The sequence below is a fragment of the Tachyglossus aculeatus genome, chromosome 9 (genome assembly GCF_015852505.1).
Source record: "Tachyglossus aculeatus isolate mTacAcu1 chromosome 9, mTacAcu1.pri, whole genome shotgun sequence".
Lineage (NCBI taxonomy): Eukaryota > Metazoa > Chordata > Mammalia > Monotremata > Tachyglossidae > Tachyglossus > Tachyglossus aculeatus.
In genome coordinates, this window is record NC_052074.1 from 6,797,397 (window position 1) to 7,085,754 (window position 288,358).

Below are 288,358 nucleotides of genomic sequence, written 5' to 3' on the forward strand. Positions count from 1 at the left end.
TGCACAAAGTAAGCACTTAATAAATGCCATCATTATTATTATTACAGATAGATATGTACACAGGTGCAGTCGGATCATGCCTCAGTTACCTCATCCGTAAAATGGGGGATAAAGACGGCTAGCCCTATGTGGGACAGGGACTGAGTCCAACTTGATTGGCTAGTATCCGCCCCAGCACTTACTGCAGTGCCTGGCACATAGTAAGGGATTAACAAATAACATAAAAAAGGAACAGACCCCAAAATCAATAGGTGACACAGAAGGGAGAGCTTTGACAGGGAAGTGAGGGATGAGCTGGGGAAGTGGTCTGTTAGATTGGGAGGAGGAGGAAGTTCCAAGCCACAGGTACGACATGGGCAAGGACCAACCTAAGAATGAGGCTCATGTTGGGGGGGGGGGGGGGTGTAACCAATTAGAAACAATGTCTTACAACCTGGCCATAAATGAATCCCTTCAACTGGGTGAAGGAAGATCGGCTAGAGACTGCAGTGATGAGTGTAACCCAGTCTTAGTTTAGAGAATACCCACTCCTGTCATGTACCCTTCTAAGAGATGTTGGAAAGCAACATTGCCAAGATCCGCCCTTTCCTCTCCATCCATACCGCTACCCTGCTCATTCAAGCTCTCATCCTATCCCGTCTGGACTACTGCATCAGCCTTCTCTCTGATCTCCCAAACTCGTGTCTCTCTCCACTTCAATCCATACTTCATGCTGCTGCCCAGATTATCTTTGTCCAGAAACGCTCTGGGCATATTACTCCCCTCCTCAAAAATCTCCAGTGGCTACCAATCAATCTGCGCATCAGGCAGAAACTCCTCCCCCTGGGCTTCAAGGCTGTCCATCACCTCGCCCCCTACCTCACCTCCCTTCTCTCCTTCTACAGCCCAGCCCGCACCCTCCGCTCCTCCGCCGCTAATCTCCTCACCGTACCTCGTTCTCGCCTGTCCCGCCATCAACCCCCGCCCCACATCATCCCCCGGGCCTGGAATGCCCTCCCTCTGCCCATCTGCCAAGCTAGCTCTCTTCCTCCCTTCAAGGCCCTACTGAGAGCTCACCTCCTCCAGGAGGCCTTCCCACACTGAGCCCCTTCCTTCCTCTCCCCCTCGTCCCCCTCTCCATTCCCATCTTACCTCCTTCCCTTCCCCACAGCACCTGTATATATGTATATGTTTGTACATATTTATTACTCTATTTATTTATTTTACTTGTACATATCTATTCTATTTTGTTAGTATGTTTGGTTTTGTTCTCTGTCTCCCTCTTTTAGACTGTGAGCCCACTGTTGGGTAGGGACTGTCTCTATATGTTGCCAATTTGTACTTCCCAAGCGCTTAGTACAGTGCTCTGCACACAGTAAGCACTCAAATACAATTGATGATGATGAAAGCAGAATTGACAGGATTTGGTGACAGATGAGAGAGACAGAGAGAAGTCAAGGAGAATGTCAATAGCCTTCTCACTTACTCTGTTAGTGTTGGTTTGGAACAAGAAAGCACCAATTTCCCCATTAGCCAAATCAATGATCATATCTGCTTCAAACGCTCTTTTCCTATTTGCCAAGTGCCAGAGTGGGGTTGTTTGAGTAAAAGACAAATCAACACCAATAACGGTATTTATTTCATCTATACGGAATGCAATACACTTTACTACATGTTTGGTACAACTTATGTTCCAAGCCTACAAGGAGCTTATAATCCAATGGAACCCCATTACATGCTGAAGCAGCCCAACAGGTGTAACGTTTGTTCAGTAATTTCTAAAGAGAATTACTCAGAAACTAAAACTATTACCTCTGAGCTTCCCGTGCCTCTCCCACCCTTGCTGTGACTCATGAAAGAGTAGAAAAAGTCGCTTTCTTTTAGAAATTATCGGGTTAAAATTGATGCAATTTACTTCACTAGTGGCAATCAACATCACTTCTCTATTTAGGCTCATTTTGAGAGTTGCCACAACATCTCTTTATGATAGATTGCCTTCCCCTCTGCTCAAGTGTCCCACATCCATTTATGGATTCTAAGTATTGATATGGTATTTTCCCTTCGATTAATTGGTCAAGGCAGGAACTGGATAGTTGGGTCACTGAGAAGAGGAATCCTCTGGTCACAAAGGGAATCTGTTTCAAGGGAGATGGGAATTATTATAGAGTTGGAAATATGACTGCTATAATTGTGTCATGGAAAATTAAGTTATCTGAGGAGAAGGAGGTATGGGAGGAAGCGGAGAGGGAGAAAGGGAAAAAAGGGGGAAGCGAGAGGGGAAACTGCCCCAGTCTTTAGCACTATAAGTCAGTTCTTCAGGAGGATTCTGGGCCTCAAAGTGTCTGTCACTCATTCCTGACAAATCCATCAACATCCACCTGTCTACATGTTTTGTTGTCTGTCTTCCCCTTCTAGACTGTGAGCCCGTTTCTGGGTAGGGACCGTCTCTATATGTTGCCGACTTGCACTTCCCAAGTGCTTAATACAGTGCTCTGCACACAGCAAGGCTCAATAAATACGATTGAATGAGTCAATGCCATTACAGATAGTTTTGCAAGGAGGCACGTGACAAAGTAAATGAGATTTGGAGTTCTGTATGGATGAGACCGGAAGGCAAGACTTCCAGGAAGGTAAGTCTCGGTAAACAAAGAAGTAAACTTAAGTCCGGGTCTCGCTGTTTCTCTGACCTCATTTTTCACTCAGGAACAGACCAATAGTGGAAATAAAGATCCTTGAAGCTTTGATGAGACCATTTGTAGTGAAGAGGCTCCATTTATTTGGCTCTGTTCCTTCCTCCACGAGTGCCTTAATGGATGATGAAGCAATGAGCATTTAGACTCACACAAGTTCTTCATCTCTTTTATCCAATTCTTCTGCCCATCTCCATGTTTGAGTCAGAGATGGCTTATCCTCTTTCCCATCTGGGCAGCTGCACCATCGAGTCTTTGGGCCCTACTTCTTTCTTTTCTCCGAGCTCTTGATCTGAAGAACTCACTTAATCATCATTTCAGGGGTGTCTCAGAACTCTCCTGCACTGAACCTTTTCTGCTCTGATTGGAGACACAAGTAGGTCCTTTACTGGTCCGGCAACAATTTCCAATGAGAAAATTATTGCTGGTACTTCAGAGAAGGCAAGTTTTCAAAATGCACCCCTGACTCTCATCAACTTGTTAGTCTTCACTAAAAAAGCTTCAGCAAAAAAAAAAAAATTACGAATGATTGTTCATGTGCTATACATTAAAAGATTCTTTTTTTCACCCCATTAAAAACTTATCTAGTTCCTCACTTCTCTATACTACTTTGATTCTTGGAGATTTCTGCCCCAGATTCCAGGAGAAGCATGGCCTGTAGAACCCCCATCCATATAAATCCCCCTTTTAAAGTTTAAAAGTTTCAAGATGAGTTACTGAGAAAGAACCTTCCCTCCCTGGCAAAACCTGAGGGGAAAAAAGCAAGCAAGAACTTTGTATTTCCCATCCAGATTCTTCTGATGGTCTAGTGTAAACGTATAGCTTTTATTGTTTTCTATGGTACTTGTTAAGCGCTTATTATGTGCCAGGCACTAGAGTAAATCAGTCAGTGGGATTGACTGAAAACTTACTGTGTGCAGAGCACTGATACAAGAATCAGGTTGGACACATGGAGCACTGTCAAAGTTCATGGGAAGAGGATTTAATCCCCATTTTCCAGTTGAGGGAATTGAGCTGCAGGAAAGTTAAGTGACTTGCCTAAGGTCACGCAACAGACAAGGGACTGAACCAGGGTTAGAATCCAGGTGCTCTCACTAGGCCACACTGCTTCTTGGTCTACAGTGTCTCATTTGGATGGCTGTTGCTCCTTTGGTGGTTGCTTTGAGTAGATAGTAATAAAAATCCGAACCACAATAATATTTTTAAGCTCTTAATATGTGCCAAGCTCTGTGCTAGACTGTACCCAGACTGAGCCCTTTTTCCTCTCCTCCTCATTGCCCCCACCTCTGCCCTACCTCCTCCCCCTCCCCACAGCACTTGTATATTTTTGTATATATTTATTACTCTATTTTACTTGTACATATTTACTACTCTATTAATGATGTGCATATAACTATAATTCTATTTATTCTGATGGGTTTGACACCTGTCTACATGTTTTGTTTTGTTGTCGGTCTCCCCCTTCTAGACTGTGAGCCCGTTATTGGGTAGGAACCATCTCTGTATGGTTGCTGACTTTACTTCCCAAGCTCTTAGTACAGTGTTCTGCACACAGTACGCGCTCAAATACGATTGAATGCTAGGCATTTCATTCATTCGTATTTATTGAGCACGTACTGTGTGTAAAGTTCTGTATTAAGGACTTGGGGGAGTACAGTGTAACAACAGACACATTCCTTGCCAACAAGCTCACAGTCTAGAGCGAGAAACAGACATTAATATAAATTACAAATATGGACATAAGTGCTATGGGGCCGGGACTGGGGGATGAATAAAGGGAGCAAGTCAGAGTGTCGCAGGAGGAAATGGGAGAAGAGAAGAGAAAAGGCGGCTTAGTCAGAGAAGGCCTTTTGGAGCAGTGCGCTACATTCAAGATCAATTTTGACCTTCAATTTTTTCCCCCACTTCCTTTAAATGGTGATAGACACACATTATTGGAAATTTTACTGCTGATAATTTTGAAATGCATTCTTTTCTTTTAAAAATGCAGTCCAGAAAGAGTCTCCTATATGTTCAGAGTTCTTCAGGAATATACAGAGTTCACCTATAGTGCCATAAAACTAATCATATTTATTGAGCACTTAGTGTGTGCAGAGCACTGTACTAAGGGCTAAGGGGTGACAATATAACAGTTGATAGACACATTCCCTGCCCACAGCAAACTTTTAGCCTAGAGGGGGAGAACAATCTAGAAGGAGAGAACTCAGTGCAACATACGTTTACTTATTTCTGGAGGGATATGAACAAAGAGCATCATGGCCTAATGGATAGAGTGTTGGCTTGGGAGTCAGAAGGACCTGGGTTCTAATCCAAATCCACCACACACTTGCTGTGTGACCTTGGGAAAGCACTTCACCTCTCTGTGCCTCAGTTACCTCATTTGTAAGATAAGCAGCGTGGCTCAATGGAAATAGCATGGGCTTGGGAGTCAGAGGTCATGAGTTCAAATCCCAGCTCCGCCAGTTGTCAGCTGTGTGACTTTGGGCAAGTCACTTCACTTCTCTGGGCCTCAGTTACCTCATTGTACAATGGGGATTATGACTGTAAGCCCGCCATGGGACAACCTGATCACTTTGTATCCTAAGAGCTTAGAACAGTGCTTTGCACATAGTAAGCACATAATAGTAATAATGACATTTATTAAGCACTTACTATGTGCAAAGCACTGTTCTAAGTTCTGGGGAGGTTACAAGGTGATCAGGTTGTCCCACGGGGGGCTCACAGTCTTCATCCCCGTTTTACAGATGAGGTAACAGGCACAGAGAAGTTAAGTGACTTGCCCAAAGTCACACAGCTGGGGATTTGAACCCATGACCTCCAACTCCCAAGCCCGTGCTCTTTCCACTGACCCAAGATGCTTCTCTTAAATGCCATCATTATTATTATTATTATTTGTAAAATGAGGATTGAGACTGAGCCCCATGTGGGACAGGAGCTATAGCCAACCTGATTAGCTTGTATCTACTGCAGAGCTCAGTACAGTGCCTGGCACATAGTAAGTGCTTAACAAATATCATTAAAAAAAAACCCCAGAGCCCTGTGGTGAAATTGACAAGTCAAGCCTTCCATTACCAATTCTGTTGGCCAAAGTCTCAAATTGGAAGCGATATAAACTTAAGGGTTGCCAGGACTGAAAGAAAGAAAAATCGAAGGCATGAAAGTTCTGACCTAAGAGCTATTTGAGACAATGCCAGAAAACATTAGGACACAGTAATTAATTTGGCATTCCTTAAACACTTATTGGGTGCAAAACACTACACTAAATCCTCATCATTAGATTAGACATAGATTCTGCAACACAGGCAGGTGACAATCTAGGAGGTAGAGAGAATGGGTACCTTATCCCTATTTCAAAGTTGAAGAAATCGAGGCACAAAAAGTTAAGTGAATTGTCCAAGACCATACTCTAGGCTGGTGACAGAGATGGGATTAGAACCTCCATCTAACTCCCAGTTCCACGCTCTTTCCACTATGCCATTCTTCCTCCCTGAGAACTCTTCTTTAGTTAATAATAATAATAATGATAATAATAATAATAATAATGACATTTATTAAGCACTTACTATGTGCAAGGCACTGTTCTAAGCGCTGAGGAGGTTACAAGGTTGGTCAGGTTGTCCCACATGGGGCTCACAGTCTTAATCCCCATTTTACAGATGAGGTAACAGGCACAGAGGAGTTAAGTGACTGGCCCAAAGTCACACAGCTGACAAGTGTTGGAGCCTGGATTTGAACCCATGACCTCTGACTCCAAAGCCCAGGCTCTTTCCACTGAGCCACGCTGTTTCTCAACAGTTCAGCACCTGTGTAAAGAGCACTATACTAAATGCTTGGGAGACTACAATATAACAGTCTCTGCCCTCAAGGATTTGTTGTGGGCAGGGGATGGGTCAGTTTATTGTTGTAGTGTACTCTCCCAAGCACTTAGCACAGTGCTCTGTACACAATAAGCACTCAATAAATATGATTAAATAAATGAGTTTACAATACAGCTTGCAGTTTACTGGTTGCCAGTTTCTAGCCACAGGTTCTCACATTCATTCACTCGTATTTATTGAGCACTTATTGTGGGCAGAGCACTGTACTAAATGCTTGGGAAGTACAAGTGGGCGACATATAGAGATGGTCCCTACCCAACAACGGGCTCACAGTCTAGAAGGGAGAGACAGACAACAAACATGCCTCTGGTCTTTGAAATATCACCACCTCCATCCAGCTCACACCAACACAACATTCCCTGATCTCTACACAAACACACACAAAACTATCGCTATAACAATATTCATCGTTGTAAGATTTATGACCCGAGAAAGACACCAGATGCCAACCCATGGTGGAAAGGAAACCCTGATGCTTACATTTATATTCCTTTATTTTGATTTTCACTTGTATTTGCCTTTAAACTGACTCCTGCAGCATTTTATCATCATTAGAGGACTGAGAATTCTAGAGTTGCTAGAAGTCAGAGTTTGGTGTGGTGTGTAGTAAGGATATCAGTGACTCACATCCTTTGCTGATGCGTTTATAGGAACGATGGAAACTGTCAGTTTAAAAAACACAAAACTTTATTTTACTACGAATACCCTGTGCTGCAATGGAAAAGTTTTCAGGACCGCAAACAAACTCCAGACTTAGCTAGCCTGAATTTAGGGCCATGCAATTAGTTGTAAAAATCAGATCTTGAATGGCACATGGCAGATTCACTATTAAATAGGAAAAGAAATGGCAAATCTGGTTTATCATCTTCTCATAAATCACTGAGTCGTTTGAGAAAATAGAGGACCGCTGTGTTTCGAACAATAATCATAAAATTAGGAACAAAAGAATCAGAGGGAACAAAGCTTCCCCCCCCCCCCCCCAACACACACTTTTCTCTCTCTTTTTTTAGGATTCTAAATCACACACAAAACATTTGTTCTGCTCCAGCTCTTTGTGAACTAATTGGCTCTCCTGGAGGGACAGGTAATTGTACTTGACTACACAAGCTGTCCCGAAGCTCCCTGGGAAAGCTCCAGTAAGCTTCCAGCGTTAGCAGCCATCAAGGATTTCACAGGTCAGGCATTGGATCGATACAGCTAAAAGCAGCGGGGACTGTAATGTCGACAGCAGGTTTCAGAAACCGCTGCAAGTGACTGTTTGCTCCCCTTCATGCAGAAGCTCAAGACAGCTTAATTAACCCTTGGAAAATACAATTTATCCAGAGGCTCTGAGGGTCCCTACCAGGGCCTTCTTGGTGAACTGATAGCGGAGATACTGGAGCTGGCAGCTCTGAATTCCCCTTTCCCCGTTCGAGGCCCGCTTCGGTTCAGAGGCGAAGAAGACATGACTGCGGGTGGATGGTGGCCTCATCTTGTCCTGAAGAACCCTGCCAAGGGAGGCCAGGGAGGAGGGATTTCGTTAGGAAACATGTGAAATTTCAGTAGGAGCCGGACTCAGTGGGGGCATTGATCACTCACAACCAGGTGAGAGTGTGTGTTAGCGTGTGCGCACTCAGTCAGGTGTATGTGTTAGCGAACGATATCTCCCACTGGCATAATACTTCTTTGCCCTCTTGTAAAGCTGTTCCCTTGTTAATTCTCAATTGCTACGGTCTTTTAATACCGCGCAGCCACGAAAAGCGCAAAGTAGTTTTCTACATTCCCTCAAGCCCCTCCATTTTAGAAGACAAAGGGCTTGCCAGGCATGTCAGGCCAAGGGAAGTTAGCCTGTTCATTGGGAAATGAAGATCCAGCGGTTAGAACAGTGCTTCGCACATAGTAAGCGCTTAACAAATACTATCATTATTATTATTATTATCTGGAACTCCAGGAACAGTCACCAGTGGCATTGAGGGCCCTTTCTGGTGACCTCCGCCTCTGTTTGACAAAATAATAATAATAATGATGGCATTTGTTAAGCGCTTACTATGTGCAGAGCACTGTTCTAAGCACTGTGGGGGATACAAGGTGATCAAGTTGTCCCACGTGGGGCTCACAGTCTTAATTCCCATTTTACAGATGAGGGAAGTGAGGCTCAGAAAAGTTAAGTGACTTGCCCAAGGTCACACAGCAGACATGTGGCGGAGCCGGGATTCGAACCCATGACCTCTGACTTTAAAGCCCGGGCTCTTTCCAATGAGCCACGAAAGCGGAGAAGGAGTATTGGCACCAAGCTAGCCCAATTCAAAAATACAACCCGAGAGCTAGGGGCTTCAGGGCTTGTTTCTTAAATATATCATAATGGCATTGGTTAAGCGGTTACTATGTGCAAAACACTGTTCTAAGTGCTGGGGGGATCCAAGGTGATCAGGCTGTCCCACGTGGGGCTCACACAGTCTTAATGAGAAGCAGTGTGGCTCAGTGGAAAAAGCACGGGCTTTGGAGTCAGAGGTCATGGGTTCAAATCCCAGCTCTGCCAATTGTCAGCTGTGTGACTTTGGGCAAGTCACTTCACTTCTCTGTGCCTCAGTTACCTCATCTGTAAAATGGGGATGAAGACTGAGCCCCCCGTGGGACAACCTGATCACCTTGTAACCTCCCCAGTGCTTAGAACAGTGTTTTGCACATAGTAAGCACTTAATAAATGCCATCATCATCTTAATCCCCATTTTACAGATTAGGTACCTGAGGCCCAGAGAAATTAAGTGACTTGTCCAAGGTCACAGCAGACACGTGGCGGAGCCGGGATTGGAACCCATGACCTCTGACTCCCGAGTCCGTGCTCTTTCCACTGAGCCATGCTGCTTCTCTTACTGATAGGCAGGTGGGTTGCCTTAAAGACTTCTTTTAAAACATTTCCTCATCTACTTTGTATTTACCTATATAGTTATCAGGTCTTTATGTGAGTTTGTCGGAGTCATACCAAAGAAATTGTCTTCTCCAGGTTTAGAACTTCTGTTAGGGAGGGATTCTGTGACATTTCCATTCCAGAAAAGTGAATCTGTGCAAACACAGAGAGCCTTAGAGTGGAAGCTCCTTGACATCAGGGAACGCTGTTTTGCTCTTCTCAATTGCTTAATATACTGAAAGGCAAGGAGCACTATCTATTTTAACTGATATTATTTTCCTTCTGTGGAATTATCATCTCTGATTAGCCAACTCATAGTAGTAGTAGTAGTAGTAATAATAATAATAATACTAGCAGCATTTACTGAACACCTTCTTGGTGCCCTGCACTGTACTAGATGGTGGGAAGTACAGAATTAAAAAAAAAATACACTAACGGTGGGGAAAAACCTTAATTGCTTTATGGCATTTATTAAGCACTTACTATATGCAAAGCAGTGTTCTAAGCACTGGGGAGGTTACAAGGTGATCAGGTTGTCGCACTGGGGGCTCACAGTCTTAATCCCCATTTTACAGATGAGGTCACTGAGGCAGAGAGAAGTGAAGCGACTTGCCCACACAGCTGACAATTGGCGGAGCCGGGATTTGGACCCCTGACCTCTGATTCCAAAACCAGGGCTCTTTCCACTGAGCCACGCCGCTTCTCTAAGTTTTCAACTCAATTTTCAACTCAAGTGCTCAAAATAATCAATCAATTGCATATAATAACAATAATAATGGTGTTTGTTAAGCGCTTAAAATGCGCAAGGCACTGTTCTAAGTGCCGGGGTAGGTTCAATATAATCGGGTTCGACCGTCCCTGTCCCTCAAAGAGCTCACATTCTTAATCCCCATTTTACAGATGAGGGAACTGAGGCACAGAGAAGTGAAGCAACTTGCTCAAAGTCACACAGCAGAAGGGTGGGAGCCAGAATTAGAACCCATGACCCTCCAACTCCCAGGGCCATGCTCCAGCCACTAGACGACGCTGCTTCTGCCACACTGGGCCTAAGGCCAGTTGCCATAAAGGCAGGGGTGGGCAGGTGGCTGGTGGCCCCCAATTTTATGCTTCCTTGGGCCAGACTGTGATGTCAACCTGGATTTGAGCATGCGCAACGCATGCCACCTGCACAAAACCCTCAGCCGCTCTCAGGGATGGCCATGCAAACACAAACGCAGAAGCAGCATGGTGGAATGGATAGAGCACGGGCCTGGGATTCTAATCCCTGCTATGCCACATAATAATAATAATAATAATAGTTATAATTTATCAATTATAATATAATAATTATTATAATACTATTATTAATAATAATAATAGTTAATAATTATCAAGCACTTACAATGTGCAAAGCACTGTTCTAAGCACTGGGGAGGTTACAAGGTGATCAGGTTGTCCCACGGGCTGCTCACAGTCTTAATCCCCATTCTAAAGATGAGGTAACTGAGGCTCAGAGAAGTGAAGTGACTTGCCCAAAGTCACACAGCTGACAATTGGCGGAGCTGGGATTTGAACCCATGACCTCTGATTCCAAAGCCCGGGCTCTCGCCACTGAGCCACGCTGCTTCTCTAAGATCATACATGTCTGTTGTGTAATCTTGGGCTGGTCACTTCGCTTCTCTGGGCCTCAGTTCCCTCATCTTTAAAATAGGGATTTAGCGTGAAAGCCCCATGTGGGACAGGGACTGTGTACAATCTGATTAACTTGCATGTACCCCAGCACTTAGAACAATGCTTGGCACATAGTAAACACTTAGGTACCATAATCATTATCATTATTAGAAATGCAGCTTCAAAACCCATCTAAAATCTCTCCTCCTCCAAGATGTTTTCTAACTCATTCCCAACATCCCAAGCTGTATTAATAATAATAATGATGGCATTTATTAAGCGCTTACTATGTGCAAAGCACTGTTCTAAGCACTGGGGAGGTTACAAGGTGATCAGGTTGTCCCTCGTGGGGTTCACAGATTTAATCCCCATTTTACAGATGAGGGAACTGAGGCCCAGAGAAGTTAAGTGACTTGCCCAAAGTCACACAGCTGACAATTGGTGGAGCTGGGATTTGAACCCATGACCTCTGACTCCAAAGCCCGTGCTCTTTCCTACTGAGCCACGCTGCTTCTCAACCCAACAGCTACTCTCAACACATTTATTTACACTCCTTCAAAGCACTTAGGTATTACTCATTTGTGCATTCAAATATTCACCCTGCTGGATTAATTAGCTCTTCTACCTACTGAGCCTTGTTCTTCCTGCTCGTATTATTTATAAAATACTTTTTCTGTATCTCTCAGATTTTAAACTCCTTGCAGACAAGAAACATGTGTTTTACTTCTATTCTACTTTCCCAAGGGTTTGATTGAGTGCTCTGCACCCAATAAATATTTAAGAACTGTCACCGATTGATAGGTATTGATCCTTAGAGGAGCAGTTGGCCTAGTGGAAAGATCATGGGCCTGGGAATCAGAGGACCTGGGTTTTAATCCCAGCACTGCCACAATCTCGTTGTGTGACTTCGGGCAAGTCATTAACTTCCCTGTGCCTTGGTTACTTAATCTATAAAATGGGGAGTCAATCCCCCTTCTCCCTCATATTTACTCTGTGAGTTCTGTGTGACAGGGATCTGATTATCTTGTATCTTTCCCAGAGCTAAGAACAGTGCTTGACACATAGTATGTGGTTAAATACCACAATCATTACTACTATCCTAAGGTCCTCCATCAGATTGTAAGCTCGTTGAAGTCTGAAACCATGTTTGTTACTCTTAATGCATGCTCCGAAATGCCCCGTATAGTGCTCTGAAGACACTAAATGCTCTGTTAACGCTAATAAAGCTTCAGAAACCTGGAAAAAAGGAAGATTTTCCCCCCAACCCATCCAAGTGCTACAGGTTTATGCTTCAGCAATACCGAAATACACACGGCCTCATAGTTTTCAACTTTAGTCTGCATTTCTACCTCATCAGCTCTCTGTTTAAAGTCCTGTTCAAATGTCAGCCTGAAAATCACTCTTGTAAACAATGCCTTCTAAGCATTTATATTTTATTATGCATTTTGAACAAGGTTTTTGATATTTTCTTTTTACAGCCAATTAATGAAAATTACTTGGGGCCATAAAGATGAGATAATGTCAGGTTTTGACAGATGTTTCCTGCGCACACTGCGTTTACTGCAATGCTTTCATTCTCGAGCTCGTAGCAACAGCTCAAGGAAATCACTCTGATTTTCGCTGCACTTTCAGAACAGTCTCTGACACCTCTAGGGACCATCCAATGCTCATCCTTCACAATCTCTGCCACCTTAATTATGGTACTTGTTAAGCTCTTACTGGGCACCAAGCACTGAACTAACCACTGGGGTAGAGAAAAGGGAATCAGGATGAACACAGACCCTGTCCCACATGGGGCTCAGTCTAAGTAGGACGATGTAGCATTCCCATTTTGCTGATGAGGAAACTGAGGCATAGAGAAGTTAACTGACTTGCCCAAGGTCACGTGGCAGAGCCAGGATTCAAACCCAGCTCCTCTGACTCCTGTGATCTTCTTCATTTTGTCCACCAACCACTCCATATCTGTGGTGGGGTTTTTTTGGATGCCAGGGTGCACAGCACTGGACTAGCCAGCGAAAGATACGATCCATCTCCTCAAGAAACTTTCAAACTAATGGATAGGGCAAGCAGCCATAAACTGATGAATGTAAAATCATTAAAAACTGTGATGAGAGATAGGAATAACGAAAAGAGTGGTTAACTCATCCATTTCAGAAGAGGATCTTCAGAGCCTTTCCCAAACCACATTTCCTCTAGGCGACCTTCACCCCATCACCAACCTAATTCCCAGCATCCTGAACCATAATGAATGCATCCTCCATCTCTAATACTTACACACCTATTGTTAAACCTCAACAACACTTACACACACACAAACCTCTTATAATACTTACACACTAACACTTAGGCCTCAAAATGCCTATTCGACAATTTTGATTACTCTGGAAATCCTTTTTTATGTCTATTACCTCCATTAGCGTATCAGCGCCTTGTGGGCAAGGAATGCCACTTGATTATAATCTCATCAGTGTTGGCTCCAAGTAATTTTCATCACTCTCCCTGGTTTCCAAGCAATCAGTACAATATATTGAGTATCATCTCCTTGCAGAGTACTCTACCAAGTACTTGGAAAAGCACAATAGATGGAGCAGATACGATTGCAAACATCAAGGAGGCTAGCATCCAGTGGTGGAGACTATAATGAAAATAAGTTACAAGGGGATGCAAACAAGTATAAAAGATATGTACCTCAGTATTTAGGGGGTGAAGTCTCGAGTGCATAGATGTGATGTAGGGGTGTGAGTTATGTTACGGAAGTGAGGTTAGTGAGGGAAGGCTTCCTGGAGGAGATATGATTTTCAGAAGGCTTTGAAGACGAGAGTTGTGGTTCATCAGAAATGAAGGAGAATCAGCACGGCCAAGTGGATAGGGAATGGCCTGGGAATCAAAGGACCTGGGTTCTAATCCAGGCTCTGCCACTTGTCTGCTTGGGCAAGTCGCTTACCTTCTCTGGGCCTCAGTTACCTCAAGTGTAAAATGGGGATTAAGAGTGTGAGCTCCATGTGGGACAGGGACTGTGTCCAACCAGCTTCACTTCTAACTGCCTCAGTGCATAGAGCAGTGCTTGGCACATAGTAGGCACGTAAATACCATAATCATTATTATTATTACATGGACTTGTGTCCAACCTGATTAGCTTGCATCTACTCCAGTGCTTACTATAATGCTTGGCACATAAGCGCTTAATACCATAATAATGACAATAATGAAGGGGGAATGTGACCAAAAGTGACAGCTAGAGAGACATATTTCCTCCCCTTCCCTCGCCATTCACTATGCACTTGGCTCCATACCCCTTAAATGCTCTGTTACTCCCTCCTTCCCCTCAGCACACATCTTTATACTCTAAAATACTTAACAGTTGAGGAAGATACTAGAGTATGTCTCCTCTGGTAGACCATATGGACCTTGGGAACAGGCATTCGTGTCTACCAACTCTTATATTTTACTCTTTCACGAGCTTTGTACAGTGCTCTGCACACAACAGTACTCAATACCACTGATTGATCGACTGATAGAGGAACGAAGTGTACATTTTAGATTGTAGGGGGAGAAGAGCCAAGATGATTAATCAGTGATATTTGTAGAGAACTTAACTGTGCAGAGCACTGTACTAAGCTCTTAGAGTACAATAGAACAGAGTTGGTAGACATGTTCCCTGACAACAAGGAGCTTACAGCCTAGAGGGGGAGACAAGGTTAACCTAAATAAAATATGGATATGTACATAAGTGGTGGGAAGCTGAGGATGAGGTTAATAAAGGGTCTAAATCCAAGTGCAAGAGCAATGCAGAAGTGAGCGGGAGAAGAGGGAATGAGGATTTAGTTCCCCTCTAGACTGTAAGAAGCTCATTATGGGGAGGGAACGTGTCTGCTAATTCTGCTCTATTGTACTCTCCCAAGTGCTTAATACAGTGCTCTGCAGATAGTAACTGCTCAATACCATTGATTGACTGAAAGGCCTCTTGGAGGAGATATACTTTTAATAAGGCTTTGAAGTTGGGAGAGTGATTGCCTGTCAAATATGCGGATTAAGACTGTGAGCCCCATGTGCGACAAACTGATTACCTTGTATGTACCCCAGCATTTAGATCAGTGCTTGGCACATAGTAAGTGCTTAACAGATACCATCATCATCATTATTATTATTATTATTATTATATGAAGGGGAAGAGAGTTTCAGGGCAGAGGCAGGATGTGGGCAAAGTAAGCCCACTGAGACTTTAAAGACAACGGTTACTTTAAATGCTTGATTCAGGGAGAGATGGGCTCATGTCTATTAATTCTCTTGTGCTCTCCCAAGCACTTAGTACAGAGAATTACACCCAGTGGGTCCTTAATAGACTCTATTGATTGACAGAGCATACATTGTCTGTATTCTCCGAGAGCTTTAACAATCAAGGACACTCAAGAATGGAAATGGCTCAGGGTTTTTCTAGGTTCTCATTTTGGAAATGGGTGGCAATGTCTGTGCTCTGAAATTCTTGGAAGAAAGGAGTCATTGAAAAACAAGACTCGAAAATCCTGTGTGGGGTGAGCTCAGATAAAGCTATTAGTAAATTACATCTTCCGCTACACTAAATCAAATGCTTGTGCCCTGAGAGGCAATTTATCTCCCTTGGGGGTACAGTTTACTCCCAGAGTGTACTTCACTTATCTGGACAAGTGCATTTTCTACCCCCAAAAAATTACCAGAATTGAAGTCGTCCACATCTGAGCCTGGCTGAGAGAATGTGGATGGGTGGCAGTGGGATTCTTTGATAATGTGCCGAAGGAGGCCACCCGCTAAACAGTTTCAGAAAAGCCAAGACTTCAGACTGTTTTTGTTGAGCCCATCATCAAACAACTACACCTACGCAAACTTGCCCATAGCCTATAGAGACAGCCCAGTGGCAAGCAATGACCCAAACACTGCCAGTTTAGTCAAACCAGCCCCACTGGAGAAGCCACTGGCTAACTAGCACAGAGTAAAATAATAATAATTGTCTTCTGTGTGACCTTGGGCAAGTCACTTTACATTTTACAGATAACAGGCAAAGAAAAGTACTCTTCCAAGAGCTTAGTACAGTGCTCTGCACACAGTAAGCACTCAATATATGATTGAATAAATGAATGACTGTGAGCCCTGCACGGGATAGGGACTGTGTCCAACTTGATTTGCTTGTATCAATTCCAGCACTTAGTACAGTGTCTGGCACATAGTAAGCACTTAAATGCCATCATTATTATTAGTAGTGGTATTAAAAGCGTGATGGCCCTGGTCCTTTTGTCCCAGTAGTGGGTTTAGCTCCCCTCACAACAGGAGCCAAAAATAGGCAGAAGCTATGCTTATTCCTTATGACTAAAACAGCCCCAGAGCTGTTAACTTCTAATTTTTCCTAAATAGAGGAGCAGCACTGTCTGATGGTTAGAACCCGGGACTGGGAGTAAGAAGGACATGGGTTCTAGTCCTAGCTTTCCCACTTTGCTGTGTGATCTTGGGAAAGCCATTTCACTTCTCTGTGCCTCAGTTACCTCACCTGTAAAACAGGGATGAAGACTATGAGCCCTATGTGGGACAACCTGATTACCTTGTATCTACCCCAGTGCTTAGAACAGTGCTTGGCACTTAGTAAAGCCCTTAAATAGCATCATCATTATTATTATTATTATTATAGCAGGGAAAAAGGGAACCCCAATTCCATTGGATTAGCAGCTTGGAGAGGGCAGGGATCATATCTGATTTCTAATCTATCTCTGCAAGGCCTCTTTCAGATTCTGCACCCAGGGGAAGTTCAGGAAATACTGCGATCAATAAAGTGGAGGAAAGGGAGATGAGTTCAAGAAGCCTGAAATCTAAGAAGTCTCATCGTAGGAAAAGACATGAAATTGTTTGCCAAGAGCCCTCTGCACCACGCCTTGCAAACCTACGCCTTCCTTGCTTCTGTGATACTTTCCCCAAACACTCAGTACAGTGTTTTGTATGCAAAAGGCACTCAACAAATGCCACTGTTGCTACTCTCCCCCAGGGAGAATCTGCAAGAGTTGCAGAAGGCTGACGACATTTCTCCCTTTTCAAAATTCAAAACCAATTGCGTCTGCGATTTTGATGCTCTTCGCCTTCGAGGAGTCCCACTGCATGCCGCTAAACGCAGAGAACAAATACAAATAACCTTGGGGCTGTCTCTACCCGAGATCATTTAGCAAGAGGAGAAACAGTCTCCGCCTGACTCTCCTCCTTCCTCGTGGCCAGCCCAGTTCAGTTGGGGATCTTTAAAACAACCGCAGGTCTTCTAGTCGCGGTTTAGTTTTCCAAAGGGGCCCCTTAGACTGAGGAGAGTTCAGTGAACCAGACAAGGGGTAACAGAGAAGCGTGACCTCTGTATTGTAAGAGCCAGCATGTCGCACTGAGCAGAGAGAAAAGAATCATAAGGAATAAACACACTCTGTATGGAAGGGCCTTCTCCGAGTGCTAGGCCATTGCCTGAAACCGATTAAGGTATACCATTCAGAACAGTAGAGGTTTGGAGTTTGGACCCATCTCAAGAACCAGAATTTAAAGAAACAAAAACATTTTCAGTGATAGCCTTATAGGGGGAATCTGTTCAACAGGAAGAAGTTATCATGAGACAGAGAGAGACAGAAAACGGCAGAGGCAGAGAGAACTGAGAGAGACAGAGAGAGAGCTAGACAGACAGAGAGACGAGATCTAGCCTGCCACTTACACATCAAATCCACTACTCTGGGAATCGGGAGGCTTGGGAGCAAATTTCAAATGCACTTGTAGCTGGCTAATGTGCATAATGGGCTCCATCCCTGCTCACTTACTTGCACTTCATGCCCCACCTGAAACATAACTGGCAGGGATTTGAGAATGCAAATGATTTAGAGCTAGACACGAGCACTACAAACCCCTTCCTCAGTGCACAGCCTTGGGGAGTCCTGACACTTCAGATCCGAGGCTCATCATCCCAGTGATCCCAGGCTCCCTGGGGGTCAGAATTGCGTCCATCTCCATTGAGGCCAGTTTGGCCTGAGAGCACACCTCTGGTCTCCTGGAGACGAGACAGGGAGGCCATGGTCTGGTTTTCTGGTTGGCCTGCGGTACACACGATTGACAGCTGACATCCAGGCTGCCCTGGGGTCTTCCCTGAAGCCACCCAAACCAACATTTGGACACGTGTTGAGGTCAGGGCAGAGAGAAATGAGGAGCTTCAAAGTCGGAGAGAAATGAGGAGCTTCAAAGTCAGACACACCTTTGGTCTCCTGAAGACGAGACAGGGAGGCCATGGTCTGGTTTTCTGGTTGGCCTCTGGTACACACGATTGACAGCCGACATCCAGGCTGCCTTGGGGTCTTCCCTGAAGCCACCCAAACCAACATTTGGACACATTTTGAGGTCAGGTCGGAGAGAAATGAGGAGCTTCAAAGTCAGAGACAAATCAATGGCATTTATTACAGAGCACGGTCCTAACCGCTTGGGAGAGTACAGTATGATAGAGTTGGTAGGCATGTTCCCTCCCCTCAGTGATCTTACCATCCTTCAGATGGGCTGATGCCAAGGTTGCGCCTTGAGCAAGTCATAACCTTTCTCAGCCTCAATCTCCTCCTCTGTAAATTGGGGATAAAAACCCTGGTCTCTCTTCCAATTAGACTGTGAGCACTAAAATGGACAAGGACTATATTTTCTTTCATTCATTCAATCGTATTTATTAAGCATTTACTGTGTGATCTGATTAACTATCAGCTTCATGCTTCACACAGGGCTTGTGGGGGGGGACAAAGTGAGCACTTAATAAATGCCAGCAATATTACGACGGTGACGGGGATCTGCTCTCGCCAAGTATGTCCTGAGGATAACAACAACAACAACAACAGCAATAGTAATATTTGTTAAGTGCTTACTATGTGCCAAGCACTTCTCTAATCACTGGGAAAGATACAGGATAATTAGGTCAGATGCAGTCCCTGTCTCACATGGGCCTCAACGTAAATAGGAGGAAAAACTGATAATGAATCCCATTTTACGGATGAGGGAATTGAGAACCGGAGCAGTGACTTGCCCAAGGTCATCCAACAGGCAAGTGGGTGTTTGGAGTCAGAGTCGAGCTGGGTCTTGGAATCAGAGGACCAGATTTCTAAGGCCAATGACCTGGATGATATCGCCTAAACCTACCCAGCAAAGGCAGTTGTGTGACACTACGTTATTGTAAGGGTAAGTTCAAGGCTCTTCATGCTTGCAAATTCTCCAACATCCCATTCTTCAGCCTACTGCATCAGTAAAATCTCTCTCCCTCCCTTGGTATTGCACCAGTTCTGAAGGCAAAGGGGAAGAAAATCTGCAAAAGCAGAATATTCTGCTGCTCCCTTTCAAATGCTTCTATCTCCCCAGCGGTAGATGCAAAGCATATATATCTTCGAACACACGAGCACTTGGCTAAATTCTGCCTTTTCTGACTGAGTGTAATGATGACTTTTTGGGTCAATCTGCTTCTCACTGCTACGTTATAACAACTTTCCGCACCGACAACACAAAGTCATTTAGGGCAGCGCGCTGCTCCCCGTGGCCGAGTTCGAATGAAGAATCTAATTCCTTTGGGGACAGCTCTTTGGCCCCTGGTGAGGTTGCTCAGATATCCCAAGAACAGTTGCATTAAGATGAGACGCGCTAAGCAATCCCCTGCTCCGGAAAGCAATTGCTCTCCGGAGGAGGCGAGAAAACCAGGGAGAAAGAATTTTAGGTCCTGCCCCACGCAGCCTGAAAGTACATTAGCAAAAACTGGGTTTAACATTTGTTTCCTTCTGGTTTATTTCCCCTGCACGATCCTACAGGGAGGTGGATAGCCTTGCTCAGAATCAGAGCTCGATTCACTCACAGAATGATTTGGGAGTTGTGTGTCTGAGCGGGGGTTTACTAAATGGTTCCTGATAAATAGGGAATTGGTCTAGCTGGCTGGACATGAGACTTTTTGGTAACAAGAAAGGCCCTGGAGACCACCTTGACCTCACCCAGCCCTCGATTTTCCTCTCAGCGATCCAATACCACGGTCTTGTCGGTTCCCCTGTTGAGAGGGAGGGGGTGAAGAGGGCTTGGTGAATCCATTTCAAAGAGCTGAAGCTCCACTCTGAAAACAGCCTGACCATTGGAAGGAAGAAAGGAAACCTTGAAAACGAACAAGTAGCGGCAGTTGGTGGTGGGAAGACACCAGGAGCTACTGGGAAAAGGATCACTCAGCCCGTCGAGTGTCAGTGGAGCAGCTGTATTTATTGGGCGCTTATGGGGCACAGAGCACAGTGAGGAAGAGTTAAACGACAGGCTCATTCTAGGAGTTTGCAATCTCCACAGACACCAAGGTACTGAACAAGGAGTCTGGGATGAGTCACAAAAGGAAGAAGCCACCCTTGAAGAATTCATAATCAAATAGGCAAAACCACAAACATAGAAACATAATAAGTGACCTGAGCATACAGATGTCAGAATAGAGATATAGGTAAGGAGGAGACATGATTCTAACAATAAGAGACCTTGGAACATCCCAAACTTCAAAAGGAGAAAACTTTCTGGCTATCCTTAATAAAGGGTCAGCTGAGAGTCATTTGAGTCTTCCATAGATTATTCTCAGAGACCATTCAGGGACAGCAAACCTTAATTGAGAGTCCTACTTCACTATCACAAGACGTATTGTACCCAACCAGGACAGGAATAAACTCACGGACGAGCTCTCGGAGAAAGAAAAAAAATCAAAAAAGTTACAACTTCCCCAGGCCTTCGGGCTGACTCCACAGAGATTCAGTTGACATCAGTGTGGTTCAGTGGAAAGAGCTTAGGAGTCAAAGGTCAAATCCCAGATCCATCACTTGTCTGCTGTGGGACCTTGGGCAAGCCACTTAAGTTCTCTGTGCCTCAGTTACCTCATCCATAAAATGGGGATGAAGACTGAGCCCCACCTGGGACAACCTGATCACCTTGTATCCCCCCAGTGCTTAGAACAGTGCTTTGCACATAGTAAGCGCTTAAATATCTAAATGCCATCATTATTATCATCATCATCCACTTGGCAGTATAACAAATCAGTTAAAATGGGTCACGTGGCGGTCAAGAATCCAAGACCAAAGTTAGGTGCTCTGTCCAACCTGATTAAATTTATCTACCCCGGTGCCTAGGACAGTGTTTAACATAATAAGCACTTAAATACCACAATAAAAAGACTTTGGCAGAGAAACCTATCAGACAGGAGAAGATAGACTGGCCTTCCACTTTGCTACTTACCTGGGACCAGGGGTTATATTGTAGAACTAGGAAGGAAAGAGAACAGCGCTTTGCAAACAGTAAGCACTTAATAAATGCCATTATAAAAAAAAGAGAGAGAGGAAAAAAAGCACCAGGCATTTCCAAAACCAAGTAAAACACCCCAAGGAACAACACTTTTGTGGACACAATTTGTCCAGGATTGTGGATCTGGGAAGGCTTCCTGGAGGAGGTGAGCTGTCAGTAGGGCTTTGAAGGGAGGAAGAGAGCTAGTTTGGCAGATGTGTGGAGGGAGAGCATTCCAGGCCAGAGCTAGGACAAAGGCCAGGGGTCGACGGCGGGACAGGCAAGAATGAGACACAGTGAGGAGGTTAGCGGCAGAGGAGCGGAGTGTGCGGGCTGGGCTGAAGAAGGAGAGAAGAGAGGTGAGGTAGGAGGGGGAGAGGGGATATAGAGCTTTGAAGCCGAGAGTGATGAGTTTCTGCTTGATTAGAAGGTTGACAAGCAACCACTGGAGATTTGAGGAGGGGAGTGACATGCCCAGAGTGTTTCTGTACAAAGATAATCCGGGCGGCAGAGTGAAGTACAGACTGAAGCGGGGAGAGACAGGAGGATGGGAGATCATAAAGGAGGCCGATACAGTAATCCAGTCGGGATAGGATGAGAGATTGAACCAGCAAGACAGAGGTTTGGATGGAGAGGAAAGGGCGAGTCTTGGCGATGTTGTGGAGATGAGGCCGGCAGGTTTTGGTGAAGGATTGGAAGAATACAAGAGACTTAGTTGACATGATCTCCACCTACAAGACAGTTTCAACTTTTCAAGGGAGAGAGGGTAAAGTGCAGAGCATTCAGAAAATTCCAATTGATCTTGCATTCCACCCAGAAAATATCAAACCGGACCCTCTAATGACCTTTTAACAAAATGTGATCGATAATATCTCCTCTACCTCAGAGAGAGAAAACCATACAGTTTCCAAGTCTCTGGCTCCATGTGCATGATTTCTGAAGTGAGGATGGTCATTTGGAAATTTCTGGCTCTTCCAATACTTCCCCTCGACAGCATTACTTCTAAAATGACTGGGTTAAAAGAGTTGCCGAGATTCGGCTTTGCCTCCCGTACAATGTGAAAAGAAATGTCAAATGGAAAACTCTGGAATTATTGTACTTACATTAAAGAAAATGAAACAGCATTGCCCATCGTCTTAACTTTAATAGGCACTCATTCCTCATCTTTTCTCTGCAGAAGCAAGAACGCTTGAAAGGCCTGAAACAGGTTCATTTTAATAAGCAGAAATAAGAGGACCTTCATATAGAAAATGACTAAATTATGCTCAGTTTAGGGGTTGCTCTGCTCTCTTTTGCCTCAGGCTTTGGGGACATTAAGGGCCATGTTATAAATCCTGGTCACTGCTTTTTTCTAAAGAGCAGAAATGAGAGTTTATTAGCATCTCAGTGGTTGCCTCAATAATGACAAAACAGTTGCTCATTACTGCTCATTAGATTCATATTAGATTCATTTGCAATAGCAATACATCTTCTATTCAGACCCGATTGCAGAACAACAGATATGATTTGACACCTGCTGTACTACAGAATTCATTAGACAGTAATAATACAAATAGAAATTCAGATGATGGACTTAAACTTGCCTCTGTGATGACTCTGAAAAGAGGCTTGTGAAATCATTTGTAGAAATATAAATATGCACAGCAGCAGACCAAATTTTTCAAACGCTCACGCTCGATTTTCTGTCTATCTACAGCTACACCATATATCCACATTGTAACGCTAATGAGTGGCACAATTTCAAAACAATGGGGCGCTTTCTACTACCCGGTTGAAATGAACTCTTAATTTACAGAGCTGTACTGAAACCTGAAGTGGAAAGAGGTATTCTTCAGACGCGCAACTCAAATTCTACCCTCGTCTCTAGATGCCCTGCTTTCGCAGGAATGGTCAGTCTCAAAATGCACTCCAACCTTTCCTCTCATTCTTGGTTATGTTTGGTCGTTTGAACTTTATGCCAATACTGTGGAGGGCTCATCCTTTCCGTAAAACACGAGGCTTTCAAATTCTAATATTTAGATTTTATTCATTTCAATCATCTGCTGCCCCTTCCAAGAACACCACCATTCCTATCAAAAGGAACTTACAATCTAGAAGACTGTAAGCTCCTTGTGGGCAAGGACGTGCCTACCAACTCATATTGTATTCTCTCAAGTATTTAGTATGGTGCTCTGCATAGCATAAGCACTGAATACTATTAAGAAGATGACAATGCTATCCGCAAAGTCCTTGCACACACACACGTTTAGATGTGAATGAAAAGATCGTGAGCTCAGACTCACCCTCATTGATACAAGTAAGAAACGATCCTTGTTACACCAGTGGGTTTGTACCACTTGGGATCCGATTCTGCTTTGGACTCCGCCTCCTCGTATCCCAATCTTCACAAATCCTTCACTCTAGACAAACCACCCCAATCCGATGTTGCCCTTCCGTAATTCTAGCACTGGATAAAATTACTGTTTCTTGTTTGCCTGGCTTATTGCTGGTGGAAAACCAACCCAGAGCAGGAATTCAGAGACACTGACCCTGAATTTCCACTTGAAAAATTCTAGTGCAAATAGGGAAGTGAACAGTAGGCTGGTTATGAGCTGGAAACGTGTCTACCTTCTCTGTTGTACTGCCCTCTCCCCAGCGCTCAATATAACGTCTGCACCCAGTAAGCTCTCGATAAATACCACTGATTGGGACCAGTCCCTGAGCTTAGAGATTAAAATGAGTGATAACCACCCCAAGCTTTCCCTCTAAGATAATAGTCAAAATCTTCTACTCAAAATGGCACAAGAAATTACATTATTGTTTAGAGTTTTGAGATTAAATTTCTGTTTCATTTCTATAGTGGATGTTTGGAGGAAAAGGAGAGCAAGTTTCCCCTCCCCACCCCCCACATTTGGGTTGACCCATTCCTGGCAAAAAGGTTCTTCATGGTTCCTGAAGAATTTTTTGTTACGATTGGCAACAGGAAGTTTCCCCTCCTGATCCATTACCTCCAGAATGGAGACAAGAGGAGTAGTTATCAAATTGACCCATGGTCATGACTAGGTCATGCTAGCTACATAAGACTTTGCCTTAGAAAAATGACAATAGTGGATTTCAACCATTTTAAGGCAAAATCCAATCCAGTATCTTTCGAGGAATCAATCCATGGTGTTTGTTGAGTGCTTACCGGTGCAAAGCACTGTGCTAAGCCCTTTGGAGAGTATAATACAACAGAGCAGATCCTGTCCCTGACCATAATCGGATTACAGTCCAGAGGAATCACTCTTTAGTGTTTATTGAGAGCTTGCTGGGTGCCGAGCATTGTGTCAAAATACTTTAGGAAAAGACAGTAGGTTTTACAACACATAATCACTGTCCACAAGGTAGTTATAGCCCAGGAGGGAAAACTGACTAAAAATCCCTTGCAGAGAGAAGAGAAATGGATCTGTGCTTAAAATGGCTGGGCATGTCAGTCTTTTGTAAGGAAACGCTATGAGCGCAGAAGGGTGTAACCAGAACGTGAGACACGAGACGGTAAAGAGGGAATGTGCCCTGAGGTGACATGTGGTTCTTGATAATTGGGCATGATTCACCTTGACAAACCCAGTAAGTTTATAGCATTTATAAAAACAGTTATAGTTCGAGGTTGCACACTGCTCCAATACAATGTTTGTTTTAAAAAAAAAAAAAACCAAGTACAAGAAGCTTGCAATCTAACCAAAGAGTCATAAGGATACAAATTACTTTGTGGGAGGAAGAAGATCAAAAGGGAAATAGCAAGACTAGGTGAATAAATGTCACGTGGGACAGGGATTGGGGCTGATACGATTGTATAGAACTAACCACAGTGTTTGGCATATGGTAAGCACAGAAAGGTGGAATAGGGAAGCATTACTTCTTCTCTCAGTGTGCTGCCTATAAACTTGGATCTATACCCTTTAAGCACTTGATATGCACCCTCTCAGCCCCACAGCACTTATGGACATGTCCATAATTGATTATCATGTCTATCTTCCCCTCTAGCTTGGTGAGCTGGGAACATGTTTACCCACTCTGTTGTACTGTTACTCCCCCCAAGTGCTTAGTACAGTGCTGTGCACAGAGTAAGTGCTCAATAAATACCATAACTACAACAAATGTTATTAATAAGGAGAGTACTTAAGACCAATCCATACATAAATGCTAATGGACAGAGATGCTAGGAGCTGCTGGCATTGTGGAGAAAAGGCAACTAGAAGTTTGGAAGAAGGTTCCTGGTATAAACTTCCTAATTGGGCTCAGTCTACATGAGGGACAGCTGATGCTGATGGAATTCTGGTGATGCATAGTCTCTGTTTCCAAATAGAGATCACGGTCAAAGAGGGAGGGAAAATAAGTATTTAATCCCCATTTCACAAATGACGAAATGAGGCACAAAGAAGTTAAGTGATTTGTCCAAGGTCACACAGCAAGCAAATGACAGAGCTGGGATTAGAACCCAGGCCTCCTGGCTCCAAAGCCCATTCTCTTTCTACCAGGCCACACTGCTTCCCGACAGTCCTAGGGATCACAAATGATAAATTTGTCATCACAAGAGGTAACTTTTGTGGCTGCAAATTGCAATTATGATTGTGGGTTCCAGAAAGCCCTTTTCAATCACAATGCATAGCCATTCATGAACTTTACAACTAAAAGTATTTTCACTGAGGACAAAAAGACATCTGTCTATAGAGAGATTTAGAAGACTGCTTCCTTCAGGCAAACTAAATCATTACCTGTAAGATTAGGAGGAATCCTAGATTAGAAGGGATCATGAGAGAAGCAGGCAGTTATTATTCATTCATTTATTCAATTGTATTTATTGAGTGCTTACTGTGTGCAGAGCACTGTACTAAGCACTTGAGAAGTATGTCGGCAACATATAGAGATGGTCCCTACCCAACTGCATTAACAACTATTATTGCTACCATTTTACAAGCATAGAGGACTATTTGCTCCTGGCACATTTGAATGCACATTTAATTCAGGGGATCACTGTGTTCACCATTCATCTCCTGGGAGAAGAAATAATCGGCTTCGTGGCTGAACTGGGACTTTGCAAACTTCAGATCACGATGGACCATATTTGTAGACTGAATTTGTTTCATGTGACTAGAGTACACTGCTTTAAAAAAGTCAAGGAAGACTGACTGCCTTGCTCCAACATATGCCACCTTTCAAAAATATATAATCAGCCCAGAACACCTGTTTGGTAGGACAGAAGAAACCCTGGAGTCACTAAGTAGTTCATTCAATCTTATTTATTGAGTGCTTACTGTGTGCAGAGCACTGTACTAAGTGCTTAGGAGAGTATACTATAACACACATTCCTACCCACAAGTACCACTTCCTGCAGCCATAATAATGGCATGTATTGAACCTACACTGGGGTCAATGCAATTGACTCTACACCAACGCAGTACAGAACAGAGAAGAAACATACTCCTTGTCCACAGTGGAGTTTTTACTCAAACAGGGGAAAGAGACCTAAAAACATTTACAAACAGATTAATCAAAATGAACCACAATGTTCAATATACACACACACACACACACACACACACAAATACTGAGAATAGTTATAAGGACATAAGTGTTGAAGATGGGCTTATGTTACAAGGGACACTCTCCCCTCTTCTAGACCGTAAGCCCGGTGTGGGCAGGGATTGTCTCCCGAATGCTGAAATGTACTTTCCAAGTGCTTAGTACAGTGCTCTGCACACAATAAGCACTCAATAAATGATTGATTGAATGAATACTGGAAATTGGTTGGGGAAGGCACAATTTCTTCCTCCTGCTCCTTTCATTGGTAAATATTTTTTTTGCTGCCTGCTTCTTGGTGTTGTAAGCTTCTTGAAGGCAAGAAATGTTTGCCTTGCTTCTCTACTACTTCATACTCAGTAGGAGTTCAGTAAATACTATGGATTGATGGACTGAATAAGCATTAGGAACCGGCACCTCTCTTACTGAAGAAGTCCTCTCTCAACTTAACACTGCTAAAGATTTTTTTTTTAAGTTGGGAAAGGAATCTTACTTGCTGCCGACTCTTCCTTTGCAGACAGAATCTGATATTAGACCAAGTTAAAAAAGAAGGCTTTTATAATAATAATAATAATAATGGCATTAAGTGCTTATTATGTGCCAAATACTGTTCTAAGCACTGGGGGAAATACAAGGTAAGCATTTGTCCCACGTGGTCTCACAGTCTTAATCCCCACTCTCCAGATGAAGTAACTGAGGCACAGAGAAGTGAAATGGCTTGCCCAAGGCCACACAGCCGACAAGTGACAGAGCTGGAATTAGAACCCACATCCACTGACTCCCAAGCCCCTGTTCTTTCCACTAAGCCACGCTGTTTCTCTATCTTTCGATCTTTTCAATTTCCCCAGCCTACTTTCAATTCGAAGGTTCCAATTCCATTTTTACCCAGCCCTTTCTGTGATGTTTCCATCTGTCAGTCAAAGAGCTTCTTGGATCCAAAGCTGCAGTCTGAGAGAACAGTGAAATTGAGCCTTCTATTAATAAATGTTGTAAACAATGATTCAGTGTCATCCCTCTAATATATCATATTTATTCAAAGGAACAAATACACAAGTTGTGTCTGGACTGCTTTTCCTCGCATTGTGAGTCTCCCCCCCGGCCCCACTTAATAATAGCGTTTATATTGCTAAGAAGGCAACAGATGTGTTCATGGTATTTACCCCTCCCATTATGATGCTGTTGTCTCTTGTTAATATGCAGGGCAGACACAGCAGCTCAATAAAACTACATTATAATGAGCAAAATCTTTGTCATATTGTTGCTGTGCCACAGATTTGAAACATCATTTTCCTTCCTGTATGGGTTGTTCTCATCTCCTGTCCAGACACTGTATGCGAATATGACACCTTTGAGTCTTAGTTGACTTTTACTATTACGAAGCAAGATGTTTCCTGGAAATCACACAAACTAAATAAGCATAAATATCTCAATACTCCATCAAGATCAACTAATCATTGGCATTTATCGAGCTCTCACTGTGTGCTAAGCCTGTATTAGGCATCTCAGTGAGAACAATACAGTAGAGTTGACAAACACATTATCTGTTCACAAGGAGCTTACAGTCTCCAGGGGGAAGACAGACATTACAATAGATTATTAGTAAGGGAAATGGACAAGAACAGGGTTGTATACATTAGTCTTGGGGGCTGGGACCAAGTGCTAAAGGAATACAGATCCCAATGCATAAAGAAGCAGAGGGGAGAATGGAAGACAACTGCATCTCCAATCTATCACTTATTGGAGTCTTCCAGAATGTAGGACACTGTATTAAGCACTTGGTAGAGTACAATATGATAGAGTTGGTGCACACATTCCCTGCTCATAAAAAGCTTACAGTCTAGAGACAGACATTAATATATATATATATATATATATACACACACACATAATGTATATCTTCATAAGTGCTGCGAGGTTGAGGATAGGGTAAACAAAGGGTGTGAATCCAAATGCAAGGGCGATGCCAAAGGGAGTGGGAAAAGAAGAAATGAGGGCTTAGAGAAGGCTTCACGGAGGAGATGAGATTTTTACTAAGGCTTTGAAGGTGGGGAAGAGTGAGGGTCTGTCAGATATGAAGTGGGAGGGAATGCCAGGCCAGAGGCAGGGCATGGGCGAGGGCTGTAGAAGAAGGCAAAGGCACAATAAGTAGGTTAGTACTAGAGGAGCGAAGTTCCCATTGGTTGTAATAGGTAATCTAGTTGATTCAGTGCCTTATAGCACTGGTAAGGTGTTTCTGCTTGATGCAGAAGTGCTTCAACCAACCAGTGGTATTTACTGAGTGCTATCTGTGTGCAAAGCACCACACTAAGTTCTTGGGAAAGTACAATAAAACAGGGAATAAAGAACTCAGTCTAGAGGTTGAGACAGGAAATTAAAATAAATTATGGTTATGACCACAGAGCTGTGGGAAGACTATCAAGTGCTTAAAGGGCACAGATCCAAATGCACAGGTGATGTAGAAGGGGGAGAGAGAGGGAGTCAAGCAGAAATGTTATTGTACACAGCTTGGTGGAGGGAGACCTTCTTTCAAGCAGGTTGGCAGAATGGATTGCTTTTTTGTCTGTCATTATACCTGTGCCATTTTGAATACTAAAGCAGGCAAAGAAAATGGGCTTTGGCAGATCTGTGGACAAAAGAAACCTAAAAAGTAGAAAAAACTTTTGCCTTATAACCTCTAGTGGTTTTTGTTTTAACGTGTTCCAGCAGTTCAATGCCAAAATATAAGGAGTGTCCTTTTTCCACTGTATCCTAAAGGTTTCTCTCCATCAGTAGTTTTAGAGTAAAGCTATATCTTCAGATGGTACTTTTTAGCCTAAATGTACTTTTGATGGAATAACTTGCACGATATTCATAAAAAGGAAGTCAAAAAACAATCACACAACAGTGGTGATGTACTCAGCTGCAGGTAAAGTTTTTGTCACCTTCATACATGATTGTGCTGTATTGGAGGAGTACCTCAGGGTTGAAAGTGTCGGTGGTGACCCTGAAAAGAATTCTTAAGAACAAAAATAAATGTTTTTCTACCTGGAAAATTTCAGATGCATAATTTTGCTTATGCTTTTTTCTTCTACATTAACCGGTGGCTGAGAAATCGCTTGAAATATACTTATAGAATGGAATGCTGAGTAAATACTAAAGGACAATTGATAATGTAAACCAAATTACTTAAATATTTTCCTCAGTTAACCTCAGGTTTGTAAATTTTCAAAGGGCAATCCATCTCAACCTCCTTGGGGGGCCAAAAGGAAAGACTCCCAGGATAGCTGAATAATAATTTCATCTTGTCTGTACTAACAAAAATCCTCTTCCCCTTCTTATCACGTGGCTCATGGTTGATTCACATGCAGAGAGTTAATGTAACAGTTTATTAAACATACACCACATTACCACTTATTTACTCTACACTTATCAAAAAATAAGTTTCCAGTCATTATTAGAGTGACAGAAACTCAACTTTTCCAGAAAGAAAGGCAAAATCATTCCTTTTTAACAGATTCTGGAAAATAGTCATGCGAATGTATCAATATTGCATGGTCAGGGCTGTTTCTTATTAATATGATGACCCTTGCACTTGATTTAAATATCATCAAGAGCAACATTTATCTGTCAGACAAATTGATCTTGTAGTATAAGTCATTTATTACAGTAACTCTGATTACAAGAACCAAGCTGCTATATATATATATATACACACGCACACACACACACATATATATATATATATAGATATATAGATATACACACACACATCAGGAAAAACAGAAGACACCTAAAGAATCAAAATCAGAGGCATTCCAAAGAGTATACCGACTTTTTGCTTAGTACTAGGAAACCATGCTAAAGGGACGGTCCCGACCTGAGCTATTGAACCCTTTGTTCAAAAGCAGGACATTTCATTCAGTCAACTGATTAATGGTACTTATTTTGTGCATAATACTATACTTGGGAGTGTAGACACAACCCTCTGATCACAAGGAGCTTAAAATCTAGATGGGAAAACAGACAAGTTACAGAGAGTGTAGAAATGACTAAATGTAAGAATATATAAATAAGTGCTGTGGATCTGAGGACCAAGTGAATATCAGCTGGTTAGAAGGTACAGATTCAAGTGCACAGGTGACACAGAAGGCAGAATGAGTAGGGAAAGTGAGGGCTTACTTTGCACCTACAGTTTGAAAATTATTCAAACAAGAACTGCTAATATCCCAGTTTTAGAAATAACAAATTTTTATTCCCGATGACAGTTAACAGGGCCAACTATGTGTGTCTCAAAATACTTGCATTATCCCTGCCTTCACAGACACAGATTCCTTTCTTGCATTTTTGGTTATTCATTTTACAGAATCATTTTGTATAGTTCCCCCCGCCGCGCCCCCCCCCCCCCAACATAGGAAATCATAAGAATGAGTTTCCATTAATGTGAAAGATTGGAAAACCCATTAAAGGGGCTCATGAAAAGGCAACAGACAACAGAGGAAAGAGATTGAGACTGCAGAAGGAGGAGGATTGTAAAGATCACCTCCTGCTCTGGGGAGCATCACTACCAAAATTCCCATTTCTAGAACCACTATAATTGAGAAATTCCTCTCAACCACCCCACCACCCCAAAAATCATACCTTGGTCAACTGCAAAATACAATAGTTCGGTACCCTTTTAGGATCAATAAACTACTCCAATGAACCACCTATTTTTAAATCTACAAAACATTACCCAGAAAGTCAAAAGGGGCCCACCCTTACATTAATCATCCATCACCACTTTTCATCTAGAGTGAAGTCAGATTGCCAGTGAAACGATAAGCATTCACCCTGATGGATTTTTAGTGTCCACTAAAGCCAATAGATAACGTTAAATCAGAGAGCATGCTATCATACATCTCTTCAACGACTACACAAACACACACAATGAATAGGTGCTTACAATGCAGCAAAAACTGACATGAAAGGCAGGTGAGGAAAGGCAGAACTCCTTATGTACTTCAGAGTGTTTTGTTCTCAGAAAGTGTGAATGCCTACTGTTTCCACTTGTCAAGAACAAGAAAGCTGGACCTTAAGAGACTTCGGTCTCCCATTTATTTGCGTTTGACCACACCACTGTGAAGTGGAACACTGAAAATACAAGCAGGAAATACCTTTTTCCTTCATTCATTGGTTCAGTTGTATTTATTGAGCATTTACTGTGCGTAGAGCACACTGAGCCCATGGGAGAGTACAAAATTATTATGAGCAGACACACTCCCTGTCCACAATGAGCTTTTCACTTTTACCTAGTTAATTTCCACATCACTCCCGAACTCTTAATGAAGAGCTGGTCTCAAAATAACGAATACACAGTATCAGGACACAAAGCAACACTCTAATCACAGCAAGAGTTCAAACACAACATATCTCACCTCATCTTGTCTCTGCTGGCAACCCCTCCTCTAAGCCTAGACCACGGTCTAAATGGACACTATTTAAAAATTCTAAATGGACACTATGATCATACTACCAGTTGAATCTCGTTCTTGACTTTACAACAACGGATAATCAGAAAGAGTCCTATTTTATGTCGACTAAAAAGGACACTCAAAAGTTTTATTTTCTAATTACCCTACTAACTTTCAGGACCAAGTCAAACTCTAGAGATTCAACACTGACCATCTTCAAAGCGGGTACTGAACAAAGAACTTTTTTTCCACTTACCAAGCCACAACTCACTCCCCAGACCGTGTTTTAAATCTTCACTCCAAAGCAAGCCAACCTTGAGAGAAGAACTCATTTTTCATAGAGCTCCATAATTTCCACGTGAAACCTTGCCAAGCTGCTATGCTGCTTTTACTCTGAGCACTGAACCCTCTCTTACAGCACTTCCTGAAGTTTTAAAATAATCTTCTCCGAAAGGTGTGCGATCCCAACAACAGCTGCTCCCTAGCAGCTCCTTCTTCCCAGCTGGAGGCTATCAGGAGTAACGAAGCACCTGAATCCCATTTCTAACCCTGAGTTAGTATCTGCAGTAAGAAAATGGAGGCCTAACCCTCATAGTGGTAATCAATCAGTGGTATTTATTGAGCGCTTACTCTGTGCAGTGCACTGTTTTAAGTGCTTGGGAGAGTACAATGCAACAGAAGTAGTAGGCCCATTCCCTGCCCACAACGAGATGAGAAGCAGCGTGGCTCAATGGAAAGAGCACGGGCTTCAGAGTCAGGGGTCGTGGGTTCAAATTCTGCCTCTGCCAACTGTCAGCTGTGTGACTTTGGGCAAGTCACTTAACTTCTCCGTGCCTCAGTTTCCTCATCTGTAAAATGAGGGTGAAGCCTGTGAGCCCCACGTGCGACAACCTGATTACCTTGTATTTATCCCAGTGCTTAGAACAGTGCTTTGCACATAGGAAGCACTTAACAAATGCCATCATCATTATTATTATTATTGACAAGCTTACAGTCTGGAGGAATGTTATAGCGGACACAGTAACCGCACTTCCTTATATTTCAGATCTGTTCAGTTATTCTGTACTTTGTGGCTTTAATGACAACTTGTAAAGACAACCAACCAGTCAACTACCAGAGCCTTTAGTGCCCTCCCTTGGAACGGGTTAATAAGCACAATAATAGAGAATCAGCATGGCTCTGTGGGAAGAGCCCAGGCTTGGGAGTCGGAGGTTGTGGGTTCTAATCCCGCTCTGCCACTTGTCAATTGTGTGACTTTAGGCAAGTCACTTAACTTCTCTGTGCCTCAGTTACCTCATCTGTAAAATGGGAATTAAGACTGCGGGCGCCACGTGGGACAACCTGATTACCTCGCATCTCCCCCTCCCCCCAGAGCATAGAGTAGTGCTTGGCACATAGTAAGCGCTTAACAAATACTATGATTATTATTATTATTATTATTATTATTATTATTATTATTATTGGCAGAGCATGACCTAATGAAAGAACACGGGCCTGGGAGTCAGGAGACCTGCCACTTAACGTCTCTGTGCCTCAGTTCCCTCATCTGTAAAATGGGGATTAAGACTGTGAGCCCCACGTGGGTCAACCTGATCACCTTGTATCTACCCCAGCGCTTCGAACAGTGTTTGGCACATAGTAAAGCATTTAACAAGTACCACCATTATTATTATTATTCTAATCCCCATTCTGCTTTTTGTGTGCTGTGTGTCCCTGGGTAAGTTACTTAACCTCTCTGTGCCTCAATTCCCTCATCTATAAATGTGACCTTGGGCAAGTCAGGTTCTCTGTGCCTCAGTTCCCTCATCTGTAAAATGGGGATTAAGACTGTGAACCCCACGTGGGACAATCTGATTACCTTGTATCTACCCTAGCACTTAGAACAGTGTTTAACAAATACCATAATAATAATTGTTATTTATAATAATAATAGTATAATAATAATAATTACTATTATTATTATAAATGAGAAATAAATACCAGCCCTCTTGCCCTCTTAGTCTGTGAGCCACTATGGGACAGAGACTGTGTCCGAACTGATTATATTGTATTTCCCCTACCTTGTAGTACATGGTGATCTCTTAACTCGGTCCATTTTTATTATCATGTCTACCCAACCTGCACACTGTGAGCATTTGGGGGACGTTAATCCTCCTGGTTTCCCCGAAGTTTTGTTCATGGCCAAAGAGAATTTTCTCCTGAACAGCTCCATTAGGACAACATTAGTGAACGTGATAATAATAATAATAATAATAATAATAATAATGGCATTTGTTAAGTGCTTACTATGTGCAAAGCACTGTTCTAAGCGCTGGGGAGGGGAAACAAGGTAACGAGGTTGTCCCATGTGGGGCTCACAGTCTTAATCCCCATTTTACAGATGAGGTAACTGAGGCTCAGAGAAGTTAAGTGACTCACCCAAGGTCACACAGCAGACATGTGGCAGAGCTGGGATTCGAACCTATGATCACGTGATACTTTGGGTCTAAATCAATATCAATCAGTGGTATTTATTGTTTGCGGACCACTGTGCTAAGCACTTAGAGGAGTACAAAAGACTTGATAGACACGATCCTACCTTCAGCGACTTGATAGTCTAGAGCAGAATCAGCATGGATTAGTGGAAAGAGCCTGGGTTTAGGAGTCAGAGGATGTGGGTTCTAATCCCTGCACTGCCACTTGTCTGCTGTGTGACCTTGGGCAAGCCACTTCACTTCTCTGTACCTCAGTTACCTCATCTGTAAAATGGGGATTAAGATTGCGAGCCCCACGTGGGACAACCTGATTACCTTGCATCTACCCCAGTGCTTGGCACATAGTAAGCACTTAACAGATACCACTATTATCTTCTAAACTGTAAACCCAGTGTAGGCAGGGATTGTCTCTCTTTATTGCTGGATCATACTTTCCAAGTGCTTAGTAAGTGCTCAATAAATACAACTGAATGATTTCACAATCTAAATAATCTGGATAAATTCCTTGGCTCGCCTCTTTGCTTCTCTTGTGTCGAATTCGACAATGCAGTGTCTCACTGTTAATCGATGATGTTGCTATTTCATACAGTAGATTGTCCCTTTTTCAATCAATCACGTTTACGGAGAGCTTACTTGGGGCAGAGCGGTGTACTAAATGTTTAGTGGGAGCATAGTATAATAGAGTTGGTAGGTGGGTTTCCTACCCACAAGGAGCTCACAGTTTAGAGGCAATTTCTCCATCAGGGCCTTAGAGATGCCGGCTTTGTTTATTATTATTATTAATATAATATATTATATATAATATAATTAATAATATAATAATAATGGCATTTATTAAGTGCTTACTCTGTGCAAAGCCCTGTTCTAAGCGCTGGGGAGTTTACAGAGTGATCAGGTTGACCCACGGGGGACTCAGAGTCTTCATCCCCATCTTACAGATGAGGTAACAGGCACAGAAAAGTTAAGTGACTTGCCCAAAGTTACACAGCTGACAATTGGCAGAGCTGGGATTTGAACCCGTGACCTCTGACTCCCAAGCCCGGGCTCTTTCCACTGAGCCACGCTGTTTCTGCCATCTAATGTTGTGTCAGCTGCCTTTTCTCTTTACCTAAGCCCTGAAAGTCGTTAATACTTTGACCTCTCTCCCTGAGTTGCAAAATGCTATAAATGTCCACTTAAACACCTCCATCCGTCAGAAAGTTGGTAAATTATCCCTTCATGCTAACCATATTGAGTCCCCATTACTCCCGGACATAGCACATTAACTGACTCATTAGCTATTTCAAACCATATGGACTTAGGTTTGGGTGGGTCACTTCAATAATACACTGAGGTGAGCTTCCTAATTATTGCAATGATGTGATCTCAGTCACGGGGCCATTCACACAAAATAGTGTCGGGGCCTGTAAAATGGGTGTCAGTGCACCCAATGACTGATATGAGCAACATGCCCTTTTGGTTGTTATAAGTCCCTCCTTACCCAAAAAGTAATTACTTGAAAAGTTCCCGAGAACCTGGCAGACAGAACTGGAGAACAGAGAGGAGTTCCTGGAATGCTGTGGTGCTTGGCAAATGTGAATACATTTCTCAGAATGGAAAGTGGGAAACGTAACGCGTTGATGTTGATGTTGTTTAGACAGAGACATTATGTCTCTCGTGTAAATTTTGCAATGGTATTTTAGGCAACAAGGCAGACCGGAAAAAAAAAAAAGGGAAAAGAGCAAGTGCTAAAAGCAAATTGTCAGTGTGAAATACTGTGCTGTGCCACAATGCAACAGTGTGAGAGGTTACAAGTTGTTCACATCTTGCCAGAAACGGAAGGGTCTTTTTTGTGGAACCCAGCAAATCTGCATTTGCAATTCTTACCCTCGGCTTAGGTTTCTGTAGCCTGCTAGGCCCATTAAGTTACCAAAGAAAAGAACATGCCCCCAAGGAGCAAAGATGTCTCACCGTTTGGACCAAAAATGGGATAAATACATCAATTGTACTTATTGGGCATTTCCTGTGCACAGTGCACTTTGCCAAACACTTGGGAGGGTACAATACAACTGAGTTGGTAGACACTTTCCCTGCTCACAAGGACCTTACAGTCTAAAAGGCAGAAAGTCATTCCCAAAGTCAATGAAGTCCTTTCATTATTTCTTGGATTTTTCTTCTAGTACTTTGTCAAGGAAAACCATTAAATGCGTAGCTTTCTTATGCTATAATTTCATTGTCATATTTATTGAGCACCTACTGTGTGCAGAGCATAATCCTCTCTCCTGAGGGTTGTTAGCAGAGTTAATCAGAGTAGTTATCAACTAGAACAAAGGAGGGAAGCTAGAAGGTGACAACACCTGAAGCCTGTCAGCTGAACTACTGAGCTTGCCCCAGAAGAAGTGCATTGGTTGTGGGTTGTGGGTCACTAAGTTCTAGAAGTTTATAAAATGGTGATCAAGGCTTGGAGGCCTAACATAAAAGAGCCATGTTGGGCTGAAGAGAAGCTAGTGAGGAGAGGTAGTTCCTGTGTATTTTCTGCAAAGGCAACGCTTGGGCTGAAAGTATGAGGAAATCTTTCTGATCCTTTGTTTTTTATGGTATTGGTTAAGTAATAATAATAATAATGGTGGCATTTATTAAGCGCTTACTATGTGGCAAATGCTATTCTAAGGGGTGGGGTAGGTATAAGTTCATCAGGTCTGACACAGTCCCCATCCCATATGGGATTCGCTGCCTAAGGGAAAGTAGGTACTGAATCCCCCCCTTGGAACTGAACTAACTGAGGCACAGGGAAGTTAAATTCATTCAGTTGTATTGAGTACTTACTGTGTGCAGAACACTGTACGAAGTGTGTGAATGAATGGCTATGGTCACACAGGAGGGAAGTGGCAGAGCTGGAATTAGAACCCAGGTCCTGTGACTTCCCCAGGTCTGCGTTCTTTCCACTAGGCCACACTGCTTCCCTATTAATGCTTGAGAATCACAGATGTGGTCCAATTTTACAAATGTCACTTTTCAGCTGTTGGAGGGTAGCACTTCAGTTTTTTTTCTGAGCCTGTTTCTATGAAACACTTGAATCTGAAAGTGGAGAACAACTCTGTTCATACTTTAAATATGGCCCAACAAAGACAGTTGGGCCTGCAACTTAAACTTTGCTTGATATGGCTGGGCTTTTCCTGTCAGTCCCATATTTGGAAGCCAAAATGATATATTAGGGGTCCTAATCCTGGTTCTGCCACCTGGCTGTTGTATGACCCTAGGCAAGTCACTTCACTTCAATGTGCCTCAGTTATATCATCTGTAAAGAGTGGATTAAGGCTGTGAGCCCCATGTGGGACAGGGACTGCATCCAACCCAATTTGCTGGTATCCACCCCAGTGCTTAGTACAGTGCACATGGTAAGAGTTCAACAAATACCACAATTATTGTTATTATCATTATGCTGTCCATGGAAATTGTGTAAAAATGGGCCAGCTTGAATCTGAAAGGTAGAAAGACTGTACAGCGGGCTTGGAAACAACTGCAGCTGTGTTGTTTCAGGGTCCTGATGGATGCAGATATTACCTCCTGGCTGCCTCATCTCCTGACTATGGTATGTCCTGGACTTTACAAAGATGAAACGGAACTCCAGTGGGTAGCTTTCTTAAATTACGTAAGTCACTTTCTGACAGGAATGACCCACTTTCTTCCGTCCTGACCACTCCGGGGCACGACCATTGTAAGCTCCCTTATTCCTCCCCATTTTCCTTAGACTAGTCCAATCACATGGAGAGACGAATGGGTGGCATGGCTCTGTCTAAACTTTTCTTCTCACTGCCTTTGAAATAATCTTCTTCAGTTGAGGCAGTTGTCCCTCCGGATGTAAAAAAAAAAAAAAATAGAAGAGGGAGTAACTCAGTGTGGGCAAGGAATGTGACTACCAACTCTGTTGCATTTTATTCTAGGGTTTCACAAAATAAGCGCTCAATAAATACCACTGATTGATTCCTATTTTCCCTCTCCCTTCCTTGAGACTTTCAAGGGCAGTTTCCTCTAGTGCTCTCCGCTCCTTTCTCTCTCCCTGTCTAGAACTTCCAAGCAGTTTCCCCTAGATGATAATAATAATAATAATGGCATTTATTAAGCGCTTACTATGTGCAAAGCACTGTTCTAAGCACTGGGGAGGTTACAAGGTGATCGGGTTGTCCCGCGGGGGGCTCACAGTCTTCATCCCCATTTTACAGATGAGGTAACTGAGACCCAGAGAAGTTAAGTGACCTGCCCAAAGTCACACAGCTGACAAGTGGCGGAGCCGGGATTTGAACCCATTTCCTCTGACTCCAAAGCCCAGGCTCTTTCCACTGAGCCACGCTGTTTCTCTATCTCTCCCCTCCCTATTTTTCCACCTCCAGAAGAGAAGTCCTGTGTCCCCAAACTGCCTAGTTCTATGCTGCTTTCATTCTAGGTGGAGAATGTCTGCTAAAGACATCCAATAATAATGACTATTATTAGTACAGTGGTCTGCACACAGTAAATGCTCAATAAATATGATTGAATGAATTGACATTTATTAAGCCCTTACTATTGTAAAACATGGGGGCTGGTATGAAATCATCAAATCAAACACAATCCCTGTTCCACGCAGGTTCATAATCTCTGGTCCTCCTCCCATTTTTAAGAGGAAGAAACTGAGGCCCAGAGAGGTTAATGAGTTGCCCACGGACACGGAGCAGGCCAGTGGCAGAGTTGAGAAAAGAAATGGGATCTGCTCAGGGTTCTGCTCTTGTCCCCTTGGTTATGTTGGTTTGGGGCAGGTGGGGGAGACGGCTAATCACTTATCTGCTCCATTTTTATAGAGAGGACCTTTCCTAGAGGTTCTTTTCTGGCAGATGGAAGTTATCCCTGATGACTATTCCGGTCCAGGAGTTCTTCCCCTGGATGAGATGCCCAAATCACTGCAACTTCACCTGGAGCAAAGAAAGTACACGGATGACCAGGATCGTGACTGGGAGATTCTTTACGTGTCAGATGCAAGTATCGCTCCCCTTTTGGTAAGACTATTTTTCCCCCAAGACGGAGGGAAAGATCACGTAACTCCCATCTTTCTCTCTGTTGCAGGATTCTGGCTTTACAGAACTCTTTATGCATACAGTGCTGAAAGAAGAATGATCCTACAAATATTGCTTGCTCTTATGTTTTTAACCTCTTTGGTCCTCTAATGATTTTCTAATAAATATTTTCTTTAAATAAAGCATACATTCAATAGAATACTTAATCTATTAACTCTTTGAGCTTGTCCTCCTTTTTCTTTTTTAATGGAATTTGTTAATAATAATTATGGGATTTGTTAAGCACTTACTACGTGCCAAGCACTGAGGTAGATACAAGTTAAGTTGGACGTTGTCCATGTCCCACGTGAGGTTGGTGGCATTAATCCCCTTTCTACAGATGAAGTTACTGAGGCACAGAGAAGTTGAGTGACGTGCCCAAGAAGTGTGTGACGTCACACAGCAGACAAATGACGGACTCGGGATTAGAACCCAGGTCCTCTGACTGCCAAGCCCGAGCTCTTTCCACTAGGCCATGCTGTTCCGCAGGTTTATTGATTTGTACTCACCCCATCTATAATACATCAGTTGCAGCGTGGCTCAGTGGAAAGAGCACGGGCTTGGGAGTCAGAGGTCATGGGTTCAAATTCCGGCTCCGCCACTTATCAGCTGTGTGACTTGGGGCAAGTCACTTCACTTCTCTGTGCCTCAGTTACCTCATCTGTAAAATGGGGGTGAAGACTGTGAGCCCCCCATGGGACGACCTGATCACCTGGTAACCTCCCCAGTGCTTAGAACAGTGCTTTGCACATAGTAAATGCTTAATAAATGCCATTATTATTATTGTATGATACTAAGCGCTTGGGAGAGTATAACAGAGTCAATAGACAGGGGCAGGCAGCTTACAGTCTAGAGTGGGAGAACAGGAGTTTAATCCCTATATTACAGTTGATGAAACTGAGGCCCAGAGAAGTTAAGTGACTTTCCCAAGGCCACACAGCAGGTAAGTTGGTGGATCTGGGATCAGAACCCAGGTCATCTGACTTCCAAGCCCATGGTCTTTCCACTGGATCATGTTACTTCCCTGTTTCTGAAAGATATAAATCCTAAATCACTTCCAGAACTGTAGCACCACTGGGGTAAATCGAGTGCCTATTACTCTAGAATTGGGTCATCTTTGAGTCAGTAGTTTCTGTTCTTCAACCTCCCAGTCTGTTTAATGAGAACGACACCAATATTCTCCCTGGTTCATTGGCATATTGAGGGGATTGATTATTTTAAAATGTCATGGGGGCGAGAGGTATGGAGTCTTTATTCTTGGTAACTATCCTGCAAGCCCAATTCTCTGCTAAGTGGTGCTAGAAGCCATTTTTCAGATGAAGTAATAAGTTGGAGAAATAAGAAATGATGATGTGGATGGTCTTCTCAAAAAAAAGTATACAAGTCTGTAGTCCAGTGAAAGTCCCCTAAAGTGAGGTGTGACTTGAGGGAGTGGGGGAGAGACTGATCTCCTGGAAGAGAAAAAATGGGAGGTAAAAGGAAGGGGGTGAAAGCCCCTGGGGAAAGAGGAAATTTAGGTGCTCCTGGTAAGTTGGAGAATAGGATGTGAAGATAAGAGGCTCTGAGAAACCCCAGGGAAGAGAAGGAGAGGGAGAGAAAGAGAATGGAAAATGCAACATTCAGGAAAAGGGAAGAGGAAAATGAAAAACAAGGAATCATCAATCGTATTTATTGAGCGCTTACTATGTGCAGAGCACTGTACTAAGCGTTGTAGACTAAGGTCAATTTTTTCTTTTTTAAAAAAGAGGGAAGCAGTTCAGAGCAACAAAGAACTATTGGAAAACCTTGGAGAGAAACATGTTGCTCATGGGAAGATGAGGTATGTAATCGGCAGGGGGGGGGTGGGGGGGGTGGGGTGTGTGTGTGTGTGTGTGTGTGAGAGAGAGAGAGAGAGAGTAGAGTAATAAAAGCAACATTCAGGAAAAGGGAAGAGGAAAATGAAAATCAAGGAATGTAGACTAAGGTCAATTTTTTCTTTTTTAAAAAAGAGGGAAGCAGTTCAGAGCAACAAAGAACCATTGGAAAACCTTGGAGAGAAACATGTTGCTCATGGGAAGATGAGGTATGTAATTAAAGGTGTGAGAGAGAGAGAGTAGAATAATAATGATGGTATTTGTTAATCGCTTACTATGTGCAAAGCACTGTTCTAAGCACTGGGGAGGTTACAAGGTGATCAGGTTGTCCCATGGAGGGCTAACAGTTTTAATCCCCATTTTACAGATGAGGTAACTGAGGCACAGAGAAGTGAAGTGACTTGCCCCAAGTCACACAGCTGACAGTTGGCAGAGCTGGGATTTGAACCCATGACCTCTGACTCAAAAGCCCGGGCTCTTTCCACTGAGCCACGCTGCTTCCAAGCTGGATGTCTAGGGTAGAAAGGCACAACTGAGCCCCTTCCTTCCTCTCCCCCTCGTCCCCCTCTCCATCCCCCCCATCTTACCTCCTTCCCTTCCCCACAGCACCTGTATATATGTATATATGTTTGTACAAATTTTTTTTTACTCTATTTATTTATTTATTTTATTTGTACGTATCTATTCTATTTATTTTATTTTGTTAGTATGTTTGGTTTTGTTCTCTTTCTCCCCCTTTTAGACTGTGAGCCCACTGTTGGGTAGGGACTGTCTCTATATGTTGCCAATTTGTACTTCCCAAGCGCTTAGTACAGTGCTCTGCACATAGTAAGCGCTCAATAAATACGATTGATGATGATGATGAAGTAGTCACACAGATAAATCAGAGAGGAACAAAGACAGAGAAACTTAAGAAAAGAATGGCATGGGATGGGGGCAACAGCAAATATTATTTTATTTTGTTAGTATGTTTGGTTTTGTTCTCTGTCTCCCCCTTCTAGACTGTGAGCCCGCTGTTGGGTAGGGACTGTCTCTATGTGTTGCCGACTTGTACTTCCCAAGCGCTTAGTATAGTGCTCTGCACACAGTAAGCGCTCAATAAATATGATTGATTATGGGGAGATTTTCAAAGAGAGGATAGTTGGGAGGAGGAGGAACATCACTACCTCTTTAACAGGTGAGAACCAGGTATGTATCTAGTTTTCCTGTGAGACTTTCTGCTTATCCTAGTACTTGTGAGTAAAGGAAGTGGCTGAGCTAGGAACAGAGTCCCCATAGGGCAAAAATAGGCAAGGAAAATAGAGTAAACTTCTCCTGAAAAGAAGGATCATAAGACAGGAAAACTGTCTACTTAATTCCATCAGGTGGATTGCACACACTCAAGCTCTTCTCCGTTGTATGATTACATTATACGTTTTTCAGTGCAACCTAGACCTCTTAGGAAAAGCGCAGGGTCAGACCTGCCAATGCTGATTCCTGCTCATTTAACTAGCAATGCTATAACATTGAAACGTGCATTTTAATATACTCAATGATTAATCTTCTCAACCCCGGAGCATTATAATACAACTTCATAGCCAACGGGGGAAAAAACTCAGACAGAAGCTGCTCCCCCGGAGAACGGATAGACCGAGTGGAGTTGTCACGAAGAATGAAATCGTTAAACCTTACAACGTGACACATCTCCGCCACCCAATTCATTTCACTGGCTGAATACACAAGTCCCGGACCACTCCAACCAGAAGAAGGTGGTGGTTTTCCCACCTCCTAAAGGAACAGAATTATGTATAAATCACTAGCATAAATCCCTTCTAGATTATAAACCCGCTGTTGGGTAGGGACCGTCTCTATATGTTGCCAACTTGTACTTCCCAAGCGCTTAGTACAGTGCTCTGCACTCAGTAAGCGCTCAATAAATACGATTGAATGAATAGCACCTGTCCATTCTACTTGGCATCTGACATAATGGCGAGAAATTAGAGAAGCGGCGTCTCTCAGTGGAAAGAGCACAGGCTTTGGAGTCAGAGGTCATGGGTTTGAATCCCTGCTCCGCCATGTCTGCTGTGTGACCTTGGGCAAGCCACTTAACTTCTCTGAGCCTCAGTTACGTCATCTGTAAAATGGGGATTAAGACTGTGTGTGAGCCCCACGTAGGACAACCTGATCACTTTGTACCCCCCCAGCGCTTAGAGCTGTGCTTTGCACATAGTAAGCGCTTAACAAATGCCAACATTATTATTATTATTAAATTAGAAACATGGACTTTTTCTGCATTCTTCCTAGAAAGTTGCTTGAACTCTTAACTCTTGCTTTAGGCTCTTCCCCCCCATTGGTTAGCTATTATTAATAATGATGGTGTTTGTTAAGCGCTTACTATGTGAGAAGCACTGTTCTAAGTGCTAGGGGGGATACAAGGTGATCAGGTTGTCCCACGTGGGGCTCACGGTCTTAATCCCCATTTTACAGATTCATTGATTCATTCAATTGTATTTATTGAGTGCTTACTGTGTGCACAGCACAGATTATAATAATAATAATGGCATTTATTAAGCGCTTACTATATGCAAAGCACTGTTCTAAGCGCTGGGGAGGTCACAAGGTGATCAGGTTGTCCCACGGGGGGCTCACAGTCTTCATCCCCATTTTACAGATGAGGGAACTGAGGTAACCAAACCACTGTTCTAAGCGCTGGGGAGGTCACGAGGTGATCAGGTTGTCTCACGGGGGGCTCACAGTCTTCATCCCCATTTTACAGATGAGGGAACTGAGGTAACCAAACCACTGTTCTAAGCGCTGGGGAGGTCACAAGGTGATCAGGTTGTCCCACAGGGGGCTCACAGTCTTCATCCCCATTTTACAGATGAGGGAACTGAGGCACAGAGAAGTTAAGTGAGTTGAGGTAACCAAACCACTGTTCTAAGCGCTGGGGAGGTCACAAGGTGATCAGGTTGTCTCACGGGGGGCTCACAGTCTTCATCCCCATTTTACAGATGAGGGAACTGAGGTAACCAAACCACTGTTCTAAGCGCTGGGGAGGTCACAAGGTGATCAGGTTGTCCCACGGGGGGCTCACAGTCTTCATCCCCATTTTACAGATGAGGGAACTGAGGCACAGAGAATTTAAGTGACTTGAGGTAACCAAACCACTGTTCTAAGCACTGGGGAGGTCACAAGGTGATCAGGTTGTCCCACGAGGGGCTCACAGTCTTCATCCCCATTTTACAGATGAGGGAACTGAGGCCCAGAGAAGTTAAGTGACTTGAGGTAACCAAACCACTGTTCTAAGCGCTGGGGAGGTCACAAGGTGATCAGGTTGTCCCACGGGGTTATCACAGTCTTCATCCCCATTTTACAGATGAGGGAACTGAGGCACAGAGAAGTTAAGTGACTTGAGGTAACGGGCCCAGAGGAGACAAGTGACTGGCCCAAAGTCACCCAGCTGACAAGTGGCGGAGCCGGGATTAGAACCCACGACATCTGAATCCCAAGCCCGGGCTCTTTCCACTGAGCCACGCTGCTTTTCTGCTTCTCTATTGCTCTAAGGGATGAACTGGGGCAGAGAGTGAAGACGACACGCCATTAGCCATCTGTCTTTGCAGAGAACTGGTGATGAGGCTTGATTGAAGGAGGAGAATAAATATCAATCAATGAACTGCATTTATTGAGCGCTTACTGTGTGCAGTGCACTGTACTAAGCGCTTGGGAGAGTACGAAACAGTTGACACATTCCCTTCCCACAACGAGCTTACAGTTTTTGTAGTCAGTCAGTCACATATATAGAGCCCTTACTGTGTGCAGAGCACTGTGCTGAATGCTTGGGGGAATACGATTAACAAACACATTCCCTGCCCACAACGAGCTTACAGTCTTTGTAGTCAGTCGGTCCCATATATGGAGCCCTTACTGTGTGCAGAGCACTGTGCTGAATGCTTGGGGGAATACGATAAACAAACACATTCCCTGCCCACAACGAGTTTACAGTCTTTGTAGTCAGTCGGTCCCGTATATGGAGCCCTTACTGTGTGCAGAGCACTGTGCTGAATGCTTGGGGGAATACGATAAACAAACACATTCCCTGCCCACAACGAGTTTACAGTCTTTGTAGTCAGTCGGTCCCGTATATGGAGCCCTTACTGTGTGCAGAGCACTGTGCTGAATGCTTGGGGGAATACGATAAACAAACACATTCCCTGCCCACAACGAGTTTACAGTCTTTGTAGTCAGTCGGTCCCGTATATGGAGCCCTTACTGTGTGCAGAGCACTGTGCTGAATGCTTGGGGGAATACAATAAACAAACACATTCCCTGCCCACAACAAGCCTGCAGTCTAGAGTGGCTAAAATGAGTTTTGGGGGCAATTCTTTGGGTATGTTTTCGATAATCAATCAATCAATTGTATTTATTGAGCGCTTACTGTGTGCAGAGCACTGTACTAAGCGCATGGGAAGTACAAGTTGGCAACCTATAGAGACAGTCCCTATCCAACAGTGGGCTCACAGTCTAAAAGATTAATGATTTACGATAGTTTTGCCCTTCGCATAAGTGAACCCTTTTTCATAGACTGGCTCTTCACAGAATTTAAGGGCTCAGTAAGATTGAAACAAACATTTCCAGAACAATCAATGGTATTTATTGATCACTTGGAGTGTGCAGAGCACTGAAAGAAGCGTTTGGGAGAGTACAGGGCAGTATGTAGACCTGATTCCTGCCCTCATGGAGCTTACTATGTAGTGGGAGAAACACACAGTGACAACCTGATTACTCTATATTTTATTTGTACGTATTTATTCTATTTATTTTATTTTGTTAATATGTTTTGTTTTGTTCTCTGTCTCCCCCTTCTAGACTGTGAGCCCGCTGTTGGGTAGGGACCGTCTCTATGTGTTGCCAACTTGGACTTCCCAAGCGCTTAGTACAGTGCTCTGCACACAGTAAGCGCTCAAAAAATACGATTGAATGAATGAATGAATCCATTAAATGGGGATTGAGACTGAGCCCCACGTGGGACAGCGACTGTGTCCAACCTGACTTGCTTCTATCCACCCTGGTGTTTAGTACGGTGCCTGGCACATCACATGCGCTTAAAAATACCGCAATTATTATTATTATTATATTGTCCACTCCCCAGCACTTAATAAAATGCTTTGCACCAGTTAAGCGTTCAGTAAATCCGATTAATATTAATAATATCAACCGCCTAGTACAGTCCTCTGCGCACAGTAAGCGCTCCATACATACGATTGAATGAATGAAATCATCTAAAGTTTACGTGGGCTGATTTAATAATAATATAATAATAATAATGATGGTATTTGTTAAGCGCTTACTATGCGCAAAGCACTGTTCTAAGCGCTGGGGGGGATACAGGGTGATCGGGTTGTCCCACGGGGGGTTCACAGTCTTAATCCCCATTTTACAGATGAGGGAACTGAGGCTCAGTAGGGACTGTCTCTATATGCTGCCAACTTGTACTTACCAAGCGCTTAGTACAGTGTTCTGCATACAGTAAGCGCTCCATAAATACGATTGATGATGATGATGAAGTGACTTACCCAAGGTCACACAGCAGACATGTGATGGATGGGATTCGAACCCATGACCTCTGACTCCAAAGCCCGGGCTCTTTCCACTGAGCCACGCTGATTTCCATCCGCTGGAAGAGGTTGGATGGATGCCACATCTCTCGCCCCCTCTTAAAATTGCATTTTTTAATAATCATAATAATCATAACGATGGTATTTGTTAAGCACTTACTATGTGCCGAGTACTGTTCGAAGCGCTGGGGAAGATACAGGGTCATCAGGGTGTCCCTCGTGGGGCTCAAAATCTTCATATGTATATATCAATCAATCAATCGTATTTATTGAGCGCTTACTATGTGCAGAGCACTGTACTAAGCGCTTGGGAAGTACAAATTGGCATCACATAGAGACAGTCCCTACCCAACAGTGGGCTCACAGTCTAAAAGGGGGAGACAGAGAACAGAACCAAACATACCAACAAAATAAAATAAGTAGGATAGAAATGTACAAGTAAAATAAATAAATGAATAAATAAATAGAGTAATAAATATGTACAACCATAGATACATATATACAGGTGCTGTGGGGAAGGGAAGGAGGTAAGGCGGGGGGATGGAGAGGGGGACGAGGGGGAGAGGAGGGAAGGGGCTCAGTCTGGGAAGGAATATGTTTGTACATATTTATTACTCTATTCATTTATTTATTTTACTTGTACCTATCTATTCTATTTATTTTATTTTGTTAATATGTTTTGTTTTGTTGTCTGTCTCCCCCTTTTAGACTGTGAGCCCACTGTTGGGTCGGGACCGTCTCTAGATGTTGCCAACTTGTGCTTCCCAAGCGCTTAGTCCAGTGCTCTGCACACAGTAAGCGCTCAATCAATACGACTGATTGATTATTTGATTGAATGAATGAATGAATGAGGTAAGGCGGGGGGATGGGGAGGGGGAGCCTTCCGCTTGGCCCCGCCCCTCCCCTGACCACGCCCCTCCACGGGCCCCGCCCCTTCACTGGCCCCGCCCCACCTTCTGGTCACGCCCCCTATCCTTGCCCTCCCCGTCCCGGCGCGCCATTGGTCCCCTCCCCTTCGCCCCGCCCCATCCCGCTCCGTCATTGGCTCCGGGCCTCCGGACAGGCCCCGCCCCCTTCCCTGGCCACGCCCCCTATGGTCCCTCCCCTCCGCCCGGCCCCGTCCTGCCCCGCCATTGGCCCCCTCCCCTCCGCCCCGCCCCTTCCCGCTCCGTCATTGGCTCCCGGCCTTCCGACAGGCCCCGCCCCGTTCCCTGGCCACGCCCCCTCATGGTCCCTCCCCTCCGCCCGGCCCCGTCCTGCCCCGCCATTGGTCCCCTCCCTTCCGCCCGGCCCCGTCCCGGCCCGCCATTGGCCGCCTCTCCTCGTCCCGGCCCGCCATTGGTCCTCTCCCTTCCGCCCGGCCCCGTCCCGGCTCGCCATTGGCCGCCTCTCCTCGTCCCGGTCCGCCATTGGCCGCCTCTCCTTGTCCCGGCCCGCCATTGGCTCCCGCCCCTCCGCCCGACCACGCCCCCTGCCGTCCTCGCCCTCGTGTCCGGACCCGGGCCCTGCTGGTGGCGGAGCCTGTCTGTGTCCCGGAGCGGGGGAGACGCCTCCGCAGCCACCGGTCAGTCTCCCGTCCGGGTCCCGGGGTGGCGCCCATCACAGGGCCTCAGGCCCTTCCGTCCCTTTGCAAAGTTTGCTCCAAGTTTTCCTCTGTCTGATGTTTGGTTTTGTTGTCTGGCCCCCCCTTTCATTCATTCAACCGTATTTATTGAGCGCTTACTATAATAATAGTAGTAATAATAATAATAATAATGGCATTTATTCAGCGCTTACTATGTGCTTTTAGACTGTGAGTCCCCTGCTGGGTAGGGACTGTCTCTATATGTTGCCAACTTGTGGCTCAGTGGATAGAGCCCGGGCTTTGGAGTCAGAGGTCATGAGTTCAAACCCCGGCTCCGCCAATTGTCAGCTGTGTGACTTTGGGCAAGTCACTTCACTTCTCTGTGCCTCAGTTCCCTCATCTGTAAAATGGGGATGAAGACTGTGAGCCTCCCATGGGACAACCTGATCACCTTGTAAACTTCCCGGCGCTTAGAACAGTGCTTTGCACATAGTAAGTGCTTCATATATGCCATCATTGTTATTATTATTGTACTTCCCAAGCACGTAGTACAGTGCTCTGCACACAGCACTCAATAAATACGATTGATTGATTGATTGCAAAGCACTGTTCTAAACGCTGGGGCGGTTACAAGGCAATCCGGTTGTCCCACGGGGGGCTCACAGTCTTCATCCCCATTTTACAGATGAGGGAACTGAGGCTCAGAGAAGTGAAGTGACTTGCCCAAAGTCACACAGCTAACAATTGGCAGAGCCGGGATTTGAACCCGTGACCTCTGACTCCAAAGCCCGGGCTCTTTCGACTGAGGCACGCTGCTGTCTGTAGGGCTCTGTACTCTTCATTTATTCATTCAATCGTATTTATTGAGCGCTTACTGTGTGCAGGGCACTGTACTGTTACTAATAATGATGGCATTTATTAAGCGCTTACTATGTGCAAAGCACTGTTCTAAGCGCTGGGGGGGTTACAAGGTGATCAGGTTGTCCCACGGGGGGCTCACACAATTTTAATCCTCGTTTTACAGATGAGGTAACTGAGGCCCAGAGAAGTGAAGTGACTCGCCCAAAGTCACGCAGCTGACAATTGGCGGAGCTGGGATTTGAACCCATGACCTCTGACTCCAAAGCCCAGGCTCTTTCCACTGGGCCACGCTGCTTCTCCCCATTTCATTCATTTCATTTCCACTTCATTTCATTCATTCATTCATTCAGTTGTATTTATTGAGCGCTTACTGTGTGCAGAGCACTGTACTAAGCGCTTGGGAAGTCCAAGTTGGCAACATCTAGAGACGGTCCCTACCCACCAGCGGGCTCACAGTCTAGAAGGGGGAGACAGGCAACAAAACAAAACATATTAACAAAATAAAATAAATAGAATAAATATGTAAAAAATAAATAAATAAATAGATTAATAAATACGTACAAAAATATATACAAATATACAGGTGCTGTGGGGAGGGGAAGGAGATAAGGTGGGGGATGGGAGGGAGGAGGGGGAGAGGAAGGAATTCCCCTGTTCCTCGGATTCTTCAACCGTAAAATGAGAATTCAGGGCCCGTTCTCTCTCGTACTTAGATTCTCAGATTTATGTGGGATAGGCACAGCGTCTGACCTGATTAACTTGTATCTACCCCAGCACTTAGATCAGTGCTTGACACATAGTAAGCACTTAAAAAATACTATAATAAATGATAAATAAATAAAATAAGTCTTGTTGGGGAAATGGTGTAATAACAAGGGCTTTGGGAATGGCTAAAGGGAAGGATCTGACTGAGAGAAGAGGAGAGAGGGTTCCAGGCGAAGTTGTCATCAATCATTGTATTTATTAAGCACTTACTGTGTGCAGAGCACTGTACTAAACACCTGGAACAGTGCATTATGCAGTGTCCCGGGAAGCTACATATATATATATATATATATATATATATATCCTGCTTTATAGTGAAGTATCGGGACCCCCCCCCCCCCCCGCCCCCCCGACAACCCAGGGCCTCTAAGAGAATGGGCTAAGAAGCTTTACCTGAAGCAAATCATCATCATCAATCATATTTATTGAGCGCTTACTATGTGCAGAGCACTGTACTAAGCGCTTGGGAAGTGCAAATTGGCAACATATAGAGACAGTCCCTACCCAACAGTGGGCTCACAGTCTAAAAGGGGGAGACAGAGAACAAAACCAAACGTACTAGCAAAATAAAATAAATAGAATAGATATGTACAAGTAAAATAAATAAATAAATAGAGTAATAAATATGTACAAACATATATACAGGCACAAAATAGTTTGTGCTTCGCGATCGGAGACTTGAAAGAAACTTTTTCCCTTCTTTCCTCCCGTTTCCAGGAGCGATGGCACCCAAAAGTCAGGTGAAATGCAAGCTTCCCATCCCTCTCCCGGAAGCCCTGATTCTCAAGGATACGGAAGGAAAGAGCTGGAGGCTCGGCAGGATGATCGGTTCTGGAGGATTCGGGCTGATCTATTTAGGTAATAATCTGAAGAGTCATTCCCCAGGTATTCTAGGAAGTGACCACTGTTTATGAAGTGACTGGACTACTGCATCAGCCTTCTCTCTGATCTCCCATCCTCGTGTCTCTCCCCACTTCGATCCATACTTCATGCCGCTGCCCGATTTATCTTTGTCCAGAAACGCTCTGGGCATATCACTCCCCTCCTCAATAATCTCCAGTGGCTCCCAATCAATCTGCGCATCAGGCAGAAACTCCTCACCCTGGGCTTCCAGGCTGTCCATCCCCTGGCCCCCTCCTACCTCACCTCCCTTCTGTCCTTCTCCAGCCCAGCCCGCACCCTCCGCTCCTCCGCCGCTGATCTCCTCACCGTACCTCTTTCTCGCCTGTCCCACCATCGACCCCCGGCCCACGTCCTCCCCCGGGCCTGGAATGCCCCCAATCCCTCTGCCCCTCCGCCAAGCTAGCTCTCTTCCTCCCTTCAAGACCCTGCTGAGAGCTCACCTCCTCCAGGAGGCCTTCCCACACTGAGCCCCTTCCTTCCTCTCCCCCTCGTCCCCCTCTCCATCCCCCCCATCTTACCGCCTTCCCTTCCCCGCAGCACCTGTATATATGTTTGTACATATTTCTCTATTTATTTATTTATTTATTTTACTTGTACATATTTATTTTATTTTGTTAGTATGTCTGGTTTTGTTCTCTGTGTCCCCCTTTTAGACTGCGAGCCCACTGTTGGGTAGGGACTGTCTCTATATGTTGCCAATTTGTACTTCCCAAGCGCTTAGTACAGTGCTCTGCACATAGTAAGCGCTCAATAAATATGATTGATGATGATGACTGGCTTTCTGGGGGAGAAGATTTTGAAATCAGAGCTGTACTTCGAGCAGCAATAAAATGCCAGTAAATGTTTAGTGAAATAAGCGCTTAAGTTCAAGAGAAGTGTGGCATCTTGTGACCACACCCCTTGTTGAATGGGTCCTTTGAAGGCTCCGTCTTAGCTGTGCAGACTTCGATACGTTGCTACATTGTAACGCTTCCAAGCACTTAATCCAGTGCTTTGCATACGGTAAGCGCTCAATAAACAAAACTGATTGATTGTTTTTATTTTATATACTGTATATTTGTCCTTGTCCCATAAGCTGTTTTGATGTCTGTCTCCTGATGCGTCTGACTCCAGTCCCTCTCCCAACTACATTCATAGCGCTTAGTCCAGTGCTCTGCACACAGTAAAAGCTCAATAAATACGATTGATTGATTCGGTCTGCTTGACAAGGCGTTTCCTACTCTCTATCAAAAGATCTGGTTAAAAGGGAGCCTATTTTATTGGTCAGTTGTTTTTTTGCAACCAGGAGCCTCGAAGACTTGTTCTGTTTCTTCTCTCTATAAAATTGCACCTGGCTTTTCATCTATTTCTAAAACAGTGTTAAGAAACAACAGGAAAACCTCCAGGCAATCACTCTGGCTTTGCAGGTGGTTTACTCCCGCGCTTAGAACAGTGCTTTGCACATAGTAAGTGCTTAATAAATGCCATCATTATGATTATTACACCCTCTTGCCAATTTCGACAACAGACCGGAGAGTACTGAGATGTGACTACTACCTAGTAATAGGGGTGGTATTTATTAAGCACTTACTGTGTGCTGAGCATTGGAGTAAGTGCTGGGAAGGATAGATAGGGGAATTAGACACACCTCGTCTCTCAGGGCTCACAATCTATGAATTCATTCATTCATTCAATCGTATTTATTGAGCGCTTACTGTGTGCAGAGCACTGTACTAAGCGCTATGAATGTAGGTGGGAGTGGGACTGGAGCCAGATGCATCAGGAGACAGACATCAGAACAGCTTACGGGACAAGGACAAATATGCAATGTACAAAATAAAAACAGTCAGTCAATCAGTTTTGTTTATTGAGCGCTTACGGTGTGCAGAGCACAGCTGTGTGACTTTGGGCAAGTCACTTCACTTCTCTGGGCCTCGGTTACCTCATCTGTAAAATGGGGATGAAGACTGTGAGCCCCCCGTGGGGCCACCTGATCACCTTGTAACCTCCCTAGCGCTTAGGACAGTGCTTTGCACATAGTAAGCGCTTAATAAATGCTATCATTATTATTATTATTATTGGAAAAGTTACAATATAGCAACATAACAGAGTTGGTAGACTCGTTCCCTGCTCATAATGACCTTACACTCTAGAAGGGAAGACAGACATTAATATAAATAAATTTATGGCGAGGTACATAAGTGCCGTGGGGCTGAGGGAGGGTTGAGTAAAGGGAGCAAATCCGAGTGCGAGGGTGACACAGAGGAGAGTGGGAGAAGAGGAAAGGAGGGCTTAGGGAAGGCTTTTTAGAGGAGATGTGCCTTCAGTAAGGCTTTGCAGGTGGGAGAGTCATTGTCGGATATGAAAAGGGAGGGAATTACAGGCCAGAGGCAGCATGTGAGCGAGAGAAGGAGGTACAGCGAGGAGGTTGGCGTTAGGGGAATGCAGTGTGCGGGCTGGGTTGTAGGAGAGCAGTGGGAGCTGTGACTGGAGGAGCAGAATTTCTTCTCATTAATTCATTAATTCATTCAGTCGTATTTATTGAGCGCTTACTGTGTGCAGAACACCGTACTAAGCGCTTGGGAAGTACAAGTCGGCAACATATAGAGACGGTCCCTACCCGACAACGGGCTCACAGTCTAGAAGGGGGAGACAGACAACAAAACAAAACATGTGGACAGGTGTCACATTGCTAACAATTATGGTTTTTGTTAAGCACTTACTATGTGCCCGGCACTGTAGTACCCACTGAGGTGGATACAAGCAAATCGGCTTGGACCCAGTCCCTGTCCTATTTGGGTTCACAGTCTCAATCCCCATTTTACAGGTGAGGTAACTGAGGCCCAGAGAAGTCAAGTGACTTGCCCCAGGTCACACAGCAGACCTTCAGGCCCCTGCTCTATCCACTATACCATGCTGTTTCTTGACAACCATACACAATAATGGGGGGATACGGACAAAAATGATTTTCCAATAGTGAAAGCAGGAGAAAGATTGGGAGTACAGTAGGAAGCAGGTCAGATGTGTGCAGGTGAAATAACTGAATAATGAATAATAATAAATTTGGATCTTAAGTTTCCTAGTGTTTTATTCTGATCAGGGTCCGGCATCTAAGCAAGATGTAGTTTATTCTGTCACTGCAGATGTATCACTGTGAATGACATGTGACATATTCCATTCATTTTGTGCTCTTGGGCTTCACTCATTTGGTTCATCTCTGACAGGAAACATAAAAGACCCGTAATTAGTTCCTTCAGCTCTTCTGGTAACCCCTTTCTATCAATCAGTTGTATTTATTGAGTGCTTTATGTGTGCAGAGCTCTGTACTAAACACTTGGAAGCGTATAACTCTGTTGCATCATACTCTCCCAAGCGCTTAGTACAGTGCTATGCAGCATGGCTCAGTCGAAAGAGCACAGGCTTTGGAGTCAGAGGTCTTGGGTTCGAATCCCAACTCTGCCACATGTCTGCTGTGTGACCTTGGGGAAGTCACTTAACTTCTCTGAGCCAGTTACCTCATGTGTAAAATGGGGATTAAAAACTGTGAGCCCCTCGTGGGACATCCTGATCACCTTGTATCCCCCCAGCGCTTAGAACAGTACTTTGCACATAGTAAGCGCTTAACAAATGCCATTATTATATTATTATTATTATTTCAGTAAACTCTCAATAAATTCCTCTGATTGATTGAGAATACAGAATGATAGAGTTGGCAGACATGATGCCTGCCATCATGGAGCTTACAGCCTAGTCCATTCTTTTACTCTGTTCTTACATGTGCATCGTAATAGAAAGATCTTGAACGATGCTTAGAGAACGAATGAAGATCCCTTCACAGTGGTTTCAGCCTGCTTGTCTCTCACATTCAGATCTCAGTGTTGTCAGATTCCCAGTGTGGAGAAGGGATTATATTTGTTCAGCAACAGAGTGAGTTTTTCCCTCTATTTATTTTGTTCCGAGTATCCGGTATAAGGACGTCCCTGCTTTTTTCTCCTCAGAGGACATAGGCTCCGCCTTTTAAGTCTAACATTCATTCGTTATCAATAGGATCACTTGTTCCTGATCGGTTTCCGTAAAATATCTGTAGGTTTGGTCAGTATTTCTCGCGTGTCAGTCTATCCAGATGCCAAGGTTACTGGTCAGAGGACAGGTAGGAGATCGCCTCTAGTGAATGAAGAATTTCTTTGCTCAGAGCAGTCATTTCAGTGTCTTTAGTGATGCTGAGCCCTTCAAACTTTAGTCCCCTTTCCATACGAAATGATAGTAGTAATAAATATAATTGTAGTATTTGCTAAAAATGTACTATGTGCCAAGCAGTGTGGTAGTTACGAGATACTCAGATTAGGCACAGTGTCTGTGTCACATGGAGCTCGCCGTCTAAGGGAGAAGGAGAACATATAATGATTTACTCCCTATTTTGCAGGAAACTAAGGTGCAAAAAAATGATTTGCCCAAGTTCACCCAGCAAGCAAGTGACAGAGCTTGGATTAAAATCCAGTTCCTCTGTTCTTTCTCCTAAACCTGAGCCCTCTCCACTGTGTCATGCTGCTTCCTTAAATTCTGTGGTAGGTACAGTCAGATTAGGCACAATTCCTGTTCCCCATGGACTTCACAGTCTAAGAACGGGGACTCGCAAGGGGAGTCACCAGTTTGAGCGGGGACTCTTGGTATTAAAACCTTCTAGGACGGTTGGAAGTTTTCAAAGAACAAACCGAGTTAATTTGCCACATTATTGCATCTCCCTGTGCTCGTTCTTTAGTCAGGGTGCTAGAGGAAGAAGAGAGCCAAAGCTTGTTTTCCTTAATCCTCCTGGGCCCTGTTACATTTCCTTTCAGCGTTGTTTTCTCCAGATATACAGTTTGGGTAGGAACTTTATCAACATCTGCTCGGAGCCAAGAAGGATCTAGCTGCCATTTCTACCTCATTCGGCATGTTCAGCCAGCTGCTAGGTTTGAGATCAATAAGCGAGGCCCTTCAGAAATCAGCAACATCAGGAGAGGTGAAGGGGCAGAGAAGTTTATGATAGGAACAATCATCGTGGAGTGATACTGTGCCTGTAGCATTTAGAGGAAGAGGGGCCTCAAGAGGGAAAATAGTCTGAGACCCACAACAGAGTCAAGATTCTTTCTGAGCCTGTTTTTAAAAATAGATGGTTTGGCGAGGGTGGGGTAGGGAAAAGAAAAAGGGAGAAATGAGGTGCATTATCAAAGAGAAAATACCAATTCCCAGATCTCCATGGGAGGACTGAAAATTGAGGTTTTGGGCATGTTTTAAGGCAGGGTAGCCCATAGAATAAAACCGGATCACGATTTTCTCCGCTAAAATCTTTCAAACTTCTTCTTCTTGGCAGTGGGCTCTGGGTTCTCCTCTAGAAAGGCTCCCAGAATATCCACTGCCTTGCTGCTGAAGAAGGACATCCTAACACAAGCAGGCACTCTGCACACAGTAGTACTATCGATTGTCTGTGTCGCACAATATTTACTGCCCACAAATCATGACCAGCCTAAGAGCATCCAGTGGCACCTCAGGAAATCCTTGTTGAGGGTGATGATGATGAAGTCTAGTGCCGCTTCTCAGGGAAACTGTGGCAGAAGACCTCAGGTATCGGCAAGACATTACCTAACGCTTGTAGGGGTGATCGGCTCCCTTGACTGTCCAGTTGGAGAATGACATGGTCCCATTCCTCCCATGAGCCGGGTGTCTCGTCCGTCCTCTAGCCAGAAGGAATTGGCGGTTGGAGAGAATCTGAGACTGAAGAACGGACAGAAGTCACATTCCCATCTTCCCCGATCCGAGGAAGTGAATGGAGGCTCCAGGCTTGTGCCCTACATCCACCTATGTGACAGGAGGTCATGGCTGACCTGCTTCCAGGAGCATTACTCAGGCAAACTTCTTAACCTGCTGAATTTTCCCACCGCTGTCAGGAACTAGTCCTTCAGATGTCATCAATCGATCAGTTGTTGGTATTCATTGAGCATTTACTGCATACTAAGCGTTTGGAAGAGTGCCATACAGTAGAGTTGGTAGACCCAATTCCTGCCTTCAAGGAACCTGTTTTACGCTGTCAGGTCGTTTCCGACCCATAGCGGCTCCATGGACGCCTCTCTCCCAGAACACCTCACCTCCATCTGCAGTCGTTCTGGTAGTGAATCCATAGAGTGTTCTTGGTAAAAATGCGGAAATGGTTTATCACTGGCTTCTTCCACGTGGTAAATGTGAGTCTCCGCCCTCGACTCTCTCCTGTGCTGTTGCTGCCCAGCACAGGTGAGTTTTGACTTCTAGCAGATGACTTTCCACTCATCAGTCACTACCCAAGCTTCTGGAATGGGCAGGCCTCTCTTCCATAGCTGAACCTGGTGGAGTACTGCCAACTCTCCAGGTGCCATCCTGAGAGAGCTCAAGGAGTGTACAGTCTGATTAATTGATTGATATCTACTTGACTATCCCATTGCATTATGTGTGCCCTAAGGGAAGAGAGGCCCCCACTGTCTTACTTCTACTGCATGCTCCCAAGTGCTTACAACAGTGCTCTGCATATGGTGAGGATTCAGTAAATAGTACTGATTGATTGACGTAGGTTCAGGTTTAATCTAGGAGATTTGGATATTTTCCAGGTCTTCTGACTGCTGACAAGGTCCTGGTCGTTTGAATTCTGGGAGTCTTAAACATGACCATAGGTGGAGAGGGATCTTTATCTGGGATGGAGTGGAGCAACATGAGATGGAGATGAAGTAGCATCTCACTTTTTCCCCAACTGAAATTCCATGCTGAGGGAAATTAGCAGTATGAAATGGAAGGCACCATAGAAGGGGTTGGAAATTCTAGCTAAGAAGGATTCTTCCCCAGAAAATGTGTCTAGAGCTCTGAGAGGTATCTAAATACAATCCCCAAAGTCCAGATTTTAGACTTTTGGAGAAAATGGCACCCTACCAAGTTACATTTAGTACAGTATATTGTACCCAATGGACTGTTTTTATTAACTACCATTTCTGCTATTGCTATGAGGATGTGGCTTCTAAGCCCTTTAAATGGAACTTTAATTTGTTTTTCAAAGAAGGTGTCTAATCCATTTAAATTATATGTACTCCAGCGCTTATCACTTTACTTGACACACAGTGGGTGCTTAGAAAATGCCAGTAATAACCAGCAGAAAATGTTAGGGAGAGGCTATGCCTTTCCATCATTTTCTCCTCCTTTCTTTTTCAAATTTTACTTTTTATGTCTCCCTGACTCTCTCCCCAGTGTCTTTCTTTACAAAGCTCATCTCCCTTCAAGGACAAGTTTTGAAAATGGCCCACTCTTCTTGTTTTACCAATGTAAGCTTTCACTGAACCTGGGGCATCTCAAAGTTCAGTTCCACTGCTTAGAACAGTGCTTTGCACATAGTAAGCGCTTAACATATGCCATCATTATTAGTATTACCTGGGTTTGAGCCATTTCAGTTTCGAACTGCCAGTGATCCATATCTTCCTTGTGAGATGATCCTGTATGAGCACAATAGAAAGAATTCTCAGTCACCTTTGAAGTTTCCAACTGCACTTTGCTGAGATCTAGTTCGAGGGGTGAATTGCCTGGGATTCACCTTTTCATTTTTTTTTCTCTTTCCCGCTGGATGGGAGCAAGATGCACCTGATGGGAAGATCTGGTCCTTCTCACGAGATGAGGGCAAGCTTATAGACTCAAAGAGGGAGGTGATGAAGCCATTTAGAGATGAAAATCAGAAAAGACACTGGCATTTCTATTCTGGCCAGTGAAATTGGACTGTCCTGTGAGCATCTTTGATGCCCAAATGTGTACTTAGACCTCCAGCCGAAGACTCTTGGGAACCTACTGCAGTGGCCCTGCTATGGGACGGTTTCGCCCTGAGAGAATTAATCATTCAATCGATAGGTCGATCAGTGGTATTTATTTCTCCCTCACTTTGTGTGGAGCACTGTATTGAGCACTTGGGAGTGTTCAGTACAGTCGATCAACAAGATCTTGGCCCTCAAAGAGCTTTCAGTCTAATAGCAGACACGGACATTAAGATACATTACAGGCAATGAAGTTCTGCCCAGATGAACTAAGACGTGTCATTTGCGTCGCCAATTCAGGGAAGGGGTGAGTGTTTCTGAGGGTCTTGAAAGAGCAAAGGGCATCGCCTCTCCTCTTGTGGGGGTAGCAGGCCAAAGCCAGGAGATGAGGAGGGAAAAATGACTCAATGGAAAGATAGCCACCGATGGCCAGAAGCATTCTCCAGACGCAATGTGATCCCAAGCAATAAAGCATGTGGCCCTTGGTTGGCATTGTCTGCAAACAGGAGGATCTTCTGGCAATGGAGCCGACTTTTGCTGTGTTGTGCAGGCTGCCCCTCTAAACCCATCTTTGATTGGCACCTATGCCCTATTGAAACTGGCAGAACACCTTCTCCGTGGGCACCTGGCCAGCCTAGCAGATGGGTACGGGTACAAGCCTGCCAGAAAACCAGTATGTGCATCAAGTCTAAGTATCAGGGGCCCCCGACTCACGGGCGAGGATAGCAAAGCCGCAGCCTGTTTCGCGCCTCCCCGTGCCTGGAGTTAAAAAAGGGCCCGCTCTCTCTCCAGGCCGGGTGGTGATCTGTTTTGAAAGCCCTCAGAACTTCTTCCCTGGGTTGGATTTGGGTTTCCGATCCGTCCGGTGAAGAGGAAAGACTGCCCGGTGGAGATGAGCTGGCCACATCGTCTTGCCCACAAAGCCCTCGAGTGGTGCGTTGTCAGCTCTCCCTCCTCTCTAACGAAGCCGGGTGCAGGGCGAGCCCCATCTTCGCCCTGCAGAGACAGCCCCGTGGGCCGATTAGCCGAGGGAGATGGGGAAGAGACCCCGGAGAGATAGCTTTGTCTCACCCTGGAGTGATGTGTCTTTACGGAGTAATAACACAAAGAAAGCTGCCTTCAGGAGGAGATTTGAATGAAAAACCTTGAAGCTCACGGAATGCTAATTTAGTGAGACCTTTCCCCGAGGCAAAGGGAAAAATAATCCATTAATTGCTTCAAAGCATACGGTTTAATTGTTTAAAATTTTTCACAAGTCAAGGGTTAGAATACCAAGGTGGAAAAATCCCTCCGTGTGCCTCTCCTGCATTCACAATAAGGCCTGCCATTTCCCCACCCGCCCATCCGCCACCCACAGTGCAGAATCTCCTCACACTGCATTTCTGCCCTCTCTGTCAACTTTGGCTTCTTGAATAGTGGATTTGACGTGTTTGTAGGCCTCGATCCGTGCCTCACGCCTACTCCAGAACCAGGCCCCCTCAAAATAAACAGGTGGGGGGGAAAGGTTTCCCTTGACCCCGTCTCTTTGCATTCCCCAAGCCCTCTTAAATTCCAGGAAGGCAGTCAAGGCCAGCTGTGGACAGGAGAAGCTTTTCCTAATCATCTCCTCGCCATTGCTTTTTCTTTTCCACTGTGTAAACTTTGTCTACGGAACAGACTCCACGAGGCCATTGTGAATACTGTGCCGTACTCAAAACATATAACTGCCACAAATTAAGCCGCTGAAACGAAAGCTGGCGCGTCGGACTTGCCAAATGGAACTGGCACGTCCCGCCGTCAGACTGCGTACAAGTGGGGCCCTACTGTCCCGGAAAAACACAATTCATCCAGAAGCACTCTATTGTCACCACTCTGATATTAAACCCGAGAAAGCAACATTAATTAAGGGAGTGACGAGAGCCAACAGAAGCAGTGAAATTCCCAGCTCTGGGTTGACGGGTAGACCTGAAGCCAAACCTGCTGGGAGAGGACATCGGGGGCGTGGGGCTGCATTTCAGAAGGCTGGGGAGATTTTAAGACCTTAATGCCGGAATAATCTTTGCAGCCAGATTGTAAGCGCCTTGAAGGCAGGGATCATGTCTTTTAACTCTGCTCTACTGTCCCAGATGTCTCTCCCTCTAGACCGTAAGCTCGTCGTGAGCAGGGAATTTGTCTGTTATGTTGCCATATCATCATCATCATCATCATCATCAGTCGTATTTATTGAGCGCTTACTATGTGCAGAGCACTGTACTAAGCGCTTGGGAAGTACAAATTGGCAACATATAGAGACAGTCCCTACCCAACAGTGGGCTCACAGTCTAAAAGTATAGTATCTCTGCACATAGTAAGAGCTCAATAAATACGATTGACTGGCTTTGTAGAGTGCTCTACAAGCGCTAGGTGAGCATCTACTTTAGGCAGATGATGCCCTTGGGGAATAAGCAGAAATTATGATGCATTCTGCATTTAGGAGTGAAGTTTAAGTCCCGTCTAAGCCGATGAGAGTTGACAAACATTCGGTAGTTAAAGGAACACAAAAGTGGATATGAACAATAAACACCAAGGGATAAATGAATCAGTAATGCATTTTTGTGGTATTTGTTAAGCGCATACTGTGTGCCAAGCACTGTTCTAAGCACTAACCAGGTTGGACCCAATCCCTGTCCTACATGGGGCTCACAGTGTTAATCCCCGTTTTACAGATGAGGGGACTGAGGCCCAGAGAGGCGAAGCGACTTACCCAAAGGCACACAGCAGACAAGAGGCGGAGCCGGGATTAGAATCCACAGCCTTTTCCCTTCAAGGCCCTACTGAGAGCTCACCTCCTCCAGGAGGCCTTCCCAGACTGAGCCCCTTCCTTCCTCTCCCCCTCATCCCCCTCTCCATCCCCCCATCTTACCTCCTTCCCTTCCCCACAGCACTGTATATAAGTATATATGTTTGTACATATTTATTACTCTATTTTACTTGTACATATCTATTCTATTTATTTTATTTTGTTAGTATGTTTGGTTTTGTTCTCTGTCTCCCCCTTTTAGACTGTGAGCCCACTGTTGGGTAGGGACTGTCTCTATATGTTGCCAACTTGTACTTCCCAAGCGCTTAGTACAGTGCTCTGCACACAGTAAGTGCTCAATAAATACGATTGATTGATTGATTGATCCTCTAACTTCCCAAGCCCGTGCTCCGTCATTGACTTGCCCATGGTCACAGAGCCGGCAAGTGGCAGACTCCCAGATTTTAGGACACCTTGCTCTTTCATAATGTATGTTTTCACTATATGGTTTGGTCAGAAAGCTTTAGGGGAATAAGGGAACATTTATTCAGACAGCGGGCATCTGTCTGGATAGATCGTGAAACGACTGACTGGTTTTCCTTAAGGCGGAGTCCATCAGGAGCTGAGTATCCATGGGTGTTGTGATGGATGAAGAAAGGCGTGGTGGGAATTAGAGAGAATGCTTCATGGAGGAAGTAATTTTTAATAAGCTCTTTTTGATTGAAAAAAAGGATTTAGAGTGGCAAACTAAACTGCCTTCTCACCCTGCTTTTTGCCCTCCAGTCACTCCGTTCATTCATTCATTCATTCAATCGTATTTATTGAGCGCTTACTGTGTGCAGAGCACTGTACTAAGCTCTTGGGAAGTACTCCATCCCTTCACACCCCTCTGGCCCCTTGGAAACCCTGTGAAGGGGAGGTGAGATTCACATCACACATTCTGTGATGCACCACCATTGGAAACTCTGGATGAGGCAGAAAATAGCGGTGTTCCTAATTAAAGAAATGTACACTTAGTTCCTGTATAATAAGGAGGCTATGTTCCCGACCACGGTCTCGCCATGGAGGTGCACGCTGTGATCCAGCGCTTCTTCCATGATCTCATCAGGCTCTTTCCAGGTAGTAAGAACCTTCCCCAATTTCCTAACAGCGTTCTAGCCGCGATGTGTATGAAGCAAGTGTTAATCATCATCATCATCATCAATCGTATTTATTGAGCGCTTACTATGTGCAGAGCACTGTACTAAGCGCTTGGGAAGTACAAATTGGCAACATATAGAGACAGTCCCTACCCAACAGTGGGCTCACAGTCTAAAAGGGGGAGACAGAGAACAAAACCAAACATACTAATGTTAATGGCAGAACTGGGCCTGATTTTGCATGTTTTGGTAGCACTGGTTAAAGCTTCTGTTGGTCATCATGCCGAGAATTGCCGATTGGGCCATAGCTGGGGTATGATGATGTGATTGAGTATCCCCATCCCATTGGCCATCAAGGTTTTTCTGATTATCTCATGATCACTTCCCTCCACTTTTCTGGTTAGTTGGTTGTTTTGGGACGTACTGCAATAATAATAATAATGGCATTTGTTAAGCACTTACTATGTGCGAAGCACTGCTCTAAGCGCTGGGGAGATACAAGGTGATCAGGTTGTCCCACGCGGGGCTCACAGACTTAGTCCTCATTTTAGAGATGAGGTAACTGAGGCTCAGAGAAGTTAAATGACTTGCCCAAGGTCACACAGCAGACGTGTGGCGGAGCTGGGATTAGAACCCGTGACCCATGCAATGATACTCCTTTGTGAAGTTGTTCCTTAGTTCGTTATGATTCCCCCCCCCCCCCCCCCAAACTGTGAGCTCGTTGCTGGATAGGAACTGTCTCTGTCTGTTCATTCATTCAGTCGTACTTATTGAGCGCTTACTGTGTGCAGAGCACTGTACTAAGCGCTTGGGAAGTACAAGCTGGCAACATACAGAGACGGTCCCTACCCAACAGTGGTCTCACAGTCTAGAAGGGAGAGACAGAGAACAAAACAACATTAACACAATAAAATAAATAGAATAAATATGTACAAGTAAAATAAATAAATAAATAGAGTAATATCATTGAATCTGTTGCCAAATTGTACTTTCCAAGCACTTAGTACAGTGCTCTGCACATAGTAAGTGCTCAATAAATGTGACTGACTGAATGAATGAATGACTTTGAGATCTGGGGGAACCCAGTTGGTTTACTAATGTAAACTTTCTTGTCAGGCCGGAAGAGAAAATGAGGGCTGACAGGAGAGCCAAGTTGATGAATTAACACCTCAGTTGCGTCTTTATCCCAGCTCTGCTACATGTCCATCTCTGCTTTATCACATTGGGCAAGTCACATAACTTCTTTGGGTCTCAGTTTTCTCATCTGTAAAATAGGCATTCCGTACCTGTTCTTCCTCTTAGACTGTGAGCCCTATGTGGGACAGGGACTGTCTCCAACCTGATTATCTTTTGTCTACTCCAGAACTTAGTAGGGCTTGGCACATAATCATTTTTTAACAAATGCCACGATTGTTGGTATTATTTTTATTATTATTATTAACATATCAGCCACCCTTAACATTTAGATATTCCATTCCTATCTTCAGCACATGTATGTGTATATTGGTAATTGAATGTACAAATATATATGCACTTGTTTGTACATTCAATTTAGGGTTTTTTGTGGTATTTGTTAAGCGCTTACTATGCGCCAAGCGCTGTACTAAGCTCTGGGATGGATACAAGCAAATTGGGTTGGATACAACCCCTGTTCCACGTGGGGCTCATTTCATCCTCATACGTCTGGGCGCTGCTTTCACTAACTGTAAATCATTTTTGTCGGTCTCCTCCCCATTGGATTGTAAATTCTTTGAGGGCAGGGAATGTGTGGCTTGTTTTTGCTGTCACCTCTCTAATCCCTTCGTACAGCGTTTAGTACTAAGTAGACGCTCAAATGTCACGATTGATTGAGGAGGGCAAAATGGAAAGAAAAAAATGCCAGTATTTCTCGAGTGGCCACTGAAAATTCGAAAGCTGGCACTAAGCCATCTTCAGCTGGAAGTACAATTGAAGGAAAACGATTCTGAAAAGCCCATCGCACCTACCGGCCCCCGTCAGATGATCTTAGAACAAAGTATCGAGAGACAAAGGACTAAATGTAATGAAAATGCCTAATTCATAAACAGACAGAAGCGCTCTCGGCCCAGAGGATATACCAGGCTGGGACTGTGGGACTTTTGTCAGCACCATACATCTCAGCAATTGGGAATATTGTTTTTTAAGTACCATACTATTCAACTTTTGAAATGGCAGCTGGCCTGATAAATGGGAAATCTGCATTTCATCATAAAGAGCGAGCACAACAGAGCTCTTGGCTCCTCCGGAGAAAATCTTCCTAACCTTCCCTCTCTCTTGCCTCTCCTCCCTCCGTTCCATTGCTTGCTATTTTCCTGTAAATTCCTCAGCAAAAGTCAGGTCAGTCACGCCATCCCTCAGATTAGCGCCTAGGATTCAATCTGTTTATAGTCTATCGTATTTATTGAGCGCTTACTATAATGACGGTAGTTTTTAAGCGCTTATTATGTGCCAGGCACTGTACTAAGCGCTGGGGTAGATACAAATTTTTCAGGTCGAACACAGTCCCTGTCCCTTGTGGGGCTCACAGTCTCAATCCCCATTTTACAGAGGAGGTAACTGAGGCACAGAGAAGTGATGTGATGTGATGAGAAGCAGCGTGGCTCAGTGGAAAGACCTTGGGCTTTGGAGTCAGAGGTCATGGGTTCAAATCCCAGCTCCCCCACTTGTCAGCCGTGTGACTTTGGGCAAGTCACTTAACTTCTCTGTGCCTCAGTTACCTCATCTGTAGAATGGGGATTAAGACTGTGAGCCCCCCGTGGGACAACCTGATCACCTTGTCACCTCCCCAGTGCTTAGAACAGTGCTTTGCACATAGTAAGCGCTTAATAAATGCTATCATTATTATTATTATTTGCCCGAGATCACACTGCAGATCTTCTCAGCCACTGCAGAGCACTGTACTAAGCGCTTGGGCGAGTGCAGTGCCACAATAAACAGACATGTTCCATGCCCGTGACGAGCTTACACTCTAGAGGATTGATTTATTCACTCATTTGTGCCTTTTATTTATATCCTTTTCATACTCTTAACTGTTGCACTTTTACCATTCGCCAACCACCCATCTCCTCTTTCAGATTTTAAACTTCTTTGACTTTTTAATGTGTGTTCCCCAAGCACCAATATTGCACACTCAAGACCTGCCATAAGTGGGTTTTCTTTACACACTTTGGGTAGAATGCTGTTAGGAATTAGGCGATGTTCCTCTGACAACACACAACTACAGTACGTGCTCAATAGATATCATTGATTGGTCTGGTTAGAACTGGCTGCGATGTCAGAAGAAACAATTGGGTTGCGTGGTATATATTTATATATATACATATATATATATATATATATATATATATATATATAATGAATACAAACTGCAATGTGAGTTTTCCTTACCGTGGGATTTTGCAAGAAGAAATCATAGGATTACTGGGAGCATGGATAAACTGAAGGTGCTCAATACCGATGTTAGTATATTTACTACAGATTAAAAGACTAAAAATTTCCAAGGAAATTTATTTTCAGCGTGAGAAGTCAGGGGCATATATGAAAGAATATAAAGGGAACTGTTGGAAAACCCTTGCAATACCGGTGCTCAAATCTAGAGTTTTCCCACCTGGAGTCTATGATGTAAGAATAGATCAGGATCATTTTCCTAATGAGTGAGTGGTGCAGATTTGAAGATTTGATCTAGACTGTGAGCTCATTGTGGATCAGGAATGTGTGTCTGTTGTCATACTCTCCCAAATGCTTAGTACAGTGGTTGACACACAATAAGAGCTCGATACAATTCAGTGCACCCACTGGATGCCGTGCACTGTACTAGATGCTTGGAAAGTATAGAATAAAGTGACATGTTCCTTGCCCACGAGGAGCTTGCACTCTAATTGGGATTGCAAGGAAAAGCAGGTGGCCAAGTGTACTCAGAATGAATACAGATAAATTCCTTAATTGCTAGAGTTGACTGATGGGTTTCTATGGCTTAGGGTGCTGGAAAATTCATCAGAAAAGGCTTTTTGAAGGAGGTGGAATTTTAGGATGGAAGGAACATCATGAAGGAAGAGTCCATGGGTTTATTATTACGGTATTTGTAAAGTGCTTACTGCGTGTTAAGCACCTTTCTAACGGCTGGGGTAGATACAAGTTCAGACACAGTCCCTGTCCAGTATGGGGCTTACAGGCTAAGTAGGAGGGATTACAAGCATTGAATCCCCTGTTTACATATGAGGAAACTGAGGCACAGAGTGGTTAAGTGACTTGTCCAAAGTTACACAGCAGACAACTGACAGAGCTGGGATTAGAACCTATGCCTTCTGTCTTCCAGGGCTTTCCATTAAGCCACACTGTTCTTCAGTAGGTTTCTATTTTATTTACAAAAAAGAAAACCCAAAACCCCTAATCTTCTTTAGGTTGGGCATGACCTATTTACCTAGTAGATGGAATGAAATATCAGAAGAAGCAATGTCTCTATTTACACCTTAAAAATTTCCAGTCCTACTTTGGAGAGAAGCATGAAGGCCACAGGCCTGGGAGCCCGAAGTCATGAGTTCTCCCATTTGCCTGCTGGGTGACCTTGGGCAAGTCACTTATCTTCTCAGTTTCCTCATCTGTAAAATGGGATTCCATACTTGTTCTCTCTCATACTTAGAATATGATTCCCATGTGGGACATGATGATCTTGTATCTACCGTGATGCTTAATACAGTGCTTGGCACATAGTAAGGGGTTAACAAATACCACAGTTATTATTATTATTATTATTGTTCTCTGTTTCCTTTAATAATAATGGCATTTATTAAGTGCTTACTATGTGCAAAACACTGTTTTAGACTGTGAGCCCACTATCGGGTAGGGACTGTCTCTATGTGATGCCAATTTGTACTTCCTAAGCGCTTAGTACAGTGCTCTGCACATAGTAAGCGCTCAATAAATACGATTGATTGATTGATTGATTGTTCTAAGCGCTGGGGGGATACAAGGTGATCAGGTTGTCCCACGTGGGGCTCACAGTCTTCATCCCCATTTTACAGATGAGGGAATGAGGCACAGAGAAGTTAAGTGACTTGCCCAAAGTCACACAGCTGACAAGTGGCGGAGCCAGGATTTGAACCCATGACCTCAGACTCCAAAGCCCGTGCTCTTTTCCACCGAGCCACGCTGCTTCTTTAGACTGTGAGCCTAAAGTAGAACAGAGACTGTGCTCAATCTGATTCTCCCATTTTATCCCAGTGCATAGTATGGTGTTTGGCACGTAGTGAGCGCTTGATAATTACAAATATCATTATTATTAATAATATTATTATTTGCAATAGTAATAATCATGTGAATAATAATAAGCCTGAGGAGAAAGAGTCTTGGTGTGAGCCCCATAGGTATTTTTTGCACACTTTCACCCTGGAGAACGAGTCATCTCCATTGTTGCGCGAGTAAGGAACGGTAAACTTACGTGGCATATTTCCCCAAACGCCAAATGTAAGTTTATCTGCCAGGTGGTAAGCTGGGACATAGAACAGTTACTGTGCAGTTGAAACCACTCTTAGCTTTGAGTTGTGTGCTCTCAGCCCTGACACCACTTTATTTGGAGCAATTGGAACAGACAAAGCAGCTGCAGAAATAGGATGTTTGCAATGAACTTGCGAGAGAACTCAGACCCAGGTTCAAAGATAAATGAAGACCTCGGTGCCGGAGAATTTGAGGTTCCGTCGGAAAGTTTCCACCTCGAAATGAAGAAACAGAAGACAGAATTTCGCCTCAAGCCGTCAATTCAGAACACGCGTTCGGTACCTTGCACGGATACAGCTGATCTAAACCAAATGCTTTAAAACGCTTTCTGAGTTTACTGTTGCCTCCCTTGAGCGCCCTAGGCCTCCATGTCTAGTTTAAAAAAAATTCTTTGTGATCTAAGAAATGGGGAAATCCTGAATCCCGAAAGCCGGGGTGAGGAATTTTGCTCAGAAGGGGTGTGAGTTGAAACCATCTCAAACAAAACAGCACGAGGCAGCAAAGGAGGTAGAGTTACAAGAGGACGAAGGCCAATACAGAATGTCATATGGCAATATCATATGTCACACCGAATGTCACCGTGGCGATGTCATATGGCACGGATTAAAAATGGGCAATATTTGTTGTAATTGTTCTGGGTGCCGCTTCAATGTTTTAAGCATTACCAACTTTAGAGCAGGGCTTAGGCTGCTGTTTACCTGGCTTCAACTGGATGTTGCTGTTGCCATATTCACCGTCGATCGGGGGATTCATTGACCACTCACTGTGTGCAGAGCACTGCATTAAGCGCTTGGGAAAGCACAGGACAATAGAGTTGGTGACTGCGACTTTATAGGCTACCGGGGAGACAGACATTTGATAGATTACGGGTAGGGGAGGTGAATCCCGGCCCTGTCAGCCGTGTGACCTTGGGCGGGTCGCTTCACTTCTCCGTGAGTTACCTTGTCTGTAAAATGGGGATTGAGACTGTGAGCCCCACGTGGGACGGGGACTGCGTCCAACCCGATTTGATTGTATAATAATAATAATGACATTTATTAAGTGCTTACTTTCATTCATTCATTCAGTCATATTTATTGAGCGCTTACTGTGTGCAGAGCACTGTACTAAGTGCTTGGGAAGTGCAAGTTGGCAACATATTCATTCATTCAATCGTATTTATTGAGCACTTACTGTGTGCAGAGCACTGTACTAAGCACTTGGGAAGTACAAGTTGGCAACATATTCATTCATTCAATCGTATTTATCGAGTGCTTACTGTGTGCAGAGCACTGGACTAAGTGCTTGGGAAGTACAAGTTGGCAGCATATTCATTCATTCAATCGTATTTATTGAGCGCTTACTGTGTGCCAAGCACTGGACTAAGCGCTTGGGAAGTCCAAGTTGGCAACATATAGAGACGGTCGCTACCCAACAGCGGGCTCACAGTCTAGAAGGGGGAGACAGACAACAAAACAAAACATATTAACAAAATAAAATAAATAGAATAAATATGTACAAATAAAATAAATAAATAAATAGAGTAATAAATACGTACAAACATATATACATATATACAGGTGCTGTGGGGAGGGGGAAGCACTGTTCTAAGTGCTGGGGAGCTCACAGTCTTGATCCCCATTTTACAGACGAGGTGACTGAGGCACAGAGAAGTGAAGTGACCTGCCCAAAGTCACACTGCTAATTGGTGGAGCCAGGATTCGAACCCATGACCTCTGACTCCACAGCCTGTGCTCTTTCCACTGAGCCATGCTGCTTCTCCACCCGGCGCTTAGTACACTGTCTGGCGCATAGTAAGAGCTTAATGAATACCATAATTATTGCTATTATTATTGTTATGAGTAGATATGCATAGATATAAATAGATATGGTGGGGTTGAGCTCAGGAATAGATAATGGAATGTCCCATCAATCAATCGTATTTATTGAGCGCTTACTGTGTGCAGAGCACTGTACTAAGCGCTTGGGAAGTACAAGTTGGCAACATATAGAGATGGTCCCTACCCAACAGTGGGCTCACAGTCGAGAAAGTACTGAAAACGTGGGCAGAGGAATTGATTTTAAGGCTAGTGGCTTCTACGCCGGGGTGGTGGGGGGTCCCTTCTCCCTTTTATGTGGGATCAAAGTGCAGGTCTTAGTCTCTGGGTCTGCCCGAGGGAGCGAGGGTGCAGCACATTGTGAAGGGCATGCCCAGGTAGCTGACAGAACTGGGATTTGTGCCATGGTTGTGCTGCTCCTGATTCAAGCGCTTAGTACAGTGCTCTGCACACAGTAAGCACTCAATAAATACGACCGAATTATTCCCAAAGCCAACAGCAAAGGCTTCCTCAAGAATAGACACAGTGGCTTTGAAGATGCACATCAGGAAACTGAAGAAATGAGGATGCACATCACTTTTTCAACGTGGGACCGGCTCGTTCAGCTCGTCACGGGCGGGGAATGTGTCTACCGACTGTTGTGCCGTCCCAAGCGCTTAGTACGGTGGTGTGCGCTCAGTATATCTGATCCATCGATTGATTTTGTCCCGGGAAAGATCTCAGAGAAACATCTCCAGCGCCACGTGATGCCGCGGAGAGGCTGTGTGTGTCACGTCAAGTCGGATTTTGTCGTGTTCTGCAGGCAAACAGCGGGTGACTGCAGGCGGTGTTGATAAAGGGAATTTCATTCATTTGGGGCCCGGGTCTGCCTGGGGTAGACTAAACGCGAACAGCCGAACTCGTGGTGGCAAGGCCCGCTGTCCAAACACGATTAGCGATTTGGACTCCGTTCCACCATCCTGGCCTCGAAACCCAACCCCGAGGGTTGCCAGTTCACTAATGGGCTCCGAGCGGGCTGACAGGAGAGGTGGAGGGAAGGGGACGTGCCCCCCATCTCCAAGACCTTATGAGTCTGACAGCGAGGCCTCGGAGAAAGAGCCAGAGCCTGGGAGTTAGAGATCCTGACTTGCCCGCTGAGTGACTTGGGCGTGTACCTCAGTTTCCTCATTTGGAAAGTGGGGATTAAACAACTTTTCTCCCGCCCCCTCCCTAGCCGTATAAGCCCCTGGCGGGACAGGGACTGTGGCCGACCTGATTATCTTAAATCTACTCCTGTCTCTATCTTATATCTAGGGAAGCAGTGAACAGAGCACGGACCTGGGTTCTAATCCCGGCTCCACCACTTGTCCACCACTTGGGCGAGTCACTTAATTTCTCTGTGCCTCAGTTACATCATCTGGAAAATGGGGATTATGACTGTGAGCCCCAGGTGGGACAGGGACTGTGTCCAACCTGATTAGCTCGTATCTACCGCAGCCCTTAGAACAGTGCCTGACGCATAGTAAGTACATAACAAATGCCATTTAAAAAAAAAAAGCCAGATTGTGACTTGACAATTTTTTTTTAAATTTCCTTCCCTAAACTTAGTGACCATTGACATCTATTTCCTCTCCTACTTTTTCTCTGTTTCTCTCTCCTTTCCCTGAGGATGCAGAAAAGTGCCTGGCTACTGCCTTGGAGTTAGTCATGGTAGGCCAGAAGGCAGGGAGATTTGCGAACCTTTGTTTTTCCTTCTGAAAAAGTGCTTCCATTAAAGGCAGAATATCACCTTTGGCATTAAACCATTGGGCATTTCCATTCTGAGCGGGTACCCTAATGGAACCTAATTTTAATCCACTTTTATTTAAACAGAGATCAGACAGTTTGCTTCTTTGGTCAATTGGCAGTGTCACAAACCACCTCTGCTTCCATTATTCATGAACTATTTTTGCTGCTTTGGGCAGAGCGTCGTTCAAAATTTATAATGTCAATGGAAAGACCTCACGGTTACAAAAGAAAGCTCGCACAAAACATGGTTGATTTAAATTTTCAGACCTTGCGAATCTTCCGTAGTTTGAGGTTGCCTGCCGTTCTGATTCCCTAACGAGTTTGTGCAGTCACACGTGGATTTCTAATTTGGAGGCATTCAAAGACCATCCTTTTCATTCATTCATTCACTTTTTCATTCAGTCGTATTTACTGAGCGCTTACTGTGTGCAGAGCACTGTACTAAGCGCTTGGGAAGTAAAAGTTGGCAATATATAGAGGCAGTCCCTACCCAACAGCAGGCTCAGAGTCCAGAAGGGGAGACGGACAACAAAACATATTAACAAAATAAAATAAACAGAATAGTAAGTATGTACAAGTAAAATAAATAGAGAAATAAATCTGTACTAAATGCAATCTGTACTATGTGCAGAGCACTGTTGTGGGGAGGAGAGGAAAAAGGGGGCTCAGTCAGCGCTCAGTAAATAGTCATTCAATCGTGTTTATTGAGCGCTTACTGTGTGCAGAGCACTGTACTAAGCGCTTGGGAAGGACAAGTCGGCAACATATAGAGATGGTCCCTACCGGACAGCGGGCTCACAGTCTTAGTACATATTTACTTGCACATATTTATTCTACTTATTTTATTTTGTTAATATGTTTTGCTTTGTTCTCTGTCTCCCCCTTCTAGACTGTGAGCCCACTGTTGGGTAGGAACCGTCTCTATATGTTGCCTACTTGGACTTCCCAAGCGCTTAGTACAGTGCTCTGCTCACAGTAAGCGCTCAAGAAATACGATTGAATGAATGAATAGAAGGGAGAGACGGACAACAAAACAGAATAAATAGAATAGTAAGTATGTACAAGTAAAATAAATAAGTAGATCTGTACAAAATGCAATCTGTACTATTGTTGTGGGGGGGAGGAGAGGAAAAAGGGGGCTCAGTCAGCGCTCAATAAACATTCACTTGTTTTATTGCGTGCTTACTGTGTACAGAGCACTGTACTAAGCGCTTGGGAGACTACAGTCTCCAAGACTGAACTCATGATCGTGGGCTCCGAGAAATCCGGTGCGACTTACCGGCCAGAATTTGCCCCATGAGGGAATGCATGTGCCCTGCCTGTGAAGGACTCTGCACACAGTAAGCGCTCAATAAATATGATTGATGATGATGATGATGAAGGACAATTTGCTCTCTGCATTGGCGGAAACAACCAGTAATTCAGAAAAGGCCATGGCAGAGGTAGGAAGGAAGAGACTCCATAGCGTGAAGTTTTAGACGAACCTAATGGCAAAGATTTCTTGGGAGAAGCAGTGAGGCATCAAGGCAGTAGCCCCATGTTCCAGAAGCTCTGGATGATAACATGACCCTGTCTTAGAATAATGATAATAATAATAATAATAATAGTTAAGTGATTATTATGTGTCAAGCGCTGTTCTAAGCGCTGGGGCAGATACAAGGTAATCAGGTTGTCCCACATGGGGCTCACAGTCTTCATCCCCATTTTACAGATTCATTCATTCATTCAATCGTATTTATGGAGCGCTTACTGGGTGCAGAGCACTGTACTAAGCACTTGGGAAGTACAAGTTGGCAACAAATAGAGACGGTCCCTACCCAACAACGGGCTCACAGTCTAGAGGGAAATAATAATAGCATTTGTTAAGCGCTTACTATGTGCCAAGCACTGGGGGGGATACAAGGTAATCAGGTTGTCCCACGTGGGGCTCACAGTCTTAATCCCCATTTTGCAGATGAGGTAACTGAGGCCCAGAGAAGTGAAGTGACTTGCCCAAAGTCACACAGCTGACAAGTGGCAGAGCCGGGATTCGAGCCCATGACCTCTGACTCCCAAGCCCGGGCTCTTTCCAGTGAGCCACACTGTTTTTATCAGGTTGTCCCACATGGGGCTCACAGTCTTCATCCCCCTTTTACAGGTGATGTAACTGAGACCCAGAGAAGTGAAGTGACTTGTCCAAGGTCACACAGCAGACGTGTGGCAGAGCCAGGACTAACACCCAAGTCCTCTGATTCCCTGGCCCGTCCTCTAGAGAAGCAGCGTGGCTCAGTGGAAAGAGCCCGGGCTTTGGAGTCAGAGGTCATGGGTTCGAATCCCAGCTCCGCCACATGTCTGCTGTGTGACCTCGGGCAAGTCACTTAAACATCTCCGAGCCTCAGTTCCCTCATCTGTAAAACGGGGATTAAGACTGTGAGCCCCCCGTGGGACAACCTGATCACCTTGTATCCCCCCAGCGCTTAGAACAGTGCTTTGCACATAGTAAGCGCTTAATAAATGCCATCATTATTATGATTATTATTATTATTTCCCCTAGTCCGTGCCGCTTTCACGTGCTCCGTTGAGCTGGCAGGATCGTCTACGAAGAAGTTTCCGGTCTCTGCTCCCCGATTGTTGTTTTTTTCTGTCCCTCATGTTATTAACTGAGATCCTTCATCATTAACTCTGTCTTTGATTTTGCAGCTTCCCCATATGTAAGCGAGCCCGTCCGAGACAAAGATGCACTTCACGTAATTAAAGTGGTAAGGATTCGAGTTATCACTTCTAATAGATCTAAAGAAATATTTTTCTCCGTCCCTTATTTTTCTTCCTGCTTCGCCGTGGCGACTGTTCAGCTCAATAATTGCTGTAATCCATTGCTTTTTGGATCAACTTTTTTTATTTTTGAGGATAATATTTCTCCCTTGGCTATGATGCATCTGCAGGACTTTGGACTGTAGGGACAGTAAGCTCGTCTCTAGAGAAGCAGCATGGTGTTGTGGATAGTTCACGGGTCTGGGAATCAAAATGTCGTGGGTTCTAATCCCAGCTCTGCCGCTTGCCTGCCGTGTGACCTTGGGCAAGTCACTTCTCTGGGCCTCAGTTTCCTCATCTGTAAAATGGGGATTAAGACTGTGAGCCCCACGTGGGACAACCTGATTACCTTGCATCTACCCCAGCGCTTTGATCGGTGCATGGCACATAGCGAGTGCTTAACAAATACTAAACTCTGTAGGGGGATACAAGCAAATGGGGTGGGAGACGGTCCCTGTCCCACATGGGGTTTACAGTCTTAATCCCCATTTTACAGGTGTGTTAACTGAAGCTCAGTGAAGTGATTAGAGAAGCAGCGTGGCTCAGTGGAAAGAGCCCGGGCTTTGGAGTCAGAGGTCATGGGCTCAAAATCCCGGCTCCGCCAATTGTCAGCTCTGTGACTTTGGGCAAGTCACTTCCCTTCTCCGTGCCCCAGTTCTCTCATCTGTAAAATGGGGATTAAGACTGTGAGCCCCCCGTGGGACAACAGGATTGCCTTGTTACCTCCCCAGCGCTTAGAACAGTGTTTTACACATAGTAAGCGCTTAATAAATGCCATCATTATCATTCCAGAGCTTAGAACAGTGCCCTGCACATAGTAAGCGCTTCACAAACGCCATCATTATTATTATTATTTGCCCGAGGTGTGTTGGAGCCGGGATTAGAACCCATGACCACCTGAATCCCGAGCCTGTGCTCTGTCAATCGATCAATCGTATTTATTGAGCGCTTACTGTGTGCAGAGCACTGTACTAAGCGCTTGGGAAGTACAATTTGGCAACATATAGAGACAGTCTCTACCCAACAGTGGGCTCACAGTCTAAAAGGCTCTATACATTAGGCCATGCTACTCTTTGCCCTCGTTTGGCGTGAATGGGGTTTGGGGATCGTGACTTCTGGAATCCCCCCAGGAAGCAGATCTCTGAACCTCCAGAGAGCCAGTGGGCTGGGAAACGTTTGAGCCCGGGAGGCTAATTCTATAATAATGGATTTGGGGGCAACCCTTGATTTGTCGATGCCGCCAAGATCCCAGAAGCCTCACTGGATTTTCCAAGCCGTACCGCAGAATAGAACAAGCCTCGGTGCTCGTGTTACCGACTGCTTTCCTTTGCACGTTTGTGTGAGTCTGTTTGATGGCTGCGTTTTGTGCCCAGTGTATTACTAATTCAGTGCATTGCTGTGTATTACTAATGTATCGCTAATCGCCCCGGGGAAGTGGGAAAGATTCACGTCTGAAATGCTAAAACCTCTGTTTGGGGGATTGCATCCTTCCAAATCAAAGAAATGATTCTTTAATTTAGGCCCGGTGAACAAGAACCATCGTACTTACCGAGTTTCTCCACAGGAATATCAAGAGAATGGGCCGTTATTTTCCGAACTGAAATTTTACCAGAGAGCTGCGAAACAAAATTGTAGTAAGTAAACAAGTGAAATAAGCCAGGCCTACCCGATTTGCTGCTAAAGCATGTTGCTGTATGTTGCCAACTTGTACTTCCCAAGTGCTTAGTACAGTGCTCTGCACACAGTAAGCGCTCAATAAATATGATTGATTGATTGATTGATGTCTCTATGAGTTTCGTCTGGGCTTCAGAGCATTTTCTCCCTTCAGGAAGTTTGCCTCTCCTGAGAGAATAAAACTAAAACAATAATAATAATTGTGTTATCTGTTCAGCACTTACTAACCACCATAATAATAATAATAATGGCATTTATTAAGCACTTACTATGTGCAAAGCACTGTTCTAAGCGCTGGGGAGGTTACAAGGTGATCAGGTTGTCCCATGTGGGGCTCACAGTCTTAATCCCCATTTTCCAGATGAGGTAACTGAGGCCCAGAGAAGTTAAGTGACTTGCCCAAAGTCACACAGCTGACAAGTGGCAGAGCCGGGATTTGAAACAACAAAGCCCATGCTCTTTCCACTGAGCCACGGTAAATGTATCAATTGTATCATACTAAAAGTATCAAACACCATCCTAAATGCTAGGGTAGATGAAAGATCGGACACAGTCCCTTTCCCTCGTGGGGCTCACGGTCCAAGTGGGAGGGAGAATGGGTTTTGAATCCCCGTCTTACAGATGAGGAAACTGAGGCCCAGAGAAGTTAAGTGACTTGCCCAAAGTCACATAGCAAGCAAGTGGCAGAGCCCGGGATTCGAACCCAGGTCCCCTGGTTCCAAGGCCCATGCTCTTGCAATTGGGCCATTGCGAGCCAGGCGATCTGGGATCACTCCTGGTTGGGGCTGGTCTGCGTCAGTGAGTTTTCCCCTCACGTACAGATGTTCTAGGGACCATATGGAGTGTTATCATCCCACTGGTCTAGTTGCTCACTGCAAGGAGGTGGACACACCTGGACATGACCTGATTAATTAATTAATAATGGCATTTATTAAGCGCTTACTATGGGCAAAGCACGATTCATCATCATCATCATCAATCGTATTTATTGAGCGCTTGCTGTGTGCAGAGCACTGTACTAAGCGCTTGGGAAGTACAAGTTGGCAACATATAGAGACAGTCCCTACCCAACAGTGGGCTCACAGTCTAGAAGGGGGAGATGGAGAACAAAACCAAACATACTAACAAAATAAAATAAATGGAATAGATATGTATAATTCTGTTGTACTCTTCCAAGTGCTTAGCATAGTGTTGGCACAAAGTGGGTGCTCAAAAAATGCAACTGATCGACTAATACCCACACTCCCCTCATGAGGTCATCTCACTAGTCACCGACATCACTTGTCAGTCAATCGTTTTTATTGAACGTTTACTGCGTGCAGAGCACTGTACTCAGCACTTGGGAGAGTACAGTTGTAACAGACACAATCATCACAATCGCTTATAAATCAACGGTATTTACTGAATGCTGGCTGTGTGCAGAGCACTGTACTAAGCACTTAGTTTATTCCTCTTGACTGAATTACTAATCTACATTTACTTTTGCTGTTACCAGTTTTCTGGGTCTTCCCTTTCCTATTATACATCTGCATCTGTCAATCTCCTCCACTAGACAGGAAATTCCTTGAGGGAAGGACCACGTCTTCTATTCCTATCGCATACTAGTACAACTAGTACAGTACACCGAGCAACTAGCACAGTGCACTTCAGGTGCTCATTACCAGTGACGATGGTAATGATGGTGATAGTATCCATATTCCAAGCGCTGGGGAAGTTACAAGGTGATCAAGTTGTCCCATGGGGGTGCTCACAGTCTTAATCCCTCATTTTACAGATGAGGTAACTGAGGCTCAGAGAAGCGAAGTGACTCGCCCAAAGTCACACAGCTGACAAGTGGCGGAGCCGGGATTTGAACCCATGACCTCTGACTCCAAAGCCCGGGCTCTTTCCACCAAGCCACGCTGCTTCTCCGATGATAATGATGGCATTTATTAAGCACTTACTATGTGCAAAGCACTGTTCCAAGCACTGGGGAGGTTACAAGGTGATCAGGTTGTCCCACGGGGGGCTCACAGTCTTAATGCCCATTTTACAGATGAGGTCACTGAGGTGCAGAGAAGTGAAGTGACTTGCCCAAAGTCACACAGCTGACAGCTGGCGGAGCCGGGATTTGAACCCAGGACCTCTGACCCCAAAGCCCGGGCTCTTTCCACTGAGCCAGTCATACCAGTGCTGCGGTTCTTCGGACCTGAAAGCCAACAAGCCAGACAGTGACCCAATCTCAGTCGTTGCAGTCTAAGCTTCTGCCGGTGGCACCAGTTTTCAAGGTGCTTCCCAAGGGGCCAGAGGCCAGGCTGCCTTGTTTTGATTTAATTTTATATATATCTTTTTTATAAGTGCTTACTATGTACCCGGCCCTATGCTAAGAGCTGGGGTGGTACAAGCTAATCGGATAGTCAGCGCTCAATAAATACGATCGAACGAATCGGCTGAAGGTAGGACAGAGTCCGTGTCCCACATGGCGCTCACAGTCTTAATCCCCATTTTCCAGATGAGGTAACTGAGGCACAGGGAAGTCAAGTGACTTGCCCAAAGTCACACAGCTGATAAGTGGAGGAGCCGGGATTAGAACCCACGACCTCTGACTTCCAAGCCCGGGCTCTTTCTACTAAGCCACGCTGCTCCTCATAAAAATATTTGTTGAGCGCTTACTATGTGTGAGGCCCTGTACTAAGCGCTGGGGTAGATACAAACATGTTGGGTGGACACAGTCCCTGTCCCACGTGGGGCTCAGTCTCAATCCCCATTTTACAGATGAGGTAACTGAGGCACAGAAGAGTAAAGTGACTTTCCCAAGGTCACATAGCAGATAAGTGGCAGAGGTAGGATTAGAACCCATGACCTTCTGACTCCCAAGCCCGTACTCTATTGGTTTAAATAAAATGTACACACTAAACTACTTAATTATAAAATATACAGTATCATTAGCCATGCATAATTCAATTACCATAGGTTTTTTATTTTAAGGAAAATCAAATTGCTTTATGTTAATTCACTTCTCACCAAACATCTATAAAACAGTACACTGCGAATGGGGGATAAAAGCTGCTCAAACGCTTTCCTGAAATGACTTTGACCTTTTCTCCTCTTCTTCCTTTTCTTCGAAGTCAAAAGATGGATGGCACTCAAGCAGCTCGATTTCTTAGGAATTCCGCTCTTCTGGGGATCTGGGTTGGCTGCATACAATGGAAAAAGGTAAAATGGAATCACCATTAAATCTGCCTTTTTCCTTATTAATCTGCCTCTTCCCCTCCACCCCGGCTCCCCAGCTCTGCCTTTTGTTCTTTTTTACTTTTCCCTTCATCTTTGCAATAAATAAGAAAAGACCCTCCCACCCTAGTTAAGTCAAACTGAGTACCTTACTCAACCAAGTCTTTTCTGGATAATAATAATAACGATGATGGTATTTGTTAAACGCTTACTACGTGCCAAGCACTGTTCTAAGCGCTGAGGAAGAAGGGCCTGAGGCAGTTCAGTGCTTTGAACAGTGCTTGGCACGTAGTAAGCGCTTAACAAATGCCGTCATTATTATTTGAGCTCTCAGAGATAATAATAACGATGGTATTTGTTAAGCGCTTACTATGTGCCAAGCACTGTTCTAAGAGCTGGGGAGGTTACAAGGTGATCAGGTTGTGGGGGCTTACAATTTCAATCCCCATTTTCCAGATGAGGTAACTGAAGCCCAGAGAAGTGAAGTGACTTGCCCAAAGTCACACAGCTGACAGTTGGCAGAGGCGGGATTTGAACCCGTGACCTCCGACTCCAAAGCCCAGGCTCTTGCCACTGAGTCACGCTGCTTCTCCCGTTCTGCGACCGTGGTGGCTGCCGACCCTTGGTCACTCAGGGCACGTGGCTGGGCACTGGGGGACCGGCTGAGAGAGTGTGGATGACTCGGTGCAAACCATCACCACTGCTGCAAAAACCACTCCACTGCATGTTCATTCATTCATTCGGTGGTATTTATTGAGCGCTTACTGTGTGCAGAGCACTGTACTAAGCGCTTGGGAAGGGCAAGTTGGCAGTTCAACCCCCTTTTCCCCTCTTCTCCACGGGTGTCCAAGCGGCGCTTTCCCGAATGGCAAGGGATCATTCATTCATTCAGTCAGATTTATTGAGCGCCTACTGTGCGCAGAGCACTGAACTAAGTGCTTGGGAGAGTACAGTATAACAATAAACGGACACGATCCCTGCCGTGTCCGGCTGTATTATATCGACAGAGGACACAATCCATCAATTGTATTTATTGAGCGCTTACTGTGTGCAGAGCACTGTACTCATCATCATCAATCGTATTTATTGAGCGCTAACTGTGTGCAGAGCACTGTACTAAGCGCTTGGGAAGTACATGGTGGCAGCATATAGAGACAGTCCCTACCCAACAGTGGGCTCACAGTCTAAAAGGGGGAGACAGAGAACAAAACCAAACATACTAACAAAATAAAATAAATAGAATAGATATGTACAAGTAAAATAAATAAATAAATAGAGTAATAAATATGTACAAGTATATATATATATGTATATACAGGTGCTGTGGGGAAGATATGTACAAGTAAAATAAATAAATAAATAGAGTAATAAATATGTACAAGTATATATATATATGTATATACAGGTGCTGTGGGGAAGGGAAGGAGGTAAGATGGGGGGATGGAGAGGGGGACGAGGGGGAGAGGAAGGAAGGGGCTGTACTAAGCACTGTACTATTCTCTCCCAAAGACATTCACACTCTCAGATGCGGTCTCATCTGTGTGAGCCCAATGTTGGGTAGGGACTGTCTCTATATGTTGCCAATTTGTACTTCCCAAGCGCTTAGTACAGCGCTCTGCACATAGTAAGCGCTCAATAAATATGATTGATTGATTGATTGATTGATCTGTGACGGCGGCGTCATCTCCAAACTGGGGTTGGGGGGCCGCCGCCGTTGATCCCAGACCCCCCTGTTTGCACTCAGCCTGTGTCCAACAGATTTCCTGCCCCTGAAAGCTCTCCCTCCATGATGTGTTTTTCACAGTTACAGATTCATGGTCATGGAAAGACTAGGAATGGATCTGCAGAAGATCGTAGACCGGGAGGGCCGCTTTGGAAAAGAGACTGTCCTTCAGCTGGGCATCCGGATGGTAAGGAGCCAGTGGCTGCTCTTAATAGGTCACAGGCTGGGGATTTGCTCCAAAAATGCATTTATTGCCCCACCCTCAATCGGAACCTTCATCCTGAAAATGTTAGTCCTTTGGAGGGGGAATCATCCTGCTGTAATTGATCACAGTGGACTCTGTTTGGGGCAGAACGTCCTCGGTTTGGCACAAAAACCTCAATTAAGCATAGGGTCTGCTGTGCCGATTTTCCTTTCCCGTAGCTCCATTTCGTAGATAGACAAGTCTTTGGGGCCGTGAACTCATCCTCTCCTTTGTCAGAGCTATATATAAAACAATGCGAACCACCTAACTCTAGAAGAATAATAATAATAATAATAATGATGGCATTTGTTAAGCACTTACTATGTGCAAAGCACTGTTCTAAGCGCTGGGGGGGATATAGTGTGATCAAGTTGTCCCACGTGGGGCTCACAGTCTTCATCCCCATTTTTACAGATGAGGTAACTGAGGCTCAGAGAAGTTAAGTGACTTGCCCAAGGTCACACAGCAGACTTGTGGTGGAATCGGGATTCGAACCCATGACCTCTGACTCCAAAGCCCGCGCTCTTTCCACTGAGCCAGGCTGCTCCTAGAATGCATGTGTGACTATATAGCCGTGTACAGATGACATGGGATGGTATGGTTGCTATAAAGTTTTTACTGTCACAAGTTGGGGATGCTATCAATAGTCAACTGTGGCAGTGAGTTGTACAGATTTTGCCAAACCAGATGCAATGAAATCTTAATAGCACCCTGCACGCGTTTTGGTTTTGCTCCATATTTTGTCTTATCTTTGTGTGCTCTTTGTTCGCCTCATTGTTCCCCCGTTAAAAAGACTTTTTATTAATCTATCAATCAGTTGTTTTTAAGGAGCACTTACTGTATGCATAGCACTGTACTAAGTGCTTGGGAGAGTACAATGTAACATATAACAGAGTTGGTAGACACATTTCGTGCCCACGTTGAGCTTACAGGCTAGACGGGGAGACAGACATTAATATAAATAAATAAAGTACGGATATATACATAAGTGGTGTGGGGCTGACTGGGGGATGGTGAAGAAAGATAGTAAATCAGGGTGATACAGAAGGGAGTGGGAGAAGAGGGAATGAGGGCTTAGTCAGGAAAGGCCTCTTGGAGGAGATGGGCCTTCAAAAAGGCATTGAGTTTGATGAGAGTGATCATCCGTCGGATATGAAGAATATTTTGGATAGTAAGGAGAAGTCAGAATGGTTCTGGGCAGTGTGACCTCCCAGAGGGATTCCTCCCTCAGAGTTATCTGTCCATTCTACCTTATGATTATAATGGAAACTAATGATTACGTATGGAAATCCACTTTCCAAGGATGGTAGAATTCATCCCTGTAGCAATCCTAAAGAAATGGCAGCATAAACATGGCTTGTCTTCATTTTTTCCCTAGTTGGATGCACTGGAATATATACATGAAAATGAATATGTTCATGGTGATATCAAGGCAGCGAATCTACTTCTGGGCTACAGAAATCCCCAGCAGGTAAATATGTTTTTAAGTTCATGGTATTAATAAGGTTTATCTTTAAAGTGCTGTAAACTCGAGCCCTAATGAAAGAACCCAGTTCTACACCTGAAGAATCTGCCCAGTAGGGATAATTATAAGACTAACACCGTGTTTCCACAGGATGTTACCATAGCTGAGGGGTAGGAAACATGGGCGGGGGGTTTAGCGTGGAGAGGTTAAAAAAAAAAAACAAAACTAACTCTGTCTGGGTCCTAAATTTCAGTCTGTAAATCTATGAGAGATGAGAGCAGGGACCCTGACTGCTAATTCTATGATTCCATCCCCAGTTCCTTTACACAGTGCTCTGCACATAGTAGATGCCCAGTGAACACTACTGGTTGATTGATTCTGGTGAAGCAGCTGAGGGTGGAGGAGAGTGATTCATGATGGGTCATCATCATCAATCGTATTTATTGAGCGCTTACTGTGTGCAGAGCACTGTATTAAGCACTTGGGAAGTACAAGTTGGCAACGTATAGAGACAGTCCCTGCCCAACAGTGGGCTCACAGCACCTGATGGGGATGTAGTTATGCCCATATGTGTAATTTATTTATATTAATATCTGCCCCCCCCCCCCCCCACCTGCCAACTGTAATCTCACTGTTGGCAGGAAACGTGTCTGTTTATTGTTATATTGTACTCTCCAAAATGACAGAGAAGCATGGTCTAGTGGATAATAATAATAATAGTGGCATTTACTAAGCGCTTACTATGTGCAAAGCACTGTTCTAAGCGCTGGGGAGGTTACAAGGTGATCAGGTTGTCCCACGGGGGGCTCACAGTCTTAGTCCCCATTTTACAGATGAGGTAACTGAGGCCCAGAGAAGTGAAGCGACTTGCCCAAAGTCACACAGCTGACAATTGGCGGAGCCGGGATTTGAACCTATGACCTCTGACTGCAAAACCCGGGCTCTTTCCACTGACCTAGGCATGGGCCCGGGAGTCAGGAAGACCTGGATTCTAATCCCGGTTCCACCACTGATCTGCTGTGTGACCTTGAACAAGTCACTTAACTTCTCTGTGCCTCAGTTTTCTCATCAGGAAAATGGGGGTTGCATATCTGGTCTCCCTCCCACTTAGACAGTGAGCCCCATGTGGGACGGGGAATGCGTCCTATCCAATTATCCAAAATCTACCCCGGTGTTTAGCACAGTTCTTGTTACACAGTAAACTGTTATCAAATATTATCATCATCATCATTAGAAGAGATGATGCTAATGAAGATTTGTTTTTAAGCGGCATTAATTTCAGGTAATCATTTAAAAATAGATAGGTTAAGTCACACCTCAGGTAACATCCGTGTTGCAGCTTTACTAATATAATGCCTGAATATGCGCTTTTGGGGGGAAAAAAGAAAATATCAAAGCCAACAGCCCAATAATTACCCTAATTTAGAAGCCAAGGTCTCAGTTTCAAAAATTAATCTTTTGTAAAGTTTATTTCCTTGTGCTAAGCTTCAGAGATTTAGGCTATTACAGCACAACAGAAACCTGTTAAATGCATAACCTTGATCCCAAGAAGGCATATTCCGTAAATGGATTTATTTCTCCCACTCTCTGCCTCCCCTTCTTACCAAAGGGTGTGCTCTGTGTTTTTGCATTTTTCATGTGAATTGTATCCTTTCACTTTTAAGGTTTATTTTTGCACTATAAATCCAGCATTCATGTCTTTAGGATTCTGGGCAAAGCATCCGTGTATAGTAATGGTGTCATAATAGATGGAAGTCATCATCATCATCAATCGTATTTATTGAGCGCTTACTGTGTGCAGAGCACTGTACTAAGCGCTTGGGAAGTACAAATTGGCAACATAGAGAGACAGTCCCTACCCAACAGTGGGCTCACAGTCTAAAAGACTGTGAGTAAAGAAGTTGATAATGTCCTTAAATCCTTGCCAAAAATGGTGTAATAAATTACAGAGGTGTCTCTAAGTTTCCACTGGGTTCCTTTGACAGAGTGAAAGGGGGAAATAACCTTTGGACCGTAAGCTCATAGGCAGGGAGCGTTTCTGCTGACTCTGTTGCATTGCAGTTTGCAAAGTGTAGGGTCTTCTGCCGTCATCATTAGCAGATTCAAAATGCGTTGGTACAGGAGCTCTTAAAAATGCAGAAGTGAACACAGACGGTGATAGCGAACTGTCCCCAACTGCCGTGTGTGGGAACCAGCAGGTGTTTGTGGCTTCCAAAAGCAGGGCGGCTGCATCTCTTTCCACATTTCTGTCTGCTCTCCAGTGGCTTTTATTAATAAATTTGCCATTAGTTTATTGCACTAGCCAAGACTGTAAGCTCATTACGGGCGGGGAACACGTCTGCTAATTCCGACATCTTCCTCTGTAGCGTTCTCTCCCAAGCGCATAGTACAGTCAACCGGTCATATTTATCGAGCATTTACTGGGTACACAACATTGTACTAAGCACTTGGGAGAGTACAATATAACAATATAATAGACACATTCCCTGTCCACAACGGTCCAGAGGCGGAAACGGACATTAAATGAATAAATAAGATTACCGATGTGGAAATAAACTACAGATATAGTTAGTGCTCAGTAAGTACGATTGATTGTTTCCCACAGTGAAGGGCTAGAAAGATAACTATGAACGACGACGGTAACGTAATTATTGTAAAACGAACAATGTTAGCTTTTTAATGCTTAGTACTGGAGTTGCTGAGTAGATCTTCCTAAAGTTTTTAAAACGTACTGTAAATTGCCTACTTTAAAAGAAATTCATAAATTGTGAATCTCTCTAACCCAATTCCCATCAGTCTCCGATAATCAGGACGATGGCTTAATTGGCACATTTCTGTTTCCAACGGGGTGTGCTAATTAAGAGGATTTTACTGTACAAAAAAATCCAAATTAGGATCAGTGATTAGCTGCTGAACCAGAAGAGACATAGACTTATTGGCAATTGATCCATAACAGTTGAATAATGAAATTTTAAGACTGAAAGGAGCCAAGACAGACTGTACATTCTAAGATGGGGTTCCTCCGGGGAGAGGATTTGATTAAGGAAATGAGATCTCTTCCGTCTTGTAGACTAGATGATTTTCCACTTAATTTTGGGGAGTAGTAGCGGGAGTGAAGTGGTAGCAGAAGTAGTAATCAGAGTAAGGAAGTCTTAGAAGTAGTAGCGTTTATCAGGTACTCCCTTCATGTAGAGCACTGTACTAGGCACTTGGGAAGGGTCTAGTCCTTCTAGACTGTGAGCCCACTGTTTGGTAGGGACCATCTCTTTATGTTGCCAACTTGTACTTCCCAAGCGCTTAGTACAGTGCTCTGCACACAGTAAGCGCTCAATAAATACGATTGAATGAATGAATGAAAGGGCGGAATAAGAAAGCGTTACATTCCCTTCCCAGTGCATAGAACAGTGCTTGGCACATAGTAAGCGCTTAACAAATACCATCATTATTATAAGGTCATCATTGAGAAGCAGCGTGGATCAGTGGAGTGAGCCTGGGCTTTGGAGTCAGAGGTCATGGGTTCAAATCCCAGCTCCGCCACTTGTCAGCTGTGTGACTTTGGGCAAGTCACTTCACTTCTCTGTGCCTCAGTTCCCTCATCTGTAAAATGGAGGTGAAGAAGACTGTGAGCCCCCCGTGGGACAACCTGATTGCCTTGTATCTCCCCCAGCGCTTAGAACAGTGCTTGGCACATAGTAAGCGCTTAATAAATGCCATCATTATTATTATTATTATTATTATTGTTATAAGGCATTTGTATTCTAAAAGGGGAGACACACACGAGCGTGTGTGCAACTTAAGTAATCAAGAATGAACAGGTAATGTCTGCATATACAGCAGACATAGATACAGGAGTGTTTTGGAGGGTATAAATCACTTCATATAAGTGCCGAAGTTGGCTGGAGGGTATGGTATTGAAAACAGCGTGGCCTAGTAGAAAGAGCCTGGGTGACATAGGACCTGGGTTCTAATCTTGGCTCCACCACTTGACTGCTGTGTGACCTCTGGCAAGTCACTTAATATCTCTGGGCCTCAGTTTGCTCAACTATAAATGAGATTTCCGTACCCTTTCTCCCTCCTACTGAATCTTTGAGCCCCATGTGTTATAGGAACTCTGTCCAGTGTGATTATCTTGAATATACCGTAGTGTTTATTGTCATTAATGGTAATTATTGAGTGCTTACTGTGTGCAGAGCGCTGTACTAAGCACTTGGAAGAGTACAATACAACAGAGTTGGCAGACGCGTTCCTGGCCCACAAATGCTTGGCATATAAATGCACTTAATGAATGCCACACATTATTGTTATTATTATTTTATGCCTTACGGTGTTGGGAAGTTAATCAGGGAAGGCTTGTTGGAGGAAGTGGGAGTTTTGGAAGGTTTTGAATTTGGGGAAAGCTGTGGTCTTAGTGATGTGGGGATGGAGGTGGGCGAGTCCAGAGTGAAGAACAGAGAAGAGGTTGACTGGAATGCAAACAGAGAGTTGGGGAGTAGCAGAATTGGGAAGCTAGATAAGTTGCGCCAGTTGGTGGAGAGCCTAGAAACCCATTGCGAGGGCTTTTTTTGTTGGATGCTAAGAGATTCAGGGATACAGTGGAGGAGAGACGAGATGAGGGCCAAGGGATGTTTTAGAAAGGTGATTTGTGTGAAGTGGTAGAAATTGGAATTGTGGAGAGGCTGGTGGGTGGAAGACCAGCATGAAAGCCACTTTAATCATCCAGCCGAGACAAGACCGGAGCTTTCGGCAGGGTGGAGAGGAAGGGACAGATCCAGGAGATGTCATGCGGCGAAAAATAGTCCAGATTTGGCAGTGGACCGGACGTGACAGTTGAACGATAACCAAGAGTCAAGGATGACACCAATGTTATGGGCTCCTGGGATGGAGAGGTTGGTGGCTTTGTTGACTGAGGTGGGAAAATCAGGGGGCGGGGGAGTGGGTTTTGGGGGAAAGATTAATTCTGTTTTGGACCTGTTGGTGCCAGCAAGAATCCAAGCGATGTCCCAGTGGCAAAAGGAGATACAGGACTGCAGGTCAGAAAAGATAAAATGAGATTCATTCAATCGTATTTATTGAGCGCTTACTGTATGCAGAGCACTGTACTAAGCGCTTTTGATTTGGGAGTCAGCTGTGTAGAGGTGATAGCTGCTGCCGTGGGAGCGAATGAGCTCCCGAGATAGTGGGTAGAACTGTGTAAAGGGAGGAGACTAGAGGATGCAGAACGGAGCCTTGCAGGACAGCTCCAAGGAGAAGCAGTGTGGCCTAATGAAAAAAGCATGGATTTGCTTGTCAGAGGACCTGGGTTTTAATCTCGGCTCTGCCAATGACCCTGGGCATGTCGCTTAACTTGTCTCTGCCTCAGTTCCCTCATCTGCAGAAAGGAGAGTCAATACCTGTTCTTCCTCCTACTTAGACTGCGAGCCCCATGTGGACTTGATGATCTTGTATCTACCCCAGTGCCTGGAACAGTTTATGGCACATAGTAAGCACTTAACAAATGCTACTGTTACTATTATTATTCCTATTAATAACTCCGGAACAGCAGATTTCAGTTTCATTTAGCCTGAAACTTAATGTCACCAAGTGCGAAAGAGCGAAAGAAGAAGTTAAGGGGGACTGAAGAATCCAGGGAAGTACACTTGGGCTTCTCCCTCTTCGAAACTTTACGCATCTGGATAGTGGGAGCTCCAGTCCCGTTTTTGACCCTGTTTGAGATTATTCATTCTCCCCCTCTTTGAATCTCACTCGTGGTTTACGGAGAGACGGATGGAGAGAGATGGGGATTCCATGAGTGGAACAAACAAATAAAAGACATGTTGCCATTTATGATGTGATAGTACTACTACTAATAATAATTGTGGTAATTCGTTAAGTGCTATGTGCCAAGCATTGTTCTAAGTGCTGCGGTAGATACAAGGTAATCAGGTTGGACACAGTCCCTGTCCCACATGGGACTCACAGTCTTAATCCCCATTTTCCTGTATATATATATATATATATATATATATATATATATATATATATATATACATGTATATATATACATGTACATATATATGTACATATATATATATATTTCCCCACCTGTATATATGTATATCACCTGTGTATATATGTATATATGTTTGTACATATTTATTACTCTATTTATTTATTTATTTATTTTACTTGTACATATCTATTCTATAAATACGATTGATGACGATGATGATGATGATGATTTTCAGATGAGGGAACTGAAGCTCAGGGAAATTAAGTGACTTACCCAGGGTCACACAGCAGAGCCAGGTTTAGAACGCACACTAAGACTAAGCCCCCCGTTTTTCCTCTGCTCCTCTCCCCCTTCCCATCACCCCAACTCACTCCCATTGCAGCGTGGCTCAGTGGAAAGAGCCCGGGCTTTGGAGTCAAAGGTCATGGGTTCAAATCTCGGCTCCACTACTTGTCAGCTGTGTGACTTTGGGCAAGTTACTTAACTTCTCTGGGCCTCAGTTCCCTCATCTGTAAAATGGGGATGAAGACTGTGAGCCCCCCGTGGGACAACCTCATCACCTTGTAACCTCTCCAGCGCTTAGAACAGTGCTTTGCACATAGTAAGCACTTAATAAATGCTGTCATTTGGAGAAGCAGCATGGATCAGTGGAAAATAGCCTGGGCTTTGGAGTCAGAGGTCATGGTTTCAAATCCCGGCTCCGCCACTTGTCAGCTGTGTGACTTTGGGCAAGTTACTTAACTTCTCTGGGCCTCAGTTCTCTCATCTGTAAAATGGAGATGAAGACTGTGAGCCCCCCGTGGGACAACCTCATCACCTTGTAACCTCCCCAGCGCTTAGAACAGTGCTTTGCACATAGTAAGCGCTTAATAAATGCTATTATTATTATTATTATTATTATTATTATTATTATTACTCTACCCCTGTCCCCTCCCCACAGCGTGGCTCAGTGGAAAGAGCCTGGGCTTGGGAGTCAGAGGTCATGGGTTCTAATCCCAGCTCTGTCACATGTCTGCTGTGTGACCTTGGGCAAGACACTAAACTTCTCTGAGCCTCAGTTACCTCATCTGTAAAATGCAGAGTAAGACTGTGAGCCTCATGTGGGACAACCTGATCACCTTGTATCCCCCCTCAGCACTTAGAACAGTGCTTTGCACATAGTAAGCACTTAACAAATGCCATCATCATCATCATCATCATCATCATCATCATCATGTACTAGACTGTGAGCCCACTGTTGGGTAGGGACCGTCTCTATATGTTGCCAACTTGTACTTCCCAAGTGCTTAGTACAGTGCTCTGCACACAGCAAGTGCTCAATAAATACGATTGATTGATGTACATATTTATAATTATAACACTTTATTTTTACTAATGATGTGCATATATCTGTACTCCTTTTTATTTATAATAATGCTACTGATGCCTGTGTACTTGTTTTGATGTCTGACCCCCGCTTCTATACTGTGATCCCATGGTGGGCTGGGACTGTCTCTATTTGTTGCTGAGTTGTACTTTCCAAGCTCTCAGTACAGTGTCCTGCACACAGTAAGCGCTCAATAAATGCCACTGAATGAACGAACCCACAACCTCTGATTCCCAGGCCCGTGCTCTTTCCACTTGGCCATGATGTCTGGTTGCCCACCTGGGGAACAGAGGGCTTTGGAACAAAATTACAAGGTTGTAGTCGAACCCGATTGGGAAAGGTGCCACGATCCGAGAGCGTGGGGTGACAGCCCCGGGCGGTAAGTATTTTATCTCGAGGCACCATTTGTTTTTATCAAGTGGCGCTCTCGCTGTCCTATCGGCTTCTGAAGACTTAATTATAAAGGTTATACTCTCAAAGGACAAAAGCATCACTCATTTGCCTGTGCATGTCTTCCAGGTTTATCTTGCAGATTATGGACTCTCCTACAGATATTGTCCCAGTGGGAACCACAAACAGTATCGGGAAAATCCGAGAAAGGGCCATAACGGGACCATAGAATTTACTAGCTTAGATGCCCACAAGGGAGTAGGTAGGTGTCTCTCTTTTTTTTTTTTTCACCTTTGTGTTTCAGGGGAGCAATTGGAGAATGGGCAGGACTGGGCTGGTGTGGGCGTTGGGAGGAGAGGTGACCACTGAGGTAAATTGTAATAATAATAATGATGGCATTTGTTAATCGCTTACTATGTGCAGAGCACTGTTCTAAGCGCTGGGGGGGATACAAGGCGATCAAGTTGCCCCATGTGGGGCTCACAATCTTAATGTGCATTTTACAGATGAGGTAACTGAGGCTCAGAGAAGTTAAGCGACTTGCCCAAGGTCACACAGTAGTCATGTGGTGGAGTCGGAATTCGAACCTATCAATCAATCAATCGTATTTATTGAGTGCTTACTGTGTGCAGAGCACTGTACTAAGCGCTTGGGAAGTACAAGTTGGCAACATCTAACCCATGACCTCTGACTCCAAAGCCCGTGCTCTTTCCACTGAGTCACGCTGCTTCTCTACGCCGCAGGTAAAGTGGCGTAGCCTAGCGGGAAGGATGAAGCTTGGGAGTCAGCGATCCTGGCTCCTCCACTTGCCTGTTCTGTGACCTCGGCCAAGTCGCTTCACTTCTCTGGTCCTCAGCTTTCTCATCTGTAAAATGGGGATTCAATATCTGTTCTCCCTCCCAATTAGCCTGTGAGCCCCTTGTGGAACAGGAACTGTCTCTGACCTGATTATAGCTGCCCTAAGGCTAAGTAGCCCCTCTCAGGGTCACACCTGGAGAGTTTCCAGTCCTCTACCAGTCTCAGCTGCTGGAGGGAGAGTCAAGCAGAGGCCTGTCAATCAGTCAATCGTATTTATTGAGCGCTTACTGTGTGCAGAGCACTGTACTAAGCGCTTGGGAAGTACAAGTTGGCAACATATAGAGACAGTCCCTACCCAACGGTGGGCTCACAGTCTAAAAGGGGGAGACAGAGAACAAAACCAAACATACTAACAAAATAAAAAATAGAATAGATATGTACAGGTAAAATAAATAAATAAATAGAGTAATAAATATGTACAAACATATATACATATATACAGGCCTACCCATTCCATTCCTAGTTTGGCCGATGGCTAGCGAGTGGAAGGCATCCTGCTGCAAGTTAAAACTCACCCATGCTGGGCAGCAGCGGCACGGGAAAGAGTCGAGGGTGGAGACTCAGGTTCACTGCGCGGAAGGTGACAGTGGTAAACCACTTGCGGATTTTTACCAAGAAAACTCTGTGGATGCACTCCCAGAACGATTGCAGGTGGAGAGCGGGGCGTTTTGGGAGAGATGTGTTCGTGGTGTCGCTTCAGGTAGGAAATGACTCGACGGCATAAGGCATCCTCCGCTCCTCCACCGCTAATCTCCTCACTGTACCTCGTTCTCGCCTGTCCCGCCATCGACCCCCGGCCCACATCATCCCCCGGGCCTGGAATGCCCTCCCTCTGCCCCTCCGCCAAGCTAGCTCTCTTCCTCCCTTCAAGGCCCTGCTGAGAGCTCACCTCCTCCAGGAGGCCTTCCCAGACTGAGCCCCTTCCTTCCTCTCCCCCCTCGTCCCCCTCTCCATCCCCCCATCTTACCTCCTTCCCTTCCCCACAGCACCTGTATATATGTATATATGGTTGTACATATTTATTACTCTATTTATTTATTTATTTATTTTACTTGTACATTTCTATTCCTATTTATTTTATTTTGTTGGTATGTTTGGTTCTGTTCTCTGTCTCCCCCTTTTAGACTGTGAGCCCACTGTTGGGTAGGGACTGTCTCTATGTGTTGCCAATTTGTACTTCCCAAGCGCTTAGTACAGTGCTCTGCACATAGTAAGCGCTCAATAAATACGATTGATTGATTGATTGAGACAAGAACGCTCAGTAGAGTGCTTGGCATATAGAGAACACGTGGCAGATACTGTAGTTATTATTTATCTCACGAGGAACTCCTTTCTACACTGACGAATATTGCTTCTGAAGGCAGAAGGAGGTACAGACTAAGGAAGCGGTTCCATATGCCGAAGGAAAGATAGTCATTCATTCAATCAATCATATTTATTGAGTGCTTACTGTGTGCAGAGCACTGTACTAAGCGCTTGGGAAGTACAAGTTGGCAACATATAGAGACGGTCCCTACCCGACAACGGGCTCGAAGTCTAGAAAGGGGAGACGGACAACAGAACAAAACAAGTGGAAAGGTGTCAAGTCATCAGAATCAATAGAAATAAAGCTAGATGCACGTCATTAACAGAATAAATAGAATAGTAGATATGTACAAGTAAAATAAATAGAGTAATAAATCTGTACAGACATATATACAGGTGCTGTGGGGAGGGGAAGGAGGTAAGGCTGGGGAGATGAGGAGGAGAGGAAAAAGGGGGTTCGAGAGAAAAAAAAGATGGCTCAAGAGGGGGTCCTCTGAGCCAAGTTTGATTCTCTGCTGGGCTGGGAATTCACTGGCATGAATAGAAAATTCTGCAGATGAGATCCCCGTCATTTCTACATCAGAATAATATGTCAGGCCGAGGACAGGCGTGTGGCCCCAAGGATGATCAGATTCTTCCCAGCCCGGAAATCAGGATATCTTGAAGATACCATCGCTTGCTAAGAGCACATCTTTCCTCAAACTAGAAAGCGTTAACTTTTGGAAATCTCCCGCAGTAGCCTTTCATATATCTTACTTATTTAAACTCACTTTGATGGTATCGGAAACACATTTGCAGGTAAATTACATACATAGTCCTTTTATTGGATATCGATTGTACTGCCTTGCATTCCAAGGCAGACTTAATTCAACAATTCCCTAATTAGTTAAAGTCATAACCTATGTCTTGTATTCATTTACCATTAATTAAACCTTAGCTGTTTATTACACTGCAACCCAAATCCGATAGCAGACCCATAGAGCCATGGAAGAGGGAGTGGGAGGTCAATATTGGAAATATATGGTGTAAAGTCCCCCCCTGATGACTGCATTGTTCACAATCAATACGGTCAATGCAACACAACTTTCTTAGTTGCTATGTCAGCAAGACAAAAAGTCAATTCTAATGTTATGCTAGTGAAAAAAAATGGCGATTATTGAAAAAACTTTGGCTGGCAAAATAATTTTCTTTGTTAACTTTGGGCTCTACTTTTTTTTTTACATATATACTTTCAAATTTTCTTAACCAAATGGAGGGCCGTTTGGAAAAGACCGTGGTTCACGCTAAACTGGAAAGTCACACGCAGTGGCTGCCGCTAAACTGTTTCTCTAAACCAAGACTCTCTAACGAGGTTTAGTTGGTCCAAATTCCAGTGTATTATTGCCTTTTCCATTTAAAGGACCACTGACCATGCAGTATTGAGGGTCTTGAGCACTTACCGGTTTTGCGAAAGCCCTGTATTTTCACAAGGGCTGCTAGGTTAATAAAGGCCCATTGGAAACGAAGCCAGCTGGCCACCGTCATCTCTGCCGGCCTCAGGAAGAGTGTCTGTCGGTCAGTTTCATTCATTCCTTCATTCAATCGTATTTATTGAGCGCTTACTGTGTGGAGAGCACTGTACTAAGCGCTTGGGAAGTACAAGTTGGCAACGTATAGAGACGGTCCCTACCCAACAATAGGCTCACAATTTAGAAGTGGTTGTTGTCCGGGTGATCCTTCCCCGCTTCCGCGGGGATCAGAGGAGCTCTTTGCACCTCAGTTGATATTTTTCATGCTCAGAAAGCTGCGTGGCCTAGCGGATAGAGCACGGTCCTGGGAGTCAGAAGGACCTGGGTTCTAGTCCAGGATCCGACAGTCATCTGCTGTGTGACCTTGTGCAAGTCACTTAACTTCTCTGGGCCTCAGTCACTTCATCTGTAAAATGTGAGCCCCCCATGTGGGCCATGGACAGTGTCCAACCTAAGTCCCCTGTATCTCCCCCAACACTTAGAAAAGTGCCTGGCACATAATAAGGACTTAACAAATACCTTTTTAAAAAAAAAACGAAAAAAGGCTCAGCATGGCCTATTGGAAAGAGCATGGGACTGGGAGTTAGAGAATCTGGGTTCTAATTCCAGCGCTGCGACTGAGTGAGTTTGGGCCCATCACTTAACTTCTTGGTGTCTGCTTCCTCAACTGTAAGATAAGGATTCGTTTTATCTGTTCTCACTCCCCTTAGACTGTGAGATCATGTGGGACAGGGACTGTGGTTGATTATATTGTGTCATCCCCAATGCTTAGGACACTGCTTGGCACATGGTACGTGCTTGATACCACAAGTATTAATAGGAGGAGGAGGAGGAGGAAGAGTGGGAGGAGGTGAGATAAGCTCTTTCCAGATAGGGAATATGTTTTCTTTTTCTGTGGAGATCTCCCAAATGCTCTGCATGCAGGAGGGGCTCAGTAAATACTATTGGTTGATCGATCATGTGACTGGACCATTTCCCAACTTATATTTTTCCCACCTATTGAAACCAGCTGTCTCTTGTTCCAGGTCATGGTCATTTTTTGTTTGAATCCCGGTCTCTCGGAAGACTTCACCAGGGTGAAGTTTTCCCCTTTGAAAGTGGGCTAGTTATTTCAGCAAGGGAGTTTGTTTATTATCTTTCCTCCTGAGCCCCTCGTTGCAGGGTGGGTTTGAATTGAAGGAGCAGTTCTAAGCTCAGGGCAAACTAGGATTCGACATCCAGAGAGAGCAGTGTAAGTTTGGACTGCGGTCCTTCTGATGCTGACCTCCGGGTAAGGATGTTCCCGTCAGATGAAGCAGTTGGGCTGGGCAGGTAGTTCCGTTTCTGGGATCCATTATCTGTTGCCCTTCTGGCCTACAGGGAGAGTCAAAATGTTGGCAGGCCTGCTGGCTGGTGCTTTTTGGGCTGTGGGTTCCACTGAACGGTCAGGAATTTGATGGCCATCACTGGAGTGGCGAGGGGGCAAATTTAGTTGTAATAATAATAATGATTTTGATGTATGTTAAGTGCTTACTTTGTGCCAGGCATTGTACTAAGCGCTGGGGTGGATACAAGCAAATCGGGTTGGGCAGAATCCCTGTCCAACGTGGGGCTCACCCTCTTAATCCCCATTTAACAGATGAGGTAACTGAGGCACAGAGAAGTGACGTGACTTGCCCTGGGGCACACAGCAGACTGGTGGCGGAGCAGGGATTAGAATTCAGGTCCTTCTAACTCCCAGGCCTGTGCTTTATCCATGAGGCCACAATGCTTCTCATCTAGCCACTCTAGAAAAAGTGGGCGAGTCTCCTGTACTCCCCCTTTTTCTCTTTTAGAGGCAATCAATACATGTATTTAATGAGCGTCCCCGGGATGCAGCTCACTGGACTCAGAATTTGGGAAAGTACAATCGAGGTAGAAGACACAGTCACTACCCTGAAGGAGCTTATAGTCTAGTGTGGAGAAAGACGTAAATTCATTTGCAGACGAAGGAAAAGAAAAATGGGTGGGTTGCTAAGAAATAAGCTGTTATGCACTGAAGTGTTACGGGTGGGTTGCAGTGTTCATTTGGTGCAGGAGGGCTGAATTTTGGAACATTGGGACAAGGAATCAATCAATGGTATTTATTGAGCGCTTACTATGTGCAGAACACTATACTAAGCACTTGGGAGAGTGCAGTGCAACAGAATTTGCAGATGTGTTCCCTGCTCATAACAAGAGAAGCTCAGGTTCAATTTTTGAACAGGCCCCCTTCAGCCTTCTGCCCCTGAAACTCTCCCAAGCGCTTAGTACAGTGCTCTGAACACCATAACTGCTCAGTAAATAGCAGAAATTGACTGCAACTACAGTAGGAGATCCTGATGAGGAACTCACGACCCTCCCGGGCGAGAAACAAACTACTCATACGTTGGTAAATGGGTGAAAAAAAAAAATCCTCTGAAGCAAATCACTTTTGTATTTCCAATTTTATTGGAAATCTGATTAACGTGGGATGCGAAAAGGCAAACCTGACAGGTGCAAAAAGTACATAAACATCAGGTAAATAAAAATGGGTCAGCTCCATAAATATCCATCTATTTACTTTCCAAACAGTAATTATGCTTTCATCTCAGGAGTGTCCGTCCCTCCTCCCGCCTCTAGAAGAAATATATTCTGAAGAAAACAGAAAAAAAACCTCTCAGAAAAGTATCATTATAAAAGGACCCCCGGAGTTGTCAGAATGTTTGACCTGAGCCTGTTGTAAATATTCAGGGACACAAATATTTCTGAATCTGGCTGGGCCAGAGGATAGATCTGGGCTCCTGTTAAAGTCATCAGTTACCATGGTTATTATCGTTAAGTGCTTACCATGGGCCAAACACTGGGCTAAATGCATTTCAGGCAGATCAGACTCCGCCCTTCTCCTCCATGGGGCTCAAGGTCTATGAGCGGATCAATTAATCAGTGATTAATTGTTCATCAATTGTTGATCAATTATTGAGCGCTTACTGTGAGCAGAGCATTGTACTAAGAGCTTGGGAGAGTTTAGGCAATCCGTCGGATTTATTGAGCGTTTACTGCGTGCAGGGCACTGTACTAACCGCTTGAGAGAGTACAATTCAACAACAGACACATTCCCTGCCCACGACGAGCTTTCAATCTAGAGGATGAGCTAAGAGTCTGTAGACGCGTTCCCTGCTCGTTACAAATTTAGTCTAGAAGGAGAGACAGACATTAATGTTAATATATAAGTCCTGGTGGATCCCACATGGAGCTTCCCAGCCCTTCACGTACTCATCGGTGAATTTCGCCATCAGCGACGTCTTTGAATGCAAAGGACAATTCAGTTTTCTCGTGGGACCCAGAGTTTCAGACAGAGTGGCTGCCAGGCCTGGTCAGTATGAAGCTGAAATGTTCCGCGGTGACCTCATTTATTCTAATATTCATTCCTTTAATGAAAGCCACGATGTCTAAACAGGCCCACATTTGGGGCTTGTGGCTTGGTAATTAAAGAGAATTATGTCTGCATGAGTTGTACCTTTTTAAAATTTGTTACATTGTTAGTAGTGTTAAAAAGTAATATTTGGGTCGATACCGGTATAGATTTTTGTAGATTTTCTACTCACTGAGGCATGCAGTCAATACCTAATTTCTCTAGAGATATACTGCACTTAACATATTGAGCTGTTTTAAATACTTCAGACCTGTGCATTGAGTGTGTAAGAGCCATTTTAATTTGCCATCATTGATGACCATAAGAAGAATATAAGCTATCCAAATTACGGGCTTTTTAAAGTATGTCTGTATGTGCAGGGAATTACAGATCTCTCTCCTCCTTGCTGCCACGGGAAATATATTACATATTTTATTATTTTTCCCACTTTCCGTGAGTGCAGGAGATCCGAGCCTTAACATGTTATTTCTTGCACGGCTTCACTTCACCCATAATCCGGTGCTCAGACCTATAAAATGTACAGGAAATAAACCGGGGATGGATGTACACGTTGCTTAGAAACCAGGAAGAGAAATGAGTTAGGCCGGCCCCCAAAACACCAGGGTACCCCAAGCAAGATGTCCACAAGCCACGTTTAAAACTACCACTACCCCAGAAACGTGCCGTTCGTGACTCCAGTTTTCAGACAAATTGTATTGTTATCGCTTGGTCGTTGTAAGAGTGGCCTCGTCTGCTAAGCCGGTGTCTCCTCACTCCTCAGAAACCTCCAGTGGTTGCCCATCCACCTCCTGCTCAAACAGAAGCTCCTTCCCTTTGGGCGCTAAGGCACTTCATCAGCACTCCCCTCCTACCTTTCCTCATTTATCTCCTTCTGCCACCCATTTCACACTCTCCGCTCCTCCAGTGCCAACCTTCCGCGTACCATGATCTCGTCTAGCCCACCTTTAACCTTTCCCATGTCCTCCCTTGGGCTTAGAACTCCATCCCCCTTCATATCTGACAGTCCACCACTCTCCTCGCCTTCCAAACCCTGTTAAAATCCCATCTCCAAGAAGCTTTCCCGGACTAAGCCCTTATTTCCCTTCTGTCCTCCCCTCTATATCAATCAAGCGCTTGGCTGGGTACTCTTCAAGCACTGTGCTACTCACCCCAGCCCCACAGCACTTATGTAAACATCCTTCTATTCTGTTATTTGCCCTATTTTTATGTTTGTGTAGACTGTAAGCTCCTTGTGGGTAGAGATCTCATTCATTCAATCATTTATTGAGCGCTTACTGTGTGCAGAGCACTGTACAAAGCGCTTGGGAAGTACAAGTTGGCAGCATATAGAGACGGTCCGTACCCATCTCATCTACCGACTCTGTTACATCATACTTTCCGCAAGCATTTAGCACAGTCCTCTCCCCACAGTAAGCACCCAATAAACACCGTTGATCGATCGATTGTCACAGGACACACAGTCTGGTTTTTGGTTTGGATGGGAAGCCGAGTGGCCTAGTGGGTAGAGTGTGGGCAGGGAATCAGAAGAACCTGGGTTCTAATCCCAGCTCCACTGCTTGTCTTCCGTGCGATCGCGGGCGAGTCACTTCACATCTTTGTGCCTCGGTTCCCTCATCTGTAAAATGGAGATTAAGACTGCGAGGCTTAGGCGGGGCAGGGACTGTGTCCAACCCAATTTCTCAGTAGCTACCGCAGTGCTTAGTTCATGGCTTGGCACATAGCGCTTAACAAATACCACAATTATGAGTCAAAAACGTTCATTACGTGAGTTATCCCATTTGGCCTCAATACAGTGGAATTAGTGCACTGGATTGGATTTGGGGCCCCAACGAGACAGGAGGACCGTTGTCTAACAAATCAAGAGGGCCATCCGGGCAAAGAGCGGGGTGGTTGTTGGAGTTTCACTATGTGACGTTTTCTGGGCGCAGCGGTTTGGAAGGGCCTGGGCAGAGGCAGACCTGCCCTGCCCCACGCCCAGAGTGGTTTTTGAACCAAGGTTCTCTGTGTGGGAGCGGGGGCTATTCTCAGGAGCTTAATGCTCTTGTTTGAAGGGGGACACACAGATATTCGTTTTTAAACACATTTATAGAAACGGCAGGAAACAATATCCACCCTAACATTTTCCAGCTGTTTACAGATCTCCTCGGTGCTGGAGCCTGATTGATATATCCTCAAATCACATTTCCTCTGATTTTTTTAGACCGATATTCATCATTAACTTCATCAAGTGATCCCCCTGCTCTGATGTGTGTTTTCCCGGCCCTTATCTTACTCTTATTCTCACTCCCTCTCTTCCATCAAACTGAATTTGTCATCCCCCTTGGCAAACGTTTTCCATGCCGCAGTATTATTAGATCTGAAGCGAGCCTTCCCTCTCCCCAGCACCTGTAGTCTTGAAGCTCAGGAAAACAGAATGAGGGCTCTCGGAGGGTTCTTCTCGTCCAAAGGGTTCACCATCCCTGCCACCCGGCTACCGGGCAGAAAATCCCTCACCAGTCCTGAGTCATCCTCCACCCTGCCACAATGCTTGCTGTTCCTTAAACCAAACTTAAACCAAAGTCTCCTCCCCTCCCCTCTCCCACCCATCTCTGTCCCCGGCCTGTCCCCTAGTTCGGCAATCAGGATATTATAATAATTGTGGTATTTGTGCCGAGTGCTGTTCTAAGCGCTGGGGTAGACACGAGATAATCAGGTCGGACGCAGCCCGTGTCCCACCTGGGGCCCGCGTGGACTTAATCCCCACTTTACAGATGAGGTAACTGAGGTTCAGAGAGGCAAAGCGACTTGCCCGAGGTCACGCAGCAGACATGTGGCAGAGCCGGGATTAGAACCCACGTCCCCTGACGGCCTGGTCTGTGTTCTATCCACTAGACCGTGCTGCTTCCCTTGATACCGTCTAGAGAAGCAGCGTGGCTCAGTGGAAAGAGTGCTGGCTTTGGAGTCAGAGGTCAGGGGTTCAAATCCCAGCTCTGCCAATTGTCAGCTGTGTGACTTTGGGCAAGTCACTTAACTTCTCCGTGTCTCAGTGGCCTCATCTGGAAAATGGGAATTAAGACTGTGAGCCCCCCCCCGGGGACAACCTGATCGCCTTGTAACCGCCCCAGCGCTTAGAACAGTGCTTTGTACATAGTAAGCGCTTAATAAATGCCATTATTATTATACAGTATGGATATGTTGATGGTATCTGTTCCGCGAGGGCAGGGTGATTTCAGGCAATGGCTTTCCACCCCCCTTCTCTCAACCTGAAGGTTTTCAGGCATTAGGATAATGCTAAAAACAGACGATGGATCCCCAGACACTTAACAACCGCTTTGAACTGTCCTCACTCCACCACCTGTGACGCTCGGTTTTGTCGTTGGGCCAGGATGGGAAGAGCTAGAACTCTAAGGGCTGGAAACCCATCAGTGGAATTTTTGGAGGGCCTCCTGAATGCCAAACACCATAGTCTTTCAAGACTATAGAAAGACTATTCTCCCTGGAGCCTCGGGAGATTACCACCAGAAGCAAGAAGCCCGATCCCTGCCCTCAAAATCTTATATTCTACTGGCCCGACTTTGGATTCTCATCCTGTGTCTACCTCAGTCCTCAGCACAGTGCTCAGAGCATAGTGCTTAACACATTGCCTCCTAGCCCCTTTAGCTCAAACGCAGTTGCCTCCAAAGTGAAATGGTTGAAGCAAGGCCTGACGGAGGTTTACCCTTTGGGATGGAAGAATTCAGTGACTGGGGGGAGATTTTGACCAGGTGATCTTCTCCCATGATTATGTTGCGACATTCCAGTCATCCAGGAAGGATCTGGACCACCCAGGATCTGCCCAGAGCCATGGGGGGAGGCGAATCCACTCACTGTGCTTGGTCAGTTTGGACTGGAAGTCTTCCTTGGAACATTGAGTCATGCTAGTCCTAAAGCGACATTTATATGACATTGGTTGGATTGCAAGCTCTTTGTGGGCAGGGATCTTCTTCAGTGCTCCTTTCGTACACTCTCGAGGGCCTTAGCTCAGTGCTTGGCTCCCAGGCAAGTGCTCTGTGATTATTATTCATTCAGTCGTATTTGTTGAGCGCTTACCGTGTGCAAAGCGCTGCACTAGGTGCTTGGGAGCGTACGATAAACAGACACTGATTGATGGAAGATGTCCTGAGCGGGATCCCCGTGGAGCATTTGTGAGGTGATGATAATGATAGTAGTATTTGTTAAGCACTTAACTATGTGCCAAGCATTGTACTAAGTACTAGGATTGATGAAAGATCATCAAGTTGGGCAGAGCCCCGGTCTCTCATGGGGCTCACAGTCTAAATATGAAATTAAGATGTTTTAGGTCACACAACAGTCAAGTGACAGTGCCGGGATTAGAACCCAGGCCTGCTGACTCCCCAAATAGACCATGCTGCTTCTGGGATGATTTGTTCTTCCCCAAAATGTTGTCCGATTTTTGTAGAGACGCCAGCTTGAATCCCATGTCCAACCCGCTTATCCTGGGTCTACCTCAGTCCTCAGCACAGTGCTTGGAGCATAGTGCTTAACACATTGCCTCCCGGCCCCTTTAGCTCAAACGTAGTTGCCTCCAAAGGGAAGTGGCTGAAGCAAGATCTGACGGAGGTCTACCTTTAGAGGTGGAACCATTCAGTGGATATACGTTGCGGAAAGTCCCTGGCTGTGTCAGGCACAGCTGAGGCAGATGGCAGTAAACTCTCCAAAGTTTGGCACGCTGGTCCGTCGAGAGGACCGACTCTCTTGGGGAGAGGAAACTAATTTCTATTTTGAAGTAGTAATCTAAATATAAATTAGACTGCAAAGGGAGACATCACTGTAGAGGTGTTATCCAGCCCGAGAGGGTTTAGTCGGAGAACCGCGTTAGCATAAATCGTACTTTGGATTCTTCTGTCTTTGGTTTGGAAAGCCAGCGTGAGTTCTAGGCCCCATCGCGTGGCATTTGGAACAAAACATCGTCGAGGGATCTGGTTTTCCAAATATATGCTACTGTCACTTCGCGTCAACCTAAAGTATAAGCCTGGTGACTTCTTGGTCCAGCAGAGCTAAGTCATAGCACGTAGGAAATTTAAAAAGGAGAGGAGTAGAAAGACTGTGTTAAGCAAAATAGAAAACCTTTCGCTGATATAGAAGCCTATTCAGTTTCTCAAAACACCTCATAAAGCTGCAGACGGTCGGCAGTCAAAGGGAAAAGGGATTGGTGTTCACGAGGTAGTTTTTTTATGTTTTCCTACCGTGACTAGTTTTTAACAACGTGAAGTGCTTACTATGTGCCAAGCACTGGGGTAGATCCAGGATAATCAGATTGGACACAGTCCCTGTCCTACATGGGGGTCACAGTCTAAGTGACTAAGCACTTGGGAGAGTACAATATAACACAGTTGTTAGTTGTTAGATACGCTTGTCGACAACAAGCATACAGTCTAGAGTACAACAGAGTTGGTAAATACATTCCCTGCCCAGAAGGAGCTCACATTCGAGAGAGGGAAAGAGAAATTAAATAAATTACAGATATGTATATAAGAAGTGTATAAAAGAAGTGGTATTTAATCCCCATATGACAGATGAGGAAGCTGAGCAGAAGGAAGTGCAATCACTTGCCAGAGTCACCCAGCAGGCAAGTGGTGGGGCCATGATTAGAACCCAGTTCTCCTTGCTCTCAGACCCGTGCTCTTTCCATTAGGCCACGCCGCTTCTTTCAGATTGAGACCTGTATGTGCACTGAAGTGATCGTTCCGATTCTTCGAGCCCCGTCGAGGCGAACCGCTCCGTGTTAGTGCAGCAGGGGTGAAAATCCCACCCGGTGCTTATTTTCAGTAACAACGTGACGGCCAAAGAAGGTTTTCTCTTCCAAAGATGTGAGATTGGTGAGGAGGGGGGGAGTCTTAGAGATCTCCCGCCACAGGAAGGCTCACCTTTGAGTTCCGAACACTTTTCATTTTCAGCGTTTTGATTTCCTTCTCAGCGGCGGTAGAGAACGGCCGGAGGAGACTCTCTCCCTGTTTCAGTTCCACCAGATTGCTGTGAGACTACTACTGCTTTGGGGCCGCAGTGGGGAAAACCACAGCTACTTTCTCTGTCCTCTAATACCGGCTAGCAGGTGCCCTACTAGCAGATCATTAAATGGGTGAAAGATGGGAAAAGTGAGTGAGAAAGTAGCGCAATTAAAGGGTGACCCAACTTGAACAGCGACATAAATATAAAGTTCGCTCTCAGAGGGTTACTCCAGAGGAAGGCCAGTTTTGGACGATGGGCTTTAAAAAGCCAAATGACTTGACGTCACTTACAGCCTCGGGTCATTGACTTTCCTCAGAGCCGGAAAGAGTCCATTTCGATTCAGACTTTGTCTCCTCCGACACTCGCTTGCTGCCTAGATCATTCATTCAATCATATTTATTGAGCGCCTACTTTGTGCAGAGCACTGTACTAAGCGCTTGGGAAGTACAAGTTGGCAACATATAGAGACGGTCCCTACCCTACAGCGGGCGCACAGTCTCGAAGATCATCCAAAGCAGGTGCCGGGAGAGTGTTTTGCGAAAACTAAGGGATCCGAAATCCAAAGCGCTGGTTTCGACGGTGGTAATCTGGAATTGCCAGAATGGAAAAAAAAAAGGACTGGTGAGCCCGTGTGTACGAATGGAACCATTCCGCAGTTAATGGGAGATTTATTGCCGAAGAAATCGCTACAGAACAGCGAGCGGTAGAGATTCTGTTTTTATTTTAATACGAGAGCCAAGTCTTGCATTAGGACATTGTTGAATCTAGTGCAGGAAATAAACGACACCCGGGGGAGAGTGGAGCATTCTGCTAGATTGAAGGGCCTTTAATAATCCAATGCTCTAATAGCAGTTAAGATAGAGTATGTGTAAGAGCTAATCTTGTCTTCTGCCTTTAGAATAATTTACGCAGGGTAACCCAAAACAGTTGTGATGGGTCGGCACTGAAGCCCTTCGCAGATGACTTTTTAAATTAAAAAATAAGTTTGCTGAGTGACTTTTCAGAATTTATTGAATGCAAGCTCATAAAATATGATACCCGTTTACGGCGGTTTTAACAGCCACATACTGCACCGCGGGCCGCCTCGTCCTTCCCCAGACGAATGCTTCGGAAGAGGGATAAGCTACTAGCCCCTGGCAGCGGGGAACCCAGGAACAAAGTTGAAAAGAATAAATTTTACATTATGAGGCCCGCAAAGTTGCCGGAATCCAGTTCCTATTACGAATGGGAGTGCGATTTCTCCGCGGTGCCTTCTTCCCTCGGAGCGGGGAGCACCAACCTCAGACACGTGTGGAGTTGCACGGAGCTCTCTCTACCTCAGATTTATCACTGGCTTCACGAGGAGGCCTTCGGTTCCCGGTTCGCGGGCCCGTTTAGTTTTTCCGGGAAAAGGCTGGGGCTGGGTCAGTCCCAAAGCCTCCCATTTTCCGGAGGTGAGTTCTCGGAGTTTTCCTCGGACAACGACCGCTCGTTCGACGTGGCTTCCCCTCGGCGATGGGTCTTGCCACGGATGGCCGGGGTAAAGCGAGGCCCCGGTTGGACTTTCTATCGGGGAGGAAACTGGCAGAATCGGCGAGGGGCGTCCGCGGAGCTCTTGCGTACAGTAGCCAGCGTCCCGGCCGTCGGGGGAAAATCGTGGACGGACTCCGTGTGGGAACCATACACTAGATGGCACTTTTATCCCATCTTTCAACTTCCAGGACTCTCGCGGGGGAACAGGAAAGGCCATCAGTGTTTAGTCTGCACTCCAAGGGTCTCCGCATGACCAATGTAGACCCCGTGGACTTCCTGGAACATGTGTTAGCAATTTAGCCGCAGACATTTATTTCTTTGTTTTACTGCTTGGCTCTTTGAGAAAGTGTCGGTGCTGGGTTATGGGCTGTCTGGATCATGTCACAGGCCATGGGGATCAAGGTCATGTGACAGGCCAGACTAAGGAAGGATGAAGTCGGAGGAGGTGAGGAAACTGACCCTACTTTCAACAGCAACAAGTCACTGCCTGTCTGTGGACTGGGGCCAAAAGCCTGGGCGTTTTAGTTCGAATCCAGCTGAACAAACAAAACGCTCTGCCCGTTCGGCTTTTTCATATTTCACCAACGGTCGTTCGCTCAAAGCCTCTTCTATTTTTTAAGAAGACGTCCTTAATCTCCCCCTCATCCTTTTTCTCTTTCTTTTTCCCTTTCTCTCTGTCTCTCCGTTACTCCCCTAGCCCCGTCCAGACGAGGTGACCTTGAAATCCTTGGCTACTGCATGCTCCGGTGGTTCTGTGGGAAGCTGCCGTGGGACTCCGACCTTCAGGACCCTGTGGCCGTCCAGACTGCCAAAACCAAGTACAAATTTTCACGTCTTCCGCGCTGCCCCTTAGCCTGTCGAGACCCTCCTTTTCCCTTGACACGAAAGCCAACTCAAATGCCTTCCTTTTAAAAACAAGTCAGCCAAACTGGGGGGGGTGTCTTTCCGGAAGAAGTCCGCTGAAATTCACGCAGAGATTCCAAAAGTACGGTAAACCTCAGTTCCCTCCTTTAGCGGGATCCCCAAACCAGTCGAACGGCGGCAGATTAGCAGGGCCGTGTCCTCACAAGGGTTCCAAGTGTTACGCGGACGGGATGGAGAGCTCTGAAAGAAGCAAAGCAGATCCGCTCCCCTCCGGTCCCGTCTCTCTTCGGAGAGCACGACTTCTCCGGCCCCTATTTCCAGGTCGCAGTTTCCTCCTTCCTTTTTCGAGAGAAAACTATCCTGAAAGTGGATTGTGTCACCTCCATGTAAACGCAGTTGGTTACATTCCGAGTCCAAACCCTGTAGGTGCCGGACTCTTTCACCGTGAGGTTTAGCTCTGAATCAGATCACAAATTACGTTACCCTTGAGGCCCTGTCCCGGATCCCACTGGAGAAAGGCAGTGGCACGGAGCACAGAGCGACCGGGTTTTTATTATTGGCCAGGAAACGCTCAACTGCACTTCTCCATAGGTCTGTGATATCACTATTGGAAGAAGCGCCAGACTCTAAGCCAGTCACAAGGGAAGGGTCCGATTAGGAGAGCCGATGTTCCGGCATCGGCCCTTGAAAGGGAGATAAATTAGCCGTCCGATGGGGTGATGCGGTTTGCATTTGTTGTACACGTTGAAGTAGATTGCATTCCCCTTCCCCCGCCTCCAAAATCGACACTTAAATAGTTCAGCATTTGATCAGTCGGCTCACTCATTCACTTCAGCAATTAATATGGGGAAGGTCGACATCTACTACCGTGCTCAGTAGAATGTGGCTAAGCACAGTCTCCACAGTCCCAAAGTACTGATAACATCTGATTGCAATCCAGAAATCGTGAAATTCAAGCTTTTATGCCCTTCTTGGCCTAATCGCATTCGGGTTCGAAGGTATTGCTGACATTATCGATTTTCGGTGTATTTGGTTGATCCGAATGCACTACCGAATGTGATTTTTGCGAAGTTTTATTTGGCTCCAAGTTTTTGTTCTTCACCAAACCAATATGCCAACATGAAGATTGCTAAATTATGGTTCCCCTAACTGCCATAACTTGGCTCTCCTGCTCGTATGTGGTATTTTCTGTTATTTTGCCTGACAAAGGTTTATACCTTCCTATCCATAAACCCAATTTGTCCTGGTTATGTTTATTGTGGCAGCGTAGCTCAGTGGAAAGAGCATGGGCTTTGGAGTCAGAGGTCATGGGTTCGATTCCCAACTCCACCATGTCAGCTGCATGACCTTGGGCAAGTCACTTAACTTCTCTGAGCCTCAGTTACCTCATCTGTAAAATGGGGATTAAGACTGTGAGCCCCACATGGGACAACCTGATCACCTTGTATCCCCCCCAGCGCTTAGAACAGTGCTTTGCACATAGTAAGCGCTTAACAAATGCCATTATATAAAAAAGGCATTACGTTACATTGCATTTCTCTGCGTGTGTGTGTATTCATTCATTTATTCAATCGTATTTATTGAGCGCTTACTGTGTGCAGAGCACTGTACTAAGCCCTTGGGAAGTACAAGTTGGCAACATATAGGGACGCTCCCTACCCAACAGCGGGCTCACAGTTTAGAAGTGTGTATGAGAGAGGGAGAGAGAGAGAGAGAGAGAGAGAGAGAGAGAGAGAGAGAATGAACAAACTGCCTAGGCTTGAAAAACCCAGGGAGAAGTCAGATGTTGCAGTAAGCCCATTATGCATTTACCATAGAGATCTTGCCTGTTTGTGTCAGGGTTTGTATGTGGGATACAGCCAGTAATGGTATCTAACTGAATTTTTGATTTTGTGATGCGCACACTTCTACCATTTCTCTGGAGGTAGATGCTCACTCTGGCCCATGAGAGGGATGGGAAAGGAGGCCCTTTTTTTCACTCTGTGGTCTGTCAACCTGTTCTATTCCAGCTGAACAAAAGCACATGTGTCTCACCAAGGACACACGTCCGTGCCTAATTCGAACCTTTCAAAAGGAACCGCCTGAGGAAAAAGGAAAGCCTCTTAAAATATTCTAAAAAGCCAGATGGACTCTCTTTGCACATTCTTCTTATAAAAGAAGGAAAAAAAAAAATCCTGAAATTTCAGTTTTCTCCAACTCATTCTGCAAATGGAGAGTGACCCCGCCACACATCAGCGAAAAGGTGAAGCTCAGCCCCCGTCCAATCTCCCGAGCTGAGCCCGATACCTCAACTCCCCTCCCAGCCGGGGCTGGTGCTCCCAGGTGGAGCGAATCCTCCCATTTGCGCCTCTCCATCCCTCGCCGTTTCTAGAGAGAATGGTGAATTTAGCCACCCGAGTCCGAGTTTTGCCGTCTTCTGATTTTCCCGCGGACTCACCACCCGCTCCAAACGCGGCTTAATCCCGTGGTCTGCTCTTCCCGCTGCAGCCTCATGGATGAGCTCCCCGATTCGGTGATGGAGTGCGCGCCTCCTGGAAGCAGCTGCGGTAAGTACTCCTGGAGCAGGGCACCGCACCCCATCCCCTTCCAAAATAACGCAAGAAGGATTGAAATTTGGGGTGAAGGGAACGCGGGTCAGATGGAGAGACGTCGTTGGGTTTCCAGTGAGCACGAACGACGAACGTGCAGTAATGTGAAACAGAAAGCCGCCCTGACTCATTTGATATTTCGGCGGGACGTGTTGCAAGTCCCTACAAATCATCATCATCAATCGTATTTATTGAGCGCTTACTGTGTGCAGAGCACACAGTACTAAGCGCTTGGGAAGTACAAATTGGCAACATATAGAGACAGTCCCTACCCAGCAGTGGGCTCACAGTCTAAAAGAATCCTCAGCAAACTTGTATCACATCACTTGCGAGTATAATTCGCGTCTCTTTTACACCTCCACGGAAAGTCCTGGATTTATGGGGTGGGGAAAACACGGACGAGTCCAGCTTGATGTTGGCAATTTTCTAAAATGGAGGACCAGTCGACTTCAAGGGAGACGTCCTTCCCCATTATCCACAGTCAAAAAATTCCATCGTGCTTCCCAACTGAAAGCAGGGAAGATTTTCCGTGTTTCCGTCAGTGAATGAATTGTCCTATTTGTTAAGCTCTTATTACATTCATTCATTCGTAAAATCGTATTTATTGAGCGCTTACTGTGTGCAGAGCACTGTATTAAGCGCTTGGGAAGTACAAGTTGGCAACATACTACATGCCAGGCCCTGTACTGATAGAAGATAATTTGGTTGGACACAGCCCACGTGAGCTTCCTGGTCTTAATCTCCATTTTTCAGATAGAAAACGGAGGTACAGAGTTAAGTGACTTGCCCAAGGTCACACGGCAGACAAGTGGCGGAGCTGGGATTAGAACCCAGGGCTTCCGACTCCCAAGGCTGAGTCCTTCCCACTAGGCCTGAGTATAGCTCACCCCTTTTCTCCTCGTCCCCGTCGCCCTCTCCGAAAAGAAACGTAAGTAAGCTGGGAAGTCAGAGCCAAGCTTCACTCTCCCCGGGCGGGGTGTGTGTGTCAATAATAATAATAATAATAATAATAATAATAATAACAATAACAATGATAATAATAATAGCATTTATTAAGCGCTTACTATGTGCAAAGCACTGTTCTAAGCGCCGGGAAGTTTACAAGGTGATCAGGTTGTCCCACGGGGGGTCACAGTCTTCATCCCCATTTTGCAGATGAGGTAACTGAGGCCCAGAGAAGTTAAGCGACTTGCCCAAAGTCACACAGCTGGCAATTGGCAGAGCTGGGATCTGAACCCATGACCTCTGACTCCAAAGCCCGGGCTCTTTTCCACTGAGCCACGCTGCTTCTCAAAATTAAGCGAGCAAAAAATCACACGCACGTGAGAGTTGGGCTTGTGCTTTCTGTCCTGTTACAGATGCGTGCTTCGGTACGGCTCTTTTGAGCCCAACCAGGAATCTGGAAGAGAAATACCGGCCTCCTCCTTCGCACACTGTAAACCATTTTCTTTGATCTTAAACAATGGCCTTTATTTCAACGAAGATTTCATTCATTCATTCAGTTCATTCAATCGTATTTATTGAGCACTTACTGTGTGCAGAGCACCGTACTAAGCGCCTGGGAAGTCCAAGTCGGCAACATATAGAGACGTTCCCTACCCAGCAGTGGGCTCACAGTCTAGAAGGGGGAGACAGACAACAAAACAAAACAGATTAACAAACTAAAATAAGTAGAATAAGTATGTACAAATAAAATAAATAAATAAATAGAGTAATAAATACATACAAGATGAGGACCCAGGTCCTTCCGACCTCCGAGGCCCACGCTCTAGTCACTAGGCCAACCTGCTCCCACAATGTGCTCAAGAACCCAGAGAACTTCCGTACACATTGGACGACGCACCCCAATCGATGAGGAGTGTTTATACCTCCTCCGCACATCCGTATATCCTTGCTCCTCTGCTTTCTGGAAATCATCATCATCATCATCATCATCAATCGTATTTATTGAGCACTTACTGTGTGCAGAGCACTGCACTAAGCGTTTGGGAAGTACAAGTTGGCAACATATAGAGACAGTCCCTACCCAACAGTGGGCTCACGGTCTAAAAGGGGGAGACAGAGAACAAAACCAAACGTACTAACAAAATAAAATAAATAGAATAGATATGTACAAGTAAAATAAATAAATAGAGTAATAAATATGTACAAACATATATACATATATACAGGTGCTTTGGGGAAGGGAAGGAGGTAAGATGAGGGGGATGGAGAGGGGGACGAGGGGGAGAGGAAGGAAGGGGCTCAGTCTGGGAAGGCCTCCTGGAGGAGGTGAGCTCTCAGCAGGGCCTTGAAGGGAGGAAGAGAGCTAGCTTGGCGGGTGGGCAGAGGGAGGGCAGTCCAGGCCCGGGGGAGGACGTGGGCCGGGGGTCTAGGGTAGCGATCGAGCCTACTGATGCTCTTGTACTGTACTCTCCCTAGCGCATAGTACAGCGCTCGGCATACGGTAAGTGCTGCCGATGAATTGATCGATTCCTCCCCTGGGAGATTCCAAAGGCCAGAACAAGGAGGGAAAACGCCGCGCTTCCTCTCATCCCCTCCCTGTGTGCCTGTGGCTTCAGTCCAGAGTGTACAATCCCCATTCAACAAGAGGTCTGAGTTTTCAGTCCAGCAATCCCATCAGTCAATGATATTTATTGGTTTTCTAGATTGGTCCAATGCAGAGGGAGGGAGGGAAGGCTTTTTTTAGTACAGTGCTCTGCACACAGTCAGCGCTCAATAAAGACGATTGAATGAATGACTTGTCCTTCCCAACCGCTCAGTCCAATGCTCCGCACACAGTAAACGCTCAATAAATACAATTGAATGAATGAATGAATGACCAGTCCTTCCCGAGCGCTCAGTCCAGTGCTCCGCACACAGTCAGCGCTCAATAAAGACGCTTGAATGAATGAATCCCTTGTGTATATGTTTGTACAGATTTATTACTCTATTTATTTTACTTGTACGTATTTATTCTATTCATTTTATTTTGTTAACATGTTTTGTTTTGTCGTCTGTCTCCCCCTTCTAGCCCGTGAGCCCGCCGTTGGGTAGGGACCGTCTCTAGATGTTGCCGATTTTACTCGTACATATTTATTCTGTTTATTTTCTTTTTTTAATATGTTTTGTTTTGTCGTCCGTCTCCCCCTTCTAGCCTGTGAGCCCGCTGTTGGGTAGGGACCGTCTCCATATGTTGCCAACCCGTCCTTCCCAAGCGCTTAGTACAGCGCTCTGCACATAGTAAGCGCTCAATAAATACGATTGATTGATTTTTTTTAACTCGGACGGGGTGCTCGCCTAATGGAATTCACTTCCTGCAAAACTCTGCTCCGCAGGCGAAATAGCCCAGTTCCTGGCGTGTGCCCACGGCCTAGCTTATGAGGAAAAGCCGAAGTATCAAGTACTAAAGGACATCCTGCTGGGCGGATTGAAGTCAAGCTGTGCTGTCCCCGACGGGCCCTTGGCGTTTTCCAGTTGCGGATGCCCCGGAGAGGTAGGATTTCCCCAACGGTGGACGGAGCCCAGGCCCAGCGCTTCCCGGGCAGCGGCCCGGGCTGGCTGGCCGCTTCGTCTCTCCCTGCAGAGGAAGTTGTCTGAGGTCTCCGAAGGAGTCCCACACGGCGCTTTCGGGGCTAAGGTTTGTCCGTTGCCCGTTTCCCCGGGCTCGGCTGCCAAGTTGGATGTCGGCCCTCCAGGAGGAAGACTGACCTCTTGACCTGCAGCCTCTCACATCAAAGAGGGAAGCCCAGTGGGCAGCACCTGGCCCTCAGAGCCGGGGCCACCCCCATCCTCTCCCCACCTCTCGTGAAAGGCCGAATTCATTAAGGGCCAAGCCGTCGTTCATTCATCAGTCATATCTATTGAGCAGTTTTTGTGTGCAAAACACTGAACCAACCGCTTGATGATGATATGTATCTATGTTTGTACATATTTATTACTCCATTTATTTATTTATTTTACTTGTATATATCTGTTCTGTTTATTTTATTTTGTTAATATGTTTGGTTTTGTTCTCTGTCTCCCCCTTCTAGACTGTGAGCCCACTGTTGGGTAGGGACCGTCTCTATCTGTTGCCAGCTTGGACTTCCCAAGCGCTTAGTACAGTGCTCTGCAGACAGTAAGCGCTCAATGAATGCGATTGATGGATGGATGGATGGGAGAGTACAATGTGACAATAAACAGACACATCCCCGGCCCACAATGAGCTAACAGTCTAGAGGGGAAGAGAGACGTTAACATGTCGTTGTGGGCAGGAATGTGTCCGTTTGTTGTCATAATAATAATAATAATGACATTTATTAAGCGCTTACTATGTGCCAAGCACTGCTCTAAGCGCTGGGGAGGTTACAAGGTTGTCCCATGGGAGGCTCACAGTCTTAATCCTCATTTTACTCTATATGTTGCCAATTTGTACTTCCCAAGCGCTTAGTACAGTGCTCTGCACACAGTAAGCGCTCAATAAATACGATGATGATGATGATTGTACAGATGAGGTAACTGAGGCCCAGAGAAGTGAAGGGGCTTGCCCAAAGTCACACAGCTGACAGTTGACGGAGCTGGAATTTGAACCCATGACCTCTGACTCCAAAGCCCGGGCTCTTTCCACTGAGCCACGCTGCTTCTCTAATGGTACTCTCCCAAGAGCTTAGTATAGTGCTCGGCACACATTAAGTGCTCAACAAATGCGATTGAATGAATGAATGAATAAATATAAATACATTATAGTTGTACGTAAGTGCCGTGGGGCTGGGAAGGGGGAAGAATGAAGGGAGCAAGTCAGGGTGCCACGGAGATAGTGGGAGAAGCCCTTTGGAGGAGCCTTCAGTAAGGCTTTGAAGCAGCAGAGAAGCAGCGCGGCTCAGTGGAAAGAGCCCGGGCTTTGGAGTCAGAGGTCACGGGTTCAAATCCCGGCTCCGCCAAATGCCAGCTGTGTGACTTTGGGCAAACCACTTCACTTCTCTGGGCCTCAGTTCCCTCATCTGGAAAATGGGGATTAAGACTCTGAGCCCCCTGTGGGACAACCTCATCACCTTGTAACCTCCCCAGCACTTAGAACAGTGCTTTGCACATAGTAGGCGCTTAATAAATGCCATCATTAAGTCACTTAACTTCTCTGGGCCTCAGTTCCCTCATCTGGAAAATGGGGATTAAGACTCTGAGCCCCCTGTGGGACAACCTCATCACCTTGTAACCTCCCCAGCGCTTAGAACAGTGCTTTGCACATAGTAGGCGCTTAATAAATGCCATCATTAAGTCACTTAACTTCTCTGGGCCTCAGTTCCCTCATCTGGAAAATGGGGATTAAGACAGTGAGCCCCCTGTGGGACAACCTGATCACCTTGCAACCTCCCCGGCGCTTAGAACAGTGCCTTGCACATAGTAGGCGCTTAATAAATGCCATCATTAAGTCACTTAACTTCTCTGGGCCTCAGTTCCCTCATCTGGAAAATGGGGATTAAGACTCTGAGCCCCCTGTGGGACAACCTCATCACCTTGTAACCTCCCCAGCGCTTAGAACAGTGCTTTGCACATAGTAGGCGCTTAATAAATGCCATCATTAAGTCACTTAACTTCTCTGGGCCTCAGTTCCCTCATCTGGAAAATGGGGATTAAGACAGTGAGCCCCCTGTGGGACAACCTGATCACCTTGCAACCTCCCCGGCGCTTAGAACAGTGCCTTGCACATAGTAGGCGCTTAATAAATGCCATCATTAAGTCACTTAACTTCTCTGGGCCTCAGCTTCCTCATCTGGAAAATGGGGATTAAGACTGTGAGCCCCCTGTGGGACAACCTGATCACCTTGTAACCTCCCCGGCGCTTAGAACAGTGCTTTGCACATAGTAAGTGCTTAATAATGCTATTATTATTATTATTATTATTATTATTATTATTATTATTATTATTATTATTATTATTATTAAGGGGGTGAGAGCAGTTTTCTGTCTGATAGGAGGCAGGGCGTTCCAGGCCACAGGAGTGGTTTCTGAGCACCTTCCTAGGAGCCCACTGTTGGGTAGGGACTGTCTCTATATGTTGCCACCTTGTACTTCCCAAGCGCTTAGTACAGTGCTCTGCACACAGTAAGCGCTCAATAAATACGATTGATGATGATGATGATGATGATGACCAGGTTTCCTAGCCAGCGGCCGTCCTGGTGTGCTCATTCATTCATTCATTCAATCGTATTTATTGAGCGCTGTGTGCAGAGCACTGTACTAAGCGCTTGGGAAGTCCAAGTTGGCGACATATAGAGACGGTCCCTACCCAACAGTGGGCTCACAGTCTAGAAGTGTACTCAGCCCGCTCAGGTCTCGCCCCGAGCCACCCCGTTGAAAACCTGTAAACGGAGAGCGGCCCGGCAGAGTCGGGGTCGGGGCGGAGGTGGTGGGCGGAAGCGTCGGTCGGCAGGATTTCTCGGGAACCTCGGATCCCGACGATCCCTCAGGAGCCGGGAATGCCCGACGCAGGCCAACGTGACTGATCGGCTGCGAGATGAATGGCGAGTCAGGTATCGGGGCACAGATGGTTCTGATTTGCCGAGTTCTGTAGCTGCCGCGACCGAAGACATAAAATATCCTCCTCGTCATAAATTAGCTCCGTGGAAGCCGAACCTCGGCACCCGGACTTTACAACCGTCAATTAGGAGGGAAAGAAGTATTCGACCGGCTGCGGTATTGACATCTGTAAGGCTGCATAGTAATCATTCCTAATAGAAGAGACTCTCTGTTTGAGGAGGTTTTGCATGGCTAATTAACTACCAGGGAGAATATGTAATTTTTTCATGATCTCCTGATTGTCACCTTTCTCTCATGATACAATTAGGCTTTATCGTAGCGAGAGGCCCCCTAACCAATCGTCAGCACTATTTACGAAGTGCAGGAAGGTAGAACACAAGTTCGTGTTTAATAAAAAGCCGGTGGATTTTGATCTTGGTAATTAGGGCGACTTTCTCTCACAGTTTGATTGACTTTTGAGTGGGTTTTTTTTTTTTAATCTCTTTTGCAGCAAAACGCAAAAGCCATTCTCTTTCGCCCACCGTAATGGTCACCACTTAATCCACACTCGTTTTAGCTGCTTTTTCTCAATTTGGTAGTTTTTCAGTTTAGTGAACTTAATTGACATATAAAAGCAGCCGTCATGAAATTCCATCTCCGCAGTGCCCGGCTTTTAGAAAAATGCCGGCGATCCGTCCACCGGAATCTGCCGGGAATGTGGAAAGGATGATGTTTATGATACGAGACTGGGTTTTTAAGGATAGACCAGAGCAGAAAACCTTTTGCCTCTCCACGGCTCCTCCCTCATGAGATACTCAACCCAAAGCCATCCTTTACCTCTTTGTTCTTCAGGGGACTCTGGAACTAATTAGAGGAAGAGAGAAGCGGTAAAGACTGGTGGGTCATGGGGAAATTAAATCCTTCAACTTCTCCGTCTTGGAAAAAAACAAAAAAAAGTTACTGTCAAATTAGCTGGGAGCCATGCGCTCTGCCCAGCGCTTTACACCCTGTGGGCGCTCAGTAAATATTCATTTATGAAGATGAGGACTTCAGGAAATCTGACATTTAACATGTGCGGGCTCAGTGGTGGAGGGTCGTGGGGGGTGGGTGGGTTTGGGTTGACAGAATTTCGGAGAGCATTTAATGAAGGTTATTTCTCAAGTTTTTTCTCCGGACGTAATTCTACCCAAGTTATGTAGTTCAAATGTAAACCACCTGCGTTCTACGGTAGTCATTTGAGCTAATTCTATTTATTTTATTTTGTTAGTATGTTTCGTTTTGTTCTCTGTCTTCCCCTTTTAGACTGTGAGCCCACTGTTGGGTGGGGACCGTCTCTATATGTTGCCAATTTGTACTTCCCAAGCGCTTAGTACAGTGCTCTGCACATAGTAAGCGCTCAATAAATACGCTTGATGATGATGATGATGATGATGATGATTGAATGAATGAATGAATGAATGAAAGTGGCAGAGTGGGATTAGAACCCAGGTCCTTCTGATTCGCAGGCCTGTTATCTATCCACTACACCAAGTAGTAGAGGTAGTACTTCTAGACTGTGAGCCCACTGTTGGGTAGGGACCGTCTCTATATGTCGCCAACTTGTACTTTCCAAGCGCTTAGTCCAGTGCTCTGCACACAGTAAGCGCTCAATAAATACGATTGAATGAATGAATAGTATGCAAGCTATATGTCGTTCTAAGTATAGGTGAGGTGAGGTAAGAGGGGGGCAAGGTGGTGGACTGCTTTAAAGCCAATGGTGAGGAGTTTTTGTGGGATGCAGAGGTGGGTGGGCAGCCACTGGAGTATTTTGAGGAGCGGGGTAACGTGTCCTGAACGTTTTTGTAAAAACAATGATTCAGGCAGCAGGGTGAAGTACGGACTGGAGTGGGGAGAGGCAGGAGGCTGGGAGGTCAACAAGGAGGCTGATAGAGTAATCTAGGCAGGAGAGGATGAGCGATGGTATTAATGTGGTAGCGGTTTGGATGGAAAGGAAAGGGTGGATTTTAGCGATGTCGTGAGGGTGGCACCGACGGGATTTGTTCATAATAATAATAATAATGGTATTTGTTAAGCGCTTACCATTTGCAAAGCACTGTTCTAAGCGTCGGGGGGATACAAGGTGATCAGGTTGTTCCATGGGGGGCTCACAGTTTTAATCCCCATTTTCCAGGTGAGGGAACTGAGGCCCAGAGAAGTGAAGTGACTGGCCCAAAGTCACACAGCTGGCAATTGGCAGAGCCGGGATTTGAACCCCCGACCTCTGACTCCCAAGCCCGGGCTCTTTCCACTGAGCCCCGCTGGAGTTAGTGTTGGATTGAATATGGGGTTTGAGTGACAGAGACCAGGATTACGCCAAGATTCCCTGGGGCTGAGACTGTGTGCTGGTCAGGCGCTGTGCCCTCCCCTCCCAACACGCCTCCCCGCCAATCAATCAATCGTATTTATTGAGCACATACTGTGTGCAGAGCACTGTACTAAGCGCTTGGGAAGTCCAAGTTGGCAACATATAGAGACAGTCCCCACCCAACAGTGGGCTCACAGTCTAAAAGGGGGAGACAGAGAACAAAATCAAACATAGTAACAAAATAAAATAAATAGAATAGATATGTACAAGTAAAATAGATAGATAGATGATAGATAGATAGATGATAGATTAGATAGATAGATGATAGATAGATAGATTATAGATAGATTAGATAGATATAGATAGATAGATGATAGATAGATTAGATAGATATAGATAGATATAGATAGATAGATATAGATAGATAGATAGATAGATGATAGATAGATTAGATAGATAGATGATAGATAGATTATAGATAGATTAGATAGATAGATATAGATAGATGATAGAATAGATAGATTGATATAGATAGATAGATAGATATAGGTAGATAGATGATAGATAGATTAAATAGATAGATATAGATAGATAGATAGATGATAGATAGATGATAGATGATAGGTAGGATAGATAGATAGATAGATAGATGATAGAACGATAGATAGATAGATAGATTAGATAGATAGATGATTGATAGATAGATAGATAGATTAGATATATAGATAGATTAGATAGATAGATGATAGATAGATAGATAGATAGATGATAGATTGGATAGATAGATTAGATAGATAGATAGATAGATTAGATAGATAGATGATAGATAGATAGATGATAGATAGATTAGATACATGATAGATAGATAGATAGATAGATAGATAGATAGATAGATAGATGATGGAGGGAGGAAGGGAGGGAGGGAGCAGGGATTAGGACCCGGGACGTTGCGACTGATTAACCCGGGCAACGTGCGAAGAAGTCAACTGAGTCTTGAGCAGGTAACCCCGGGACACCGGCCGAGAGGGACCAGTTGAGGAGCAGGCAGGCCTCGTGGATAGGCCCGGGGGTCAGAGGCACCCGGCTCCCAATTCGGCTGCCGCCACTTGTCTGCTCTGTGATCTTGAGCGAGTCACTTCACTTCTCGGTGCCTCGGTTACTTCACCTGCAAAATGGGGATTGACACTGTGAATCCCTGTGGGACGGGGACTGTGCCTGACCTGATCGGCGTGTAATAATAATAATAATAATGGCATTTGTTAAGTGCTTACTGTGTGCAGAGCACTGCTGAGGGGGAACACAAAGTGATCAAGTTGTCCCACGTGGGGCTCACAGTCTTAATCCCCATTTTGCAGATGAGGTCACTGAGGCTCAGAGAAGTTAAGTGCCTTGCCCAAGGTCACGCAGCAGACGTGTGGCGGAGTCCCTGGAGTTGGCCAGGGACCAGTTCAAGCCGGGGCCTCGAGCCCGTTGGCTTCGGCCGGTATTTCCAGAGAGGAGGTGCAGAAGATAGTCGGTCATGTAGAACGGGATCAGAGTTCACTCATTCAGTCGTATTTATTGAGCGCTTACTGTGTGCAGAGCACTGTACTAACCGCTTGGGAAGTACAAGTTGGCAACATATAGAGACAGTCCCTACCCAACAACGGGCTCACAGTCTAGAAGGGGGAGACAGACAACAAAACAAAACTTGTGGACAGGTGTCATCAGAATAAATAGAAATAAAGCTAGATGCCCATCATTAACAGAATAAATAGAATAGTAAATATGTACAAGTACAATCAATAGAGTAATAAATCTGTACAAACATACATCCAGGTGCTGTGGGGAGGGGATGTGTATCTACTGAGCGCTTAGTACACTGCCGTGCTTAAATACCATGAAGAAAACCCAAAACTCTCCTTCAAATGTTCTTAGTCTAAGCTCTCTTCCCCCCTTCAAAGCCCTCCTGAGAGTTCACCTCCTTCAGGAGGCCTTCCCAGATTTGTACATATTTATTCTATTTATTTTATTTTGTTAACATGTTCTGTTTTGTTGTCTGTCTCCTCCTTCCACACTGTAAGCCCACTCTTTTAGACTGTGAGCCCACTGATGGGTAGGGACTGTCTCTAGATGTTGCCAACTTGGACTTCCCAAGCGCTTAGTACAGTGCTCTGCACACAGTAAGCGCTCAATAAATACGACTGATTGATTGATTGATTGATTGTGAGCCCGCTGTTGGGTAGGGACCGTCTCTATATGTTGCCGACTTGGACTTCCCAAGCGCTTAGTACAGTGCTCTGCACACAGTAAGCACTCAATAAATATGATTGATTGATTGATTGATTGTGAGCCCGCTGTTGGGTAGGGACCGTCTCTATATGTTGCCGACTTGGACTTCCCAAGCGCTTAGTACAGTGCTCTGCACACAGTAAGCGCTCAATAAATACGAATGAATGAATGAATGAATGAATGAATGAATCTATCTTGCCCCAAGGTCGGATTGCCTGTGTGAAAAAGGGAGTTGCGATTACAGTCTCTTTTTAGAGATTGGCATTAATTAGGCTCATCGCGGGAGAAGAGCGCAGATGCAGATGGAGTCCACTAATTAAGACTTCTAATGCCAAAGGTTAATCATGAACTCCTGTCAATCGTGACTCAGTCAATCATGTTTATTGAGCGCTTACTGCGTGCAGAGCACTGTACTAAGCACTTGGGAGAGGACAATAGCTACAAGCTAGCTCTCTTCCTCCCTTCAAAGCCCTACTGAGGGCTCACCTCCTCCAGGAGGCCCTCCCACACTGAGCCCCCTCCTTCCCCTCCCCACAGCACCTGGATATACGTTTGTACAGATTTATTACTCTATTGATTTTACTTGTACATATTTACTATTCTATTTATTCTGTTAATGATGGGCATCTAGCTTTATTTCAATTGATTCCGATGACACCGGTCCACATGTTGTTTTGTTGTCTGTCTCCCCCTCTAGACTGTGAGCCCGTCGTTGGGTAGGGACCGTCTCTCTCGGTTGCCGACTTGGACTTCCCAAGCGCTCAGTACAGTGCTGTGCACACAGTAAGCGCTCAGTAAATACGATTGGTTGATTGGTTGATTGATTGTCTGTCTCCCCCTTCTAGACTGAGCCCGTTGTTGGGTAGGGACCATCTCTCTTAGTTGCTGACTTGTACTTCCCAAGCGCTTAGTACGGTGCCGTGCACTCAGTAAGCGCTCAATAAATACGATTGATTGATTGATTGTCTGTCTCCCCCTTCTAGACTGAGCCCGTTGTTGGGTAGGGATGTCTCTCTTAGTTGCCGACTTGTACTTCCCAAGCACTTAGTACGGTGCTGTGCACTCAGTAAGCGCTCAAATATGATTGATTGATTGATTGTCTGTCTCCCCCTTCTAGACTGAGCCCGTTGTTGGGTAGGGACCGTCTCTCTCAGTTGCCGACTTGTACTTCCCAAGCGCTCAGTACAGTGGTCTGCGCACAGCAAGCGCTCAATAAATACGATTGAATGAGTGAACTCTGATCCCCTTCTAGATGACCGACCATCTTCTGCACCGCCTCTCTGGAAACGTCGGCCGAAGCGAACGGGCTCGAGGCCCCGGCTTGAATTGGTCCCCGGCCAATCTATCCACCGTTTTCTCCTCAATCAATCAATCAATCAGTTGTATTTATTGAGCGCTTACTGCGTGCAGAGCGGCGGCCGGCGGCCTTCTGAGCGGGGGCTTCGCCGGGGTCGGAAACGGGGGACGGTTTGGGCTCGAGGGCATTTTCCTGTGGCTTCCCCAGGTGGGCCGTCCACTCGGCGACTCTCCAATGCCGGCGGGAAGGCGGACCGCACCGGTGCCGGGCAAGGGGACGGATGGAGGATGTTCCGGTCACGGGAACGCTGGACAACCAAGGGAGGAGAAGCCGGCCGGACCCATCGACTGGGAAACACCTTGCTGGGTGAGAGAGGGACTGGGCCCCTGCTTAGCGCTGAATTTGGGAGTCATCAATCAATCAATCAATCGTATTTATTGAGCGCTTACTGTGTGCAGAGCACTGGACTAAGCGCTTGGGAAGTCCAAGTTGGCAACATCTAGAGACAGTCCCTACCCAACCGTGGGCTCACAGTCTTAAATGGGGAGACAGAACAAAACCAAACATACTAACAAAATAAAATAGAGTAATAAATATGTCCAAACATATTTTGAAGCAGCGTGGCTCAGTGGGAAAGAGCCCGGGCTTTGGAGTCAGAGGTCATGGGTTCAAATCCCGGCTCCGCCATCTGTCAGCTGTGTGACTTTGGGCAAGTCACTTCACTTCTCTGGGCCTCAGTTCCCTCATCTGTAAAATGGGGATGAAGACTGTGAGCCCCCCCCATGGGGCAACCTAATCACTTTGTAACCTCCCCAGCGCTTAGAACAGTGCTTTGCACATAGTAAGTGCTTAATAAATGCCGTCATTATGATTATTATTACAGACATATATACATATATCCAGGTGCTGTGGGGAAGGGAAGGAGGTAAGATGCGGGGGATGGAGAGGGGGACGAGGGGGAGAGGAAGGAAGGGGCTCAGTCTGGGAAGGGGTCCATTAGGGTCCAACCATTAGGACCAGGGTTCTAACCCTGGCTCTTCACGTCTCTGGGCCTCAGCTCCTTCATCTGTAAAATGGGGATTAAGACTATGAGTCCCACGTGGGACAGGGTCTGCGTCCAGCCTTCATCTGTAAAATGGGGATTAAGACTACGCGTCCCACGTGGGACAGGGACTGCGTCCAGCCGGATTAACTTGTAGCTGCCCCACTGCTTGGCCCAAAATTAGCACTTCACAAGTACTATTATTACTATTTATTACTAATACAAGTACTTGTATTATTATTACATGTAGGCTTACCCTGATTTCTTTTGGTGTGACAAGAACATAATGAAATGTCCTGTAATAATAATAATATTACATGTAGGCTTATCCTGATTTCTTTTGGTGTCACAAGAAAATAATGAAGAAGTGACAAGAACATAACATAACATAGAGAAGCCGCGTGGCTCAGTGGCTCTTTTAGACTGAGAGCCCACTGTTGGGTAGGGACTGTCTCTATATGTTGCTAACTTGTACTTCCCAAGCGCTTAGTACAGTGCTCTGCACACAGTAAGTGCTCAATAAGTACGATTGATTGATTGATTGATTAGAAAGAGCCCGGGCTTTGGAGTCAGAGGTGATGGGTTCAAACCTCGGCTCCACCAATTGTCAGCTGTGTGACTTTGGGCAAGTCACTTCACTTCTCTGGGCCTCAGTTCCCTCATCTGTAAAATGGGGATGAAGACTGTGAGCCCCCCGTGGGACAACCTGATCACCTTGTAACCTCCCCAGCACTTAGAACAGTGCTTTGCACATAGTAAGCGCTTAATAAATGCCATCAAAAAAAAAAAAAAATGAAATGTCCTGAAAATTTCCCAGTCACCATTGAACTATTAGGTGCTTTAGGGACTGAGAATAGATGAGGATGAATCCCAGAGTCAATCAATGCAGTGGTATTTATTGAGCATTTACCGTTTGCAGAGCACTGTAGTAAGTGCTTGGGAGAGTCCAATAGCACAGAGGTAGTAGACGTGATCCCCTGCCCAAAAGGGAAGCCTGCTGTTGCCGTAAGCGCTTAGTACAGTGCTCTGCACACAGTAAGCGCTCAATAAATACGATTGATGATGTAGCAGGACTCCCTGGGTAATTAGGGATCGTTTACAGGAAAACAGGCTGTTTTGGATGAAACTTGGGGTTTAAACTCCTCACTTTCTGCTGTGCAGACATGTAGCTGGAAGATCCCCTATGGGACCATAAGTAAAGAAAAGCATCATAAAAGGGATCTGTATTTAACCTGCTTAATTCGGGTACACAACTGCTGAAAAATGGTTCCAAATTGTGATTCTTTTATGTCCCCCCCTCCCCTGCTTCTTGAACCTCTTTTCTATCCTTAGGGTAGAGGGGAAATTTTGTGTGGGAATGAGGGTCCAACTGGCTCTAAGATGCACATGAAACTGACTTGCTAGCGTTCAGCTGGACCGGGGTCTCAACAATCGGTAACACTGTTTTTAAATCTTTTTTTCCGAAGGAAAGAGAGAAATTTGCCTTGAACAAGTAGGAACCGAGTAGGAACAAGTAGGAAGTGGGAATGACCTGACTACGGGAAGGCGACACCATCAGCTGTAACTTCATCCGTTCCCTCAATCGTATTTATTGAACGCTGTGTGCAGAGCGCTGTACTAAGCGTTTGTTAGAGATATGGATTAGTCTGACACCATTGCAGGGGTTTTCCCCAGCCCATGTGGACCTGATGGACAAATTCAAACTGGATAATTTGGATCCTGCTAGTGGAAAATTCCCTTTGGTTTGTCCTACCACAAAGGGCAAGTGGGAAACACATGTAGATCTTTCCTAGAATTCAAGCATTGTGTGCCCGACTTAGAAGCTCCAGTTTACTTTCAAGTGGTACTAGAGGATGGGAAAAGGGAAAGAAGGAACAGTGCTTTGCACATAGTAAGCGCTTAATAAATGCCATTATTAATCATCAATCGTATTTATTGAGTGCTTACTATGTGCAGAGCACTGTACTAAGCGCTTGGGAAGTACAAATTGGCAACATATAGAGACAGTCCCTACCCAACAGTGGGCTCACAGTCTATTATTAATAAATGCCATTATTAAGGAAGGGGGAGAGAGTGGGGAAGAGGAGGAACAGAACAGTGGAAGGATGGAGTTTGCCACTTGCCTAGATTCTATGCACTAAGATAATAAATGTGGATATTTGGTAGCCCATCCAGCTGGGATAGTTTGGGGAGTTTTTTTAATGGTATTTGTTAAAGTTTACTATGTGCCAGGCTCCCCTCTCAGGGTCGCACCTGGAGAGTTTCCATTCCTAGCGTGGGCAGTGGCTAGGGAGTGGAAAGCAATCTGCTAAAAGTCAAGGCTCACCCATGATGGGCAGCAGAGTCGAGAGAGAGTCGAGGACGGAGAATCAGGTTTACCGCGCGGAAGGTGACAATGGTCAACCACTTCCGGATTTTTTCCAAGAAAATTCTTTGGATCCACTACCGGAACGATTGCAGATGGAGAGCGGGGCGTTCTGGGACAGATTAATCAATCAATCAATCGTATTTATTGAGCGATTACTGTGTGCAGAGCACTGTACTAAGCGCTTGGGAAGTACAAGATGGCAACATATAGAGACAGTCCCTACCCAACAGTGGGCTCACAGCCTAAAAGAGTCCGTGGTGTCGCTACGGGTTGGAAACGACTCGACGGCATAAGACAAAAATGTGCCAGGCTGGGGGAGAGACGAGATAATCAGGTTGGATAAAGTCCACGTCGGGCTCACAGTCTTAATCTCCATTTTACCAATGAGGCAACTGAGTCACAGAGAAGTGAAGTGACTTGTCCAAGGTCACACAGCGGGCAAGGGGCTCGCTTTTCCCCCTCATCTTACCTCCTTCCCTTCCCCACAGCACCTGTATATATGTATATATGTTTGTACATATTTATTACTCTATTTCTTAATTTATTTTATTTGTACATATCTATTCCATTTATTTTATTTTGTTAGTATGTTTGGTTTTGTTCTCTGTCTCCCCCTTTTAGACTGTGAGCCCACTGCTGGGTAGGGACTGTCTCTATATGTTGCCAATTTGTACTTCCCAAGCGCTTAGTACAGTGCCCTGCACATAGTAAGCGCTCAATAAATACGATTGATGATGATGAAGGGGCGGAGCTGGGATTAGAACCCAGGTCCGTGTTCCTTCCACTAAAGAGCCCGGGCTTTGGAGTCGGAGGTCATGGGTTCAAATCCCGGCTCCGCCAATTGCCAGCTGTGTGACTTTGGGCAAGTCACTTCACTTCTCTCTGCCTCAGTTCCCTCATCTGTCAAATGGGGATTAAGACTGTGAGCCCCATGTGGGACAACCTGATTACCTTGTATCTACCCCAGCGTTTAGAACAGTGCTTTGCACATAGTAAGCGCTTAATAAATGCCATCATTATTATTATTATTAGACCCCACTGCTTCAGTCCACATGTCTCGATCTTATTTTTGTGGAACCCAATGCACCAACGTCTATAGCTACTTCCACAATCTGGATTGAAAAAGTAAACGGTTTGGGCCGTATTACTGATCCACGTACCAGAAAACACGCTTCAACACGGACTTCCTTTAGAAATTTATTTTGCATCCTCCCTCCCAAAAAATGATTTAGGAGATGTCTAGTCAAAGGCGGCATTTAAAAGTAACGCAACTTCACGTAAAGTACAAATCGGCACACGGAGACCAGTACCTAGAAATGCCTGAAGTCTCTGGCGCTTTTCCTGCAGAAATTCTGACTAAATCTTGGGGTAAAACGGTGGAGTCAGTGGCACGGGACGTGGCGTATGCGAATCTGAAGCGGGGCGGCGAAAGAGGCTTCTAACAACATGGGTTTTCTTCTTCCACAGAACCCGCTGCCGACGCCCCCGGGGCCCCGAGATTATTGGAAAGTTGCGAGGGTCCCAGCTCCAGTCGGCCAAACTCATTCTCCGCGCTGTCTCCCGGAGCCGAATCAGGATTGTCCCAGTCCGAATTCATTTGCCAAGTCCAGGCGTTTTCGGTCCACGTCCTCTTCTGCGTGGGGGAGTGTGGTTGATCTTGAGAAGAAGGCGACTCCCTACAGAAGCAGCAGCGATTCCCCGCGTCTGCGGCCCTCACCGCCTCAACCGGGTTTCAGCCACGAGGCCGAGGCCGACGTGTTTCGCTATAGCGTAGTCATAGTTCTTCTTTTGCTTTTAATCTTTCTCTCTCTGGCCTATCTTTGATGTCGCTCCCAGGTGAAATGCCGCCTGTTTATTGTCTCAATTTCCCCCCACTTCTCCTCGGGCATTTTTAAAGTTCTTGTTTCAGGGTTTCCCCTAAGGCATTTTCAGTGTAATTGGCTTGGAAGAGAAGAAGAGTAGTAAAATACCATGAATTTAGCCTAGAGATCCGTTTATTTATTCCCCCAAACTTTTATACAGGGACCGTATGGACATTGAAGAATAAAATGTCTAGTTACAATCAATCAATCGTATTTATTGAGCACTTTCTGTGTGCAAAGCACTGTACTAAGCGCTTGGGAAGTACAAGTTGGCAACGTGTAGAGATGGTCCCTACCCAACAGTGGGCTCACAGTCTAGAAGGGGGAGACAGAGAACAAAACCAAACATATTAACAAAATAAAATAAATAGAATAGATATGTACAAGTAAAATAGAGTAATAAATCCGTACAAACATATATACATATATACAGGTGCTGTGGGGAAGGGAAGAAGGTAAGGCTGGGGGATGGAGAGGGGGAGAGGAAGTGAAGTGATATTTACATTTGAGAGAAAACAGCTAGATCTATAAGTTCTAGCTTTTATGTGAAATCCGGAAGAGGTGTTTTTTTAAAAAAAATCTAGGCACTAATGCTCAAAAATCACCATAAATCTCTGTCTCTCTCTTCATTCTAGCATTTCACTAAATCAAAAATGCACTTTTCCAAAGCAGTTTTCAGGTACCATCCGCTAAGGGTAGTTTTGCTGTTTTTGAAAATGGAATTTTCTAATCCAGCACTACTTCAGGATGTTCAGAAAGGCACAATCAAATGGATTTTCTCACTTCCCTACCTTGCTGCAATATGGACATTCACCAAAGATGATGTTGAAACTCTGCCTGCTGGACAATAGGCCTCTCAACCACTGTCAAGATGAAAAAAAAAAAAATAGAAGAAAAAAGGAATTTAAGTGGTGCCTGATCTCTGGGGCAAATGGAGCAGGGCGGGAGCAAACGCTGAAAATCTTCCCACAGGTCTACTGCGGTGTCCTGGAATGGGCCTCCCACTCCAACCCTTCCAGGCTCAGATGACGGGAAAGACAGACTATGCTAAACGTCTACACAAGCTGGCATCAAATAAATAAAAAACTCCACTGATATTCTGCGGGATCAGTTTTGATCACAAAAAGCCACGCAAACCTTGGGGGTGGCTGGCAAATGAGAGTATTTCCAGGGGTTGTAGTCTTAATCCCCACTTTACATATGAGATAATTGAGGCATAGAAACGTAAAGTGGCTTGCCCCAGGGTCACACAGCAGATAAGTGGCAGAGCCAGGATTAGAACCCAGGTCTTTCTCCCTCCCAAGCCCTTGCTCTACCTCGGTCATGATGCTCCTCGCTGCACTGCTTTTGGCCCAGAGAAGCAGCGTGGAGTCAGAGGTCACGGGTTCTAATCCCAGCTCCCTAACTTGTCAGCTGTGTGACTGTGGGCAAGTCACTTCACTTCTCTGGGTCTCAGTTACCTCATCCATAAAATGGGGATTAATAATAATGATGGCATTTATTAAGCGCTTACTATGTGCAAAGCACTGTTCTAAGCGCTGGGGAGCTTACAAGGTGATCAGGTTGCCCCACGGGGGGCTCACAGTCTTCATCCCCATTTTACAGAGGAGGTAACTGAGGCCCAGAGAAGTGAAGTGACTTGCCCAATGTCACACTTCATCATCAATCGTATTTATTGAGCGCTTACTATGTGCAGAGCACTGTACTAAGCGCTTGGGAAGTACAAATTGGCAACATATAGAGACAGTCCCTACCCAACAGTGGGCTCACAGTCTAAAAGTCTACTTCCCAAGCGCTTAGTATAGTGCTCTGCACACAGTAAGCGCTCAATAAATACGACGGAATGAATGAATGAATGAATGAAGCACTGTTCCAAGTGCTGGGGGGTTACAAGGTGATCAGGTTGCCCCCAGCGGGGCTCACCGTCTTCATCCCCATTTTACAGAGGAGGTAACTGAGGCCCAGAGAAGTGAAGTGACTTGCCCAAAGTCACACAGCTGACAAGTGCGTCCAAGTACCCACATGAGAGCAGAAGGGCCTGCTTTCTGGGGCCCCCTGAAGTGCCCAAAGATGGCTTTGCAGGCCAGCCGCTCACTTGGATCTCGGAGGATTTGGGCCGCGATGGACACACGACGCCTTTCGCCATTAGAAACGCCTCCGGTCGCAGGATTAAGCCTGTGAGCCCCCCCGTGGGACAACCTGATCACCTTGTAACCTCCCCAGCGCTTAAAACAGTGCTTTGCACATAGTGAGCGCTTAATAAATGCCATTATTATTATCATTATTATTATTATATTATTACTCCCTCTTATTGAGTCCCAGGTGGGACAGGGACTGTGTCCATTCTGATAAAGGTGTATCTACCCCAGCACTTAGTGCATGACACAGTCAGTGCTTCATTCATTCATTCATTCATTCAATCGTATTTATTGAGCGCTTACTGTGTGCAGAGCACTGGACTAAGCGCTTGGGAAGTCCAAGTTGGCAACATATAGAGACGGTCCCTACCCAACGGTGGGCTCACAGTCTAGAAGGGGGAGACACAGAACAAAACAAAACATATTAACAAAATAAAATAAGTAGAATAAAAATGTACAAGTAAAATAAATAAATAAATAAATACCATTATAAAAAAAAAATCAATGCTCTTCCCCAAATCCCATACACTCGTGATTTTCCCCACAGTGGTAATCCAGTTTACAGATTACCCAGGCCCTTCTCATCTTTCCCCCTCTGCCTCTCTGCTGTCAATCTCGCTCTGCTAAGCACTGCTATTTCTACCAGGAGAAGGGGGAAATAAATAGAACTGAAAGGTCCACCCAATAATAATAATAATGGTATTTGTTAAGTGCTTACTATGTGCCAAGCACTGTTCTAAGCGCTGGGGTAGATACAAGGTAATCAGGTAGTCCCACGTGGGGCTCGCAGTCTTAATCTCCATCTTACAGACGAGGTAACTGAGGCACAGAGAAGCTAAGTGACTTGTCTAAGGTCCCACAGCAGACAAGTGGCAGAGCCAGGATTAGAACCCAGGTCCTCTGGCTCCCAAAGCCCGGGTTTTGCCCCTAGGCCACGCTGCTCCAATCCACCGCCAACGGCCAGCAGTTCTGAGACGAGATCTAGTGCTCAGAACAGCGCTCGGTGCTTGGCACATAGTAAACGCTTAACAAACAACATAATTATTATTATTATTATCTAGAGGGTGACGGCTGATTCCCGCTGCGCTCTTGAGAGAAATTACCTCATGTAAGCAGGCTTGGTGGAAGGGTTGGCCACACTTGGCGTTGTCACACACGTGGTCAGGAACGGCCCCATCCAGTCGGTAAGCATAACAAATCCCACAGTCCATGGTGAACTCCTTCAAATGAACGAATCAGTCAGGGGCACATTCGCGTCTTATCGGGGACGGGGGGCAACGTACTGACCGCTTGGGAGAGGACAACAGGATCAGCAGGCACAATCTCTGCCCTCAAGCACCTTGCGATCTAGCGGGGGAACGAATTCTTCAGTTGACAGGACTTGATTTGTTTGGGCAACTCGCTACCTGTTTGAGGTTAGCTTTAAACACCCTTTTTAAGGCAAATGGGTAAGAAGACAGTATAACCGTCATTTCGTCACGTCCGCTTGCGTTTTTTGGCTTAATCAATGCACATACGCAGTCCGTCACCCCCGCCCCACTGAAACAGGCTTCCTTACTCCGCCGGAGCGGAGCGTGTAACGCGACAAACGTTCGTCTGTCCGCTGCCGAGGCGGGGGTGTTCGATATCCGCCGTCAGCTGTGGGGCTCCAGAATTCCCCATCTAAATGAAAAAAGCCGCCTGGCAGTCCACTACCGTAATAGCTCTGTCAGAAATCAATTCCCGGTTTATTTGCACGACCTAGCGGTGTCTATCCTTGCTGGGATGCCTCCTTTGCTCTCTCCTTCAGTAGCCATTCTACCTGGCTAATTGGAACTTTATTTCTGTCATCGTAAGAGGATTGTGCAGAAAATCTAAACATCTCATTAGCTACTCTGGACCTTTCCCCTCACTTTTAATAATAATGATGCCCGTTATTAATCACCTTACTGCTATGGAGACCATGGAAAAAAGTGTGCTTCTAACCACCACTCAAAGGTTAACAAGTTCTTTGATGCAACTGTTGCTTGCAGTTCAGAAATCTTTGTTATAAGAGCCCTCCAATTACCACCTTTTCTGGCCTTTTTTCTGCTCCTCTGGCAGATATTAAGAACCTAAGAGACTTTCATTAATCCCCACTATTCAGACCGTGTGCAGAGAAGTTGACAGACCAACATACGGATTTTTCCAGGGTAGCTCGGGATGGAAAATCCATTTCCAAAACATCTTTCAAATTCTGCAGGAGGCTGTTTGCCGGATCCCTGAATGTGAAAGGGGAAAACGGTTTAGCGTCTTCGTCTGGGAAAGTAAAGGAAATGAACCACAATTGTGCAGCGAAGAAACTTACCAAAGATGGATATTCTCGCTCAGCTTAAATCCGAGGGGATTCACCACTAACAAAAAGAAAAGTTTGGGTTCATTTCAGAGGGAGAAGTTGAAGGAAAGCTCAACTGCCGACTTGAGGAGTTCTGCGTCACTATGGCGCTTGTTAAGCGCTGGAGTAGATTCAAGGTAAGGTTGTGAGATAATAATGATGGCCTTTATTAAGCGCTTACTATGTGCAAAGCACTGTTCTAAGCGCTGGGGAGGTTACAAGGCGGTCAGGTTGTCCCACGGTGGGGCTCACCCATTTTACAGATGAGGTAACTGAGGCCCGGAGAAGTGAAGTGACTTGCCCAAAGTCACACGGCTGACAGTTGGCGGAGCCGGGATTAGAACCCATGACCGCTGACTCCCGAGCCCGGGCTCTTCCCACTGAGCCACGCTGCTTCTCAAGAAGTGAGATGTGGCGTGGTCCCTCTCCCTGACCGCGATCAGGCTTCTACTACAAATGAAAGAAAATAATCATAAAGTGCTTACTGCATGTCAAGCATGCGTTAAGTGCTGCGTTAGATATGAGATGCGAACTACTAACAGAAGACTCATAAATAAGCATTAGAATAATGCCCAGCAATGGGGGAGAAAAACAATAATTTGAATAATTTTAACCTCTGCAAAATTATTAAGGCTTAGCGATGAGAAATCAAACAAGCAGATGAATCACCATGACAATTATTCACATCAACGTCTATCAATATTTGGTTTTCTTGAGTCTTTGGGGTTTCTCTCCATTCATTCATTCAATCATATTTATTGAGCGCCTTACTGTGTGCAGAGCGCTGTACTAAGCGCTTGGGAAGTACAAGTTGAGTAGTTTTGTAATGCGCCGCCACTAGCGTGGCCTAGTGGATAGAGCGCGGGCCTGGGTGAGAAGGGTCAGAAGGAGCTGAGTTCTAATCCCGGTTCGGCCACTTGTCTACTGTGTGACCTTAGGCAAGTCGTTTAACTTCTCCGCGCCTCAGTCGCCTCATCTGTCAACTGGGGATTACGAGTGTGAGCCCCTGTGTGGGACAGGGATTCTGTCCAACCGATTATCTTGTATCTAACTCCAGCGTTTAGTACAGTGCCTGGCATCTAGCAAGCACTTAACAAATACCACAATGATTATCGTTACTATTATTATTATTATTATTAATTTTTCAGAATCTGATATGGTGCTAATTTAGGAGACTGGCTGATTGAATGGCAGAGACACGTATGACATGCATGAATGAAAAGTGAGGCGTCCAAAAAGAGTACAGCTGGCCTCCCTCTTCCTCCCGCAGGGTCTCCTCGCAGGCAGAAACATGTCATGTCATTGCTCAAGACTGAAATTTCCAGCTGGAAAGGCCTTCCGAGTCGGGTTTGCTCACGTGGCCGCTTTGGGCCGCGAGATCCGGCCATAACACGTAGAACCATCTGTAAATTTTAGTCAGAAGTCGGGACTTCGATGCTGCGGTTCGGACTGTGAGGTTCTGATTTTCAAAGAGGGGGGCCGAAATGACCTAAAAAAAAGGATGAGATGCCTCACCGTGGTCGGCGCCGAGGAAGAAGCAGTCGGGAAGCATTGTGGGATGCCTGGGATCCACCTCGATATTTATCGAAGCGTTATTTCCTGCGAGACAGAGAGAGAAAGAGACGAGGAAACGCTAAGAAATTAAGAAGTTACAATGCCGTCAGCCGTCTTCACGTATTTAAAAAAAAATTGAACTGAATACTTCTTGAAATTAGATTTACAGAAATTATTAAAAGTATTATTTAGGGCACAGTTCTAATTTTAAAAGCATTAGGGCTTGAGAAAAAATAATAGAATTAACCGCAATTTAGGCTGGAAAAAAAATGACCTCATCTAAGAGGTAATGTTTCCATAAACAAAATGCTACTCCGTCTGTAAGAAGAGAATTAAGTCTTCAAGTCAGACAGACCCATGGGCTAGGACTGAGAAACACCAATTTTGAATGCTTGGGGGTGAGGGACTGGAGCCATCCTATTCCCAGGACTGTAGGAGACAGTAAAAGGATCGGGAATGAGATAAAGGGATGAGTTTCTTCATCTGAAACCTTGACAGGCATTATAATCCCAGGAAATGAATGATGGGGCGGCTCATTGGTATTTACTGACTGCCTACTGGGCGCAAAGCACTGTATTAAGTGTGGGGGAAGGCCTCAATTAATAATAATAATAATAATAATAATAATAATAATAATGGTATTTGTTAAGCGCTTATTATGTGCCAAGCACTGTTCTAAGTGCTAGCGGAGATGCAAGATAATCAGGTTGTCCCACGTGGGGTTCACAGTTCCAATCCCCATTTTAGAGTCGAGGCACAACAAAGTGAAGTGACTTGCCCAAGGTCACACAACAGACGAGTGGCGGGGCTGGAATTTAAACCAGGCCCTTGTGCTACCTATTAGGCCACGCCGCTTGTTGGGGTGGTTCTGAAGACCGCAAGCTTCTTGTGGGTAGGGATCACGTCTTCCAGTTATTATATTGCACTTCCCAAGGGCTTAGTCTGGTTCTCGGCACACAGAAAGAGCTCAATAAATAGCACTGATTGATTGATTGATTCTGTAACCCGAGCAATGAATCGGCTCTGGGATGGTCCATCCACAGGGCAGAGGGTTTAATGCTCCCAAAACGCTTCATGGAAACAATCACTGCTTCCAAAACAAAAGTATGGTGTTTCCTTCCACGAGAAAACAAACGAAGGGACAAGAGATGAGATGTAGGGATATTAAAATCACCAAGATGGAAGAGATGAAAAATGAAAACCCCTCCTTTCTTTCCAGATGTGAACGGAGGGATCTCTGCAGTCTGATTATATACATACATACATATATATACATATATACATATATACATATATATATATATATGCACACACACACACATACATACACATATATATACACATATATATACACACACATATATGTATATATACATATATATACACACATATATATGTATATATACATATACACATATATGTATATATACACATACACACATATGTATATATATATACATATACACATATATGTATATATACATATGCACATATATGTATATATATACATATACACACATATATATGTATATAAATACATATACACACATATATATGTATATATATACATATATACATATTCATTCATTCAATCGTATTTATTGAGCACTTACTGTGTGCAGAGCACTGTACTAAGCGCTTGGGAAGTACAAGTTGGCAACATATAGAGACGGTCCCTACCCAACAGTGGGCTCACAGTCTAGAATGGGGAGACAGAGAACAAAACAAAACATATTAACAGAATAAAATAAATAGAATATGTACAAGTAAAATAAATAGAGTAATACGTACAAACATATATACATATATACAGGTGCTGTGGGGAAGGGAAGGAGGTAATATGTATACATGTACATATGTATATATTTATTCTATTTATTTTATTTTGTTAATATGTTTCGTTTTGTTCTGTGTCTCCCCCTTCTAGACTGTGAGCCCGCTGTTGGGTAGGGACCGTCTCTCTATGTTGCCAACTTGGACTTCCCAAGCACTTAGTACAGTGCTCTGCACCCAGTAAGCGCTCAATAAAAACGATTGAATGAATGAATGAATGACTAATCAAAATCACACTAATTCTCTACTTTGAGCACAAGCCCCATATTAACCTTTTAGCAGCGGGTGCTGCTTTGCTGCGTTGCAAAATCAGCTTTATTTAGCCGCAGGAGCAGAGTTAACTTATCTTTCCCTGGGCTTGGTGAGAAGCGGATCCTGGAGGGGTCCAGAGGAGGGAGGGTCAGGAGTGGACGGAGCGGGAGGGAAAGCACGCCGGCGCCGGACCGTAGAAAAGGCAAGTGAAAGAAGGAGGAAGGGTGAGCCCTGGGAGAGTCAAGCTCCTCTATGGAAGCCATCATCATCATCATCATCAATCGTATTTATTGAGCGCTTACTATGTGCAGAGCACTGTACTAAGCGCTTGGGAAGTACAAATTGGCAACACATAGAGACAGTCCCTACCCAACAGTGGGCTCACAGTCTAAACGGGGGAGACAGAGAACAAAACCAAACATACTAACAAAATAAAATAAATAGAATAGATATGTACAAATAAAATAAATAAATAAATAAATGGAGTAATAAATATGTACAAACATATATACATATATACAGGTGCACATGTATACATATATAAGCCATCCGCCAGAAGGGGAGTAAAATTATCCAAAAAAGGTCAAATAGTCTTATCACCTGTGCAAAAAAGCACACATCAAACCTGGCTAATTTGCAATATTTACTCCCACCTCCACACATCCTCCCTCTCTTTCTTTCTCTCTCCCTCTCTCTCATATAGCCAGTTAACTGGCTATATACAGTCTTCTAAATGGTAAACCCGGTGTGAGCAGGGATTGTTCTCTTTATTGCTGGACTGTATTTTCCGAGTGCTTAGTACAGTGCTCAGCACACAGTAAGCACTCAATAAATGCGACTGAATGAAAGGAAGACACAAGGCAGGAAGTGTAGAAAACCTACGGGAACGAGTCGGGGTACGGCAGAGGACCCTTTCCCATTGAGGCCGGGCTGGGAGGGATCATAATAAATATTATTATTTATTAATAATAAAGAATAAATTTATTATTATTATTATTTATAAGGGATGGTAAATATTACTCTATTTATTTATTTTACTTGTACATATTTATTCAATTTATTTTATTCTGTTAATATGTTTTGTTTTGTTCTCTGTCTCCCCCTTCTAGACTGTGAGCCCACTGTTGGGTAGGGACCGTCTCTATGTGTTGCCTTCCTCTCCGCCTCGTCCCCCCTCCATCCCCCCCCATCTTACCTCCTTCCCTTCCCCACAGCACCTGCATATATGTATATATGTTTGTACGTATTTATTACTCTATTTATTTATTTATTTTACTTGTACATATCTATTCTATTTATTTTATTTTGTTACTATGTTTGGTTTTGTTCTCCGTCTCCCCCTTTCAGACTGTGAGCCCACTGTTGGGTAGGGACTGTCTCTATATGTTGCCAATTTGTACTTCCCAAGCGCTTAGTACAGTGCTCTGCACATAGTAAGCGCTCAATAAATACGATTGATGATGATGATGATGATGATGTACAGTCTTCTAAACGGTAAACCCGGTGTGAGCAGGGATTGTCTCTCTTTATTGCTGGACTGTACTTCCCGAGTGCTTAGTACAGTGCTCAGCACACAGTAAGCACTCAATAAATGTGACTGAATGAAAGGAAGACACAAGGCAGGAAGTGTAGAAAACCTACGGGAACAAGTCAGGGTACGGCAGAGGACCCTTTCCCATTAAGGCCGGGCTGGGAGAGCTCATAATAAATATTATTATTTATTAACAATAAATAATAAATTTATCATCATCATCAATCGCATTTATTGAGCGCTTACTGTGTGCAGAGCACTGTACTAAGTGCTTGGGAAGTACAAGTTGGCAACATATAGAGACAGTCCCTACCCAACAGCGGGCTCACAGTCTAAAAATTTATGTATTTATTATTATTTATAAGGGATAATAAATATTACTATTATAATTATATTATATGAATTACTATTATTATAATTACTATATTATATTACTAGTAATATTTATTATTTATTTATCTTACTTGTACATATTTATTCTATTTATTTTATTCTGTTAATATGTTTTGTTTTGTTCTCTGTCTCCCCCTTCTAGACCGTGAGCCCGCTGTTGGGTAGGGACCGTCTCTATGTGTTGCCAACTTGTACTTCCCAGGCGCTTAGTCCAGTGCTCTGCACACAGTAAGCGCTCAATAAATACGATTCAATGAATGAATGAATGAATGAATGAATGAATCCAGAATGTCCATTTTCCACTAAGGTTGAGCCTCGGAAGGGTGATATCCCCTGAGACTCGGGGAGACAGAGACCCATGGCCAGGATCTTGTATTTTCTTTTTCCACAAAGTAAACCAAAAAAAGCACAGAGCGAACCTATTTCCCAATCCTTTCCCCTTGTTTCACACCAACCTATGACAATTCTTCGCATAGTGGCACTACGGCTGGGTTTTTCTGGTTCCACCACCCAGGTGTTCTCATCAATTTCATCCACCGTATCCCAGAATGACTTCAGTGACTCCGCGGCCGCCAAAAACTGTCGGTGAACGCTGGCTAGGGAGCTCTGCGAAAAGATGAAACCTGAGCGAGTCACGTGGCTCTTGACCACAAGACAACACAAAAATGAGATTTTTGCTCCACGCCGGCGAAGTGGCCAGGTTTTCGGATCAAATATTGCTCGGGTAGGGGTCAACTGCTCTCGCCGTTGGAATTGCCAGGACTTTCATTTACATTTACCTCTATTAGAGGAAGAGAAGAGGATTCTTAAGGTCAAACTTTCCATAGGGGGATATATTAGGATGCATCACTACATTAACGGTAGAGTTTGCCACTATCGCAAGTACACGTATTTATGCACCTAATCTACCATATATTAAGGCATAACATAAAACTGTAGGGCGAAAACAATTTTAGCAACTTCCTTGTTTCCGTCACGATCAAACATTAGGCACTGTGCTGTCTAATTAAGCTAGATCTATTTAAAATGTGGTACGCATAAAACTTTTTACATACTTCACTGGGCAAAAAGCATGGGATGAGTTTTATATTTCTTCTGTGAAATGCAAATGGGAATTACAAATATGATTCTTCTGTACATTTAACTTTTACCCAATCTCTGAATTCAGTGTTTCAGACACTACACATTAGTGAGAATTTACTTAAACACATTTCTTGAAAATGAGAATTAAAGTATATAGCACTGCATGGGTGATTCAAAATTTCATTTTGATATAAAAAATTAACAGATCCAGAGTTGCCCCAAGACATCGTTCCGGGCGTTTGACAGGGCTAACAACTTTTCTAGGGATTTCTTTATTTGACGGGGTGATGGATCGCTGAATACAATTATCCCAAGACCACCTAAAAGGAGGATTCAAAGTTGGAACTCCCATAAACTATTCTTAAAAAGAGCAGAGTAATAATTCCTGGCTAAGATGTTTATTTATCCTTACTGAAGAGCCAAGAAAGCGTACGGTAATTAATGGAAAATATTACCCATTTGGTCACCCATAGGAAATCCGCTAGGATGGGTGTGATGATCAATAAATCTATTAGATTAAGGGGTTTTAATCATGCTTATTTTAGAAAAGGCTGCTAGGGGAAATAACTTTGTTTTCCAGCCTGGGGCAGGGTTGGGAGCTGCTACTTATCCAAGAATTTGCGTTAGCTAAGAGTCAGGGGCAGGGACTGTGTCTATCAACTTAGTGTGGCTCAGTGGAAAGAGCCCGGGCTTTGGAGTCAGAGTTCATGGGTTCGAATCCCGCCTCCGCCAACTGTCAGCTGTGTGACTTTGGGCAAGTCACTTCACTTCTCTGGGCCTCAGTTACCTCATCTGTAAAATGGGGGATAAGACTGTGAGCCCCCCGTGGGACAACCTGATAATAATAATGATGATGGCATTTATTAAGCGCTTACTATGTGCAAAGCACTGTTCTAAGCGCTGGGGGGGGAATACAAGGTGATCAGGTTGTCAATCAATCAATCATATTTATTGAGTGCAGAGCACTGTACTAAGCGCTTGGGAAGTAAAAGTTGGCAACATATAGAGACAGTCCCTACCCAAGAGTGGGCTCACAGTCTAGAAGGGGGAGACAGACAACAAAACCAAACATACTAACAAAATAAAATAAATAGAATAGATATGTACAAGTAAAATAGAGTAATAAATATGCACAGACATTTATACACATATACAGGTGCTGTGGGGAAGGGAAGGAGGTAAGATGGAGGGATGGAGAGGGGGACGAGGGGGAGAGGAAGGAAGGGGCTCAGTGTGGGAAGGCCTCCTGGAGGAGGTGAGCTCTCAGCAGGGCCTTGAAGGGAGGAAGAGAGCGAGCTTGGCGGATGGGCAGAGGGATTGGGGGCATTCCGGGCCCGGGGGAGGACGTGGGCCGGGGGTCGATGGCCGGACAGGCGAGAACGAGGTACGGGGAGGAGATGAGCGGCGGAGGAGCAGAGGGTGCGGGCTGGGCTGGAGAAGGACAGAAGGGAGGTGAGGGAGGAGGGGGTGAGGGGATGGACAGCCTTGAAGCCCAGGGTGAGGAGTTTCTGCCTGATGTGCAGATTGATTGGTTGTCCCACGTAGGGCTCACAGTCTTAATCCCCATTTTACAGATGAGGTAACTGAGGCTCAGAGAAGTCAAGTGACTTGCCCAAGTCACTAACCTCTGCGGACCCCCGTCCACCTGGAAAATGGGGATGATAAATACTAGCCTTTGCCCACCACACAAGGGTGTTGGGATGAGTAATGGGATTTTTTTAAAAAAGGAGATTTCCTTGTGTATTTTCCCAAACGTAAGTAGAGTGCTTTGAACATAGCAGACGTTCAGGAAATAACCCTACTCCAACTCTCTCTGCAAAAACCATTAACGGCATCAACGACAGTTTCATTGGCTGGAATTTGAAGTTGTCGCTCTTGCCTAGACTCAGAAAACACTCCACTAGGCATTAAGAAAGAATGAACCAACACACAGATAGACTTATATGTGATAGGCCCCACTGAGAGCTCACCTCCTCCAGGAGGCCTTCCCAGACTGAGCCCCTTCCTTCCTCTCCCCCTCGTCCCCCTCTCCATCCCCCCATCTTACCTCCTTCCCTTCCCCACAGCACCTGTATATATGTATACATGTTTGTACATATTTATTACTCTATTTATTTATTTATTTTACCTGTACATATCTATTCTATTTTATTTTGTTAGTATGTTTGGTTTTGTCTCCCCCTTTTAGACTGTGAGCCCGCTGTTGGGTAGGGACCGTCTCTATATGTTGCCAACTTGTACTTCCCAAGCGCTTAGTACAGTGCTCTGCACACAGTAAGTGCTCAATAAATACGATTGATGATGATGATGATAGGCTGAGGGCACTGGGAGACAGAGGACTGCTGATCGAAGGCCCTAAAATTAAAGCAAACAAACCAACATTTCGGGCAAAGACCGCGCTGACAAGAGCTGAGCGCATCCGAAGAGTGCACATTTGCCGGGCTGCCCAGGCCAACAGCTTTTTTTTTGCTTTTGCTGTCGCTTTTTATGGTATTTGTTAAGCGCTTACTATGTGTCGGGCACCGTGTTAATAATAATAATAATGTTGGCATTTGTTCAGCGCTTACTATGTGCAAAGCACTGTTCTAAGCGCTGGGGGGATACCAAGTGATCAGGTTGTCCCACGTGGGGCTCACAGTCTTAATCCCCATTTTACAGATGAGGGAACTGAGGCTCAGAAAATTTAAGTGACTTGCCCAAGGTCACACAGCAGACATGTGGAGGAGCCGGGATTCAAACCCATGACCTCTGACTCCAAAGCCCATGCTCCTTCCACTGAGCCACGCTGCTTCTCCAATGTATTAAGCATTTAAGCGCTTACTACAGTGCTCCGCACACAGTAAGCGCTCAATAAATACGATTGAATGAATTAAGGCGATCGGGTTGGACACAATCCAGGCCCAACATGGGGCTCACAACTTTAACCCCCATTTTACGGATGAGGAAACCGAGGCATAGAAAAGTTAACGGACTTGCACAGGGTCCTCCGGCAGAGAAGCGGAGGACGCGGGATTAGAACCCAGGTCCTCTGACTCCGAGATCTCGATCATGGCTCCGTGACATTTTCCTTCACGAGCACCGCATTTTCTCCCTTCCGTCCCTTTCCCCAGTCCGGTCCGTCAACTCTGCTCTGTCGTTTTATTGAAAGATATTTATTTTCCGAAATCTAGTTGGAAAGTTTAAATGACCTACTGACGGTGCCTTGAGACCTTAGGAGGGAAGGCAACACATAACAAATAAATTAACCCAAACCTCGGGGCCTAGCGTTTTCTCCCGGGCCTCGGGGTGACAATCGCACAAATGGAACAGCAAATGGATTATATTCTGTAGCACTTGAAGCACCGTCACAAAAAAAGGATTACGGGGTTGTGGGAAGAGAACGTCAAAGGCAATTTTTCTAAGATTTGCTCGGTAATTGACGCAGCTGATTTTCCTGTCTTTTGTGACCCAACAAACCAAAGAAAAATAACATTGTAAATACTGAACTCCTAAGCCCCTCCAGCCCCACCCCAAAAGGAAGTTTCAAGCATTTAAAAATCATCATCAATCGTATTTATTGAGCGCTTACTATGTGCAGAGCACTGTACTAAGCGCTTGGGAAGTACAAATTGGCAACAATACCTCCCAAGCGCTTAGTACAGTGCTCTGCACACTGTGAGCGCTCAATAAATACGATTGATTGATTAAAAATCAGAGTTTTTGCCTGACGTCTGCCGCCTGAAATCTTAGGCACAGTGGTTTCCCAGCTTCAGATCAACACCATGCGCTTAGCCTGGTCAGCTAAGAGTGTGAGGAGGTATGTGTTCATTCACTGATTCATTCAATCGTATTTATTGAGCGCTTACTGTGTGCAGAGCGCTGTACTAAGCGCTTGGGAAGTACAAGTTGGCAACATATGGAGACGGTCCCTACCCAACAACGGGCCCACGGTCTAGAAGACGGGCTCCATCATCGCGTACTGTCTTGGTACTGTAAAAAGCCCGACCTCAAAACGTGCTGGAGATGGGGACTATCACAGAGGTCGTCTTTATGAACACTCCTCCCGACACCCACACACAAACACACCCACACACCTGTTTTGAGCCACTTTCACTCATTCATTCGTTCCCCGGTGCACGTGCCTTCACTAGGTGCTCTGCAAAGTAATTCACCCTAGCTCTGGGCCCCGTTCCCTAGGAAGGGAACTTAAGTTGCCAACTTGTACTTCCCAAGCGCTTAGTACAGTGCTCTGCACACAATAAGCGCTCAATAAATACGATTGAATGAATGAATGAATGACCATATAAAATAGACAACAGCACCTTCAGCTTGCCCAGCTTGAAAACACCGCATAAGCTTCGTAAAAGAGCGCTACACATGCTCCTGGGGGCGTCGGGGCAGACTAGGTTGGCTGCGTGTGGATGGGAAGGAGCATGTACGTGTAGGATTGTGAGGAGCCATGTGTCTGTGCTAAGGACGTACGTGCCAGCAGATAAACTAATTAGTACAGCTGTGATCTGCTTGTAGAAACACGAAAAAATAAAGTAAAACAATGATGGCATTTGTTAAGCGCTTACTATGTGCGAAACACTGTTCTAAGCGCTGGGTAGATACAAGGTCATCAGGTTGTCCCACGTGGGGCTCACATTCTTAATCCCCATTTTACAGATGAGGGAACTGAGGCCCCGACAAGTGAAGTGACTTGCCCAAAGTCACACAACTGACAAGTGGCAGGGTGGGATTAGAACCCACGACCTCCGACTCCCAAGCCCGTTCTCTTTCATTCATTTATTCATTCAATCGTATTTATTGAGCGCTTACTGTGTGCAGAGCACTGGACTAAGCGCTTGGGGAAGTCCAAGTTGGCAATATATAGAGATGGTCCCTACCCAACAGCGGGCTCACAGTCTAGAAGGGGGAGACAGACAACAAAACAAAACATATTAACAAAATAAAATAAATAGAATAAATCTGTACAAATAAAATAGAGTAATAAATACATACAAACATATATACATATATAGTGGCTTTCCGCTAAGCCACGCTGCTCCTTCATAAAACCAGTGTGTTTTATGCTGACCCAAGCCCTTGTACTTTCCCACCTTGACTACTGCATTAGCCTCCTCACCACCTGTCTCTCCCCACTCCAGTCATTCATTCAGTCATTCAATCATATTTATTGAGCACTTACTGTATGCAGAACACTGTACTAAGCGCTTGGGAAGTCCAAGTTGGCAACATATAGAGATGGTCCCTACCCAACAGTGGGCTCACGGTCTAGAAGGTGAGCTCACAGTCTAGAAGTCCTACAGTCCACAGTATCAATCAATCAATCAATTGTATTTACTGACCGCTTGCTGTGTGCAGAGCACTGTACTAAGCACTTGGGAAGTACAAATTGGCAACATATAGAGACTGTCCCTACCCAACAGTGGGCTCACAGTCTAGAAGGTGGGCTCACAGTCTAGAAGTCCTACAGTCCACAGTATCAATCAATCAATCAATCGATTGTATTTATTGAGCGCTTGCTGTGTGCAGAGCACCGTACTAAGTGCTTGGGAAGTACAAGTTGGCAACATAGGGAGATGGTCCCTACCCAACAGTGGGCTCACAGTCTAGAAGGGGGAGACAGACAACAAAACATATTAACAAAATAAAATAAATAGAATAGATATGTACAAGTAAAATAGAGTAATAAATCTGTACAAACATATATACATATATACAGGTGCTGTGGGGAAGGGAAGGAGGTAAGGCCGGGGGGATGGAGAGGGTTCAGTCTGGGAAGGCCTCCTGGAGGAGGTGAGCTCTCAGTAGGGCCTTGAAGGGAGGAAGTAGTCCACAGTCCTACCTTAACTCTGCTGCCCGGATCATTTTTCTACAAAAAAGGTCCAGTTCACGTCTCCCCCCCCGTCCTCAAAAATCTGCAATGGTCGACCATCCCCTTCCACAGCAAACAGAAACTCCTTCCCATTGGCCTTAAAGCGCTCCGTCAATTCACCCCCTCCTACCTTACCATGCTGATTTCGTCAAGCGTTTAGTACAGTGCTCTGCACACAGTAAGCGCTCAATAAATACAAATGATTGATTGATTGAACTACAACCCAACCCTCATACCTCATTCCTCCAACGCCAATGCGCTCACTGTTTCTCGATCATGTCTAGCTCACCGCCTCCCCTCATCCACGTCCTCCCTCTGGTTTGGAATGCCCACTATTTTCGCATACAAAGAACAACCACTGTACTGCTTTAGTGCTCCGCACAATAAGTAAATGCTCAATAAATACAATTAAATGAATGTATGAACCACTCTACTCCCCTTCAAAGCCTTTAGTAAAAGCACATCTCCAACAGGCCTTCCCCAATGAAACCTTCATCTCCCTCATTCCCTCTCCCTTCCGTATTGCCTTTTCCCTTGGATCGGTATCCTTTAATCACTTGATATTCACCGCCCCCCCCCCGCCCCCCCCAGCTCAGCCACACCGTATGTAATTTATTAATTTTATTGTCTGCTCCTCCTCTAGACTGGAAGCTTCTTGCAGGCAGGGAACGTGTTTATCAACTGTCATATCAAACTCCTCCAAGCACTCAGTACAGTGCTCTGAAAACAGTAAGCGCTCAGTAAATACCACCGATTGATCGTTCTTCAACCCTATCAGGGTGGCGTAACTGATTCAGGGTAAATCTCTGAGTGCCGTAAGATCCATATCTTGTATGTATTTATTACTCTATTTTATTTGTACATATTTATTCTATTTATTTTATTTTGTTAACATGTTTTGTTTTGTTCTCTGTCTCCCCCTTCTAGACTGTGAGCCCACTGTTGGGTAGGGACCGTCTCTATATGTTGCCAACTTGGACTTTCCAAGCGCTTAGTACAGTGCTCTGCACACAGTAAGCACTCAATAAATACGATTGAATGAATGAATGAACATGTTGCCAACTTGTATTTCCCAAGCGCTTAGTCCAGTGCTCTGCACACAGTAAGCGCTCAATAAATACGATTGAATGAATGAATGAATATCCCTGAATTGGGAACCTGTGCCACAGTGCTTTGCACATGGTAAGCACTTAACAAATGCCACTATTATTATTATTATTATTATTGTTATTACCATCAAAACTTGGATTACAGTAAGAACCTAACTTCCAAAATTATTTCCCTATTAAAAAAAATGTTTCCTAAATTAATCATGGCAGTGCATGCATTATACGCATGTCCTGGAATCACTGGCATCAGTCAGTGGATTTTTTTTTATCTATAACATTTCAAAGATTTCACAGTGCTTTTCATTTTTCCCTTATGTAAAGAGACATCATAATTCAACGGAGGCATTAAGAAATCTATGAATACCTCCTTAGCTGAATACCTATTTAGAATGAAGGACTATGTCAGGTATGCAACTCTAAGGCCGAAGAAACCAAGTGTGCCCTCCCACAGAAATAATCAGTATCGCATGAATCGCATAGTTCCCTGTGGAAAAACTCCCCTACCTTACGCCAAACGCTTCTGAAAAAGATCTTTACTCTCTTTTCCCTTCCTTCTTACTTAGGAAAAGAAGAAAATTAAATGGCATATTATCCGGCCCACAAACATACTTTAGCGAGGCAAGGAATTTCATATGAGAGGGAGAGAATTATAATCATTTCAAGATGCCAATTATGATATTCCGGCTCTCTCCATCTCCCCGCCATTTTCCCCCTCTGAACACTCCGAACGATCACAAAAACCCCCAAATGTCAACACAATTCACATCCAGATGTGTCGACTTCTGGGTCCGGGCTACAACTTGAAGAGGGCAATTTCGGGTCACCGCTCAATATATTGGGGTAATGTTAAAATCCCACCCCACACAGCACTTGGGAGAAGGGGGATGATTTGCGTTCATTTTAAGTTGGAACCCAGATGGAGAATTACAACTCTGGTGTGCAAAATTGTGATGTTCATCTCTAGTAACGGTACACTTCCTTACTGAATTCTTTTGAACCACCTGAAAAGAAACTACTTCACGTCGTCAGAGTTTGGCGCGTGATTGAGGAACGAAGGAAGACTGGGGGTAATTAATCGGTGGATTCATTTCTCAGAACCTGAGATTTCACTTTTTGTGTGAGTGTGTGTGTGAGAGAGAGAGAAAAAAAATATCAAAGAGGACAGGGAGATGGATAGGTATCTGCTGGAAGTGAAATGTTGGATTTTTTTTTCCTCAACTGTTATTAAATTATGTTAAAGTAGGAAAGCACTTAAGCGGAGAAGTGTGAATACTGCCAATCTCAAAACGTAACGCTTATTATCTTTAAAAGCATTTTGTTACTTTTATAATACCTGAAGTGATCTAATAATGTCAGTCACTTAACCAGATCTTAGAGTAGAATATCTTCATCTTAAGTACTATTATTTCCAGTATTTTAATAATTTTCACACAGTCCCGGAATGTGATCTTTTGTGCTCTGATGACACTTAAATTAATGGCATAATTTTCTGGTCCTTGCAACAGTTGCTTTCCATTTTGATTTTTTACATTTTCCTATATCCCATACAGATAAATCTTCATATAATTATCATTTTTATCTTTGGGGAATTGAAAGGCCCGCGATAGAAAAAAAAAGAACTATCCGGGGGCTGGAAAGCACAGATCCGTTTCTAAAAATTCAATTAATTTGAATACAAATTGTAATTTTTTCCAAAGATGTTCCTTTAAAAGGAAGCTAAATCTTCTAAATGTTCAGTTCATTTGATCTTATTTGCATGCTTCGTTGATGTCGTCGACTCTTTCTTCCTAAAATGTATATCTGGATCTGAATCTATTTAATCAAACCATGCTTCTTTGTCAAGGAAACCAGAGGGAATTTATCACTCTTTTCGGCTTCATTAACTAGTTTATTTTTGACCACTGCTGACCACTGTTCTCTTACGAGATTGATTTTGAAACATTTTTTTCTCTGTACAGAGAGAAGGTCTTTGCACGCCAGGTGAAACAGCGGCGACGGAGAACTTCTTCTTGGACAGCTTCTGTCCAACGAGGTTCACACTTGGGTAAATAAAATAAGCGTGAACTTCAATCCTGCCCCACGACGTTCCCCCGCCTGACGACGAAAATCGAACCGATCGGCAAAAAGCGAACTGACCGTGCCACCCCCTAATTACGAGCTTTTCGTTCGGACGGCGTCGAACCGAAGGAGCGTGGACGCTGTCTAATTTTGCAAGGAAAGCTCGCATTCGGGATGAAATGGAGATAATGACCATTTTGTAGATCTTTATTCAGTACATGATTTTCGCTGTTAGTTGTCAGTCGAGGTCACTCCCCCAGCAAGATCAGCAGCTTGAGCCAATGTTAATTATCGCACGCAATGTCTTGGCTCGGATCCTTTCAGAAAAATGGCCACTGGGATGCTCAGTGGAGAAATCCACCTTGCAGGGTTTCCCCATCCTGGGGTGATCAAAATAATAATAATAATTATGGCATTTGTTAAGCATTTACTGTGTGCCGGGCACTGTACTAAGCACTGGGGTGGATACAGCAAATTGGGTTAGACACAGTCCCTGTCCCGAATAGGGCTAACAGCCTTAATCCCCATTTTACAGATGACGGAACGGAGGTGCAGAGAAGTGAAGTGACTCGCCTAAGGCCTCACGGACAATATGAGCCCACTGTTGGGTAGGGATTGTCTCTATCTGATGCCAAATTGTACTTTCCAAGCGCTTAGTAAAGTGCTCTGCACACGGTAAAGCTCTCAATAAATACGACTGAATGAATGAATGAATGAACGAAGTGACGGACCCGGGATTAGAACTCATGACCTTCTGAATCCCAGTCCCGGGCTCTATCCACTGTGCCACCCTAGGATACGATCTCCTTGTCCATTCATCAATCATCATCATCAATTGTATTTATTGAGCGCTTACTGTGTGCAGAGCACTGTACTAAGCGCTTGGGAAGTACAAGTTGGCAACATCTAGAGACTGTCCCTGCCCAACAGTGGGCTCACAGTCTAAAAGGGGGAGACAGAGAACGAAACCAAACATACTAACAAAATAAAATGAATAGAATAGATATGTACAGGTAAAATAAATAAATAAATAAATTTCTGGATTGAGATTTTCTATCAGATGCTTCTGATTTAAGTAGGAGAACAAATAAGATTGGTACTATAAATTGAACCTGTGAACGGCTGTCTTCCCGTAGGGTGGGCTGCATATGTGATTGCACTTTCAAACCTAGTCTTCCTCTTAAACACAGGCAAAGGACCCCTTAACTTTTTTGATGATATCATTATGATTAATAATAATAACAGTAATAATGACGGAGATGTGTTAAGCACTTAAATGTATCAATAATAATAATGATGGCATTTATTAAGCGCTTACTATGTGCACAGCACTGTTCTAAGCGCTGGGGAGGTTACAAGGCGATCAGGTTGTCCCACGGGGGGGCTCACAGTTTTTAATCCCCATTTTTCAGATGAGGTAACTGAGGCACAGGGAAGTGAAGTGACTTGCCCAAAGTCACACGTCTGACAAGTGGCGGAGCCGGGATTTGAACCCGTGACCTCTGACTCCAAAGCCCGGGCTCTTTCCACTGAGCCACGCTGCTTCTCAAGCACGGAGGGCTGGGGTAGATACAGGAAAATCTGATGGGCCACAGTCCCATCAGACTCATCAGACACACGGGGCTCACACTTTAAGGAGGAGGGAGAATGGGTATTTTGTCTCCTTTTTCTAGATGAGGAAACTGAGGCACAAAGATGTTAGATGACTTGTCCAAGATTACACAGTACGGAAGAGGTGAAGCCAGGACAAGGACCTCCACCCCCTCCTCTCCCACCTCTGCCTGTGTGGATCTTGGCTCCTTTTTTTTTTTTAAGTGGGTGATGGGGTCTCAGGAAGAGACAGTGTCTGGGCTTTCTAGAACTTACACTCATTTCCACGTTTCCAATGCCATTATTATTATTATTATTATTATTACTATTATTATTATTAAACTGCATCTACAGTGTGGCTCAGTGGAAAGAGCCTGGCCTTGGGAATCAGAGGGTCATGGGTTCGAATCCCAGCTCCGCCACTTAGCTGGGTGACTTTGGGCAAGTCACTTCACTTCTCTGGACCTCAGTTCCCTCCTCTGTAAAATGGGGATTAAGACTGTAAACCCCACATGGGACCTGATTATCCTGAGTCCCCCCCGCCCGCCCAGTGCTAAGAACAGTAGTTTGTACATAATAAGCGCTTAACAAATACCAACATTATTATCCCAACGCTTGGTACAGTGCTTGGCACACAGTGAGCACTTAATACCACCATTACTATTAGCATTGTTATTATTTTTCTAATACAGTCTAGAGGAAGTGCTGAAGAAACAGAGGCCACAAGGTTACAGGAAAAGTGGGTTTTTCATTGACATTCGCAACAAGCCTTCCTTTACTTCCCCCAGCCTCTTAATCATTATCTTGGAAATACTCGGGATATTGAAAAGAAGAGAGCGGGGGACCGAACGATAAACCATCCTATGGAAATAAGTGTCCGACGGGCAGCCCACCCTGCCAGCCTCAGGTGGGTTGTGTTGGTCGTGTACAAACTCACAAATACCTTAGGAGGAAAGGAAAATCACTTTCTTAGGCTAGGAACTCCGGCTGCTGTTTAGATAAGGGCAGATAAGAACTCAGACAGCAGCAGATAAGAAATAAGGGGAGATAAGGAAGAATTAGCATCTCAGAGCAGCAGGACATATCAAGGCAACCAGCCGATGCTGAAGGACACAATCTCGCTGAAGAAAGGAGGGGAGGAAGAAGGGAGAGTGTAAAGTGAACAAGAGAAAGGAGTGAAACGAGCCCATTCTAAATGAAACCCCCCAAAAAAGAAAAATTCATCATCTGATGTTGGAGCCATCTACTATTATCGTTCTCCGTGGCCCGGATTTAGATATTTAAAAGGATCGGACAGCTAAAGACCCCCAAATCTTACACACGGTTTCAATACCTGTTCAATTCTGGTAAAAAGGGATGCTCGTTAACTGTTGTTCCACACGGGGCCAGCCTCGCCCGCTAGTTTTGGAAACATAAATGATCCGTCTCAGCAGCCTGGATTGAGACTGCCCGTTATTCCCATATTTCGGATGGGAAAACTCGGACAAAGTTCCTGGCTCACTGCTACTCTGCAGTCCTGCCAAATCAATCAATCAATCAATCAATCAATCATATTTATTGAGTGCTTACTGTGTGCAGAGCACTGTACTAAGTGCTTGGGAAGTACAAGTTGGCAAATGGATTAGGACAACCTGCTTCCCTTCAGGAGCACCGTGGCCTAGTGGGAAAAGGACAGGCCTGAGCGCCCGGGGATCTGGGTTCTAATTCCGGCTCTGGCCACTTGCCCGCCATGTGTGACCTTTAGCAAGTCATTTCTCTGTACCTCAGGTCCCTCATCTGTAAAATGAGGATTCAGTAACTGTTCCTCCTGTCTGTTGCGTGTCCCTGGGCAAGCCACTTCACTTCTCTGGGCCTCAATCAATCAATCAATCGTATTTATTGAGCGCTTACTGTGTGCACAGCGCTGTACTAAGCACTTGGGAAGTACAAATTGGCAACATATAGAGACAGTCCCTATCCAACAGTGGGCTCACAGTCTAAAAGTTAACCCGGTGGTAAAATGTGGATTAAGAGTGCGAGCCCAAGGTGGGAAAGGGACTCTATCCAACCGGATTATCTTGCATCTATCCCAGCGCTCAGTACAGTGCTGGGCGCATAGTAGGCGCTCAGCAAATACCACAACTATTCTTCTTATTAGACATTATTAACCTCTCAGGGTCACATCTGGAGAGTTTCCAGTCCTCTACCAGTCTTGCCTAGAGGAGGAAGAGTCAAGCAGAGTCCTACCCATTCCATTCCTAGCTTGGCCAGTGGCTCGTGAGTGGAAGGCTTTTAGACTGTGAGCCCACTGTTGGGTAGGGACCGTCTCTATATGTTGCCAACTTGTACTTCCCAAGCGCTTAGTACAGTGCTCAGCACACAGTAAGCGCTCAATAAATATGATTGAGGATAATAAATACGATTGATGATGGAAGGCAATCAGCTAGAAGTCAAAACTCCCCTGCCCTGGGCAGCAGAGTCGAGGGCAAAGACTAGTTTACTGCACGGAAAGAGAAAATGGTAAACCACTTCCAGATTTTTACCAAGCAAACTCACTGGATCCACTAATAATAAAAATAATAATAATAACAATAATAATAATAGCATTTATTAAGCACTTACTATGTGCAAAGCACTGTTCTAAGCGCCGGGGTGGTAACAAGGTGATCAGGTTGTCCCACGGGGGGCTCACAGTCTTAATCCCCATTTTACAGATGAGGTGACTGAGGCCCAGAGAATAATTATAATAATAATGATGATGGCATTTATTAAGTGCTTACTATGTGCAAAGCTCTGTTCTAAGCGCCGCGGAGGTAACAAGGTGATGAGGTTGTCTCACGGGGGGCTCACAGTCTTAATCCCCATTTTACAGATGAGGCGACTGAGGCCCAGGAACAATAATAATAATGATGATGGCATTTATTAAGCGCTTAATATGTGCAAAGCTCTGTTCTAAGCGCCGGGGAGGTTACAAGGTGATCAGATTGTCCCATGGCGGGCTCACAGTCTTAATCCCCATTTTATAGATGAGGTAACTGAGGCACAGAGAACAATAATAATAATAATGATGGCATTTATTAAGTGTTTACTATGTGCAAAGCACTGTTCTAAGCACCGGGGAGGTTACAAGGTGATCAGGTTGTCCCACAGGGGGCTCACAGTCTTAATCCCCATTTTACAGATGAGGTCACTGAGGCCCAGAGAATAATAATAATAATAATGATGCCATTTATTAAGTGCTTACTATGTGCAAAGCACTGTTCTAAGCACCAGGGTGGTAACAAGGTGATCAGGTTGTCCCACGGGGGGCTCACAGTCTTAATCCCCATTTTACAGATGAGGTAACTGAGGCCCAGAGAAGTGAAGTGACTTGCCCAAAGTCACACAGCTGACAATTTTTGGAGCTGGGATTTGAACCCATGACCTCTGACTCCAAAGCCCAGGCTCTTTCCACTGAGCCACGCTGCTCCTCTAACTAATCGTTCACTACCAGAACAACTGCAGATGGAAGCGGGGTGTCCTGGGAGAGCCGCGTCCATGGCGTCACTAAGGGTCAGACTCGGCTCAACAGCAAAAGACAACGACAACAGACATTAATATCCATCAATCATGGCCGCGTACACCAATGTCATGGGACCGAGGGCAGGGTGACTATCAAGTGCCCGAAGCATCCCGCTCCAAGCGTGTCGGCTTCGACCCGGAAGAGAGAGGGAGTAGGCCGAGGCCCACGCAGGTCACGTCCCACGAGCCGAAGCTCCCTTCGACACGGCCCAGATTTGTATCAACAGATACCACAACTCTTCTTCTTATTAGACATTAATAAACTCTCATTAATAAACCCACGACCTCTGACTCCAAAGCCGGGGCTCTTTCCACTGAGCCGCGCTGCTTCTCTAATTGTTCACTACCAAAACGACTGCAGGTGGAAGCGGGGCGTCCTGGGAGAGACGCGTCCACGGCGTCGCTAAGGGTCGGACACGGCTCGACAACAGACATTAATATCCATCAATCGTGGCTGCGTACACCAATGTCGCGGGACCGAGGGCAGGGTGACTATCAAGGCCTAAAGCATCCCGCTCCAAGCGCGTCGGCTTCGACCCGGGAGGGAGAGGGAGTAGGCCGAGACCCGCGCAGGTCACGTCCCACGAGCTGAAGCTCCCTTCGACACGGCCCAGATTTGTATCAACAGATACCACAACTCTTCTTCTTATTAGACATTAATAAACTCTCATTAATAAACCCACGACCTCTGACTCCAAAGCCCGGGCTCTTTCCACTGAGCCGCGCTGCTTCTCTAACTAATTGTTCACTACCAAAACGACTGCAGGTGGAAGCGGGGCGTCCTGGGAGAGCCGCGTCCACGGCGTCGCTAAGGGTCGGACACGGCTCGACAGCATAAGACAACGACAACAGACATTAATATCCATCAATCATGGCTGCGTACACCAATGTCGCGGGACCGAGGGCAGGGTGACTATCAAGGCCTAAAGCATCCCGCTCCAAGCGCGTCGGCTTCGACCCGGGAGGGAGAGGGAGTAGGCCGAGACCCGCGCAGGTCACGTCTCACGAGCCGAAGCTCCCTTCGACCCAGATTTGTATCAACAAATACAACTCTTCTTCTTATTAGACATTAATAAACTCGCATTAATAAACCCACGACCTCTGACTCCAAAGCCCGGGCTCTTTCCACTGAGCCGCGCTGCTTCTCTAACTAATCGTTCACTACCAAAACGACTGCAGATGGAAGCGGGGCGTCCTGGGAGAGCCGCGTCCACGGCGTCGCTAAGGGTCGGACACGGCTCGACAGTATAAGACAACGACAACAGACATTAATATCCATCAATCGTGGCTGCGTACACCAATGTCGCGGGACCGAGGGCAGGGTGACTATCAAGGCCTAAAGCATCCCGCTCCAAGCGCGTCGGCTTCAACTCGGGAGGGAGAGGGAGTAGGCCGAGACCCGCGCAGGTCACGTCCCATGAGCCGAAGCTCCCTTCGACCCAGATTTGTATCAACAAATACAACTCTTCTTCTTATTAGACATTAATAAACTCTCATTAATAAACCCACGACCTCTGACTCCAAAGCCCGGGCTCTTTCCACTGAGCCGCGCTGCTTCTCTAACTAACCGTCCACTACCAGAACGATTGCAGGCGGAAGCGGGGCGTCCTGGGAGAGACGCGTCCACGGCGTCGCTAAGGGTCAGACACGGCTCGACAGCATAAGACAACGACAACAGACATTAATATCCATCAATCGTGGCTGCGTACTCCAATGTCGCGGGACCGAGGGCAGGGTGACTATCAAGGCCTAAAGCATCCCGCTCCAAGCGCGTCGGCTTCGACCCGGGAGGGAGAGGGAGTGGGCCGAGACCCGCGCAGGTCACGTCCCACGAGCCGAAGCTCCCTTCGACACGGCCCAGATTTGTATCAACAAATACCACAACTATTCTTATTAGACATTAATAAACTCTCATTAATAAACCCACGACCTCCGACTCCAAAGCCCGGGCTCTTTCCACTGAGCCGCGCTGCTCCTCTAACTAATCATTCACTACCAGAACGACTGCAGATGGAAGCGGGGCGTCCAGGGAGAGCCGCATCCAACGGCGTCGGCACGGCCGGAGGACGAGCCGGGGAAGCCGGTCTTCTTGCATCCGTCCACCTGCGATCTTACACACGGGTCACGTCGTTAGTTTCCCGGCCTCATTAGTCATCCATTTTCAGGAACGTGACCCGCCTGGAGGACTCTAACTAGGGAGTGGTCGAGCCGTTTTTAAGAACAAGGGCACCACGGCACGCGCGTAGAACAACCGGGGCCGGAGGCGGGGAGGGGAACGCTTGGCTCGTGCCCTGGAAATACATCGGGAGAATGTGCAAATATTTCAGCGGAATAAGCGAAGGCGCCGACGCTTCTCGCGGAGAGACACTCCGTGTCTATCTTGGCTGCAACGGGAGCGACAGCACTGCCCTTGGTGAGACTTTCTTTCGACTCGAAATGTCTCCTCCGAGCCAGAATACGCTGGATGCTGCTGCTCATGCTGTGAGACACCTGCACTGGCTACTGGGCTTGTCATGACGCACAAAACCCTACCATCTTCAGCGTGACATTGTGCAAGTTATAATTATTCATCCAAATGAATATGTCAGGGCAGCAGCAGCAGATCTCTCATCGGAGCAAAAGAAAAATACATCAAAACATTATCAGCCCAGCGGGGAGACAGGGACCATAAGGAAAATTACCCAGTTTTAATAGGGATGCCACAAAGCCGCGGCGGTTCTTTTACTACGAGAAAGAATGCGAAATGGGGAAATGAAGATCTTCCAAGTTTCGAGTCCAGAAGCGCTAAAATGGAACTCGAAAAAGGTAGAGGAGAAAGAAAATGACCCGCAGTCGATTTACATAGTCTCCTCGGTAAGAGTTTGCTTTTCTACTTGCGTGCGGCTGGCTTCCCCTTCCTGCCCGCGTTGCCACGTAAGGCGCTCGACGATTTTTAAAATTGAAAGGCACAAAACCTGCCGAGATAAGAACTGACTGTCGAATAGCCCACGACCCAGGGAAAAGGAATATTCGGTGAGCAAATGTGATTTCCCAGGCTCAAAACAACACTGTCAGACAGTCCGGCTCCGGCGACCACTCCACAGGCATCCCAGAATTCCTCCCGCTAACGGCATCACGGTGGCAAGCCGGCTCGTTCGGAAAAACGCGTCTTTTGTAACGCCGGATTATTGAAAATACGCGGAAGAGTCAAATGTTTGCCGAGTAATGCATTTGTTTACAGAAAACTGGGAACAACAGTTCGGCACGGTGTACAACCAATAGCAAGCGGGTCAAACGTGTACAACGCTGTGTGCACGGTGTTGAACGGTAAGAAGGAGGTATGGAGTTGGCCTTGTTCGATCTCCCATTTTACCACGAGGCAAAACTGATAGAGACAGAGGAAACGAGGAAAATCCGGAATAGACATGTATCTTCGGATGGTGGTCTGGACTCAGGCACATTCCGGGAACCCCAAAACGAGTGGAAAAAAAAGCTTAAACACGTAGAAATACAGTGACCTCCAGGTTCATTTTAGATTAGGTCTCCACCTCGGAAGTAAAATCGAGACCTGAGGCAATTATCCAGATAATTCATTCAAAAAATACTTTCGATTCAATTATGTGACAGATAAAAGCTTCTTTTAGGCCTGAAGAGTTTAGATAATAACCCCAATTTTCCACTTCATAGTGTAGTGCGGGACTAGCCTGGGAGATCTATTTATACCACGGCAGCCTGTTAGTGACTTCTTAATAAATGTGCAGAGCCCATATTTGACTGTCATCTTGCAACTTGGAGTTCCACTTGAACCTAACTGATAAATGTGCTTACGGCTGAATGGACTTTTGCCCCTATCTTAAAATATTATTGTTGTCTTATTCCCAGAAATGTTGCATTAAAAGAAAAACCTCTAATTTCCTCTTGAGGGCAGGGAGCGAATCTAATAGTACCGTATTCTTTTAAGCGCTTAGTACGATGTTCGGTTATAGTGAGTCCTCAAAAATAAGTCACTGATAGCTTCTGATTTACAGAAATATTATCAGGGTGTGGATATTTACCCTTGGGGGGAAAGGTTTTAATATTTCTGCACATAAATACACCACCATTTTCATGACATCCCCCAAAATGACTGAAAAAACAGGAAGAAAAATGAACCAAAATACAAACAAAAATTTCCAACTAATGACAATGTAGGGGAATACGTTTCATATGCCAAAAAACCCACTTCCCTGGTCTGCAAAATTCTGAAATTGCGGCCTGAATACTCAAATGACTAGCGGATCACGAATTAACATCTGATAACTTCTGATTCAAAGATAAACGGCAACACTTCTATCAGAGGAAAAAAATGCTGTTTTTGGATGGCTGTAGAGAAAAATACATTTTCTTCCCTTAGATTCATTCATTCAATCGTATTTATTGAGCACTTACTGTGTGCACAGCACTGTACCGAGCGCTTGGGAAGTCCAAGTCGGCAACATATAGAGACGGTCCCTACCCAACAACGGGCTCCGTAATCTCTTTCACAGTGCACAGCATATTCATTCAGCCAACTGAAAAAGGTTATTATTTTAAGCGACTTTGGCTTAGAAAATATATTTCCTTTTAAGTCTTAAAGTAATAATAAAAGTGATGGCATTTATTAAGCGCTTACTATGTGCAAAGCACTGTTTCCAGCGCTGGGGAGGTTACAAAGTGATCAGGTTGTCCCACGGTGGGAGGCTCACTGTCTTCATCCCCATTTTACAGATGAGGTAACCGAGGCCCAGAGAAGTGAAGTGACTTGCCCAAAGTCACACAGCTGACAAGCGATTTACGAGCGGCCCTAAAGGACGTGTGCGGGTGAGGAAGATGGTTGCAGTTACCAGGTTCCTGGTGGCTACAGATTTTCTTTTAAGAGTGGGTCGTGGGGCCTTTCACGAGCCTCTAGTCCTAGTAAGCGCTCGCAACAATCGAAAGCTATTTTATGAAGAGAAAGTGGGGTCCCGTGGTGGTACAAGATTTCCTAGGTATAACACGGATCTATAAAGCTCGTCACGGTGTTTCTGACTTCCTGCGGGATCGTGTGTGATGCAGATGGTGGGGTTGAGGCGCTTACTCTGCCAAACGCTACGAAGCGCGGGCTAAACAGCTGTGACACCCCGCTCTCGGGGAGCGCGGAGGCTACGTTGGTGCAGGACCCCTTGTCGTGCTGTCCTCGCTCCATCCCCAACTGTTTGACTCACTGAATATGCTGCCAACTTGTACTTCCCAAGCGCTTAGTACAGTGGTCTGCACACAGTAAGTGCTCAATAAATACAATTGAATGAATGAATGAATAAATAATTGACAAAGTAGAGTATTTTACCTAAACGCGTGATACGTTGAAATGGCCTTCAGTTGGGTAGGGACCGTCTCTGTGTTGCCAACTTGTACTTCCCAAGCGCTTAGTACAGTGCTCTGCATACAGTAAGCGCTCAATAAATACGATTGAATGAATGAATGAATAAGTGGCGGAGCCGGCATTTGAACCCATGACCTCTGACTCCAAAGCCTGCACTTTTTCCACTGAGCCACGTTGCTTCTCAAAGTAGACAATATCCTATGTATTTTCCTCTACCCGTTTACAGCCAAGAGTAACAAGCTCCACCTAATGATAATAATAGTGGCATTTATTAAGCACTTACTACGTGCAAAGCACTGTTCTAAGCACTGTGGAGGTTACAAGGTGATCAGGTTGTCCCAGGGGGGGCTCACAGTCTTAATCCTCCTTTTACAGATGAGGGAACTGAGGCCCAGAGAAGTGAAGTGACTTGCCCAGAGTCACACAGCTGACAAGTGGCGGAGCCGGAATTTGAACCCATGACCTCTGACTCCAAAGCCTCCAGTTTTTCCACTGAGCCACGTTGCTTCTCAAAGTAGACAATATCCTATGTATTTTCCTCTGCCCGTTTACAGCAAAGAGTAACAAGCTCCACCTAATTATAATAATAGTGGCATTTATTAAGCGCTTACTATGTGCAAAGCACTGTTCTAAGCGCTGTGGAGGCTACAAGGTGATCAGGTTGTCCCACGGGGGGCTCACAGTCTTAATCCTCCTTTTACAGATGAGGGAACTGAGGCACAGAGAAGTTAAGTTCTCTTTCTCGCCTGTCCGGCCATCGACCCCCGGCCCACATCATCCCCCGGGCCTCGAATGCCCCCAATCCCTCTGCCCATCCGCCAAGCTGGCTCTCTTCCTCCCTTCAAGGCCCTACTGAGAGCTCACCTCCTCCAGGAGGCCCTCCCACACTGAGCCCCTTCCTTCCTCTCCCCCTCATCCCCCTCTCCATCCCCACATCTTACCTCCTTCCCTTCTCCACAGCACCTGTATATATGGATATATGCTTGTACATATTTATTACTCTATTTATTTATTTTACTTGTACATATCTATTCTATTTATTTTATTTTGTTAGTATGTTTGGTTTTGTTCTCTGTCTCCCCCTTTTAGACTGTGAGCCCACTGTTGGGTAGGGACTGTCTCTATATGTTGCCAACTTGTACTTCCCAAGTGCTTAGTACAGTGCTCTGCACACAGTAAGCGCTCAATAAATATGATTGATTGATTAAGTGACTTGCCCAGAGTCACACAGCTGACAAGTGGCGGAGCCGGCATTTGAACCCATGACCTCTGACTCCAAAGCCTGCACTTTTTCCACTGAGCCACGTTGCTTCTCAAAGTAGACAATATCCTATGTATTTTCCTCTACCCATTTACAGCCAAGACAAATAAGCTCCACCTAATTCTCAGATACGACCCAGCCCGCCTACTTTGCTCCTCCAGTGCCAACGTACTCACCGTTCCTCGGATTCGTCTATCTCGCCCACGTCCTCCCTCTGGCTGGGACGCCCTCCCTCTTCCTACCCTACAGGCGATCACTCTTCCCACCTTATTCAAAGCACATCTCCTCCGAGAGGCCCTCCCTGATTAGTTCATTTCCTCTTCCCCCACTCTCTTTTGTGTCACCCTTGCACTTGGATCTTCCCCCTTTAGCCCCCCATCTCTCAGCTGTCAGCTGTGTGACTTTGGGCAAGTCACTTCACTTCTCTGGGCCTCAGTTACCTCATCTGTCAAATGGGGATTAAGACTGGGAGCCCCACGTGGGGCAACCGGAAAACTCTGCATCGACCCAAGCGCTTGTAACAGTGCTTGGCACAGAGTAAGCCCTTAACAAATACAATTATTATTATGACGGTCCCTGGCATATAGGAAGCGCTTAACCAATACCATAATTACCAATCATTATTACAGTGCCTGGTGCATCGTAAGCACTTAAGAAATGCCATTAAAAAAAGTGTCAATGCTCCCATTTTACTGGGACGTTTTCCTTTCCTTTCCCACAGCACTTCTATACATCTCCCTAAATTGATTTATTTATATTAATGTCCATACAAAACCCTCAGGACAGATCTTTAAACTCTGTTGCATCCCCCTCCCCGTAATTTCTTCCTTTGTCTGTCAATGCCACTAGATCACACACTCCTTGAAGACCCAGACCTTTATCTATTCAGTCTATTCTACTCTCCTGAGCACTTAGGTCTCCACACAAAGTAAGCGCTCAATGAATATCATTTACTGACTTAATGCTCGTGAACTGTACTTTGCCTATTGATAAAGACTGGATCTGCAAGTAAATCCGCTAGAGATATCAGTGGAAGGGATTAATATTTTCCATGAGCCCAGTTGGGTAGGGACTGTCTTTATATGTAGCCAGCTTGTTCTTCCCAAGTGCTTAGTACAGTGCTCTACGCACAGTAAGCGCTCAATAAATACGATTGAGTGATTGATTGATTGAAATACAGGAGGTGGACAACTCCTATTGTCTGCAAGCACTTTTTAAAGGAAAATGGCACCGTAAAATGGGAGCATTTTACCCTTTTTCTAATGGTATTTCTTAAGTGCTTACGATGTACCAGGCACTGTAACAATGATTGGTAATTATGGCATTTGTTACTGCACTCAGTAAGCGCTCAATAAATACGATTGATGATGATTTGTTAAGCGCTTACTATATGCCAGGGACCGTCATAATAATGATGGTATTTGTTAAGGGCTTACTCTGTGCCAAGCCCCGTTATAAGCGCTTGAGTCGATACAAAGTTATCCGGTTGTCCCACGTGGGGCTCCCAGTCTTAATCCCCATTTGACAGATGAGGTAACTGAGGCCCAGAGAAGTGAAGTGACTTGCCCAAAGTCACACAACTGACAGTTGGCGGAGCCGGGATTAGAACTCACGACCTCTGACTCCCAAGCCCGTATTCTTTCCACTAAGCCACGCTGACTACGCACTGGGGTAGATACAAGACACGGTCCTTGTCCCACACGGGGGACACAGTATTCATCCCCATTTGACAGATGAGGTAACTGAGGCCCAGAGAAGTGAAGTGACTTGCCCAAAGTCACACAACTGACAGTTGGTGGAGCCGGGATTAGAACTCACGACCTCTGACTCCCAAGCCCGTGTTCTTTCCACTAAGCCACGCTGACTACGCGCTGGGGTAGACACAAGACACGGTCCTTGTCCCACACGGGGGTCACAGTCTTCATCCCCATTTGACAGATGAGGTAACTGCGGCCCAGAGAAGTGAAGTGACTTGGCCAAGGTCACACAGCAGACAAGTGGCAGAGCTGGGATTAGAACCCAGACCCTTCTATCATGCTCTATCCACTGGGCCGTGCTGCTCCTTTGTTCTTAGAGGTTTATCCCTCACCAACTCCTAATCAGATACACGCTCTATATTTCGGGTGAAAGGGAAAGGTCTGGCAATGAAAAATAGAAGCGATACCTCCGAGGTCCAAGAAATAGCAAATGGAATTGGGAAATCCACCCAGCACTCAGGTGCTTCTTTAGGATACTGAAAAAAAAAAAAAAGAAAAGAGAGAGAGAGGGTTAGTCATTTTTGCTTGGATGCAAATGTAACTTGGCATGTTTTAGAACCTCCTATATCAAATCCGGGCTCGAATAACATCGAATTCTCCGGGCGACGTTTGGTCCGAATGCTTGCTTTTTTTGTTTTGATTTCCAAAGTCTATTGTTTTAACAGACACAAACGTCCATTAGTCAATCGACCGGTAGTATTTATGGAGTGCCCACTAAGCGTACCCCATAAGCACTAAATAAATTCCACCAATTGACTGATAAGATGATAGGACACACATGGAAAAGTGCTACAGTTAAAAGACATGACCCCCCTTCCCTCGAGGGCTTTACAATCTTTGAAGGGAGACTGACACCAAATATATTATTCACTTTTAGACTGTGAGCCCACTGTTGGGTAGGGACTGTCTCTATGTGTTGCCAATTTGTACTTCCCAAGCGCTTAGTACAGTGCTCTGAACATAGTAAGCGCTCAATAAATATGATTGATTGATTGATATATTATAGGTAGGATGAGGAAGAAAACACAAAGATGGTTAAGTGGAAAAGTCAATTATTTAAATAGTAGAGAAAGACTGTATACTCCTTGGGCGCAGGGTACATGCTTACCAACTCTATTATTTTTTACTCTCCCAAACTCTGCACACAGTAAGTGCTCAGTAAATCCCACTGATTGATTGGCATAAGTGATTAATAATAATAATAATGATAATTTGGGTATTTGTTAAGCACTTACTATGTGCAAAGCACTGTTCTAAGCGCTGGGGAGGATACAAGATGATCAGGTTGTCCCATGTGGGGCTCGCAATCTTAATCCCCATTTGACGGATGAGGTAACTGAGGCGCAGAGAAGTTAAGTGACTTGCCCAAATAATAATAATGATGGCATTTATTAAGTGCTTACTATGTGCAAAGCACTGTTCTAAGTGCTGGGGAGGTTACAAGGTGATCAGATTGTCCCACAGGGGGCTCACAGTTTTAATCCCCATTTGACAGGTGAGGTAACAGAGGAGTTAAGTGACTTGCCCAAATAATAATAATAATAATGATGGCATTTATTAAGTGCTTACTATGTGCAAAGCACTGTTCTAAGTGCTGGGGAGGTTACAAGGTGATCAGATTGTCCTACGGGGGGCTCACAGTTTTAATCGCCATTTGACAGGTGAGGTAACTGAGGCGCAGAGAAGTTAAGTGACTTGCCCAAATAATAATAATAATAATAATAATAATAATAATAATAATAATAATAATGGCATTTATTAAGCGCTTACTATGTGCGAAGCACTGCTCTAAGCGCTGGGGAGGTTACAAGGTGATCAGATTGTCCCACGGGGGGCTCACAGTTTTAATCCCCATTTGACAGGTGAGGTAACTGAGGCGCAGAGTAGTTAAGTGACTTGCCCAAATAATAATAATAATAATGATGGCATTTATTATGTTGCCAACTTGTACTTCCCAAGCGCTTAGTACAGTGCTCTGCACACAGTAAGCGCTCAATAAATATGATTGATTGATTATTAAGCACTTACTATGTGCAAAGCACTGTTCTAAGCGCTGGGGAGGTTACAAGGTGATCAGGTTGTCCCACGGGGGGCTCACAGTTTTAATCCCCATTTGACAGGTGAGGTAACTGAGGCGCAGAGAAGTGAAGTGACTTGCCCAAAGTCACACAGCTGACAAGAGGCGGAGCCGTGATTTGAACAAAACCAAACATATTAACAAAATAAAATAATAGAATAGATATGTACAAGTAAAATAAATAAATAGAGAAATATGTACAAACATATATACATATATACAGGTGCTGTGGGGAAGGGAAGGAGGTAAGATGAGGGGGATGGAGAGAGGGACGAGGGGGACATCAATCACCTCTACAACAAAAAGAAATTAAGCTGGTAAATGAATAATCAGTAAGCCTACACTGAAATGAACTGTAGGCATTAAAAAAAACCCAACTTTGACCATTGTCATCTTCACGGTAGTGGACAACTCTTTTTACTTTGAATTTACACATCTTATACAGTATCTTGGAACAGCAACAGAGCCTATGCCTCTGGCAATAGATGATCTTTGTGAGGACTGAAAAAAAAAACAGATTTACATTCATTTTTGGAGAGTATGGACCATTTTTGGAGAGTATGGACTTAAGAACCAAAATAAGAAATGTCTTTATTCTGGTTAAAACAACATTACAAAAATCTCTACTTTAAGCTATATTCTCCCCACAACTGTTGTGTCACATAGACTTGATACCATCTCTTAAAGTGTCTTAAAATACATATTGAAACTTAAAATGAAAATACACATGGGAGCAGACTACTTCTGAATAGTCTTAATATGGGCACCATTTAGATATCAAATTTCTATGTCACCCAGCTCATGCTTTATATATTAATTTTCTCTTGTGGCAAGCTTAAATGCCAGACACATTTTTAAAAAGGACAAACACAATTGATCTTTTCATCACTACGATCTCTGAAATGGAGTTGATTGATGACTACGAGGAACAATAAAAAGCTGCATTTTCTGGGCGGGGGGGCGGTTTCTTCTTTATATTCTGATACTTCCCCAATAAATTTGGCCCTGCCTGTTCCATCTACTGGTTAAAAAAAAAAACACTTAAATCCTAGACTGTCAAGTTAGATAAAACAACTCTGAGCTCGGTATCGCATTATTATTGATCACCATTGTAAAAGAAACTGGATGGGTAGAGTCCCCCGAGTCTCACATCTCCAGAAAGGGAAATCAGAGAGGGAGAAATCCCGGAGGAATACGGAGAGCAGCCAGGGGAGTTTTCACAGGACAGACCGGAGGAAACAGGAGAGGAGAGCGAGCCAGTAGATGGAGAGGGTAGTTCCCACCGGCTCTGGAGCTGCAGAGCTCCAGAAAGAAGGACAGATTGGAATTCCCTTTATTGATCCCCCCACTCCTAGCTGCAAAGCACTCATGTCCACCTCGGTCACGTACTGATTTCTATTCTCGTCTGCCTCCCCCTTTAATAATAACAATAATGATGGTATCTGTTGAGTGCTTACTATGTGCCAAGCACTGTTCTAAGCGCTGGGGTAGATACAAGACTATCAGGTTGTCCCACGTGAGGCTCACAGCCTTAATCCCCGTTTTCCGAGAGCGAGCCAGTAGATAGAGAGGGTAGTTCCCACCGGCTCTGGAGCTGCAGAGCTCCAGTAAGAAGGACAGATTGGAATTCCCTTTATTGATCCCCCCACTCCCAGCCGCAAAGCGCTCATGTCCACCTCGGTCACGTACTGATTTCTATTCTCGTCTGCCTCCCCCTTTAATAATAACAATAATGATGGTATCTGTTGAGTGCTTACTATGTGCCAAGCGCTGTTCTAAGCGCTGGGATAGATACAAGGCTATCAGGTTGTCCCACGTGAGGCTCACAGCCCTAATCCCCATTTTCTGAGAGTGAGCCAGTAGATGTAGAGGGTAGTTCCCACCGGCTCTGGAGCTGCAGAGCTCCAGAAAGAAGGACAGATTGGAATTCCCTTTATTGATCCCCCTACTCCCAGCCGCAAAGCACTCATGTCCACCTCGGTCACGTACTGATTTCTATTCTCGTCTGCCTCCCCCTTTAATAATAACGATAATGATGGTATCTGTTGAGTGCTTACTATGTGCCAAGTGCTGTTCTAAGCGCTGGGATAGATACAAGGCTATCAGGTTGTCCCACGTGAGGCTCACAGCCCTAATCCCCATTTTCCGAGAGCGAGCCAGTAGATAGAGAGGGTAGTTCCCACCGGCTCTGGAGCTGCAGAGCTCCAGACAGAAGGACAGATTGGAATTCCCTTTATTGATCCCCCCACTCCCAGCCGCAAAGCACTCATGTCCACCTCTGTCACGTACTGATTTCTACTCTCGTCTGCCTCCCTCTTTAATAATAACAATAATGATGGCATTGTTGAGTGCTTACTATGTGCCAAGCACTGTTCTAAGCGCTGGGGTAGATACAAGGCTATCAGGTTGTCCCACGTGAGGCTCACAGCCTTAATCCCCGTTTTCCGAGAGCGAGCCAGTAGACAGAGAGGGTAGTTCCCACCGGCTCTGAAGCTGCAGAGCTCCAGAAAGAAGGACAGATTGGAATTCCCTTTATTGATCCCCCCACTCCCAGCCGCAAAGCACTCATGTCCACCTCTGTCACGTACTGATTTCTACTCTCGTCTGCCTCCCTGTTTAATAATAACAATAATGATGGCATTGTTGAGTGCTTACTATGTGCCAAGCACTGTTCTAAGCGCTGGGGTAGATACAAGGCTATCAGGTTGTTCCACGTGAGGCTCACAGCCTTAATCCCCATTTTCCGAGAGCAAGCCAGTAGATAGAGAGGGTAGTTCCCACCGGCTCTGGAGCTGCAGAGCTCCAGTAAGAAGGACAGATTGGAATTCCCTTTATTGATCCCCCCACTCCCAGCTGCAAAGCACTCATGTCCACCTCTGTCACGTACTGATTTCTATTCTCGTCTGCCTCCCCCTTTAATAATAACAATAATGATGGCATCTGTTGAGTGCTTACTATGTGCCAAGCACTGTTCTAAGCACTGGGACAGATACAAGGCTATCAGGTTGTCCCACGTGAGGCTCACAGCCTTAATCCCCGTTTTCCGAGAGCGAGCCAGTAGATGGAGAGGCTCTGGATGTCCCACTGGCTCTGGAGCTGCAGAGCTCCAGAAAGAAGGACAGATTGGAATTCCCTTTATTGATCCCCCCACTCCCAGCCGCAAAGCACTCATGTCCACCTCGGTCACGTACTGATTTCTATTCTCGTCTGCCTCCCCCTTTAATAATAACAATAATGATGGTATCTGTTGAGTGCTTACTATGTGCCAAGCACTGTTCTAAGCACTGGGATAGATACAAGGCTATCAGGTTGTCCCACGTGAGGCTCACAGCCTTAATCCCCGTTTTCCGAGAGCGAGCCAGTAGATAGAGAGGGTAGTTCCCACCGGCTCTGGAGCTGCAGAGCTCCAGAAAGAAGGACAGATTGGAATTCCCTTTATTGATCCCCCCAATCCCAGCTGCAAAGCACTCATGTCCACCTCTGTCACGTACTGATTTCTATTCTTGTCTGCCTCCCCCTTTAATAATAACAATAATGATCATCATCATCATCATCAATCGTATTTATTGAGCGCTTACTGTGTGCAGAGCACTGTACTAAGCGCTTGGGAAGTACAAGTTGGCAACATATAGCGACAGTCCCTACCCAACATTGGGCTCACAGTCTAAAAGAGATGGGAAAGGAGGAGGAAAGGAGGGAAGGAGATGGGAAAGGAGGAGGAAAGGAGATGGGAAAGGAGGAGGGAAGGAGATGGGAAAGGAGGAAGGAAGGAGAAAGGAAAGGAGGAGGGACGGAGATGGGGAAGGAGGAGGGAAGAAGATGGGGAAGGAGAAGGGAAGGAGATGGGAAAGGAGAAAAGAAGATGGGAAAGGGGGAGGAAAGAAGATGGGAAAGGAGGAGGGAAGGAGATGGGAAAGGAGGAGGGAAGGAGATGGGGAAGGAGGAGGGAAGGAGATGGGGAAGGAGGAGGGAAGGAGATGGGGAAGGAGGAGGGAAGGAGATGGGAAAGGAGGAGGGAAGGCGATGGGAAAGGAGGAGGGAAGGAGATCATCATCATCATCATCATCATCAATCGTATTTATTGAGCCCTTACTATAATGATGATGATGATGGTATAATGATGGTATTGTTGAGTGCTTACTACGTGGCAAGCACTGTTCTAAGCGTTGGGACAGATACAAGGCTATCAGGTTGTCCCAAGTGAGGCTCACAGCTTTAATCCCCGTTTTCCAGATGAGACAACTGAGGCACAGAGAAGTGAAGTGACTTGCCCAAAGTCACACAGGGGACGAGTGGCGGAGCCGGGATTAGAACTCACGACCTCTGACTCCCAAGCCCGGGCTCTTTCCACTAAGCCACGCGCGCCGCTTCCAACCTAGGCAATCTCCAAAAATATCTGAATCCTTTAAAATGCCGCCGAGAAAACAGTCACAACATTGTATCGCTGAACTGGAAACAAATGTCGGCGTTAACAAAAATTCAGAGGGAGCCTAAAGGACGCCGGAAAAGAAACGATCCAATCAGTGTTTTTTAAGCCACCTAGTTTTTCTAAGAACACGAAGCTCAATCACAAACCCCGAGGGAAGAAAGAGAATTCCAAATTCTAGGACCCAATTTTTCCCACCAGTATATGTAGGCACTGGTTTGTGAGTGTGTGCACCAAACACATTCCTCTGCTTTCCTCTTGATGCAAAGAAAAATCACTTCACCTGCGCCTTTAACTGGAGAGTGATCAAATGCAGTCTACCAGAAGTGTCTTCCGCTTTTAACTTGATGGTGGTGAAACAGCTATCCACGTACGCGAGTCTGGGGAGAAGGAAAATGATGATAATATTAGGTGTTGGGGGGGGCAACAACTGGAAACGTTTCCTGGGATCCTATTAATCTATTACAAATATTAATCAGAGGAAGGCCCGATGCCAGCCGTTTCAACTGTTGGAGATTTACCGCCCTTAATACACCAGCCTACTGCTTAATGTAGTCATATATCTCCGGGTTATTTACAATGTGTGTCAAGGCTCACGCTGTGGTCAGTGAGCACTATGTTTCAGTTTTCCATCACCGGAAACTTTGGCACACACCGCGTGTTTCTGTCAGCCTCCACTTATGTACGCATTAAGTTCCCCGTCAAACGCTTTGATCCATTTCTGCGGTTTCATACAGTAGGAGTCTTTCACGCTCTCTGTCTTTGTTTTTCTTCTCGATGAACTTCTTTTTTATCATCGATACGGCTCTTGGAGAAAATCCACCCGATAGGAGTTCAGACGCTCAGAATCGATCCTCTCCGGAAAATGCCGAACCGATGCTGATTGCTCTGCGATCGTTTTCTTCGAGGGAAGGACGGCTTTGAGTAATAAACACACTCTTGACATCTAACCCGGGTGTGTGTTCAAGATTACTAATATTTTAAACATATAGCATAAGCCGGAGGGGAGGGGGTTTTTCCTCTACATTGCCACAGACTCATGAATTTCTACAATGGAGACCGATACACTTCGAAATACATCATTCTGGAGAAATATGGTCCCTCGGGTAGTATAAGCTACTGCCAAAAAGGTTCAGATTTAGCCGTATATTTACCAGTGAACTGGGCATGCGGATATTTTTTGACATTTTTACAATACCGTTCGCTTGTAAAGATAAAAAGCAGTCTGGAAGTATCGTGCAGCTTATCACCCAGACCGATGGCAAGACCCATTAGAGTTCAAAACTGGCATTAGCCTGTTGACCTAGGGGAACTGAGTTTCTTTTCGTTATTATTATTTTTTTAATGCCATAATACGCGAGTCCGGGAGCTAGGGCCGGCAGGCTGGGAAAATGGCTCTCTTTCAAGAGATTCTGGGAACCACGGAGATCTGTTTTCTGCCGCTAAAGAAAAAAACCAGATCGGAACCAAAGATGTCGTCTCACCTTCACAAGCATGGAATCGAAAGGAGAGATAGCGGCAATCTTTGGCTGTAGCTGTTTTACCACAAATGTCAAAAGGATCTGGGGTTCGGAGAAACGATATTTGAGGACAAGGCCCTACTGAGAGCTCACCTCCTCCAGGAGGCCTTCCCAGACTGAGCCCCTTCCTTCCTCTCCCCCTCGTCCCCCTCTCCATCCCCCATCTTACCTCCTTCCCTTCCCCACAGCACCTGTATATATGTATATATGGTTGTACATATTTATTACTCTATTTATTTATTTATTTATTTTGCTTGTACATTTCTATCCTATTTATTTTATTTTGTTGGTATGTTTGGTTTTGTTCTCTGTCTCTCCCTTTTAGACTGTGAGCCCACTGTTGGGTAGGGACTGTCTCTATGTATTGCCAGTTTGTACTTCCCAAGCGCTTAGTACAGTGCTCTGCACACAGTAAGCACTCAATAAATACGATTGATTGATTGATTGATTGATAGACAAAACGCTTGTGGTGCTGAATTCTCCTCAGAGGGCAGCAGGGAGAACATCTACTCTGCCCAGTGCAGGTACTGAACTCGGGTCCTCTGACCTCCAGGATGTGCTCCTTTCACGACGCCACGCTCCTTAGTGATGGACAATCCCTTAAATTACCCATTACATTTTCTTCTCTCTCCCTCTTACGCTCAGCCCAGGACTGGAAATATTCAGCAGGTGTAACAGAAGGCTGACAAAGCCCACTGTGCATCACAAATATTTATTTTTTGGTTACCCTTTTACATATACCCTTGTCCTTCCTTCCTATCTGCAATTTATTTTAGAGCCTAGTTAGACTAGACTGGGGCTCCGGGACATGCTTAGTAACTTCATTATCCTCTCCCCAATCCTGAACATAGTGCTCTGTACCCAGCAGGTGCTCCATAGTCATCATCATCATCATCATCAATCGTATTTATTGAGCGCTTACTATGTGCAGAGTACTGTACTAAGCGCTTGGGAAGTACAAATTGGCAACATATAGAGACAGTCCCTACCCAACAGTGGGCTCACAGTCTAAAAGGGGGAGACAGAGAACAAAACCAAACATCACAACTCATCCACTGACGATAATCTTGAGTCACATAGTTCATAAATTCATGATAGAAGAATAGACAGGACGATGCAAAGAAACGTTTTTTTTTTTAATTGCAGGGGGAATATATTAAAGGAACCACGCTTCTCTGCCAGTTGCCTGAACTCATGTATTTATGCAAAACAAAGACCTTCCAAAGACAGTTAAATAATAAAAATAAACATACTTATCCCAACCCAGAATCCCGATTTCCTCGACAATAGACGAATAGTACTGGGGAGGAGGCGAGGGCGCATACAGGGCTTGCTTTGTCTTCAGAGCAACTTCCTGTTTGAAAAAAAAAGACAACAAAACACCAAACAAAACAAAAAACACACATCATTCTTGGACAGCCCAACAGCTTATTCTCAATGACGGGTTTCGATACAATTTAACTAATTTCCATTGTTCTAATCCACGGGCATCATCAGTCTCACAGAAAAATTGGCTGCCTCATTCTTCTTCTCCTCAGGGCTCTCCGCCGGACGTGACTTATTCAGAGGTTCACAGACCGGCCTGCGAACATCATCTATGATTGTGGCAGTCTGGTCCAGGGAAACCATGCGACCAAAGGGAGACTTTTAAATATTTGAATATCTCTTCCCCTTGAAGGCTTTTCCCCTCCCCACTCGTGGCTCAGTGGAAAGAGCCCGGGCTTTGGAGTCAGAGGTCATGGGTTCAAATCCCAGCTCTGCCAATTGTCAGCTGTGTGACTTCGGGCAAGTCTCTTAGCTTCTCTGTGCCTCAGTCACCTCATCACTAAAATGGGGGTGAAGACTGTGAGCCCCCCCGTGGGACAACCTGATCAGCTTGTAATCTCCCCAGTGCTTAGAACAGTGCTTTGCACATAGTAAGTGCTTAATAAATGCCATTATTATTATTATTATTATTATTATTATTATAGTGCAAGCATGAATGAGGTCATTTATTGAGCACCGTGATTATCTGGTTGATTTGTTCCTCTACAAAGACACTCTAGGCCGCTCAATCAGGCTCCAAAGTGGATTCCGTTTTGGAGGCCTGAATTACCTGATCAGGGTGTCTACGAGAAACAAACTGGCTGGAAAAATGGCCAAAACTCTCCTTCACTTGATTCAACCAACTCGTTTTTTTGACGATCTCAAACGAAAGACATTGAGTGGATGTAAGGAAATATTTTTCAAGGCTTTTTTTTTTTATAACCTCAATGTATGTGTTTGGTTACTTGTTAGCTTTAGAAATCTCTTTGTTGGAGAAAGAGGCTGAAAGCCATTAAGGAACAAGTTCTGTTGATTACCAGTGGAATGCATTTATCCACAGAAAACCTATTAGGAGTTAACTGTCTTCTCCCATTAGATCATAAGTGCCCGGAAAGCAGGGACCACTGTGTCTGTTTCTGGGGTACTGGAGAAGCAGTGTAGCCTAGTGAACAGAATCAATCAATCAATCAATCGTATTTATTGAGCGCTTACTGTGTGCAGAGCACTGTACTAAGCGCTTGGGAAGTACAAGTTGGCAACATACAGAGACAGTCCCTACCCAACAGTGGGCTCACAGTCTAGAAGGGGGAGACGGAGAACAAAACCAAACATAGTAACAAAATAAAATAAAGACAATAGATATGTACAAGTAAAATAAATAAATAGAGTAATAAATATGTACCAACATATATACATATATACAGGTATCGTCATCGTCAATCGTATTTATTGAGCGCTTACTGTATGCAGAGCACTGTACTAAGCGCTTGGGAAGTCCAAGTTGGCAACATATAGAGACAGTCCCTACCCAACAGTGGGCTCACAGTCTAAAAGATATGCACATTTTATATACACAATATATAATAAATATATATTTATACGTATATAAATATATATATTTTATATACATATAAACAGAACTCAGGCCTAGCTCCACCACTTGTCTGCTGTGTGACCCTGGGTAAGTTACTTCAGTTACCTCACCTGTAAAATGGGGTTTAAGACTGTGAGCCCCATGTGGGGCATGGACTGTGTCCAACCTGATTAGTCTGTATCCACCTCCGAGCTTAGTACAGTGCCTGGCACAGAGTAAGTACTTAACAAATCCCATAAAAAACAAAAACCTCCCTCAAGTACTCTTGGTACGGTGCTCACTAAAGGCTCTACTCTCCCATCCCCGCCACCCAAGCATCAATGTACTTCACTCTAAGGCATTTACTCAAAAAGGGGCTGGAATCGCGAACTTTAAAAGCAAATCTTATGCCCCCGGACTATTTTACCGCAGGTAAAGGTTCAGCAGAGAGAGCAAAACGCTAGCCACGGGACCTCAGCAAATGGCACAGGCTGAGTACAGTGCTCTAAGCGCTTAGTACAGTGCTCTGCACATAGTAAGCGCTCAATAAATACGATTGATGATTGATGATGATGTTCTGCTGGGGTCCACGGCGGGCAGGCCCAAAGCTGAGAGCAGTAACTGAGAGAAGTTTGAACCCTGAGTAAAAATGTAGCTTGCCACCTCTGGCAATGTAGCAAGTCAATCAATCAATCAATCAATCGTATTTATTGAGCGCTTACTGTATGCAGAGCACTGTACTAAGTCCCTCCCCAAAAGCCCCAGTGGCCTCAGGGAAATGTAGGCAACCAAATCCTTTGCTTCTTGTGGGTTGTTTTCCCCCTTTTCCTTCCCTGCAATCCCCTTGCCAGACCTGATTAGGGAGTTTGAAAGCACATCGCTCTTACCCAAAGGACTAACTGTGACCCAGCCATCTAACAAATCAATACCGCTGTTCCCGCGGCACGCAGTTCGAGCTTAGGGAGGGGCACGCCCGCCACTGGAAGACTGCACTAGGGAAAATAAAATCCCATTTAATCCTAGCACCAGAGCTGGTCACGGAGTGCCGGAAAAATCTGTTTGCATACAGCCTGTAGTGACTGGTCCTATATGTTCAGCTCCTGCAGGAGAAGGAAATGTGAAATGCCTTTGACGCTGAACTGAAACCTAAAAGGTCAGACTGTCCTGTTTTGTATTTTTGAATATAATCAGCGTTTCTTTCAATTATAGCTCTAGGAAGTGATAGGTACAGCTGTGACCTTTGACCTGGTTAATAATGCTTTTCATAACGGCTGCTAGCTTCTAATATCTTGCAATGGCATGACTGCAGAACCTATATAAACTCAACTTATTCATAATAGGGCATTACGGCAAGAACACTTGCTCTTCGTGTCAACCATTCATTCATTCATTCATTCCCTCGTATTTATTGAACGCTTACTGTGTGCAGAGCACTGAACTAAGCGCTTGGGAAGTACAAGTTGGCAACATATAGAGACGGTCCCTACCCAACAGTGGGCTCACAGTCTAGAAGGGGGAGACAGAGAAAAAAACAGAACATATTAACAAACTAAAATAAATAGAATATGTACAAATAAAATAGAGTAATAAATACATACAAACATATATACAGGTGCTGTGGGGAGGGGAAGGAGGTAAGGTGGGGGGGATGGGGAGGAGGGGGAGAGGAAGGAAGGGGCTCAATCTGGGAAGGCCTTCTATTCAATCAACAGCATTTACTGAAAGCTGACGGTAGGCAGGGCACTGTACTAAATGCTTGGGGTACTCTCCCAAGCATCTAGTACAGAGCCCTGCACACAGTAAGTGCTCAATGGATGCGATTGAATGAATGAACAAGAGTACAATATAACAAAAAGTAGACAAGTTCCTGGCCCACGAGATGTTCACAGTCACTGCATTCTCCTGGTTTGGCCATGAAAAGATGTCTCATTTCTATAGCCAAGTTGCATTAGTATGGTTTCTCCATTTCGGACTTCTAGTTCGTGTGCAAGGGACAAAATGCAATGCACAAAGGAGAGAGATGAATATAGTACTCTTTTCTTAGAGTCCCTCCCTAAGGCCCATCCCGGCCAGTTCAATGAAAACATCGAACATTGAAAAAATAACTTTAAATTGCTAGATAGGCCACTAGACGGGTTCAGGCCAGGCTCTCCCTCCTCCAAAGTTTCCAGGGTCGTTAGGAATATTCTGGGAGAGACTGGCTTTTGGCCAAGAGGGTGAAACTGCGCTCTGATAAGCACTAAGCAGGGCCGAGTGTGGAGCAGAGATCCTGATTCCTAGGCTCTATCTCTCTCTCCAAGTTGCGGCTGAGATAAAAAAAAAGAAGCAAGGTAAGTATGGGTTCATTTGGTTTTGAGCATGACTGTGGAGAATTTGAGAAACCCAGAATTTGAGATATTCACCCCACCCCTTATTATGTACATATTTTATATTATAAATGATTTATTTACATTAATGTCTGTCTCCCCCTTCTAGATTGTAAGCTCGTTATGGGCAGGGAACGTGTCTGCTAATTCTGTTGTATAGTGATGATAATAATAATAATGATAGCGTTTATTAAGCGCTTACTATGTGCAAAGCACTGTTCTAAGCGCTGGGGAGGTTACATGGTGATCAGGTTGTCCCACGGGGGGCTCACAGTCTTAACCCCCATTTTACAGATGAGGGAACCGAGGCCCAGAGAAGTGAAGTGACTTGCCCAAAGTCACACAGCTGGTAATTGGCAGGGCCGGGATTTGAACCCATGACCTCTGACTCCAAAGCCCGGGCTCTTTCCACTGAGCCACGCTGCTTCTCTACTCACCCAAGCGCTTAGAACTGTGCTTCTGCACAGAGTAACTGCTCATAAATACCATGGATTGACTGATAGATAAAGTTTCCACTGCCGGGAATCAACTTTGAAATCCGGCAAAGTGCATGGTTATCTATTCATAGTTATCAACCTATTAATATAGTTACCAAACTATATAACTATCAAATAGTTATCAAACTAGTAGGAAGGATACAATGGTGGGATGGTGCCTTAATAAAATGCTTACCAAGATCGTCTTCAGCTCCGTCATAAAGCTCTCGAGATCAGATGACTGAAGCAGCCTCTAGAAGAAATGGTATTACCAATCAGTGAATATTTTATCCAAAGCACCGTCAGGACGTGCTTGCTAAATTACTAGAAAATCTAAGTCATCCAGGATGTGAATTCTAAGGTGCTGAAGAGTGCATCTAGCTTTACTTCTGCTTATTCTGATGACTTTACACCTGCCCACATGCTTTGTTTTGTTGTCTCTCTCCCCCCTCTAGAATGTGAGCCCGTTGTTTGGTAGGGACCGTCTCTATATGTTGCCAACTTGTACTTCCCAAGTGCTTAGCACAGTGCTCTGCACACAGTAAGCGCTCAATAAGTATGACTGAATGAATGAACAGATCATATCTACTTACCCTGTGGCACTCTACCAAGTGCTAGGTATAGTGTTGATTAAATATCGATTGAATGATTGGGAGGAAAAGGGGAAAAAAAAATCAAACTTTCCCATGACTTTAAATATTTGGAATCAGTTAATCAGTGGTAATTATGGAGCAGCTGTGTGCACTACACTATACTAAATGCTCGGAGAAGTACAATGCGGTAGATGAAAATGATGAAAAAAAGTCGAACACAATGCTGATTCTCAAAAGTATAGTCCTCAAACTGGTTTCAGAAGACATTGGTTCAGTCCTGGCAAGGATATGATTTGGTGGAACAGTGCTTTGCACATAGTAAGCAATTAATAAATGCCATTATTATTATTATTATTATTAGTTGGTATGCCACCCTCCTCTGCCTCTTGCGGTCTAACGGTGCAGCTTTGTGACTGCCACCATTAGTGAGCCTTAACTATGACTCCGTCTGAGAGAAAAAGCCATGCACTGAAAACGAATCAAATCCAGCATGAAACACTCTACTCTGGTTTTGTGTTTTATTTTAAACAGAAATGCCGACACCTAAAAATTGCGGATCGGAGGGGATGATCTAGCAACAATTAGAGAGGCAGCACGGCCTAATGAAGAGAGCACTTGGGAGTCAGCGGACTGGGGTTCTGATCCTGGCTCCATCTCTTGCCTGCTGTGTGACTTTAGGCAAGTCACTTAACTTCTCTGGGCCTCAGTATCCTCACCTGTACAGAATGGGGATCCAATACTTGTTCTTCCTCTTACTTAGACTGTGAGCCCTATCAGGGACAGGGACTGTGCCCAACCTGATTATTCATTCATTCATTCAATCGTATTTACTGAGCGCTTACTGTGTGCAGAGCACTGTACTAAGCGCTTGGGAAGTACAGGTCGGCAACATGTGGAGACGGTTCCCTCCCCAACAACGGGCTCACGGTCTAGAAGGGGGAGACAGACGACAAGACAAAGCGTGTGGACAGGTGTCAAGTCATCAGAACAAATAGAATTAAAGCTAGATGCACATCTTATATCTACCCCAGTGCTTACGCACAGAAAGGACTTAAATATCTTTTTATTATTATCATTTGTAGTAATTAGCAAGTGGATATACCCAGGCCATGATTTCCCCCCTGGACTGCAGCTGTAGGTGATGGTCTGTTGGGGGGGTACCATTATCTTTGATTTTTATTCTTTTTTCCGACTGTGAAAACTGTTTATAATAATAATAATAATAATGATAATAATAATAATAATAGCATTTATTAAGTGCTTACTATGTGCAAAGCACTGTTCTAAGCGCTGGGGAGGTTACAAGGTGATCAGGTTGTCCCACGGGGGGCTCACAGTCTTAATCCCCATTTCACAGATGAGGTCACTGAGGCCCAGAGAAGTGAAGTGACTTGCCGAAAGTCACACAGCTGACAATTGGCGGAGTCGGGATTTGAACCCATGACCTCTGACTCCAAAGCCCGGGCTCCTTCCACCGAGCCACGCTGCTTTCTGTTTAGAAAGGAGATTGAGTTTTTACGCTGTTCGGTCGGGTGTACACTCTTGACAGATGCTACTTTTCCATCATCATCAATCGGATTTATTGAACGCTCACTATGTGCAGAGCACTGTACTAAGCGCTTGGGAAGTACAAATTGGCAACATATAGAGACAGTCCCTACCCAACAGTGGGCTCACAGTCTAAAAGACTGTCACAGTCCATCCCCGGTAGGATTTGAAAGTTCAAGCTTGTCATCTTCTCCAACACCTACCTGCTTAACTAGGTGGTGGTATCCATTTAACACAGCCTTCAGTTGCCAACTGCACTGCAACCTTGAAAGGGAACGGAGAAATAGGCTTTTCATTTGGAGCAAGAGACATTTAACCGACTTCGCCTATTCAATCTTCTCTCCAGGCACCTACAAAGGGAGTTCAATCAAATCAAATCGATGATATTTCTTGAGTGCTCATTGTGTGCGGCGCACTGTATTAAGCGCTTGTGAGAGTACAATACCACAGAGTTGGAAAGGCACGTTCCCTAGGTCTAGATGGGGAGACGGACATTAAAATAAATTATGGGTAGGTACAATAATTGTTGGAGGGGTGGGGTGACTATCGAGTGCATAAATTGGTGACGCTTTTCTCTTTGCTTCCTTCTTTTTACAGGCGCATAAAGATGTCTGGTCTAATAGCCAATTTGAGGCGTGCATCCTATTCACGGCTAAAATCCAAATATAAATCCAAAGTATTTTGGTTAGGACTCTCTAACAGACATCGGCGCAGCCCAGTGAGAAGAGCGCAGGCTTGGTAGTTGGGGATCTGGGTTCTAATCTACAGAAGCCGCGTTGCTTAGTGGAAAGAGCCCGGGCTTGGGAGTCGGAGGTCGTGGGTTCTAATCCCGGCTCCGCCACTTATCATCTGTGTGACTCTGGGCAAGTCGCTTAACTTCTCTGTGCCTCAGTTACTTCACCGGAGACTGTGAACCCCATGTGGGACAAACTGATTACCTTGGATCTACCCCAGCTTTGGAACAGTGCTTGACACATAGTAAGCGCTTAACAAATACCATCATTATTATGTTTGCCACTTGCCTGCTATGTGGCCTTAGGGAAATCTTCCATGGGACTCAGTTTTATCATCTGTATTTATTTATTTATTTTACTTGTACATATCTATCCTATTTATTTTATTTTGTTGGTATGTTTAGTTTTGTTCTCCGTCTCCCCCTTTTAGACTGTGAGCCCACTGTTGGGTAGGGACTGTCTCTATGTGTTGCCAATTTGTACTTCCCAAGCGCTTAGTACAGTGCTCTGCATATAGTAAGCGCTCAATAAATACGATTGATGATGATGATGATGATGATCTGTAAAATGGGGATGCAATACCTAGTCTCCCTTCCTCTCAGAGACCCATGTGGGGCAGAGACTGAGTTCAACCTGCTTATATCCACCCCAGGATTTAGTACAGTGCTTGCCATATAGTAAGTGCATAAAAAATACCACAATCATTATCATCATCATCATCATCAATCGTATTTATTGAGCGCTTACTGTGTGCAGAGCACTGTACTAAGCGCTTGGGAAGTATAAATTGGCAACATATAGAGACAGTCCCTACCCAACAGTGGGCTCACAGTCTAAATATTACTATTATTAGTACTAAACTCTTCTTCTGGACTTCCCAGGCAGCTGATAAGGTGCCTTGCACTAAATGGGAATTCAACAAATGCTACGACTACTAAATATTTCTTTTATTTTCTAAAAAATGATAAACATCAACTCTTCTCTAGACTCTCAGCTTTATAGCCAATAGAGTTAACACTAAAAGATTCACTAGAATTTCCCAGTATTTCTGATGAGAAGTTTAACGGATTTAAAAAAAACTTACAAATACAAATTTATTATGGTGCTCACCACACCAGAGAGCAGCAAAAAACTGAAATCCAGCAGCATAAACTTCAACAGATGACACCATAGTTATACAAAAAGCCCAACTTACACCTATTTGGAAACGATAATTTGGACTTGGAGAATTTAAACGGAAAAAAAAAATCAGTGATATGCTAAGGTTTTTCTTTCTTCCTCCTCTTCCCACCTTTCTGAAATGTTAGAAAATTGTTGCCGGGTACTTGGTCATAACGGCAATTATCGCTGCCTCCGGAAAATGGTAACCGTTAAGCTAAAACTCTGGACTTTTAAAATAGTACTCAAGAATGGTCTCTCACCTTGCATTTTTCACGTTCAAATCTGCAGGTAGCAATATTCTAAGATGGAAGTCTCTCCCCTAAGAAAAAAAACATTGAAAAGTTATATTCAAGACCGCAGTTCTGACGGGCAGAATTCTTCCTCTGAGTATTGCCTGAGAAAATTAAAAAAAAACAACACCTTGGCTAAATAAAAGCTGCTGAGCTGTTAGCTTCTGTGATTGCCACGGGCAAAATAATGAATCGAGCTTATGTTGGGCAGACACTGCTCTAAGCACTGGGGAGAGTCTGATAAAGTATATATATATGTATATATGGTTGTACATATTTATTACTCTATTTATTTATTTATTTATTTTACTTGTACATATCTATCCCATTTATTTTATTTTGTTAGTATGTTTGGTTTTGTTCTCTGTCTCCCCCTTTTAGACTGTGAGCCCACTGTTGGGTAGGGACTGTCTCTAGATGTTGCCAATTTGTACTTCCCAAGAGCTTAGTACGGTGCTCTGCACATAGTAAGCGCTCAATAAATACGATTGATGATGATGACGATAAAGTATAATTCCTCAAATTCTGATTCCAAACTCCACAGTTGAGTAATCTCCCAGGGGTCTGTTCGGTATTATTACTAGACAAAATAAAATGTCAAAACATGCTAAAACACACTCTCCACCAAATAAACAACCCAAAACCATCACTTAAAATCCCCAGCTGCTACTTCTAAGGTCCACCATCACAGGTCGGACATCGAAAGCCTCTGTTGACACCAGACGCTGAGTCGCATGCGACGTTGCATGCGCGACTGCAGACACGCAGCATAATGTAATGACGTCTAATATTATAATGTAATAATGTTGTGGAAGTTCACTCAAGTCCCTCCAAAACCTAGAACTTTTTTTCAAGGAGACCCGTGAGTGTCCCCACGCCCCAACAGTTGTGATAATAATAATAATAATGGCATTTGTTAAGTGCTTACTATGTGCCAAGCTCTGTTCTAAGCACTGGGGTAGATACAAGGTTATCAGGCTGTCCTATGTAGGGCTCACAGTCTTAATCCCCATTTTATAGATGAGGTAACTGAAGCACAGAGAAGTTAAGTGACTTGCCCAAAGTCACACAGCGGACCAGTGGTGGAGTCAGAATTAGAACTCACAACCTCAGACTCCAAGCAGATCTTTCCACTAAGCCATATTCTTATATTCTATTTTTCCTCTATCTGACATTTATTTCAATGTCTGTCTTTCCCTGTGGGATTGAATCTACCAATTATATTTTACTGCATTTTCTCAAGCCCTTAGTAGAGTGTTCCTCACACAGTAAGTACTTTATGAATACCAATGACTGATTAATTTAGTTTAACTTTCACTGAGTCACATCTGTCTCCAATTACTTAGCAGTTTGGTCTGTATTTAAATGGTCCCCCTTTAAGCACTTATATAATAAATTAGTGAGTACTTTAGGTCCCACAGCATTTAACATATTTGTAATTTATTTTAATACCAGTCTCACCATCTAGACCGTAAGCTCCTTGTGGGCAGGAAATGTGTGTCAGTCAGGCAGTCAATCGTATTTATTGAGTGCTTACTGTAATTTATTTTAATATCAGTCTCACCATCTAGACCGTAAGCTCCTTGTGGGCAGGAAATGTGTGTCAGTCAGTCAATCGTATTTACTGAGTGCTTACTGTGTGCAGAGCACTGTACTCTGTCCAAGCGCTTAGTACAGTGCTCTGCACACAGTAAGCGCTCAATAAATACAATTGAATGAATGAATGAATGCACTAAGCTCTTCAGGGAGTATATATGGATATATGTTTGTACATATTTATTACTCTATTTATTTATTTTACTTGTACATATCTATTCTATTTATTTTATTTTGTGAATACGTTTGGTTTTGTTCTGTCTCCCCCTTCTAGACTGTGAGCCCACTGTTGGGTAGGGACTGTCTCTATATGTTGCCAACTTGTACTTCCCAAGCGCTTAGTACAGTGCTCTGCACACAGTAAGCGCTCAATAAATGCGATTGATTGATTGATTGATTGATTACTCCTCCAGGAGGCCTTCCCAAACCGAGCCCCCTCCTTCTTCTCTCCCTCCCCATCCCCCCGCCATACCTCCTTCCCCTCCCCACAGCACCTGTATATATGTTTGTACAGATTTATTACTCTATTTATTTTACTTGTACATATTTACTATTCTATTTATTTTATTTTGTTAATATATTTTGTTTTGTTGTCTGTCTCCCCCTTCTAGACTGTGAGCCTGTTGTTGGGTAGCGACCGTCTCTATATGTTGCCGACTTGGACTTCCCAAGCGCTTAGTCCAGTGCTCTGCACACAGTAAGCGCTCAATAAATATGACTGAATGAATGAATGCATGTTTCGTATGTTAGATCTGCACTCATTGTTCACCCCACCCTTAGCCCCATAGCATACGTACATACGCAGAGTTTATTTATATTTAATGTCTGTCTTCCCCTCTAGATTGTAAACTCGCCGTGGGCAAGAAACGAATCCACCAACTCCGTTATCTGGTACTCTCCCGAGGGCTTAGTACCTTGCTCTAAATCAATCAATCGTATTTATTGAGCGCTTACTATGTGCAGAGCACTGTACTAAGCACTTGGGAAGTACAAATTGGCAACACATAGAGACAGTCCCTACCCAACAGTGGGCTCACCGTCTAAAAACTGCTCTACCTTGCTCTAAACACAGTAAGTACTCAATAAATACCACTGATTGATTGATTTCAATCAGGAAACACACAGTCAATTGACAGAGAAACATCATACAACGATCTGGGAAGAAATAAGGGAAGGTTATTTACCGGGAATGGAATTCATCAAGGAAGTGACTTTTACCACCTGCAAAATTGTTCCCTAATTCAGTATGCCAGAGAATGATACCATAAAACTTCAAAGGCATACAAGACAACATCTTCACTCTTTGGTGTAACTTTTGATAAGGACAAGAAATCCACCCAACTGTGAATATCAATACTAAATGCAGATATTATGGTAATGAAAAATATTTTCAATAATCAGGTAATTCATTCATTCATTCAACTGTATTTATTGAGTGCTTACTGTGTGCAGAGCACTGTACTAAGCGCTTGGGAAGTACACGTGGGCAACATATAGAGACGGTCCCTACCCAAAAACGGGCTCACAGTCTAGGTACTCTAGTTATTACACGTGCAGGCCTTAACTGAGGGCCGCTACTAATTTCTAAAAATACTCCTATTGAAAAAAAGTTCAACCTTGGTATGCATTCATATGAACTGGCTTCGTTTAGTTGTTTTTTTTTTCATTTTCAGATAGGTAAACAGAATTTTACTTTCATCCACTGTTGCGAATTGCCTTTGAAAAAGAGAGAATGTATGAAATTTGAGCAAAGAAAGTGGTAAAGGACAAGCAGAAGAATAATCTTTTGCTTCAACAGTGTAAGATGAAAAATAGTAATAAAACTCCCCCAAAACAATTAATGTCGGTTCACTTTAAGCACATGGAAATTTCAAAGAATCCCCTTAAAGCAGTTTCAAAAATAGAGGAACACAATTAGATGTACCCCATAACCTTTACTTTCATGGTAATATTACGGTACTGACTTTCATTACATTTAAATGTCCTTTTAAAAAAATGAAACAAATGTAATACTGACCTTTAAAAAAGGTCAAGTAACAATGATTCACTATTTCATTAAAGTACTGAAAGGTATTATGTAGTAACTTTAACCTACCTTCACATACCCCACCATGCATTCAGTTGGTAATCAAGAATTAGAGAAACTAGTATGACTGAGGTATAGTATTTGACTTGGCTTCCAAATGTTAATGATCTGATTTCCAAGTTCTATCAGATGTAGTATTAAATGCAAGGTTTTGCCCAGAGTTTCTCAACCAAGGATATATTTAAACTTAGGGCTCCCAAGTGCAAAACACATTTAGCAATTTTTTTTTTTAAATGGCATTTGTTAAGTGCTTACTATTGTGCCAATCAGTCAATGGTATTGATTGAGCGCTTATTATTACTCTATTTATTTATTTATTTATTTTATTTGTACATATCTATTCTATTTATTTTATTTTGTTAGTATGTTTGGTTTTGTTCGCTGTCTCCCCCTTTTAGACTGTGAGCCCACTGCTGGGTAGAGACTGTCTCTATATGTTGCCAATTTGTACTTCCCAAGCGCTTAGTACAGTGCTCTGCACATAGTAAGCGCTCAATAAATACGATTGATTGATTGATTATTATGTGCTGAGTTTCTGTTTGGCCCTTTGCATCATTTGCAGATGTCAGAGATCAAACACGAGCATTTACGGAGTGCTTACCCTGTGTAAAACACCATCCCAAATGCTTGGGAGAGTACAAGAATTAAAATGTACCACGGCGAGGTTATTTTCTGTACGCTTTAACTTTTTTTTAACTTAAATTGTTTTAGCCATATTAAAGAACAAATTGTGTTATTTCATCCCGTCCGAATCCAGCATTCAATATTGTATCTTGTTCACTTCTAAGTGTTTTTTTCTGATTACACTCTTCTAAGGGCAAATGTAACAATTTGAGGGGCTTCTCACTATCTTCTGACCATTTCAGTCCTAATAAATTTGCATCTATTAATGATGGTATTTGTTAAGCGCTTACTGTGTGCAAAGCACTAAGTGCTGGGGAGGATACAGGGGGATAGGTTGTCCCACGGCAGGGGGGCTGGGTCTTTAATCCCCATTTTACAGATGAGGGAACTGAGGCACAGGGAAGTGAAGTGACTTGCCCAAAGTCACAGAGCTGCCAAGTGGCAGAGCCGGGATTTGAACCCACGACCTGACTCGCAAGCCCGTGCTCTTTCCGCTGAGCCACGCTGCTTCTCTGCATATATGAGGACACCATCCCAACTTCAGTGAGATGCCTACATTTTAAAGAGAGGCATCTTCAACAGTCGATCAGGACAATATCCAAGTTTTTCTGGGCCCGCTGCCTAACATTGGTCGAATCACTGGACTTCTCTATGCCTCAGTTTCCTCATGAATCAGTAAGTGCTATTTATTGAGTGCTATGTGCAGGGCGCGCTGTTCATTCAATCGTATTTATTGAGTGCTTACTGGGTGCAGAGCACTGTACTAAGCGCTTGGGAGAGGACAATATAACATCAAACAGAAGAATATAACATAACAACACAACATCAAATAGAAGCAGCACGGCTTAGTGGATAGAGCTGGGGCCTGGGAATCAGAAGGTCATGGGTTCCAATCCCAGCTCTGCCCCTTGTCTGCTGGGTGACCTTGTGCAAGTCGCTTCACTTCTCTGGGCCTCAGTTACCTCATCTGTAAAATGGGGATGAAGACCGTGAGCCCCATGTGGGACTTGGTCTGTGTCCAACCTAACTTGTATCTACCCCAACGCTCAGAGCAGTGCTTGGCACATAGTAAGCGCTTAACAAGTACCATCATCATGGCTCAGTGGAAAGAGCCCGGGCTCTGGAGTCAGAGGTCATGGGTTCAAATCCCGGCTCTGCCACGTCTGCTGTGTGACTTTAGGCAAGTCACTTCACTTCTCTGAGCCTCATTTCCCTCATCTGTAAAATGGGGATTAAGACTGTGAGCCCCACGTGGGACAACCTGATCACCTTGTATCCCCCCCAGCGCTTAGAACAGTGTTTTGCACATAGTAAGCGCTTAACAAATGCCAACATCATCATTATTATTATTGTTATCAAACACATCCCCTGCTCACAACAAGCTCACAGTCCAGAGAAGCTATATTGTATATTATCTAGAGATACTATATTATAGTATATATTATTATATTATATATCGTACACTATTACATTATATATTATTATTATATTATATTCTATAGTGAAGCCAAGCGCTTAGTACAATGCTCTGCACACAGTAAGCGCTCAAGTGTCTTTGTGGAAAGAGCCCAGGCTGGAAGTCAGAAGGTCCTGGGTTCTAATCCCAACTCCGCCATGTGTCTGCTGTGTGACCTTGGGCAAGTCACTTAACTTCTCTGTGCATCAGTGACCTCATCTGGAAAATCGGGATTAAGACTGTGAGCCTCGTGTGGGACAACCTGATAACCTTGTATCCACCCTAGCGCTTAGAACAGTGCTTGGCACATAGTAATCTCTTAACAAATGCCATTATTATTATTATTATTATTATTATTATTATTATTATTATTATATTACATGCTATAGAGATGCCAAACGTTTAGTACAGTGCTTTGCACACAGTAGGTGCTCAATAAATATGATTATTAACAATGATGCTAATAATACTTTCCAAGCACTTGCTCTGCACAGTTAGAGCTCAAAATATACGATTAATAATGATGCTAATAACAATAATACTTTCCAAGCGCTTAGTACAGTGCTCTACACATGGTAAGCACTCAATAAATACGATTAATAATAGTGATGCTAATAATCATGTTAGCACAAGTATAATAATAGTAAAATATAGTATATAATATATCATATATTATATTATATATCATATAAATAATATAATATAATATAATACATATAATATATATTATGTATATATGTTGCTGACTTGTACTTCCCAAGAGCTTAGTACGTGCTCTGCACAAAGTAAGCGCTCAATAAATAAGATTGAATAAATGAATGAATCATAATACCAAGTGCTTAGTACAGTGCTCTGCACACAGTAAGTGCACCATAAATACGATTGAATGAATGCATGAATCATACTTTCCAAGCGGTTAGTACAGTGCTCTAAACACGGTAAGCACTCCATAAATACGAATGAATTAATGAATAAATCATAATACTTTCCAAGTGCTGTAGTACAGTGCTCTGCACACAGTAAGTGCTCAATAAGTATGACTGAATGAATGGATAATAATAATAATGATGGTATTTGGTAAGTGAATGACTGACTTACCGAATCTGACTGACTATGAATGTATAACTGAATCTATCTGACTGCCTGACTGAATCTATCTGAATGACTGACTGACTGAACCTGACTATCTGACTGAATTAATGACTGACTGACAGAATCTGACTATGACTGAATGAATGACCAAATCTATCTGGCTGAATGAATGACTGACCATGAATGACTGTCTGAATCTATCTGACTGACTGAATCTGACTGACTGAATGAATGACTGAATCTATCTGAATGACTGACTGACCGACCGAATCTATCTGACTGAATTAATGACTGACTGACCGAATCTGACCATGACTGAATGAATGACTGACTGACAATGAATGAATGACTGAAGCTGACTGACTGACTGAATCTATCTGACTGAATAAATGACCGAATCTATCTGAATGACTGACTGACCGAATCTATCTGACTGAATTGACTGACTGACTGACCGAATCTGACCATGACTGAATGACTGACTGACAATGAATGAATGACTGAAGCTGACTATCTGATTCACTGAATCTGACTGACTGACTGACCGAATCTATCTGACTGAATTAATGACTGACCGAATCTGACCATGACGGAATGACTGACTGACAATGAATGAATGACTGAAGCTGACTATCTGACTGACTGAATCTATCTGACTGACTGAATGAATGAATGACTGAATCTATCTGAATGACTGACTGACCGAATCTGACTGAATTAATGACTGACTGACCAAATCTGACCATGACTGAATGAATGACTGACTGACAATGAATGAATGACTGAAGCTATCTGACTGAATCTATGACTGAATGAATGACTGAATCGATCTGACTGATTGACCGAATCTGACCATGACTGAATGAATGACTGACAGACAATGAATGAATGACTGAAGCTATCTGACTGACTGAATCTGACTGACTGAATGAATGAATGACTGAATCTATCTGAATGACTGACTGACCGAATCTGACTGAATTAATGACTGACTGACAAATCTGACCATGACTGAATGAATGACTGATTGACAATGAATGAATGACTGAAGCTATCTGACAATCTATGACTGAATGAATGACTGAATCGATCTGACTGAATTAATGACTGACTGACCGAATCTGACCATGACTGAATGAATGACTGACAGACAATGAATGAATGACTGAAGCTGACTATCTGACTGACTGAATCTATCTGACTGACTGACTGAATGACTGAATCTGACTGAATTAATGACTGACTGACCGAATCTGACCATGACTGAATGAATGACCGAATCTATCTCACTGAATTAATGACTATCTGACTGAATGAATCTTACTGACTGAATGACTGGCTGTGACAGACTTCAAGACTGTGAGCCCTCTCTACGTTTCCAACTGGTGCTTCCCCAGCGCTTAGTCCAGTGCTCTGCACCCAGTAAGCGCTCACTAAGTACGACTGAACGAATGACTGAATCTACCTGACTGACTGACCGAGAAGCTCCGCGGCTGCGCAGTGGAGACGATGGGGCCGCGGCCGGAAGAACGCTATTGGCTGAGGCGCCGGAGCCCCGCGGGGAGGGGCGGGGCCGGCGCTGACGTCACTGGCCTTAGCCCCGCCCACCCCGGGCGCCGACCAATCGGCGGCCGTGGCGGGAGTTTCGCGTCTCGCGCCGGGCGCCGGCCTCGCGCGCGGGGAGGAAGGGGAGGGAGCAATGGCGGCGCCTCCTCGCTCTCCTCACAGGCCGTTGGCGGCGGCCGCGGATAATGGCGGAAGAGTCCGGTACCTGAGCGGAGACGAAGCCCTCGTACACGGTTTTCTCCCGGTTCTGCGGTAAAAGCAGCGGACACAGGCGCAGCAGGGTTGAGCCCGAGCCCGCCATGGCGAAGTTGCCCACCGCCCCGCCCCGCCCCGTTGCCCGGGTTACGGGGTCCGCGCATGCGCGCTGCCGGCCCCGCCCCCCTCGGGGAGGCCCAACGGACGCTCATTCATTCATTCATTCATTCATTCATTCAATCCATCGCATTCATTCATTCATATCAATTAATCATATTTATTGAGCGCTTACTATGTGCAGAGCACTGTACTAAGCGCTTGGGAAGTACAAATTGGCAACATCTAGAGACAGTCCCTACCCAACAGTGGACTCACAGTCTAAAAGGGGGAGACAGAGAACAAAACCAAACATACTAACCAAATAAAATAAATAGAATAGATATGTCCAAGTAAAATAAATAAATAAATAGAGTAATAAATATGTACAAACATATACATATACACAGGTGCTGTGGGGAAGGGTATTTATTGAGCATTTCCTGTACGCAGAGCACTGGACTAAATAAATAAATAAATAAATTTATTTATTTATTTTACTTGTACATATCTATTCTATTTATTCTATTTTGTTAGTATGTCTGGTTTAGTTCTCTGTCTCCCCCTTTTAGACTGTGAGCCCACTGTTGGGTAGGGACTGTCTCTAGATGTTGCCAATTTGTACTTCCCAAGCGCTTAGTACAGTGCTCTGCACATAGTAAGCGCTCAATAAATACGATTGATGATGATGATGATGGACTAAGCGCTCGGGAAGTCCAAGTTGGCAACATAATTGAGCGCTTCCTGTGTGCAGGACACTGGGCTAAGCGCTTGGGAAGAACAAGTTGGCAACATAGACGGTCATTCATTCATTCCATCATATTTATTGAGCGCTTCCTGTGTGCAGAGCACTGGACTAAGCGCTTGGGAAGTACAAGTTGGCAACATAGAGAGACGGTCATTCATTCATTCAATCCATCGTATTTATTGAGCGCCTCCTGTGTGCAGAGCACTGGACTAAGCGCTTGGGAAAACAAATTGGCAACATAGAGAGATGGTCATTCATTCATTCCATCGTATTTATTGAGCGCCTCCTGTGTGCAGAGCACTGGACTAAGCGCTTGGGAAGAACAAGTTGGCAACATAGAGAGACGGTCATTCATTCATTCCATCGTATTTATTGAGCGCCTCCTGTGTGCAGAGCACTGGACTAAGCGCTTGGGAAAACAAGTTGGCAACATAGAGAGACGGTCATTCATTCATTCCATCGCATTTATTGAGCGCCTCCTGTGTGCAGAGCACTGGACTAAGCGCTTGGGAAGAACAAGTTGGAAACATAGAGAGACGGTCATTCATTCCATCGTATTTATTGAGCACCTCCTGCGTGAAGAGCACTGGACTAAGCGCTTGGGAAGAACAAGTTGGCAACATAGAGAGACGGTCATTCATTCATTAATTTAATCAATCGTATTTATGGAGCGCTTCCTGAGTGCAGAGCACTGGACTAAGCGCTTGGGAAAACAAGTTGGCAACATAGACGGTCATTCATTCCATCGTATTTATTGAGCGCTTCCTGTGTGCAGAGCACTGGACTAAGCGCTTGGGAAGAACAAGTTGGCAACATAGAGAGGAGATGGTCATTCATTCAATCAATCGTGTTTATTGAGCGCTTCCTGCGTGCAGAGCACTGGACTAAGCGCTTGGGAAGAACAAGTTGGCAACATGTAGAGACAGTCATTCATTCATTCATTCATTCCATCGTATTTATTGAGCGCTTCCTGACTGCAGAGCACCTGACTAAGCGCTTGGGAAGTACAAGTTGGCAACATATAGAGACAGTCATTCATTCATTCAATTAATCGTATTTATTGAGCAATTCCTGTGTGCAGAGCACTGTACTAAGCGCTTGGGAAGTACAAGTCGGCAACATCGAGAGACGGTCCCTCCCCAACCACAGGCTCATTCATTCATTCAATCGTATTTATTGAGTGCTTCCTGTGTGCAGAGCACTGTACTAAGCGCTTGGGAAGTACAAGTAGGCAACATAGAGAGACGGTCCCTACCCAACAACAGGCTCACAGTCTAGAAGGGGGAGACAGACAACAAAACTAACTATATTAATCAAAATAAAATAGAATAGTAAATATGTACAAATATGTAGTAGTGGTAATACATATTTACATGTAGTAAATATGTATTTGTTAAGTGCTTACTATGTGCCAAGCCCTGTTCTAAGTGCTGGGGGGATACAGGTAATAATAATAATAATAATAATAATAATAATAATAATAATAATAATAATAATAATAATAATATTTATTAAGCACTTACTATGTGCAAAGCACTGTTCTAAGCACTGGGGAGGTTACATGGTGATCAGGGTGTCCCACGGGGGGCTCCCAGTCTTCATCCCCATTTTATTCATTCATTCAATCATATTTATTGAGCGCTTACTGTGTGCAGAGCACGGGTCTAAGCGCTCATTTTACAGATGAGGGAACTGAGGCCCAGAGAAGCGACTTGCCCAAGATCACACTGCAGACATGTGTTGGAGCCAGGATTCGAACCTATGACCTCTGACTCCCAAGCCTGGGCTCTTTCCACTGAGCCACGCTGTTTCTCTAATTCAGTCAGTCTTTCAGTCGTATTTATTGAGAACAGGTGATTTAATTGTGGCGTTTGTTAAGTGCTTACTATATGCCAAGATTTGTGCTAAGCACCGGGGTAGAACAAGTTAATTAGGTCCCACGTGGGATTCACCGCCTAAGTAGGAGGAAGAACAGGTATTGAATCACCATTATAATAATAATAATGGCATTTATAAAGCGCTTACTACGTGCAAAGCACTGTTCTAAGCACTGTGGAGGTTACAAGGTGATCAGGTTGTGCCACGGGGGGCTCACAGTCTTAATCCACATTTTCCAGATGAGGGAACTGAGGCACAGAGAAGTGAAGCGACTTGCCCAAAGTCACCCAGCTGACAAGTGGCGGAGCCGGGATTCGAGCTAATAATAATAATAGTAATAATAATAATGGCATTTGTTTAAGCGCTTACTATGTGCAAAGCACTGTTCTAAGCGCTGGGGGGGTACAAGGTGATCAGGTTGTCCCACGGGGGGTTCACAATCTTAATCCCCATTTTACAGATGAGGTAACTGAGGCTCCGAGAAGTTAAATGACTTGCCCAAGGTCACACAGCAGACATGTGATGGAGCCAGGATTCGAACCCATGACCTCTGACTCCAAAGCCCGGGCTCTTTCCACTGAGCCAGGCATTATGTAGATGAGGGAACCGAGGCACAGATAAATTAGGTGATTTCCCCCAGTTCACACAGCGGACAAGTGGCAGAGCCGGGTTGAAAGCCCACGTCTTCTGAATCCCAGATCTATGCTCTTTCCACTAGACCACACAGCTTCCATTTTCCGCATAGTAAACTTTATTCACCTCCATCAGGGAAAAAACAGGAAAAATGTACTTAAGCCATATCCAAAGGGATCTAGGTCAGATTTGGCATCGGCGCAACCTCGCCATCATTCTGGCCATAAATGAGCAGCAGAAGACTCCATCATCAGCATATGTTAAGCGCTTAGTACAGTTTTTCGCTCACAGTAAGTGTTCAATAAATACAATTGAATGAATAAATTGGTTAATTTATCCATTTATGTGCATTATTTCATATACTCGCCCTCTCCAGGGTTTTTTGTCAGTTCATATATTAATGATAATAATCATGGTATTTGTTAAGTGCTCACTATGTGCCGAGCACTGCTGTAAGCATTGGGATAGATACACGGTAAACAGATTGTCCCCCGTGGGGCTCACGGTCTTAGTCCCCATTTTCCCGATGAGGTCACTGAGGCACAGAGAAGTGAAGCGACTTGCCCAAAGTCACAAGCAGACAAGTGAGCCCACTTCTAGACCGTGAGCCCACTGTTGGGTGGGGACCGTCTCTATACGTTGCCGACTTGTCCTTCCCAAGTGCTTAGTCCAGTGCTCTGCACACAGTAAGCGCTCAATAAATACGATTGAATGAATGAATGAAAAGTGGCGCAGCCAGAATTAGAACCCACAACCTCCGACTCCCAAGGCCGGGCTCTTTCCACTGAGCCACGCTGCTAATATTTATTAAGCACCCACTGTGTCAGACTACCTTACTAAGACCTGGAAAGTACAGTAGAATTAGTGGACATGTTCCCTGCCCTCCAGGAGCTTATAGTCAAGCAGAAGACAACTGTTAAAATGATTTACAGTGTGCCTTTCCCCCCAAAAAATATCATAAAACAAACTAACAATCGAGTCTAGGCCCTCCTAAGGACAGGAACTTCAACTTTATTTCTAAACTGTAAGCGCCTTGCGGGCTGGGAATGTGTCAATCAACTCTGCTATATTGTTCTCTCTTAATGCTTAATAACTAATGCTTAAAGGGCTTAATGAACTCCGATAGTGATGATGGTGATGATGAAAACATTCCTAGTATTTCCCAGGCTCATTGACAATTTTCTCCGCATACAGCCATTTTCTTCTGCCTTATTCATTCATTCATTCAATCAATCGTATTTATTGAGCGCTTACTGTGTGCAGAGCACTGTGCTAAGCGCTTGGGAAGTACAGGTTGGCAGGTTATCCAGGCTGAAGAGATTTGTCCGAGGCTTTACTTTGACTAGATACCAGATTAAAGGGGAAACCGCACTGTTAGCATGTCTTCATTACCAAGTGAAACCTCCCGGGCGAAATTTCCTGGAGTAAAATCAGCTTTTCTGCTACTGTTTTCCCCACAGAAATTCTCAAGGGATTTTGCTGCGGTTTGGGATTTCTCACCTGAGGGAGATCCTCACAGTAGAAAATCCTGTGAGAGTTTCACATTAACAGGAAAGGTTTTGGGGGGCTGTGACTCTGTGGATTTGTGACAGGTCTATCCCCACGATTATCTCGGCCTCCCCCCCTCCGGAGATTTTCCCTCCAGAGGCCACCCTGGCTGAAAATACCAGCAAAATTTTCTGGCCGGATTCTCTGGGGGAAAATGGAGTTCTCCAACTGGTTATTTGGGACACAACCCAACTCTTCAAATCATCTTGGAAATCTGAGACCTCCTGTAGTCTAGACAGAGCAAAAAGGTCAGGCGGAAATGAGATTTAAAGCTGAATTTATCATCGCATTGGGATTCTTCATGGTTAAATTTGTTAATGAAACTATATAAAAATGCCTTTTCCCACCTTATAACATACTGATTCCGGGGATTCACTGCCCTCGATGGTATTATGGAGGATAGAAGGGTAAAAAGTGAGAAAAAGACAACTTAATAACGAAATACAAGAAAAGTGGAAGTCTTTTAAAAAGGTATGGGATTAATATTACAAAACATCATGTTGTAATCTTGTCATTTCTGGAAAATTGAAGGAGGTTTGCATATAACACTCTCTCTCTCTCTCTCTCTCTCTCTCTCTCTCTCTCTCTCTCGCTTCCTGTCTTGCTCTAATTAAGCATTTCCATCCTTTCCTGAATTCAAATAGTAGCTAGTTTGGGATCTCATCGTGGGAAACATAAAATTCACTATCTAAAGCTCCTGAATCTGACATTTTGTCTCCGATTTCCTATTATAGTCCAACGCACACACTCTGCTGCTCTAACACCGACCTAATCTCTGTATCTCGATCTCGCCTATCTCATGGCCTACCCCTAGCCCAAATCCTGACCCTGGCCTGGAATGCCGTCGCTCCTCAAATCCATCAGACAATGACTCTCTCCCATTTCAAAGCCTTAGTGAAGGCCTTGAGGTCTTCCCAGACTAGGCCCTTTATTTTCTTTTCGTTCACTCATTCATTCAGTCAAGCGCTTAGTACAGTGCTCTGCACACAGTAAGCGCTCAATAAATACGATTGATGATGATGATTCAGTCAATTGTATTTATTGAGTGCTTACTGTGTGCAGAGCACTGTACTAAGCGCTTGGAAAATACAATACATCTGCATTGCCCTGACTTGTTCCCTTGATTCTCCCCCACCCACCCACCCCGTCCCGTCCCAGCCCCACAGCACTTATGTACATATCTGCCATTCATTTATTTGTATTGATGTCTCTCTCCCCCGTCTAGGCTGTAAACTCCTTGTATTGTTGTATTGTACTCTCCCAAGCGCTTAGTACAGTGCTCTGCCACTCTCCTCACCCTGTAAACCCTCCTAAAATCATATCGCATCCAGAAGATCTCCCCTGACAAAGTCTTCATACCCCAATGCACCCTCCCCTCTTCATTTTCTATATTCTCATATCTATCCCCTTTGGGTAGGGACTGTCTGTATATGTTGCCAACTTGTACTTCCCAAGCGCTTAGTACAGTGCTCTGCACACAGTAAGCACTCAATAAATATGATTGATTGATTGATTTAAGGATGTGGTATTATTAAGGATGTGATATTCACCCTATCCTCAATCCCACAGCACTGTGAACATGCCCCTACACTCTACCATTCCCCCATCTGTAATTTATTTTAATATAATAATAATGATGATGGTATTTGTTAAGCGCTTACTATGTGCCAAGCACTGTTCTAAGCCCTGGGGTTGATGCAAGGTTATCAGGTTGCCCCACATGAGGCTCACGGTCTTAATCCCCATTTTACAGGTGAGGCAACTGAGGCACAGAGAAGTTAAGTGACTTGGCCAAAGTCACGCAGCTGACAAGTGGTGGAGCCGGGATCAGAACCCGTGACCTTCCCCCTTCTAGGCTGTGAACCCGCTGTTGGGTAGGGACCGTCTCTAGATGTTGCCAACTTGTACTTCCCAAGCGCTTAGTTCAGTGCCCTGCACACAGTAAGCGCTCAATAAATAGGATTGAATGAATGAATGACCTCTGACTCTTAATCCCGGGCCCTTTCCACTAAGCCATGCTGCTTCTCTTCTAAACACCTTAAGCTCCTTGAAGGCAGGGACTGTGTCTACCAAATCTATTGTATTCTCTCAAGCACTTAGTACAATTCTCCGCAAACAGTAAGCGTGGAGTAAATAAGTAACTATTTTCAGCAAAAATGTTTTGGGAATACGTATGAGGCTTATGCCAGAAGTAACTCAACAGCAAAAAACTGTAAAAACATTGTTAATATAGCTAATTTAATCATCATCATCATCATCAATCGTATTTATTGAGCGCTTACTATGTGCAGAGCACTGTACTAAGTGCTTGGGAAGTACAAATTGGCAACATATAGAGACAGTCCCTACCCAACAGTGGGCTCACAGTCTAATGAACTGTGTTTGTGAATGTAGAGACAAGAACATTGTCTACTTCCTTGTTTTGGGAGATTTAAGAAAGAGGTTCCTGGTAGATGATGATTTTTTTGCCAACTTGTACTTCCCAAGCGCTTAGTACAGTGCTCTGCACACAGTAAGCGCTCAATAAATACGATTGAATGAATGAATTTTTTGGGCTGAGGAGACCAGGCTGACCACGTGGGATGATCCTGAAATTTAGGTGTTGGTTCTTTGAAATTGAAACCGAAATTGTCTTTGATGAGAAGCAGCGTGGCTCAGTGGAAAGAGCCCGGGCTTGGGAGTCAGAGGTCTGGGGTTCAAATCCCGGCTCCGCCACATGTCTGCTGTGTTACCTTGGGCAAGTTGCTTCGCTTCTCTGAGCCTCAGTTCCCTCATCTGTAAAATGGGGATTAAGACTGTGAGCCTCCCGTGGGACAACCTGATCACCTTGTATCCCCCCAGCGCTTAGAACAGTGCTTGGCACATAGTAAGCACTTAACAAATGCCATTATTATTATTATTATTATTATTATTATTATTATTATTTTATGAGAAGTAGTGTGACCTAGTGAATCGAGCATGGACCTCAGAGTCAGAAGGACCCGGGTTCTAATCGCGGCTCCGCTACTTTTCAAATCACTTCGCTTCTCTGTCCCTCACTTACCTCGTGCGTAAAATGGGGATTAATATGGTGAGCCCCATGGAGCCCGTTGTTGGGTAGGGACTGTCTCTATATGTTGCCAACTTCTACTTCCCAAGCGCTTAGTACAGTGCTCTGCACACAGGAAGCGCTCAATAAATACGATTGAATGAATACGGACTGTTTCCAAACTGATTAACTTATGTTTGTCCCAGCTCTTAGAACAGTGCCTGGCACATAGTAAGTGCTTAACAAATACCATAAAAGAAAAAACGAAATAGTAAAATGAATCCAGTTGATAATCTTCAAGCACGGAGGTCCAAGAATTCCAATTTTGGGGCTGTGCAAGCTTTGGAGCTGAGAGTTGAGGGAGTTGTGACCCTCTTGCCTGCAGCCTGGAGCTTGCTAAGGGGTCACTGCCCCCAGAATTCGTCCTGTGGCCCTGGAGGGGGCATGGCCCAAGACCATTCAGTTAATAATAATAATAATAATAATAATTGCAATTATCATTATTATAATGGTATTTATTAAGTCCTTACTATGTGCCAGGCACTGTTCTAGGCACTGGGGTGGATACAGATAGAGAAGCAGCATGGCTCAGTGGGAAGAGCACAGGCTTTGGAGTCAGAAGTTATGGGTTCAAATTCCGGCTCTGCCAATTGTCAGCTGTGTGACTTTGGGCAAGTCACTTCACTTCTCTGTGCCTCAGTTACCTCATCTGTAAAATGGGGATTAAGACTGTGAGCCCCCCGTGGGACAACCTGATCACCCTGTAACCTCTCCAGCGCCTAGAACACTGCTTTGCACATAGTAAGCGTTTAATAAATGCCGTCATTATTTACAAGCAAATCGGGTTGGGGACAGTCCCCCCTGTCCTACACGAGGCTCACAATCTTAATCCTCATTTTACAGATGAGGCCACTGAGGCGCAGAAAAGCGGAGCCACTCGCCCAAGACCGCGCAGCAGACGTGTGGCGGAGCCAGGATTAGAACCCAGATCCTTCCAACTCCCAGGCCATGCTGCTTCTCTCCTGGGACGGCTGCTGAGGTCTCCACAAGCCGGGCAGATGTGGTGGCACCGTTCCCCCGGGAGAACTGGCTGGTTTAGGCACAAATTCCCCCGGGGCAGATGGCAGAAGCGGCGGATGAGGAAAGCAGGTGAGTACATTTCTCCTTATCCCACTGTGCCCCATCTCTCTGTCCCCTTTACCCCCATTTCTTTCCTTTCCTTTTATCCCCATCTCCCCTCTTCTCCTGTTTTCTGTTCTCCCCTTTCCCTCTTTGCCCCTTCTTCTATTTTCCCATTCTTCCCTTTCATTCATTCATTCATTCATTCATTCAGTTGTATTTATTGAGCGCTTACTGTGTGCAGAGCACTGTCCTAAGCACTTGGGAGAGGACAATATAACAATGAACGGACGCATTCTTGCTCCCATTCACTTCCTCTTCTCCCCACACTCTCTTTTTGCCTCAAACCCTTGGGCCCTGCCTCAGGCCCAACTAAATCAATCTATTGACAGGATTTGAGTGCCAACTATGTGCAGAGCATTGTGTTCAATCAATCAATCAATCGTATTTATTGAGCCCTTATTGTGTGCAGAGCACTGTACTAAGCGCTGTTCAGAGCTTGGGAGTGCAAAGTTGAATCAATAGGCACAATCCCACGCCTCAAGGAGGTTGCAGTCTAATGGTGGGGGCTAGACACTTCAGGTAGGAGGAAGCAGATATATATCTATATAGATAGATAGATATAGATATGCTTATCTATATGTATGTATAGATATATTAGCATATCTATATCTATCTATCTATATCTATCTATATCACATATATATAGATAGATAGATATAGATATGCTTATATATCTATACATACATATAGATATAGATATGCTTATCTATATGTATGTATAGATATATAAGCATATCTATATCGATAGATATAGATAGATAGATATAGATATGGTAATATATCTATACATACATATAGATAAGCATATCTATATCTATATGTATGTATAGATATATAAGCATATCTATATCTATCTATCTATATATATAAGTGATAAAGGTAGAAGGCTCAGGTGTAGTGAAAGTGCTGAACTGGCAGTTTTGGGGAATATAAATCACTTTATCTTTGGCTGAGGTGGAGGGGAGAGGATCGGTCTATTTTCTTATTAAGCAGCATGAGAAGCAGCATGGCTCAGTGGAAAGAGCCCGGGCTTTGGAGTCAGAGGTCATGGGTTCAAATCCCGGCTCCGCCAATTGTCAGCTGGGTGACTTTGGGCAAGTCACTTCACTTCTCTGGGCCTCAGTTACCTCATCTGTAAAAATGGGGATTAAGACTGTGAGCCCCCTGTGGGGTAACCTGATCACCCTGTAAGCTCCCTAGTGCTTAGAACAGTGCCTTGCACATAGTAAGCGCTTAATAATTGCCATCATTATTATTATTAACATATGAAAATATATAGTTCTTATATTCTGATCCTTGGGATCGTTCATGTCATCTAGTCTGATGGATTTTGCCTACTAGAGAAGCAGTGTGGCTCATTGGAAAGAGCATGGGCTTTGGAGTCAGAGGTCATGGGTTCAAATCCCGGCTCCACCAATTGTCAGCTGTGTGACTTTGGGCAAGTCACTTCATTTCTCTGTGCCTCAGTTACCTCATCTGTAAAATGGGGATTAAGACTGTGAGCCCCCCGTGGGACAACCTGATCACCTTGTAACCTCCCCAGCTCTTACAACAGTGCTTTGCACATAGTAAGCGCTTAATAAATGCCATCATTATTATTATGGGGATTAAGACTGTGAGCCCCCCGGGGAACAACCTGATCACCTTGTAACCTCCCCAGCGCTTAGAACAGTGCTTTGCGCATAGTAAGCGCTTAATAAATGCCATTATTATTATTATTATTATTATTATTATTACTTGATGCCTCTTTCTCATTAGGGTCCGATCCAAACCAGTAATTTTGACCCGATAATTTATGGCTGGCTCCATTGAGAAGCAGAATGGCCTAGACCACGGGCCTGGGAATCAGAAGGACCTGGGTTCTAATTCCGGCCCAGCCACTTAAGTCTGCCATGTGACTTTGAGTAAGTCACTTCGCTTCTCTATGCCTCAGTTTCCTCACCTGTACAATGGGGATTAAAACTGTGAGCCCCATGTAGGACAAACGTATTAGCTTATATCTACCCCAGCGTTTAGTGTGGTGCCTGGCACACACTAAGCGCTTAACAAATGTCATTAAAAAATTGCAAAATTCACCAAATAATCGTCAAGCCTCCACTTCACTTAATAACTGCCTTTACGGACACATGAAAATGACTGACAGATACTGTCGTGAATTGTCTGAATCGTGTCTAGCCCAGGGCTTATCACAGTGCTTGGAGCTGAGTGAGAGTTTAACAAATAGGACAATCACTGTTATTGTTGTTTGTTAAGTTTAAGAGAAAAGAAACTGTACATACAGCTATTGAAAACAGAAATTCCAGTTCTGAACCACGCGTAAAGAAAAAACAATAAAATGGATCTCCACTAAAGGTTTAATCATTGGGTTCCAGTGGGGAGTGTGGTACTCCGAGGTGAAGGAATGCTGAATGAATGCTGAGGAGCTTATGAGGACGTAAGCAGAAACAATTAAAATAGAATTAAGGAAGAAACTCCATTGCTTGTTAATGTGCCTTGGTTCCTTTCATCAGAATCTTTCAGATCTCCTCAAATACCTTCTTTTACCCCATATGTGCGACCTTTCTGTGGTCAATATTCACAGTGATCTCTTCCCGGCTTAACTGAAGCTAGGGATTTGTGGAGTTGCTTTTTTATTTTTCTTTCTTTTTAAACTGACATAATAAGGTGGTGCCTTCCACCCCTGAAAGAAAAGGGAAAGATTACTGGCAGTAGAAAACGAAATACGTGTTTGGCTAAGGACATCTGTAAATCTCCTCGGTCGCTTGCGACTCAGTAAGGCAAATCAAAAAAAAGGCAGGATAGTTTTCATTGATTTCTGTATTTTTACCTTCTTTCATGATATCTATTTTTTCATTTGGGATCGGATTTTCTTCCATTTAAAAGGAACATTGAAGCCATCAGAAAATTACCATCTGGCGTCAAGTGTTTTTGACAGGCCTATGAAAACGGTATAGGGGACCCTGTACTTCATATTGTACAGTCCCAGGCAGTTAGTACAGCACTCTGCACTCATTAAACACTCAGTAAATGTGATGGATTGCTTGATTTATTCCTCTATTTACTGCACACCAAAATCTTTGTCTGTGTTACAGTTTGGCCTGAAGTCACACTGTGATACAAATAGTTCGAGGTTGACGGTGTTCTTCAGTATCTGGCTAGAAAGACTCCGGCCAAGCGTCTTATCGGGAATAGAAATCATCGAGGCACACGGTTAGTTTCCATAGTCAGGCCTCTCTCAGGTGTTCCTGAAGAGAGGGATTGTGGTGGACTCTCTGAAGGCTAGAGGTGATTTTCCACTGTGCTGAGTACAGTCATCTGCACAATAATAATAATAAAAATTGTGGTATTTGTTAAGCGCTTTACTATGTGTCAGCCACTCTCCAAAGCACTGCGGTGGATACAAGCAAATCGGGTTGGACGCAGTCCTTGTCCCAAATGGGGCTGACAGTCTCAATCCCCATTTTAGAGGTGAGGTAACTGAGGCACAGAGAAGTTAAGTGACTTCCTCAAGATCACCCAGCAGACAAGCGGCGGAGCTGGGATTAGAAGCCTTGACCATCTGATTCCCACTCAAGCACTCACAGCACCTGTATATATGTATATATGTTTGTACATATTTATTACTCTATTTATTTTACTTGTACATATCTATTCTATTTATTTTATTTTGTTAATATGTTTGGTTTTGTTCTGTGTCTCCCCCTTTCTAGACTGTAAGCCCACTGTTGGGTAGGGACTGTCTCTATATGTTGCCAACTTGGACTTCCCAAGCGCTTAAGTAAGTGCTCAATAAATACGATTGATTGATTAATTCATTCAATCATATTTATTGAGCTCTTACTATGTGCAGAGCACTGTACTTGGCGCTTAGCACTGTACTAAGCGCTTGCACTGTACTAAGCACTTATGATTGCTTGGTTCTGGCAGGGAGACGGGTCGCTTAAACCAGTACTTGAACTCACCTCTGGCCACATCCTAGCAATGGTATTGTTGACGCGATATTGGGAAACTAGAGTACTGGTAGGATCATTCATTCATTCATTCATTCATTCAATCGTATTTATTGAGCGCTTACTGTGTGCAGAGCACTGTACTAGGTGCTTGGGAAGTCCAAGTTGGCAACATATAGAGACCGTCCCTACCCAACAGCGGGCTCACGGTCTAGAAGGGGGAGGCAGAGAACAAAACAAAACATATTAACAAACTAAAATAAATAGAATAAATATTTATAAATAAAATAAATAAATAAATAGAGTAATAAATCCGTACAAACATATATACATATATACAGGTGCTGTGGGGAGGGGAAGGAGGTAAGGCGGGGGGGATGGGGAGGAGGGGGAGAGGAAGGGCTTCCCAAGTGCTTAGTACAGTGCTCTGCACACAGTAAGCGCTCAATAAATACGATTGAATGAATGAATGAGGGGGCTCAGTGTGGGAAGGCCTCATGGAGGAGGTGAGCTCTCAGTAGGGCTTTGAATCAATCAGTCGTATTTATGGAGCGCTTACTGTGTGCAGAGCACTGTACTAAGCGCCTGGGAAGTACAAACTGGCAACATATAGAGACAGTCCCTACCCAACAGTGGGCTCACAGTCTAGAAGAGGGAGATGGAGAACAAAACCAAACATACTAGCAAAATAAAATAAATAGAATAGATATGGACAAGTAAAATAAATAAATAGAGTAATAAATATGCACAAACATGAAGAGAGCTAGCTTAGCGGATGTGCGGAGGGAGGGCATTCCAGGCCAGGGGGAATTGATCACTCAATCAATTAATTGTATTTACTAAGCAGTTGCTGTGCGTAGAGCTCTGTACTGAGCTCCTGGGAGAGGACAACGTAATAGAGTCGATAACCATGTTCTCTGTGTTCTCTGCCCACAACGGGCTTCTTATCCCTGCCATTAAAGGAACTTACTGCCTGAATGGGGAGACCGTCACTGAAATAGAGTGCAGGCAGAAGAAGAGAAGAAAAAGGGGAATTAAGTAAATCAGAGTAGATACGACAGACCCGCTAAATACTGTCAAGGCTGATGTTATACAAGTTAAGCTAGTAGACTGAACACTCCTTCTCTATACCGTAAGCTGCTTTTAGCAGGGAATCTACCTACTAAGTGTGTATTGTACTCTCCCAACTGCTTGTGACAGTGCTCTGCAGATCGGAGGCATTCAGTAGATACCTTGATTGCTTGACTGATAAAACCAGATAATAATAATGGTATTTGTTAAGTGCTTACTGTGTGCAAAGCTCTGTTCTAAGCACGGGGGGATACAAGATGATCCGGTTGTCCCACGTGGGGCTCACAGACTTAATCCCCATTTTCCAGATGAGGGAACTGAGGCCCAGAGAAGTGAAGTGACGTGCCCAAAGTCACCCAGCTGACAATTGGCGGAGCTGGGATTTGAACCCATGACCTCTGACTCCAAAGCCCGGACTCTGTCCACTGAGCCACACTGCTTCTCAGATGCCAGCCACCCTTTGTAATAGTAAATCACCTTAAGGGCAGAAGGATCTGTACATTTTTTTTGTGGGGGGGAGTAAATTTAAAATTTAAATACAATTTAAAATTCTATTTTAATTTAAAATACTGTAGAGAAAAATGGAAACTATTTGATTTAAATAGATTTGATTTAGAGAAGCAGCGTGGCTCCATGGAAAGAGAGTGGGCTTTGGAGGAGTCAGGGGTCATGGGTTTGAATCCTGGCTCTGCCAATTGTCAGCCATGTGACTTTGGGCGAGTCACTTCACTTCTTTGTGCCTCAGTTCCCTCATCTGTAAAATGGGGATTAAGATTGTGAGCCCCACGTGGGACAACCTTGTAACCTCCCCAGCGCTTAGAACAGTGCTTTGCACGTAGTAAGTGCTTAATAAATGCCATCATTATTATTATTGTTACTTGTCAACTGTGTGACTTTGGGCAAGTCACTTATCTTCTCTAATCCTCAATTACCTCATTTGTAAAATGGGGATTAAGACTGTGAGCCCCACGCGGGACAACCTGATTACCTTGTATCTACCCCAGTGCTTACAACAGTGCTTTGCACATAGTAAGTGCTTAACAAATGTCATCATTATTATTTAAATACAAAGCACACCTGCAGGTGGGATAGAACTCAACTAGCAGATTAGCGTATTCCTCCAGTTCTGACCAGGATTATTATTTACTGCTGGGAATTTTCAAATTACCTTTACCTATCATGTCCCTGGATTAGACCTGGAGATACTTACTAGCTCACGAAAAGTGTTTCCTTTGGAGAAAGCTAAAACACAAATAATCTTTGTTTCTCTCTTCGTAAAACATGTTGGCAGGCTTTGATAACCTCTTTTAAAAACAGTTCATCCAGTAACATGTCATCGGCCTCAGGCTTCTGTGTCTTAAGGGACATGTGATATCCTGAAAGTTGTATCTTCGAAGCTTTTCTTCGTTGTTTCATAGAAAGCTGAAATTATGGTAATGTGTTTCTGAACTGGTCAATAAACCCCATCTCCAATGGATCATTCTTTTCAGGTTTATACTAGCAAAATGAAGTGCGCAATTGAGATCATTTAGGAATTGACATATCAAGAAACCTTGATTTTAATTCTGGTCCTATTTATGCCACTTGAATCTCCATGTGTTTGGGGGGATTTCCTTCTAGGCCTCAGTGTTCCCCTCTCTAAAGCAGAATGATCATATCTGGCCCATCTACCTCGTGGAAATATTGTAGAGAGTAAATAAGAAAATTTATGGGACAACCCAATAGAGATTTGGGCCATCATCAATTAAGATGAAAACGACATTTTTACTCAATCGGGTGAGTATTTGAGGGGGAAATTAATCGAGTATTAGGTGATCTCAATACCCAATTTTTACTTCATTTGGCTAGGGTGCCTCTGACACCTAAAAATATCACGATTATTGATATTACTACTAATAAAAGTAGACAGCCCGATTCCTCCCCTAAGTGTTCCTTGTGGGGCACTTAGTCCTATAAAATATGTGGCACAACTTGCAAGTTCTTTGGGAAGGTAGCAGTTTCCCAAACGGAGTGGGAAAGGCTGAATTCTTGTCAAATATTCAAAAGCTTTTTTTCATCTGATTTCACTGTCATTAACAGAAGAGGAAGTTGCGAAGATGAGGGGAACAGATGCATCTAGTTTCTCGGGTTGGGTGATACTGTTTTCTGTATAGTAAGTGGAAATTTGGCCGAGGGTCAAGAAATAAAATACTCGAAGTAAGGCCGTTCAACAAAGGAGGCAAAATCATTATTCCCCAAATGCAGGAAATGCATAACTGAGCTGCTTCAGAAATGTTTGGGGTGTGATGGTCACTAATTCTTCCCCTGATTACGATAGACACTGTATTGCCTACTAATTAACTTCAGCAAGCGCAAACCTCTTGAACATTATTTCAGGCTCACTGATGGGGAACTTCGGTGAATAAGAAAACGGTTGACAGGTTCCTCTTTGTGAGGGAAATCGCCGATTCGGAGGAAGTTCGGAAACGATGGCATCGTTATCAGGAGGTGGTTTTTTTGTCATTAAAAAATAACTAAGGCAATTCGGAGTAGCTGTAGTGATTTTCTGTCTAAAGAAATGTCATCTCGGATAAAAGGAATTTTAAAGATATCCTTCCACATCTCACGCAAGCCGATATTTTGAATCACAAGAGCAAAAAAATACGTCTCCGAATGGTGATCGGGTGGCAGAGTGTGACTGACTTCCGAGCTCCTCCTCATCATCATTGGCAAAAGCACTTACTGAGCACTAACTCTGTGCTGAGCGCTGTACATAATGCTTGGGGAAACACACTGCAAATGAGCCGGTCCTTGCCTTCAAGGAGCTTGCAATCTAATTGAAGGAATAATGAAGAAAAAAGTAAGAGCAAAGATATAAATGATAAAAAGAAAAATCAACCATTAAGCCATGAGGGTGCTGGCGGCTGATGTGGTGTCAGTGGTTGGATCGGTCAGGGAAGGCCTCTTGGAGGAGGTGACAGTATTTAGGCGGGCTTTGGTTGTGGGGATGGTCGGGGTTTGGAAGATTTGAAGTAGGAGGGAATTCCGGGCGGGAGGAAAGGTTTGAATAGTGGATTGGCCATGAGAGATTCCCAGTGAGATACCCTTAGAAGCTTAGCTTGTGAGTAGCAGTGATAGCAAGCTGGGGTGTCATGGGAAAGAGGGTACGTAGGTACATGAATACAACACTATTGGTGGTATTTCTTAAGTGCTTACTACGTGCCAAGCACTATAGTAAGCGCCGGGGTAGATACAATATCTCTCTGGATTGGGAGTGTGGCCCCTGACTCAGTTTCCTTACCTGGAAATGACAGGAATGCAATAGGACACTTATGATTGTCCTTTGCGTTCCAAGAAGGACGCGTCATTTAATTTCTCTACAATATCTCCCGTTAGGCTCACAGGAGGCTAACACACGCCGGGGTAGGTACAGGAGGCTCACAGGAGGCTAACACAGTCTGAGAAGGAGGGAGAAGGGGTAATAAATCCCCAATTTGCAGTCGAGGAAACTGACCCCCAGACAAGTTAAGTGACTTGCCCAAGATCACCCAGAAGATAAGTGGCGGTGGCAGATTTAGAACCCTTTCATTCATTCATTCAATCCTATCTATTGAGTGCTTACTGTGTGCAAAACACTGTACTAAGCGCTTGGGAGAACATAATATTCATTCATTCAATCGTATTTATTGAGCGCTTACTGTGTGCAGAGCACTGTACTAAGCGCTTGGGAAGTACAAGTTGGCAACATATAGAGACGGTCCTTACCCACCAGCGGGTTCACAGTCTAGAGGAGCAGTTAAAGCAACATTTTAAAAAGCTTAATGGGTTAAGGATTCGAGGTCAGACAACAGTGTGCCACAGAAGAGCCTGGGCCTCGGAGTCAGAGGACCTGAGTTCTAATCCTGACTCTCCCAGTTGCTTGCCATGTGACCGTGGTCAAGTCACTTCACTGTTGGGTAGGGACCGTCTCTATATGTTGCCAACTTGTACTTCCCAAGCACTTAGTACAGTGCTCTGCACACAGTAAGTGCTCAATAAATACGATTGATTGATTGATTGATTGCTCTGGGCCTCAGTTCTCCCTCCTACTTAGACCGCGAGCCCCATGCGGAACAAGGGACTGTGTCCAACCTAGTTCATTTTTATCTACCCCAGTGCTTAGGACAGTGTTTGATCCATAGCAAGTGCTTAACAAATACCATTAAAAAAGAAAAAAAAACAGCACTGATGCCATCTAGAGAAGCATAGCATCAGTAGTTACATGGGAGCAACAAAAATAGCCGCAATCTTTATTTTCAGCGTATGCTTCATCAATGAGGAAGTTCAGGAAGATGCTTTCATTATGACTTCCAATTCTATGCAATTGGCCAAAAGCATTGTGTTTTTCCCCTTCCTCTTTAAGAGTCCTGTAATTTTCACGGAGAAATTACCAAACATTCAGTCAACGTGGGAAAGATGATGTATGGACAATAGCGAGCTCTGTGCAGTATAGGTTACTTAATTCAAAGGACTTAATGGTCTTTAAAACTTTTTTAGATTAAGGAAATAGAGCTAATTTGCAAGTGTCCAATACCTGGGCAGTGACCCATGTAAACTGAATTACTAATCCCAAGGGAACGTACCTAGACTTTTTAGACTGTGAGCCCACTGTTGGGTAGGGACTGTCTCTATATGTTGCCAACTTGTACTTCCCAAGCGCTTAGTACAGTGCTCTGCACACAGTAAGCACTCAATAAATACGATTGAATGAATGAAAATGAATAAATGCTGTTCTATTTATTTTATTTTGTTAATACGTTTTGTGTTGTCGTCTGTCTCCCCCTTCTAGACTGTGAGCCCGCTGTTGGGTGGGGACCGTCTCTAGATGTTGCCAACTTGGACTTCCCAAGCGCTTAGTACAGTGCTCTGCACCCAGTAAGTGCTCAATAAATACGATTGAATGAATGAATGAATGAATGAAAGAAAGAAAGGCAGGAGAGGATAAATGCTTGGATTAGCAGAGTAGCAGTTTGGATGAAGACGAAATGGTGGATTTTAGTGATGCTGTGAACCACATATTTGAACTCTACCTTTTCCCAGGATAGAGAAAATCTTAAATCTCCATCCGCGAGTGGTTTGGCTGTAAAGTCTTAACTGCTAATCATCAATCGTATTTGATGATTTATTGATTGATTGATGATTAATGAAAGTGTTCCATCAGTTTATATTCGCCCCCAAAATCAACGACCAGTACGAACCACGCTATGCTTCAGGTTGGATTGTTAAGGACTAATAAGTGGATTAAAAAAGGAAAAGATACAAAACAAAATTCTGGGAATCAGCTCACCAATTACGATGTCGCTTTTAACCTTATCACTTCGTGGGCTAGATAATAAGCAACTCATTGTGTATTTGTGGAAAAGATATAATATTTTCAGTTCAGCACATACAAGTCTTTTGATTTGATAGGAGAGGAAAGAATGAAACTGGGATGTGAACATAAAAACATTTTCCTTGCTTAACGTGTGTTCAAAGGAATAAGCAAATTGAACACACGAGCTGAAAGAATCTTGTATAAAAAACAGGAAGATAAAAAAAATACTGAACATATGATGGAAAGGGAAGCAGATAAGGGAAAATTAAAAGGAGGATTTTGCTGAGGAAAAAAAAAAAAACAATTTCTTTTTATTGTAAAGCCCTAAATGAATGAAAGAAGACTTTGAATGCAAAGATGATTAAAAAGACAAAATCATTAGCTAAAGATATTTACAAGTTTAGGCTCTTTCATTTTGATTGTAATTTTAATTAGCTGGACACGGTGGGGGATGAAAATGGAAGTGTACATCGTCTACTTACTCTCGAAATTGCATTCCACCTTAATTTTCTGCTCTTCAGTTCTTAATTTTCTCCATTTTTGTTCAAAGTAATCCGGTTATCAGACTAAAGTGCTTTCCCCTCAGCCAGGTTTAACATTCGGTATTTGAGTCCGTAAACCAGAAGTTCCCCTCATTGCTTCAGTTTGCATTCACCGAAACTCAACAGGTGACTTTTTCTGTCCTTTGTCTCTGCAGCAGGGGACTTTGTGTACTCAAGACAGTTCTCTAATCAGTAACAAAAACCTCTTTTTAAAAAAAGAATTATGTTCTGTTTACACCATCTCCCACCAAATCTGCCCGTGAAATGCAGATTTTTAAATAATAACAATAATGATGACGGCATTTATTAAGCGCTTACTACGTGCAAAGCTCTGTTCTAAGCGCTGGGGAGGTTACAAGGTGATCAGGTTGTCCCACGGGGGGCTCACGGTCTTCATCCCCATTTTACAGATGAGGTAACTGAGGCCCAGAGAAGTGAAGTGACTTGCCCAAAGTCGCACAGCTGACAATTGGCAGAGCCGGGATTTGAACCCATGACCTCTGACTCCCAACCCCAGGCTCTTTCCACTGAGCCACGCTGTGGTATCTCCCTTGCTAGCCTTTAAGCTCTTGAGGGGAGGGATTGAGTCTATTTACACTAAAGTAAGCGTTCAGTACAGTGCACAACACAAAGTAAGCGCTCGACAGACCCCACTGATTGACTGACCTCCGTGCTGTCATTCTCCTGTTAATCAGTTTTAAAATGCTAGGGAGTTGCTTGCCCTTTCATGTCTGAGATCAATCAATCCTATTTATTGAGCGCTTACTGTGTGCAGAGCACTGTACTTAGCGCTTGGGAAGTACAAGTTGGCAACATTAATGTATGAGGCAAAACGATTTGGGATAGTCCATCTGGGTCAGGGTATTTTTTGATGAAGAACATAAAAAAAATTCCTCAAATAAAAAAATCTTCCTTTTAGAATACTGCCTTCAAATTCATTTATCTTCAAAAAATCTGGGTGTTTAAGCGGGGGCCTATATTTGGAATTCGGTAAAGAAAACAAAATTAGCATAGCTAACCATTGATTACATGTCTCCCAGTTTTCTGGTCTTCCAGAAGGGAATCACACAAACAATGTGAAGCAACTTTGTTGAAGTGCCTTGAGATCCGCTGATGAAAGGCACTAGTTAAGCGGTGACAGTAATTATCGTTATTATTCTGCCACACCTAAAGAATAATAATCGACTTTTCAAACACCCTGGGCAATAGCTCCTTTTGCTCCTCTGAAATGCAGAGTTGATCTGAGGCCTGGATTAAATGAATCTGGAGCAGTGCAGTCTATGCAAAATCATCAATCATATTTATTGAGCGCTTACTATGTGCAGAGCACTGTACTAAGCGCTAAATGAACTAAATGTACTAAATGAACGGATGTTGCCTACTTGTACTTCCCAAGCGCTTTGCGCACAGTAAGCACTCAATAAATACAATTAATGAATGAATGAATGACCAATAAAAGCAATTAACTGGATCCTTCTATTCATTCATTCATTCAATCGTATGGATTGAGCGCTTACTGGGTGCAGAGCACTGTACTAAGCGCTTGGGAAAGTACAATTTAACCATAAACAGTGACCTTGCCATTTTTGCCTCAATTCTCCAGCTATTCCCGGCATAGGTCTTCTTTAAAAATTGACTCAAATTTTCTCCACCCTTTTCCCCGAGCCGGTCTGACTTCTGTTCCGCTTCAGAGGATGGTTTAAGGGAGAAACGAGTAAGAATTCATCCCAAATCAATCAATCAATCGTATTTATTGAGCACTTACTGTGTGCAGAGCACTGTACTAGGCGCTTGGGAAAGTACAATTTAACCATAAACAGTGACCTTGACATTTTTGCCTCAATTCTCCAGCTATTCCCGGCATAGGTCTTCTTTAAAAATTGACTCAAATTTTCTCCACCCTTTTCCCCGAGCCGGTCTGACTTCTGTTCCACTTCAGAGGATGGTTTAAGGGAGAAGCAAGTAAGAATTAATCCCAAATCAATCAATCAATCAATCAATCTTATTTATTGAGCGCTTACTGGGTGCAGAGCACTGTACTAAGCTCTTGGGAAAGTACAATTTAACCATAAACAGTGACCTGGCCATTTTTGCCTCAATTCTCCAGCTATTTCCGGCATAGGTCTCCTTTAAAAATTGACTCAAATTTTCTCCACCCTTTTCCCCGAGCCGTTCTGACTTCTGTTCCGCTTCAGAGGATGGTTTAAGGGAGAAACGAGTAAGAATTCATCCCAAATCAATCAATCAATCGTATTGATTGAGCTCTTACTGTGTGCAGAGCACTGTACTAAGCGCTTGGGAAAGTACAATTTAACTATAAACAGTGACCTTGCCATTTTTGCCTCAATTTTCCAGCTATTTCCTGCATAGGTCTTCTTTAAAAATTGACTCAAATTTTCTCCACCCTTTTCCCCGAGCCGGTCTGACTTCTGTTCCGCTTCAGAGGATGGTTTAAGGGAGAAACGAGTAAGAATTCATCCCAAATCAATCAATCAATCTTATTTATTGAGCGCTTACTGGGTGCAGAGCACTGTACTAAGCGCTTGGGAAAGTACAATTTAACCATAAACAGTGACCTTGCCATTTTTGCCTCAATTCTCCAGCTATTTCCGGCATAGGTCTTCTTTAAAAATTGACTCAAATTTTCTCCGCCCTTTTTCCCAAGCCGGTCTGACTTCTGTTCTGCTTCAGAGGATGGTTTAAGGGAGAAACGAGTAAGAATTCATCCCAAATCAATCAATCAATCTTATTTATTGAGCGCTTACTGGGTGCAGAGCACTGTACTAAGCGCTTGGGAAAGTACAATTTAACCATAAACAGTGACCTTGCCATTTTTGCCTCAATTCTCCAGCTATTTCCGGCATAGGTCTTCTTTAAAAATTGACTCAAATTTTCTCCACCCTTTTCCCCGAGCCGGTCTGACTTCTGTTCTGCTTCAGAGGATGGTTTAAGGGAGAAACGAGTCAGAATTCATCCCAAATCAATCAATCAATCCTATTTATTGAGCGTTTACTGTGTGCAGAGCACTGTACTAAGCTCTTGGGAAAGTACAATTTAACTATAAACAGTGACCTTGCCATTTTTGCCTCAATTCTCCAGCTATTTCCGGCGTAGGTCTTCTTTAAAAATTGACTCAGATTTTCTCCACCCTTTTCCCCGAGCCGGTCTGACTTCTGTTCCGCTTCAGAGGATGGTTTAAGGGAGAAACGAGTAAGAATTCATCCCAAATCAATCAATCAATCGTATTGATTGAGCGCTTACTGTGTTCAGAGCACTGTACTAAGCGCTTGGGAAGTCCAAGTTGGCAACATAGAGAGACAATCCCTACCCAACAGTGGGCTCACAGTCTAAAAAGAAAGCTAGGTTTAGGTCATAATCGAAATCGGATTGAATACTTCCAGCTACGTCTTTTAGAGAGCTGAGGGTTTAGTACAGTGCTCTGCACACACAGTAAATGCTCAGTATAAGTCAGATTGACTGATACTCTTTCCAGACTAAAGCGTGAATGTGACTAAGGTGAGGGGAACCCAGTTTGGGCCAAATCCAGCCAATTTGTGGCCAAATGCTCCCCACTCTTGCTTCCCAGGCCCCAAGCTAACTACCGATGGCGTCCACCTCATAGCCCACGCCAACCTCTAGAAGAGCGGCCCGTGGAAATTTCACCGCTACCAAGATCCTTGTGGGCGGGCAACACATCTACCACCTCTGTTGTGTTGTACTTCCCGATAAAATAATAATAATTGTGGCATTTGTTAAGCACTTACTGTGTGCCAGGCGCTGGGGTGGATAAAAACCAAATCGGGTTGGACACAGTCCCCGTCCCTCACGGGGCTCACAGTCGTCATCCCCGTTTTACAGATGAGTCAACTGAGGCCCAGAAAAGCGAAGTGACTTGACCAAGGCCACGCAGCAGACAAAGGGCGGAGCTGGGATTAGAACCCACGACCTTCCGACTCCTAAGCCTGTGCTCTATCCACTAATAATAATGATGGTATTTGTTAAGCGCTTACTATGTGCAAAGCACTGTTCTAAGCTCTGCGGGGGGATACAAGGTGATCAGGTTGCCCGGCGCGGGGCTCACCGTCATCATCCCCATTTTGCAGATGAGGTAACGGAGGCTCTGAGAAGTGGCTTGCCCAAGGTCACACAGCTGACAAGTGGCGGGGCCGGGATTCGAACCCACGACCTCAGACTCCAAAGCCCGGGCTCTTTCCACTGAGCCACGCTGCTTCTCTACACCACTGAACCGTGCTGCTTCCCCGATATCCGAGAGGTGATCACTCTCTCCACCTTCAAAGCCTTAGGACTTTCGTTCCTTCATTCAGTTGTATTTACTGAGTGCCTACTGTGCGCAAAGCAGTCTACTGAGCGCTTAGGAGAGTACACTGTAGCAATAAACAGACACATTCCCTCCCACAGTCCCAGCTCACAGTCTACAGGGGGAGACAGGCATTAACAGACATAAATCCAAGCGCTTAGTACAGTGCTCTGCACATAGTAAGCGCTCAATAATACGATTGATGATGATGATGATGATAAATCAATATATAAATGAATAAATAATAAAGGCGCTTCTCCAAGAGGCCTTCCCTCAATCCTCATTTCCTCTTCTCCCTCTCCTCTCGGCCTGCTCTGATGTGCTCCCTTTATTTTATTTTGTTAATATGTTTGGTTTGGTTCTCTGTCTCCCCCTTCTAATAATAATACTAATGATGACATTTATTAAGCGCTTACTATGTACAAAGCACCGTTCTAAACGCTGGGGAGGTTACAAGGTGATCAGGTTGTCCCACGGCGGGCTCGCAGTCTTCATCCCCATTTTACAGATGAGGTAACTGAGGCCCAGAGAAGGGAAGTGACTTGCCCAAAGTCACCCAGCTGACAACTGGCGGAGCTGGGATTTGAACCCATGACCTCGGACTCCAAAGCCCGGGTTTTTTTTCCGTTGAGCCACGCTGCTTCTAGACTGTGAGCCCGCTGTTGGGTAGGGACCGTCTCTATGTGTTGCCAACTTGTACTTCCCAAGCGCTTAGTACAGCGCTCTGCACACCGTAAGTGCTCAATAAATATGATTGATTGATTGATTGATTGACCCATCCCTCAGCCCCACAGCATATATGTACATATTCGCAATTTATTGACGTCTGTCTCCCCCTCTAGACCGTAAGCTCCTTGCGGGCGGGGGGCACGTCTTAAAACAGTGCTTTGCACATAGTAAGCGCTTAATAAATGCCATTAAAAAAAAATTAACTCAGTTATACCGCACTGTCCCAGGTACTTAGTACAGAGAAGCAGCGTGGCTCAGTGGAAAGAGCACGGGCTTTGGAGTCAGAGGTCATGGGTTCGAATCCCGGCTCCACCATGTGTCTGCTGTGTGACCTTGGGCAAGTCACTTAACTTCTCTGAGCTTCAGTTACCTCATCTGTAAAATGGGGATTGACTGTGAGCCCCACGTGGGACAGCCTGATCACGTTGTATCCCCCCCAGCGCTTAGAACAACGTTTTGCACATAATAAGCGCTTAACAAATGCCATTATTATTATTATTATTATTATTATTACAGTGCTCTGTTCACGGCAAGCACGCAATAAATGTGATCAGTTGATACTGACTTAATCCCTTACGCGGTCTGCTAGTCACCCCAGTCCCACAGTCCTTCTGTAAATATTTTTTGTACCCTGTTAGTCCTCCTATCCATGATTCATTCATTCATTCAATCGTATTGATTGAGCGCTTACTGTGTGCAGAGCACTGTACTAAGCGCTTGGGAAGTACAAGTCGGCAACATCTAGAGACGGTCCCTACCCAACAGTGGGCTCGCAGTTAGTCCCTTGTTTCCAACCTGCAACACGGCACAGCGGATAGAGGCTGGGCCTGGGATCTAGAAGGACCTGAGTTCTAATCCCGGCCCCGCCGCTTCTCTGCTGTGTGACCTCAGGCAAGTCACTTCACGTCTCTGGGCCTCAGGGAGCTCATCTGTAAAATGGGGATTAAGACTGGGACCCCCATGTGGGGCAGGGACTAGGTCCAACCTGATTAGCTTGTATCCGCCCCGGCGCTTCCTACAGCGTCTGGCAAACAGTCAGCGCTTAACAAATGCCATTATGACTTGTAAAGCAGCGTGGCTCCGTGGAAAGAGCCCATGCTTTGGAGTCAGAGGTCATGGGTTCAAATCCCAGCTCCGCCACTTATCAGCTGTGTGACTTTCGGCAAGTCACTTCACTTCTCTGGGCCTCAGTTCCCTCATCTGGAAAATGGGGAGTAAGACTGTGAGCCCCACGTGGGACAACCTCATCATCATCATCATCATCATCAATCGTATTTATTGAGCGCTTACTATGTGCAGAGCACTGTACTAAGCACTTGGGAAGTACAAATTGGTAACATATAGAGACAGTCCCTACCCGACAGTGGGCTCACAGTCTAAAAGGGGGAGACAGAGAACAAAACCAAACATACTAACAAAATAAAATAAAACAAAACAAAATAAAACAAAATAACCTCATCACCTCGTATCCCCCCAGCGCTTAGAACAGTGCTTTGCACATAGTAAGCGCTTAACAAATACCATTATTATTATTATTATTATTGTGAGAGAAACGGATTCAGGTACCGAATGAGGCACGTGAAAGAAAGGGTCCCAACTTAGAAGGAAGAACAAACCTAAAGCAGGTTGAGTGAACTAAACGTTGAATTACAGTTTTTAAGAGAGGCAGTTAAAATGTTGATGAACACATACAAAACGATGAGTCAGGGACTCGAAAACCACCAAACGCCTGGGTTCTCGCTCGATATTATACAATAAGTACTGGGAATTTCGCTTTATAACCCATTGTGATAAACAGCATAGTGCTGAAAATGCAGATGTGAGACAACCGTAGTAAAACCAGGGTTTTTAAAAGACGGTTCTAATTGAATCACAAAAGATCAAAACGAGACGAGCCGTTTCGTAGCTTTTATTAATAGGAACCGGCCGGTTGAACCGGCGAATGGTAAGGCCTGTCGCTGTTCTTTTGGGAAGCCCTAAGTTTTCAGGGGTGAGAGAAGCAACGTGGCCTAGTGGATAGAGCTTGGGCTTGGGAAGCATAAGGACTTTATTACTCTATTTATTTATTTATTTTACTTGTACATTTCTATTCTATTTATTTTATTTTGTTAGTATGTTTGGTTTTGTTCTCTGTCTCCCCCTTTTAGACTGTGAGCCCACTGTTGGGTAGGGACTGCCTCTATATGTTGCCAACTTGTACTTCCCAAGCGCTTAGTACAGTGCTCTGCACACAGTAAGCGCTCAAGAAATATGATTGATTGATTGATTGATTGACTTGGGTTCTAGTCCTGGCTTCTCCCCTTGATTGAATAAAAAAACAAATATCTAAATGTTGATAACAGGAAAACCAATTCAAGCATCCCCATTCACCTGTTGTTGTTATGGGCGGGTATTGTCACTGTTTCGTGTTGTATTGTACTTTCCTAAATGCTTAGGACAGTGCTCTGCACACATTAAGCGCTTAATAAATATATTTGGATGAATGAACTTTTTACCAGGACACTAAAGAAGCCTAAATAATGAGGGGAGCGTTTTCCAAAGAAGGGCTTTCTTAGGTCACAGGAAAGAAGGCCAGAAGGGGAAGGGGAAGAGAGAAAGAATGTGTGAGATTATGTGAGATATCTATTCTATTCATTTTATTTTGTTAGTATGTTTGGTTTTGTTTTCTGTCTCCCCTTTTTAGACTGTGAGCCCACTGTTGGGTAGGGACTGTCCCTATGTGTTGCCAATTTGTACTTCCCAAGCGCTTAGTACAGTGCTCTGCACATAGTAAGTGCTCAATAAATACAATTGATGATGATGATTATGTGAGTAGCGTGGGCCATCCAAAACCTGCGGGTTTAGATTGTGACCCCTGCAAGGGACAGGAATTGTGTCGAGTTCCCACGTGTGTATTTATTTTATGGTACATCTTAAGCACTTACAGTGCGAACCACTCTACTAAGTGCGGGGGTAAATACAAGCTAATCAGGTTGGACACAGTCCCCATCCCACAAGGGTTTAACAGTCTAAGTAGGAAGATGAAAAAACTGAGACACAGAGAAGTTAAGTAACTTGCCTAAGGCCGCAGAGCTGGAGCTGGAATTAGAACCCAGGTCCTCTCACTCCCAGCCCCACTAGGCCACATTAGGTTTTTCCCAATGCTTAGCACAGTGCTCCGGTCAGAGTCTTTGCATAATAAATACCATCTTTACATGGTATTTGTTAAGCTTTTACTATGTTCTAGACACTGGCCTAAGTGATGAGGTAGATACAAGATAATAAGGCTGGACACAGTCTCTGCCCCACATGGGGCTAACAGTCTTAATCCCCATGATTAAAATGAGGGAATTGAGGCACAGAGAATTTAAGTGCCTTGCCCAAAGTCACAGCAGAATTTCTACTATTACTACTATTATTGGGGTTGTTGGGGCTTCAGAGGGAATAAAATGCTGTCTGTGTGTCATGAGTGGCATTTATGGCATTCAGTCCCCCCCCTTCCCTTTTATTTTTTTTTTTAATTTTTGAGAAGGTAATGTTTTTTGCTGAGTTTTCACTTAGAGAAGCAGCGTCGCTCAGTGGAAAGAGCCCGGGCTTTGGAGTCAGAGGTCATGGGTTCAAGTCCCAGCTCCGCCAACTGTCAGCTGTGTGACTTTAGGCAAGTCACTTAACTTCTCTGTGCCTCAGTTACCTCACCTGTAAAATGGGGATGAAGACTTTGAGCCCCCCGTGAGACAATCTGATCACCTTGTAACCTTTCCAGCGCTTAGAACAGTGCTTTGCACATAGTAAGCGCTTAATAAATGCTATTATTAATTATTAATGCAATTGTCTATTTTCAAAAACAAAACCACCGTACCAATCAACCTCCCGGTGATATCTTCAAAGCAAAGTACAAATAGGCCAGCAAACTTTTTCCACGCATCCTTGGGGACTCCCAGAATAATTTGCCTACTGTTGACATAAGTTTAAATGTCGAATTTCAGAAACCTGAATCGTAAGAATGTCAGAGAAAACAAAATAGGGGAATTCCTGCCGGCGATTTTCAGTTGTATTCCAACCCAGCCTATGGGACTTGATACAACTGAAATTCCGAACCGATTAGTTTTAAACTCTTGCAGGAACAGGAAAGGACTCAGGAATGGTAGTAGGAAAACTACCTAGGGTTTGCTCTTTGCCTCTTTTGATTTCTTGAAGAGTACTCACGGCTACTTGGAAGTCATATTCCTCTGAGGTAGGTGCCATTTTGCAGTCAGGTTTGGGAATACGATGATGAGAAACACTGCTTATGCTCGGACACCTGGAATTGTTTTCTTCCAGAAGGGATTCTGGTGCCTTTTACTAAGGACGATTGTTGATTTGACGAGCTCCTCAGACAGAGAGGGTACGAAAGAATCATCTGCCTCTCATCTTCCCATCAAAATGAATGCAGCTGGTTGGAAACCATTTCTCACCTTCACATGCCTCTAATAATAATAATAATAACGGCATTTATTAAGTGCTTACTATGTGCTAAGCACTGGAGGAAATCAAAGGATGTCACCAGTACTGGGCTCTATCGCAGTGGAACTCCATGGATAGAGAGACAGATATATTGGGAAGACACAACAGTTCAGGTCATAAGAAGAAATACTGTCCTATATTGCGCCTTAGCAGGCTGGAATAATTTCTAACCCATGTTTCCAAAGCAGAACTTGATCACTTGAAGCAAACTGGTTCCCCACCCCCGTAATGTGGTCTCCCAGCAGGGAGTCCTAGCTAGGTGGAAAAACGTATTATACCTCATTTTCTGGGTAGCAAATGGAGCTAGAAAATGTAAAGGTCGCGCCAAGTCAATGGCCTACACGGAGAATGAGCTTGACTCTCTCGACACTGTTTTCTGAACCCTTTATCAAAGACCCAAACCACCTTCACTTTGAGGGTAATGAATTTCTTATCCTGGGTTCCTATTTCCAAGAACAACTGATAGGCTCATCGTGGAGCGTCAGGAGGAGGCTCTGATGTAGAAGATGCATTAGGTCACTGTGGATATTGTTACAGTGCCACTGTGCGTGAGAAAAGAATTGCTCCTAAATAGATTATAAACTCCTTGGGAGAAGGGATCACACCATCTAACTCTTTTGGAGTCTTCCAAGCTCTTAGTTCTCTGCATCTAGGAGGTACTCAATAAGCATTTCTGGTTACTTACCGTGTGAAGTGTTGGGGTGAGTCCACCCATTTCTCATGGCTCCAGTGGTTTTGCTAGATTACAATCTCCTTGAGGGCAGGGATCATGTCTATTGACTCTATCATATTGTACTTTCTTGAACGCTTAGTACACTGCTCTGTCATTCATTCAATCGTATTTATTGAGCACTTACTGTGTGCAGAGCACTGTATTACTACTACTACTACTAATAATAATAATGATGGCATCTGTTAAGCGCTTACTATGTGCCAAGCACTGTTCTAAGCACTGGGGGGATACAAGGTGATCAGGTTGTCCCACAGTCTTAATCCCCATTTTACAGATGAGGGAGCCTTGCTACTACTACTACTAATAATGATGGCATCTGTTAAGCGCTTACTATGTGCCAAGCACTGTTCTAAGCACTGGGGGGATGCAAGGTGATCAGGTTGTCCCACAGTCTTAATCCCCATTTTACAGATGAGGGAGCCTTGCTACTACTACTAATAATAACGATGGCATCTGTTAAGCGCTTACTATGTGCCAAGCACCGTTCTAAGCACTGGGGGGATACAAGGTGATCAGGTTGTCCCACAGTCTTAATCCCCATTTTACAGATGAGGGAGCCTTGCTACTACTACTAATAATAATGATGGCATCTGTTAAGCGCTTACTATGTGCCAAGCACTGTTTTAAGCACTGGGGGGATACAAGGTGATCAGGTTGTCCCACAGTCTTAATCCCCATTTTACAGATGAGGGAGCCTTGCTACTACTACTAATAATAATGATGGCATCTGTTAAGCGCTTACTATGTGCCAAGCACTGTTCTAAGCACTGGGGGGATGCAAGGTGATCAGGTTGTCCCACAGTCTTAATCCCCATTTTACAGATGAGGGAGCCTTGCTACTACTACTACTAATAATGATGGCATCTGTTAAGCGGTTACTATGTGCCAAGCACTGTTCTAAGCACTGGGGGGATACAAGGTGATCAGGTTGTCCCACAGTTTTAATCCCCATTTTACAAATGAGGGAACTGAGGCTCAGAGAAGTTAAGTGACTTGCCCAAGGTCACACAGCAGACGTGTGGCAGAACTGGGATTAGAACCCATGACCTCTGACTCCCAAGCCCGGGCTCTTTCCTCCGAGCCGCGCTGCTTCCCTAAGCGCTTGGGAAGTCCAAGTCGGCAACATCTAGAGACGGCCCCTACCCAACAAAGGGCTCACGGTCTAGAAGGGGGAGACAGACGACGAAACAAAACACGCGTCGAGTTCGCACTCAGTGCTGCCGATTCTCCTACAATGCAGGGGAACACATTCTTGAAGAAGCCCACGTTGAGGAAAAATCGCGCCGTATTTCTCATCCTGTGTCCGATGTCGCACACAGAAGCACGCCTTTCAAGCGTATTGCCCAGGTCCAGACGGACGTGTGTTGTCAGAAGAACATTCACTGATTCTATCAATCAATCAATCAATAGTATTTATTGAGCGCTTACTATGTGCAGAGCACTGTACTAAGCGCTTGGGAAGTACAAGTTGGCAACACATAGAGACGGTCCCTACCCAACAGTGGGCTCACAGTCTAAAAGGGGGAGACAGAGAACAGAACCAAACATACCAACAAAATAAAATAAATAGGAGAGAAATGTACAAGTAAAATAAATAGAGTAATAAATACGTACAACCATATATACATATATACAGGTGCTGTGGGGAGGGGAAGGAGGTAGGGCGGGGGGGTGGGGAGGGGGAGAGGAAGGAGGGGGCTCAGTCTGGGAAGGCCTCCTGGAGGAGGTGAGCTCTCAGCAGGGCCTTGAAGGGAGGAAGAGAGCTAGCTTGGCGGATGGGCAGAGGGAGGGCATTCCAGGCCCGGGGGATGACGTGGGCCGGGGGTCGACGGCAGGACAGGCGAGAACGAGGTACATTCTACATCCTCTACATACATTTGTATAGAATGTACATTCTATACAAAGCACAAGGCCCACCACGTGTTCTGGCAGAACGAGGCATATAAAAAAATTGGCAGTCCTTCCACCCTAAGAGGCTCCCAATCGAGGGCAAAGAAAGAGCCATTTTACAAAGGAGGTAACTGCAGGCCGGAGAGGCAAGAAGGTCACACAGCGGGTCGGTGGGATTAAAACACGGGTCTCCCGACCCCCGATCCCGTGTCCTTTCCACTAGGTCCTGAGCCCACTGTTGGGTAGGGACTGTCTCTATATGTTGCCAATTTGTACTTCCCAAGCGCTTAGTACAGTGCTCTGCACATAGTAAGCGCTCAATAAATACGATTGATGATGATGATGCTATCCCTAAACTGCGCAGGTTTAGAGAACTCCAAACTTGAGATCGTTTATAAATCTCTAAAGAGGACCTTTGGTTTTAGGAGACCTTTTCCCTTAACCTGCGTTAAGTACACGGGGCAGTCCTGAACACGCCGTGCGCACAAAACACTAAATCAAATCACCTAAGCGGAAATTGGAAAAACATTAAATGAGTTCAACATATGGTATCCGAGAACATTTGATATTTTAAATCTATGGTAAATGTCAGGAGCGTTTTTACTGCCCTCCCTCCATTACGGCAGTCGGATCGTTTGTCTTTCAAAGGACTAGTAAACCTTAATTTGCTTTAGCGGCTCTGAATGGATTTTTATTGTTTCTTACCGCTGCCTTCCGACTCAAGTAATTTGCAAACTAAATACGAATGGCAAAACTCAATCAGTTCGGTAGTATTCTTTTAATATCAATTTTTATATAATTAGCCCCCAAACTGTGTTCAATTACTGACGATTAATCTTCTGCACTTTGAGGGACAACGCTAATTTCACACTTAGCGACATTTAAAAGGAAGGGGGTACGTGTACTGAAGGGAGAGAGTCCCTCCCCTAGGAGTTGGGCTTTATTACTATAGACTGGAGAATAAAGGGCTTGTCCCTCTGCAATCCATTACCACATTATCCTTAAATATAGGCCTGCGGAATTGGGTAACAAACCCGTTCGCGAATGTGTGAGAGCACGCACCCACACACCCAAACACCCACGCACTTTAATTACGGGTTTTAATAAGTTAGCCGGCTTTTTCCAAGACGCTGGGTTTTCCGAGATGGTTTGGCCATTTTTCTTGAGTTAATATCCTGTCGATGCAGTGTGCCTAATTACTCCGCCGGGGCCACGGTGAGAACTCCGAAAAGGAAAGACGATAGGTCCAAAGGAGAAAATCACAACGGGCAAAAGGAAGAAACTACCTCTGACACTCGGGTTGTACAACAAAACAAGTTACCTTTGCATCTCAAGCATTCCGAAAAAGAGATCCTAATTTGTCAGGATCGCTCTGTCGGAAATCTATAGCAATCGCTTAGAGATCGAGCCCCGTGAGAAAGAGGGACTCGGTCCAATTTCATTATCTTGTCGCTGCCCTACTACTTAACACAGTCGTGGTAAATAGAAGTGCTTAACAAAAGTCCTAAAAAAGATTCCTGTTTGTTTTAGACCTGTGGATTCATCAATAAGAAGTATTTATTTAGTGCCTACTGCCTGCTGACCGTTATACAAAGCACTTGGTAGAGTACGCTAGAAGAAGAAAAAGAAAGACATGATCTCTGCCCACAAGAACTTACGATCTATTTCTGCATTACCGTTGCTGATTTATCATTTCACAAGTCACTCTTTTGGGACTTATAAAGGGAATTCTCAGAGAGAGATGAAATCAAATTTAAGATCTCTCAAAAAGATTTCTTCTGCCTTTACCTTAATAGTCCAGTGGTAATTCCTGGGATGGGGACGGTGGGACATGGTGTGAAGATCCTTTTTGTGACTGAAAAATCAAAAATAGGTGATGAACTCGAGGTACAGATTGATAGGTTAACTTTGGCCTTTCAATTTTGCTTTGTTTTTACTCTTGTGTGAATAACTGGGAGAGGAGGACTTGTAGCTAGTTTTAATGTTTGTAGTTTACATTCATTCATTCATTCAATCATATTTATTGAGCGCTTACTGTGTGCAGAGCACTGTACTAAGTACTTGGAAAGTACAATTTGGCAACAGATAGAGACAATCCCTACCCAACAGTGGTCTCACAGTCTAGAAGGGGGAGACAGACAACAAAACAGAACAAGTAGACAGGCATCAATGGCATATTTGAAGAACATATTATAAATTATTAAAATAATAGGAAGAGTTTATAGTTCAAAGTGCATGGCTCTTGGGGCTGAGCAATGGACTGGAAATCAAGGCTTGTGAATTTGAATTCTAACTAATCGTTTGGCCAGATCTGCATGGGGCAAACCAACGGGCGTTGGAAAACCCGTCATTCATCCAGTTATTCATCTCAGTGTCTTTCGTGGGCTCCTTCTCTGCCTCACGCCCCGAACATCCGCCAAGCTAGCTCTCTTCCTCCCTTCAAAGCCCTACAGAGAGCTCACCTCCTCCTCCTCCTCCTCATCAATCGTATTTATTGAGCGCTTACTATGTGCAGAGCACTGTACTAAGCGCTTAAAGGCCTCCAGGAGGCCTTCCCACACTGAGCCCCCCTTTTCCTCTCCTCCTCCCCATCCCCCCCGCCCTACCTCCTTCCCCTCCCCACAGCACCTGTATATATGTTTATACAGATTTATTACCCTATTTGACTTGTACATATTTACTGTTTATTTTGTTAATGATGTGCATTTAGCTTCAATTCTATTTATTCTGACGACTTGCCACCTGTCCACGTTTTGTTTTGTTGTCTGTCTCCCCCTTCTCTATATACCATCTCTATATGTCGCCAACTTGTACTTCCCAAGCGCTTAGTACAGTGCTCTGCACACAGTAAGCGCTCAATAAATACGAATGAATGAATGAATGAACTGTAGGAGTCCCCCAAGACTCTGCCTCCCCTTCTCTTCTCCAATGACACCCACCCCCTGGGAGTACTCATTTGCTCCCGTGGCTTCAACCACTGTAGCTATGTAGGTGATTCCCAAATAATAATAATAATAATGATAGCATTTGTTAAGTGCTTACTATGTGCAAAGCACTGTTCTACGCGCTGGGGGGGATACAAGGTGATCAGGTTGTCCCACGTGGGGCTCACAGTCTTAATCCTCATTTTACAGATGAGGTAACTGAGGCTCAGAGAAGTTAAGTGACTTGCCCAAGGTCACACAGCAGACACGTGGCAGATCAGGGATCTACATCTCCAACCCTGATCTTTTTCCCCGTCAGTCTCACCTTTCATCCTGACGTGGGAATCTCTATTTGAATGTCAATCAATCAATCAATCGTATTTATTGAGCGCTTACTGTGTGCAGAGCACTGTACTAAGCGCTTGGGAAGTGCAATGTGCGCTTGGGAAGTGCAATGTCCTGCCGACACCTCAAACTTATAATGTTAGCACAGTGCTCTGCACACAGTAAGCGCTCAATAAATACGATTGATTGATTGATTGATTGATAATGTCCAAAGCAGAACTCCTTTTAGACTGTGAGCCCACTGTTGGGTAGGGACTGTCTCTATATGTTGCCAACTTGTACTTCCCAAGCGCTTAGTACAGTGCTCTGCACACAGTAAGCGCTCAATAAATACGATTGATGATGATGATGATGAACTCCTCTTCTTCTCACCCAAACCCTGTTTTCCCCTGACTTTCCCATCACCGTAGACATCACCACCGTCCGCCCTGCCTCACAGACCTGTAACCTTGAAATTATCCTCAACTCATCTTTCTCATTCAACCCACATATTTAATCTACCAGCGGATCCTGTCGATTCAACCTTTGCAACATCACTAAAATCCACCTTTCTGTGGGAGTAGCGTGGCCTAGAGCCACGAGCACGGACTTGACAGTCGGAGGTCCGGGCAAGTCACTTCACTTCTCTGGGCCTCAGTTACCTCATCTGGAAAATGGGGATTAAGATTGGGAGCCCCACGTGGGACCATCTGATTACCTTGTATCTACCCCAGTTCTTAGAACAGTGCTTAGCACATAGTAAGCGCTTAAGAAATACTATCAATATTATTATTATTACTTCTTATGATTTATTAAAATCACCTTCAAAGATTTATTCAAATCACACTTCCTCCAAGACGCCTTCCCTGATTACCTTGTATCTACCCCAGTTCTTAGAACTGTGCTTAGCATGTAGTAAGTGCTTAAGAAATACTATCAATATTATTATTATTACTTCTTACGATTTATTAAAATCACCTTCAAAGATTTATTAAAATCACGCTTCCTCCAAGATGCCTTCCCTGATTACCTTGCATCTACCCCAGTTCCTAGAACAGTGCTTAGTACGTAGTAAGCGCTTAAGAAATACTATCAATATTATTATTATTACTTCTTATGATTTATTAAAATCACCTTCAAAGATTTATTAAAATCACACTTCCTCCAAGTCACCTTCCCTGATTACCTTGTATCTACCCCAGTTCTTAGAACAGTGCTTAGCACGTAGTAAGCGCTTAAGAAATACTATCAATATCATTATTATTACTTCTTATGATTTATTAAAATCACCTTCAAAGATTTATTAAAATCACGCTTCCTCCAAGACGCCTTCCCTGATTACCTTGTATCTACTCCAGTTCGTAGAACAGTGCTTAGCACGTAGTAAGCGCTTAAGAAATACTATAAATATTGTTATTATTACTTCTTATGATTTATTAAAATCACGCTTCCTCCAAGACGCCTTCCCTGATTACCTTGTATCTACCCCAGTTCTTAGAACAGTGCTTAGCACATAGTAAGCGCTTAAGAAATACTATCAATATTATTATTATTACTTCTTATGATTTATTAAAATCACCTTCAAAGATTTATTAAAATCACGCTTCCTCCAAGACGTCTTCCCTGATTACCTTGTATCTACTCCAGTTCTTAGAACAGTGCATAGCACGTCGTAAGCGCTTAAGAAATACTATAAATATTATTATTATTACTTCTTACGATTTATTAAAATCACCTTCAAAGATTTATTAAAATCATGCTTCCTCCAAGATGTCTTCCCTGATTACCTTGTATCTACCCCAGTTCTTAGAACAGTGCTTAGCACGTAGTAAGCACTTAAGAAATACTATAAATATTATTATTATTACTTCTTATGATTTATTAAAATCACTTTCAAAGATTTATTAAAATCACACTTCCTCCTAGACGCCTTCCCTGACTATGCCCTCATTTCCTCTACTCCCTCTCCTGTCTGCATCACCCTCGCACTTGAATTTGTACTGTTTATTCTAAGAAGAAATATCCTTCTTAGAACAGCGCTTAGCACGTCGTAAGTGCTTAAGAAATACTATAAATATTATTATTATTACTTCTTATGATTTATTAAAATCGCCTTCAAAGATTTATTAAAATCACACTTCCTCCAAGACGCCTTCCCTGACTATGCCCTCATTTCCTCTCCTCCCTCTCCTGTCTGCATCACCCTTGCACTTGAATTTGTACTCTTTATTCTAAGAAATATCCTTCTTAGAACAGTGCTTAGCACGTCGTAAGTGCTTAAGAAATACTATAAATATTATTATTATTCCTTCTTATGAGTTATTAAAATCACCTTCAAAGATTTATTAAAATCACACTTCCTCCTAGACGCCTTCCCTGACTATGCCCTCATTTCCTCTCCTCCCTCTCCTGTCTGCGTCACCCTTGCACTTGAATTTGTACTCTTTATTCTAAGAAATATCCTTCTTAGAACAGTGCTTAGCACGTCGTAAGTGCTTAAGAAATACTATAAATATTATTATTATTACTTCTTATGAGTTATTAAAATCACCTTCAAAGATTTATTAAAATCACACTTCCTCCTAGACGCCTTCCCTGACTGTGCCCTCATTTCCTCTACTCCCTCTCCTGTCTGCATCACCCTTGCACTTGAATTTGTACTCTTTATTCTAAGAAATATCCTTCTTAGAACAGTGCTTAGCACAACGTAAGCGCTTAAGAAATACTATAAATGTTATTATTACTTCTTACGATTTATTAAAATCACCTTCAAAGATTTATTAAAATCACACTTCCTCCTAGACGCCTTCCCTGACTGTGCCCTCATTTCCTCTACTCCCTCTCCTGTCTGCATCACCCTCGCACTTGAATTTGTACTTGAATTTGAATTTATTATTATTATTATTATTACTCTTTATTCACACCCCACCCTCAGCCCCTTAGCACTTATTCTAAGCTCATTGTAGACAGGGGACCTGACTGCTAATTCTGTTGTACTCTCTCAAGCCATTAGTACAGTGCTCTGCACATAATAAGCACTCAATAAATATGATTGATTGGGGAAAGAGGGATCAGTCTGAGTAGAAAGGATGACAGGTATCGAATCCCATTTTACAGTCGAGGAAACTGAGGCACAGAGGAGTTAAATGACATGCCCACGGTCACAAAGCAGGCGAGTGGTAGGGCTGAGATTAGCCAGTCCCATGCTTTTCCCACCTTTGCCAAGCACTTAGTACAGTAATTTGCGCATAGTAGACCCTGGTCCTTATCCCTGATGAATTTATCTTAGAGCATTTCACATCTATTCCAAGCTAAATAATGTCAAAATAAACTCTAAATGGTTCAAATAAACCGTAATACTTTCCAATGATAAAAATGATCACATTCTATTTAACAAACGGCATATTTAGAAACGATATTAAAATGTGTATAACATAAGGACTATAAATTCCAGAACAGATGTTATGGCATATTTGGGAAATTCATTATTAAATTAGATTTAGTCCATTTATAGTATTTTCTTGCATCTTCGTTTTCCTTTCATCCCGGCTTCTACCGGATGAATAATAATCCATTTTTTAAAACGTTGAAAGAAGCACATTCCTTAAAGGTCTTTATTAACAATGCGTAGATTTCCATCAAGCTCTAAAAAACACGCGGGCCAACTAGAATCGCACAAAAGAATCCAGCTCAAGTGGCATTAAAAGTAGGACATTCAAAAAAAAAAAAATCACTCCAATTCACAGCCCAGGCACAAGCTATATTTTGAACTCATCCGGCCGCTCCTATCTATTAAATCTTATACCGCGTCCCGCGTGCTACAGAATACGCAGGCACGACTGGAGAGTCGATGATGGAATTTGATCTGGCATCGTGCGTTTCTTTTGCCTCCCTGCATATTGAAATATCCTTCTTTGTAGTTTAATAAATAGCCCTGGCACCTGCAACTGTATTGCTTCGGAGCGAGAGAATGGAATTCCTGCTGGCATTCCGAGTCCCACTCCCGTCCCCCTCCTCCCTAGCTGGCTGGAGTCGGGGTTTAGAAAGCAGTGGCACCGGTAGCACCTGCGAAACGTAAATTGTACGCGAGCACCGGGGACCGGACAAGCTCGGGAAGCAGCGATGGATCCAGGGAGGGCCTCACGCACAGGTGACCAACGCACCGCTTCGCCCATCGCCTCACGGGGAAAATTAAACCGCAGGCCGGAGGGATGCTACTAGCCGCAGGGCCCCTGTCCGGTGATTGAGCGCCCACGGGGAGCCCGATGAGGAGGAGAACGCGGTATCCGTAGCTCGAAATAACACGAGGGTGAACTAATATTCGCCGCAAATTCTCTTTCTTTTGTTCCCCCCAACTAGCTTGACGGAAAGTAGTGGTGGCTGACTGCAGTCACAGCCCTAACCCCAGATGCCGGGTGGAACAGGTGCCGAAACAAAGAACGGAACATCTTCCGCGTGGAATGTCAGCTTCTCTCGTTATCGACCCCCTATTATGCTTCGAGGGAATGGATTTACTGGGGTTCTCACGGTCCCTTTCACCCCTCTCCTTCCAGCGGCGTTTCATGGGACACGCATCCGATTGTTCGATTATTAGGGCCCCGTAAGAGCTGAGGTCCTGGCTGGGCAGTGAGTCTAGCCTCGGTCCCAAAAAACAGTCTGGAGAGGCCGAGGAGGCCTGCGGCCTGAGAAATAATAATAATAATAGCCCACTGTTGGGTAGGGACCGTCTCCATATGTTGCCAACTCGTACTTCCCAAGCGCTTAGTATAGTGCCCTGCACACAGTAAGTGCTCAATAAATACGATTGATTGATTAATAATGGTAATCGTTAAGCCCTCACTATGTTCCAGGGACTGTACCGCGCACTGGGGTAGGGACCATCTCTAGATGTTGCCAACTTGGACTTCCCAAGCGTTTAGTACAGTGCTCTGCACACAGTAAGCGCTCAATAAGTACGATTGAATGAATGAATGAATGTCGGACAGGGGACTGTGTCCAACCTGATAAACTTATATCTGCCCCTGCACTTAGTATACTGCTGGCACATAGTAAGTGCTTAACAAATACCAGTATTATTATTATTAATTCAAACAATTCCAAGGATCGCCTGTATACATGTATATATGCTTGTACATATTACTCTATTTTACTTGTACATATTTATTCTATTAATTTTATTTTGTTAATATGTTTTGTTTTGTTGTCCGTCTCCCCCTTCTAGACTGTGAGCCCGTTGTTGGGTGGGAACCGTCTCTATATGTTGCCAACTTGGACTTCCCAAGCGCTTAGTGCAGTGCTCTGCACACAGCAAGCGCTCAATAAATACGATTGAATGAATGAATGAATACCAGGTAATCAGGTTGGACACAGTCCCTGTCCCACATGCGGCTCACAGTCTTAATCCTTATTTTACAGTTGAGGTAACTGAGGCCCAGAGAAATGAAGTGCCTTGCCTGAGGTCGCCCAGCGGGCAAGTGGCGGAGCCAGGATTAGAACCCACGCCCTCTGATTCCCATGCCCTAGGCCATATTCCCTCTTATAATAAAAATAACTGTGGCTTCTTATATGCCAAGCGCTGTTCTAAACCCTGAAGCAGATACAAGGTAATCAGGTCGTAGACCCAGCCAGGGATTCCAGTGGGTTGCGAGATACGAGGTAGAGGAGCAGCGTGGCTCAGTGGAAAGGGCACTGAGGACTTGGGAGTCGGAGGTCGTGGGTTCTAATCCACCACTTGTCTGCTGTGTCACTTAACTTCTCTGTGCCTCAGTTGCCTCATCTGGAAAATGGGGATTACGTGGGGCAATCTGATTACCTTGCATCTACCCCAGTGCTTGGCACATAGTAACAAATACCGTCATTATTATTATTATTATTATTACGATTCTCCCGGCCAGGGGACGTGAGTTGAGAGAGGCACCGCCCTTCACCCAAATAAAATGTCAGGGGCATCAAAAACAGGAAATCCAACCAACAGCAGCGGGGATCGCCATGCAGTCGGTGAGTAAATTGGATGCGGTTTGTCAGATGGACACAATATCCCTTCTCTGTAGGTGGTCTGTGTTCCATTAGGTTTCGGATCGACGGCACTGAACGGTAATCCAAAAATGTGCGATGGGCACATCGCTCTTATTTTTCATTAGCCACGCTTCCCCCACGGATCGGAGGCAGGTAAAAAACCTAGATTTTACTGGCTTACTTTTATCCTTTCAGAGACTATTGGCTATCCGGCCTCACTGCTGGGCGCTTAGAGTTTCAGCTGGTGGTGGTTGCTTATCGACTTGGAAGATGCTGTTTGGATATCAATCTGCTCTTTTAAGTATGTTGGAGAAATAGTCGGTGGCCAAGCTGCTAAATTATTTCTTTCCAGATTTGTCAGACGCCAATCCCTCAATTTATACGGAAGGCTAGACAGTAGAATTATTCTCGAAATTAGATCGGTACAAGCGACTTACAGATCATGCCTGTTTTACCCCAAGTTGAAAGAAGGTTTCTGCTCCTTTCTTCAAATCGCTTGCAAGTTCACAGAACAACAACTATGACTGCCTATTAATCTGAGAAGCTATTTTTGGAACCTTTCTTGTTTCTGGGGTTAATCCTTCTCTGGTTCACAGAAATGCAAGTTTCCTACTTAATCCTCTGATGCTGAGGTGTTGAAGGTGACAGTTGATTAGATGTATTTGAATTTCACACCATGTAATTGTTGTCTTGCCTGTATTTAGTCTCATATGTGCCCGTTGTTCCAATTAGCCACCCAGATGTCAACATGACTGTGGTCTGTTTTATGTGTAAGGTCCATAGGAAAGTGTTTTTTAGTGTCCTTGGCAAAATGCCTGTGATAGCACGAAGGCGCTTCCTGAAATTAATGCTGAATTTTGACTGTTTGCACTGTTAAGGTAGGTCTGTGAGCTCACTGTGGGCAGGGAGAGTGTCTGATGTTATATTGTACTCTCCCGAACGCTTAGTACAGTACTTTGCCCACACCAATCGCTCAATAAATACGATTGACAATAATTTAGGAGTGGATTTGGAATTAATCGATCAACAGTATTTATCGAGTGCTTACTCTGTGCAGAGCGCTGGACTAAGTACTTTGCACTGTACTAAATAATCAAACTTATTATATTGCTGTACCTCCACCAGGAAAGTTGATATCCTTTGTCCTCCAAGACATTTTAAGGCATCTTTCCCCAGCTTTGTATGCATGGTCTGTAGAGCAGGTGGAAAGCAGCCAGGAAGGAAGGCAATGATTTCGTAGGTAGAGCTAGTATCCATTAGCACAAATTCCCCTCATTCCGCAAGAACGCTTCGGGATAGGAGCTCTAAAACCCTGGATTTCCAGGAAATAGTAGGTTTTCCCAGAGTGGGACGGACGGTACTAAGGAGAGCTGGTAGGAACTCAGACTTAGGCAAAGGGTTATTGGGCTATTATGGAAATCGCACCACAAAAAAAAGCCGATGAATGGAGAAAACTTGGAAGCCCATTAGTCAGATTTTCTCTCCGTCTTTACCGGGGGCATTTTTTGAATTTTCATTCATTAGGATTCTATTTATTTAATTTTGTTAATATGTTTTGTTTTGTTCTCTGTCTCCCCCTTGTAGACTGTGAGCCCACTGTTGGGTAGGGACTGTCTCTATATGTTGCCACCATGTACTTCCCAAGCGCTTAGTACAGTGCTCTGCACACAGTAAGTACTCAATAAATACGATTGAATGATTGATTGATTGATTGATTGATTCAATTGTATTTACTGAGCGCTTACTGTGTGCCAATGCTAAGTGCTTGGGAGGGTACAATAGAGCAATGGACAGACATGTTCCCTGCCCACAGCGAGCTTACGGTCTAGAGGACTCCTGGATTTGATACTCAGATTCAACCCATTGTTCAATCTCTTGATATTATGGAGCCCTTACAGTGTGCAGAGCGCTGCATGAATCAATCAATCAATCAATCAATCGTATTTATTGAGCGCTTACTATGAAGCACTTGGGAGAGTAGAGTATACCAGACAGAATGTCCTTCACAAGGCATGTATTGCCCCCAACCTGGTCCTCTCAGAGTACTAAAATCCCCCCTTGGACTTGTGTTTTTCTCCTCTGATCCCCTTCCCACCTTGTCAGTGGATATCGGGACCAATTAAACTATTTTCCACTCCGCGAGACGGTGGAGTTGGGTTGAATCTCACTGAATATTAGACTGGGAGCACGTTCATTTTGACACCTGTCTACATGTTTTGTTTTGTTGTCTGTCTCCCCCTTCTAGACTGTGAGCCCGTTGTTGGGTAGGGACCGTCTCTAGATGTTGCCGACTTGTACTTCCCAAGCGCTTAGTACGGTGCTCTGCATGCAGTAAGCGCTCAATAAATACAATGGAATGAATGAATTCATTCAATGATATTTATCGAGTGCTTACTATGTGCAGACTACTGTACTAAGCGCTTGGGAGAGTACAATGCAGCAATAAACAGACACATCCCCTGACCACAGTGAGTTTACAGTCTAGAGGCCGAAAAGAACGTATCTACCAACTCTCTTGTATTGTACTCTCCCAAGCATTTAGTACAGTGCTCAAAAAATGTGAATGATTGATTGATTGATTTAATGTTGGAGAGGAAATGGCTTCATCCGCAACCCCTTTCCCAACCTCCCTTGGAAATTTCATAAAAATCTCAGAGCATGACAGAGTTGAATTTTTCAAAACTGTTAACCACGTCCGAATAGCGTAGTTAGAAGGAAAACTAAAAATGAGAAGAGCACGTGCTAGACTACTAACATTGAGGTTGGCCGTGGAAAATGGTCAGGATGCTTTGTCCTCAAATGTATTTTCCTTTTGCCAATCTGTTTCTGCAGTACTGGGGAACATTTAGGTGTGTTCTGGGAAAATCTTATTCATCAACCCACCTGGAAAACTTTCTCCCCAAGTTTTCGCCCGTCCCTTTTTCTCGGGATTTCCAACTTCCAGTTGTCTCTTGATCGCCGACCTTTCATCGTGATGACACGGCAGTGCGAGTTTAATTAGCGACGAGTGGTAGAATCTTGGACGTTAAATGATTTTCCAAGGTTGTTGGACTCTCCTTAAAGCAAGCCAGATGGCCCTGGCCCTTTTCCATCTCTTCCGCAATCCTATTACAGGAGGTTTTTTTGTAAACTAGTGTTATAAACGATTATTTTTAGTTAAGAGAGGCAGTAGGAAAGATTAAAAAAAATGGATATAAAGACATTCTAGTTCTTGATCTTACCTTCTTCTCATCTCAACCTTTAGAGAGTCTTGCTGGAAGAACACAAGGAAAAGCAGGAAGGTTTCTTATAGATCTTTGAGACCTCCTTCCACTCAACTCCCAGGGGAGCTAGAACGTGATACCTCTGTGGTTCAAAAAGTCTTTGGACCAGAAAAGGGACCTTTATCTGCCAACGTTTCAAACATATTCAATCAAATATTGATCTAGAAAATCAGCTACTTTTTTTTTCTAGCAAAGAAATTCAATTAGTACTACCTACTGAAGACCTACAGATGCTTTGCCTGAAGATAATGACAGTTCCCCGGGCTATTGCTAGGATCAAAAGTTTATGTGGACGCCAAACCGATTTAAGAGTTTCTGAAATGCATGGAGACAAAAGGGTAAAAAAATCTGCTTGCCGGTAGTAATGTGCTAGAGATTATCTCATGCGGCGAGTCCTTGCATCAAGAAGGCAGGTTCTGGTTTTCAAATCCATCTCATCTCGGATATAAAAGGGCTGGGATGTGGCCTGTCTCACCTTGCTGAAAGATTTTCAACACCAGAAATATCCGCTACTTCCCATTCAAGTTGACGGGAGTCTGCGGTCCCCTGACTCATAAATATTCTCCCTAGCTCCTGGGTCCCGGGTGCAAGGAGACCCCGGTGCTGTCGTTAAGAACGGGAGGGTCATTTGTCCATTCTTGGATAAATGTTCTGATTTCAAAAAGAGAGGAAGCAGGCCCGCTAAGGAGGATTTCTTCAGGCATTTTAAAATTAAACAGTAGCCCAAACGCTCTGCTCCTCCGATAAGAAAAAGTCCACCTTTAACCCTCCAAATACTATGTGCAGAGTAATAATAATAATAATAATAATGGCATTTATTAAGTGCTTACTATTTGCAAAGCACTGTTCTAAGCACTGGGGAGGTTACAAGGTGATCAGGTTGTCCCACGGGGGGGCTCACAGTCAATCACTATTTTACAGATGAGGTAACTGAGGCACAGAGAAGTTAAGTGACTTGCTCAAAGTCACACATCTGACAATTGGTGGAGTCGGGATTTGAACCCATGACCTCTGACTCCAAAGCCCGTGTTCTTTCCACTGAGCCACGCTGCTTCTCACTACTGTACTAAACACTTGGGAGAGTACAATACCGCAATAAACAGACACATCCCCTGACCACAATGAGTTTACAGTCTAGAGGTGGAAGAGAACATATCTACCAACTCTCTTGCATTGCATCCCAATACTGGGAGCTAGGCTGTCTTTATTTTAATTGGAGAAATTAAGTTGGTTCTGTGTTTACCACTTCTACCCCTATCAATTGAGTTTGGAGACAGCCGTTGAGACAAAAGTCTTGATTTAGGTTTCTCTGACTGTGGCCTTATAGTTGGGGGAAAATCAAGCAAGTGAAGAAAGGAAACCCCAGCTACACTGGAAAGTGACTGTGGTTTTCCTTCTTTCCTGTCTTGTACCTGCATTCACAGACCGATGCCAACTCACGCTTTCTCTCTTGCAATTCAAGCAATGACCCTTGCCAATCTAGAGAGGCAAGATTTGCTCCTCTCTCCACTAGACTGTAAGCTCCTTTGGGCTCTTACCAGCTCTCTCACACAGTACTCTCCCAAGTTAATGATGGCATTAATGATGGCATTTATTAAGCGCTTACTATGTGCAAGGCACTGTTCTAAGCACTGGGGGGGATACAAGGTGATCAGGTTGTCCCACATGGGGCTCACAGTCTTCATCCCCATTTTACAGATGAGGGAACTGAGGCACAGAGTAGTGAAGTGACTTGCCCAGAGTCACACAGCTGACAATTGGCGGAGCCGGGATTTGAACCCACGACCTCTGACTCCAAAGCCCGGGCTCTTTCCACTGAGCCACGCTGCTTCTCTACTGTTCTCAGTAGAGTGCTCTGCACCCAGGAAGTTCTCGATAAATGCGATCGACTGATCGATCGGTCCATCGCCCGCTCTTGCGCCACCAAGGTCTTGACTGCTTGGCATCTAAGACTGAGGGATCCTCCCGACTTGTTCAGATGCCCAGGAAGAGGTCTGTCTTTGTATGTTAGGAAGGGTTTACGTTGTCCCCTGAATGATCTATCTGACCTTTCCGAAAAATGGCTTAAAATGACGGGGTGGTCCTCTTAGTTAATGAAGTACTGCACGCGCAGATTGCAAGTTTACAATCATCTGTCCTGGCATCCATAACCTCCCCTCTCGGTACCTGCTGGGGTTTCTGTTTGGCAGTGGTTCGCCAACCCTTTTGTCCCACAGTTCCTCTCAGGGTTCCCTCCCAAAGAAGACAACTTAAGAGTTCATCCCGTAGGCGCGACACTTACCAAAAGCGATTGTGAGCTCTACCGCTTCGCTGTCTCCCCCTTTGCATCTCGGCACATCTTAAAGACTGTTCAAGACTGAAGAAGTACAAGAGGAGACCCCAGGAGGCAGAAGAGGTTGTCTCATCCTACTTATACAGCTTGAACTCTACTACCGCCGCCGTGGAGCTGCTCAGAGCACCACGTCTGTGGTTTCTGCAACTCTCCTACGACTCTCTCCCACCCCTACCTCCCTCTGAGGGTCCTGTTGGCCCAGAGGTGAGTTTTCACTGGAAGCATGGACTAATAATGGGGGCAGGGATTTTAGTAGGGGGACCAAGCCCGGGAGAAGGGAGGCTTCAGAGAAAAAACAGGCCAGAGAGGTCTTTTCAACCAGGATTAGAAACCCTCAGATCTCATCAGAGACTTCACCCTGCTCAGAAAGCCATCATCTCCCCTTTGTGGCCTAGAGAAGCAATACGGACTAGTGGAAAGAGCACGGGCCTTGGCGTCGGAGGATGTGGGTTCTAATCCCGACTCTGCTCGTTGCTTGCTGTGTGACCGTAGGAAAGTCAATTCTGTGCCTTAGTTTCCTCAACTGTAAAATGGGGATTCGGTAACTGTTTTTTTTATGGTATGTGTTAAGGAAGTGCTTACTGTGTTCCAGGCACCGCATTAAACGCTGGGGTAGACAGAAGATAAGCGGGTTGGACACAGTCCCTGCCCCACATAGGGCTCACAATCTTAATCCCCCGGGCCTGGAATGCCCTCCCTCTACCCATCCGCCAAGCTAGCTCTCTTCCTCCCTTCAAGGCCCTGCTGAGAGCTCACCTCCTCCAGGAGGCCTTCCCAGACTGAGCCCCTTCTTTCCTCTCCCCCTCGTCCCCCTCTCCATCCCCCCGTCTTACCTCCTTCCCTTCCCCACAGCACCTGTATATATGTATATATGGTTGTACATATTTATTACTCTATTTATTTATTTATTTATTTATTTTACTTGTACATTTCTATCCTACTTATTTTATTTTGTTGGTATGTTTGGTTCTGTTCTCTGTCTCCCCCTTTTAGACTGTGAGCCCACTGTTGGGTAGGGACTGTCTCTATGTGATGCCAATTTGTACTTCCCAAGCACTTAGTACAGTGCTCTGCACATAGTAAACGCTCAATAAATATGATTGATTGATTAATCTCCATTTTACAGGTGCGGTAACTGAGGCTCTGAGAAGTAAAGTGACTTGCCCAAGGTCACACAGCAGACAAGTGGCGGAGGCAGGATTCCTTCCACTAGGCCATGCCATCCTCCCTCTTACTTAAACTGTGAGCTCCGAGTGGGAAAGGGACCGCGTCCAACCAGATTTACCGGGATCTGTTTCGGTGCTCAGAACAGTGCTTGACACATAATAAGCCCTTAACAAATGCCATAATAAATAAATAAACAAACCGCCCTAGATCAGGAAATGAGAACTGTGACTTAGGCTCAGTGACAGCGGCATGGCTTAGCGAGAAGCGGCACGGCTTAGCGGAAACAGCCCGGGCTTGGGAGCCAGAGGTCGTGGGTTCTAATCCCGGCTCCGCCACTAATCAGCCGTGTGACTTTGGGTGAGTCGCTTAACTTCTCGGTGCCTCAGTTACCCCATCTGTCAAATGGGGATTAAAACGGTGAGCCCCACGTGGGACAACCTGATTACGTTGTACCTCCCCCAGCGCTTAGAACAGTGCTTGGCACGTAGTAAGCGCTTAGCAAATCCCATTATTATTATGATGATGATGACAGGAGGGTCCCATAAGGGGAAGGCATCAAGAGGGAGAATGACCAAAATGGACCAGGCCGCAGCCATAGTCCTTCTGACTCCTGAATTCCGGTCACTTCCCTCGTGGAAAGCCAGGTTTGCCACTGCGAACCTGAAGGGCCGATGAACCTAACCCTCTTCTCCTCCTCCTCCAGCAGGAACCAAAAAGTATCTTTCTAGGAGAAAAGGTGGGTTGTCATCAGTTGCCCCATATAAATCCCTAGTGCAGAGCTCCTGGCCAGAGTGATTTTCAAGAGAACCATCTCACCACGCAAAACTCCAGGTTTTCAAGAAAACCATCCGGCTCGTGGCTTTGGCCAGGGAATCATCGTCTCCCATTCCAGCTCGCGGATTAGGGTACACTGCTCTATCTCCAGCCGTGTGGTTCAATCAATCGATCGGTAGCATTTATTTAACGTTTATTGTGTGAAAAGTACTGTACTGAGTACTTGGGAAAATACAGTACAGTTTGTAGACACAATCTCTGCCCACGAGGAGTTCACATTCCAGTTGGGGAGATCGTCAATAAAATGAAATAAAATAAAATAAATAAAATATTTATTTTAATAAATAATAAAATAAAATAAATAAAATAAAATGAAGTACAGATTGGGAAATCTTATTTTTATTTTATTTTTATTTTATTTTGTTAGTGTGTTTGGTTTTGTTCTCTGTCTCCCCCTTTTTGAGCCCACAGTTGGGTAGGGACTGTCTCTATATATTGCCAACTTGTACTTCCCAAGCGCTTAGTACAGCGCTCTGCACACAGTAAGCGCTCAATAAATACGATTGATTGATTGATTGATTGATTGATTGGGAAAGCAATAAACCGTAAAGATGAGTTCTCTGAGGAGCGGGGATGGCGGTGAGTTTCAAAGTGCTCGGACATGTGGACGTCATTGCATAGCAGATGAAGAAGAGTGGAAGAATGGGGTGGGGAGATGAGAGGTTAGTCAGGGAATTCATTCAGTCATATTTATTGAGCGCTTATGGTGTGCAGAGCACTGTACTAAGCGCTTGGAAAGTACAAAGTCACTCAGTCCTGGAAACACACTGACCGAAAGGGCAGACTACAGGTCATGTGCAGTGAGGTCTTCTGGAATACGTGTTTTCACTGCACGTTTCATGGCAAGCAGAGTATGTAAATCCATAGGTACCGAAGGGCCTGCAGAATATGTAAATCCATAGGTACCAAAGGGCCTTGGGAAGGTTGTGAATGAAAAAGGGCTGATGAGCTGCTGAAGCACTGAGATGATAGTTTGGAGGAGGTACCCCGGGGAGAAGAAAAATCCATCGAGGAAAGCTTCCTGGAAGAGGGGGGATTTCAAAAGTCCAAAGTCGACCTCGATATCACTGGACGATGACGTACCAAGGCAAACAATATGCAGTGATGCCTGCAGCTTATTTATTTATTTATTTATTTATTTATTTTGCTTTTAGACTGTGAGCCCACTGTTGGGTAGGGACTGTCTCTATATGTTGCCAACTTGTACTTCCCAAGCGCTTAGTACAGTGCTCTGCACACAGTAAGCGCTCAATAAATACGATTGATTGATTGATTTGCTTGTACATATCTATTCTATTTTATTTTGTTAGTATGTTTGGTTTTGTTCTCTGTCTCCCCCTTTTAGACTGTAAGCCCACTGTTGGGTAGGGACTGTCTCTATATGTTGCCAACTTGTACTTCCCAAGCGCTTAGTACAGTGCTGTGCACACAGTAAGCACTCAATAAATACGATTGATTGATTTACTTGTACATATCTATTCTATTTATTTTATTTTGTTAGTATGCTTGGTTTTGTTGTCTGTCTCCCCCGCTTAGACTGTGAGCCCACTGTTGGGTAGGGACTGTCTCTATATTTTGCCAACTTGTACTTCCCAAGCGCTTAGTACAGTGCCCTGCACACAGTAAGCGCTCAATAAATACGATTGATTGATTGATTGCAGTTCTGTGTTCCTTGATTGTATGTAAGGTTCACCTTAGACAAGTCACTGAACTTCTCCTGGCCTCTGTCTCCTGATCCCTTTAGATTGCAAACCCTGGGTGGAACAGGGAACTCGTGGTGGGCAGGTAATGTGTCCGTCATATCATTGTGTGGGACTCTCCCAAGTGCTTAGTACAGTGCTCTGCACACAGTAAGCGCTCAATACTATTCTATTTATTTTATTAATGATGTGCATCTAGCTTTATTTCTATTTATTCCACCTGTCCACATGTTTTGTTTGGTTGTCTGTCTCCCCCTTCTAGACTGTGAGCCCATTGTTGGGTAGGGACCGTCTCTATATGTTGCCAACTTGTACTTCCCAAGCGCTTAGTACAGTGCTCTGCACACAGTAAGCGCTCAATAAATACGATTGAATGAATGAATTGATTGATTGATTGAAGGATTGTGCCCAAACTGAACATCTTTGTATCTAACTCAACGCTTGGCACACCGTTATAGCTCAATTAATACAACAACATCCCAGGGAGGGAAAAAAAAAACTCCCAATTCTGAATCTTGTTCTAGTTATAGTTCAGTTCTAGTCAAAATTCCAAGTGTTTTTAGAAATAATCCAGGCGAAACATTTTGCAGAAACTACATTCTGTCGGTGAAAAAACCCCCACATCTTACCTGTGATTCTTTTTTCCTTGAATGTTTTAAATGAATTCACATATAAGAGGTGTTATATTTATATACCCAAGTCAGGGATAATATGTTTGAAAGGATATGCGTTAATAAAAAAGAAATTAATATAACAATAGATGAAGCTGTTGATGAGAAGCAGTTAATGTACCTTTTACAGACCCTGTAAAATTTTAAGGCATTTTATTGTTTCAGAAGTGGTCGCAATTTAATTATCCTTTAGATATAAGTAAAAATTACTAAGATCCTGAAATGGAACTTTATTAAAACGTAGCTCAGAAAAGATTTTCTTCCTTTATTCCCCGTTAAAGACGCTTTCAACTATTGATGCTGCAATATATTTGCACACCTTATGGGAAAGCCAGACCAAGAATGAAGACCGCTCTAACAACTCTGTTACATTGTACTCTCCCAAGCGCTTAGTATGGTGGTCTGCGGGCAGTAAGCTCACAATAAATACGATCGATTGATTGATTGAAGAGGAGATTGAATGGGAGAACCCTGGGTGGAAATTGGATCGTTTAGGTTTTGAAGTGTGTTCCCTCTCTTGATTCCTTAGAATTGGAAGATAATTATGCGATACTGAATGAGGAATTCTGATTTACCAGCATATCAAGGAAAGATTTGCTTTGAAACAAATTGCCGGTTTATCTAGTGTCCACGGGGCAACAACTGAGATTTTTCCACCCTACGATGGAAAACGAGGTACTCATTATGCATCTTTTTCTTTATTTTTATTACCTCTCCGTCTCAAGACAGGTAATTCGGTTGTGCCAAATGAAACCACTGTGTTGTACTAGAGTCTCTATGGGAGCAGAGCGAGTTGAAAATGCACCATGTGTGTACTGATTTATACAACAAAAGCGTTTTTCCGCAGGTATTACCAGAACTGTAAATCACCTCTGCCGTTTCCCACAGAAGTATGCGAGAGACTGCTTAATTGCCATTTCTCCCCTTCATTCTCTTTTCCTTCATTATCCTGCCCTGAGTGTAAAGTTCCTCTGTACAACTTACAAAAGAGACATCAAGGGAGGCCGGGGAGAGCACGAGAAAAAAACAACAGTAGGCCGAAGGACAAGCTAACCAAATAATTATTGCAAAGAGATTTTTATCACCGGACCTCTAAATAGGAGAAATAAATCTGATAAATACGAGCCATCTGAGAAACCTACATCGGATCTGTGATGAGAGTGTGGTTTAATTAGTCACGAGAACCGTGGCCCGGACAGTATCACGGGGTTATTACTGATGGGTCCCATCTGCGGGATTTCTGAAATATGCCCCTTTTCTTTTGAGAGAGGGTGGTTTTTAGCGACAGGGTCCATTAAACCGACAGCTTCCACTAGACCTCTGCCTAGTGGACGTACTACGCGAACAGAGAAGGTTTTCCCAAGAAGCCGCCGTGGAGCTGCAGGATGGAGCAGGGAAGAAAGTCCAGAGAACCCACCGGAAAGAATGAAGGGTGCAATAGGAATTCCAAAGGATTTGCCGGGTTTAGCGGAGCAGTGACACGCGCTATCTCAGCAGGGAATAGGATTTTGCCGCACTGTGTCGCGTCGGCCGGTGATAAACACCAGCCATTTATTTCATAAGAAACAATAGCCACCAGATATGACAACTTGAGCTGGCTCTCTGTGATGTAATTGGGTTATTTTCTGATAACGGCAAGTGGAGCCCGGTGTCATCTCTGTAGATCACTTTTTTTGTCTGTGTAAATTTGGGGGTTTTTTTCACCGTAAAAGATAAATCCCGATTTCGCTGCTTTTACTATCTTTGATTACATACGTAGCCAAGAACTGCTGCCCCTCGCGTGAAAGTTACGTGGAAAAAACGATGAAGCGAGACTGGAATTAAGAATGAGTAGGTCTGCCGTCTACAATAAATAATTAGGCTGCTTAGCTATGATAAAATTCCCTACCGTTTGACTCCCATTTTCTCGTACCGGTCCACGTGAAAAGGGACCGGATTTTCCAGCTCCGTTGCACTTACGTTTTCCTTTCAGGAGCGGATCGGTTTGCTTGCGTTTGCCAGAAGCTGGAATGACACTTCGTTGCAATGGAGAGTATACGATGCCCTGTGTTTTTTTTCTAACAAGCGTAAATAATCGTGCTTAGATTTTCCAATAAAAAGGATGAATTTTAATTTCAGACTACTATTTTCCCTTTATTGTTTTCCTGCACAGTTCTCGTGACAGGATGCTAGAATTTATCAGATGAGAGGTCCCCTACATTTTAATCATTTTGCAGAAATATACGGCCGGGGATGGAGTCTACACAATTTAGAAGGCATTTCATCAGGCTTGCTTCATTTTCAAACTCCGCTGTAAATTTCTGAGCCGCTGTACTTTAACGCCGAAGTCTAGATGCCTATAAAAAAAACAGGAGAGATCTGTGCATGTTATAAGGCCGTTATAAAACTGTCCATGATGTTAACACGCACTGTATACTAATACACGAAACCGTTACAATGACTCCAAGGCTGAAACAACCCCCGGCCCCCACTGAATAAATTCCACCTGATCCTAAAGAAACCCCGGAAGATCGTAACCCCGTGAAACAAGGGGTCTTTGGCGTCAGAGGTCATGGGTTCAAATCCCGGCTCCGCCAATTCTCCGCTGTGTGACTGTGGGCAAGTCGCTTCACTTCTCTGGGCCTGCTGCCTCATCTGTAAAATGGGGATGAAGACTGTGAGCCCCACGTGGGACAACCTGATCACCTTGTAACTTCCCCGGCGCTTAGAACAGTGCTTTGCACATCGTAAGCGCTTAATAAATGCCATTATTATTATTATTATTATTATTATCTGGAGAGATTGAGAGAGTTGTAGTAGCTTTGTGTTGGCTCTGCTTTCCTCTCTCGGTACCGGAGAAGCACCCTGGTCTAAGGGAAGAAGCACAGGACTGGAAGTCAGGAGGGGTGGGTTCGAATCCCGGGGCTGCCGTGTGACCTTGGCCAAGTCACTTAACTTCTCCGTGCCTCAGTTTCCACATCTGCGAAATAGGAGTTAAATACCTGTTTTCCCGTCCCTCAGTCTGTGAGCCCCATGTGGGACTGTTCCTGGTCTGATTATAATAATGATGGTGTTTATTAAGCGCTTACTATGTACAAAGCACTGTTCTAAGCGCTGACAGCGACTGTGAGCCCGCTGTTGGGTAGGGACTGTCTCTATATGTTGCCAACTTGTACTTCCCAAGCGCTTAGTACAGTGCTCTGCACACAGTAAGTGCTCAATAAATACTATTGATTGATTGATTGATCTCGCTTGTCAAATACCACATTTACGATTATTATTATGAAACTTGTACCTAGTACTTAGCATTAGGGCTGTCGTGAATTACTCCTAATAATACCTTTGTATTTTCATAGTACTTATTGTTTGTCAACCAGCCCTCTCCCCCGTCATTCATTCATTCATTCATCCAATCAATCATATTTACTGAGCGCTTACTGTGTGCAGAGCACTGTACTAAGTGCTTGGGAAGTACAAGTTGGCAACATCTTGTATGTTTGGTTTTGTTCTCTAACTCCCCCTTTTAGACTGTGAGCCCACTGTTGGGTAGGGACCGTCTCTATATGTTGCCAAATTGTACTTCCCAAGCGCTTAATACAGTGCTCTGCACACAGTAAGCTCTCAATATATACGATTGATTTATTGATCTAGAGACGGTCCCTACACAACAACCGGCTCACGGACAGGAAGGGGGAGACAGACAACAAAACAACACATGTAGACAAGTGTCCTTACCGTGAGCCCCTCGGGGGGCCAGGGAGACGATATCTACAGCTCATCCATGTACTATTGTGAACTGAGAGGCCTTCCCTGACTTGGCCCATCTGTTTATTATTATATTGGACTCTCCTGAGCGTTGAGTACAGGGCTCGGCATACAGTGAGCGCTCAATAAATACGATGGAATGAATGAATGAATGAATGAATGAATGAATGAATTTCCCCTACTCACCCTCCCTCATGTGTCACCTCTGTGCTTGGATTTGTACCCATTAAGCACTCGATAGTGATAGTAATAATAATAATAATATTAATAATAATGATAGCATTTATTAAGCACATATGATGTGCAAAGCACTGTTCTAAGCACTGGGGAGGTTACAAGGTGATCAGGTTGTCCCACGGGGGGCTCACAGTCTTCATCCCCATTTTCCAGATGAGGGAACTGAGGCCCAGAGAACTGAAGTGACTTGCCCAAAGTCACACAGCTGGCGATTGGCAGAGCCGGAATTTGAACCCGCGACCCCTGACTCCAAAGCCCGGGCTCTTTCCACTGAGCCAGTGTCCGTGTACTCTCCTATTTCCCCTCTCTGTAATTCATTTTACTGTCTGTCTCTCCCCGTAGAATATTATCTCCATTTTCTATCACGAGAAGCAGCGTGGCTCAGTGGAAAGATCATGGGCTTTGGAGTCAGAGGTCATGGGTTCGAATCCTGGCTCCACCACATGTTTGCTGTGTGACCTTGGGCAAGTTACTTAACTTCTCTGAGCCTCAGTTACCTCATCTGTCAAAAGGAGATTAAGACTGTGAGCCCTATGTGGTCCAGCCTGATCACCTTTATCTCCCCCAGCGCTTAGAACAGTCCACATAGTAAGCTTAACAAATGCCATTATTATTATTATCATTATTATTATTATCTCCTTGTGGGCAGTGATCATGTCTATCAACTCTATTTCATTACACTCTCCCAAGAGCCTAGTACAGTGCTCTGCTTACAGTAAGTGCTCAGTCAATCAATCCACCCATGGTATTTATCGAGTGTTTACTGTTTAAAGAACATCATACTCAGCGCTTGGGAGAGGACAATATAAGAGGGTCGGTAGACACGTTCCCTGCCCATAAGGAGGTCACCATCCAGAGGGGGAAGCGGACGGGAATATAAATAAATAAATCCCGGATACGGACCCAAAGAGGCTGGAGATTAATCGACGGTATTGATCGACCGATGGCGTTTTTAAAATGTTTCTTCTGCGATTCCCCGCATTAGGTCGTTCATTCGGTCAGTCAGTCAGTCAGCAGGTATTGGAGGGCTCGGTTATCCTCCATTCTCCTCAAGCCCCTCCATCTTCAATGTGATGAATATTATTTTGATTATTGCTCCTTCAGCCCCACAGCACCCACGTACAAGTCCATCATTTCCTTATTTATATTAATGCTGCTCTGGACTGTAAGCTTGTTGCGGGCAAGGGAACGTACCTACCGACCCCGTTATATCGCACTCTCCAAGCGCCCAATAAATACGAACGATCGATCAGTCGATCTGAAGCTAGGATCTGACCGAGTTGCCATTCTGTGCCGTGTAAGGGCCACGAAAGGCTTGTAGGAAACTGGATTTGATTCATTCATTCATTCAGTCGTATTTATTGAGCGCTTACTGTGTGCAGAGCACTGTACTAAGCGCTTGGGAAGTCCAAGTTGGCAACATCTAGAGACGGTCCCTACCCAACAGCGGGCTCACAGTCTAGGAGGGGGAGACAGACGACAAAGCAAAACATATTAACAAAATAAAATAAATATAATAATAATAATAACGGCATTTATTAAGCGCTTACTATGTGCAAAGCACAGGTTTCGAAAACCTACTTAAGAATCCAGTCGATACTTCTGTTGATGAAGAGGATGGGTCTGATTTTTCTGCATGAAGAGTTTGTTCTTTGAATTTTATCTCTGTAGTGAAAAGGCTCCCACCTAGAGCCAGGGCAGTGGTATCCGGCTTTCTGAGTTCAGGACAACCGTTCACATGATTTAATTCCGGCATTTTCCTGTCATCTCTCTCTCTCTCTGACATTCTCAGGCAGTACTTTTAAAACAAAATGACTTTATACCATTTCATCTCAAATAACCAGGAGATCTCATAAAAAGTTGTATCACCTTGGGCTTCATTTTTGATAATGAATTTCACTTGGCTAGGTGTTTCCTAATATAAATTTCTATTCATATACTATATTCATATGTGTGTGTGTGTAATAATAATAATAATAATAATAATAATGTTGGTATTTGTTAAGCGCTTACTATGTGCAAGGCACTGTTCTAAGCGCTGGGCAATGTTCTAATCGCTGAGCACTGTTCTAAGCGCTGGCACTGTTCTAAGCACTGTGTACATCTATACATTCACATACACAAACAATCCTATCGGGTCAAAATTTACCGAGGCACAGCACCTTTAAAATTTGAAAAACTTTTTTGATAAAATGAATTTCACTTGGCTTGGTGTTTCCTAATATAAATTTCTATTCATATACTATATGCATATATGTGTGTGTGTGTGTACATATCTGCATTTACACACACAAACAATCCTATCGGGTCAAAATTTACCAAGGCACAGCACCTTTAAAATTTGAAAAACTTTTTTGATAAAAATGAATTTCACTTGGCTAGGTGTTTCCTAATATAAATTTCTATTCATATATTATATACATATGTGTGTGTGTGTACATATTTACATTCACACACACAAACAATCCTATTGGGTCAAAATTTACCGAGGCACAGCACCTTTAAAATTTGAAAAACTTTTTTGATGAAATGAATTTCACTTGACTGTTTCCTAATATAAATTTCTATTCATATATTATATACATATGTGTGTGTGTGTGTGTACATATCTACATTCACACACACAAACAATCCTATCAGGTCAAAATTTACTGAGGCACAGCACCTTTAAAATTTGAAAAATGTTTTTGATAAAAACGAATTTCACTTGGCTAGGTGTTTCCTAATATAAATTTCTATTCATATATTATATACATATGTGTGTGTGTGTGTGTGTATACATATCTACATTCACACACACGAACAATCCTGTCGGGTCAAAATTTACTGAGGCACACCACCTTTAAAATTTGAAGAACTTTTTTGATAAAAATGAATTTCACTTGGCTAGGTGTTTCCTAATATAAATTTCTATTCATATACTATATACATATGTGTGTGTGTGTGTGTACATATCTACATTCACACACACAAACAATCCTGTCGGGTCAAAATTTACCGAGGCACAGCACCTTTAAAATTTGGAAACCTTTTTTGATAAAATGAATTTCACTTGGCTGTTTCCTAATATAAATTTCTATTCATATATTATATGCATATGTGTGTGTGTGTGTGTGTACATATATACATTCACACACACAAACAATCCTGTCGGGTCAAAATTTACCGAGGCATAGCACCTTTAAAATCTGAAAAACTTTTTCGATGAAATGAATTTCAGTTGGCTGTTTCCTAATATAAATTTCTATTCATATATTATATACATATGTGTATGTGTGTACATCTATACATTCATACACACAAAAAATTCTATTAGGTCAAAATTTGCTGAGGCACAGCACCTTTAAAATTTGAAAAACTCTTTTGATAAACGGTTTGGTCCCTTGTTTCAAATTCAATTGAAACTATTTGAGTTTCTGGATCATGAAAGTCTATGCAACTCCTCCAAAGTGGTGCTTTCTAGACTGTGAGCCCACTGTTGCCAACTTTTACTTCCCAAGCGCTTAGTACAGTGCTCTGCACACAGTAAGTGCTCAATAAATAAGATTGAATGAATGATTACTCATGCCCTCCAATGGTCATTTACATTTCCATACTCACTTTATTCCCCACCAACACATTCCTTTATTTTGATTTTAATTGTATCCCATTTCATTAAGCTCAGTTTTGTGTTGTGATCCAACCCCCAATATTTGGTGGGAAGATTGTTGTGCGTTTTTCATTTACACCATATTGCAAAATGAATGTAACTCATTTATTTTTCATTTACAGCTCATTATTATCAGTTATATGAGTTAATAATAATGATGGCATTAATTAAGTGCTTACTATGTGCAAAGCACTGTTCTAAGCGCTGGGGAGGTTACAAGGAGATCAGGTTGTGCCACGGGGGCTCACAGTCTTAATCCCCATTTTCCAGATGAGGGAACGGAGGCACAGAGAAGTTAAGTGACTTGCCCAAAGTCACACAGCTGACAATTGGCAGAGCCGAGATTCAAACCCATGACCCCTGCTTCTCTGTGGCTCAGTGGAAAGAGCCCGGGCTTTGGAGTCAGAGGTCATGGGTTCAAATCCCGGCTCCGCCACATGTCTGCTGTGTGACCTTGGGCAAGTCACTTCACTTCTCTGAGCCTCAGTTACCTCATCCGTAAAATGGGGATTAAGACTGTGAGCCCCCCGTGGGACAACCTGATCACCTTGTATCCACCCCAGCGCTTAGAACAATGCTTTGCACATAGTAAGCGCTTGATAAATGCCATTCTTATTATTACTATTATTATCACAGTCACAGCTGGAATTTCCCAGTGTTCTGGGATGCCATGGGGATTCCACATTTCGGTATCTTCTCTTGCCTACTCCAAATTACATTAACCTATTTTGCCCGTCGGCATTCTTTACATTAAAACCGAGTATTTTTCAGAGGAATCTAAAGTATAAAGGGAAAATATGAAGTACGGGGGTAAAAGAGGTCATTCCAAAGGAAACGAATTGAACTTTTACAAAAACAGGGTGGTTTTTCTCCATATTTGCCCTTGTATACAAGCATTTATACGATACTCATTGAAGACTTTCTGTGGGAGTAGAACGGCACAAAGCCCATGGTGGAGTAAAATAAAGTTAAAATACCCAGCCCCAGCCCTAAGGTGACAAAGTCTTGACCTCCTTTCAGTGAATATCTGGCCATCATCATCATCAATCGTATTTATTGAGCGCTTACTATGTGCAGAGCACTGTACTAAGCGCTTGGGAAGTACAAACCACCCGGGCTTCAAATTTAACACTACTTAGTTCTCAAATGTACTTTCTCCTTTGATCTCCACATCTTCAGAAACTGGTGTCTACTAAGGCTATCGTATTGTCCTCTCCCAAGCACTTAGTACAGTGCTCTGTACATACCAAGTGCTCAAATGTCACCGGTTGATTGTCTGATTGGTGGCACTACCAAAACTACCTCCCACCTCTGAAGTCCTCATTTGATTCCCGGTAAGAATAATAAAAAAGGCAGCATGGCTTAATCATCATCAATCGTATTTATTGAGCGCTTACTATGTGCAGTGCACTGTACTAAGCGCTTGGGAAGTACAAATTGGCAACATAATGGAAAGAGCCCGGGCTCGGGAGTCAGAGGTCATTCATTCATTCAATCGTATTTATTGAGCGCTTACTGTGTGCAGAGCACTGTACTAAGCGCTTGGGAAGTACAAGTTGGCAACATATAGAGACGGTCCCTACCCAACAACGGGCTCCCAGTCTAGAAGGGGGAGACAGACAACAAAACAAAACATGTGGACAGGTGTCAAGTCATCAGAATGAATAGAATTAAAGCTAAATGCACATCATTAACAAAATAAATAGAATAGTAAATTCTGGGATTCTAATCCCAGCTCCGCGACTTGTCAGCTGTGTGACCTTGGGCAAGTCACTTAGCTTCTCTGTGCCTCAGTTACCTCATCTGTAAAATGGGGATGAAGACTGTGAGCCCCACCTGGGACAGTCTGATAACTTCGTATCTCCCCCAGCGCCTAGAACAGTGCTTGGCACATTGTAAGCGCTTAACAAATACCATCATTATCATTATTATATTTGTTAAGTGCTTACTATGTGCCATGTTGGGGTACATACAAGATTCATTCATCATCATCAATCGTATTTATTGAGCGCTTACTATGTGCAGAGCACTGTACTAAGAGCTTGGGAAGTACAAATTCATTCATTCATTCATTCAATTGGATTTATTGAGCGCTTACTGTGTGCAGAGCACTGTACTAAGCGCTTGGGAAGTACAAATTCATTCATTCATTCATTCAATTGGATTTATTGAGCGCTTACTGTGTGCAGAGCACTGTACTAAGCTCTTGGGAAGTCAAGTTGGCAACATATAGAGACAGTCCCTACCCAGCAGTGGGTTCACAGTCTAGAAGATAATCAATAAATGTCACTGATTGATGGATTGATTGCTTGATTGGTGGGGCAGTAGCTCACCAAAACCACCTCCCATCACTGAAGTCCTGATTTGACTCCCAAGTAATAATAATAATGGTCGTATTTGTTGAGCACTTACTATGTGCCAAGTTTTGGGGGTAGATGAGAGATAATTGGGTCCCAGACGGGGCTCATAGTTTAAGTAGGAGGGAGAACAGATATCGAATCCCCATTTTGTAGATGAGGGAACCGAGGCACAGAGAAGGGAAATCATCAATCGTATTTATTGAGCGCTTACTGTGTGCAGAGCACTGTACTAAGCGCTTGGGAAGTACAAGTTGGTAGCATATAGAGACGGTCCCTACCCAGCAGTGGGCTCACAGTCTAAAAGGGGGAAATGACTTAGCCAAGGTCACACAGCAGACAAGTGGCAGCGCTGAGATTAGAACTCTGGTCCTCTGACTCCCGAGCCTGTGCTCTTTCTGTTAAGCCACACCGCTTCTTATTTGACGATCTGATCTGCTCCCAAACCCACTTAGCGCTTGGTTCTTCATCTCACTTGTTTCCTTTCGTGGGCTCGGAATGGCCTTTGTTCAGGAGGGGAGAAATTCCTCAAAAGAGATCACAAGTTCTTCTGTGGGACTCCAGCCCATTTTTTTCAGAATATTAAACAGACAGTTTTGCAGCTGCTAATTAAAACCATAACCATTTAACCTATGATTTACATAAGTTTCCTTTTGCTCTCCATCTGAACAAGAATGGAATTCAATGGTACACGGAAATGTCGCCTTCACGGTTGAAAAAAATTACCTTGCCGTTCTCCTAGAGCTTCAGATCCTCAGCTGTGAAAAGAAAAAAAAAGTCCCACAGACGTGCAAACACGTTACTTATTTTTCTTTGCATAAGGACTTAGAATGGATGAGGACACACACCGCTTTGATGCTAGGGATTTAACTGTCCACCCAAGCGCTTAGTATAGTGTTCAGTAATGATTTCTGTAGTCAGCAGTCAGTTCGTGGGCTAGGTGACAATTGCCACCTCTTCTCTGGTGGCTTTGGAATCCGGTCTTCAGCTTTTCGATGATGGTATTTGTTAAGCGCTTACTACGTGGAAAGCACTGTTCTAAGCGCTGGGGAGGTTATAAGGTGATCAGGTTGCCCCGCGGGGGCTCACAGTTTTAATCCCCATTTTACTGATGAGGGAACTGAGGCCCGGATAAGTTAAGTGACTTGCCCAAAGTCACACAGCTGACAAGTGGTGGTGCCGGGATTTGAACCCAGGATCTCTGACTTCAAATCCCAGCTCTGCCAATTGTCAGCTGTGTGACCCAAGCGCTTAGTACAGTGCTCTGCACACAGTAAGCGCTCAATAAATACGATTGATTGATTTGGGCAAGTCACTTACCTTCTCTGTGCCTCAGTTACCTCATGTGGGACAGGGACTGTGTCCAACCTGATTGCCATCTAACTACCCCAGCCCTTAGAACAGTGTCTGGCACATCAAAAGCGCTTAACCAATACCATAATAGTAATACAATATAACAGAGTTGGTAGAAACGTTCCCTGCCCACAGTGAGCTTACAGTCTAGAGGTCTCACTTTCATATATGAAGCAGCGTGGCTCAGTGGAAAGAGCCCGGGCTTTGGAGTCAGAGGTCAGGGGTTCAAATCCCGGCTCCGCCAATTGTCAGCTGTGTGACTTTGGGCGAGTCACTTCACTTCTCTGGGCCTCAGTGACCTCATCTGTAAAATGGGGATTAAAGACTGTGAGTCCCCCACTTCACTTCTCTGCACCTCAGTTACCTCATCTGTAAAATGCGGATTAAGCCCGTGAACCCCCCCGTGGGACAACCTGATCACCTTGTAACCTCCCCAGCTCTTAGAGCAGTGCTTTGCACATAGTAAGTGCTTAAAAAATGCCATTATTATATCTTCAGACAGATTTCAGTGAGGGATATAGCTTTCATTTTCTAAGTATTTCTTTTTCTCAGTTTCCAATGAACGATGAAAACATGTAAAGAGAAGAAATCATTTGCCGCTGAACTGGATTTGTAGAGTAATATTTCCAGAGGGAAAAGAGCAAAAGAAATAACCCCTATTAAAAGATAGACATCGCCCCTGGTTCAGTCCACTATTTTAATTGTGGCATTTCTAAAGTGCTTCCTATTGGCTAAGAGCTGGTATAGCTCAATCATTCAATCGTATCTATTGAGACCTCACTGTGTGCAGAGCACTGTACTAAGCGCTTCGGAGAGTACAAGATACAGACACGTTCCCCGCCCACAACGAGCTTACAGTCCAGAGAGGAAGACGTGAGCGTCTGGAACCCAGTCCCTGATCCAGGCAGGGCACAAAATGAGGAAACTGAGGCACAGAGAGATCGAGCGATTTGCCCAGGGACACACAGTAGACCAGTAGCAGAGCAGGGATCAGAACCTGGCTCTCCGGGGTCTCAGTACCATCGTCTTTCCAGTAGATCATGCTGGTGCCCTGTTTCGAATCGGTTTCTCCTTTTATTGTTATAAGGCCCGAGATACGTGTGAGTTTCTTCTTCACCATGAGCCTTCAGCCTAGTAGAGTGAGACCCTGTGTGATCTTGCCTTGTATTTTTCATTCTTCATTTAGCAGGTATAAATCTCTTCCATCATTAAATAAGAAGAGCAGTGTAATCCAGATAAAAGAAAATTCTTCAACTCTAACAGCTTGATTCAGATTTATGGACCAGTTTCAAATTTTCATTCCCCATTCCTGGAGTGGCAACATTTCACAAGTATCATCGGATGTGTTACTCGATTGGCTCTCCCAAGGATACAATGTGCCCGAATGCATTTTAGAGGAAGTATATAGGTATCCATTCCCATCACCTTTGGAATCCATTGATACGTAGCTCTCTCCTTCCCCTGATGCCCGGCAAACATGACATTTCTTAATCTGAGTTGTCTTCCAAGATGTCAGAGTGATTTTGCAATGTTTTACTGTATTTTCACTTAAAACGATGTCATGTAAATCAATCACGTCTTCGATTTTTCTGACAGACTCTCGGCACCTAAAGCCAAAGCTTTCAAACTTGATCAGAAGAGTGTAACTATTTCGTTTTGCATGCTGGAGTCGAGAACAACGGTCTGCGGCTTTACCTTTAGCGGTATCCAGTGAAAAATCCTCGGTCAACGGGTGTAAGAAATCGGCTTGAGATTGGCCCCTGTCTAATCCTAATTCTGATTTCTTGGACGTCTCTCTCCATTCCTGATGGAGCGTATTGTTCCTTAAATTCTTTTAATACGTGTCTTTAATTTCAATGGAAATGTTTGCATGCAGAGATGAGTATTGCAAGAGTAAAGCCCTACCTTTACCCCTAATGAGATCCCGGAAGTGTCCCTATTTTAGGTGCAGAAAGATTTGCACGTCAACCTGTGTGGATCCTTACTATTCATGGCACACTACAGAATCTTCACTATCCTATCGTCATCAATTTACGTGTCTCTGTTGAAGCGGATAGATAGCACCATGATCAGCTAGGTAGAAACATCCTACTAACCAAGGAAGGAGACAGAGAGATGGATGAGAGAGGAAACGGAACTGGATCTCGCTTAGCAGGCCACCCAGCAGGTGGTATTCCAAGAGAGAGACATACTCAGAGGTTTTGGGACCTGTGGACAGGAGGGCCTTGAATGGCTTGAAGAGGAAAGAATCTGCTTTACACTTTTACATTTTTCTGGTCTTCAAAAGTCCATCAAGGCAGGGACGAAAGCGTTCCCTCGGAGGGTCAATCGGTAGAATAATGACTTAGTCTATCTTCAGAAGCCGGACCACTGAGCTCACTTAAAAAAAAAAAAAGGAAATTTAGAAATGAAAGTTGCACCCTAGTTACATCCGCCCGTTATCTTAGCCTGAGCTTTCCTCCCCTCGGGGCGAGTGGTGTGGAAAGCGATTTATTGTAACGAATCTCTGAAGTCAGAACAAGGGACTAGAGGCACCTGTGGAATAGAAGCTAAAGAGCGATCGCTTGCTTTGTTCTGGTAGAGAAGCAGGAGATACCATGGCGGGGAGGTTCTGTCGTTAGCTTGCTGTAAAGGCGAGCTGAAGCCCAAAGTCTGAAACTAGGCCTGTGTCACCGGGTCTGAAGGTGAGCCTGGAATTTTTTTTTTTGGTGGTGGGGGGGATTGAGGCAGGAGAAGTGGTATCTGCTAGATCCCTGAGGCCAGGTATCATTCATTCGTTCATTCAATCGTATTTATTGAGCGCTTACCGTGTGCAGAGCACTGTGCTTGGAAAGTACAAATCGGCAACATATAGAGACGGTCCCTACCCAACAATGGGCTCACGATTACTAAGTCCCTTGTGCTGAGCGTTTAATGAAGCGCTCTGCCCACAGAAGTTGCTTAATACATGCTGCTGTTTGTCCGGCCCGTGTCTCTTCTTCCTCCCACCCTCCCCCGCTGAGAACGATGACCACAGGCAGGCATCTCCGATGTCTGAAAACCCCCTTTGTAAATTTATCCAGCCTCTCAACAGGAATGAAGAACAACTTTAATCAACGCTAGGGTCGAATAGGTAGCATCAGAAGCAGTCAGAGGGAGTCAGATTTCTTCCGGGGGCAACAGTTCAAGAAAATACGAGCGATGTTTTGGGTTTCTGTAGACCGTTGATTTCTGAACCACTTCCACGTCTCCATCCATTTTAATCCAGTTTTATCTTTGAGCTGCCTGGAGGCAGAGCACGGTGTAGTGGATAGAGCACAGACCTGGGCATCAGAAGTTCATGGGTTCTAATACAAGCTCCACTGTTTGTCTGCTGTGTGGCCTTGGGCAAGTTGCATCAACTTCTCTGGGCCTCAGTTCCCTCATCTGTAAAATGGGGATTGAGACAGGGAACCCCATATGGCCCAGGGACTGTGTCCAACCCGATTTGCTTGTATCCACCCCAGTGCTTAGTAAAAATAATGATAATAATGGCATTTGTTAATCAATCAATCAATCAATCAATCAATCGTATTTATTGAGCGCTTACTGTGTGCAGAGCACTGTACTAAGCGCTTGGGAAGTACAAGTTGGCAACATATAGAGACAGTCCCTACCCAACAGTGGGCTCACAGTCTAAAAGGGGGGAGACAGAGAACAAAACCAAACATACTAACAAAATAAAATAAATAGAATAGATATGTACAAGTAGAATAGAGTAATAAATATGTACAAACATATATACATATATACAGGTGTTAAGCAGCTACTATGTGCCAAGCACTGTTTTAAGCACTGGGGTAGATACAAAGATATCAGGTTGTCCCATGTGGGGCTCACCGTCTAAATTCCCAATTTACAGATGAGGTAGCTGAGGCACAGAGAAGTGAAGTGACTTGCCCATAGTCACACAGCTAACAAACGGCAGAGCGGGGATTAGAACCCACGACCTCTGCCCCCCAAACCTGTGTGCTTTTTTTTTTTTTTTTGGTATTTGTTAAGCGCTTACTATGTGCAAAGCAGTGTTCTAAGCCCCGGGGGGATACAATGTGATCAGGTTGTCCCACGTAGGGCTCACAGTCTTAATCCCCATTTTTACAGATGAGGTAACTGAGGCTCAGAGAAGTTAAGTGACTTGCCCAAGGTCACACAGCAGACTTGCGGCGGAGCCGGGATTCGAACCCATGACCTCTGACTCCAAAGCCCGGGCTCTTTCCCACTGAGCCGCGCTGCTTCTCTAAGCCACACTGCTTTCTCCTGTACAGTGCTTGGCTCAGAGTAAGCGCTTATAAAATACCACAAGTATTATCATCCTCTTTGGCAGGTGAAGAAACTGATGCTTCAAGCGCTTAGTACAGTGCTCTGCACATAGTAAGCGCTCAATAAATACGATCGATTGATTGATTTGAAAGTTGGAGCTTCGCTCCGTAGCTGTTTGCCAATACTGTGGCTTAGTAAAATAGTCCATTTTTAGCGTCACTTCCTTTTCCCACCTCATACATCTTTGATTCTTTTCAAACGCCCAGATTTTACTCCCGTGGTCTTACTTTTCCTACACCCACATCATAAGTAGTTTAGTTATCATATTTGAAAATACCAGATACTCTTTAATTGTAATGGTGCCTCCTATTTTATCGAAACCATCCTTGCTTTATTGCTGTAAACAACTTTGATCATAATGATGCCGTTCGAAAGAGCTGATCAAGCTGAGAAAAATGACACCACAGTCATAAAGTCACACTATATTTAGCTATTAACATTTTATAGTGCATATAAGGAAGAGCGTTCCAAGTTGCAACCACAGACAAAAGCGAAAATTAATTTTAAACAGGACTATATACTCGAAAATTAGAAACACACTAGTTAAAATAATATCTTCCATCGGATTCCTTCGCCCAGAAAATGACCTTCGCAATGGCATAGACTAGATTCTGAATTATAGGGAAATCAAGCTTCCCGTTTTTCTTGCCTGATAAGCAGTGTAAGGTATAATGGAGTCGGACTTAATAATAATAATAATAATAATGGCATTTATTAAGCGCTTACTATGTGCAAAGCACTGTTCTAAGCGCTGGGGAGGTTATAAGGTGATCAGATTGTCCCTTGGGGGGCTCACAGTCTTAATCCCCATTTTACAGATGAGGTAACTGAGGCACAGAGAAGCTAAGTGACTTGCCCAAAGTCACACAGCTGACAAGTGGTGGAGCCGGGGTTTGAACCCATGACTTCTGACTCCAAAGCCCGGGCTCTTTCCACTGAGCCACGCTGCTTCTCATGAGAAAGGCAGGGAGGGGTCTCACAGAAACACTGAAGGCTGTATACTGTATTAAGGAAAATCAGATATTCCTGCAGGTAAGAAAAGGGGCGGCCAGCAGGGTGGAGGGCTGCCGTTTAATAAAAATAATAATAATAATAATAATAATAATAATAATAACAATAATAATAATGGCATTTATTAAGCACTTACTATGTGCAAAGCACTGTTCTAAGCGCTGGGGAGCTTACAAGGGGATCAGTTTGTCCCACGGGGGGCTCATAGTCTTCATCCCCATTTTCCAGATGAGGGAACTGAGGCCCAGAGAAGTGAAGTGACTTGCCCAAAGTCACACAGCTGACAGTTGGCAGAGCTAGGATTTGAACCCATGACCTCTGACTCCAAAGCCCGGGCTCTCCCCCTCGTCCCCTTCTCCATCCCCACATCTTACCTCCTTCCCTTCCCCACAGCACCTGTATATATGTATATATATTTGTACATATTTATTACTCTATTTATTTATTTATTTTCCTTGTACATATCTATTCTATTTATTTTATTTTGTTAGTATGTTTGGTTTTGTTCTCTGTCTCCCCCTTCTAGACTGTGAGCCCACTGTTGGGTAGGGACTGTCTCTATATGTTGCCAATTTGTACTTCCCAAGCGCTTAGTACAGTGGTCTGCACACAGTAAGCGCTCAATAAATACTATTGATTGATTGATTATTCCTACTTTCGATATTTCTGTACATATGAATATTTATTTATACATTTGATTATTACTTATTCCACCGCTTCGTCCTGCCATGTTTTCTACTTCCCCTTTATATTCTTGTTCTTGCTCCTCTTCTTTGTATTTTAAAATCATTTTTATCTATCTGTCTCAACTACCAGAGTGTAAATTAATCGATGGCAGGGAATCTGTTTTTTGCTTCTGACTCATAAGGGACTTTGTCCTCAGGAGGCATGAAATGAATGAAATTCAGGTGAATAATAACAATAATATCAATAATAGTAATAATATTTGTTAAGCACTTACTATGTGCTAAATACTGTACTAAGTGCAGGGGTCGATAGAAGCGGCGTGGCTCAGTGGAAAGAGCCCAGGTTTTGGAGTCAGAGGTCATGGGTTCAAGTCCCAGCTTCATCAAGTGTCAGCTGTGTGACTTTGGGCAAGTCACTTAACTTCTCTGTGCCTCAGTTACCTCATCTGCAAAATGGGGATTAAGATTGTGAGTCCCCAGTGGGACAACCTGATCACCTTGTAACTTCCCCAGCGCTTAGAACAGTGCTTTGCACATAGTAAGCGCTTAATAAATGCCATCATCATTATTATCATTATTATTATTATTAGCATCAGGTCAGATATCGTCCCTCTCCCGCATGGGGCTCCCAGTCTAAGTGGGAGAAAGGATGGGTATTTAGTCTCCATTTGACAGATGAGGAAACTGAGGCACAGAGATGCTCAATGATTTGCCCAGGGTCACACACAGGCAGGTGGCAGAGCCAAGATTTTTAACCAGGATTTGTAGTCAGGATTTTTAACCTGATTTTTATATTATTTTAGCCAGGATTTTTAATTTTTGAAATTTTTAAATTTAACCCAAGTTCACTTTTTAACCGGAAAAGCAAGTCCAGGTAAAGGACGCTTTGGTGCACAAGACACCGTCCGATTGTTCTAATGGGCACAGATAACTGAAATTCACAGATAATCCCCAAATTTCACTTTGGCCATCGGTTTCAATTTCCACTCCACATTGCGTCATGTAACTGATTTGTATATTACCTTTTTTTGCTAGCTCGTCACAATTAGAACTCAAGTCCAGCACAGAATTGGCGAAAGACAGACAGAGCCAGGAAGAAGGAGAAAGGGGAAGGCTGGGTGATCCACAGATCGGAATGATCGGTAGCCCCCGGAAAATAAGAATGGTGATTATAACCGTCGATGAGTCTCGGGCCAAGCGAGGGACTAAATTAAGAGCTAGAGGACAACTGTGAATTACACTTTTAAAATCCCTCCCAGAGTAATGTTCTGTTCCCGCTACGTGGCGAAGCCAAGTAATTTTAGTATAGCATATGTTGCAGTCCTAAAATACACCGAGGGATGACAACCGTAAGCAAAAGACCTAAATAAATAAATAGCTATGAGCTTTAGTGAGGGATAATTTAAAGAAAAGTTAAGTGAAAATATCTGATCTATTTGGGGAATAAGGGGCTATTTTGTGGTAAAAATGCCTCGAGTTCAGCTTCCTCTCGGTTAGCAAAGGTTTACAGATATTTTCCAGCCACCTTCCGGTGAGCGTTCTGTTTGGAAATGGCTCTGACGGAGGACACGAGAGCATTACACCACTTACTTACTTATCTATAATTTACATATCAATCAATCAATCGTATTTATGGAGCGCTTGCTGTGTGCAGAGCACTGTACTAAGCGCTTGGGAAGTCCAAGTTGGCAACATATAGAGACAGTCCCTCCCCAACAGCGGGCTCGCAGTCTAGAAGGGGGAGACAGAGAACAAAACCAAACATATTAACAAAATAAAATAAATAGAATAGATATGTACAAGTAAAATAAATAAATAGACATATTCCTATTCATATCTGTCTCTCCCCCAGACCGTGAGTTTGTTGTGGGCAGGGAATGTCTCTGTTGTATTGTACTCTCCCAAGCGCTTAGTTCAGTGTTCTGCACACCGTAAATGCTCAATAAATACCACTGATGGACGATTGAAAGAGAGGATGACCCAATTATCATCCTGGTCATCATCAACAGATTCGAGCTCAATAGTATTAATCGCGCTTCCGAGATCACGGAACTTCAGAACCTGGTAATCGAATTTAAAACAGGAAAGCGTTCTTCAGAGTCCTCTACTTTCCTTCAAATTGTCACTTTTCCCCCAAGATTCTGACCTATTTTTCGCTTCGGTGAGGTCTTCACAAGGGTTATACCTGATTTGGTGACATCCAGCATGGATTATTTCACCGTAAGGTTACTGAAGTGCTGTCCTGGCATCTGACAGAGTCTTGGGAATCACCGTTTTTCTGGACATCAGTCATCACAAGGGTTATACCTGATTTGGTGACATCCCGCATGGATTATTTCACCGTAAGTTTACTGAAGTGCTGTCCTGGCATCTGAGAGAGTCTTGGGAATCACCGCTTTTCTGGACTTCGCTCTTCCCGACCAGTGAGGAATAAGGTTAAGACTTAGCAAAGCTTGAATAAGATAGCATCGGTCGGCTTATCCTGAAGCGGAATCTGATAAAATAGAATTCAAGCTCAGAGGCGGGAGTCCATGACACCCAGAGCCAAGAGACGTGACTGTGGAGACATGCTTTAAAAGCAAGCCACGGGACAGAGAGGAAAAGCGGTGTTAGAAATGTTCAAGGTGAATTTACCGGCGTGAGTGTAAAATGAAAAAAAAAACCAAAAGGTTGGCGGTGGGAGGGGAGAGCAGAGAGAAGCAAAAACCCACGGAGGAACAACGATCGACTGAGAAACAAAAGTCAAAAGTGCCATTGAAGAGTCTCACAGGCAAGTTCGTAAAATGGCAGAAGAGACTTCTCCTCTGACAACAGGGAATAATAATAATAATAATAATAATAATAATAGTAATAATAATAATGGCATTTGTTAAGCGCTTACTAGGTGCAAAGCACTGTTCTAAGTGCTGGGGGGGATACAGTGGGATCAAGTTATCCCACGGGGGGCTCACAGTCTTAATCCCCATTTTTACAGATGAGGGAACTGAGGCTCAGAGAAGTGAAGTGACTTGCCCAAGATCACACAGCAGACTTGTGGCGGAGTCAGGATTCGAACCCACGACCTCTGACTCCAAAGCCCGGGCTCTTTCCACTGAGCCACGAAGCGGGAGAAAAGGCAAACCAAGCTGACAACATTAATCCTCACACTGAAAGTGGATGGTGCTCTTTTGGGATTCATTCCTTCATTCAGTCGTATTTATTGAGCGCTTACCGTGTGCAGAGCACTGGACTGGGATCCACAGTTCTTTCAAAAATTTGCATCTGTCTTCTATTAGAGAAGCAGAGTGGCTCAGTGGAAAGAGCCCGGGCTTTGGAGTCAGAAGTCATGGGTTCAAATCCCGGCTCCGCCAATTGTCAGCTGTGTGACTTTGGGCAAGTCACTTCACTTCTCTGTGCCTCAGTGACCTCATCTGTAAAATGGGGATGAAGACTGTGAGCCCCCCGTGGGACAACCTGATCGTCTGGTAACCTCCCCAGCGCTTAGAACAGTGCTTTGCACATAGTAAGCGCTTAATAAATGTCATCACCATTAAGCCTTGAGGGGCAACACCCTATAGAAAGCAGAGGAGACAGAAGGTAAATATTTAGGCTCCTTTATTCAATCAGTGATATGAATTGAACACTATAGTGATGGCATTTATTAAGCGCTTACTATGTGCAAAGCACTGTTCTAAGTGCTGGGGAGGTGACAAGATGATCAGATTGTCCCACGGGGGGCTCACAGTCTTCATCCCCATTTTACAGATGAGGTAACTGAGGCACAGAGAAGTGAAGTGACTTGCCCAAAGTCACACAGCTGACAATTGGCAGAGCCGGGGTTTGAACCCATGACCTCTGACTCCAAAGCCCGGGCTCTTTCCACTGAGACACGCTGCTATATGAAGCTCTTGGTAGAGTAAAGTATGACAGAGTTGGTAGAAAGGTTTCCTGCCCACAATGAGCTTCCAGTCTAGAGAGGGAGACAGACATTAATATAAATAAATAAATTATGGGTATTCATTCATTCAATTGTATTTATTCTGTGCACAGAGCACAAAACTAAGCACTTGGAAGACTGTGAGCCCGTTTTTGGGTAGGGACCGTCTCTATATGTTGCCAACTTGTATTTCCCAAGCGCTTAGTGCAGTGCTGTGCACACAGTAAGCGCTCAATAAATACGATTGAATAAATGAATGAATTGGCAGCTGTGTGACTTGGCGGAGCTGGGATTTGAACCCATGATCTCTGATTCCAAAGCCCGTGCTCTTTCCACTGAGCCACGCTGCTTCTCCAAGGGCCTGGATAACATATGTTCACTGGCCCATGCTACCAGATCCATATTACTATTTATAGCCTCCATATTTCCAGACAATAATAATAATAATAATAATGGTATGTGTTTATTTAAGCTCTTACTAGGTGCCTAGCACTGTTCTAAGCGCTGAAGGTAGATACAAGGTGATCAGTTTGTCCCGCATGGGGCTCACAGTCTCTATCTCCATTTTACAGATGAGGAAACTGAGGCACAGAGAAGCTAAGTGACTAACCCAAGGTCACCCAGCAGACAAGTGGTGGAGGCAGGATTAGAACCCACAATAACGACTTCTTCATTGATTCTTGAAACTAAAAACATGATCAAGGCAAAAAGGAGACTTCAGGAACCAATATCAAAGGCAAGAAGAATCTCAAGGAATGGCAATTCTGTTTTCCACCCTGGGGACATTTTGTTATTTTATCTGATATTCCTTTTAAAGGAGCTATTATTCATGAGTAACACTGGTGTAAATTATGCACAGAAGACTTACTCCTTTAATAGGTTCAGGTCAGAGAGTGATTGTATTTCAGCAGTCAGTGTTCAGGGATTTTGTAATTTATGAAGTTTATTAATTTAGTTGGTATCTGTTTAAGATGCCTCTAGTTCTTCCAGATGTTTACGGTGAAGAAAAAATACCTGATCAAACGGTTATAAGCCCAGTTAAATTTCCTTATTTAAAAGGAGATACTAAATTCTTGAAAGTTAGCCCAAAGCAGGAAAAGTTAGCCTAGAGGAAAGTGGTTGAAAGGAGATGCAAATGAATTGTACATATTTTTGCTGTGTATGAAAGAATGACACTTGAGAGTTACAGCGGATTTGCCCTATTTTGTGTGTGTATATGTGTACCCACACACATACACACAATCTCAAATATTTTATCCCTTAAATACGAGAACGATATCACTGTTGCTGAAGTTTACGTGTGGATTCTAGTGTGCAGGCAAAGAGAGATTATCCGCCCAGTGAACACATTCACAAAGATTGTTATTTATTGTGTTGGGAGGATTGCTTTTTGTTATACCTGGTGCAGTTTTTACTTTTTCCCTTTATCTCGAGGTTTCTGTACAGGAAGAATCAGTCCTTCCTTGGTCTCAGGGCACCAAGTGGATGGGTCTGTTTCAGTTTCCCCCTTTCAGGGCATCGTTGGGTAGGGACTGTCTCTATATGTTGCCAATTTGTACTTCCCAAGCGCTTAGTACAGTGCTCTGCACATAATAAGCGCTCAATAAATACGATTGATGATGATGATGATGATCCTTAGAACGGGGGAAGCAGTGTGGCCTCGTGGTTAGCGCACAGGCCTGGGAATCAAAAGGGCCTGGGTGCTAATCACGGCGCCGCCACTTGTCTCCTGTGTGACCTTGGGCAAGTCACTCTGCCTCAGTTACCTCATCTGTAAAATGGAGATTTAAAACGGCGAGCCCCACGTGGGGCAGCGACTGCGTCCGACCCGATTACCTCGTGTCTTCCCGGGAGCTTAGTACGGTTCCTGGCACATGGTAAGCGCTTAGCAAATACCATTAAAAAAATACTGACACTGAGGTGGAATAGGAACCATTTCCTCGAACAGATCCGTCAGTATCAGTTCCCTACAACATTCCCTGAAGGATGCTGAGGAGACTGCCTAAGGAGTCCAATAAGGTCAACTCATGAAACCGTTAGAAGGATGGACAGCACCTCAGCTCTGTAGACTTGTGTTTTGTGGGAAGTTTCTTTCAGGCTTTCCTTCTACATAATAATAATAATGATGGCATTTATTAAGCACTTACTATGTGCAAAGCACTGTTCTAAGCGCTGGGGGGGGTTACAAGGTGATCAGGTTGTCCCACGGGGGTCTCACGGTCTTCATCCCCATTTTCCAGATGAGGGAACTGAGGCCCAGAGAAGTGAAGTGGTTTGCCCAAACTCACACAGCTGACAATTGGCGGAGCCGGGATTTGAACCCGTGACCTCTGACTCCAAAGCCCGGGCTCTTTCCACTCAGCCATCGTCTAGACTGTGAGCCCGCTGTTGGGTAGGGACCGTCTCTATATGTTGCCAACTTGTACTTCCCAAGCGCTTAGTACATTGCTCTGCACACAGTAAGCGCTCAATAAATACGATTGAATGAATGAATGAATGAATGAATGAATGAATGAATGCTGCTTCTCATGCTTCTCATGGCTTCACAGGAGGTACCTTCCTGCAACCCCCTATGTCACCAAATAATAGTGTATTTGTCAACGATCATTTTGGTGGGAAATTAGAGGTTGGGGGAAGTTGGATGAAAAACATTTGATACAGTACATGGATCACACTAGGGAAAATTCTAGAAACTTTCTCAAGTGAAATCCTGAAGTGAACTGTTGAACTTCTTTTGTTTCTCTTGACACTTCCCTGACACTTTTTGGTGGTCATTAGCACTTACTGGGATCTAATTTGCAAGAATAAATTTTAAATAGCGACAATTACTTCTCTTTGAAAGGCTAGTGAGCTGATACCTGGGGGGACTCATTCATTCATTGTCATGTACATGATTTCCACGGCACCCCATCAAATCATCAATCAATCAAGCAATGGTATTGATTGAGAAAGCTTACTGCGGAAAGGGCCTGGAAGTTTGAGGACCTGAGTTTTAATCCTGGCTCCTCCACCTGTCTGTGGTGTGACCTTGGGCAAGTCAATTGACTTCTCTGTGCCTCAGTTACCTCAACTCTACAATGGGGGGTTAAGACTGTGAGCCCCAAGTGGAACATGGGCTGTGTGCAACCTGACTAGCTTGCATCTACCCTAGTGCCTAGAACAGTGCCTGGAACATAGTAAGCGCTTAATAGTAATAATAATGATGGCATTTAGTAAGCACTTACTATATGCAAAGCACTGTTCTAAGCGCTGGGGAGGTTACAAGGTGATCAGGTTGTCCCTCTGGGGGCTCACAGTCTTCATCCCCATTTTACAGATGAGGTAACTGAGGCAGAGAGAAGTGAAATGACTTGCCCAAAGTCACACAGCTGACAATTGGTGGGGCTGGGGTTTGAACCCGTGACCTCTGACTCCAAAGCCCGGGCTCTTTCCACTGAGCCACGCTGCTTCTCTAACCGGTATCATTAAAGAAATGGTTTTTATTGATTCATTCATTCATTCGATCATATTTATTGAGCGCTTACTGTGTGCAGAGCACTGTACTAAGCGCTTGGGAAGTACAAGTTGGCAACATATAGAGACGGTCCCTACCCAACAGTGGGATCACTTACTGTGTTCAGAGTACAGTACTGAGGGCTTAGGACTGTCCAATACAACGGAGTTGTGAGACATGTTACCTGCCCACCAATCAATCAATCAATCAATCAATCAATCGTATTTATTGTGCTCTTACTGTGTGCAGAGCACTGTACTAAGCGCTTGGGAAGTACAAGTTGGCAACATATAGAGACAGTCCCTACCCAACAGTGGGCTCACAGTGTAGAAGAGTGGGCTCACAGTCTAGAAGATCATGAGCTTATGATCTAGAGGGGGACGTAGACAATTAAATAAATAATGGACATGCACATAAGAGTTTACCTGCCCTGCTATTTAAACCTTTACTCGTCCACATAACCGTTTTTCTTTTCTCTTCGATGTAATTATATTGTTTCTGTTTTCCTTGATAGTCTGTAAATTACTTGAGGGCCTAGACTAAGTTTGTAGGTCTTTTAGAATAATGATAATAATAATACATATTTATTACTCTATTTATTTATTTATTTATTTATTTATTTATTTTACTTGTACATTTCTATCCTATTTATTTTATTTTGTTGGTTTGTTTGGTTCTGTTCTCTGTCTCCCCCTTTTAGACTGTGAGCCCACTGTTGGGTAGGGACTGTCTCTATGTGTTGCCAATTTGTACTTCCCAAGCGCTCAGTACAGTGCTCTGCACATAGTAAGCGCTCAATAAATACGATTGATTGATTGATTGATTGATAATAATAATAATGGCATTTATTAAGTGCTGGGGAGGTTACAAGGTGATCAGTTTGTCCCACAGGGGGCTCCCAGTCTTAATCCCCATTTTACAGATGAGGTAACTGAGGCCCAGAGAAGTTAAGCGAGTTGCCCAAAGTCACACAGCTGGCAATTGGCAGAGCTGGGATTTGAACCCGTGACCTCTGTAACGCGGGAGCTTAGCTCCAAGCAGATTCATTGTGGATTTGGCGAGACCGAAGGAAGAGAGAGGAGCCTTTGCAATGGGGTTATCACCTTTATCATATCACCTTTAATCATATCATATGATAATCTATCATATCAGCTTTAATCTCCTTCCATGGGACATCCGTGGAGCATCCGCACCGCAACAGGTGTGGGGCGGGCTTTTAGACAGAACCGGACAGAGGTGGCCGCTTAGCTAAGGCCTACATAAGTGTGGCGCAGTTAGAAATATACGGCGCGTGAGCAGAAGGCAGAGCAAGGAATTCTAGGTATCATAACAAAGCGAGGGATCCTGGATATTCATTCAATCATATTTATTGAGCGCTTACTGTGTGCAGAGCACTGCACTAAGCGCTTAATATCACAACAACAACAACACACAACACAACAAAGCGAGGGATTCTGGGTATCGCAGTATTCCGTGGACACACAAAGCAAGCAATAAATAATCAATCGATCATATCTGGGCTAGTGGCTTGCCCAAAGTCACACAGCTGACAATTGGCAGAGCTGGGATTAGAACCCATGACCTCTGACTGCAAAGCCCGGGCTCTTGCCACTGAGCCACGCTGCTTCTTAAGAAGAAACATGAGATTTCAAGCAAGCCCACTAGAATTCATTCGTTCGATCGCATTTATTGAGCACTTACTGTGTGCAGAGCGCTGTTCATTCATTCATTCATTCAATCGTATTTATTGAGCACCTACAGTGTGCTGAGCACTGTACTAAGCGCTCGGGAAGTCCAAGTTGGCAACATATAGAGACGGTCCCTACCCAACAGCGGGCTCACAATCTAGAAGGAGGAGGTCAGAATGGATACATTCCCTGTCCAAGGAGACTCACGGTCTACGTGGAGGAAAATGAGGCACAGAGACATTAAGTGATTCGTCCAAGGTCACACAGTGGGTAAGCGGGGGATCTCGGATTAGAACCCAGATCCTCTGACTCCTATTTACTTGTCCTTCAAATCCCGGCTCTGCCACTTGTCAGCTGTGTGACTTGGGTAGGTCACTTAACTTCTCTGTGCCTCAGTTCCCTCATCTGTAAAATGGGGATTAAGACTGTGAGCCCCACGTGGGACAACCCTAACACCTTGTAAACTCCCCAGCACTTAGAACAGTGCTTTGCACATAGTAAGTGCTTAATAAATGTCATCATCATTAAGCCTTGAGGCTTATTATTATTATTATTACTATTATTATTATTATTATTATTATTATTATCCTTTCCATTAGGCCAAGCTGCTTCCCAATCCCTATTTACTTACTGTACCGTAATTCTTTGTGAGAACTTGTACTTCCCAAGCACTTAGTACAGTGCTCTGCACACAGTAAGCGCTCAATAAATACGATTGATTGATTGACAAAGAAAATAGAGTAACCTTTGTTCAACATCCTCTGCCTCCAAGCGCTTCAGTTGCTTAGAGGTTTGAAAATTGAACATAGGGAAAAGTTTGGGAGACCTCCAGAAGAAAAGAAAGAGAAGGCTTTTTGAAAAAGGAGTCGGTGAATTATTGTCAATCAATCAATCGTCTTTATTGAGCGCTTACTGTGTGCAGAGCACTGTACTAAGCGCTTGGGAAGTACAAGTCGGGACATGACAAGTAATTGCCATGACAATTAGATATAAAGATATTGCAAATAAAATTCAATATAATTACTTTTACATGCCGTAGCAGGATATAATAAAAGCTGGGCTGAATTAACCGCGTCAGTTACTCTCCATCATTGTTTAGGGTTAAGAGGCGCGTCAGAAAGCGGCCTCACTCACCCATATTCAAATCTAACTTGCCGCTCCGCCTTCTAGCTCTAAATGCAAGTTTCATAAGCACTAAAAATTGGCTGACCTACTTCATAGAAATTGAAAGGGATTATTACCGACAATTAGCAAGCAAGCAAGCGGTAATGGATCATTTAGTCCCCAAATATTTTGCTAACAAATGCATTTTTTTCAAGTAAACATCAGACATTTCCTTCTTCGAAACGGTAATACATCTTGGGTTTCTTGACAAATATCTCTCGCCCAAATGTATTATTTTCTGCCGATCACGATTGAGTTCTTTCACCGAGTTAGGAAAACATGGATAGATCCAAGCCGGAACAGAGACGTGGTACTTCTTTGGTCAAAAGTATGAGGTTTTCCGATGGAGATCGGGGCATTATTTGTGCATATTTGGTACATTCCATCTTCCCAAGTTTACATCAAATGCCACCATCATTATTATTATCATTATTGCATTAATTGAGCACTTACTATCCTTCTAGACTGTAAGCCCGGTGTGGGCAGGGATTGTCTCTCTTTATTGCTAAACTGTACTTTCCGAGCGCTTAGTACAGTGCTCTGCACACAGTAAGCGCTCAATAAATACGATTCATTCATTCATTCAATCGCATTTATTGAGCGCTTACTGTGTGCAGAGCACTGTACTAAGCGCTTGGGAAGTCCAAGTTGGCAACATATAGAGACGGTCCCTACCCAACAGTGGGCTCACAGTCTAGAAGGGGGAGACAGAGAACAAAACAAAACATATTAACAAAATCAATCAATCAATTGTATTTATAAATAAAATAAAATAAAATAAATAAATATAATATATAACATAAAATATAATATATTATATATTATTATATATTATATTATAATATTATATATTTTATTATATATTATATATTATACAATTACAATATTATAATATATAATATATAATATAAAGTATAATATAAAATAAAATATAAAATAAAATAAATAGAAGAAATATGTACAAATAAAATAAATAAATAGAGAAATATGTACGAACATATATACATATATACAGGTGCTGTGGGGAGGGGATGGAGGTAAGGTGAGGGGGATGAATTGAATGAATGAATGAATGTGCAGAGCACTGTACTAAGCGTCTGGGGGAGTACAATACACCAGGATTTGCAGACACGTTCTCTGCGTGTAACAGGCTTACAGTCCAGAGGTCAATTTTGGACACTTAAGCTGAACTGCCGCTTGCCCCTACAATAATAGTAATAATATTTACGGTACTTATTAAGCACTTACTATGTGCCAAGCACTGTCCCAAGCACTGGGGTAAATACAAGTTCATCAAGCTGGACCCAATCCCTGTCCCACCTGGGGCTCACACTCTTAATCCCCGTCTTTTACAGATGAGGTGACTGTGGCACAGGGAAGTGAAGTGACTTGCCCAGAGTCACGCAGCTGACGAGTGGCGGAGCCGGGATTCGAACCCACGACCTTGTGACTCCCAGCCCTGGGCTCTAGCCACTAAGCCATCCTGCTATAGGGAGCTCTGCACCACTGGACAGGCAGAGTGAAGGGCTCCTGAGAGCAGTTTCCTCTTCATTTATTAGTCCTTCAGCCCTACCCTCCCTTTAGAATAATGATAATAATGATAATAATAATAATAATGGCATTTATTTAGCACTTACTATGTGCAAAGCACTGTTCTAAGTGCTCCTCTCCCCCTCGTACCCCCCTCAATCCCCCTCATCTTACCTCCTTCCCTTCCGCACCTGTATATATGTATATATGTTTGTACATATTTATTACTCTATTTATCTATTTGTTTTACTTGTACATACCTATTCTATTTCTTTTATTTTGTTAGTATGGTTTTGTTGTCTGTCTCCCCCTTTTAGACTGTGAGCCCACTGTTGGGTAGGGACTGTCTCTACATGTTGCCAACTTGTACTTCCCAAGCGCTTAGTACAGTGCTCTGCACACAGTAAGCGCTCAATAAATACGACTGATTGATTGATTGATTGATTGATTGGGGAGGTTAGAAGGTGATCAGGTTGTCCCAAGGGGGCTCCCAGTCTTAATCCCCATGTAACAGATGAGGTAACTGAGGCCCAGAGAAGTGAAGTGACTTGCCCAAAGTCACACAGCTGACAAGTGGCGGAGCTGGGATTTGAACCCACGACCTCTGACTCCAAAGTCCGTGCTCTTTCCATTGAGCCACGCGGCTTCTCTCCAAGTTAACACACGTTGCCTTTCCCAACAAGGCGTGGCTCAGCGGAAGGAGGCCGGGCTTTGGAGTCTGAGGTCATGGATTCAAATCCCGCCTCCGCCACTTGTCAGCTGGGTGACTTTGGGCAAGTCGCTTCACTTCTCTGGGCCTCAGTGACCTCATCTGTCAAATGGGGATGAAGACTGTGAGCCCCACGTGGGACAACCTGATCACCTTGTAAGCTCCCCAGCGCTTAGAACAGTGCTTTGCACATAGTAAGCGCTTAATAATTGCTATCAGAAAAAAAAAAAACAAGGGGAATCATTTCTGAGGACGGAAGAGGCACAGCCACGCTCCACTTCTTCTCTCCTCTCCTCTCCTTATCAAGTTACTCCAATCTCATCATCAATCGTATTTATTGATTGATTGATTGATTGAATCTTGCTTGATTGAAGTATTCTCACTAGACTGTAAACTCCTCGTGGGCAGGGAACGCTGCGTCTATATTTTTGACTACTTCGTCATCATCATCAATCGTATTTATTGAGCGCTTACTGTGTGCAGAGCACTGTACTAAGCGCTTGGGAAGTACCAAGTTGGCAACATATAGAGACAGTCCCTTCCCAACAGTAATAAAGTATTCTCACTGTCAATCAATCGTATTTATTTACAGTCTCACTAGACTGTAAACTCCTCGTGGGCAGGGAACCTTACTGCCATGTCTGCTGCGCCTCTCCCAACTACACCCAGTGACCTGCGTCCAGCAAGTGGTCAAAAAAACGGAAGCGGAGTGGAAAGAGCAAGGGCTTTGGAGTCAGAGGTCATGGGTTCAAATCCCGCTCGGCCACTTGTCAGCTGGGTGACTTTGGGCAAATCACTTCACTTCTCTGGGCCTCAGTTCCCTCATCTGTCAAACGGGGATTAAGACTGTGAGCTCCCCGTGGGACAACCTGATCACCTTGTAACCTCCCCAATCAATCAGTCATATTTATTGAGCGCTTACTGTGCGCAGAGCACTGTACTAAGCGCTTGGGAAGTACAACTCGGCGGCGCTTAGAACAGTGCTTTGCACGTAGTAAGCGCTTAATAAATGCCGTTATTATTATTGAATACCACGAATGGCTTGATTGATTCATTGAAACTTGGTCCATGGGGCATGGCTCAGTGGAAAGAGCCCGGGCTTTGGAGTCAGAGGTCATGGGTTCAAATCCCGACTTGGCCAACTGTCAGCTGGGTGACTTTGGGCAAGTCACCTCACTTCTCTGGGCCTCAGTTCCCTTATCTGTCAAATGGGGATTAAGACTGTGAGCCCCCAGGGGACAACTTGATCACCTTGTAACCTCCCCAGCGCTTAGAACAGTGCTTTGCCCATAGTAAGCGCTTAATAAATGCCATTATTATTATTATTATTATTATTATTATTATTATTATTATATCCCATGTAGGCCTTTGGAAGTGGACCCCCAAACTTTTGATAAAGGCTCCACCATGATGACGGGCATTTGCAATCCAAAATTGTCTTTCTTCTTCCTATGGCCCAAGCATTTAGTTATTTGCCCAAGTGCTTACTACAGCTAAGAACCCGTCTTAGACAATGACTCAAGGAATTGTGGAAATTAATCCCCGGGCCAGTACGCTTTCTCGTGCCCATATCAAAGCAAGACTTGGAGACTTTTAGACTGTGAGCCCACTGTTGGGTAGGGACTGTCTCTATATTTTGCCAATTTGTACTTCCCAAGCGCTTAGTACAGTGCTCTGCACATAGTCAGCGCTCAATAAATACGATTGATGATGATGATGATGATGACACAGTGGCCCGTAAAAAATTTGAAAGGCGGCTTGCAAACGCTCACCGTGTGAGTGGAAGACTGGAAGCTGAAGTTTTGGACGTCTTTGGTTAAACTTTCTACCGAGAAAACAAACTCTTTCCCAACAAAGGAAACTTCCCTCGGCGGGGTAGAAATGACTTTTGAGTAATAGAATGCGGCAGGTATTTTTTTTTTCAATCCGCCGCGAGGAAGATGAATGTTTAGGTAGTGAAGTTGTTGACTGAAAAAAGAAAACATTGTCAACTGCCTTAAGGACATCTGTTCTTGGGAGTCGCATCATAGAAAATGATGGCTTGTTGTAGAAATCAGGGGGGGTAAGGAAAGAAAAGAATTACCCTCAATAATTTTACGCATTTCTCCTATTTTAGAATGTAAGCACCTTATAGAGAAGCAGTGTGGCTCAGTGGAAAGAGCCCGGGCTTTGGAGTCAGAGGTCGTGGGTTCAAATCCCGGCTCTGCCAACTGTCAGCTGTGTGGCTTTGGGCAAGTCACTTCACTTCTCTGTGCCTCAGTTCCCTCATCTGGAAAATGGGGATTAAGACTGTGAGCCCCCCGTGGGACAGCCTGATCACCTTGTATCCCCCCAGCACTTAGAACAGTGCTTTGCACATAGTAAGTGCTTAACAAATACCATTATTATTATTATTATTATTATTATTATTATTATTATTATTATGTGCACTTTGACCTTTGGGCATTTGATATTTGCCCCACCCTTAATCCCACAGCACTATTGTACATATCTTTAAATTCTATATGCCATATTATAAATTATTTATTTATATAAATGACCGTTTCCCCTTCTAGACTGCAAGCTTGTTGTGGGCAGGGATCATGTCTGCCAACTCTTTTATATTGTAATAATAATAATAATGATAACAATGATGGTATTTGTTAAGCTCTTTCTATGTGCCAAACACTGTTCTAAGCACTGGGGTCTATACAAGGTAATCAGGTTGTCCCACATGGGGTTCACAGTCTTAATCCCCTTAAGCGCTTAGTACAGTGCTCTGCACACAGCAAGCGTTCTATACATATGATTGAATGAATTAATCCCCATTTTCCAGATGAGGTAACTGAGACACAGAGCAGTTACATAATAATAATAATAATGCTGGTATTTGTTAAGCGCTTACTATGTGCAAAACACTGTTCTAAGCACTGGGGAGGTTACAAGGTGATCAGGTTGTCCCCCGGGGGGCTCACAATTTTAATCCCCATTTTACAGATGAGGTAACTGAGGCACAGAGAAGTTAAGTGACTTGCCCGAAGTCACACAGCTGACAGGGGGCGGAGCCGGGATTTGAACCCATGACCTCTGACTCCAAAGCCCATGCTCTTTCCACTGAGCCACGCTGCTTCTGAATGACTTGCCCAAAGTCACACAGCTGACAAGAGGCAGGGCCAGGATTGGAACCCACAACCTCTGACTCCTAAACCTGGGCTGTTGCCATTAAGCCATGAGGCAAGCGCTTAGTATAGTGCTCTGCACACAATAAGCACTCAGTAAATAGCATTGATCGATTGATTGTTGGGCAGGGAGTACATCACTAGCACAATGCGTTGCTCAGCGAATGCTCAATAAGTACTACGACTATTACTGCTAGTACTAATTGTACTCTACTACTAATTGTGCTTCTAAATGATTGCCCCTTCCTTCCTCTCTCCTTTGTCCCCCTCTCCATCCCCCCATCTTACCTCCTTCCCTTCCCCACAGCACCTGTATATATGTATATATGTCTGTACGTATTCATTACTCTATTTATTTATTTATTTTACTCGTACATATCTATTCTATTTATTTTATTTTGTTAGTATGTTTGGTTTTGTTCTCTGTCTCCCCCTTTTAGACTGTGAGCCCACTGTTGAGTAGGGATTGTCTCTATGTGTTGCCAACTTGTACTTCCCAAGCGCTTAGTACAGTCTTCTGCACAGAGTAAGCGCTCAATAAATATGATTGATTGATTGATTGATTGCAAGTCATTGGTTTTATTCCTTTAGATTGGTGGAATAAATTCCTCAATTCTTTAAATATATCGCTTTTGCTTGTGGCAGCCAACCTCAATTTTTCAATTCTTCCCCACCCCACCACCATAGCATTCTATCATTTCTAGTTTTAGAAAATCTTCAAAGGTCCTTCAATTCTTCCCCACCCCACCACCATAGCATTCTATCATTTCTAGTTAGAAAATATTCAAAGGTTCTTCAATTCTTCCCCACCCCACCACCATAGCATTCTATCATTTCTAGTTTTAGAAAATATTCAAAGGTTCTTCAGTTCTTCCCCACCCCACCACCATAGCACTCTATCATTTCTAGTTAGAAAATCTTGAAAGGTTCTTCCATTCTTCCCCACCCCACCACCATAGCCTTCTATCATTTCTAGTTAGAAAATATTCAAAGGCTTTAGCTAATTACCAGGTCACCGAGCTGTTTTCTATATAAAGTGACCTCCCGCTATCTGATCCGACCTCCCTGGATTCCGGTCGGTATGTAATTAGAGTAAATCCCGTTTGCCGGAGAACCTTTTCCCTGGAAATCCTCTTTCTACGGAAAGCAATCTCCATGGTTGCCACCATGATTTTTCCAGCTCTCCGCCCTTGTCTTCCCGCCTGCATCTGGAGCTGAAAGGAGAGAAGGGAGAGAAGACTTCTGGGTCAGACAGCTGGGTTCAGTCAGAGAGATCTTTGCTGCTCAGGGATGGGGGGTCCAAATTATCCTCCCCCAAAGTAGATTGAGTTGCTACAAGAAAAGCTCATTAAGCTAGTGAGTCTTTTCTCGGGGCAAATAGGACCACAAACCTGCACCATTAATGAATGATCGGTGAGGTACCCTTCCTCACGTTCTAACAGATTATCCAGATGCCCTGTTCTCCAGCATCAGATCAGATTCAATCAATCAATCATTCAATCAGTTGTATTTATTGAGCGCTTACTGTGTGCAGAGCACTGTACTAAGCGCTTGGGAAGTACAAGTTGGCAACATATAGAGACAGTCCCTACCCAGCAGTGGGCTCACAGTCTAGAAGGGGGAGACAGAGAACAAAACCAAACATATTAACAAAATAAAATAAATAGAATAGATATGTACAAGTAAAATGAATGAATGAATGAATGAATGAATAAATAAATAAATAAATAAATAAATGGAGTAATAAATATGTACAAACATATATACAGGCGCTGTGGGGAAGGGAAGGCGGTAAAATGTGGAGGAAGGAGGGGGGGACAGACTAGTGAGCCTTTTCTCTGGGCAAATAGGACCACAAACCTGCACCATTAATGAATGATCGGTGAGGTACCCTTCCTCACGTTCTGTTATACGGATTATCCAGATTCCCTGTTCTCCAGCATCAGATCAGATTCAATCAATCAATCAATCGTATTTATTGAGCGCTTACTGTGTGCAGAGCACCGTACTAAGCGCTTGGGAAGTACAAGTCGGCAACATATAGAGACAGTCCCTACCCAACAGTGGGCTCACAGTCTAGAAGGGGGAGACAGAGAACAAAACCAAACATATTAACAGAATAAAATAAATAGAATAGATATGTACAAGTAAAATAAATAAATAAATAAATAAATAAATAAATAGGGTAATAAATATGTACAAAGATATATGCAGGCGCTGTGGGGAAGGGAAGGAGGTAAGACGGGGGGGATGGAGAGAGGGGACAGACTAGTGAGCCTTTTCTCGGGGCAAATAGGACCACAAACCTGCACCATTAATGAATTATCGGTGAGATCCCCTCCCTCAAGTTCTGTTATACGGATTATCCAGATTCCCTGTTCTCCAGCATCAGATCAGATGCCCCAATAAGTGTAAAGTCTAGCGGTCAGGGAATGTGTCTCGTGCTTTGGTTGTAATTTCCCAAGCGTTTAGCACAGTGGGCACTCAATAAATACCATCGCTGATATTACTGCTGCTTGCTGCTACTGCTACTAACACTCTGATACTACAAGCGCTTAATAAATGCCATTATTATTATGATTATTACTGTCATCTGGAAAATGGAGATTAAGATTGTGAGCCCTCTGTGGGACAACCTGATCACCTTGTAACCTCCCTAGCGCTTAGAACAGTGCTTTGCACATAGTAAGCACTTAATAAATGCCATTATCATTATTACTATTAACACTCCTCCTCCTCCTTCTACTTAGTGCTTGATTTTTTTATTATTTTTGTTAAGCGCTCACTGTGGAGAAGCAGCGTGGCTCAGTGGAAAGAGCCCGGGCTTTGGAGTCAGAGGTCATGGGTTCAAATCCCGGCTCCTCCAACAGTCAGCTGTGTGACTTTTGGAAAGTCACTTCACTGCTCGGGGCCTCAGTTACCTCATCTGTAAAATGAGGATGAAAACTGTGAGCCTGCCCAGGACAACCTGCTCACCTTGTAACCTCCCCAGCGCTTAGAACAGTGCTTTGCACATAGTAAGCGCTTAATAAATGCCATCATCATTATTGTTAACACTCTTCCTCCTCCTCCTACTTACTGCTTGATTTTTTTATGATTTTTGTTAAGCACTCGCTATGGAGAAGCAGCGTGGCTCAGTGGAAAGAGCCCGGGCTTTGGAGTCAGAGGTCATGGGTTCAAATCTCGGCTCCGCCAACTGTCAGCTGTGTGACTTTGGGCAAGTCACTTCACTTCTCGAGGACTCAGTTCCCTCATCTGTAAAATGGGGATTAAAACTGTGAGCCCCCCGTGGGACAACCTGCTCACCTGGTAACCTCCCCAGCGCTTAGAACAGTGCTTTGCACATAGTAAGCGCTTAACAAATACCATTATTATTATTATTATTATTATTGTTATTAGGTGTCAGGCACTGTTCTAAATGCTGGGGTAGATACAAGGTAAACAGATTAGACACAGTCCCTGTCCCTCGTGGGGCTCACGGACTTAATTCCCATTCTACAGATGAGGTGACGGAGGCACAGAGAAGTTAAGTGACTTGCCCAAAGCCACACAGCAGTGGCGGAGGTGGGATTAACACGCTGTTCCTTCTGAGGCCTGTGCTGTATCCATTAGGCCACACTGTTTCACGATTGTAAGCTCTGTGTGGACATCGATTGCGATTGCTCTCTACTGTGCCCTCCCAGGAGCTTAGTACAGAGCTTGGCACAGAGTAAGCCGTCAATAAATACTACTGATTGATTGATTGATTGATTGTTCCACTATTTTTTTCTCCGGTTCCGAAACTTTCCTATTGCCCTGAGACTTCAAAATCACGTTATCTGCCCTGCCAACAAGCAATCTCTGTTCAGATTGCATTATTGAAATTCACCTGGGTCACGGGCAGCTGATTCTTCTAGAGTCCTGAGAACTTGGAGGATGTAGCTCTATGTGGCTTTCCACCCGACTCGAAAGCACAATATTTGTTTTGCGCATTAAAGTCGGACAAATCGTCGGTACCGCGTGGTCAGTGGCAAATTTGTTATTTTGATTTTGTTTTTAAAAGACACATCACAACAACGAGACACAACCCTGTTGACCCAGCAGAGCGCTCTTCTGGGTGTGTAAAGACACCTAACGATGTCCTGCATCTGAATAGACTTGACGGTGCAGAAAATAACGCAGTACATACTAGTTTACCGGAATAACAGACAGGTAATTGCAATGATATTTGCATTAACCTTTGTCCTTTCGGGAAACACAAAGAAATAGTATAAATGGAGTGGAGACAAACCCATCCGTAAGACCGTTTGCCTGCGAAAGCCGTCGAACCATTTATTTGATCCATGCCTCTCACACTTTGGAGCCTTTGAATCAAAAGCCTAATAGACCCTAAGGTGTATGTAATCTAGAGAAAGGCATGAGCTTGCATTCAAATGATTTTTTTTTTTTTAATAGACGTTTTGGACCCAGATTTGAAAGGCGTCCTTATGAAATTTCAATTTGATTTTGCTCCGACATCTTCACTTAGAACTTAGGAAACGCTAACCTGCCTAATGAATATTTAGACTCCTGGAGACAGTTCTGTTTGTGCAAACCTGCATAAAATTGAAAGCTCAGAACAAGAAAACTATTATTTAAAAACACCTTTCTGGTTTATTTTTCTCTTTATTCCACCCAAATGACGACAGTCTAGGAGCTGGCAATTCTGTTATAACACGAGGACGGTAATGAGCGGCAGATGATAAGTTTACGAAGCAATTAGCTAAGCAGGGGGCTACAGTAGAGAAGCAGCGTGGCCCCTTGGAGGGAGTCCGGGCCTGAGTTCTAATCCTGGCTCTGTTGCTTGCTTGCCGTGTGACCTTGGACAAGTCACTTCACTTCAGTGCTTAGAACAGTGCTTGGCACGTAGTAAGCGCCTAATAAATGCCATTATTATTATTATTATTATTATTCTCTGGGCCTCGGTTTCCTCATCTGAAAAATGAGGATTAAATACCTATTCTGCCTCCCACTTAGACTCGGAGGCAAAAACTGGGTGCCAACTGCTTATATTCTATCTGTTCTCGCACTAGGTGTGACGTTTGGCACATAATAAGCACTTAGACACCGCTACGATTATTAATACAGTCATAAAGCGTGAAAGTCAAGTCCTATTTCTCTCTTTGCCCTTTCTAGCAATAATGCGCAGAGAGATTTTTTAAGTAATATAAGCTTGAGATAAAAACTGTAAAGTTCAATTATCTTCTGGGCAATGAAACATTAGGAAGGGAAAATGGATATATTTGAATAAGTGATGAGAGAAAAAATATGACAATATAATGGCACGGCAGTAGCGAAATTAATTTACCTCTGATATGAGAGGGCAACATTCGCAACACTGATTATTACTGAGTTTGGGTTCAGCATAGTGCATAGTAAATCTTCACCGCAGATGTCAGGTAAATTATGGATTCCTAAGAGTTATGAAAAATTATTGTCATAATTTTTCAGCTTCTGAGGAAATATGGATCTTTCCCCGTCACTTAAGCCATTCTGAACGTTTCTTTGAAATATAGGACGACTTGCACTTAATATTTAATTTTTACAAAAATATTTTCCAATTGAAATCTGATATGATTTCCGACTTCCACTTCCAGAGCCAAACGAGTTTCAAAATAAGCGTGCGCGATGGGGCCAATTTATGAACAAAGGAAAAGTCTGCCCGGGGAGAGTGTAGACTGTGAGCCCACTGTTGGGTAGGGACCGTCTCTATATGTTGCCAACTTGTACTTCCCAAGCGCTTAGTACAGTGCTCTGCACACAGTAAGCGCTCAATAAATACGATTGATTGATTGATTGATTGACACAGCAGTTCCAGAGCCGGGTAGATAAAACAAACGCTGGGGAGAATCCGCTTGAGTCTCACCTGGGAGGAAGCCCCCCAGACTGATTGATACCTCTTCCATCCCTTATCCCCTCCCCTGTGTGGCTGGCTGTCAGTCAGCCGTATTTAGTGAGCGCTTTCTATGGGCCGGGCACTGTAGAGACGCAGCATGGTGCAGTGGCTAGTGCCCGAGAGTCAGAAGGTCATGGGTTCTAATCCTGGCTCTATTATTTCTGCTTCCAGAGAAGCAGCGTGGCCCAGTGGAAAGAGCCCGGGCTTTGGAGTCAGAGGTCATGGGTTCAAATCCCCATCCCTATCCTCCTGCCTTACCTCCTTCCCCTCCCCACAGCACCTGTGTATATGTTTGTACAGATTTATTACTCTATTTTACTTGTACATATTTATTCTATTTATTTTATTCTGTTGATATGTTTTGTTGTCTGTCTCCCCCTTCTAGACTGTGAGCCCGCCATTGGGTAGGGACCGTCTCTAGATGTTGCCGACTTGGACTTCCCAAGCACTTAGTCCAGTGCTCTGCACACAATAAGCGCTCAATAAATACGATTGAATGGTCTGTGACCTTGGGTAAGTCGCTTCGCTTCCCTGGGCCTCAGTTCCCTCATCCATACAATGGGGATTGAGGCTGGGAGCCCCACATGGGACAGGGACTTGTCCAACCCGATTACCTTGTATCCATCTCAGCACTTAGAACAATCCCCGGGACGTAATAAGCGCTTAACAAAACCTATTCTAGACTGTGAGCCCACTTCTAGACTGTGAGCCCGCTGTTGGGTAGGGACCGTCTCTATATGTTGCCAACTTGTACTTCCCAAGCGCTTAATACAGTGCTCTGCACACAGTAAGCGCTCAATACATACAATTGAATGAATGAATGAATTATTATTATTACTAAGCATTTGGGAGAGTACGATATAAGAATATAGCAATAAGCAGAACCATTTCCTGCCCACGATGAGCTTACAGTCTAGCGGGAATTCAGAAGTTGTTCCTACATGCACAGGAAAATCAATCAATCAATCAACTGTATGCCAATCAATCATATCTATGGAGCGCTTACTTATGATCTGAGAGGAGAGACAGGCCAGAACACATGCACAAATGTACCAATATAAAGAAAACGCGGGACAGTGTTCACAGTGTAAGGAATGGTAATTTGGAAACATAAATTTCCTGAGCTAACCCATTCTAAAGGGTTCTGGAGGGATTGGAATGACCAGAACCAGATAGAAGATCTCCGGGAAAGCGTTGTTCAAAGGGTCGGATTCCATGGAGGTCAGTTGGCTTGGAGAAGCTGGGGATGGTGGGGAGAAATCCCGAGAAGATTTCAAAAATGCAGAGCGCATCCCCTCCGAGAGGCCTTCCCCAACTAACCCCTCATTTCTTCCTCTTCCACTCCCTTCCGCATTGCTGTGGCACTTGGATTTGCCCCCTGAATTCACCCCTCCCTCAGCACTTGAGAACATATCCATATCTCAATAAGCGCTCAATAAATAAATAAGCACTCAATAAATACGATTGAATGAATGAATGAATGAATATTTATATTTATGTCTGTCTCTCCCTCTAGACGGTAAGCTCACTGAAGGCAGGAAACGTGACCACCCATTCTGTTATATTGCACTCTCCCAAGAGCTCAGTGCAATGATTTGCCCACAGGAAACGTTCAGTAAATACGGTTGATTGACCGATTGATTGTTTGAATCCTGACTCTGCCGTTGGCCTTCTGAGTGGCCCTGGGAAAATCAGAACCATTCGGTGCTTCAATCAATCAATCAATCAATCGTATTTATTGAGCACTTACTGTGTGCAGAGCACTGGACTAAGCGCTTGGGAAGTACAAGTTGGCAACATATAGACACAGTCCCTACCCAACAGTGGGCTCAGTTTCCTAATCTGTCAAATGGGGTTGAAATACTTGTTCTCCCTTCTTCTTGGGCTGTGTCTATAATATATCTATCGTGTATCTATCATAATAATAACTGTGGTATTTGCTAAGCGCTTACTATGTGCCGAGCACTGTACTAAACACTGGGGTGGATATGAGGTAATCAGGTAGCTCATGGGGCTGTCAGTCTAAATAGGAGGGAGAACAGGTATTGAATCCCCAATTTTCAGGTGAGGGAACTGAGGCACAGAAAAATTAAATAATGATAATAATAATAACGATGGCATTTATTAAGCACTTACTATGAGCAAAGCACTGTTCTAAGCACTGGGGAGGTTACAAGGCGATCAGGTTGTCCCACGGGGAGCTCACAGTCTTAATCCCCATTTTCCAGATGAGGGAACTGAGGGCCAGAGAAGCAAAGTGACTTGCCCAAAGTCACACAGCTGACAGTTGGCGGAGCCGGGATTTGAACCCATGACCTCTGACTCCAAAGCCCAGGCTCTTCCACTGAGCCACGCTGCTTCTCAAATGACTTGCCCAAGGTCACACAGCAGGCGAGTGGTGGCGTCGGGATTAGAACCCAGCTCCACTGACTCCCTTTCCTGTGCTTTTCCACTAGGCTACACTGCTTCCCTTATCCATCCTAGCATTTGGCAAAGTGCTTGGCACAAAGTAAGCCCCTAATGAGTATTATCATCATTATAATCATTATTATTATTACACGCAGGAGGCAGTAAGGTCTGCATACAGACGGTGCTCAAATACTACTGATTAATTGATTGGTTTTTACCTCCATTCGTTTATTCAGTCCCATTTATTGAGCACTTACTGTGTGCAGAGCACTGTACTAAGCGCTTGGAAAGTACAACTCAGGAACAGAGACAATCCCTACCCACAACGGGCTCACGGTCTAGAAGCGGGGAGACAGACGTCGAAACAAGTAAACAGGCATCAGTATCATACTTTGGCACAGAGTAACTACTTGATAAATACCATAATAAAAGAATGTACGTTAGTCAGCTCATTGCTTTTTAAAATCTTATTTAGTTGGGCGAAACTAGTCTGTCGCTGCTGTAGTGTTTTATTGATATAATTGCAAATTATATGTCTACATTATAGTGTGTGCCCAACCATCTATCAGTTATCAATCAAAATGTCATTATTATACATGGACAGGATGCTATGTCCAGGCATTATAAACTTTTTTTCTCATGAAAAGTGTTCATATGTATATATATATATATATATATATATATATATATAGATAGATAGATAGATAGATAGATATAGATATAGATATAGCTATTTATATGGAGAGAGATTTAACATCATATTTTGGAGGTTTGAAAGTAAAATATGAATTATATGCAAAATTTCCTTTGAAAACTTAAAAGCTGGCTTGGCCATTGGAAAATGCTTCAAAAAAGACTGGTGTACGCTGAAGAAATGAATCTCAAAGGAAGGAACAGAATGTCAATAAATACAATTTGTTAAACCAAGAAATTGGGGTTAGGAGACAGAGAAGATTGGCAAAAAGGTTGGAATTTTTATACATAGACCAATTTCCTTGAAAATTAATTCCTTTATTAGGATTATATAATTTGGAATGAAAAAAGAATATTATACGATACAGATATTAAAACATGGCAGGCTGTAGTTTTACAGACTCAGAAATGCAAGGAAAGGAGACATGGTGGAAAAATGGAAAAATGATATTGAAAAAAGCCCCCAAAAAAGAAAATTCAGCAAATCGCTACCTTTAAAATGTTAGAAAGAATTAATATTTAAAGTGGGGTTTTTTTGGTAAATGTTAAAAATGTCAGATTCTCATCTCACTTTTGGGGGCTTGGCAAGGATAGGAATTCCTTGCAAAGGGTTCAATCTCTTATTAGAACAAATCCAGAAAATTTTTTCCGAGAATGGGGTCCCCTTGTCGAGGCACTCAAGTCCTGGACACCCCTCTGCTTCCCCTTCACCCCCCAACTCAAACCCAGAGCATATTGTAAGTGTTTAAAAACATACCATTAACAAAGCAAAGCGAAACAAAACGAAACACCAGAGTGTGATTGAGTCTCACGCCAAGGTCAGTGGAAAGGCCTTCATCCCGTCGCCGCTGGGCAAGAGATGAGGTTAGCTGAAATTGGGCTAAAAACCAGAATAAAAGTGGACAAATGGCCAGGTTACTCGTGACCATGTGTATTTAGGCATCTGCCTGAGTGGCAAAGAAGTCTCCAACTCTTCTAGAGGTTTGCATCTCTCCATCCCTAGAAGCCTGGGTTTGGGGTCAAATCCCCCACAACTCCAGTCTCTATTCCCCAAGGAGCTATCCTATAACTCCTCTAGACCATAAGCTCGTTGGGGACAGGGAAGGTGTCTGCCAACTCTGTTGTATTATACTCTCCCAAGAGCTTAGTACAGTGTTCTCCCCCTTTTAGACTGTGAGCCCACTGTTGGGTAGGGACTGTCTCTATATGTTGCCAACTTGTACTTCCCAAGAGCTTAGTACAGTGCTCTGCACACAGTTAGCGCTCAATAAATACGATTGATGATGATGATGATGATGTTCTGCAGATACTCAGGGGATATATCTTTTTTACTGTCATATTGAGTAGCAGCGTGGCTCAGAGGAAAGAGCACAGGCTTTGGGGTCAGAGGTCATGGGTATGAATCCCAGCTCCACCACTTGTCAGCTGTGTGACTTTGGGCAAGTCACTTCACTTCTCTGTGCCTCAGTTACCTCATCTGTACAATGGGGATGAAGACTATGAGCCCCACGTGGGACAACCTCATCACCTTGTATCCCCCCAGCACTTAGAACAGTGCTTTCTCCCCCTCGTCCCCCTCTCCATCCCCCCATCTTACCTCCTTCCCTTCCCCACAGCACCTGTATATATGTATATATGTTTGTACATATTTATTACTCTATTTATTTATGTATTTATTTTACTTGTACATATCTATTCTATTTATTTTATTTTGTTAGTATGTTTGGTTTTGTTCTCTGTCTCCCCCTTTTAGACTGTGAGCCCACTGTTGTGTAGGGACTGTCTCTATATATTGCCAACTTGTACTTCCCAAGCGCTTAGTACAGTGCTCTGCACACAGTAAGCGCTCAATAAATATGATTGATTGATTGATTGATTGCTTTACACGTAGTAAGCACTTAATAAATGCCATTATTATTATTATTATTCCCCCAAGCACTTAGTGCAATGCTCTGCACACAGTAAGCACTAAATATGATTGAATGAATGAAGTGCTCAATAAATACCATTGATGATGATGATATATCCAAAGAGGGATGAAAGGAACATGACCAAAGCCTATTAACTTGCATCTACCCCATCATTTAGTATAGTGCCTGGTACATAGTAAGCCCCTAACAAACACAACCGCGCCCCCCCCCCAAAAAAAAAAAACACATTTTTTTTTATTTTATCCCTGAAACTCCAAACTTTCTTGAAATTAAATACAGAGTCACGGACCATTCAAAAAGGAAGTGAATACAGACTAATAATCAATCACCAATCAATCAGTCAATGAGTGGCATTTATTCAGCATTTACTCCGTGTAGAACTTGGGAAAGTACAGTAGAATTAGTAGACAAGCTCCCTGCCCTCAGGAAACTGACGATCTAGTAGGGGAAACAAACACTAAAATAAATTTCAGGTAAGGGGAAGAAACATCCTGGTGTTGGGGGATGTTTATGGCGTTCCTTGTGGAGTTTTTGTTCCGTGGTTTCCGAGAGAGAATGAATGTTTCTGGCTCAAGAATGAGAATTCCCTCCTGCCTACCATTTCCCAAGCTGGTGCTGATCACCGTGTCGTACTATTCTCCTTTCTTTAACCAAAGGGAAGAAGATCCAAGACAGACAGCTATAGAGGAGCGGTGGGCGGAGAGATTTATAAAGAGCAGAAAGTTAATCCGGGAGGGAAGAGAGAGCGTGACCTGCTTGGAGATTCCAAAAGCTCCCCACCATCTAAATCAAACGAGAACATCCTCACCATCCCAGGGACGGGATTTAGACCGTTTAAGACCGATTCGCGGATGAGCATCTCCACGGGAGACGCCGCTTAATCTTAGAGATGGGCATCTTTACAGTCCTACGGACGGACGCGCTATTGCATGTCCCACAGTTCCTGACCCCAAGCGAACGACGCTCTAAGAGGTGTCAGAGATGTCGAATGACAGCTCTCGACAGCTTATCGGCACAAGAAAATCACCGTTAACAAGCAAGCCACGTTTGGAAAGGTTTTCTGGCATTACCGATTACGCAGCTCTCGTTGCTATTTAAATAATCGTAATTATTTTTCCAATAAAGGTTAATAGCAGAGCCGTTAAAGAGGGCTACGCTGGGCCGGAATGTATTGAGCGCTCTCCAGACCGGAAAATATTCAATTTTTTTTTGTTCACTTCCAGAACAGGCTCACGTGTGAAAGTATGTCATCTTCTCCACCGTCATCGCCATCGCCCTTTCCGTCATTCTCACGGCTCTTCAACAGCTTCTTCTTGGGCTTGTCATCCGAACATTATTATTTGTTCAGCTCCTTCTTGCATAGGACCATTGAGGAAATGTAGTCTTTGCCCTTCTGAGATGTATTATTAGAAAATCACGGTAGCCTGGACCTCTGAGGGGGTCAACCTGCTTGTTTGTTTGTTTTTTCTTGGAGTCTCCCACGCTGAAGATTCCGCAACATCCTCAGCACCGCACTTCCAGTCAAGACATTTCCTTTCTTGCGCCTCGCTTCCATCAAATCCCTCTTGTCTGATTCCCTCTGGCTACGGAAAGTAACCTATCAGATTTCTCCTCCTCCTCCTCCTCCTCCTCATCAATCGTATTTATTGAGCGCTTACTGTGTGCAGAGCACTGTACTAAGCGCTTGGGAAGTACAAGTTGGCAACATATAGAGACAGTCATCATCATCATCATCAATAGTATTTATTGAGCGCTTACTGTGTGCAGAGCACTGTACTAAGCGCTTGGGAAGTACAAGTTGGCAACATATAGAGACAGTCCCTACCCAACAGTGGGCTCACAGTCTAAAAGGGGGAGACAGAGAACAAAACCAAACATACTAACAAAATAAAATAAACAGAATAGATATGTACAAGTAAAATAAATAAATAAATAAAAACCCATCCCATATACTTGTAGACGGTTATTGTTATCTTTTTCTCTTCTCTTCTTTGGTTTAAATAACCCAAAAAGCCTTTCACCTTTCCCATTACAGCTTACTTTCCATTGCTTAAATCATTTTTGCGGCTGGGCTCTGACCCTCTCCGGTTTCTTCCCATCCTTTCTGAAAACGCAGGAACCGAAATGGAACAAAAGAGACGGAAGAAACAGACAAATGCAGAGTACTGTGTAGGGATTCCTTCCTGGCTTTTACAGGCCGTGTGTATATGTCTCTCCTTCGCGGCCGAAGGCGATGCTCCGTGTCTGGGGATCCCATCCGGGTGTTTGAGGAGAAGTCTGTGGGCCCAGAAATCCTGCAGGTCCCATCTTCCAGCCCTTTCCCCTTTCGGATAAGCAATGCAGATCCTCTGTGTGCTATTCAGACCCTCCAGGGCTGCCGAGGACACTGCTCTCTCCTCTGCCGTCCACTTTCAGAGGCCATCAAATCAGGCTCTCTTCCCCCCTTCAAAGCCCTACTGAGAGCTCCCCTCCTCCAGGACGCCTTCCCAGACTGAGCCCCCCTTTTCCTCTGCTCCTCCTCCCCACCGCCCCGACTCGCTCCCTTCGTTCTACTTCCCCACCCACAACACAGTACTTGTGTATATATGTACTTATCTGTAATTCTATTTATTTATATTAATGATGTGCATATAGCCATCATTCTATTGATTAATACTGATACCTGTTTACTTGTTTTGATGCCTGTCTCCCCCCCCCACCCTAGACTGTGAGCCCGCTGTGGGCAGGGATTGTCTCTATTTGTTGCTGAACTGTACTTCCCCAGTGCTTAGTACAGTGCTCTGCACACAGTAAGCGCTCGATAAAGACGATTGAGTGCTCTGCACTCAGTAAGTGCTCAGTAAATGTGATTGAATGAATGAATGAATGATGACTACTAGCATGTCTAGCATTTGATTGAGACCAGGAGCCCCATGTGGGATGGGGACTGTGACCACCGTCATTTGCTTGTATCCACCCCAGTGCTTTGTACGGTATTCATTTATTTTATTTGTACATATTTATAAAGGGCAGAAAGGTAATCCGGAAGGGAAGAGAGAGCGTGACCTGCTTGGGAAGTACAAGTTAGCAACATATAGAGACAGTCCCTACCCAACAGTGGGTTAGTACTACTATTACAATGACTACTATAGCTACTACAACTATGGCTTCTACTACTTAATAATAATAATAATAATAATAATTAATAATAATAGTAATAACGATTACCTTTGTGCAGAAACACTCTGGGAATGTTACTCGCCTCCTCCAAAATCTCCAGTGGCTCCCAATCAATCTGCGCATCAGGCAGAAACTCCTCCCCCTGGGCTTCCAGGCTGTCCATCCATCCCCTGGCCCCCTCCTACCTCACCTCCCTTCTGTCCTTCTCCAGCCCAGCCCGCACCCTCCGCTCCTCCACCGCTCATCTCCTCCCCGTACCTCGCTCTCACCCGTCCCGCCATCGACCCCCGGCCCACGTCATCCCCTGGGCCCGGAATGCCCTCCCTCTGCCCATCCGCCAAGCTCGCTCTCTTCCTCCCTTCAAAGCCCTACTGAGGGCTCACCTCCTCCAGGAGGCCTTCCCACACTGAGCCCCCTTCTTTCCCTCCCCACAGCATCTGTATATATGTTTGTACAGATTTATTACTCTATTGATTTTACTTGTACATATTTACTATTCTATTTATTTTGTTAATGATGTGCAACTAGCTTTACTTCTATTTATTCTGATGACTTGACGCCTGTCCATGTGTTTTATTTTGTTATTTATTTTACCTATTTATTTTACTTGTACATATCTATTCTATTCATTTTATTTTGTTACTATGTTTTGTTTTGTTCTCCATCTCCCCCTTCTAGACCATGAGCCCACTCTTGGGTAGGGACCGTCTCTATATGTTGCCAACTTGGACTTCCCAAGCGCTTAGTACAGTGCTCTGCACACAGTAAGCGCTCAATAAATACGATTGATTGATTGATGGTTGTCTGTCTCCCCTTTCTAGACTGTGAGCCCGTCATTGGGTAGGGACCGTCTCTGTATGTTGCCAACTTGGACTTCCCAAGCGCTTAGTACAGTGCTCTGCACACAGTAAGTGCTCAATAAATATGATTGAATGAATGAATAGTGATGATGGTATGTGTTAAGTGCTTACCATGTGCCAAGCACCGTTCTAAGTGCTGGGGTAGACACAAGGTAATCAGGTTGTCCCACGCGAGATTCGCAGTCTTCATCCCCATTTTCCAGATGAGGGAACTGAGGCACAGAGAAGTTAAGTGACTTGACCAGAGTCACACAGTTGACAAGGCGGGGAGTCGGGGTTAGAACCCTTGTCCTCTGACTCCCAAGCCCGGGCTCTTTCCACTGAGCCACGCCACTTTTCTATCAAGAACTTGCTTTTGGGATGGAGACTCTAAATATAGTCTCTTGACCAAGCTCTAAAAGGAATCCAACGTGGTGGATGTGAAGCATGTCCTGTAGGAGAAGTGGTTCCCAATCAATCAATCAATCAATCGTATTTATTGAGCGCTTACTGTGTGCAGAGCACTGTACTAAGCGCTTGGGAAGTACAAGTTGGCAACATACAGAGACGGTCCCTACCCAACAGTGGGCTCACAGTCTAAAAGGGGGAGACAGAGAAGAAAACCAAACACACTAACAAAATAAAATAAATAGAATAGATATGCACAAGTAAAATAAATAAATAAATAGAGTAATAAATATGTACAAATATATATATATGTCTATATAGATATATAGATATATAGATATATATATACAGGATATATAGATATATATATACAGGATATATATATATATATACAGGATATATATATATATATACAGGATATATATATGTATATATATATCACAGGATATATATATATATATATATATATATATATATATATATATATATCCACTCCATGGATCCAACCGGCCAAGCTGGGTTTACTCCCCGATGCCTCAGATTAGACACAGGTTCGCTCAGTGGAAAGAGCCCGGGCTTTGGAGTCAGAGGTCATGGGTTCAAATCCCGGCTCCGCCAATTGTCAGCTGTGCGACTTTGGGCAACCCACTTCACTTCTCTGGGCCTCCGTTACCTCATCTGGAAAATGGGGATGAAGACTGTGAGCCCCCCGTGGGACAACCCGATCACCTTGTAACCTCCCCAGCACCTAGAACAGTGCTTTGCACATAGTAAGCGCTGAATAAATGCCATTATCATTACTACTATTCAAGCAAGAAACAGCTCAGGTCCTAAACCAAAAGCCTTAGTGGCGGGATGAGGTTTCACACTCCCGAAACATTTTGGGGTCGCTTTTATTTCGCAATTTTTGTTTCCTTTAAATAGCTAACTAAATAAATAAAACTAACAGGAGGGGAGAGGTTGGGAAGCGGTTCATCTGGCCACTCCGAGCCGTGCCTGGGTTTTGGGGGCCCTCGGGTTCGGCGGCAGCTGAGCCAGGCTGCGCCGACGGCAAACGCTTCCAAGAAGTGGCTGGCTGGGAAAGGTAATTCATGTTCCCTCGTCACCTGAGCCAAGTTGTCGAAGGAAGAGACATTATGGAGGCCCTGTAATTCTTCTCCTCGGCTTTGTCACGGAAGCTGTTGTTTCCACAGTTCTCAGAAGAACAAAGGATAATGAAACTGAGTTAGGAGAATGTGATATTTTCTGAGCTCAGCTGCGTAACACTTATTAGCAGACACAAATAAGCCCGTTTGGGGGAATTCTGGAGCGCCCGAGTCGAGAAGGCCTGGGAATTGGGCCTCTCTGCCCGTATCTCTGGCCTATCAAAGATTGAACGGAAAGGCAGTTTTGCTTCCCACATGAGAAACCACCGTTCCAGTCTGCCTTTTTTCCTCGCTACGGGGGACGAGGCAGCCCCGAGGAGGAGAAGGGAGCCGGCTGAACTGTCCAG

General features: G+C 44.2%; 2 protein-coding genes across 2 annotated transcripts; one reads left to right on the top strand and one right to left on the bottom strand.

The window, feature by feature from the left end:
• Positions 1 to 48,835: 48,835 nt before the first annotated feature.
• Positions 48,836 to 126,717, top strand: VRK2 (VRK serine/threonine kinase 2). The gene is made up of 13 exons (XM_038751835.1): positions 48,836 to 48,895; positions 51,239 to 51,379; positions 74,868 to 74,926; positions 76,543 to 76,612; positions 79,760 to 79,847; positions 81,667 to 81,772; positions 83,208 to 83,300; positions 91,169 to 91,301; positions 106,320 to 106,440; positions 108,974 to 109,032; positions 112,392 to 112,549; positions 121,671 to 121,829; positions 126,341 to 126,717. Exons 2-13 carry the CDS (start codon positions 51,244 to 51,246, stop codon positions 126,695 to 126,697), a joined length of 1,539 nt encoding a protein of 512 aa, XP_038607763.1. The 5' UTR covers positions 48,836 to 48,895; positions 51,239 to 51,243; the 3' UTR covers positions 126,698 to 126,717.
• Positions 126,086 to 187,196, bottom strand: FANCL (FA complementation group L). The gene is made up of 14 exons (XM_038751183.1): positions 187,101 to 187,196; positions 178,446 to 178,504; positions 176,494 to 176,554; positions 174,346 to 174,402; positions 169,683 to 169,783; positions 167,193 to 167,289; positions 160,814 to 160,882; positions 137,245 to 137,395; positions 132,742 to 132,825; positions 131,200 to 131,245; positions 131,032 to 131,113; positions 129,977 to 130,093; positions 127,527 to 127,598; positions 126,086 to 126,814 (listed from the first exon to the last, which is right to left on the bottom strand). The coding sequence occupies exons 1-14, from the start codon at positions 187,194 to 187,196 to the stop codon at positions 126,791 to 126,793; spliced, it is 1,116 nt and encodes a 371-aa protein (XP_038607111.1). The 3' UTR covers positions 126,086 to 126,790.
• Positions 187,197 to 288,358: the final 101,162 nt, after the last annotated feature.

Excerpts from the sequence above, each read along its gene's own strand:
- VRK2 (XM_038751835.1), top strand. The coding sequence starts at position 51,244 with ATGGCACCCAAAAGTCAGGTGAAATGCAAGCTTCCCATCCCTCTCCCG. Across the intron at positions 79,848-81,666 it reads GCTGCATACAATGGAAAAAG|TTACAGATTCATGGTCATGG; the intron begins GTAAAATGGAAT and ends TGTTTTTCACAG. Across the intron at positions 91,302-106,319 it reads AGATGCCCACAAGGGAGTAG|CCCCGTCCAGACGAGGTGAC; the intron begins GTAGGTGTCTCT and ends TTACTCCCCTAG.
- FANCL (XM_038751183.1), bottom strand. The coding sequence starts at position 187,196 with ATGGCGGGCTCGGGCTCAACCCTGCTGCGCCTGTGTCCGCTGCTTTTA. Across the intron at positions 174,403-176,493 it reads ACCACCACCTAGTTAAGCAG|AGGCTGCTTCAGTCATCTGA; the intron begins GTAGGTGTTGGA and ends CATTTCTTCTAG. Across the intron at positions 131,114-131,199 it reads AGCGAGAATATCCATCTTTG|GGATCCGGCAAACAGCCTCC; the intron begins GTAAGTTTCTTC and ends TTTCACATTCAG.